The sequence below is a fragment of the Aulonocara stuartgranti genome, assembly GCF_965226115.1.
Source record: "Aulonocara stuartgranti genome assembly, chromosome: 7".
NCBI classification, from domain to species: Eukaryota; Metazoa; Chordata; class Actinopteri; order Cichliformes; family Cichlidae; genus Aulonocara; species Aulonocara stuartgranti.
In genome coordinates, this window is record NC_138945.1 from 5,268,109 (window position 1) to 5,514,729 (window position 246,621).

General features: G+C 41.4%; 10 protein-coding genes across 17 annotated transcripts; 7 read left to right on the forward strand and 3 right to left on the reverse strand.

Moving 5' to 3' along the window:
- Positions 1-3,937: 3,937 nt before the first annotated feature.
- spire2 (spire-type actin nucleation factor 2) lies at positions 3,938-58,759 on the forward strand. Its single transcript, XM_082538122.1, has 15 exons — positions 3,938-4,390; positions 34,488-34,531; positions 35,311-35,703; positions 37,854-37,934; positions 38,035-38,199; positions 38,829-38,915; positions 39,422-39,539; positions 42,945-43,111; positions 45,717-45,939; positions 51,113-51,240; positions 51,931-52,068; positions 52,156-52,223; positions 53,179-53,206; positions 54,904-55,001; positions 58,341-58,759. The coding sequence occupies exons 1-15, from the start codon at positions 4,093-4,095 to the stop codon at positions 58,657-58,659; spliced, it is 2,355 nt and encodes a 784-aa protein (XP_082394248.1). The 5' UTR covers positions 3,938-4,092; the 3' UTR covers positions 58,660-58,759.
- Positions 58,760-65,412: 6,653 nt separating this feature from the next.
- On the forward strand, positions 65,413-131,517 carry sntb2 (syntrophin, beta 2). The gene is made up of 7 exons (XM_082538123.1): positions 65,413-66,408; positions 87,939-88,161; positions 116,907-117,117; positions 121,856-121,998; positions 123,295-123,491; positions 125,693-125,883; positions 127,379-131,517. Exons 1-7 carry the CDS (start codon positions 65,679-65,681, stop codon positions 127,469-127,471), a joined length of 1,788 nt encoding a protein of 595 aa, XP_082394249.1. The 5' UTR covers positions 65,413-65,678; the 3' UTR covers positions 127,472-131,517.
- Positions 131,518-133,866: 2,349 nt separating this feature from the next.
- Positions 133,867-145,992, forward strand: vps4a (vacuolar protein sorting 4 homolog A). The gene is made up of 11 exons (XM_082538125.1): positions 133,867-134,110; positions 135,761-135,872; positions 135,956-136,100; positions 136,188-136,249; positions 136,413-136,532; positions 136,644-136,800; positions 137,406-137,554; positions 138,284-138,365; positions 142,051-142,270; positions 142,863-143,003; positions 143,536-145,992. The coding sequence occupies exons 1-11, from the start codon at positions 134,090-134,092 to the stop codon at positions 143,635-143,637; spliced, it is 1,311 nt and encodes a 436-aa protein (XP_082394251.1). The 5' UTR covers positions 133,867-134,089; the 3' UTR covers positions 143,638-145,992.
- A 4-nt stretch (positions 145,993-145,996) lies between these two features.
- On the reverse strand, positions 145,997-160,732 carry cdk10 (cyclin dependent kinase 10). 5 transcript variants are annotated; one of them, XM_082538128.1, is made up of 15 exons: positions 160,535-160,729; positions 158,508-158,676; positions 156,595-156,855; positions 155,526-155,598; positions 155,359-155,430; positions 155,110-155,212; positions 153,361-153,442; positions 153,107-153,174; positions 152,625-152,677; positions 151,016-151,085; positions 150,766-150,825; positions 150,268-150,391; positions 149,739-149,878; positions 149,542-149,594; positions 145,997-149,445 (listed from the first exon to the last, which is right to left on the reverse strand). In XM_082538128.1, exons 3-15 carry the CDS (start codon positions 156,682-156,684, stop codon positions 149,351-149,353), a joined length of 1,083 nt encoding a protein of 360 aa, XP_082394254.1. In that variant the 5' UTR covers positions 156,685-156,855; positions 158,508-158,676; positions 160,535-160,729; the 3' UTR covers positions 145,997-149,350. The 5 variants fall into 5 exon arrangements, with proteins under 5 accessions (XP_082394254.1, XP_082394252.1, XP_082394253.1 ...); XM_082538126.1 differs by having other exon boundaries at positions 158,508-158,738; XM_082538127.1 differs by having other exon boundaries at positions 156,595-156,888; positions 158,508-158,738.
- Positions 160,733-162,334: 1,602 nt separating this feature from the next.
- LOC309709513 (charged multivesicular body protein 4b-like) lies at positions 162,335-166,834 on the reverse strand. Its single transcript, XM_082538133.1, has 8 exons — positions 166,757-166,834; positions 166,471-166,624; positions 165,452-165,548; positions 165,202-165,319; positions 164,963-165,089; positions 163,349-163,476; positions 162,995-163,121; positions 162,335-162,883 (listed from the first exon to the last, which is right to left on the reverse strand). The coding sequence occupies exons 1-8, from the start codon at positions 166,817-166,819 to the stop codon at positions 162,789-162,791; spliced, it is 909 nt and encodes a 302-aa protein (XP_082394259.1). The 5' UTR covers positions 166,820-166,834; the 3' UTR covers positions 162,335-162,788.
- A 727-nt stretch (positions 166,835-167,561) lies between these two features.
- On the forward strand, positions 167,562-176,244 carry chmp1a (charged multivesicular body protein 1A). The gene is made up of 7 exons (XM_082538134.1): positions 167,562-167,699; positions 169,044-169,063; positions 169,162-169,239; positions 171,850-171,996; positions 172,143-172,271; positions 172,426-172,619; positions 174,761-176,244. The coding sequence occupies exons 1-7, from the start codon at positions 167,693-167,695 to the stop codon at positions 174,780-174,782; spliced, it is 597 nt and encodes a 198-aa protein (XP_082394260.1). The 5' UTR covers positions 167,562-167,692; the 3' UTR covers positions 174,783-176,244.
- A 7,650-nt stretch (positions 176,245-183,894) lies between these two features.
- slc10a3 (solute carrier family 10 member 3) lies at positions 183,895-186,398 on the forward strand. Its single transcript, XM_082539088.1, has one exon. The coding sequence runs from the start codon at positions 184,375-184,377 to the stop codon at positions 185,788-185,790; it is 1,416 nt and encodes a 471-aa protein (XP_082395214.1). The 5' UTR covers positions 183,895-184,374; the 3' UTR covers positions 185,791-186,398.
- Positions 186,399-194,814: 8,416 nt separating this feature from the next.
- fanca (FA complementation group A) lies at positions 194,815-224,302 on the forward strand. Of its 4 annotated transcripts, none has more exons than XM_082539583.1 (42): positions 194,815-195,049; positions 195,276-195,388; positions 195,660-195,756; positions 196,677-196,831; positions 197,321-197,416; positions 200,163-200,236; positions 200,400-200,509; positions 200,791-200,901; positions 201,101-201,164; positions 201,554-201,666; positions 202,412-202,488; positions 203,145-203,286; positions 203,499-203,632; positions 203,780-203,890; positions 204,890-204,985; positions 205,133-205,192; positions 205,450-205,538; positions 205,949-206,009; positions 206,112-206,161; positions 206,304-206,374; positions 208,195-208,293; positions 209,059-209,192; positions 209,281-209,351; positions 215,564-215,663; positions 215,782-215,969; positions 216,214-216,304; positions 217,581-217,778; positions 217,932-218,005; positions 218,444-218,572; positions 218,794-218,875; positions 219,724-219,893; positions 220,051-220,156; positions 220,270-220,329; positions 220,418-220,522; positions 220,709-220,824; positions 221,187-221,343; positions 221,921-221,983; positions 222,477-222,570; positions 222,675-222,750; positions 222,976-223,132; positions 223,220-223,318; positions 223,432-224,302. In XM_082539583.1, the coding sequence occupies exons 1-42, from the start codon at positions 194,989-194,991 to the stop codon at positions 223,522-223,524; spliced, it is 4,347 nt and encodes a 1,448-aa protein (XP_082395709.1). In that variant the 5' UTR covers positions 194,815-194,988; the 3' UTR covers positions 223,525-224,302. The 4 variants fall into 4 exon arrangements, with proteins under 4 accessions (XP_082395709.1, XP_082395710.1, XP_082395711.1 ...); XM_082539584.1 differs by having other exon boundaries at positions 218,797-218,875; XM_082539585.1 differs by having other exon boundaries at positions 195,693-195,756.
- znf276 (zinc finger protein 276) lies at positions 223,607-232,793 on the reverse strand. Its single transcript, XM_082539593.1, has 12 exons — positions 232,643-232,793; positions 230,379-230,675; positions 229,776-230,091; positions 229,634-229,680; positions 229,127-229,549; positions 227,629-227,710; positions 227,463-227,543; positions 226,788-226,907; positions 226,596-226,671; positions 226,026-226,143; positions 225,616-225,715; positions 223,607-224,914 (listed from the first exon to the last, which is right to left on the reverse strand). Exons 2-12 carry the CDS (start codon positions 230,632-230,634, stop codon positions 224,644-224,646), a joined length of 1,890 nt encoding a protein of 629 aa, XP_082395719.1. The 5' UTR covers positions 230,635-230,675; positions 232,643-232,793; the 3' UTR covers positions 223,607-224,643.
- An 11,840-nt stretch (positions 232,794-244,633) lies between these two features.
- On the forward strand, positions 244,634-245,781 carry LOC309710764 (eotaxin-like). Its single transcript, XM_082540517.1, has 3 exons — positions 244,634-244,748; positions 245,308-245,431; positions 245,559-245,781. The coding sequence occupies exons 1-3, from the start codon at positions 244,688-244,690 to the stop codon at positions 245,647-245,649; spliced, it is 276 nt and encodes a 91-aa protein (XP_082396643.1). The 5' UTR covers positions 244,634-244,687; the 3' UTR covers positions 245,650-245,781.
- The last annotated feature ends 840 nt before the right edge of the window (positions 245,782-246,621 follow it).

Genomic DNA, 246,621 nt, shown 5'->3' on the forward strand with positions numbered 1-246,621 from the left:
TATCAGTAGCAGGTTGGAAGGTTTATAAGGACATTTAATGATAACATTTAATAAACATGCTATCAAATAAAGATTTTGTGTTTTAAAGCATTTGTTTTTTTTATCATTATTGTTCTCAGAACACTGCACCAAACCAGTTGGGCAAAGATGGTTGATAAATATCTTACTGGAGTATCGTATCTATCTTATGACTGATTCTTTTCTTTCTTTTCCTGTGTGACAAATTTAGGCCTTCCTTCTTTACCCTTTAGTACTTCCCTCATCAGCCCCTTTCCTCATTCTTCACCTGGTTAGAGGTTGATAAGCAATTCCTGGCTAACGTCAGGGGCTTTCCTGTTCCATAATAATTGGTGTTGGCCCTGTATACTTCAGTGGCCTTTGTTTGTTGTCCTTTTGGTTGAGCCCTTGTGGCTGTGGGTTTTTCTTGTGTGCCGTGGTTTGTGATCACTTTGGTAATCACTTGCTGTGTGGTGGGTGAGTCCTGGGATTGGGGAAAGACCTGTAAATTATAGATTGCTTACTAAAGACTAGGTTGGAATGTATATAAGTACATTTAATGACAACTTATAATAAACCTGCTTTCAAATAAAGATTTTGTGTTTTAAAGTATCTGGTTGTTTGACCATTGTTGTCCTCTGAACACCGGACCAAACCAGTTTGACAGAGATCTTTTTGGAATATCTTATCAATGCGGATCTTCACCAAACTTTATGGCTTTTTCACTTGGACCAACCTCCACTAATTACAGGAACCAATCACAGCTGAGCATCTACCCACAAAAGTAATTGTACAAATATGATTCAAGGCACAGGAGGACCGGGTGCGGGGGGGTGCACATATTTTGTGGTTGTCATTGTGAAGAGTCAAACATCTGAGCACAAGCAGGAATGATCAAGTATTAAAAACACCAGGACTGTTTTATTTTTTAGTGTCCTGACTCGTTTTGAGATAAAGTGTGGAACAATGTGTGTTATTCATTACATGTTAGTGAAAACTTGCTGTGTTTTCTGTTTTTATTTTACTTTGTAAGACGAGTCAGTCAGAAACTAAATGAGATTAATGACAGCAATAAATGTTGCCATACACTCCTGTGTGTTTGAGTCTGTTACTAAGAAGTTTGATGGCTTCACACTGTGAGAGGATGATAAGGGTGTCTCATTAGCCTTTAACGTACATTGCAGCGCCATCTGCTGGCTGAGTCACTAATAAATATAATTTTTATTTTGTATTCTTTTTCTGAATATCCAGTTAGCAAAGCTATATTCATTTAGAAAGAACCTGAAATATGTGCACAGATGTGCAATAAAATAAAACAACTTTCTTGATACCCACACTCACTGGACCATAAATGCAACAGAAATAATTTTTACTACAGAGCAGCAGTTAAAAGGAAAAAAAAAGGCCTGAAACACGTGCTGTCTGTACAATTTACTGATATTTAAATATGTCATTTGCAGGTTTTATAAAGAAAATTTTAAAAAGAAAAACTAAAAATAAATAAATGGTTCTTTGATCATTCGTCTTCTCTGAACACCAGCCAGATCCGTTTGACAAAGGTGATGCCAGCATTACCTGCTTTATATTACCAAGAAATCCAAGTTATATTACAATGGTATTAGCTGAATAATTAAACAGAACTCAGTGGTTTATTATTGGTAAATTTCGACTTATTCATTCCAAAATTCAATTCAATCCAATTTTATTTATACAACGCCAAATCATAACAACAGTCGCCTCGAGGTGCTTTATATTGTAACATAGACCCTACAATAATACATACAGAGAAAAACCAAGAATCATATGACCCTCTAAGAGCAAGCTCATTGGCGACAGTGGGAAGGAAAATTCACTTTTAACAGGAAGAAATCTCCACCAGAACCAGCCCTAACTATATGCTTTAGCAAAAAGGAAAGTTTTAAGCCTGATCTTAAACGTAGAGATAGTGTCTAACTTTTCACTGCTTTTCAAAAGACTTGACAGAGTCAGCTAAACAGAGCTGGAGTGGTAAACTGTTGTTGTCTTATGGAAGTTATTTAATAAATCAACATTTTCTCAATTTTGAGTTAGAAATTCAGTGATAATTACCTGAAATATTGTGTTGTGAAGGGCAAAAAATGATTTGTTTGTTTTTTGTACTTTAGTGGCTTGCAAGCTTCAATAATAGAAGAAGTAGAACTGTGGCAGCTACTTATTTTCTACAAGTGTTTGTTTTCACCACTCAAAAAAACATGATTTTCTTTCTGGTTTAAATCTAACATGATACATGAAAAACAACAACAAAAAATATGCATTTCAAAAGAAAAATATTTGAAAAATATTTATTTTATATTCCAAAGTGGTTAGCATTTGAATTTGTTTTATTAAAACTATTAAATGATATCAAGTTGCTTTCATGATGCCACTTGGGAGAACCCTACACCATTTATATTAGGTAAATACATGCAATGCCGATGAGCTGGCATATGAGAAGTTGGGAGAAAATCAAGTTATACTATTTTGAAAAAAAGGAATAAAAAGAGTCTATAATTTAGAATGATGGGAAAATATTGAGCTAGCCTTCTTAATATATATATATTAAAAATTCCCCTCTCGCCCCTGCGTGTGGTCTATCCTTTAAGCTCGGGTCCTCTACAAGAGGCCTGGGAGCTTGAGGGTATCTTAGCTGTTGCTAGGACTGGGCTCTTCTGGACAGAGATCTCCGATGTTGCTCCGGGAATCTGCTGGAGCCACTCGAAGAGCTTGGGAGTCACTGCACCTAGTACTCCGATTACCACTGGGACCACCGTTACCTTCACCCTCCACATCTTCTCGAGCTCTTCTCTGAGCCCTTGGTATTTCTCGAGCTTCTCGTGTTTCTTCTTCCTGATCTTGCTGTTATTTGGAACCGCTACATCATTATTTCATCTTCTTCTGTTTGTCTACCACCACTGTGCCCAGTTGGTTAGCCACCACCATTTTCTCCACCTGTATCTGGAAGTCCCACAGGATCTTAGCTTGGTCAGTCTCCACCAATCTTGGGGCATCTCACATTTTGACCTCAGGACTTCCAGGCCATATGTTTCTGTATACTATGCACTTGGTTATGGCATTCCATGTATGCCCTGCCTGCTAACAAACATTTGCAAACACACATGGAAATACTGTATAAAGTAATACATAAAGTTTAGCTGACTCTGTCAGGTTTGCAATTCTAACAAGCTTGAAAGTCAGTTGAACATTATTCTTCATCACACTGTGGCGCTCAACTAACATGCCAAGTCCTGAGGAGGCCAATCCATGACTAAAGATGTTACATTGTGTGTTTTTCTATCTCGCATACCTTTGACTCCATTGCCATTGTGTTTGCTGTGTCATGCTGAAAAATGAAGCCATTACCAATCATTACCAATCTGCTTTCCACATGGAATTGCATGGGATATTAAAATCTAATGGTACATTTCTGTGTTCAAAATTCCATCAGTTTTAACAAGATCTCCAACACCATTGACTAAAATGCTGCCTCACAATTTCATCACTCCATCAGACCTGCCACTCATTTTTAGTCCAGTTCTGGGTAATCTGGAATACCTCAGCTATTTCCCTTCCTTAAGAAGAGCTTCTTGACTCCCACTTAGACTATTTCAGATGAGATTTCATTGAAGAGTAGATGGATCTGCTGAAGGGCCAGATGCAATGCATAGACATTCTTGGAAGCAAAATAAAACAAAATGAGATGTGACTATAGACGTTTATACAATATTGTACAGAAGAAAATAACTAAAAACTAACAGATCTTAATTGTATTGCTTATTTTCTTTTTACTTTATGCGCATAGGTCTTCTGATTGGCTTTTTACAAAACAAAACAAAAACCCTTTCAAACACCGGTTCCAAAATATTTTACTTTGAAAAGTTATTATTGTTTGAAAACGTGATCCGGAAACGCTGCGCTTCCGGTGGCGAAGTTGACGGCATCACTGCGATAACGAGGCGCAGCTGCGGTACTTGAAGACGTCTGAGCCGCGGACTGCACAGCAGACTGGGCCGTGAGACGGTCAGCATCAATGGCTCCGGTGCTTGCGGAGTAAAGAATGGGCTCCACGGCATCGCAGCCATGGCCAGATCCACTAACAGAAGCGGCGAGGATGGGGACCCACGGGTGACCGCCCCCACGGACCGCGACGCTTCCCGGGACCTGGCGGAGCCCCGGGAACTGTCTCTGGAGGAGGTGCTGAAGTCCTACGAGCAGCCCATCAACGAGGAGCAGGCATGGGCGGTGTGCTACCAGTGCTGCAGCGGGCTCAGGGTGCCCCGCCCGCCGGCAGGGAGAGTCAGCCGGGTGAAGGACCCGTCCTCCATCCTCCTCCACAGGGACGGAACCGTATCGTTACAGCGGGAGCAAGGATATGACGGTAGGAGAGGCGGCCGCGGTTACTCCCAACTTTCCGCTATCTTGATAACTAAAAGCAAGTGGGGAAAAAGTGCATTTTAACAGGATAGACCAGTTGCCAGAAGCAGCATGGCCTTTGCAGGTTTACCTGTCGTTAGTTTTAAATATTAAAACCCACTTTTGAATTCGGCGTAGTTTAATTTCCATTTTTGTAAAAAAAATTAATAAATAAATAAATAACCGCTTTTTTTCATCCGCACCGCAATGATTTCTCCCAGTAAACTACTCCGCCTCAGTGAGCAGCGCTTGTGTTTATATCCAGAAGTGTACTAAAGTGCTCCATGCTTTGTTCACAATAATAACGCGGAACTGAAGAGTGTCTAATATTGTTTCATATAGTATCATTATGTCGTATTTTATCTACCAGGAACACAAATCTAAAGCATTTTGTCCTAAGTTATTCGCATTTAATACAGAGTTTGGCTCACAACGTCTTGCTCAGTAACGGACGCCGCGGTGCTAACCTGTCCCGTCTCAAACAGCATCAATCCCTACACTGCTGACCCTCAGCTGGATTATTTGGTCATTTGCGCAACCCCGAGCTTCACTTACTTAAACTGCCTTTGTGTTTTTATATTTTACACCATCTAGATTTTGTCGCACTACTCGTGCCAGCAAGGATGACTCGTATTATGCCGGTAAATGATAAATTATTCATGGAGCACCGCTTTCCCCTAGCATCTCCTTATGCAAAGACTGTTTTGGAGACATCAAAGGGTGGCTAGAAGCCCAGAGGATTTTAGGCAGCCTTCCTCTTGTCCCCTCCGTGCTGAAATTAGCCCGTACCTGCATACTATCCTGCTGCATGTAAAGTATTTATGTCCTCACTGCAGTTCAAGAGGAGGCTGCACGGAGACACTTAAGTCAAAACTCAATTTAATCCGAAATAGGCAAATTTGTGCTCAAACTTTTTTCACCTTTCACTCCAAAAATCTTATCTTAGGCAATGGCGACACAATATCTCCAGAAATTCATATTTTGTGCTTAAAGTCATGTCTGTAACCTGTTTATTTTGCAATTAGGCAAAATACAGCAAGGATATTTCTTGCCAGCAGCCCTGAGAGAAGATACTTTTACATTTTAACATATGACTGAGAAATGTGGGCAAAAGAAAAGAATATTGGATATCAAATCTCAGGAAAAACTGTGAAATGCTGAGTTCCTTTTTTGATAAAGTCTCCAGGTGAATATACAGTAGCAGCTGTTGTAACAGCTGTTCAGAGATCAAACAGGGAGGGTCTGTGTGCATGTTTGAGGATGGCACTTTACTTTTCTTTCTGCCATTTGTTCAAATGTCATATAACATGCTTATTAGTTAATCATGGGTCAGTCATGGTTCTGATGTTTACATGAGAAATGATCATAAAGAAAAAGTAAAGTTAATGTAACCTTTTTGAAAAACACAGCATTAATTTGCATAAAATGGTTACACTGTTTCAAGGAACACCTTTTAAATATGAGCTCATTACACCATCATCCTGAACTGTGACCTCAATAATAAACATAAAGTAGGATTATCGCTTTTTTTTATCAGATGTTATGGCAGTGCTGTTGGAGTGAACTGCTTTAGATTTAGAAGCTGTCATACAGGTGTGGGGAACGGGCAATCAGCGGAATGTGTCATAAATAATAAATAGCAAGCCAAACCCCTTGAACTGGTTGAAAATTGACTTCTAATGATTGTTACTGTGGACAGATCTTGATGACGAGGCATTAGAAGATGTGACTGCAGTAAAACAATAAGGGAGAAAACTTTTTAAGACAAGATTCCTCCTGTTGGTAATGGAGCTAACAAAATGCAGCGTGGTTACAACAGTAAAGAAGGGGGAAGGTAGAGTGTCTGACTAGGACTGGGCGATATATCGAGTTTTTAAAAAATATCGATATATTTTCATACGAGATATAAGATGTGACAATATCGTTTATATCGATATAGTCTATGTTACGTTATAATTATACTTGTGGAGCCGCAAGTTTGCCTCTCTTTTGTCCACTTTTGTCTCTATGCAACTTTACTCGGCCTCGCCTCTCCTTCACTGAACACAACTCCCCCTCCTCCCCCATCGCTTCACCTGCAGGCAACGACAAGATGGACACGGCAAATCTCTGTTAACGAGTTACCGCGAATCGCCCCCGTGCGTGGGGCTGGACTGCATCAACGTGTTAGCGAGCTAACCGCGCTAACGACATGCATGGCCTAAAATCCTTTCATTTTCTCAAAAATCGACTGTTCGCCTTATGTATGAATTCTGGTTGTGCTTACTGACCGCGAACCGATTTTAGGTGGTACACGGCGCTCAGCAATCTGTCAGTGAATGTTTTAGTTAGACTTTGGTGAGCTACGGAGCTGCACCGCTTGATGGATTGTCAGAGCATTACGGCTACCGTAGTCCGGAGCGTCGCAGAGTAATACGTACAGTGCTTCAACGTAATATTACCGTATTGTGTGTGTATAAGGACCATAAATGGCACCTGTTAAGAGACACGGTTACGAAGCAGATTTCAAACTCCAGGCTGTCAGTCACGCAGTAGAACTTGGGAACAGAGCAGCTGCGAAATCTGTCTTTGTTATTATGGTCAGGGTCTGTTAGTTTACATTTTGACTGCACAATTGTGAGCTTTTTGTTATGCACAAAAACAACATTGTTTTCTTTTATTTATGGAGCATTATTATTTAATAAATGCTGATAATTTATTTTTCAGTAATTTCTTCATGTACATCTGTGCCATAGGTGTCAAACTCTGGCCCGCGGGCCAAATTTGGCCCGGAGCCTAATTATTTGGCCCGCGAAGCCATACCAAATTACTATTAGAGCTGGCCTACTGGTATTATGCAGCTAATATATATATATTGTTTAGTATTAAGCTTTGCTAGTTCCATATTCAGTTTTTCAGCAAAACGTGTTTTAGTCCATAAGAAAAGATTCATTCTTATATCTGGAGGAATAAATATATTTCAATAAATATTAACGTTAGCCCGCGACTTTGTTCCAGTTTTGAATTTTGGCCCACTGTGTATTTGAGTTTGACACCCCTGATCTGCGCTGTATGTTAATAAAAGTGCCTGTGTGACATCTGGGACACAGCTTTGACTAAGAACTCTTTTTTTGTTCTTACCTTACGGCTTAAAAAAATATCGAGATATATATCGTATATCGCCATCCAGCTAAAAAATATCGAGATATGAATTTTGGGTCACATCGCCCAGCCCTATGTCTGACCCATCGTTAGTTTTAAGTTTGATGTTGCAAAGTACAGGATTTGGCAGGCAGTGGACCAAACTACTGATAGGCATATAATGCATTGTTTTACATCTCTAATCTACAATAAGCACATGACTTTTCAATATTGTTATTTAGCAATACACAGTTATATTTACAATAGTTCACTGAGGAGGAAAACTATGTTTTTAATCAGAATAAGGGAATAAGGAGTCTTTTGGCCACCTCTCACTGCTTGACTCATATGACGGTGCAGCTTTTTGGCTTCAGGATAGACCAGCTAATCAAATCTCAAGGTGGGGCTGTTTTAGAAACTAAAGACGACCTGTGGCAACACTAGTGAGTCTAGAAGATTGTTAACTGTTGTTGTGATATGACGCTATATAAATACAAATAGATAAAATCTATGTCTGCAAAGGACAAAGCTGAAAATCAGTATTGGATATGATCCTTGAGGCCAACACTGCATCAAAAGCAGGCGTGATTCATGAAAATCACTGCATCGGCTCATGAACACTTACAGAAATCACTGACCATGAACATGGTTCACCAAGCTGTGTACAATGCAGGTTAGGTTTCTGCCATGCAAAGAAGAAGCCATATGGGAACATGAAGTGTCTTGTCTGGATCATGTTGTTTAAAATGGACATTCTGCGGTGAGACAAAATTTGAAATTCTCTTTGGAAAACATGGATACCACATTCTCCAGACTAAAGGGAGAAAGGCCATCCGGCTTGTTATCAACAATCATTTCAAAAGTGCATTAGTGCCTATAGAATTGTCAGCTTGCATATCTGGATAGCCATCATCAATCCTGAAAGATATAAACACATTTTAGAGCAACATGTGCTCCCATCTAGATGATGTCAGGTAGGGCTGCTCGATTATGGCAAAAATGATAATCACGATTATTTTCACTGAAATTGAGATCTCGATTATTTGACGATATTTATTTAACCCTTTAAGACCTACCATAGAACCAAGTCCGCCAGAGCTTATATTATTTTTTTTACATGCTGTAGTGCCATTTTTGGGAGCATTTCAAGTTGTTATACATAAATACAACTGTTATAGCCCATATTTTAATAATATGTATGCATTAAGTCCAAAGTAACTACATTAATAGCAAAAAAGTGCAATAAATCGTTTTTGGGGTTTTTTTTACATATATTTCTACTTGGAGAAATTTAAGAGGTTTATCCCTCAAAACTTTAAATACAAAAAAATTGCAAAAAATAGTTTACAACAACAGGAAATTTATTTTGAGTGTCTTCATAGTTTTATTTTGGAGATAGAGCAATTTTTATATACTGCAGGAAAAACGAAAAACAATCCTGTGATACAAATTTGCAAAGAAAACAGCATGTGCATCAAAATAAACTATTTCCAGCAGTGCAATATGAGTCCTAAGCATCCCAGAAACTATTCAGAAAAGTCAAACATGACTTATAAAAACACCAGTATAGGATTTTAAGGCCTACAAGTAAAAAACTACATTTTCCGCGAAAATGACGTCACTTCCGGTTTCGGGCAGGAAATGGCGGACATGCGATAGTTCGCGTTGACGTCTTTTTCAATGTCGGAAGTGTTACGAACAGCTGATCAGATCGGCAAAGCGTGTTTCTGGAGTATTATGTTTTTGTTCCTGCAAGCGCTTTTTATGCAATTTTTGCAAAGCTTTATGTGGAAGGAAACCGTGACCGAGGATAAGCTGATGGCATAAGATGTAAGTACAACTCCTCTGGTTTCATATGCAAAAAAAATTATTGCGCTAGCTTACGCGGTTCAGGTTCTACAGGGATTTAAAAATAGTTACACAAAACGGAGCGTGCTGCTCTGACCGGCTTTAAAGGGTTAACAATAACAATGTATTGAATAACGACTTTAAAAAATAATATAAAATAGTGTGCAAATACTGATAACAGTGCAAATGTTTGCAGTATAAGGAATAAATGAAAAATGTAAAGATCTATGTTTAGTGAACTTTGCAGTGTTGCTCTGTGGTGCAGCTATGACACCGTAGCAAAGTTTACACTATGTCTACTTGATCCACGTCTGACTCCGCGAACCCATAATGTTTCCACACCACTGAAGTTTTTTTTACCTCTCTTTTCAACCAACGGCAGTCACTCTCCTCTCCAAATAACTTCTGCTTAGCTTTCCGAGCTTCCCTCGGGTCCTCTTAATTGTTGTGACGCGTGTTTGAAACGCAGAGAGGTGCGCTCGATTTGCTGCACAGTGGTAAACTTGACTTTTTAGAGTTTTTTCTTTTCTTTTCTTGAAATGGGGAATTTTTCGGTTTAAGCTTATGTTTTCTATGTTCTGTTTCTTTTAATAAAAATATGAGTTTATGAGATCTGCACATCACTTTATTTTGTTTTTATTTTACACAACAGCAGTTCAAACTTTGGCATCATGAACCCTCAGATGTTTAGCTCCCATTAACTGAGAGCTGGCTATCCTTGCAGCCTGTGTTGGTTTACGCTCTGCTAGTCCATAAGTAAACGGTCCAAATCAAAGCAGTGATGCAAATCCCTAAACCAGCATGAGGTGGTGAGTTTATTATAGTCTGTCTGCATTATTAATGCAGTTCGTTGGCTACAGGGACATTTTCCTTTCTTTATGTGGCCGTATTCACCCAGAACAGCATACTACACCATCTGAAGTCCAAACTTTACTTTGTAATACTGCCCTTCAGACGTGGAAAGCTGCAGCAAAGCATCCTGACTACATTATAGTCCCATCTCCATGCTTGGCAATTACTGTCATGTTGTTGTTGCTGCTGCTTTTGTTTTACTCCAGATGTAATGAGGCCTCTGACATCTAATCTGTTCCACTATTAACTCTTCTGTCAAAATTTAGATGACAAAATTTACTTGATATTCTTTTTTTTTTCTTTCTGCAATATACAAGAAAATGTCAAAAACAAACTGCTTTGATTTCTGAGAGGTTTAGTTTGTTTTATGTATTTCAATAGTCACCTGATTCCTTGACTGTGAAAAGTGTTTGGTTTTAATTTGATGGGTAATTTATGTGGGCGTAATTTAAGTAATCTACCTCTTTGCTTTTAGCACTGTCAAATTGTTTCCATTTTATTTCTTTCGGGTAAATGTCAGCCTGTTATTTGCTCGTTGAGTAAGTTGTGTGTAAATGTAATTTTATACTTTGATATCAGATATTTGATATATTTGATATATACTTTGATATTCAGCTCTATATATCATTTACATTTATCTTTTGAAATACATTTTGAGAAGCAGTGACTGGGATGCCTCCTAGGTGAGGTGATTTGGGCATGCCCAGCTAAGAGCAGACTACAAGGGAGACAGAGGGTTCACTTGAGAGATTATGTCTCTGGCTGGCTTTTATGGCCTCGGTGTTCCCCAGAGGAACTACAGGCGGTGACTGGGGAGAGGAGAGGTGTGGACATCTCTGCTAAGACTGCAGCCCTCGCGAATTATACTTGGATAACCATGGATGGAACAGTGAAGAACACTGATCACTGAATGGTTTTCAGAGGCATTATTGTGCCTATGTGATGATTTCCTTGAAGAATTATGTATATTTTTTGTGCAGTGCTATCCGAGGGCCTAACCTTGTCTGCATTCCCTGTAGTTGAATGGGACATAATTAAATAAATTATACAATCCTCAAATTGTTTGCAGTTGTACATTGAGACACATTACAACTAAAATGTGGCACTATTTACTCACACAGTCTTCCCGATCCCAAACCCTTCCTATTCCTTACCTGTCAAAGATGCAGTCTATCTGGAAACAACAAAGTTTGCTTGTTTGTCAGTTTCTTTTTCTAACATTAAACTACTTTTCCAGTGTTCTTTCCTTTCCTACCTTTTCTGAAACCTATCACTGGATTCAATTTATTATGAGTAGTGTATTTAGGAAGAAAAGAAACCAATAAAATACCTCTTTCAGCAGCTCATATGTGATCATCACCCCAACTTCTTGTAGTTTGTAGTTGAAATACTCTGCATTCCTTTCAACTAACCCCACACCCCACTCTGGGACCTAAAATTACACCTGGACTTAAGAACCACTGCCTTCAAATATTTGGCCCCAGTAAATGGAAATTGTGATTTTGTCATCTTCTCTGTGTTGCCTTGAAAACTTGAGGTTTGTTCTTGACCTTAAACTCAATCACTTAAAAACAGGAATGTCAGTTTAGTAGCTGTTCGGGAGATTTTTATCTTCATTAGTCAAACTCTCTTTCCAGAACGAGCTGATTCATCTTGAGACAGGGAAAACTGGTGAAATCCAATAGAAAGCTATTTGGATTTGATGAATCCGATGCCTGCCAGACACAAGAAAAAATAGTTGAGCTAAAGAACATTGTCTCTGAACTGATCTGCTTTGATAGTCTGACTGTTTTACCTGCTTCTGTGTGCTGGAAATATAAATGCACAGTAACGTTAGCATTCACGGCACATGGCCTCAGCTGTCTCAAATAACAATTTCCTGGAAATCTAAACCCCATCAGGTAGTGCGGCAATCTGCAGAGGAGGAGGTTAATGTGAATCCTGATATGAACTCAGACTGATGTTGTGCTACACAGCATTTTAATGTAAACACACACCTGATGTAAAAAAAAACCTGAGACAGTGAGACTGCAACGGAGGAAAACATCCTCGCTGATATGCTGCAAATTCACTCTGTTTATCAAATTCAGTTCTGACATCTGATACGAACAGTGAGAGGAAAATTAAAACCTGCTTCCCTCTCCTGACCTCGACCTTTAGTTGAAACGTCATTGATGGCTCCTGTTGGTGAGATGAGCTGTTGCACCTACTATCCCTGCAGAAGCACAAATCTAAAGTGAAACACCCAGAAGATGAACTGACTCATGGTACTGCAGCAAGCTGATGTCAGACTGAAATGTTCTTTTCCAAATGCATGAGGAGTGTTCATGAACCAGCTGCCATCTGGAACGCAGTTATTGCTGACATGTTGGGGAGAGCTCTGCAGTTTGGGTGGAAAATTCTTGTTTGGCTTATTATAATTGTGCTGGCAGATATCTTAGTTACAGCTTGAAGTTCTTTTGAATTGAGTAGCAAGAGTGTGAGATTGTAAGAATATAAGTATGTTTTTGGTAACTTCTGCATCTGATTCTGGTCAAAAGCTTCTGCACTCTCGTCATGGACTCGTAGTCCATATCCATTGCCCAATCGACAGGAATCAAATGGGCATAATTTCCTCTGGAGGCAACACAGCCCCAGAGCATGATGCTACCACCACTGTGCTTAACGGTTTAACGGTGTAGTTTTTTCTAAACACACAGTGTATTTTTAACATTTAAGGTAGTTTTAATGTCAATTTTAATTTTAATTGTAGTTTAACACACACACATGTATATTTATACAGAGATGGGCAGTAACGCGTTAAAAGTAACGCATTACTGTAATCCGATTACTTACTATTGCAAAAAAACTAATTAGATCACGGTTTCCCATAAGCAGGCTCCGTTACCGCTTCACTAAACTGTGATTTTGTTTGTTTGTGAGTGTCTCAAATAAGGCTGCCACGAATGATTATTTTGATAGTTGACTAGTCACCAATTATTTTTACGATTAGTCGACTAGTCAGATCATGCATCCATTGGACGTGAAACGTATCGCTTATTGCACCAGCATGCATCTGCCCTTATAGAGATAGAAAATGTGACGTCATTTCCGGGGTAAAACCGCAAAGGATTGTTGGTACAAGTGGCAGTGGTACTAGCGCGCATGGATTATTACAAGACAACAGTCACACAGAGATAAACAGAAACACAAAGAATGGCAATAAGTTGTTTTTTTATTTACTGCCATAGCCGGTAGCATGAGAGACGCGGGAAGCCGACGGGTAAAGAGATCGGTTTTTATCAGATTCCGTCGTGGAAGACAAATTGTTCAGGTCATGTTTCCGAAGTCACAAAGAGGTGATGGATGGCCTGGATTGCAACTATTCGAAGACCAAATATAATGTTCCAGAACACTCCAACTCACATGTTAGTCTGCTCCAAGCATTTCCACGAAGGTAAGTCTTTTGTTGTAATTAATACGTAATTTATCATAACATAATTGTTGCTGTAGGTTACAAATAAGTCTTGTATTGATTTGAACTGAATTCGTTGCGCTATGCTGCTTTGTTCACTGTGGCTTTGCGGGCTAATGTTTGTTGTGTTTTGTAGGCAAACCAGCCTACAAAATGCTGGAATGCAATCCAGACCGGGCACCCTCTATCAACCTGGGTCATACCGAGTTTAAAGCACTACCACAGCGAGATTTGATCGGTTAAGAAGCAATCAAGTGATGAATAACTGTTTTCCAGTATGTTGTTTTGAAATGGTTTTCTTTGTTTCTTTTGCAGTGCTGATTTGTTTTTCACCAAAGCAGCTAATAAAGCATAATGGAATACAATTTTGCCTCTTTCTTTTAAGATTCTATAATAAAATGAAACAATAATGCCAGTTATATATAAAGACAATAAATTTAATTAATTATTAATGTTGTGTAATACTACAACCTGAAAAGACAAATAGATTGCGTTGGCCTGTACAGGAGACAAAGAAAAAATTTTAACAACAGCTGTGAAATGAAATAGTCTAAATCAGAAAATAGATACACCAAAGTAAACTGGACCTGGGCTCTTTGCAGGGAAGTTACTAAACATTTCGTGAGCCCAACACTCACACTTAGGACCATATCATTATAAATATGAGCGTGATGAAAGTTGGGCAGCACGCTAACGTCTTTAGTCCACTCTGTATGCTCGTATGGGTCTGACCCTTTCACTCCTTAGATTTTTTTCCTCGTACCTTTTTTTTTGCCTTTTTACGGACTTGCTGTGTTCTCCTTCGTTTTGTACAGAACTGTTTTGGGGGCAAATAAAATGCAAGTAGGGATTAAAACCGCAGAATTAATGATTACCGGTGCTGGAAATGCTAGCACTCGATGCAGTGTTTTGATTTTGCTGCCACTCGTACCTACAATGCAATGCACGAAAGTCACATGGTCTGTCGATCTCCATATAACTATCATTAGCTTACAACTCGAAGTGCTTAAGGTATGTGCCAACTAAAAATAAAGAGCAGATTATAGTTTATTGAACTTTTAATGAAATTTGCCGATTGTCTCGGTGGAATTTAATAAACGCAGCCGTCTGCTCTTTGCTATCTAAAATATAACAGGACACTGGAGTAAATTCTCGACCATCTCATACTTCTGTTTAATCAGTTTTCTGTTTGACGTTTATTCAGCTGTGTGAAAACAATAACTTTAATCTCAGCCAAATCGATTTACTCAGGAACAAATAAAATTCTGAAAAAAAGCCAAACTATAACATTTTTAAGTTATCTAAGTGACTTATATATCATGTTTAACCTGAGTAGTGAAAGACCGCAGGGGTTTTGAAAACAATGTGCCGGGTATTTGCTGTTCTCACGGGCTCTAGTGAGCCTTGACCACCTGGTCAGCTGTTGAGCTGGTGGGTAACAGACGTCTCCGTAAACGTTGAAGCACTTTTGCAAATATGTAATGTCTTGATAAATCGAGCAGATATTTGAAGTTTACACAGCTACATTTTGCCTGAAAATACCTGAAAAGTTTATTTTGTGACCCAGAAAGAGTAATGTTAAAACTAAGTAGCAGTCGCCATTGTTGGAAACTGGAATTGGCTGGGTCGCACTCTGAATTCTAGGATAGGTTGGGCCATGAAGAACACACCCGACCCATCCTTCAAATCTGGGCAAATGAAGGATGCATTTGGAGGAGTCTTTGAATTTGGACAGCCTTTGTCGCGTCGCTCCTCCAAAGGATGCGAACCCTGAATTTGGACACAGCTATTATATCGGAGACTGCTTCTTCTACTTCTTCTTCTTCTTCTTTGGCGTTTAACGGCAGCTGGCATCCTTGTAGATGCATTGCTGCCATCTTCTGTTTCAGTCTGTTATTACACTCTTAAATCCTGCTACATATTCCTGGGTCTGGATCTTACGAAGCTTCAAACGACGCGTTGACTATTAAATTAGTCGTCTACGATTTTGATAGTCGACGTAATCGTGAGTAGTCGACTAATCGTGGCAGCCCTAATCTCATAACTATATATATGTGTATATATATATGTATATACAGTGGCTTGCAAAAGTATTCGGCCCCCTTGAACATTTCCACATTTTGTCACATTACTACGGTGGCCCCTAGAGACAAAACACTTGCAAACTCCAAAACACGTGCAAACTCCAAAACACGTGCAAACTCCAAAACACTTGCAAAATCCAAAACACATGCAAACCCCAAAACACATGCAAATTCCAAAACACGTACAAACTCCAAAACACGTACAAACTCCAAAACACTTGCAAAATCCAAAACACATGCAAACCCCAAAACACATGCAAATTCCAAAACACAACGGAAGTGCTCCAGGACGCTAGGGGCAGTGTTGAGCTTTTGTTACCTAGTAACTACACAAGCCAGGAAGTACCAATGACCGGATTTGGGGTCTGCAGCCTTAAAGGCTGCATTTTAAGGCCGATTACGTCACAATGACACGACGAAGGCTGTCCCAATTCAAAGGCTGCTCGAAATGCGGCCCTCAAATGCGTCCTTAATTTCCCTGAATTTTAAGGATTGGTCGGTGTAGCCTTCATGGCCCAACATATCCCAGACTTCATAGCGCAGCGGTGGTGTGGATAATTTTGCCGAAAAAAAACGGCGGAAGCGGAGCGGACGAAGAGTAAACTTTCAGAAGTAAGTCGTGAATATTATGTCACTTATTTACGCGCAAATGTTTTTATAATGAAGAACATTAAAACATTAGTGTTGGCCACATGTCAGGAAAGTTATGTGACATTAGCGACGTTTGTACTAACTTGGTTTTAAAGCCTTTACTTCAAAATATACGCCGTTCAATAGTTGACTTTAATCTTACAGAGATTGTGATGATTTTATGGATAATTAAAGTCAGTCATATATCCACAAACACAACAAGCTGAAAGTCAGTGAATGCTGCTCGGTTTGCAGTCCTGAATATCACGGCACAAGCAGGATTCACTGCACTGTTAATGGTAGCTATGTTATATTGCTGCCTCTGTTCAGTGGTGTTGAGCCAAACGGACTTTAACGTGTGTTTGAACGAGCTGACAGTTCACTTGTTAAGCTGAAAGAAAGATGCTTTAATCACAGGAGTCACACATGTGTCCACTGTACCATCTGGGAACTCTTTTTGTTTCGTAATAACACAAACTAAATCCTCCTTCTTTTGTGCTGTTTTGTAGCAGTGTGTACACCTGAGACTGTCACCTGTCTGTCTGTCCTGCACTCTCTCTCTGTTGATTGTGTAAAAAAGGAAGAACATGTATTTATAAGTTACACTTGTGTTTGAATCCTGCAGCTTATCACACATTTGATTTCTATGTGTGACACCTGCAAGTGTCCAGAGTGAGGACAGACTGAGGGACCCACTGCTGCACATCATCTGTGAGGCTTTGCACCCCTGATGATCCACCAGGACAAACTCAGCAGTGTGTGAGGAAGAAGAGGAGGAAGAACCAGCAGCAGCTGACAGATGGAGAGAATAGACAGACTGTTCCCTGTTTGTGAAGGACTGATAAAAAAGTTTAACATAACTTATTGTCTGTCCTGAAACAGTCTTATTAGGTAATGTTCAAATAATTTTATCATTCCAGTGTTTTCAGTGTGGGAGAAAGTACTCAGGGCCTTTAAGTTACACACTATGAAAGGCAGCAACAAGTTTAATGTTCAGAAAAATAAAGTATGTATCAGCAGCAGAATAGAGCTAAAAATAAATGTTTGTTTCACTTCTATGAAGCTTTGAGTATTTTGGATTAGTAGCACTGCTGTGTTTGTTGCATCATATTGCTGTAATTGTTTATTTGCTTTATATATTCTGAGGTAAGTTGATCTGTAGTGTTACATCATATTCTATAAGGATGTTATGTATTTGTATACCTTCTGCCCAGTTTGACCCATTTAGTAGAAGTCCGCCTGTTTAAGGCTCTGATATCTATTCTGTATGACTTAAAGTAGTTATGACATGGTCTGATTTTCTCACCCAATAAAGGAATATTTAATGTATCAGTCCACTCTTCATTTTATCAGAAACAGTTATCACAGCTTGTACATTTTCTTTTTACACATGTATGTAAGCATTGAGCCAAATTTAGTAATGCCAACATACTGAAGGAATAACATTTGTCTCTTATATATGATACACCTATATATGCACTGTCAATATACATTTTGAACCAGCTGCAGACGTCAGAGTAACACCTGACTGACCCCCACATAAAGTGCTTAACAGTAGTCCACAGGGGAAGAAATAAAAGCATGGATCACGGTTTCAAAGTGCTGCCTAGAAAGAAAAGATTTTACTCTTGCCAGTCGCCTTAAATGATAAAAACTGGACTGGTCCAACTTAAAACCAAGGGCAGTAACAACAGGTTTAAAATAAACTTCCAGGGGTTCCAAATCAAAAGAAGAGGACTCACAGGGGCCACTGGGTCCAAACACCAACAAATCTGTTTTCTTTTCATTCAAATTTAAAAAGTTTGGAGCCAACCAAGCTTTAATGTCATCTAGGCATGTCAAGAGAGGTTTTATTCAGATGCCATCCTTCTGCTTCAGTGGCAAATAAATTTGGCAGTCATTCGTATATACTTGTCTTTGAGTGAAGATTTAAGGTGATAAGACATGTAAATAACTGCAACTTGAATCTGTACTGAAGCTCAGTATTTGACACAGAGTTCATGTTCACTGCTGTAATAGCTAATAATGACTAATATAATAACTATAATATTGGCCATATTATATTTACATTACCAAAGTGATATGACTTTAGTCTCATGAACAACATTAGCTAATTGTTATCCATCCATCCATCCATCTTCATCCGCTTTGTCCGGGGCCGGGTCGCGGGGGCAGCAGCCTAAGCAAAGAGGCCCAGACCTCCCTCTCCCCAGCCACCTCCTCCAGCTTATCCGGGGGAATACCAAGGCGTTCCCAGGCCAGCCGAGAGATATAATCTCTCCAGCGTGTCCTGGGTCTGCCCCGGGGCCATGTGGGACATGCCTGGAACACCTCACCCAGGAGGCGCCCAGGGGGCATCCTTGTCAGATGCCCGAACCACCTCAGCTGGCTCCTTTCGATGTGGAGCAGCAGCTGCTCTACTCTGAGCCCCTCCCGGATGGCCGAACTTCTCACCCTATCTCTAAGGGAGAGGCCAGCCACCCTTCGGAGGAAGCTCATTTCTGCCGCTTGTATCCGCGATCTCGTTCTTTCGGTCACTACCCACAGCTCGTGGCCATAGGTGAGGGTAGGGACGTAGATCGACCGGTAAATTGAGAGCTTCGCTTTTACACTCAGCTCCCTCTTCACCACGACGGACCGGTGCAGCGTCCGCATTACTGCAGCTGCAGCCCCAATCCGTCTGTCGATCTCCGGCTCCCTTCTCCCATCACTCGCGAACAAGACCCCGAGATACTTGAACTCCTCCACTTGGGGCAGGAACTCATCCCCGACCCGGAGTGGGCACTCCACCCTTTTCCGGCTGAGAACCATGGCCTCAGATTTGGAGGTGCTGATCCTCATTCCCGCTGCTTCACACTCGGCTGCGAACCGTTCCAGTGCGAGCTGGAGGCCCTCACCCGATGAAGCCAACAGAACCACATCATCTGCAAAAATCAGAGATGAGATTCTGAGGCCACCAAAGCGAAAGCCCTCCGCCACTTGGCTGCGCCTAGAAATCCTGTCCATAAAAATTATGAACAGAACCGGAGACAAAGGGCAGCCCTGGCGGAGCCCATCACCCACCAGGAACGAGTCCGACTTATTGCCGGCAATGCGAACCAAGCTCTTGCAACGGTTGTATAGGGATCGAATGGCCCGTAGCAATGGGCCAGACACCCCATATTCCCGCAACACCTCCCACAGGACACCCCGAGGGACACGGTCGAATGCCTTCTCCAAGTCCACAAAACACATGTAGACTGGTTGGGCAAACTCCCATGCACCCTCAAGTATCCTGGAGAGGATAAAGAGCTGGTCCAGTGTTCCGCGACCAGGACGAAAACTGCATTGTTCCTCCTGTATCCGAGGTTCGACTAACGGACGAACTCTCCTTTCCAGCACCCTGGCATAGACTTTCCCAGGGAGGCTGAGGAGTGTGATCCCCCTGTAGTTGGAACACACCCTCCGGTCCCCTTTCTTAAAGATGGGGACCACCACCCCGGTCTGCCAGTCCACAGGTACTGCCCCTGATCTCCACGCAACATTGCAGAGGCGTGTCAACCAGGACAGCCCTACAACGTCCAGAGCCTTCAGGAACTCGGGGCGGACCTCATCAACACCAGGGGCTCTGCCACCAAGGAGTTGTTTAACTGCCTCAGTGACCTCGCCCCCGGAAATTGGCGGGTCATTCCCCTCATCCCCAGACTCTGCTTCCTCCTCGGAAGACGTGTCAGTGGGATTAAGGAGGTCCTCGAAGTATTCCTTCCACCGCCTGACAATTTTCTCAGTCGACGTCAGCAGCGCTCCGCCAGCACTATACACAGTGCAGGTAGAGCACCGCTTTCCCCTCCTGAGACGTCTGACGGTTTGCCAGAATCTCTTCGAGGCAGTCCGAAAGTCTTTTTCCATGGCCTCTCCGAACTCCTCCCACACCCGAGTTTTTGCTTCAGCCACTGCCCGAGCCGCATTCCGCTTGGCCTGTCGATACCTGTCGGCTGCCTCCGGAGTCCCACAGGCTAACCAAGCCCGATAGGACTCCTTCTTCAGCCTGGTGGCTCCCTTCACCTCTGGAGTCCACCATTTGGTTCGGGGATTACCACCACGGCAGGCACCAACCACCTTGCGGCCGCAGCTCAATGCAGCAGCTTCGGCAATGGAGACGCTGAACATGGTCCATTCGGACTCAATGTCCCCAGTCTCCCTCGGAATGCTGTTGAAGCTCTGCCGGAGGTGTGCGTTGAAGATCTCGCGGACTGGGGCCTCTGCTAGACGTTCCCAGCACACCCTCACTACGCGTTTAGGTGCACCAGGTCTGTCCAGCGTCCTCCCCCGCCACCTGATCCAACTCACCACCAGGTGGTGATCAGTTGACAGTTCAGCCCCTCTCTTTACCCGAGTGTCCAGAACATATGGTCGCAGGTCTGCTGATACGATTACAAAATCGATCATCGACCTACGGCCTAGAGCGTCCTGGTGCCACGTGCACTTATGGACACTCTTATGTTCGAACAGGGTGTTTGTTATGGCCAAACTGTGGTTAGCACAGAAGTCCAATAACAGAGCACCGCTCGGGTTCAGATCAGGGAGGCCGTTCCTCCCAATCACGCCCCTCCAGGTCTCGCTGTCGTTACCCACGTGAGCATTGAAGTCTCCCAGCAGGACAACAGAGTCTCCCCCCCCAGGGACTCTAAGAAGGCTGGGTACTCTGAACTGCCACTCGGCGCATAAGCGCAGATGACAGTCAGGACCCGTTCCCCGACCCTAAGGCGCAGGGAACAAACCCTCTCGTCCACCGGGAAAAACCCCAACGTACCGGCAGCAAGCCGAGGGGATATTAGGATACCCACCCCAGCCCGCCGCCTCTCACCAGGGGCAACTCCAGACTGAGACAGAGTCCAGCCCCTCTCCAGGAGACTGGTTCCAGAGCCCAAGCCATGCGTAGAGGTGAACCCGACTATATCTAGCCGGTACCTCTCAACCTCACGCACTAACTCAGGCTCCTTCCCCACCAGAGAGGTGACATTCCATGTCCCTATTGCCAGTCTTGGCAGCCGGGGGTCAGTCCGCCAGGGCCTCCGCTCCTGGCCGCCACCCGGCACACAATGCACCCGACCCCTATGGCGCCTCCTGCGGGTGGTGGGCCTGCGGGAGGATGGGCCCATGTCTCCTCTTCGGGCTGTGCCCGGCCGGGCCCCATGGACTAAGGCCCGTCCACCAGACGCTCGCCCTCGGGCACCCTCCCCGGGCCTGGCTCCAGGGCGGGGCCCCGGTAACCCTATCCCGGGCAGGGTAAACTGTTCCCTCGGTGTCCTTTTCATAAGGGTCTTATGAATCGCTCTTTGTCTGGTCCCTCACCCAGGGCCAATTTGCCATGGGAGACCCTACCAGGGGGCAAAAGCCCCCAGACAACATAGCCCCTGGGATCCCTGTGACACACAAACCCCTCCACCACGATAAGGTAGCGATTCAAGGAGGGGAGCTAATTGTTATTTACTAGCTAATCTTAAATGACTGTTCAGTACAGAAATGAAGCCCAAAAATTATGTTTTACTGTCCTGTGGTCTCAGCCTCAGATACTTATCAAATCACACAAAGCTCTTGTAGAAACAAACAAACAAATGAAAAAAATATGTTCTCCTTCATTTCTGTCAAACAAAGTTGTATGACACGTTTGCAGCGGTTAGTATCATGGTTGCTAGGCAACCTGGAAAGCGCGACGGAGACTAGACCGTCCCATACAGCCCATGTGTTTGCAACAAACTTGCCGTTTATTTTGCAAATCGAGCTCAACACTGCCCCTAGCATCCTGGAGCACTTCCGTTGTGATTTGGAGTTTGCATGTGTTTTGGATTTTGCATGTGTTTTGGAGTTTGCATGTGTTTTGGAGTTTGTACGTGTTTTGGAGTTTGCATGTGTTTTGGAGTTTGTACGTGTTTTGGATTTTGCATGTGTTTTGGAGTTTCCATGTGTTTTGGAGTTTGCATGTGTTTTGCAGTTTGCATGTGTTTTGCAGTTTGCATGTGTTTTAGATTTTGTACGTGTTTTGGAGTTTGCATGTGTTTTGGAGTTTGCATGTGTTTTGGAGTTTGCATGTGTTTTGGAGTTTGTACGTGTTTTGGATTTTGCATGTGTTTTGGAGTTTGCATGTGTTTTGGAGTTTGCATGTGTTTTGCAGTTTGCATGTGTTTTGGATTTTGTATGTGTTTTGGAGTTTGCACATGTTTTGGAGTTTGCACGTGTTTTGGATTTTGTACGTGTTTTGAAGTTTGTGCGTGCTATTTGGAATTTGTAAGTGTTTTGGAGTTTGTACATGCTTTGTCTCTAGGGGCCACCGTACATTACAGCCACAAACATGAATCAATTTTATTGGAATTCCACGTGAAAGACCAATACAAAGTGGTGTACACGTGAGAAGTGGAACGAAAATCATACATGATTCCAAACATTTTTTTACAAATAAATAACTGAAAAGTGGGGTGTGCATAATTATTCAGCCCCTGAGTCAATACTTTGTAGAACCACCTTTTGATGCAATTCCAGCTGCCAGTCTTTTAGGGTATGTCTCTACCAGCTTTGCACATCTAGAGACTGAAATTCTTGCCCATTCTTCTTTGCAAAACAGCTCCAGCTCAGTCAGATTAGATGGACAGCGTTTGTGAACAGCAGGATTCCAATAAAATTGATTCATGTTTATGGCTGTAATGTGACAAAATGTGGAAAAGTTCAAGGGGGCCGAATACTTTTGCAAGCCACTGTATATATGTGCGTGTGTGTGTGCATATGTGTGTGTGTGTGTGTGTGTGTATGTATATATATATATATAGTCAGAAGGTCTTCATATAATGGCTGCTGAAAGACATTCAAGGGTCAGGCTACAGGGTGAGATTAAGAGGGATTCACTAAGTGTACTTAAGGCCAGCTCATAGTCAAAGTCCGCATATTGCTCTTGTCAGATAAAAAGGTTGCACCACTCAAATGTTTAACTACACTTTTCAAGAAGTGAAACATAAGGCAGTTTTTCAGCTTTCTGACCATGCGCTGCTGAAACATGAAACACGCAGTCCTCCCATTATAGTGCTCACTCTGTTCTTCATGCTTTAGAGCATGCACCTGATATTACCTCAGTTCTTTGTACACATGTAGAGTTACTTCAGTGATTCATAAAGGGGCTTTATAAATAAAACAGAGTTGCACTGACGTGATTTTCCCGTGGTGGTTATTGTACTATAATAAATCCACTTTTAATGATTTGAAAAGTACAAAGGACAACCGAGTGCTACACCCTACCTGACAGCATTATAGTTGGTAGTCCTTGAAGACTGCTGGTCCTTATCAAAGTTAGGACTATACCATCTGGTTACCAGGCTCCGGGATGTAGTCGGTGTGTCTGGTCTGGCTCTGGAGTGGTTTCAGTTATACCTTTCCAATAGAAATTTTAGTGTTTTTGAAAATCAGTTTATGTCATACTCTAAGGACCTGGCATATGGGGTGCCGCAGGGTTCAGTTCTGGGACTTATTCTTTTTCTCTTGTACATGTTACCTCTAGGACTTATAATTAGGCAGTTCCCCTTATCACTTCTATGCTGATGATATTCAGCTCTACTGCTCTTTTAAGCCGATGGAAGTCCAAAAACTTTTCTCTTTAATAAAATGTTTAGCTTCCATTGAACAGTGGCTTGGAGACAACTACTTGCAGCTGAACTCTGAGAAGTCAGAAACATTCATTATTGCCCCCGACAGCCAAATAGCTATAATCAAACAGCATCTTGGTTCTCTTGGCTCCTCTGTCCAGCCGAGTCTCAGGTATTTTGGTGTTATTTTTTTATTCCGCCAAGTCCCTAGAGCAACACTCTCGTCAGTTAATTAGGAACTGCCTTTTTCAGCTAAGAACTATCTCCAAACTACGAACTTTGTTGTCTAAATCAGAGTTAGAAATGGTTATTCATGCTTTTATTTTATGCTTAGATTACTGTAACAGTCTTTTTGTCTCTTTGAGCAAAAATAATCTTGATCGTTTCCAGTCAGTCCAGAATGCTGCTGCAAAGCTCTAAACAAAGACACGAAAAAGAGAGTACATTACACCAGTTTTATGCCCATTACATTGGCTTCCAGTAGAGCTGGGCGATATGAGATTTTTTCATATCACGATATGTTTTTTTCATTTCAGGCGATAACGATATCTATCACGATATAAGCCAAATAACTATATTTGTAAGATTTAAATGTGCCGTTGCTCACAAGTAAAATGTGAAATAATCAGCAGCTTGTTTTTAAATATTTATTTCCCATAATAAGTTCAACAGGGTAGATGTACTTAAGGAACATGAGACTTTTTCAGATAAATAAAGGCAAATATTGCAAACTACACAAAAGGCAGCCGCTAAAGCGTTTAAGTTTCAAAATAGAACAAATGAAACAGACTAAATTGTCAATTCCACTTAGAAACAAAATATTAATTCTAAAAATAAATCTTAGTTTGTTTTACAGAAGAACAGACAAAACTGACTAACTTTTGTCAATATCAAATAAACTGAGAACTAAAAGGAAATTCTCAGTCTCTCCTTGTTGTATAGCTTAGCTTTTCAAACAGTTTTAACAGTTACTTTAGTCTGACAAAAGCCGAATGACGAATTAGCGCTTCCAGTCAGAGACTGAGGCTACGTCCACACGTACACGGGTATTTTTGAAAACGGAGATTTTCCGTTTTCGTTTTAAAAAATAATCCCGTCCACACATAAAGGCAGAAATGAAGGAAAACGCTGCTATGAACATGCCAAAGCAGCAGGTGGCGCTAGATTCCTAACCGTGCAGAAATGTTGGCCAATCAGAAGTCTGGGAAAAAGTAAACAAAGCTGCGGCATAGAAGCAGAACCGAGTCGTATGTGTGGAGGGACAGTAACTGTGTGTATATGTAAGCATTTAAACACTGCAGAGAGTAGAATTAACAGTAACAGTATTGTAGAAATTCATTTCACCGAAACAATAACGCGGCGCACAGTGTGACGCATGCACCAGTTTATTGTATTTCCAGACTTGCTTTCGGCACAATTTACAGTGCACGCTACTCTGTTTTTTGTCAGACTTGAAATAGCCGAAATACCTTCACACTACGGAACTTCTTTGGTTCTTCCGTTCGACAATCTCTCCGGCATTGGAACCATCATCTGTTTTCTCTTCGGTCACGCTCGGTTGATTTTTCTAGTCGGCACACTCATTTCCTCCATTATGCGCTGGCTCCATTACCCGCTGGCTGCTTCCCAAACAAACACACGTGCGGCTTGGCACTTGTGCTGTACGTAGCAAGTCACGCGACGTGACGCTGCGGCTGTGATTGGTTCAGCTCTGCGCTACTGAATTTGGATCGGCTGACCTTTTTTTTTTTTTTTTTTTTTTAAGAGGACAAGAGCGGCGAGGTCTATCGCGATAGCTTAATTTCTCTATCGAGTAAAAGTTATATCGCGATACATATCGTTATCGTTCTATCGCCCAGCTCTAGCTTCCAGTAAATTTTAGAATTCAAAATCTTAGCATTGACTTTTAAAGCTCTGAATCATGATGCTCCTGCCTACATTTCTGATCTTTTAGAACCCCACGCCCCTCTCTGGAACCATGAGAACATCTAAGGCTGTTGGTAGTCCCACGAACACATTTTAAGACCAGAGGAGATAGATCTTTTAGATAGTCTTTTAGTGGTCTTAAATGCCATAAATCTGTTAATCTAGGCCTCGTCTTTTAACAGTTAACACTGTTAGAATGAGATTGCGGATACAAGCAAAAGAAATGAGCTTAGTATGAGGGGTGGGCAGGCTTTTCCTTAGCGATAAGGTGAGGAATTCAGTGATTTGGGAGGGGCTCAGAGTAGAGACCGCTAGTCCTTCACATCAAAAGGAGACAGATGAGGCCGTCACCTTCTGGGTAAGGTGTTCCAGTCAGGTATGTCCTACTGGGAGGAGGCCTCAGTGTAGACCCAGGAGAGATTACATTTATCAGCTGGATGATTTATTATTTTTAATATTATATTTTAACTTTTATTGAAATCGTTTCATTCATTTTCAAGCAACGTGCATCATTCATAATGCAAGACACAATGCACCACACTTTTCAGTCACGATTTAGTCGTTTTTCTAAAGTTATTTTTTGTCATATTTTAGTTATGCGTGAACATCTTTTGTAGTGGCTTGTTTTGTTATGATATTTAACATCAGTTTATTTTAAGTGTTTTTCTTCTTCTTCGCTGTCTGTCTGGAGTATGTTCATAATGCACGATGCGAGGTGAGGCATGATTCATTATTGAAGAATGTAATTAATGGTTCCAGTGCCTTTGGTCAAAGTCAAAGTAAACTTTATTGTTATCTCCGCTATATCCAATGCAGCATATAGAGAGACAAGACGACGAGGCTCCGGTTACATCAGTGCAAAAAAACCTAATAAATAGATATAAAAGAAGTAAGAAAATAAATATATTTGTTATTACAGAGGTGTGTTATTAGTTTTTGATGTTGTTCATTAAGCGGTTCTCAAATTTAACTTGATATCTAAGTACTTCTTAGCTTTAGACTAGTCAGTTAGTCTATTTTCCCCCCCACTTATTTAGTTGAATAAGAAATTAGTCGCCAGGAATATCCCTATTTATGATATACAGTATAAAATCATCACCATAAAAAAGGGTGCAATGTTGGTCATAAAAGTTATAATCTAATAAAATTTGACAAGTGTTTTGGCGCTCCATAGTAGCCCTCCGTACAATACAGGAACCATGTACCGTATTTCCCAGACTACAAAGCGCACCTGAATATTAGCCGCACAAGCTAAAATCAGGGGAAAATCCTGTTTTGTACATACATTAGCCGCACCTGACTAAAAGCCGCAGGTGTTTCAATGTTGACTTATCATATATAAGAGAATATGCACAAAAGGAATTGTCAGGAAAGAGATGGCTGTTTGGAGACACACCCCTTTTATTAATATTTTGAAAAACAAGTTATGGGTACATATTTGCACAACTTTTTAGGTATATGTAAAAGTAGCAGTAATTACAAGTACGAAACATGTACTGTGCTTCATAAACGAGTAACAAATGTAGTACATAACAATAACCTACAGCACATCAGAAAAATAGATTCGGCCTACCTTTTAGGCTCAGGTGCAGTGACACGGCTTTAACAAGAAGAAAAGTCAGTCATTCACCACCATCTTCCTGCGCACTAAAACCACCAAAGTCCTCTTCTCCAGTGTCGAAACGAACAGGCTCAGGATGGCTTCGTCATCCACTCTCAGCTCCTTTCCTTCGTTGTCACTTTCAAAACCAAAGAAATCCTCGTTGTCAGTGTCAGAGTCGAACACCCTCAGAAGGGCCGTGGCGGTGTCCTCCTCTTCATCATGCAGCAGTCCAGCCCTTCGAAATCCGTTGGTGATCATGGATGTTTTCACACTTTTCCACGCTGTTAGATTCCACCGGTGGAGTTGAGCATAACTTGCTTTTCGCAAGTTTATCATCCACACCTCCCGCTGAACGCGTAGCGCTACTTTGAGTTTGTTTTTCGCGCTACTTGTACGGCACTATGTTGCCTGGCGGATGGACATGTGACCAACATACCACTCTTGAACCCTGATACTGTGTGTCTGATCACATGCCCTTCCGCCAGGCAACGTAGTGCCGTACAACAGCGGAACAAACAAAACAAATTGTCTTACGATATGACAAAATCATGGACAATCCATAGAAAAGCCGCACCTGACTAAAAGCCGCAGGGTTCAAAGCTGGTGCAAAAAGTAGCGGCTTATAGCCCGACAATTACGGTAATAATTAAAATGTGAATAATCAAATGTGTCATTAATTAATTAAAATTTGAAATGCATAATTACCCAAGTTCTCCCCATGTTTGCATCGGTTCTCTCCAGGTACTCCGCCTTCCTCCCACAGTCCAAAGACATGCTGGTAGTGGGAGCCCACTACCCTGACAAAGATAAGCGGAAGAGAATGGATGAATAATTATCGAATTTATTTATATTTATTATTTATTTTGTTTTTCAATTTTAATTAACAATTGTCAGATTTAATTAATTATTCCAAATATGAAAAAACTGAAACTATGACAGTAAAACACTAACTCAGCTGATGTGTACAGAAACATTAGGTATTGGTGATGGCATCCGTCTTTAATATACAGTCTGTTTTATGTCTAGTAGCAATCTTGGAAAAGATTCACGTCTAACGTAAACAGTTCTACATTAAATATCTCGACAATGATTCAGAGCTGCATGAGGACCAGGTGATAAACATGTGAGGACTGGTCAATAAGCTAGCAGCTTTACTCCTGAGGTGACCAGCTGATCAGCGTCAGTTATCAGTTGTGCAAAAGATAAGATTTATTAATGCCAAACATGTGTATAGATATTGTAGTCTTTATGCAGTTTTGCTATATTATCTTTACACATTGGATAACAGGTATGTGGTGCGCGTAGTGTTGTTTTTTTGTTTTGGGGTTTTTTTTGCTGTCTGTTTTCCAAAAGCAAATTTTAGGCTGCATCTGTAAATTTCATATTTCAAATGTACTTTATGCATTTATAATAAGCCCTGCTCTTCCTAACCCAGCTGTCTTTCTGTCATTTTATGGTTTCTTTTGAATTTGGTCTCTCAGACCTTATTTCTATGGCAACAGATGGCAAAGTCCATCTTTGCAGAGTGTGTGTGTTTGTGTGTGAGTGCATGTCTCTGTTTGTATGTGACTGGGAGTGTGGGTATCAGGCCTTTTTTTTTTTTTTTTAGGAAACATTTTCCATCATTAGCTATGAGACCATGTGTGACTTACAGCTAATGAGAAGGAACACTGTGGGTTCACCTTATGGCAGTTAGACACCACAATAACATGATCTAATAGTTGTGGTAGTTAAATGGAAATGTCTAGGATGTTGTGTGTAAGTATATCTGTTTGTTTAACATCTAATTATTGATTTCATGTGCTTTCACTAACTATATTTAGCCTTTAATTTATCCAGGTAAAAATGTCATTGAGATTAAAAATCTCATTTCCGAGAGAGTGTGTGTGTGTATGTATATGTATATATATATATATATATATATATATACAGGAACATCTGTGCCGAGTATAACCTAGAAGTCCCGAGGTCAAAATGGGAGATGCCCCCAAGGGTGGTGGAGAATGACCGAGCTAAGATCCTGTGGGACTTCCAGATACAGACGGACAAAATGGTGGTGGCTAACCAACCGGACATAGTGGTGGTAGACAAACAGAAGAAGACGGCCGTAGTGATCGATGTAGCGGTTCCGAATGACAGCAATATCAGGAAGAAGGAACACGAGAAGCTGGAGAAATACCAAGGGCTCAGAGAAGAGCTCGAGAGGATGTGGAGGGTGAAGGTAACGGTGGTCCCCGTGGTAATCGGAGCACTAGGTGCGGTGACTCCCAAGCTAGGCGAGTGGCTCCAGCAGATCCCGGGAATAACATCGGAGATCTCTGTCCAGAAGAGCGCAGTCCTGGGAACAGCTAAGATACTGCGCAGGACCCTCAAGCTCCCAGGCCTCTGGTAGAGGACCCGAGCTTGAAGGATAAACCGCCCGCAGGGGCGCGCTGGGTGTTTTATATGTGTATCAGTCATGTACTTGTTTTGAGGCTGTGGCTCAGGTGGTCGAGATGGTCTACGAAAGATTACCAGTGCCAAAGGAAAATCCCCAGCATCCCCCGATTCATCCATCAGAATGCGAGTGTGTGTGCATGAATCAAAGTTTGTTTTCCTTGACCACGAGCATTTGAACAAGCTTACAAATCCAGTAGCATTGCTGAAGACTGATGGTCTGAGTTTCAGCTGTCATGATGTGGCCATTAACTAACATGAACTTGTAGCTAAAGCTGTTCAGGTAAACATGGGAAGCAACTGGTTATTTGATTTGATTTGATTTAATATTCCTTTATTAGTCCCACAAGGGGAAATTTCATAAGGCTGCCGACCTATTGCACGCAATGGCGGCGCCATCTTACCCTCCGACCATACATACATTACACAAAAACGTCACATGGGGAAGACAGGTCAGAGAGGTATAACAATGGAAAATGCACCACATGAGGAAAGATAAGGAGAGAAAAAATAACTCCCCCCAGACTGAGCTCCAACAGGGAGATCAGTTTGAGAACAGAAAAAAACACCTCTGCACAAAGATCATGAAAAAACCCTTAATACACCAAAGAAACACATGACAAGCAACAGGGGTGGGTAAAGGGTGAGAGACAGCCCAATTAGACAGTACATGGCCCACAGCCTGTGTGCTGGTCTCCTTGATCCACCGCCAGCATCGGAAGGGAATAAGCGTCGAAGGCGTTTGGAGGGGGGATGAGTGTATGTCTGCATGTGTATATATGTCTGTGTGCGTGTGTGTGTGTATGTGTCCAGAGTTCAGCTGAGACAGTGTCCTTCGCCCTGCCAGGCTAAGTAAACAGTCTTCCAGCCAACCCAGGTGGCCTTGCATGGAATGGGAAGAACAGTCTAAACACAGTCGTTATCAGCAAGAACCCTGTTATCATGGTTCCGAATAGGTAGATATCTTCAGCACTCAGGCTCACCCAAGCCCAAACTTCTCATTGAGAAAGGGGTGTCAATTGCATTCAGAGACCAGTTGATCAAATCCATAATTCTCTTTTAGGTTTTAGAGAACAGACTGTGAGAGAGTGTTCCAGGGAAAAGTAATACAAAAAACACGAGACTAGACAAGGACATAGGCTAAGCAGGGAAGCTAAGGGAGAGGAAGAGGAGGAGAGGAGTGAAGTGCGACTGCCTTCATCAAGAGCAAGAGCAAGAACCTATTGCATAACATATTGTTATGGCTAAAGCTGATGCTAACCATAACCAAGCCCCAGAGCCAAGAATTTGTAATGCCCCGTCTCTGCTATATATGCATATGGATAACTGGGTTATTGCATTTCCCTGAATCTAAGCTGGAGGGCTCTTGGAAGCGATTTCAATGCACAATTATCTCCCCTTTTGTGTTTATTGGGTTGTAACTGTGGGAAACAGATGAAGGTATCATTGGTTACACTGTGTGACCCCGGTCAAGTATTATGCAAACCTGTCTGACAGGTTTACTGGGCTTCGTGCTATCGTCTCACCCCTGCAGATAGGCGGTGGTGTGGGGTGTGCATCACAATGGAGAGTTTCTTTTGTCGCCAAATGGAAGCAGCATCTATGTCTGCTCAAAGGAACAGAGAAACTCTCTGTTTGTCTAAGGTTCACATCACGCTCTAAGGGCTCTTTGTTGTTGACATCAGTGAATGCTGTGGCATGCTGACTCGCCCCTCCCACGCATCGATACCAATACTGCAAAAACATCCCTGAAAGGAAACGGCACAACACATCCTGCTAACCAGGATGCGTCGTGCCATAAAATAAAAAGCTGAAAAGTTGGTTTTAATATTTTATAACAAAATAATAACTTGCAACCTTGACTTGAAACATGATTTAATAAACATTCACTGGGAAGAAAGCAGGGCTTGTTAAACCAGAAACAACAAAAACTATTGTGAGCACTACTACAATGTGCTCCTTTCAACCCATTAGGTTAAGCAATGGCTAGGTGGTGTAGTGCTTTTGGTGGCAATTTGCCATCCGTTTCCTACTTAACCTGTTTACAATGCACTTTTGTTGCTTATTTTTATTTACATGTTGAAAATAAAGCCATCAAAAGACTTTGAAATAAAAAACATACAAGCCACTTTCTCCGACATTTAGGCTCATAAACATTTTTCTTTCAAAATTTTTTGGTGAACTTGAACCTAATTTTGCTCTTTAACAAAATATCTTCAGGTATAACATGCTCTCACTCACAGTTTAAAGAAAACCAGTGGAATTTATTCCTCGATCTGAGATGAATAAAAACAAGCTCCCTGGAAAGGAGTCTAACTGTAGTCTAACTGAATCCATTTGGATAATGGGAACTGTGGGTTCCATTACCAGCTTCATCATCTTTCATCTGCTCCATTTAGAAGTTACCACAGTGGCTCATTTGCTTCCACCTCACGCTATCTCCATCGTCCTCCTCTGTCACACCAGCCCTCTGCATGTCCTCCTTCACTACATCCATGAACCTCCTCTGTGGCCTTCCTCTTTTCCTCCTGCCTGGAAGCTTCATCTTCAGCATCTTCCTCTGCACGTGTCTAAAAAATCTCAGCTTTGTGTCTCCAAACTGCCCAGCCTGAGTGGTCCCAGTTATACTCTATCCTTATTGGTTCAGGAATCATTGGTGCTGGAAGCTAAAAAACCTTTCATGCTTTTGCCATCGTACCTGCATGGAAAACAAAAGCTTATTGGGAAGTGTTTACAGCTTTCAATTATTTTGTTACAAACTCAAAGTCTTCTTTGTTTGTAGTTTTCAAAGATTACTAATGTGCTCGACTATTATATCATTTTAGCACATTCACTCTTCATGCTGTCCTCAGCAGGGCCGAGGCACAAATAATGTTAGGGAACTCCAGTCACCTGCTCAAAAAGCTCTTGGGGTAAACTATTTTTGTATTTCCTAATCAGAAATGTGACGCTACAGTACTCTCAGTCAAACTGACCCTGCTTAAGAAAGCTCTTAACTGAATTTGTGTCTCTAAGTACTAAAGAAAGGTGCTTCAATGTTTCCTTTATTGCCTCCTTCAGCAAGGGGGGTGCTTCACCATCCTTTATCAGAGGAAAAGCAATAAAGCCATGCAATCTTTTATGCAGCTCATCATGCAAACTGCTCTGCTGCTGTATTTCCCACCTTGTTTGAAACCATCACTAAACTTTGAAAAACTTGATAAACACACATGGTAATGTTTCCACTATGTTACTTGTTCCCTCGTGTGAAGAGTGGGAGTGGTCTTATGTATTTTCTGTAAATAAAGATCATTAGAAAAAAAAAATCAAGCTCTAGTGGAAATCAGATTTCATTTCTTGTCTTAATTTTTGTATTTCCAGATTTCAGAATCATTAATTTTACTCAAAGACACTGGATGCCTTGATAAATGCAGCAGTTAACAGCATCACCTCTTCAGTAGAAAGTGGACATTTCTTAATATTTTCATTCACATTTTTGATTAATATATAATTTTTTTAAACCTTGATAGATATTTTCTCAGGCTTCTCCACATTTATGTAGTCTGAGAAGCAGCTGGACCTTAAAATTGTGCTTTTTCGTAATCAATCTTTGTGACGTTGTAGTTTGAGCAAAGTGAAGCAGGGACAGGTGCAAATTGCTTCATGTGCCCATTAACCATGTCTCTGGTGTGTTATATGACAAGTGACGAGCATTAAATGGAAGTGAATCGGGGTGAAAAACGGCTGCTGCAGAAAAGAGTCCTATCCATCTCCATAATCGTACAGCAGAGTGCTTTTAAATATTTATACTGGAAAGGGAAAAACTCAAAAATTACAAATAATAAGTGAGACTGGTTTTGTCCTTTTTTCCTGCCTGAAGGATGTTCCAGAATACTCAAATTTATGTAAAACTAATTTAAATGATAAAATCTGTGCTTTGGGACATTTTAACGAGGCTACATCGGCAAGGGGGGGAACCTGAGGGGTGTATTAAAAAAGTGAGATGCGAACTGCTCAGAACAAATCTTAGTTTGGATTCAAGTTTCAAAAGTTAAGCTCAGTCATTAAAGCTAAATAATGGGGCAGCACCACAGAAGAGAGGTGGGGAAAAAAGTTTGTAATAGCATAAAATCAAATCAACAAATGAGCCAGATCCACGACGCAGAGGAGAATTAGGACAGAACGCCTTAATGTGGGTTTACTTGTTGAGAAAATCAACATCTCGTGTTTTGCACGACTGGTTTATTTGTTTTACATTTAGGTGGTATATGAGGTGATATTTTTATTTAGTTTGCTGTATATTAAAATATTGTACAAAGGATTTACTTTATACAATTTATTAGCATTTTTTTTAATCATATTGGAAATGAAACTTTTTAGATGGGTGAAGTGTATAAATCAATATTGCATTTTTTCTCTGTTCTTTAGAGATTGAAAAGGAGTAGGTGTAAAATATTGCAAAATCTTAACCTTTGCAGATTGGTTTTATTGGTTTCATCTTTTTGTTTTTGTCTCTTTAGATGACACTGATGGGCCTCCTCGTTCTCCTGCTACAGAGTGCCAGGTGAGAAAGAAACTCTAGACATAAGTTACTGTCAGGCTTTTCAAAGGTGTGTAGTACTTTTTTGTCCCTTGTCCTTGGGGTCAAAGTTGCTGTTACTGAAAACAATGGTAGATTCAGTTCAAATCAGTTTTATTATATAGCGCCAAATCACAACAACAGTCACCTCAAGGCACTTTCATATTCCAAGGTAAAGACTCTACAAAGTTAAAAAGAAATCCTATCAGGCTGTCTGAATGTTATGGGCAAGCATTTGGCGACAGTGGAAGGGAAAAATCCCTTTCAACAGGAAGGCAGGGATTAGGACAGTGAGACAACATCGCCACCTTCAGGTTAAGTTGTAATCACAATTTTACAGTGGACCCACTGTAAAAATTAAATAAATAGATGATAATGATAATAATTACAAATCTATAGTAGTTGGTGGGGAAAAAAGGAAATTTTATTGTCATTAATTGTTTATTTAATACTAGTGGGGGATGTCTTTACCACGAAAACTGTAAAACTTTAAAAACTGTAAAAATTCAGTGAAAAGTCCAAAATTGACGTCCCTTTTCACATTTTCCAAAGTCATCCAGTGGGCCAGATTGAGTGTTTGTGGTGCTGCTTCTGGCCTCTGGGCCTTATGTTTGACATCCCAGCTTCGCAACAGCAACATGGGTGAAGAATGCTTAAAAGGGAGTCTTTTATGTGAATTAGATTATATTTATCTGGACCTGTAAAACAGTTATTAGCAATACTTTTAACTGACTTTCTGTGTTCCTCCTCATTCATCCCTCCAGCTGGTCCACCTGCTCGGCGTGGCTATCTACCGAGCCCTGGATTGGGGGCTGGATGACACTGAGGAGCGCGAGCTCAGCCCACAGCTGGAGCGCCTCATCGAACGCATGGCGGCAGGGGATCAAAGCGGAGGGGGCTACAGCACCGCCGGAAACGCAACAACAGATGAAGGGTACAGTGGACAGGAAGAGGAGGAGGAGGAGGTAGAGGAAGAGGAGGACCGGGAGGACATAATCAGGCCGGTGTGTACGTTCTGCCAGGTGATGGCGCTGTGTGCATCTCGACTGGCAAACCCAAGTCTGGCTCCGGAGCACTACCAGGCCGTCTGCAGGGCTCTGTTTGTTGAGACCCTGGAGCTGCAGACCTTCCTCGTCAAGATCAGAGATGCAAAGGAGGTACGCTGAGTTTGTTATCATCTCGTCATTTTATGTTTTGTTTTTTGTATTCATAGGATAGACTGGAATGTTAAAAAGAAGAAAAACAATAAAGAGTTGACTCAGCAGCGTAATGCAATCTCAGGTTTCAGCTGTCCTTGAAAGCATCAGGTGTGTGCCACCTGTAAACAGGTGTAAACAAGAATAACTGACACGCCACAGCTGCTGCTTCAGTGGTGTAGTGTTTGTGTGTGCCCTCTAAATGTGAAATTCTTACAGCCTTTCTCCATTAATATTCCTGTTTACATCCTGCAGACTGATAAATGACTGAAGAAGCCGCCTCCACAGTTTCCTCCAACTACTCAACCTTAAATCTGACTTGCGGCGTGTCACTGCAGTGTTTCTGCTTTTTGGTCGATATTTAGCAGAAACATGGTGCAGAAAGCTGTTTACATGAGTACATGCAGATGGTAGACTGACACTGTGTCATTCTAGCAGATCCAGATGAGGCAGAGAGCCTTCAGTCCAGAGTCGTTGTTAGTTAATACCTTTCTGTTTCAGCAGCTGTATCTCCACCTGATTTTACCCTCCAACCCAACCCAAAAATTTTAAAAAGGCAGGAGACAGGAATCAGGCAGGAGTCTCCTTGAGCTGAGACTTTTGCAGATGACATTGTGATCTGTAGTGAGAGCAGGGTACAAGGCGCAGAGATGGTGAAGTTTAGATGAGTTTAAACACTTGAGGTCGACCATCCAAAGCAATGGACAGTGCACAAAAGAGGAGAAGAAGAGAGCATGAGACGGGTGGATTTGGTGGAGTGTCAGGGATGACTTGTGACAGAGGGATATGAGCAAGAGTGAAAATAAAATAATTTTAAAAGGGTGTTAAAATTGGAGCTTCCAGGCAGGGGGAAAATAAACCTCAGAGGAGATTCATGAATGTAGAGAAGGAGAACATGCAGAGGGTTGGTGTGCCCGAGGACGATGTGAGCGATGCTAGAATAAGATGGAGGCAGATGTTGCAACCCCTAAAGGGAGCAGCCAAATGAAGAAGAAGAAGACAACTGTCTGAATAATTTACTCAGGCGGGGCAACAAAATTGATATGAATGGCTTCATATGTATTGTTAGCAACTAACATTAGTGATGGTTTATTAATTAGCATTCACCCAAAATGACACGCTCACAGCTGTCCCATCAAGAACATATGGGAAGACTAATGAATGTAGACTTTATTCCGAGTCAGTCAGTGCAATATGCTGTAATTCTGGTTTCCACAACTTGATATATTATCAAGTTTTTGACTTGCTTACATCTTGATAGGTTTTCTGAAAAATTCCTGAAGCATCTCTATCACAAATACTTCAATTGATACTTTCATGTACACTTATTAGGTGCTAAAACAGTTGAAGTATTAGTGGACTTGCAGATGTTGAAAGCAATTAAAATGTCACATCAGCAGCTGAAGTGTAAACACTTCTGACAAAACACTGACAAATTGATTTGTGGATGCTTTTAAAATAAGTTAAAGTTATTCAAAGAATTCAGGGGGGGAAGAAGCAGGATGAGCTGGAACGTTTGGTTTTCATGGCCTTTATAAATGAATTTCTGTAAATAAGCTTTGGGTAACTGGATTTGTCTCCAGTGTCATATTTAACCATTTTATACCTTTTCTAAATTTGTAAAGTCAACAGAATCTCTGCAGTAATTTATGTTAGGGCAGGGCTATATGGCCAAAAATATTTATCACGATATACATTTGAAAATTTGCAATAACAATATAACTGACAATATAATTGACGCGAGACAAAATACAACTCCACAACTTTATTAGTGCAAAAAAACCCCCATCAATGTATTTTCACTTAAACAAGCAGCTGTTTTTTATGTGCATTAAAGTTATATAAAAAATTAACAGTGCAAATGCAAATTCCTTGCTGACAGTTTAACCAAAAGGCATTTCCAGTGGAAACTCGTCGACATATCCTGAGCATAACCATGTATAATATCCACAAAACTTAAAAAGAGGTTATACACACACAATACGGGAATATTATGTTGAAGCACAGACCTGCTTTACTTACTATAGGTGGATGTGGGCATGTTTTAGAGGTAAAAATCAGTCGTCATGGACAACTGCTGCTGTCTACAAAAAAATGTTTTTGTTGCCCAGATGCTGAAGAAGATCTCATCAGAGGAATCTCTGGAAGACAGATCTACGGCTGAACTGGACACTCTGAAACACAGAGACTGGGTGAGGGGAGAATTCAGTCTGTGACAAGGAGGACAGCAGTGTTGTTGCTCTGACACATGCACATGAGTGGTGTTGTTGTTTGCGTATTGCTTAATGCCAGGCCCGTCTGTGGGTGCAGCTGATGAAGGAGCTCAGGCAGGGAGTGAAGCTGAAGAAGGTGCAGGAGCAGCCGTTCAACCCGCTGCCCACCGAGTTCAGCCTCACGCCGTTCGAGATGCTCATGCAGGACATACGAGCTCGCAAGTTCCAGCTACGCAAAGTTATGGTGAGAGTTCAGACATGATGTAAAGAAGCTGAAATCAGTGGAGGTGTTTTTGCAGAGTAAGCACTTAAAGCTCTGAAATGTTTTCACTGGAAACTTGATAGGAGTCATCTCAGGGCAGACAGGAATCAGACTAGAGGCCTTTTTCAGGCACCTTACTGCATCATGCATGTATTGTAAATTGGCTTCACTGCAGAAAGAAAATGTTGTATAGGAGGCATGCATGTGGCAGTGAATCATCTCGAGGCCTTCTCCACAGGCAGATGCATAATTCAGCTTTACAATGCAAATATTAATAAAGGCCTTTCTCAGCCTTCTGCTGTTTTGGCAGCAGCTGCAGTTTTTTGAAAATACCAGCAGATTACAGCATGTGCTGTGATTGTGATTACAATTTCTATTTAACTTCTATACATTATAATGAGTATAGTATGGTGAGAGAGTCGGATATTTCTAATGTTCTGTTATAGTTTATAGGCAGCTTTGGATTCCAGAATATGCTCCTGGATGTGTGGAGTCTGTACTTTGATCAAGAGGCCAAAAAAGAGTCGCTGCTATCCATCTTAGCCTTCTGTCTATCTTGACAAAAGTTAGACTTAGGAAGTAAGCTCTGCATTGTTTCCTGGCTTATTCAGGTGGACGGTGATATTCCTACTAGAGTGAAGAGAAATGCTCATGAACTGATCCTGGATTTCATCAGATCAAGACCTCCACTTAAACCAGTAAGTGGGTTTAGGGGTTTTTTCCTCTCTCTGCGTTCTTGGCTAGCTTAGTGTTAGCACGCTGTCTGTGCAGGTGCTTGCAGAGAGCTGAAGTTATGTTAGCAGTGTAATGCTTCTGTCATGGATGCAGTCTCCACTTTACCATCGTGCGCTCGTGTTTTTGTGCAATAAAAATAAAAACTACCTCCAGTGGACAATGTTTAGTTTAGGTTTTTTTTCTTAATGCTGCCCTCTTTGATACATGCTAATAAATAATACTTAGATGTCCAGTAAATGTCTTATTTTTGTTTGGAAGTTTATTAAGCCTCATTTCTAACATTCACTGATATCATAGCACAGTGCTGTTTTCTTCTGTGTGGTTGTGTCATGGTTTTTAAATTTCAACATCTGGACATGGACTGCATAACCTGTACTGAGTAATCAAAATCTCTCTTCAAAGTACAAAAGTAATATACTTATATTTATTTCTCACTCGTGGATGTGACCTAATTGCCTCTCTTCTTTAGGTTTCAGAGCGCAGCCTCCCTCCTCCTCCCCCACAGCAGCAGTCCCTCCATGACCGGGTCCTGGCTGAGATCAAGCAGGAGAGGAAGCTTAGACCAGTAGTTCCACCCAGCTCGAGACGTAAGGGAACAATCTTTGATGTTGGTGTTGATAGATAAAACAAAATAAACAGAACAAAGAATGCCACTAATCAAAAGGAGGTTCAAAAGCTCTGCATAGATTTGCATTTAGAGATTGTTGTTAAGACACAAAGTGCCAAAGGAGACCTGCGAGTCCTGGTTCACAGGCTTAAAGCGTGTGACACAAGTAAACCTAATTTCTGCTGTTTGGTATCCCTCCACTCAGTTTGGATAAGCTGGGAAAAGAGAGTTTGGACAGGTTTCATATTGCACATTTCACCATAGCATTTGCTTTTGCCCAAAAGAGATACCAGATACCAAGAACTGGGTGATTAAATAAACTTTTATTTTCAGTTTGATGTTTGGCGAAAACCAAACACACGCCATCAGCACAAATACCTCAAACCAACTTCAAGCACGGGATGATTTGTGCTCATTTTGCATCCACATTTTGCCCGGGTACTCTAAAAGTAAAGAATCAAAGTGCTGCGGTGACCCAGTCAAAGTCTAAACCTCGACCTGACTGAAATACCACAGAGAGCTGCGCATAAAAACCTCAGTGAGCAATGCTGTAAAGAAGATTGGGCCAAAATTCTCCCTCAATGGTGTAAGAGACTGATAGTCGCAAAGACAGCAATTACAGTTATTTGAAGAGGGAAATCCATGTTGTTATAATTAAGACGTAAAAGTAGTGACTGAGGTCACAAACCGACCAGGAAAGTGCTTACAGGAAATAGGTCAATGATCAAGTGAGCATTTTTTCCTTTCCTCACGGACGCCTGCATATTCTCTAGTTCTTTTTATGGCCACATGAGTCGCCCCCTGCTGACCATTAGAAAGAATGCAGGTTTAAGGCACTCCTGCCAAAAATGCCTGTACCGACCCAAGGCCTTCTGCAGGTCTTTCCCAACTTTATATTTCACACTCCACCACTGCACTGTTTAATAAAGGCAAAAATATATTTTTTAAAAATAACCCTTCTCCCACTCTGCAATCCATATCCCAGCAAACAAACACATGGTTTAATTTTTTAGACCATATTTTAGAAGCAGTACACTGCTAATAGTCTTTAACAAGAATGTAAATATCATGGAGAGAATGTACGGTCAGGTATTTTATTAGGCATCAGGGACCTGTGACTGGGTCATTCCAGCAGTAAAGATAAAACACAGATCGTTTTTACCATGTAAAGTGTGATCATTAAGTTAACTTTAACATTGAGTTAAAAAACAAACAAACATATTCATAGTCTCCTTGGACAGGGCTTTAATAACCTGCTGCTATTGTTGGGTCACTCCCTGAGTGTCACCATGAGCCTAAAACCAAGGCACCGAGCAAGTATCAGCTTCTCTGTCAAGCTGGCCCTATTTTCGTTATAAGGACCATCACAGGGGACGAGAGTTGGGACTCTGTAATGGTTTTTAAACCCTGTCAATGACCTAAAAACTGAGCTCGCTTGTGTAGAGTCCAGCTGTACCATGCAAGCTGCAAGCTGCTGGATAGAAAGACCTACAAAGTACTTCTTTGATAAAGTGGTTGCATATTGTGTTTTGTTGTTCTGACTGGATGCACTTGCAGAATAAAGCACTCACAAGTACATATTAAACTACTGCCTAATCTATTGTTTGTATATAGATTAAGTAATGAAAGTTTATTTATATTGTCAGAAACCTCATCAGTCCTTGCAAGTGCTCAATAATGTTCTCATTATAATGAATATTATATTTAAATTTAAGCCTGTCTACAGCGTGTGTTTGTTGATCTAGTTGGCTTGCAGCTGCATGCAGTTGCCCTTTCAGAGGTGAATACAGTTGCATTAAACTGATGAAATAATTGCATCATAGTGAGTCTGGACATTCTGTACTGTAGCTTTTGAGAGTCACAACAATACTTTTCTATTTAGAGCTGCAGTACACATGAAGGTCATCTCACGTTTCATAAATATTGACCTGCTATTTTCAGATCAAGGTCAGCGTGTTTTAGTGTGCGGACTGTTTATAAAGCAAGCTGCCTTGCAGAGACTGAAATTAGTCAACTGGGACTGGCATGCTTTTATTCAGAAAGAGGAATCGAATGTCTTGACTTGTATCTGAAGGGAGTTTTTTATGCTGATATGTCTGTGGGTAAAATACAATTTAAGAATTAAAGTCAATCACTTGCTTTGTGCTTTTAGAGGACTTCCAATTACTGCTGTGTAAATGCAGACTTTAGAGTTATTTTCGAAACCATCAACCATCAAACCAATGAATTTAGCAGGTTTTGGCTGATCCACACACATTTATTATTATTTTTTTCCTTTAGTTTTTACTTATACCACCTTAAAAGTTTATGGAAGCATGGATTGACTGGCTACTTGGAAAAGTCCAGTATTTGTGTTATTTTTATCCTTTTTTTTTGGTCTCCTCAAACTCCTACAGGATTTTTTCAGCCATTTAATAGTGGTCTGCTTCTGCAGGGACTTTATAAAGAAGTTGTACTCTCAGTTTTGTGACAGAAAGGTGTTGATGCTGTTAATTGTTTTAGCTTGCTTTATTGTATATTTACCTTAAATGGACCAAAGTGCTATGACACCTACGCATTAGACCTACCGGAGCTGTTTGGACATAAAATCCATGTCGTGAAGCTCCCAGTGGACAGCTTTTGTGCTGATGTTAATGCCACAGGAGGAATCTATGAGGGAATAAATCTGTTGCAAGTGTGACGTGCTGTTATAGTATTCAGTGAACTCTTTTTAATAACCCATTCTTTCACAAATGTTATTCAAAGGCAGACTCCAGGTGAGGTGTTTGATCTTATATGCCTGTGCCAATGAGGCTGAAAACACCTGAATTTAAAGATTAAGAGGTGAGGTCCATATAGTGTATTTGTAGGAATTTCAGTGTGAATAAATTTGGATAGGGCTAAAATTTAAATTAATCACAGTTAACATGATTCACTGAGGTTTGTGGCAGGTGGTTTAGGACAAATTGAGCCATAATATTACATCAGAACAGCACATCTCATGTCATTGTTTGTATCCACTGGCTGTTTTTTTTTTTTTTTTTTTTTAATTTTGTTGTTTTTTTGTTTTTTTTGTATTTTTTATGAAGGAAGAGCAATTTCAGAATTGGCTCGGGGGGACTGTCAAAGTTATGAGTTTGGTGCCAAGGCTTTTGCTCCGGCCTGGAGCTTTTCACTGAGTCCTCACCAAGAATTTGCTGTTCTTGGAAGGTCGTGATGCCTATGAGTATTAACCCTTTCTGACAATATGAACAAAACTGAAAACAGAACCTTTCTGCAACTTATGGAATAAGGCGGAGCTGCTTCATTGCACTGACTCCAAAGTGGTACACAGGGTGCGTCTGATTACTCCCTTCTGATCTCAGCACACCTGAGATTTTCTGGTTTCTGGTTTCTCTTCCCTCAGCATTTGGCTCTCTGCCCTGTCTGGCTCAGACGTGTCCCTGCAATGTCAAATCCACTTCATGCATCGACCTATCCGTGTCGGAGCTCGGACCCCGGCCACCAACCCGTCCTCGCATCCTGCTCAAGGCCCCGACCCTGGCCGAGATGGAGGAGATGAACATATCAGAGGTGAGCTGGAACTCTGTGATCTTGAAGGGGAATAGGAAAGTGGGCTCAGTGTTGTTTTTAACAGCAGCACACGCTCTGTTTCCCAATCTAAGTGGGTTAAGATTCCTCTCTGAGGAGGAAAATGAAACAGTGACTGGGAAGAATCGCTTTCTCTTTTGCACAAAGACTCAGCAACTTGGGAAATTCTTTCTTTCTCTCTTCTTGCTCTTGCTGTGTTACATCAAACATTAAAGCTCCCCTACGCTTTAGCACTTTAAAAACTATCCTCACATGTGCATGGGGGGAGATATCTGCAGGTCAAAACTGACTGCTGCTTAATCCAGAGGGAATGACATGTTTACAGTCTGCCTCCTCAGTCCTTTCTTTCATTTTCACCTTGCTTTCACATTTCATATTATACTACTGCTACGTGCTGCAAGTTTTTGGTTAGGAAATGAGGCATTGGGTATATGTCACAATCTCTCTCCTGCTTCTTTCCTTGCACCGAGTACATCTGTGACGGTTTAACGAGTCTCTCAAGCGTTTTAAACCTCGTCTGTGGCCATCCTGTAAGGCACTGCAGACAGCAACTACTTACTGTAATATCTCAGCTGTTCCAAACTAATTTAAAGTAGATTATAGTTTAAGCTGTGCAAACATTTCCACAGGGGTGATGTTTTCAATGTTACTCTGTTTGAATTGACCAGGAAAATGAGTCAGTTTGGATGGGATTAACATTAGCCCGGGATTCTAGGATTCCTGGAAATTTGACTTTTTGTCCAAATAGGATTTTCATTTAAAACTACAGGATGTGCTTCAGAGGAGGGGCCTCCAGAGGTTCATGCAGCTATTTTGCTCATTTCCAGTTTCTCCCTGTGGCTCTGACAAATGAGTAGAACCTGAACAGAAATTCAGAACAAAGGGCCTCCACCAGCCCCCTGGTGGAGGCCACCAGTTTGAGCACCCTGCCCTTAGAGCAGGGGTGTCGGACTCCAGGCCTCGAGGGCCGGTGTCCTGCAGGTTTTAGATCTCACCCTGGGTCAACACACCTGAATAAAATGATTAGCTCATTACCAGGCCTCTGGAGAACTTCAAGACAAGTTGAGGAGCTCATTTAGCCATTAAATCAGCTGTGTTGGATCAAAGACGCATCTAAAACCTGCAGGACACCGGTCCTTGAGGCCTGGAGTTCGACACGTGTGCCTTAGAGGGAAGACTCACAAGTGTCCACACGATCTGCCAGTGCCACACATCCCATTTACTGTCTATTTAAGCAGTTGTGTTTAGAGCTCCTCCTTTAGCAGTGAGATCTATTCTGCAATACCTCTATAAACGCATTTTTGTGGCATTGTTTTCCTAAAGTATCATGCTTGTTTGGCTTTAAAACCTGAGAGCAGAAATGTCCACATGACACTTCCATCCAATTACATCAGTACATTCCATCATCCTATAATTAAATATTTTGTCCTGATGAAAGTGGAAGAGACCACTGACGCCCACAGGGTACAAGCACACGAGATCCTAACCCAATCAAAGCACCAACTGTCAGAATATGTTTTGTAATAATAGTAGTTTTCCCTCTTTAAGACTCCCATAGACTTATGGCATTGTAGGATTTTGCTTTAATTTATCAAGTGTGTGTATATAAGGTGTGTCAGCTCATACATTAATATCAGAATGCTTATTTAATCCCACAAAACTGGACCCAATGCTGGCAGGCTCTCTTATGGTCTGTAATTGATACTCAGATTCAGAGAGCAACACTATGTTATTAAATCTCCTTAAATATATTTAAAAACGTGTTTTTAGTAACCTGTTGTCAAACTTTAGGGTGCAGCTCTCCTCACATCTTTCTTCCCACTCTGGGGTAAATTTCCCAGACAGGCCTGCATAGTGGTGTTAAATTTCTGTTTGACAGGCAAAAACTAATTTTCACTTCCTCCATTTTCACTCAAAAGCTAAATGTCACACTGAACTGATAAAATGCAGGAGAATAAAAAGGGATCCTCCTGCTTAAAAAAAAAAACAAAGAAAGAAAAAGAAGGTCATTTCAGGTGGAATTGCTACTGAGGAGTCTCCCATATTCCCATACAATATCCATCTGAGCTTAACGAATTGGTGAAGTAAACCAGTACTAAGTTAATAACCCGCCCTTGTGGTGCGTCTATAAAACTTCGCAGACTGTATATTGCTTGGACCCAAATGGGGTCCTGACCTTTAGGTTGAGAAGCTTTGAGGAAGACTAAAAGCTTCATAATTAAATTGAATGTTTGAAGGTTTTCGGAGTGAATCTGCTGTTCCTCCGTGTCAGCTGCTTCCTTTTTGGCGTTTTCCAGCCACATATCAAATTCAGTTTCCTAAAAACAGCAAATAACATATTAGTTAGCTTAGTTTTGCAAGGTACTGGATTTATTCTGTCCTGGGAACACACAGGATCCTGCAGGAAGAGCTGGAAAACACTGCTCAGGATAGATGCATCCTAAACTGTGAAGAAAATTGAGAATTAAAGCTGATAGATCATTATTATCTGGTGACTTCTCTTTACTTTCTTCCTGCTCATCTCCCTGGTCCCTCACTTTTCCTCCCCACCCCGAATCTTTCCTCACCCACCACCTTTCCACCAAAGGAGGAGGAGTCTCCAGATAATGGGGAGCTGCGGAGGACTGAGAGCTCCCCGATTCCTCTGAAAAGAGATCGGTCCTTCTCGGAGCACGACCTGGCTGTGCTCCGTGGGGAAATGCTTCCTTCGCTCTCTGAGTCGGCCCAGCTGAGCGGGGTGGTCAAGCTGAGGGTCGACAGGCCTCGATCCAGGACTCTAACCAGCGCCGGTGCTCCTCCTCATCACAGAGGTCAGAATGTCCTCTATGCTAGTACTCAAATGCGTAATTCTTTATGTATCTAGGTGCTCTCTGGGTTTTTTTTTCCAAACTATGTTGGTTACACACTACTCTCTAGAAAAACACTAATTGAAATTAAACTTTAAATGAACAGGTGCGTCTGAGTTGACAGGTACTGAACTGTTACCATATAACGATAGACCCTGACGAGCTGTGCTGTCTCATTCAGAGGACTGAAAAGAAGCTGCAATCAGTTTTCAGTGCAGGACCACAGCTTGTTGTGTATTCAGCCTGCACTGAGCAGTGTGGCAGTGCTTCACAATCACCACCATTCAGAAGTTGTCTGTGAATTAATCCCAGCCAAGCACTGCAGCAGCTCATTTTAGGGGGTTAGAGCTTCCTGTTTGAAATAAAATCACTAGTGATATAAGCTGTTTTAAGAGTCTCCTTGTTATGAAAGTCTTCAGACTCTGATCCAGCCGTGGCTGATGATTCACCTGTCTGCAATGCTAAGTCTCCTCCCATAGGGGGAGACACAGGGCCAGTTTTTGAGCCTTCAAGGAGAAAAAAAAGTGGGATTAAGCAGCAAGTTTCTAAACGTGACAGAGGACAAGTCCTGGGGTCTCATTTATAAAAGAGTGAATTAGTATCCAGATTAAAAGCATACAAAAATCAGATACGTGGATACATTCAGGCAAATGTGTGCACGTGGATCAGCTTTGTATCCCACCCTCTAAACACCTACATTCAACCATAAACACCTCATGACTTTTAATACGTAAAAATGAGGCCGCTGATTGGTTCTTAAAATCACATTGACCTCTGGCACTCACCCACCCACGATATCATGTGATCAAAATCATCATTTGTAAATGTGATTTATTCATGTTTGGTTTAACTGTAAACTTAGCCTACGTTACTCATAATGAGGACGTGCAATGTAATGATGTGCAAGAACTGCCACTGGCTTTATTTTCAGACTGTGCATATGTGACGTGCTGATGATGAGCCAGGTGAGGATGGCCAGTCTCCACTCGGTCCTGTGGGTCTGTGGGCAGTCACGTCGCCTGCAGAGTTTTGTTACTGAAGCTGAATGGAAAATCTTTGAGTCATTCTAAATCACTCTAAAATACTTTAAAGTTGCGCGATGTTATCTTGCATTTAACCAGTGAAGGTAATTGTTGACTTGAGGTGAAAAGCACTCTGTGTATTGACATGTCAAGCTGCCAGACTTCCCTGAATCCTGCCATCGTTTCACCTGCTGTGAGCTACATGATGTGGAGAGCATGCAGTCCGATCAGCTCCTTTTTTTGTGGGGTCCGTCATTAAGATGGAATATACGATATATCATAGTTTTAGTAACAAAACATCACCAACTAAACTTCTAGGATTTTGAACTACAACAAGCACTGGTTACCTGGATCTTTTATCTGTTTTCTTATTGGCTAAACACTTAATGTCATCATGTGGGATAGGTGGCTCATCAAAACAGGTTATACTATATGAAATTCTCAAACTGAAAACATTTTTCTGCAGTGAATCATCAGGAAACAGAACGCGTCCAAGGAAGCTGTGTTTGTTTTTGTTACTCTTCGTCACCTGCATAAAATCTGTGCAGTCCTGCTGTTGAAAATGACAACAAATCCCATGATATTGATGCTCGGAAAAAAAGTTCTGACCAAAACCTTAACCGTGACACAAATCTGAAAGAGTTTATCAGCCCTGGAAACTTAATGTGGCTTTGTCTGCTCAATATCTGGCTCACCTCTCTGTATTATAACAATAATACTATATTCAACAATAGGGAACGTGTACACCATACAAGAAATATGAGTAAAGCAGTACAAAATAAGATGTAATATTGCGTAGTTCAGCGGTTAACAAGCACGACAGAGTTTAGCGCATTGCACAGTGTGGTTGAAACCTGAGATATATCAGGCCTGCCTAACGTATCTGTATACACACATTACAGGGAGTGCAGAATTATTAGGCAAATGAGTATTTTGTCCTCATCATCCTCTTCATGCATGTTGTCTTACTCCAAGCTGTATAGGCTCGAAAGCCTACTACCAATTAAGCATATTAGGTGATGTGCATCTCTGTAATGAGAAGGGGTGTGGTCTAATGACATCAACACCCTATATCAGGTGTGCATAATTATTAGGCAACGTCCTTTCCTTTGGCAAAATGGGTCAAAAGAAGGACTTGACAGGCTCAGAAAAGTCAAAAATAGTGAGATATCTTGCAGATGGATGCAGCAGTCTCAAAATTGCAAAGCTTCTGAAGCGTGATCATCGAACAATCAAGCATTTCATTCAAAATAGTCAACAGGGTTGCAAGAAGCGTGTGGAAAAACCAAGGCGCAAAATAACTGCCCATGAACTGAGAAAAGTCAAGCGTGCAGCTGCCAACATGCCACTTGCCACCAGTTTGGCCATATTTCAGAGCTGCAACATCACTGGAGTGCCCAAAAGCACAAGGTGTGCAATACTCAGAGACATGGCCAAGGTAAGAAAGGCTGAAAGACGACCACCACTGAACAAGACACACAAGCTGAAACGTCAAGACTGGGCCAAGAAATATCTCAAGACTGGTTTTTCTAAGGTTTTATGGACTGATGAAATGAGAGTGAGTCTTGATGGGCCAGATGGATGGGCCCGTGGCTGGATTGGTAAAGGGCAGAGAGCTCCAGTCCGACTCAGACGCCAGCAAGGTGGAGGTGGAGTACTGGTTTGGGCTGGTATCATCAAAGATGAGCTTGTGGGGCCTTTTCGGGTTGAGGATGGAGTCAAGCTCAACTCCCAGTCCTACTGCCAGTTTCTGGAAGACACCTTCTTCAAGCAGTGGTACAGGAAGAAGTCTGCATCCTTCAAGAAAAACATGATTTTCATGCAGGACAATGCTCCATCACACGCGTCCAAGTACTCCACAGCGTGGCTGGCAAGAAAGGGTATAAAAGAAGAAAAACTAATGACATGGCCTCCTTGTTCACCTGATCTGAACCCCATTGAGAACCTGTGGTCCATCATCAAATGTGAGATTTACAAGGAGTGAAAACAGTACACCTCTCTGAGCAGTGTCTGGGAGGCTGTGGTTGCTGCTGCACACAATGTTGATGGTGAACAGATCAGAACACTGACAGAATCCATGGATGGCAGGCTTTTGAGTGTCCTTGCAAAGAAAGGTGGCTATATTGGTCGCTGATTTGTTTTTGTTTTGTTTTTGAATGTCAGAAATGTATATTTGTGAATGTGGAGATGTTATATTGGTTTCACTGGTAAAAATAAATAATTGAAATGGGTATATATTTGTTTTTTGTTAAGTTGCCTGATAATTATGCACAGTAATAGTCACCTGCACACACAGATATCCCCCTAAAATAGCTCAAACTAAAAACTAACTAAAAACTACTTCCAAAAACATTCAGCTTTGATATTAATGAGTTTTTTGGGTTCATTGAGAACATGGTTGTTGTTCAATAATAAAATTATTCCTCAAAAATACAACTTGCCTAATAATTCTGCACTCCCTGTAATTTATACATGGGCTCTACTGCTGTTGGTCACCGTAGAGTCTGTCCTTCTAAGTCTCTACTTCACATCGTGGGAGGATGTGTGTTGTGTGAAGTTAATATAAATGTATCAGATGGTATCGGATATATTGATAGCTTGTATTCAATTATTAGTTTGGCTTTGATTCACCGCCTCAACATCTGTGTCAGCAGGTTTCAAACGTCTCTGTGCATGGGTCAGATTTGTTGTACTGTACATTCTTGCATCAAGTTTGTCTTTATAAAAGACCCCGAGACCCTGGTCTGTAATAGATATGTGAATTCAGAAGGACAAACCAAGCCAAAACCACAAACCTCCCTTGATCACCTTCTATCATTAAAAAAGTTTAAAACTTGGACATTTTTAATGTTTCTTTTAATGTGAATGTACAGACAGTAATAGCTGTCAGTACATTCACAGACATATGAAGAGCCACAAAGAGATGTGTGTTGATGAGCCTCCTGATGGCTTCCTCTTCATCACTGTATTTGAATGAAGAATGCCTCCGAACAGACATCAGACCCAACAAACTGAGTGCAGGGGATATTGAAGTCTTAAAAGGTTTTTTTTTTTTTTAAGTTTCCACCTCTTCTGCCTCGAGGCCTGGAAGGAAAGCAGCAGTAAACAGTCATGACAAAACTCAGCATCTACTAATTACCGTTACGGCTACAAAACCAAAACTCTAGGAAGAAATGTTTATTCGATTCCCAACCCTCGGGGTAATGAAATGATTTAATGGTTTGGGAGACATTATGTCACCACTGCTTCCAATCTCCAACCTCGCTGAACCACCGTTACCTCACAGAACAGCTGTGTCAGTTCACCGCGCTGCAGCCTTGACTTGGATTCACGGCTCAGAGATGGATTGTAATCAAATCAAGTGATTGGGTGAAGGAGGGTAGAAGCTAATGGCTTTGAATTGTGTGCTGCATGAAAGCCCCGGGAAGGATGTTATGTGTTTGATAGCCATGATTCGTGCATTAGCAGCCTCGGTGTCCATATCCAGAGGTAATTGTTTGAAAAACGATCCTGACTTTGATCCACTCTGCAAAGCCATCCACAGTGCTTATGTGCCATAAACATTACACTCAGCTGGACGATAGCAGGATTTTTAATTTGCAGTGCACAGCTCTGCCAATAGAGGACTCTCCGGCCTCAAGTGTGCCAGTGAGAGGAGGTAAGCCTATAAGCCGGCTGTCATCGGCAGCTGATCCAAATTATATGTGCTGATCATGTTTACTGGCCTGTTCCAGCCCTCCCATTGCCCTGTTTACTTTCCATTAGAGACAAATTGACACCTTCCATTTGCAGGATCGAAGAGGCACCCAGTTTAAACTGTGTGAGGTCTGCTGTGTTAAGAGCAGACCTCTCACCGTGATCTGAGTTACAGATGTAGCAGCATGGGCCAATCGCTCCACTGAAATCAGATTAATAATAGATGACGACGTTCCAGTCGGATCGACAAACTCTCTGAAGGCCTGAGATCCGAGACGGGCCTGAATGAAAGAGGCTGATGTGTAATTCATGGATTCTTCAGACCGCGACTCGTGGCTTTCTCTCATTCACTTTCTACTGTCCTCAGCTCATCATTCCCTCTCTGTCTCATTCACTTTTCATTCATGTCCACGTGCCAGCCTCCTTCCCGGTTCACGGCTGGGTGCCGCCCTCTCCGGCCCGCCTGTCTCTGAGCTCGGTCGATGAGACTACAGAGGGATCCGAGACCGCGTTTGAGTCCAGAGCTGGAGACGAGCACCAGTGGATGGTGAGATGAAAACACTGGAGGATGGTCCTCGGCTTCATGTGACATCACTGCAGAAATATTCATCCTGTCAAGCCAATTTTATCTGTTACTGAGCTTAGATTGGCGGGGTTATATCTCCATTTTTTTACTGTATAAAGTGCTGCAGTATCGATAATATTGATCTAAATCAACAGCAATGACTTTATTTTGAAAGTTGCCATATTATTTTTCAAATGAAGGCTAATCCTTGCAGAAAAATGCCCGCCCCAAAAAACCTTTGCATGGGTGTGTACTGCTCCCTTCACAGATATGCACAACATGTATCCGTGCAGTAGAAAGGGAAGTTGGAGGCTCAGGTGCGAAACTGTGCAGGAGGACACGAGACTGGCAGATAGTTCAGTTTTGTAAAAGGAGTAGTACATACTGTTGTGTTGAAATGTTACATTTCTGGCAATTTCCTGCAAGGTTTAGTTAATCTTTTGAACACAAGTCTTTCATGTGTATGAAAAGACTTGTGTTCAGGAGCTTAAACTTTTCTTTGACTGTTTCACACAAACAAAACTGCAGATGATAACATTTTGGCTTTGACCTCAGCCGGTTTGTAGTTTTCCTCTGTAATCTCTTATCTATAGCTTTTTCTTTAAAATAAACCGTGGACAGGAGCTCAGAATGATGGGTTTCCTCTCTTTAACTGCTCTCGGTTGTGTTCAGGATGAGTTCAGCCACCCTGTTGAGAGCCTCGCCTTAACCGTGGACGAGGTCATCAACGTGCGGCGAGTACTGGTCAAAGCGGAGATGGAAAAGTTTCTCCAGAGCAAAGAGCTCTACAATAACCTGAAGCGGGGGAAGGTAACAGTGCAGAACTTCTCTCAGTGCAGTGTTTCTTTGTGCTGTTGACACTAACGGGATTCACTGACTGTGAGTGTGTGTTCTCAGGTTTGCTGCTGCTGCAGAGTGAAATTCCCCCTCTTCTCGTGGCCGTCTACCTGCTTACTGTGCAAAAGGTATGAAGGAAGTCTTTCATTCTCTTGGTGATGTTTAAACGTTTGTTCCAAGGTTGCAGCTGAAACATGAGTCTCCACAAATCAATACCCGGGCATATTTACAGTCCATGCGGAAAGTATTCACGGCACTTCACTTGTTCCACATTTTGTCAAATTACGGGCTTATTCCAAAGTGCGATTCATTTTTTACCTCAGAAATCTACTCACAATATCTCATAAAGACAAAGTGAACAAAGTTTGCTGTGATGTATGAAAATAAAAGAACTAAATATAACATGTGCATAAGCATTCAGCCTTTGTGGTACTCAGTTACACGCTTAGCAGACATATATGTGGGCAGTTTCTTCCATTCTGCTTTGCAGAGCCTCTCGTGCTCCATCAGGCTGGATGGGGCATGTCGGTGCGCAGCCATTTTCAGATCTTGCCAACGATGTTCAATTGGCTTCAAGCCTGGGCTCTGACCGGGTCACTCAAGGACATTCACACAGTGGCCCTGAGGCCACTTCTTTGTCTTGGCTGTGTGTTTAGGGTGGTTTTCCTGTCAGAACATGAAGCTTTGTCCCAGCCTGAGGTCCAGAGTGCTCTGGAGCTGCTCATTCTTGCATTCATTTTTCTCTACTCTCCCAGTTCCTGCTTCCTGCCACGATGGACACCACTGTGCTTACTACGACCTTCAGTGCCACTGATTTTTTTCTGTACCCTTCACATTTATGCTCCCACTAATCACTACTGAATTCAAAGGTTTTCATGCAAGAGATTGGAACCAGGGACCGTGCTGTGACTGTGCTGCACCTCCAAATGCTACAATTAAGGATTATTAGAACAAGTAGCATGAGAACAGGTCTTACCGGGGTGGGGGGTTTATAGCCATCAGAGCAGCCTGTTCCCGCTTAAGCAGTAGGAAAGTGTGCAGACATGTGTGCTGTAGTAGTAAAATCTTTTCTTTTTCTCCCAGATCTGTCTGCAGCTCCTGCAGTGCAAAGGTAACTTTCTAACTTTCAAATCTTTTCTTTTGGCTCTGTTTTTATTCAGCTGTGTATGACTTTGTACTCAGCCTTTTTAGCCTCGCTTTTCATGTCATTACTTTTACTGCTGTAGAGTTTAATTTTTCTGTTCATACATGTTATGTCATTTAATACCAGGTCTTTTTAATTAAAGTATATAAAGTTATATAATGTTTTCACATCTGAACTGTCATTCTTACACACTGTGAATTGTTAAGTTAAAAAATATTTCTACAAAAAATGAAAAACAAATTTTATTTTTAACATAAAACAGTGTAATAGATATAGATTTAACCGCTCTCTGCATCACTCTGGTGTGAGGACTCTGGCATCTGGACTCCCTTTAAAGCCGTTCTAGTCAACTTTCTTCTTATTGGCTGCTCCTCATAAACAGAAGGTTTTGGCACGGAGTGGGTGGAGCTTCTGCACTCACAGACAGAGCTGTGTGCAGTGAGTGTCACCATTATATTCATAATAAAATTTGTTGTAATTTTTTTTTCATATAAACACAAAAAGAAAGGCAATGTTAGTTTGGTCGATTACACTCTTGGTTGTATGCTTCTTCTTGGCAAATCTTATGTCTTAAGTCTTAAAACTGTTGGAAACACGATTGTAGGTCGAGTAGCAGAGTAGAGTATGTGCGTTGGACCTATGAGAAACTCGCTAAATCTTCTCTGCCAATGCCAAACTGCTTATTCTGCCATTAGCTCTTGTTTTGAGCTTCTGGAGACCGTCAGATGTCTGACTGGCGCCTGATTAGCTTCGTTCAGCATTGAGTTCAGACTCTGCCTACGGCCACTGGATCATCAGAGTGTGGAGTGGACTGATAGAGTAACAGCTTTTAATGGAGGCAGCGCACTGCTGTGGGGTGGTATCTCCCTCACTGGAAATACAAGGCTTGTCATCACTGCAGGCGATCTCAGTTCACAGAGATATCTAGATGAGATTCTGCAACGTCTATGATGTCTGGGACTCTATGCTCTACAGAGCGGGGTTCATCAGAGGCTGAGTGGAGAGGATGAAAAGGCCATTTAAGGGGAAATAAGCAGGCTTTGGTAATGGTATAAGATTTATTGCCAAGAAGCATTGTTACAACAAAGAACTTGCATTTAAAGGGCTACATTTGAATGAGAATAAACATATGAAGTCATTTATGCTTCAGGTTGACCTGTTAAGTAAAGCTATGTGGAGCTTTTACATGTAAAAAGAGAAAGAAAGAGGCTGCTGGAGCTGCTGCAGAAAGGGGTTAAATGACATGTTTTAGTGCTTATTAACGCATTATTTGAGCCTGGTTGTCATTTCTATTGACGTCACTTCTTCTTTTGTTCGTTTGCTGGTTTTGATTTGTTGCCTCAGTCCCGGGCCGTGTTGGATGTGTGGTTCTGTGCTCTGTAGGTTTGGATTTTGTGTGATTTGTGTGCTGTGGCTAATTTGTGTGTGTTGTTTTTTACAGTTGTGGTTCGTTTTTATTGAAATATGTGCATTTGCTTATTGTTGCTCTGTGACTGTACGGCTCGTGGCCTTGATGTTCATGTGTTTTGAATCTCTATTGTCGTAGAGGCTAGAAATACTTGTAATGTGAAAGTCATCTGCAGTGCCTCCCACCACAGGCTCTCTCGGTTCTCTTTCCTCTGCCTGATTGTTTTTCCTCTTGGTCTGCCTCTTCTGTGCTCCAGATGAAGATTCCCTCAAAGAAGATGGCCCACATTCCTGTGTACACTGTGGGCTTTCACAGCACTCCAAAGAGCCATGGACAAAAAAGCCAAGTCTACAAGTGAGTCTGTGTTTGTCTTCAATAGCTGAGTCTGTTTATTGTAGAGAAGATTATAAAGCTGGCTGAAAATAAAACGACAGTTTTCTTCTGAAGTATGCACTGAGGACCAGGAGAAAGATCAAAAGAAATGTGAAAAGCATACCTAACATACCTTCCTTTCCAAATCTAACTGATGAGTTTCCTATGGAGGCTGTGCCTGTTGCAGAGCTCTTAAAAAAGGGGTGCAGTTTGCACCGGCGACAACCACTATCCCCTAAAATCTACATGAGAGGGGGATTTGGGAACGGCTATGATAGCCAAGCAGTAGAGGCCTGGCAGGGGCACACACCGCCTCGATCTCTGCCAGACATGGCCTTTTTTAATTAAAAGCTTCGTTTTTCTAACATCAAACTCTCTAAAATGTCCCTAGATGTCGATCTCACATCTTTGGTGTCTGGCACCTTTCACTGGCAGTGCCCTGATCTGCTCTTTTATTATTTTATTATATATATATATATTTTTTTTGGAATGGCAGTTCAGACAGACCCGCTGACAGTCACACCATGTGGGGAGAAGAACCACAGGAACCTCTCAGGAACTTAAAATACTCAAAATAGCAAGTCACTGTTTCTCCTTTGTTAGCACAGAGGCTTATTCTCTTCAAACACTTTTGTGTTTTAGAAAGCAACTAAAATATGTTTGAGTGGTGTGGCTCAAAATAAGCAGGTGTTAAACGTAAAGTTCCTGTTGGAGTGTCTGCTGCTGCAGATGTTTGCAGCTGCTGCAGATGTTTGCAGCTGCTGCAGATGTTTGCAGCTGCTGCAGATGTTTGCAGCTGCTGCAGATGTTTGCAGCTGCTGCAGATGTTTGCAGCTGTCACAGCCTTCCACATCTTTCATTTCAAAAAGTAGCATCAAGATGATTTCAGTAAACAAAAAATAAACCAAAAACTAAAACTGGATGTGAAAAACAAAAATAAAAAATAAAAACTAGACTTAACAAGATCATTCCAGTTTGTTTTATTTTGTTAACTTTGAAAACTGACTAAACTAAAATAAAAAATATACCAAGGAAATGTTTTAGTATCTGTCTGATGATGGATGTGTTAATATAGACTCTGGATGTCTATACATGATTATATATATTATATATATGCTCTTTGTTTTGATTGTGATACCTGCACTGATTTGCCCTCTATACATGTATAATTAAAAAGACTAAAACTAACTGAAACAAGAAAATCTGCTGTGGCAGACAAACTGAACTTAACCCTCTCAGGCTCAAATTAAACTTTGTGTTGCTAATGCACAACCAAGTCCTGCAGTAACATGCAGTCCTTCTGAGTAAAAAAAACTCATAAAATATGTATGTGGGGTAATCAGGTTGTTAGTTTTTAACTGGTGCAAATCGGCAACGCCTGCCTCGAGAGGGTTAAAACAAAAATTCTAAATAAAAACTAATGAGAAAACTATAATAACTCTGGTTGCCATTTTCTGATAACATTAACTTAGAATTGGAACTTCAAGGCTCCCACTCTCCCAGGCAATGCCTGCTGCCCCTCTGCAGGCTTCAGGAAAGAAAGGAAAGAAAGCCCAGATTCAAATGAGGAGCTGGCAGAAGAGAAAAATGTTTTCAGGTTTTGTTTTATTTTTAAATGTGAATAATGCAGTGCTACATAGAATACTAAAGAAGCAGAACAGGTCCTTTTTAACATGTTTACAGCCTTAGTTTAAGCTCGTCAAAGCTGATAAGGAAGTTCAAAGGTTTAATCCCTGTAAGGCCTGGACCCTGAAACAATTGCCCCAAAATTCAAATTTTTAAAAAATAAATTAAATATTAATTTAAATATCTGAGGTTTAATTTGTATCATATCTGCTACTTCTGGCATTTTTGTGCAACTTATTGCACAGACAGATACATGGGTCTCAAAAAGCCATGTAGCAAATATGAAACACCTGGCGTAGCTAAGCTAGGTTAAGTACTACCTTCTGAGCTGCACACCTTTTTGTTTCCAAACCTGAGGCCAACCTGACATTTGGACTCCAACACACCAGTTTCCCCACAGTGTTGTCATCCGCTCACTGCTCAGGTTCAATCCCGAGACAGTGGACACCTAGACGGAAAAACAGGTCAAATCTATTTAAGTCTGCCTCTAACTCAAGCCAATGACTGCTAACCTTCTCGAGCCTAAGCAGCACCAGCCTCTGTGCTTACCTCAACCAATCGCAGATTGCCTACTCAATCCAATCACCAACTTCCACCTACCTCCCCCTCTCTCTCTCTCTCTCTTTAGTTATGTAATCAGTGCAGTGCCTCTTCCAGGGCCTCTAAGCAGCCATTATGTAATAATTACCCAGCTGTCATCAAAATCCTCGCTGTTTTTGGCCCTGTGAAGACAGAAGTGGAAGAGAGAGTGGACAGAGAGAGCCAAACAGCGAGCTGACGAGAGAAATGGGCCACTGGCGTGGTGCTGTGCTGAGCCGCTCTCTAACACCTGTCACCAAGACCCGACCATGCGGCTCCGTGCACAGAAACACACAGAGTTTTGTAACAGCGAGTTGTTTTGTTTTGGTTTTTTTCAATCAGAGAAGCTGACCTTAATCTCCTCGTTAGTGACTGTGATGCCCCAGCACTGCTGCATGTCTGTGTTTATATTTCAGCCACTTTGGATAAGCTTGGAAAGATCTAGTGTAGCTCCGTCTTTCCAGATGTTCAGCTGATGTGTCTCTGCTGAGCAGTCATTGTTGTCAGTTTGGTTTTAAAAGTGCTGCCAATAAATAGATAAATAAAAAGAGAAATAAATTAGTGGCTTTTTCTGAAGAAGAAAAACTTAAAGTAGTACTGTAGCTTTTCCACAACATGTGTGGTTTATTAAATATCTAAAAAAGCATTTTATTTTTGTAAGTCATAAGGGAGGGGGGGTCAGCCCTCAGTTTTTTATGGCTTGTGAACTAAAACATTTTTGTTTTGGGGGTGTGAGGGATGGCCCTGAGTGCTTATTGGATGTGCAGTTAAATCAGGGGTGTCCAACTCCAGGCCTCGAGGACCGGTGTCCTGCAGGTTTTAGGTGTCCTTGATCCACCACAGCTGATTTAAATGGCTAAATTACCTCCTCAACATGTCTTGAAGTTCTCCAGAGGCCTGGTAATGAACCAATCATGTGATTCAGGTGTGTTGATCCAGGGTGAGATCTAAAACCTGCAGGACACCGGCCCTCGAGGCCTGGAGTCCGACACCCCTGAGTTAAATTATTGTTAAAGAACCATGTAGTCATTATGGAAATCTCCCTTAGTTTTATATTCGGCTTTCTTTGAATGCCTCACGTCTGCTCTAATAAAACTGTTCCACCCTCCTCTGCAGGTCGCTGCGCAGCTTATCCCGCCGCTCAGTGGAGGAGGAGTTCCCCCACCTGTACGCTCACGGCTGCACACTGCGGGACGTCTGTGCTGAATGCACCAAATTCGTTGCCGATGTCATTTCCTCCAGTCGCCGGAGCCTGGACATCCTCAACAATACTCCCAAGAGGGAGGCCAAAGCTGCTGCTGCTGCTGCTGCTGCTGCTGCTGCTCAGAGACCACAGCTGCAACGCCAGTCCCAAGTCGAGGCGTTCCCTCAAGCAAACTCTCACCCTCCACCTTTCCCTCAGCCACAGTGTCTCCCTCCCCACTCCCAACATTAAGAGCAGCTCCACCACGCCGAGACGATCAACAATGCAAGCCAATGAGCAGACTGATGGACACTGTGCACACATTCACAGACAAACTAGGCTTCTAGTGGGTTCATGCACAGCAGTAACGACTCAGCGAGCCATCTGATTGGCTCCAATAAATCGTAATGAGAACACTCGATCCAGTGAGGTGCTTCAAGGTTCTTTAAATATTACTGGGTTGAATGGTTGTGCTATGATATATAAAGCTTAAAAAACAAATTTTCTCGGGCTGTATCTCGAGCCTTTTTAGTAAGAAACTAGAGACTCCAACACACCACCGCCTCACCCGTCACACAGCTGCATTATCTTCCTTATCTTACCCATCACAAATGCACACATGCACAGAGCTCTTGACCTTTTAAGGTTTGAGTGAGTAGCTCTCTCTGTTTCTGCCTTATCAACAGCACTACGACACTCCCCGACGCTCACAGCTGCAGACTGAGGAGAGGGCAGATCGGGAGAGTGCCGGGGGGAGGGGGGTGCTGTAAGAGAGAAGAGAGAGGGTGGAGGTGAGGTTGAAAGCTGCACAGCAGAGAGTCAGCATCTCATTTTAGCGCTCTGTGGTTGCCTTGTTTTTTGTTTTGAATGTAACTTAGAGAAACAGAATTGTAAATTTAAAGCTTGTACACGACCCTCAGCGTTTATGTATAATCATCCAAAAAGTTCCCGTTCCAGCTGGATGAGGCTTCGACAGCGGCGACACTGTGAATGTAACGGGGTGAAGCTGCAGGCTGCACCCTTAACTGACGCAGCGTGACGATGCTCATGTGAAACTCCCGCCCCCCTTCACTCCCCGTGGACGCTTGCAATCTGCTCTGGTTTTGTAAACACTAAGAAAACCTCGGCTGCAATAAAATCTAACGACAAACACGACCAGCTCCGAGTTTTTCTGTTTGACGTGTTCAGTAGACCCGAGCTTCACGAATAAACACAACACGCTGCTTCATAATTCAGGAGTAAAGTGCCTGTTCTTGAGCAGCAGGTGGGTAAAAGACCTTGTTGACGGATCATTTATACTTTAAAAAATTAAAAATTGACACATCTGTGGTTCTAATGCAGTACGTGAAAGGAATAAGCAGGCAGGTAGAGATTATTTCACTACAAGTTAACGGAAGATTCTGAATAAATGAGTGGGACCACAGATACACACTACATTTATGTAATAGAGAGAATACACACACTCTGCTGAGGCGCAGGTACTCAGGACTGCATCACCAGCTTGTAAACGCATCCAAACACACATCGTCAGTGTGAACTAACCCTTTTATGTTCAAGTAGTGCTTTCAAGAAATTTAATTTGAACCCATTTAGTGGACTAAAATTGCTACTCTGAGGAATTAATAAAGATCACAGAAATCGTGTGAGCAACTTCACCGTCCTGTCATGTGACCTGAACATGTCCCTGTAAAGCAGTAAACGTCACATGGATGGAGTTACTTTGATAATACTTAAGTATCAATTTATCTAACCGGTCATCCACTTCAATCCATTCACAGTCACATCCACACCATGAGTGTTTTGAGACTGTGGGAAGAAACCAGCGCAGATGCAGGCAGACTGGCTGGCAGATGTGCTCCAAAGTTAAACTCTACAACAAACAAATGCCAGCTACAAAGGAAAGAAAAAAAATAAGGGTTCCATTGTGGCAGGTAGTTTTCCATTTTTTCTCACAGTTTTCTTTCACCTGCTCATGATGCTCAGCTGTTTACAGTACATACATGTAAATGCTGGCCTTAAAGTGCACCAACTCTCAGACTGCAGTGCATTTGTCTGATTATTCTCTCAGAAGTCACGAGGAAAAGCTGGAATTGTGGCAGAAGAATCACTGTTGGGGTAACAGAGGACGGGTGAAGCAGTTTGATGCGGTTTCAACAGGACAATGTGAATAATGTGACACGGCCGTGTGGATCTATGGGACAGAAATGAGGAAACAGCTTGTTTCACGACTTTGACGCTCCAGCTTGGAACATGTAAGGGAAAACAGATGGGCGGCTCTTCCTCAGATGCTGTAGAACAATCACTGCTCTTTACAGATGTGGAAAAACTGACAGAGTCAGCTGAGTTATCCTTCGCTATATTCTAAACAAGCGGGCAAGTGCATGTGAGGTGTACTTCCTGAGGACAGCACAGGCCAGACTGTCATGCTGTGGGAGGATTGTTCTGGCATGGTTTGGATCCAGCTTTGGGATTGGACAACCTGGGACTTCACCTTCAAACCTTCAGTCCACAGGTGGAGTGTCTCGGGAAAGTTGCAGAGACTCGAAGCTCTAAAAACCTTACCAGAAAACATTTTCTATGTAAGACAAAAGTAAATCCAAAATTCAAATTAACAACTTTAGTATTACTTAAAGACTGGAACCGCTGAACAACCCACCTGCTAACTGCGGAGATCTCACTTGAATAGAATAACATGCCTGAAGGCGGTCGGTGCAGCAGTCCTACAATAAACCCTGCCTTCATGACGGTTATAATGTTGAACCCTTTTTTGAAAGCGAGCGTATTGTTGTTTTATCTACACACAGAAAGATCTATGGAAACATGACTGATGTAGCAGCTGAGCTTCTTTCATTCAAAATTGATGAAGGTAAATCAAGTCACAGATGTGACTCTGCCGGTGGCAAAGAGCACAGACACAAGGGTGGAGAAGTCATGTTGTGACACTGTAGGTCTCACCAACACAAATATTTTTGTATTTACCTACACTTAGTCCAGCCTCTGCTAACAACTGGGAAACCTCATGTAATTTGTGATTATCTTAATAACCAGGAACATCTGATTACAGTAACCGGATTAGCTGCTGTAAAAGGAAAATGTCTTTAATGTACAAACGTTAAGAATCCTGTCATACTATCACTGATCTCCATCAGGCCAGAGGGTAATAATGAGAACAGTTAAAATAATAATGATGACTTATCATACTGTGATCACAAGTGATGTGGATATGGAACATGAGGAACAAAAGGTTTTTCCTCCACAGCGCATTAAAAATGTCTTTATAATGGAAACTAATGATGCTCTAATGTGGAACCCACTTTGGTTCAGATTACGGATAAAACAGCAGATTATAAATGACAAAAGTAGCTATCAAGATAAAATGATGATCTTACCACAGTCTAATTTTAATAATAATAAACAGAGTGCTTTTTAAAAAATAATTAAATTAATGGATTAATAAAGTATTCTGAATCTGTGGGAACCGTAGCCTCAGTTTCCTGTTCTCAGCTGACAGGAGAGGAACCTGGTGTGGTCTTCTGTTTCTGTAGCCATCTCCTATCAAGGTTTGACATGTTGTGTCTTCGGGGATGCTCTTCTGCATACCTTGGTTGTAACAAGTAGTTATTTGACTCACTGTTGCCTTCCTGTGTGGACATTCTCCTCTGACCTCTGGCATCAACGTGAACTGCTGCTCACTGGATATTTTCTCTTTTTTAGACCATTCTCTGTAAACTCCAGAGATGGTGAAGTGGAAAAATCTCTGGCATCAACACCCATGCCACATTCATAGTGAACAGAGAGACATTCCTGTATTTTATTAATCAAATATAAATAAAAACATATATCAGGTTTTGATGCATATTATTTATTGGTGTTGGAGTTTATATAACTTAGCTATATTTTTGCTCCTGTAGTTACGGCTATCTGACTATGTGAGGTAGTACTGGGACTATCAAAGTAGACATTAGGCAGCAGGATCCATTAATAGAGTCACCGCAGTGAGTGAACTTAAGAAGGCTTTGTCCCCACTACTCAGTGGATCCATAATGGCTTTATGGACTCCCCGCCTCTGCCATCATGAATAAATAATCTACAGGTCTACGTGTCCATTGGCTGCGTGTGCCTGTCATCCAGCTCTGAGTTTACTCTGACAAGCCGCATGAGTCCAAGCTGCTTTATGGGGACTAAAAGAGGAAGGTGGGTGATTATACTTTCAGAATAAAAGCGTTCAAGTATGTGGTCCACCTAATGAAGGCTCTGTTTTTCAGGACACCTTTATTATCACGACAAGTTTAAACTGTTTTACAAGTTTTGTCTTCAGTGGCTTATATTTTTTTTATATTTACATAATTCATGCAATTAATTTAAATATTTTTATCTTTCATATTGGCTCCAAATGCTCCCAAACAATAACTGAAAACTGACTTTGGACTTTTCAAAGTGAAAATATTAACTATCTTATATTCTGTACTTCTAGTAAAATTTTGAATTTTTTGTCAGATGTTTCTCTCACACAAACTTAAGCTGTAATTTTGACCTAGTAAGTCAGAAATTAGACTGCAAATGACTGGTAACTAAATTTGGATTTTAAAAAGTAAAACTTTTTTTTAATTCTTGGTTATTTATTATTTAATTATTTGTCATGAATATTATTATTGTTAATATTAGTTCATTCAAAATAAAATAAAAATGTAACTTAAAACCAGTTAAAATACAACATATCGACATCCTCAGTCAAAATGTGACTTAAAATCTCACAGTTTTGACATTAAACACCCTGGGTTGTTTTAAAATTGTTTAAAATTCACTTGAAAATCCTGATTTTTTCAATATCAAATAATCCTTTTTTTAATGGCTCTGGCATGTAGTGGTTTACAAATTCGCCTAACAAGTGAAAGATACCTTGTTTGATCTCAGGTAGAGACACAAATCCCTTCAGAGCTCCATCAGGAAGGACAAATCCTTATAACATCTGCCAAATCCAACATGCAGAGCTACCCACTGTGACGACCACCTTGTGAACAACGGAGCAGCCGAAAGTAGTTTTGTAAATAATTTCCAAATTTGCATCTAAAAACACCACAAAACCTCTGGATGAATTTCCTCTGGACTGATGAGACCAAAGTGAACGGTGTACAGTGGAATTTGGAGAAATTGGAGAAAACCAGCTTCTAGGCACAAACACCTCCTGCCAAGTATTAAGCAGGGTGATGGAGGAGTGATGATTTGGGCTTATTTTCCAGCCATGGGGGCCTGGGCTCCTACCAGCCACACAGTCGACCATAAACTCAGAGTCAAATGTGAAGCCCAAAGGCCCAACTGGGTCATACGACAGGACAATGACCCCAAACACAGCAGCAAGTATATAACAGGATGACTGGGGGGGGGAAAGGAAAAGAATCAAGGTGTTTCAATGGCCAAGTCCAGACCTCAACCTCAAATTCTATGGTGGGACGTTATGAGAGGTGTGCATAAATAAATGCCCACAAACCTCAATGAAATGAAGCAACACTGTAAAGAAGAGTGGGCTGAAATCTCCCACAACCACGTGACAGACAGAAGTTATACGCAAAGTTATTTCTCCAAGTTATTAATGCTAAAGGTGAATCTATGAACTGTGAACGATGGCGCGTTTTTACAAGCTGCTTCTGACATTGTTTCTGGGGTAAATAAATAATGATATTGTGTAGTAAGTCATGTGTTGATGTTCTCCTGCAGTTGTAAGACCTGGTGAGGATTATTATTATTATTATTATTATTTAACATTTCCTGATATGCAAAATCTTAAAATTGTCAGTTGGTGTACTTTCTTCTAAATTTGGACTTAATTTGGCGCGTCACTGCAACTCCCCCTGGCTTCTGCTCCGCGGCTGCTGAGTGAGCCCTCATCTGGGACTCTCCTCAGCTCTTTCTGGGACAGTGGCACGGCTGCCCCTCTGTTGGTCTTCCTTGGTCTCTTGTGTTCTGGGGGCCTCTGGATGTCTGGAGTTTTGATCAGCTCCATACCTGCTTCATGCCCTGGAGGATGGGGCTGTGGCCCCCCCACACCCTCTAGCAGATCATTACATGAAGGAACCTTTTAAAAAACAAAAAACAAGCGCGTCCATGCTCACAGGTGTACACACGGGTGATCACACCCACAAACTACACCCTTTTTGGCTCCTACCTCAAAGCACACTGTGTTCTGTTGATCTTATGTGCTGCACAATAATGTTTAATATTTAGTATTTACTGTCATATTCCCATATATCATTGTGATGTTGTTTATTCTATTACTCTTGTTCTCTTCTGCTTGTTTTCTTTTTTCTTTCTCAGCAGGTGACCCAGGTGATTGATATATGCATTTTTTTTTCTTTTTTTCTTCTTTTTTTTCTTTTTCTGCTCATTCTGTTGGTTTTTGCCCTTCTCCCCCGTCCCTCTTCTCAGCTGTTTCTCTTTCCCTCTTTCTTTCTCCCCTTCTTTCCCCCAGTCAAGTCTGTCCCATGTTCAGTAAGTGAAAATAAAATAAACAATAAAAGGTGAATCAAATGGACCATTATGGCAAGGCTGGGATGGTCAATTTGGTAAAGTAAATCCGTTGGGCATCTTTCTTTGCCTTTAGACAACAATTCTGATGGCAAAAGAGCCAAACGGGACAGGCAAAAAATAAAAAATAAAAAAAATTTAAAAAAATAAAAATAAAAAAAATAAAAAAAATAAATTTGGACTTAATATGTAAATCGTTTTGACTTCAATTTGTTATGTTTTCACTTGGGGTCTTAATTGTGTGATTTATTTTTATGTTTTATATATTTTCTTTAAAGAAATATGATGAATTTTAATCTTAATTCCTTGCTTTTTCTTGTGGACTTTTGCCCTTTTTCTTTTATGTCAGTGTTTTTAGTCCATATTTTGAGCCTCGTCTTCTCTTTCTTGGTTTCCTGCACTGGCAGGAGCCGTCTACTCTGACCGCTTTTTTTATTTTGAAAGGGTTGACAGGAAGCTTTCTCGTTTCAGTCGCTCTAACTTCCAGTGGAAGTTGGACATCCTCAGAGCCTGAACTCAACAACAAGCTGGCACATCACAGCCAGTTGTGCTTTTCCTCTTCTCTCTCTGTGTTCTGGGAGTCCTTCTGTCTCCCCCCACCTCTGCCTGCAGTCACGGCGGGAGTGGGTGTGTCAATGCGGGCCCGTGGAGCCTAGTCGCTGCTTGTGCGCGCTCTGAAAAAGAGGAAAAAGTTGATGATGAGTTTAGTGTGAAAGCGGCCCGCCTCGGAGCAGGCTAACCGTCCCGGAATGGCAGTTTGGACCCGAGCAGACAAAAACGGACAGCTGGACCTTCTGCTCCGTGACCGCTGGATCCGAGTGACCGCCGAGCTCACCCGAGAAACGCTCACTTTGACGGCCGACGCGGAGGCAACCGGCCCCGGGACCAATCACTGGGACTACAGCAACTCTTCGGCGGGCCTGCGAAATGGCATGTCAAACGGAAACGACCCGGGAACAAGTCCCGGGAACCCCGGCCGCGGTCATTCCTCGGGTCAGGACCAACTCCAGAACCAGAGCCACGGGGGTCGGGGGCGCAGTGGCAGCCCGGGGCGCGGGGGGGTCAGTCGGGGTCAGTACGACGGCGGTTACAGCATGAACAGCCCTGGAAAGTACCCGAATAACGGCACTAACTCAGACTTCGGGAGCCCCGGCTCCAGCTACGGCAGCCCCGGGTCCAGTTTCGGGTCGAGACCAGGCGACTTCCACGTCAGCCTGGACGGGTCTTCGGAAGCTGTGCGCAAAGTCCGGGTTGTCAAACAGGAGTCTGGCGGGCTGGGGATCAGCATTAAGGGGGGGCGCGAGAACAGGATGCCCATCCTCATCTCAAAGATCTTCCCGGGGCTCGCCGCAGACCAGAGCCGGGCTCTCCGGGTGGGCGACGCGATCCTGTCGGTGAACGGCAACGACCTCCGGGAGGCAACGCACGACCAGGCGGTCCAGGCGCTCAAGAAGGCAGGCAAAGAAGTCACGCTGGAGGGTAAGTTGGCCCACGCGAGAGCGGGGATTTGAAAGGGCCGAGATTAGAGTCCTGTGGTCAGGCTGCACACCTCTATCACATCTCCAGGAACTTTCACAGGTTTCAGTTCAGCTCCGGGTCTTCGTATTCCAGCACGTGTTCGAAAGGTGAGCGCAGTTTCCATACTTGGATTAATAGCTTCAAACCATTTGTGGAAACACGTCACATGTTGGAGCACGCAAGTAAAAAGAAAACTGCACAAGTCGCCAGTTACACAGCAGGACTGAGTTTTAAAAAAGCACTTCTGGAGTAATACTTTTAATTTAATCTGCACACCGCATCGCTCCCTCATGGCACTGCGTGGTGCAGAGTGCCATAAACTCTTTTTGGATCGCTCCACACACGTCCTGTGGGTTTGTAACTTTCACCACACATAATTGTTTGCATAACACATTATAATATAGACATAAACACACACAATCCCAGTTGATCTATGACTAGGAGGCGTGGAGGAGGAGGAGGCTGTGGAGGAGCAGGGCTTAAGTAATATCAACAGAACAGAGAGTCTTTGATTAGTGTAAACAGGAATGTAACCACAGCTGTGGTCACAGTCAGAGTTGGATACATTGTACTCTGTGTCTGAACAGTTGTGGATTACTAAAGGATGAGAAGTCAGAGTAAACACGAGCAGAGATTTGTCTGTGGTTGAAGGTGCTGGTCGGCAGAAAGTGATAAACAGACTTGATCTATATTATTATTGTAATGTATCTGCCTTACAATGTAAACTGGCTTAAGTCGACTGCTGTTGCGATTTAGCGATATAAAAATAAAATTAAAAATAAATCAATATTCTATCTCATATGAATGAAAAAATGCATAAATGTAAAGTCTCACAAAGTGCACACACGTCCTCAAATTGGAACACTGAGGAATTTCTCAGTCTAATTCCTTTTTTCCACATTTAAAATGTGGAAAACAGGAATAAGGCATTTTCTTTCTCATGCCTTGAGAAAGAAAATGACTAAAACACCATCTGCACCTGTACGAACATGTTATCTCTGCACACGTGTCAGTTAGAAAAGAAAAGGCAAGTACTAGAAATAACATTTCGTGCACCTAAAATAAATACGAAGCTATAATGTATAGGTCAATTTTGATAGATTTGGAAAAAGGTAAGTAATGTGATGAATAAAATTATGGCAAAATAAATTAAAGGGTAGAAAAAAAATAAACTATGTATACATATATTAAAAATAAATATATATTTGTAGAAGTTTGAATTAAAACATAAAACGTGCGTGGATTTTTGGTTTGTCTTAGAAATTTAAATATTTGCATGTACTGTACTTTGCAAAAGTCTTGAGCCACCGTTCAGTTCTTTGTGTTTTGCTGGGAAAATAGGAAATACATGCAAACATGCACAGTAACACAGTCTATAAGGCTGTGTTATACAATCCTAACAAGCTTGAAAGTCACCATTTTGTGTGACCACCTTTATTTTTCAGCACAGCCTGAACTCTCAGCCAAGCTTTCTTGTAATTTCTTTAAGTAGTCTTCAGGAATAGTTCTCCAGGGGTCTCGAAGGACATTCAAAGTCTTCTTTGGATGTTTGCTTCCTTTTGATTCTTCCGTTCTCCGTTAAGATGATACCACATTGGTTGCCACGCTGAAAAATGAAGCCGTTACCAATCAAATGCCTTCCAGGTCATATTGAATGGTTCTTCAAAATTTGACAATGCTTTTTTCTTTTCAGCTGAAGGGTGTGATGCATCGTTTGGGTGCTGTGATAAGTGTTTGCAGGAAGTTATCCCCTATTTCTTTAAGAACATCTGGTGTAAATTGTTTTTTAGAACTACCACTTCTTCTTTTGTCCTTCACTTGTCCAGTTTCTTCAAAATCTTTGAGAACAGACTGCACACCATGTTGAGCTATACCAAGTTTTCAGCTTGTAGCTCTTTGGGAATCACCTCGTTGGTGCAAAAGTACAATTTTATGCGTGTCAGACTGTTATCTTGAAATGTTTTTCATAGAGTCAACTAAACAAATGTCACCAAACGATATGGTTTGTGACGAATGACAAAGTGTCTAAACATACTATTTCAAATTAGTTCTGTGCTAAATAATCTCCCATGTCATTATTCTATCCACAGTTTACTAGGGATGGGTACCGGTGTCCGGTGCCATAATGGCACCGGTTCTGACATAAACGGTAGTAACCAGACCGAAAAGCAGCGCACATTTCGGTGCTTTCTTTTCCTGAGATGTCATACACTTTGGATTCTAGCCAATCATTTTACCTTTGCAATCGTAGTAGGCGGGTCCAGGTACGTACGTTCTTTTAGAGCAAAGCTACAGATTAAAAACGCCCAAGGCGAAGCGGTCAAAAGTCTGGCTGTACTTCACAGCAAAAGATGCAAACTCAGCAGCCTGCAACAAGTGCTTTAAGGTGATACTGTGATACTGTGCAAAGGAGGTAACTCCTCAAATCTGATGAAACACCTGGCGACGTATAGCATTTTGTTAAAAGCCGAGAAATGCACCGTATTTGATAGCTTGCTGCGAGACCTCACACCGTGCACATCTACTGCGGGTGTGGTGTCTGTAATCGGACGCAGAGTTAGCAACATCCCCCAAAAACCGGAGGAGTACAGTCCTGGCCCCTAGCACTGCCAGTGTAGCAGAAATGATGATGATGGCAGCAGCCGTTCTTCTCTGAGTGAGTCGCTTAATGTTGTTCGTGTGTAATTTACGTTGAGTAGGCTAACCACGTTATTACATTAATGCATGTAAGGTGAACTAGCAAACATCATCATAGCTACATGCGGCTGTCTGCTTGTTTGATGGCAGATACTCCCTTCACCCTGGCCAAAAAGGCTAAAATGACCAAAGAAAAAGTGGAAAACAGCTAAAAATGAGAGGTTTTTGGACAAAGTTTGTTTTTGTTTTTTTTGTTTTTTTTCTCCCATTGATTAAGCACTGCTTCCAGCCAAGAGTGATGCCATAAATCCCCTCTAGCTGCAGAAAAGGCTAACATTGTTATCTTTTTACAAAAAAACCAGCTAAACATGAGAGGTTTTTGTACAAATTGTGTGTTCTCCATTCTTTAAGCACCGGTTTGAGCACCGTTTAAGCACTGGCACCGTTTCAAAAGTACCGGTTTGGTACTGGTATCGGATAAAACCTAAATGATACCCATCCCTACAGTTTACATACTTTATGTAATTTAATAGGCTGTTATTTTTATTTATATAGTGCACCAGAACAAAAAAAAATGTTTTTATTAAAAAAAAAATGGTCTGAACCAGTTTCAAACTGCTCTGGCTTTGACTCAAAAGACTGTGTATTGTGACGTGCTGACCGCTGTGTCAGAATTAGAGAGAATTATCAGCTAACACTACAGCTCTGAGCAGCTTTTGTGTCTTTAATCTTTAATGCTTGTTTTAGATTGACAGCCCATTTGGTGTGTTCACTCGTCAGCCTCTGGCAGACAGCCAAAGGCTATAGAAGCTGCACAGCCAGATGTTTCTCCAAGTAGTAGGTGGAGACCAAAACAAAGCTAAAAGAAGAGTAAATGACATTCATTTACATTTGGCGGTCTACTAGAACAATGACTTCAAAGGTGTCAGGCTGCTAGGTGTATATTACGGCTGTGCAATTAATAGAAATGTTTATTCGGTTACAATCATGGCTTCCAGAAATTAAAAAAATGACATAAGCAGAACAAAACAATCACTGTGCAGGCTTCCTTTTCACAGGGGGGGTCTCTTTTCGTTTTGTACTGCAAATCCAGCACACCCAAACTGACTTCCTAACAAGTTTTGGCAACAAGAGGAAGCACTTTAGTTTAGGAGTTAAGCGAGGATCAACAAATACAATTTCAACAAGCACACCAAAATTTTACATTACACTGATCTTAATATTGACCAAGATGATCGAGCTCATTGTCTTTACCATCAAAAAAAATATAGGGGTCAGGGAATCTTCAGCAGGGTGTCAAGAGAAACGAGAGTTGCATGTAAAATTCTTCTGGTAGTCATGTGACACACAACTCACATGATGTGTGATTTCTGCTATTTGAAAATGCGCTCCCAAGACCAGACTGCAGGAAATAGAAGCATAAACATAGGTATTTGAGTGCTTTCATGAAATATGGCATAAAATCACAATTTGGTTATAAAGAGGATCTAAAAATCATCATGGTGTAGATGGACACCACTAAAATAGTGTCCTCTGGTGCTGATAAGCTAACAAGGAATAAACACCTGTGGAGGAAAACCTAAAGCAGAGTTATTTTAACAAAGAAGTCCATGGTACTTGCAGTATTGGGAATCTAAATGGCTTTTAATTTGCAGCACGTCAAAACACGCAGATTTTGTGTCCAAGCGCTCATTGAAATTAAACTTCATTTACGTTTCAAACTAAGCGCCTAAAGGTGCTTCGAAGTTGCTCGACGCGCAGCAGCACTTGTAGTTTTCTTTTATTTTCGAATTTAATTAAGTTTGAAAACCGCACTTATTTAAAGACTAACTGGTGCCGTCTGATGTGGGAAACAGGTGGTTGAAAAGTTTTTGTATTTATAAGAATGCTTATCACACCTACAGTTCCACAAAAGGTAGGTCTGCTAAAGGTTAGGTGTGCAGACACGCTTTCCTAAAACCTACGCACTTTTCAGCAAGCCTGAACACCCACTAAACTCCAGATAAAAGAGCCTGAACGCACACTGTAGGTAAATGAGAGCTGAGTCAGTGAAACCAACTGACAGGAAATTAGTCTACAGCAATCATATTTGCCAGCTGCAATAGTCTTCAGTGACTCCTGGTTAGACTTCGTAAAACCTTAAAAACATAATTTGTGGACTTCCGGGTGTCATGGCGGATTGAGTGGACGCGTTTGGTGGTAGCTCCCTATCAGGAATTTAAAACACCGAAAACTCGTCAACAGACAATTCAATTGAGCAAAACGAATATAATTGGTGAGGAATAAGGCAAAAGGAGGCCAAAATGCCAAGGGGACATGATAAAGCCGCAAAAATAAATACCAATAACGCAACAGGACAAGACTGCACGAGCCCCGATGGCATAATTAGAGATTCGGCTGGCGAATTACTAAAAGCCATCGAATCATTGAAATCAGAAATGAAACAAGATAATGAAAGGCTGAGAGAAGGCATTAACACGCTACAGCGGGAATTGGGCGGTAAGCTCGACAAGATAAAGGAGGACATAAAAACTCTGTCGAAGAGAGTGGGGGAAGCCGAGGATCGAGTGGGAAATATAGAAGATGTGACAATGGAGTTAATTGAAGCGCTCCTCCAAAGCTTGAAAACACAGAAATTTATTCAGAACAAGCTGGTGGACCTGGAGTCAAGATCCCGCAGAAATAATATACGCCTGGTTGGAGTGGAGGAAGGCTCCGAGGGGAGATCTGTCCAAGACTTTGTCTCGGAGCTGCTACAGCACGAGATACCTATACCGGCCGGGCTAGAACTTAAGATCCAGCGGGCCCATCGTATCTCTGTACAGAAACCGCGCCCTGGAGAATTCCCACGTCCGATTCTTATTAATTTCCAGGAATTCACAACGAAAGAACTCATACTTCGAGAAGTTTGGAAAAAGAAGCAAATCCAGGTGAATGGCAAGACGATCTACTTTGATCATGACTATGCATCAGATATTGTTCAAAAGCGCAAACAATACAGAGAAGTTAAGCGGATACTAAAGGAAGCGGGAGTGCGCTTCCAAACTCCCTACACGAGCATTCGGATCCACTGGCAGGACGGAGTCAGAAACTACGGTAACGTACGAGAGGCGGCTATGGAGATGCAGAGGAGGGGATACGATGTCCAGATCCCGGCGGCATCTGAGGAGGACGATGCGCTAAGCAGAAGGTGTCGAGAGTGGAAACGGGCCTCAATCTCCCATCGAGAGCAAATTTCTTCCCCGAGGCAGAGAGTTAAAAAAAAATTGGAGGAATTTCAGAGAAATGCTGATTAGTTCGGGGGATATCTTCCCCCTGTTACTGATCAGAAAATTATAGGCCTCTTAAATTCAAAGTTCTGGAGGAGCAACACCGGATGGAGGTAAATACGTTGGACTATAATTTGGGAACTACTTCTTCAGTTCTCAAATATTTCATAGGGCCCTCCTTTACGGAGGTTTTTTACCCTAGATCTACCAACGGGGTCATGGTGGGAGACAGTTTCTTCCTACTAATTGGGAGTCGCAAGTTTGTGTTTAATTTTTGTTTAATGTCTAGTAATATTGTTTTATTTTATTTTCTTAAACTAGAGGGGATGATCATTGCACACTGTACGAATTATGAGTGGTGTAGGTAAAATAAAAATTATTTCAATCAACATCAATGGTCTGGGGAATCCAGTTAAAAGGAGTAGATTGCTATCTAAATTGAAACGACACAAGGCACAGATTATATTCATTCAAGAAACTCATATGTCAAAAGAAGAACATGAAAAATTTAAAAAGCTTGGCTATGTAAATTCTTTTTATAGCTCATGTAAGAATAGCAGACGAAGAGGAGTTATAATTTTATTAGCTAACACGGTAAATTTCGAAAAGTTAGAGGAAATCTGTGACAAGGAGGGTAGATATGTTGCTGTCAAAGGGAGGATTAATAATGAAGTGGTGTCCCTGATAAATGTGTATGCCCCTCCAGAGGACAACTCAAAATTCTATCAAAAACTATCTGAAAAAATTATAAGCTTTAGTGAAGGGACCTTGATATGTGGGGGCGACTGGAACTGTATATTAAATCATACTAAAGATACTACAAGCAAAAAAAGACGCAAAGATAATAAATCTAAATCTCTTAACTCATTAATAAAGGAAGCGGATCTCTGTGATGTATGGAGAGAATTACACCCTCTGGAGAAGGATTATACCCATTTCTCAGCAGCCCATAAGGTTCACTCTAGGATAGATTTTTTTTTGATAAATAGAAGTGATAAACATAGAGTCACAGAATGCAATATCGGTATAGCCGACTTGTCGGATCACAACGCCATTCATTTGACCATTCACCTACATAATCAGAATAAGAAATTATTATGGAAATTGAACATTGGTATTCTCAATAATGAATCTGAGGTAAAAGAGATCAAAAAAGAAATACAAACCTGTATTGCCCACAATAAGGATGATCAGATAGACCCAACAATAATTTGGGATACTGTGAAAGTAGTAACTCGGGGGTATTTGATATCAAGGACCAGCTACCTCAAAAAAATGAAGAAGCTTACACAGTCCAAATTAGAACAACAATTAAGGGATTTGGAAAAAAAAAAGCATACAGATTTGAGTCCTGATTTGGCCGAAAAAATCAAAAACGTAAGAAAACAACTAAGTGATTTGACTATGGAGGAAATAGAAAAGAAACTGAGATTCACAAAACAAACATTCTATGAGTCTGGCTCCAAAGCAACTAAAGTATTGGCTAAACGGTTAAAATTAATGCAAATAACTAATGCAGTCAACAAGATTAGAGACCCAAATACCAAGGAACTACTATATGAACCAACACAGATAAAAAACACCTTTCAAGAATATTATAAAACATTGTATAGTCAACCGGATCAGAAAAATGGACCAGAAATTGTAGAGTTTTTGGATCAGTTAGACCTCCCTTCAATAGGGACAACTCAAAATGAACTATTAACCAAACCAATTACAAAGGAAGAACTGGATAAGGCAATAAGGAGATTGAAGACGAATAAAAGTCCAGGGAGTGATGGGTACCCCAATGAGTGGTATAAGACTTTCAAAGAGGTTTTGGCCCCTATTTTGATAGATTCTTTTAATTGGACAATAAAACACGCTAAAATTCCACCTTCCTGGAAAGAGGCCATCATCTCAGTCTTACCGAAAGAAGGTAAAAACAAGGAAAACTGTGATTCTTATCGCTCAATCTCCATCTTAAATGTTGATTATAAACTATTTACATCTATAATCACAAGACGCCTAGAGCTGTTCCTTCCTGACCTGGTGGATGAAGACCAGACAGGGTTCATTAAGGGGCGACAGACACAAGACAATATACGACGCACATTGCATATAATTAATGAAGTTAATAGAGAAAAAATCCCAACAGCCTTAGTGAGTTTAGATGCTGAAAAGGCTTTTGACAGAGTCTCTTGGATATTTCTTTTTGCTGTTTTGAAGAGAATGGGCTTTGACAGTATCTTCATCAAGTGTATACAATCCCTGTATCATAGGCCAATGGCTAGAGTTAAAATAAATGGGGACTTGACAGACAGCTTTGAGCTCTTTAGAGGAACTAGGCAAGGTTGCTGCTTGAGTCCAGCTCTTTTTGCTTTGTATATTGAGCCTTTGGCTCAGTATATACGGCAAAGTACAGACTTAAAAGGGGTTTTTGTTTCCAAACTTGAACAACGAATAGGTCTTTTTGCAGATGATATAATTATATATCTACAGGATCCTGATACGACCTTTCCTTGGCTGTTTAAAGCATTAAAATATTTTGGTAAAAACGCAGGATATAAACTAAACATCGTAAAGACTCAAGTACTCTGTCTGAATTATTTCCCCAAAGAATTATTACAAAATGAACTTAAACTAAAATGGGATTCAAATAAGATCAAATACTTAGGTGTCTATTTAACTAGTGATACAAGTACTTTATACGAGGCAAACTATGTGAAGTTTAGTAACACAATCCAAAAAGATCTGATTAAATGGGCTCCGCTTGTCAAGGACCTTAGCTCAAGAATAGAGGTAATAAAAATGAATGTGCTTCCCCGGTTATTGTACCTATTCACCTCATTACCAGTCCAAATAACAGATGCACAGTTTGGTAAATGGGATAAATTAGTTAGTAGATTTATTTGGAAAGGGACAAAGCCAAGAATAAGATTTAAAATACTCCAATCAGGAAAAGAAAAAGGAGGACTTGCCCTCCCGAATTTCAAGGAATATTTCTATGCAGCCCAGCTGAGATATACTGTTTACTGGTGTTCATCAGAATATACTTCAAAATGGAAGTATATAGAGTTAAATTATTGCCTATCATGTCATCCACAAGCAAGATTGGGAGAAGAAACTACCCAGCCCACGAACAAAAATCTCATCACTGAATTTACTATTAAACTCTGGTGGACAATAATGAAGAAATATAGAATTACAGAAGATTGTAAATTGCTGATTTGGCCTGCATACTCTCGAAAATTCCAAAGTGGACAATGGGATAGCACATTTTTAAGATGGGTCAATAAAGGAATTACAGCAATGTGTACATTAATAGATGGGACAACATTTAAATCTTTTGAGAATCTACAGAAACAATTCGGATTGGATAAATCAGATTTATTTAGGTACTTTCAATTAAGACACTTTTACAATACAGAAATTAGAAAGAAGCTCTCGAGAGAAAGAAATCGTATAATAGGAACAATAACAGGTGCATATAAAAATCTTCCATCAGGAATTCTGTCGAAATTATATGATGGCCTACAAAATTCGAATAGGAATGAAACATTATATATTAAACAAAAGTGGGAATCGGAACTACAAATTGAGTTGTCAGAGGATGATTGGCGATCCTTATGTCTCACACAGCATAACTCCACTAGCTCTAGACGATGGAGAGAATATGGCTGGAAAAATGTGATTAGGTTTTTTATTACTCCGTATATCAAAAGCAAGCAGTTGAAAACACCCCAACAATGCTGGAGATTATGTGGAGACTGGAACGCCAATCACTCACATGTGTTTTGGAAGTGTAAATATATTAAATCATATTGGGAAAGAATCGCGGCAACAATGACGAAGGTGCTGGGGTATGAAGTACTGTGTGAGGCACGAGTAATGTATTTTGGAATATGGGAAAATGTAAAAAAGGAGGACTGGTATTTGTTTAAGATTATGTTGTTGTCAAGCAAAAAGGTGATAACAAAGAATTGGCTGAAAAGCGATCCTTTAAAACTGGAAGACTGGATGGACGTAATCGAGGACATATATACAATGGAAAAAATGACTTACACTCTGAGACTGAAATCTGATAAACACCGAAAACAGTGGACAAAATGGATAATTTATAAGTCTCAGTCAGCCTTATAGGGCGGGACCTCTCGTGGTTTTTTTTTTTTTTTTTTTTTTTTGTGTGTTTGTTGTTGTGTTATTATTATTATTGTCTTGTCCGTATGTAATACAAAGGAAAAAGTACAAAATAAAGAGTTAAAAAAAAAAAAAAAAAACATAATTTGTGTAGATGGGGTTATGGTGTGGGCTGAGAATGTGTTGTTTACTGGCTCATTATGTGGCTCCACAGAGCTTCATTGAGATGCATTCAGAGCCTAAAAGTGCACTGACGTTGAACTGTTCAATCTTTAGAAAAAATGGAAAAAGAATGGATTGCTGGCCACAGAGCCCTTGGGATACGGAAACTTCAAGTTGGGAATGGCTAAATGCAGTGTTTAATGGTTTGGAATGAACGCCGGGTGAATACTGACGAGCAGTGATTGTAGGAACTGATCAATGAGTGACACATTTCCACTAAAGTCAGAATGAGGCCTGTTTTTAAGCTCTCCGTTGTGCCAAATAAAAGCTTAGGCGTCTTTGTGAATGTGGTATCGGGATTTTCTGGTAACACAGAAATAATTATCACTTCGAAACCTCTGGTGGAAACCAGCCTTTTGGATCTGATATCAACATAAAAAGCATTTGCAGTCACCCTCGGGTGCACACAGGAAGATGTGCCGGATGCATCTACAGTCCAGACTGAGAGGTCTTTTTCTAGGAATGTGTCAGCTGCCTGTCACTGTTTGCCAGTTTGACGGCAGTGAGCTGTGTTGTTTGTGGCTCTGCCGCTGCAGCAGTGAGCCAGAATGAGGCTCGAGTTTCCAGACTCTTTCTGCCATGTACACATTACACAAACCTCCAAAATGTTCAGACAATTAGCACGGGAGCCCCACATTCCTGACCTCCGCTCGCATGTTTTTATGTAGGGCAAAGGTCAAAACTGGTGGGTCCGGCTTGCATGATTCGTGCTGCTCCACATGTTCCACCACACTTTATGTAAGTTTTATCATCTGCACTACAGGGGAGGATGTCCAACTGCATCAATTAGTCAATCAATGAGTAGTTAAATGATCATTTGGGCAATTTTTAAACAAAAATGCAGCACATTTAATGGCTTCCGGTTCTTCAAACATATGGATTTGATGCTTTTCTTTGAACTCTAATGGTTTTGTGTTTTAGACTTACTTTTTAGACAAAATAAGACATCTGATGTAAAACACAAAGTAATTATAACAGAACTATTCTCAATGACAGGAACTTATAGTTGAAGTGGCAATAGCAACCATGGCATTTATTTAACTGTACAAAGTATGCCATCCATCCATTTTTCCACTTATCCAGATTAGGCGGCCTTTCCCAGCCATCATAGGACAGGTAACCAGACTATCACAGGACTCTTGGGCTGTTCTTCTTGGAAAAATCTTGTTTGGTTACTTAGTAACCCCAGCATCCATGATGGAGAAGCTGATGGGACATCCACACAACACCTTAACATGAACTCAGTATACGCTTTCGGACACTCTTTTTGGATCACACTAAATATTTTGTCATTTTTTAGCATTCTAAGTGTCAGAATTGAGGATTATCCAGGGTGTACTCATGAGCGGCATCTTCACAGTCAGATCCATCCCTCACTTGCCACACCTGGTTTCAAAACACCAAGCTGGCAACAGTGCAAACATTCAGCTTGTGGCTTCAAAACATGACTTGACAAACCTGTGGGTGGTGTCACAGTGGCTACATCCACTTTTTATAGTTTTTTTCAGACACTCTTTTTCTACTCTTGGATCTGTGACATCATAGACAGCAGATATGCCTGGTATGGTCTTATGCTGCTGTAGCCCAAGGCTCAATGTGATATGGGTTCAGAGATGCCCTTCGGCATACCTTGATTGTAATGTGGTTATCTCAGTTACTATCTTCCCATTCTCCTCCAATGCCTGACATCAAAAAGATATTTTCACCCAGAGAACTGGCACTCGCTGGATATTTTTCTCTTTTTTTGACCATTCTCTGTAAACCTCAGAGATGCTTGTGGTGGGAAAGCTCAGGAGATCAGCAGTTTCTAAAACTTTCAGATCGGCCTGTCTGACACCAACAACCATGCCACATTCAACGTCTTTTAAAGCAATTCTTCTTCCCCATTCTGATGCTCAGTTTGTCTTGGCCATGTCTGCATGCCTAAATGCATTGAGTCGGTGCCATGCAATATGTGTGCTGTTGATCTGTTGAACGAGTGTTCCTAATAAAGCTCTAGACTACTTGTTCGTTTCTGAGTTTTTGGAAATTCTACTTTGCTTGCATTATTGAGGTCTAAGTGGATCGCAGTGAATTGGACTCCACTGTCACTGAAAATATTAAAGCTTTGTAAAGTAGAATTTATGGAAGAATTTACATTAAATCCTAAGCATCCTGCTTTTTCTTGCACTGTAGTAACACAGGCTGCGTGTGAGTACGAGTTGAGGCCATTTGCTGCACGAGGTTGAATTCACCCTCCAAGGTCACACAGGTAGGGAGGTCTCGATAAGCACACTGAAGTTGCCTGACCTTTTAATGCATGACATACATAATCCAGATATGACACGCTGCTGATTAATCCCCCTCCCCTCAGCAGCTGACTGGAAGACACAACATCCCGTATGTCCAAATGATTAGTTGAAGCTTGCTGCAGCAGTCCTTTCTATCTTATTGGGTTAGCCTTCTGCTCGGTGGAAGGAGACACGAGATGAGCCTTTTGTGAGTAATTGAATGGAATAAAAAAAAAATAAAAAAAAACCAGACACAAAGGGCATTGATAAAACGGGGACAGCCTTGATGAGGAACGGTTCTTTTCTTTTCAGCCGACGGTGCGTTTACTGTCCTCACGGGGTGCGATCTGCCACGGAGCATGAGTCTGCACTGCCTGAAATAGGCCACCGCCACTTTCTCAGCTCTGAACTCTGTTGCCTTTGATACCAATCTGAGGATAAGTCTCTGGTTTCCAGCTGCCAAGGGAATTATAAATGACCTTAAAATGAAATTAGGAAGACATGTTTGTATTAGCACTGACAGAGCGACATTGTAAGACATGTTTGAGGCCCCTCACCCTTCCAAGACCCCCAGAGTGACACTAAATTACTACGCATAGGGCAGACATGGTTTCTATCTCTTTGTAGTCGTTTTGCATTTATTTGTGTTTAATTTGTGTCCCTGTTTCTAGATGTTCTGTTTAGCATCCTTTTGAGTCTCACCAAGTGTTTTGGGTGCATTTGGATTGTATTATTTTGAGTCTTTGCAGGTGTTCTGAGTTTATTTGCAGCTCTTTGAATCTCTTTATAGTTGTTTCAAGTCACTTTGTAGCGATTTGTTTCTTTTTGCAATTGATCAGAGTTTGTAGTTGTTCAGTCTTTGTTTCTTTGTTGTTGTTTAGTGTATTTGTTTTGCATTAATTTGCTTTAAAGTCTATTCTCTTGGCTGTGCAACAACCTGAACCTCTTGGTAACCACTTTTGATTGCAACTACTGATTTGTGTTTTTTGATATACATACATGTAAGTCCCAACTTGGTCCCATTCAATTGTGAACTGGTAGCAGACTGACTAAGTCTTAACATCTCTTTATTGCAAAGCCCCTTAGAAGATAATGTGGTTGCGAGTGATCACAGACATGTCTCCGTCTTCAGAGCAGCCATTTGAGCAGCAATAGGCTCCCAAGTGACACACGGCCACAGTAACTTTGGTCATGCTGCAGCGTGACTGTGGCATTAGGACATAAGAGAGCAGCATTTGGTCTGAATACTGAATGCTGAGCTTCTAACCATAAGCTCTGGTGTGTCTGGTCTCATTGCCCTGCCATTGTGGTTTTCATGCAATTACATCTGCTTTGACAGGCGTTCAATTTTTAGAAAGGTTGGACTTTTTTTTTCTCATGTGTGACTGACTTGCATAGCCTAATGCTCCACTACACCAGAAAGCATCCTGCTTGTCCTCTGTAAGAACCTACTACAGCTAAACCAGCATCACTCTGTGCCCCGCTGCAGCAATGACAGGTAGACATTTGTAATCTTTAGTAGTCGCAAACAATGGTGAATGTGATTATTTTTGTCCATAATCTGCTTTATCCTTGGTAGAAAGTTGACACAGATAAAAATACACTTTCATGCCATACACTGAATGCACTGACCTTTGGGTATGCCAAATAAATTGGAAAACCATTTATAGATAAAATGCCTTAATGGAATGTATTTTGGGATAATCCAGTGTGTTAAATATCCTGCGAATCACGTGATGGATAACACTGCTTTAAAAGAAAAATGCTGTAAATCCAGCATTAGCATAAATGATTGCTGTGTACTGACAGCATTGCCTCCAATAGCTAAAGGCAACCTTAAATGTTAAAGCAGTACCTATCATCACTGTGGAAATGGCAAATTGAAATCAAAGACTCAAATGTTTAAAATAAACACTAATTCAAATGACTTATGATATAAAATATTTTTCTACTATAACATTTATTATGAGTTTGACTCTTTCATTGGCAAGAATGTGAGTAGGACATCAGCACTTTTGGGACTTTGTTGATATTACATTTTGGAACTCGCTCATCATGACTCTGTTTTTTTTTTTTTTATATTTTACTTGGGGCGATTTGTTGGTCCTGACTTTGGGTATTTTGAGCCTGACTTGGAGTTTTTGGACTAAATTCGCGATGTGATTTGGGCTTTATAGTTCCCCAAGGACTAAACTTGTGACCTGTTGGTCTTGACTTCACTTTATTTAACTTTTGGTTTGATCATAGGTTTGAATGGCTCTTTGAACTGTTGGTTTTAACTGTTACTTGACGTGGCACTCTTTCGTATTAGCTGAAGTTTTGGCACTTTTGTAGTGGGAGTTGACTTGGAGCTTACTGGTTCTTAGCTTGATTTTTAAACTTGGATTGTACTCTGAATATACAACTTGACTTCATACTGTTGAGTTTTTGATGCTTTGAAAGAATACTTGCTCTTGACTTGTTTTTTGACTCTGGACTTGACCGTAGATTTAGCTACAATTTTGTTGGTATTGACTTGTTCTTTTAACCCTTTGTACATAACCATCAGCAACTAGTTAAAAAATAGAATTATTCATACATGTTAGTGTAACTGCAGCTGTGTGTTCTGGAGACATGACTGCACGAGAACATCGTACACAGAAACACGCGTGTGCGCACACTCTTTGTTGGATCTGCTTTCTGACACATTGTTCTCATTATGTTTCTGGCAGAAACACTCGAGGGAAGAAATTGAGAGAGAGAGAGGGTGAAAAACTAGAGGTGGGACTGTGAAAGATGTGTGGAAAGAAGAATAAGATTGAGAAAGACTGAGGAAAACAGGACAGACAGAAAGGCAACTTAGCAGCGGAGTTTAGAGAGTAAGAGTGAGTGAGACAAAAGCGAGTGTGGAGAGGTTTGCTGGCCAAAACACAGGGGAATTTCTGGGCAGTTTGGGGGGAAAATCCAGAGGCTGGGGTCTGACTGAGTGACTTGCTGCTCTGTAAGCTATTATTTCAGCCATACCATGAGATGATTACTTCTGTGTGTGTGTGTGTGTGTGTGTGTGTGTGTGTGTGTGTGTGTGTGTGTGTGTGTGTGTGTGTGTGTGTGTGTGTGTGTGTGGTAAAGAAGAGTAGTTCTCTGGTAGCTTTGTACCACAACTATTGCCACAACCAAATATGTGTCGAGTCAGACTCTTTCTCTTCTACATGTTATTTTTTCCCGTGCATCCTCTTTCCTTGCAGGCAGTGAGGTATGAAGAGAGGCAGATGAGCCAGACTCACGGGGATGTTGGTCGGCATCTCCGGGGAATTTCCTTCACACACGTTAGTGTAGAAACATACAGACGCACCGATACATGAACAGAGGCGAGAGTCCTCTGTGCATAGGCCTAATTAAAAGCAGAAGTGGAGCTGAGCGACAGGTCTACAGAACTAATGAGTTCATCCAACAGTACCGAAGCAGAGGCAGACAGCACTGAATCTGCCTGCCACGATAGAAAAGGAAGACAGTGTTTTATCACAAAGTTGCAGACTGTGAAGAGGAAGAGTGATTATTTCTGGCAGAAAAACGGAAGGAGGGGAAAATCTTTTTAACCAATCTATAACAGATACTTGGAAAACCCACCTGTCTCCGCCAAGAGTTTGTACTAGGTGGTCTTGACTTGGAACGTTGATTTAGGAGTTGCTGGTCTTTAATTGGTCTTGGCCATGGACTCTATATAAGGGGTGGAGGTAGCCAGGCTGACATCACCCATCGGTTAGTGAAGTCACAGAAGGTTCGAGCTGAGTGTTTTTGCAGTCACCATCTTAATATTTTGTAACTGGACTTGCAGAGGTGGTTCACGCGCGCATATCGCAGTGACCTGTTAAAAGCACCATAATTTACAACACAACATTATCAGGACTTGTAATGCACGAGCTTCCACATACACAGTGTGCTGCAGAAAGCTCTCAAAAGATCTCTGAATCTGCTGTCATGCCTCATGTTCAGCTGTATAGTGGATTGCATAATTAGTAGTTCAGAGAAATATGTATCTGCCAGTAGGCTACAGCCAAGAGTAACAATGTGGTGACATCGCAGCAGCTGGAAACTGCACAAGAGGTAAAGCTTGTTTGTGGCATCTCAGCTTTAAAGAGAGACAACAACCAGCGATGATGGCTACATCAAAGAGTGCAGCCACTGCAAGGCCTTTCATTTCGGCCAAAAACACACACACACACACACACACACACACACAAGGAAAACTGAATAGAAGCAGATGTACAGTGGCCCACAGTGCCAATGTATTACACAACAGAGCATTCACAAGCTTCACTGCAGCCGGACAACAACTTAATTACACACAATGGAGATGGAGATCAGCATTTCAGGTCTATTCCATCGTCATCTATTCGTCCCTTAATATTTGCATGTTTTTCTTTTTAATTTCAAAAGTGCATGGAGATTAGAGCTGCAACCATTAGTCAAAACAGAATTAAACCACAACTATTTTGGGAATTTGCTGCTTAACTGAATATCTCCGGCTTTGGGAGAGATGGTTGGTCAAAACCAGCATTTTAAGGATGTTGGATTGGGTTCTGGAAAAATATGTGGGGCTTAATGTCTCTTTTTTTTGGATTAAACAAAAGTACAGATTAATTAAGACAAATTATTATTATTATCTATATAGTGGTTTGTTGCAGCTGAAACATAAGTATGGCTGGACTTTTCAACCTTGTTATTATATCTGTTAGTTCATAAGAGAATTATAATAGTTCTATCTCAGTTGCATTGCTATAATTTTGATCCTTTTTTCTGTCTGAGAGTGTATCAGATACTCTCAAGTTTATTCCAATATAAAAAATTGTTAAATTCCTGAAAACATTGGTTATCCTATCCCATCCTACCCTGTCCTGTTACGGCCAATGATCCATGCCCAACACAAGAAGTCTGTCAGAGTGGACTATCTTCAAGTATGACTTTTGGCCCCTGATTTAGTTTTGGATTTTTGGTCATTTGAGAAATTTTAGTCTCTTTTCAGCTTCGGTGTAATTTATGTCTTCTAAACATTTTGGCCGTAGCTGTTGCCATCTTTGTGTGAGGTTCCTGTGGGTAGAGAGTTCGGGTTTCAGGGTGTGTGCCAGCTATTACAAACCCAGCGGTCCGCCAGGCCTCTGCTTACGCACCATCAGCAACATCATTCGTTGCTGAATGGGAATGCCACATACATATACAGATGTAATATTTATATGGCATATGTCACTAAGTTCTTCAGTCGTTACCCCAGGAATCCACCGGGCACAGCTGCTCTATGCACTGCGTGGCTTAAATTAAAGGTCTATATTTCATGGAAGTTTTATCAAGCTGCAGGGACAGGCTAGGAGAACAGGAGGGCAGACACACCAATGAGAATCTGGTCAGATTTTTAAAATGGAGACCTCAAGCAGATTACACACTGTGGATCTAAAATGATTCTGATGGGGTTTTTTGTTGTTGTCGTTTTGTTTTTAAGCTGTGCTTAAGACAGAACAATGCACTGGGCTTCAGCTATCCTAATGTTATGCATTAGCATTTATTTAGTCTTTTTCTAATCTTACCGGACACTCAAAGGGCTTTAGACTACAAGCCTCATATCATACTGACTGTATAATACACTGATTTTTACCAAGGATGTCAGTAATTGTTATTGTTTGTTGTTCATGAAAACAAATAAAAACTCAAAAAAATAATTAATAAGGGAAAATGTATCTGATTTGCAGAAGCTGGCCATCAGACACCTTAAATCCACTGAAAAGATCAATATTTAGAAGTTCAAGAAAAGGAAAAATGTGTACAGATCTATTACGTGAACCTTGCTGGTTCTCATGCATAAAGAAGATAAAGATGAACCCTTTAACACAGAGCTGACATCATTGTGAAACACTCTGATATTGCAAAGGAAACATTTGCTTTCATGTCCCCCATTTTCTTTGTTTGTTTAAAGAGCCAAGAGCAAGATTTTTTTATTACTGACAGGGAAAATGGTCTCTACTGGTCCACAGTACCTTAAACAAATATTGATAAATGAAATGAACTGATCTGAAGGACACTTGAGATGCTCTGGTCTCGACTTGTTCTGGTCTCGTCTGGTCAACGTGTAGCCTGCAGTTCAGGTAGGCTGAGTTGACATGACTGACTCGGACAGTTGAAGATATTCTGCCTGTTCAGGATGAAAAGCTCTTTGGTGACTTTGCTGCGTGTTCTGATCAGATGTCGTCCAGTGTGTTTGGACACGTTTGGCTGAATCTGCGTTCATCCTGCTGCTTTGGTCTGGAGTGAAATCATTAATAAGAGTTAGTGTGCAAGTTCCATTGGCAGGAAGAAGCAGCACCATTTAATTGATGAGATGGGACTTTGGCTTATAAGATTTTCCTCCTCCCGTCACAGAGATCGATGGAGCTGGACGTGAATATTTGCTGTTTGTTGATTAGGTAGTGTCCACCGGTTCATTCTCTGTTGATTATCTGAGCCTGATTCATGGTGGCTGCAGTCTAAACAGAGATCCAGCACCTCCAGCTCTTCTGGGCTGAGACATGATCTCTCTGGTATGTCCTGGAGCCTTTTCTCTATTGGATATGCCTGAAACGCTTCACCTGGGACGATTCCAGGAGACATCGGGGTTAGATGATCAAACCTTCTGCACTGGCTCTGTTTGATGTGGATGAGAAGAGGCTACCAAATGACTGCGGTAGCAGCACCCAAAAAAAAAGCCAATTTCCACAGCTTGCATGCTTTCTGTCGCTGTCTACAGTTCAAGAAAGAAAGCTGCTGTTAGGAAACAGAGACGTTCACACAGACAATCACAGCCCGGTGATCCACAGTGAGATGTTCACATGCAGAGATATAAACATGCAGAACCACAAAGAGACCAGGGTCTGCTGACGGAAAATATCTTGGCTGAACATCTCTGCACCAAATCTGATTATTAGTGTGAGAGTGGGGCTTTGCAGCAGAGACATGCATTTCTCTAGAACTCTCACACATAAACACTGGCATTCAGGAATGCTTTCACACTCTCCTACTTAGTCCAAACCACTTAGGTTTGCAGAAATGGCCCCAGACCGTGTTGGTGTGGGTGGTGTGGTTAGGATGGCTGGTCTTTGCTCTTGCCTTAGCATTACTCCCCACTCCACCCTTCCCTCTGACTCATACGTGTAATGTACACAGTCACCGTGCAGCATGCTTTGCACCTACATATCAGTCAATCTGTATCTCACTGAGTGATTCAGGGTCACACACAGGCACTCTAGTGGTTTTCCACCTTCAAGCTTCCGGTACCCCACCACTCTGAAACATGCAGTTTCACTGACACTGTAAGATCATATCTGTGTTGTCATTTTATTTATTTATGTATTTATTTAGTTTGCAATAGCAGTGAGAGAAGCTGGACATTTTAGCCAGACGTCGAGAACAACTGAAACGACAACTTTAATGATTATTTATACACAGCTTTAGCTTTTTCTTGAATATTTTAAGTACTTATTCATTACTTTTAACTTTTTCATAATGCATCCATAAATTTCAGTCATGTATTGCTTTTTAATCTGCAGTCAAACTGTATAACTTATTATTTAAGGTCTTTTGTGTTTATTCTTCAACATTTAAATGCTTTTATTTGAATTTCAGCTGCCACATCCATTTTTTAGCCAGCTTATTTAAATATCTGTCATGCAGTTTTTGCTGCTCGTTTTCTCTTTCAGTTTCTTTTAAATTTAAATTTTTAACAACCCATATCTTTAAGCCCATCAACAGTTTATACTTTTAGATAACCAAGTCAGCTGATTACTCTTTACATTTCCTAAAAATCTGACTCATTTATAAAGCTTAAATCTTTGGATGCCTTTCTTAGATGATTGCTAAATAGGTTTACCAGCTTCTCACTGTCAGTGTGTACTGTTCAAGTATTAAAGCTGTCATGAATATTTATTCATACCTCAGTTCATAATTTTGAGCCATTGGATTCACATTCTCTTGAACCATTGTAGGTCTCTCTTGCGCATGCATACCTTCACAATCCTAATATCCTGGTCTACATTCAAGAATGACCTCACCTCCCGAGAGCCTCGTCTCAGGTTTCATGCAGAGCAGACCGACTCATTGTCCAACATACACTCCAGACTCTCTCTTTTAGCTCCCATACTCACTTATTTTGCACACAAATGGACTACGAGAGCATGCACAGGACTGAACACGGAGCAAATGTAGTGTTCATTCGCACAGGAGGATAAAACGGATGAAGAAGAATAAGTGAAGGCAAGGTGGGGGTGAGAAGGCGGCAAAAGTCCAAATTTGGAAAGTGAATCCATCACATCGGAGCAAAAGTGATTTTTATTACAAACAGCTGACCTCGAAGCCGTACGGCCGAGTCAGGTCCTGTTTTTCTAAGATAATTTCACGCAGGAGACCACTTTAAAGAATAAAGACGGCCTCTGGGTTCTCGGCCAAAATATGATGTTATTATGTTCAAAACATCAGGTTGGATATCAGGTTGGATAAATACAGGACCAAACCTGAGGCTGAAAGAAGTGCTCTCCACGCGTGTTTTCAGAAGCAGGTTAAAAGCTGACTTCTTTCAGAAAACATCCCAGAGATTCCTTATGGTTTGGGTTAAAGATGGCCACTCCAAATATCGCAACCAAGCATCTGTCTTATTTTAGCTTATTTTACATTCAGCTTCTCAAAAACAGCAACATGATTGGTTTATTCGATGATGAAAAAGAAGGGGTAAATGTCCATCTCATATATTTGATTTTCTCTTGATTAATGGTGCCACAGTTTGCACTAAGATCAAGATGAAATAAATAAAATATATATAAGTAAATAAAACTTAAAGCATAATTAAATCTACCTTAGATAACAAAAATATAAATATGCTGAAATAATGTAATAAAAGGGTAAAAAAAAATATATAACAACTACGCAAAATAAAAACAACCTCATTGGTTGATGTGCTTCTTCTATTGTTACTCCACAGTGAAGTACATCCGTGAGGTTTCTCCACTGTTCAAGAAGCCATCCCTGGTGGCTGACCTGCCGTGGGACGGCGTCCGCCCACAGTCACCCAGCTACAGCGGCAGCGATGACTCAGGGTCGCCCAAACACAGCAGCAGCTCCTCCTCATCCAAAGACAGAAAGGTCATCAGTCTGAAGATGTGCTTCATCTGCAGAAACCTCACCATGCCAGACCTGGAGAACAGGTGTGTGTGTGTGTGAGGGAAATACCTGTGTATGTGGGAGGTTGGGTGTGGTTGGGTGTGTAATCGTTTTCAGTGCCTAACCTCTGTTCATTAGATTGGAATGTTTGTTTTATAAAGAGATAAAAAGCACGACAGACACACTCCTGTGTCTTTGTGAATATTTAAGTGGGCCTGCAATGCTTTTCCTTAGTTTTTGTCATATATTTAGCGAAAGGATTCACCACTGTTCAGATATATATCAACAGCGGCGAATGCTTTCACCAAACATGGCCAAAGTTTCAAATAAGGAGACCTGTGTATATACAGAATGCTCCCAACACTGGCCAACAAGTTCTGTTTTTCTTTGTTGTGCTCCTGGGCCTGGTTAATGTCAAACAGAGGGCATTTCCTTTAGATGGTTATAGAAGGAGCTCAGCTCTCAGCACAGCGGCCTCCATCCACCTGCTCCGTGCGTCTCCGAATGCTTTCTACTCTGTTTGCAAATAGAAGGAAAGTGAAAAGTGAAGAAAAGTTCTAACTATGGATTTGCTGCAGTTTTGGCTGAGCTAATCCTAACACAGGGCTGTTCCATGTAATAAGGCCATTGTTGAGTCAGGTTGGGCAAGTTTAAAAACTAGAAGCCGCCAATATATGCGTGCATGCAGTGCCCCACCCCTGACACTCTTTACTGTATCTACTGAATTGTAAGAAATACATGTGTAAAATTTCAGAATTAGTTCTGATAGCGGTCCTGTAATTATAAACCGTTTTATTTAATTCACATAAAGTATGGTTGGCAATGGGGGAGGTCTTATCAGTAAGAAAAGCTGTAAAATTAATGAGTTAAAAGTCCAGAATTTAGTCTTTGATGGGCCAATTATGGCTGCCCAACTGTTTGACAGCAACACTTGGGGATGAAGTTGTCATTATATATGGGTAGGCGTCCTGCAGTGTGCAGCTACTTCAGCGCGGGCTCTGGGATAGCTCGTTAGTTCAGAAAGTTCTCGGACATGGGAACAAGACTTGCACACTGGCTGTTTGTTCTGCATGACTTAGCATCCACCGTATAGTGCCAGTTCTCTGTGTCGCTGCATTCACTATTCATGCTGATGAGAATCTCCCGTGTCTCTCTAGTGCAATGCAACAAAAACTGAGGAGAGACTCTTCCCCGGTGCTGTTCAGCAATTACAATAATAATTAAAGCTGCAAGCAGCGTTATGAGGGCCCTCGCACCCCCGGCGCGTCGAGCCACGCCCAACACCTAAAACCAGCACCTCCGATCTGATGTCACATTGATGGAATTCATGCATTTAACCACCAGCTAACATTTCAACTCATTCATTTATGATTAGTTAGTCGTTCCACTAGGTGGCGCTCTAACCATTATGCACAAATGGCATAACAAACATTTCCGAGCTGGAGTCTCATCACGCCTATGAGCTTTGGGAGAGATTGGACATTGTGTTTTTGAGTGACAGCAGATTACTGCTTTTTGGCGAGTGATTGAAACTCTATGTGCCGCCATGACCACCCCGTTTCCCTGAATGTAAAAAGCTTCGCAATTTAACATCACAAAGGTCTTTAGATTCCACACACAGGAGATCGCATCAATGTGATGAAATCCCTTGGAGGAGTTCGTCAAAGAACGGTGCCTGAAAAGCGGGGAAAATGTTGCCAAAATTGCACATTAATTTTAAAATGGCTGACTTCCTGTTGGATTTGGGATATTGCTCCAAGAGACTTTTTTGTACATCTTGATATCTCCTATAAGCTTACCAGGTTTCAGACTCATACATAAAACACAGAGCTGGGGCTGTGGTTTTGAAATTTTGTAGGGGGCGCTGTGGAGCAATTTCGCGCTATTCAATGAAAATGATCACATGACAACAAAGCTTTCCTCCATTTGGGGGTGTGTGCCAAATTCCAAGCCTCTATAAACTTTCCAAGCCCCTCAAAAGCCACTTCATCTTTCATGTTGAACCGTGTTGCCACCAGGGTGCGGCGTTCAGTTTAAAGTCACAATTTTTGCACTGAAGCATCACAAGGGACTGATGGTGATATTCACCGCTTTTGAGGTTGCCACGATGAACCTGTGAAAATCAGTACAACAAAATTAAAGCCATGACATTTCCTGTTGCCACTAGGTGGCGCTGTCCGTATTTCCGACAATGGGCACATCAATCTGTTCAGGGCGGGTCTGACATCATGCCTGTAAAGTCTGGTACTGATCAGACTGGATTTCATTGAGTTATACTAATTTGTTTCTTCATGGCGTGACATCAAAGTTCGCCATGCTGCTGGGGTCACACCCTTTCGCGAAAACTCACAGTTTTCACTGTAACCCAAGACCAACTCCTTAAGGCTTTCCTGGAGAAATTTGAGGCTGCAGATGTCACCCATCACTATACTGTACCCCAAAGTGTAAAACATGACATTTCCTGTTCCCACTAGGTGGCGCTGTCCTTGATGTCAAATATGGCAGTTAAAATATGTTCAGGGGTGGAGCCTTATCATATGTGTTCACTTTGGTCCAGATCGGAACATGTATGACAGAATGAGAGGCAATAAGATTTTCATGGCGAGTCATCGAAATTCGCCATGGCGCCACGGCCTCATAGTATTGTGAAAACTCAAAAGCTCCGCAATTTAACATGGCACAAGGGTGTAGTTGACACTGTCCAAATTTGAAGTTTATAGGACCAAATCCCAAGGAGGAGTTCGTTAAAGTACAAGGCATGGAAACGGTAAAATCAGACCCAAAATGTCACCTTCAATCCAAAATGGCGGACTTCCTGTTGGGTTTAGGACATTGCCATAATAGACTTTTTTGTTCGACTCTGAACGTTATATAGGTGTACCGACTTTCAAATGTGTAGGTCATACCCATACCGGGGGCTCGCGTTTTTCATTTTTCTAGGTGGCGCTACTGAGCTAATTTTCCCTGGCCATGTCTGAGAACATTAAAATACGTAAATTTTCACCAGACCTGACGCGTGTGCAAAATTTCATGAGTTTTCGAGCATGTTTAGGCCCTCAAACGGCCAATTCATTTGCCGAAATAATAATAATAATTAAAGCTGCAAGCAGCGTTATGAGGGCCCTCGCACCCCCGGCGCGTCGAGCCACGCCCAACACCTACAACCAGCACCTCCGATCTGATGTCACATTGATGAAATTCATGCATTTAACCACCAGCTAACATTTCAACTCATTCATTCATGATTAGCTAGTCGTTCCACTAGGTGGCACTCTAACCATTATGTACAAATGGCATAACAAACATTTCCGAACTCGAGTCTCATTATGCCTGCGACCTTTGGGTGAGATTGGACATTGTGTTTTTGAGTAACAGCAGATTATTGCGTTTTGGCGAGTGATTGAGAGTCTACGTGCCGCCATAACCACCCCGTTTCCTTGAACGTAAAAAGCTTCGCAATTTAACATCACAAAGGTCTTTAGATTCCACACACTGGAGAATGGTTCAATATGATGAAATCCCTTGGAGGAGTTCGTCAAAGTATGAAGCCTGAAAAGAGGGGAAAATGTCGCCAAAATTACACATTAATTTTAAAATGGCTGACTTCCTGTTGGATTTGGGATATTGCTCCAAGAGACTTTTTTGTACATCTTGATATTTTCCATAAGCTTACCAGGTTTCAGACTCATAGATGAAACACAGAGCTGGGGCTGACTTTTTGAAATTTTGTAGGGGGCGCTGTGGAGCAATTTCGCGCTATTCAATGAAAATGATCACATGACAACAAAGCCTACATCCATTTGGAGGTGTGTGCCAAATTTCAAGCCTCTATAAACTTTCCAAGCCCCTCAAAAGCCACTTCATCTTTCATGGTGAACCGCGTTGCCACCAGGGTGCGCCGTTCAGTTTAAAGTCACAATTTTTGCACTGAAGCATCACGAGGGACTGATGTTGATATTCACCGCTTTTGAGGTGGCCACGATGAACCTGTGAAAATCAGTACAACAAAATTAAAGCCATGACATTTCCTGTTGCCACTAGGTGGCGCTGTCCGTATTTCCGACAATGGGCACATCAATCTGTTCAGGGCGGGTCTGACATCATGCCTGTAAAGTCTGGTACTGATCAGACTGGATTTCATTGAGTTATACTAATTTGTTTCTTCATGGCGTGACATCAAAGTTCGCCATGCTGCTGGGGTCACACCCTTTTGCGAAAACTCACAGTTTTCACTGTAACCCAAGACCAACTCCTTAAGGCTTTCCTGGAGAAATTTGAGGCTGCAGATGTCACCCATCACTATACTGTACCCCAAAGTGTAAAACATGACATTTCCTGTTCCCACTAGGTGGCGCTGTCCTTGATGTTAAATATGGCAGTTGAAATATGTTCAGGGGTGGAGCCTTATCATATGTGTTCACTTTGGTCAAGGTCAGAAAATGTATGACAAAATGAGAGGCAATAAGATTTTCATGGCGAGTCATCGAAATTCGCCGTGGCGCCACGGCCTCATGGTATTGTGAAAACTCAAAAGCTCCGCAATTTAACATGGCACAAGGCTGTAGTTGGCACTGACCAAATATGAAGGTTATGAAATCAAACCCCAAGGAGGAGTTCGTTAAAGTTCGAGGCATGGAAACGGTAAAATCAGAGCCAAAATGTCACCTTCAATCCAAAATGGCGGACTTCCTGTTGGGTTTAGGACATTGCCATAATAGACTTTTTTGTTCGACTCTGAACGTTATATAGGTGTACCGACTTTCAAACATGTAGGTCATACCCATATCGGGGGCTCGCGTTTTTCATTTTTCTAGGTGGCGCTACTGAGCTAATTTTCCCTGGCCATGTCTGGGAACATTAAAATACGTAAATTTTCACCAGACCTGACGCGTGTGCAAAATTTCATGAGTTTTCGAGCATGTTTAGGCCCTCAAACGGCCAATTCATTTGCCGAAATAATAATAATAATAATAATTAAAGCTGCAAGCAGCGTTATGAGGGCCCTCGCACCCCCGGCACGTCGAGCCACTGCCAACACCTCAAACCGGCACGTCCGATGTGATGTCACATTGATGGATTTCATGCTTTTAATCACCAGCTAACATTTCATCTTATTCAACCAGGATCATAGTCATGCCACTAGGTGGCGCTCTAACCATTATTGACAAATAGCATAACAAACATTTCCAAGCTCGAGTCTCATCACACCTGCGACCTTTGGGAGAGATTGGACATTGTGTTTTTTAGTGACAGCAGATTACTGCTTTTTGCGAGTGATTGAAACTCTACGTGCCGCCATGACCACCCCGTTTCCCTGAACGGAAAAAGCTTCGCAATTTAACATCACAAAGGTCTTTAGATTCTACACACTGAAGAATGCTTCAATATGATGAAATCCCTTGGAGGAGTTCGTCAAAGTATGAGGCCTGAAAAGGGGGGAAAATGTCATCAAAATTACACATTAATTTTAAAATGGCTGACTTCCTGTTGGATTTGGGATATTGCTCCAAGAGACTTTTTTGTACATCTTGATATCTTACACAAGCTTACCAAGTGTCAGACTCATAGATGAAACACAGAGCAGGGGCTGATGTTTTGAAATATTGTAGGGGGCGCTGTGGAGCCATTTCGCGCTATTCAATGAAAATGATCACATGCCAACAAAGCGTTCATCCATTTGGAGGTGTGTGCCAAATTTCAAGCCTCTATAAACTTTCCAAGCCCCTCAAAAGCCACTTCATCTTTCATGGTGAACCGCGTTACCACCAGGGTGCGCCGTTCAGTTTAAAGTCACAATTTTTGCACTGAAGCATCATGAGGGACTGATGTTGATATTCACCGCTTTTGAGGTGGCCACGATGAACCTGTGAAAATCAGTACAACAAAATTAAAGCCATGACATTTCCTGTTGCCACTAGGTGGCGCTGTCCGTATTTCCGACAATGGGCACATCAATCTGTTCAGGGCGGGTCTGACATCATGCCTGTAAAGTCTGGTACTGATCAGACTGGATTTCATTGAGTTATACTAATTTGTTTCTTCATGGCGTGACATCAAAGTTCGCCATGCTGCTGGGGTCACACCCTTTCGTGAAAAGTCACAGTTTTCACTGTAACCCAAGACCAACTCCTTAAGGCTTTCATGGAGAAATTTGAGGCTGCAGATGTCACCCATCACAATACTGTACCCCAAAGTGTAAAACATGACATTTCCTGTTCCCACTAGGTGGCGCTGTCCCTGGTGTCAAATATGGCAGTTGAAATATGTTCAGGGGTGGAGCCTTATCATATGTGTTCACTTTGGTCAAGGTCAGAAAATGTATGACAAAATGAGAGGCAATAAGATTTTCATGGCGAGTCATCGAAATTCGCCATGGCGCCACGGCCTCATAGTATTGTGAAAACTCAAAAGCTCCGCAATTTAACATGGCACAAGGGTGTAGTTGACACTGACCAAATATGAAGGTTATGAAATCAAACCCCAAGGAGGAGTTCGCAAAAGTTCGAGGCATGGAAATGGCAAAATTAGAGCCAAAATGTCACCTTCTCTTCCAAATGGCGGACTTCCTGTTGGGTTTGCGTCAATGGGCCCACAGACTTTTTTGTTCGTCTTGGCATGATACACATGTGTGCCAAATTTCATACATGTAGCTCAAACCATGTGGTCGTAGGGCTGCATTTAACAAGGCATAGGTGGCGCTGTAGAGCCATTTCCCAGTGCTCATATGTAAAACCATTAAAATACAAAATTTTTCACCAGACCTGGCATGTGTGCAAAATTTCATGAGTTTTTGAGCATGTTTAGGCCCTCAAAAAGGCCCTTGTTTTGCCTGAATAATAATAATAATAATAATAATAATAATAATAATAATAATAATAATAATAAGAAACGGAGCAGATAGAATAGGGCCTTCGCACTCTCGGTGCTCGGGCCCTAATTAAAGCTGCAAGCAGCGTTATGAGGGCCCTCGCACCCCCGGCACGTCGAGCCACTGCCAACACCTCAAACCGGCACGTCCGATGTGATGTCACATTGATGGATTTCATGCTTTTAATCACCAGCTAACATTTCATCTTATTCAACCAGGATTATAGTCATGCCACTAGGTGGCGCTCTAACCATTATTGACAAATAGCATAACAAACATTTCCAAGCTCGAGTCTCATCACACCTGCGACCTTTGGGAGAGATTGGACATTGTGTTTTTTAGTGACAGCAGATTACTGCTTTTTGCGAGTGATTGAAACTCTACGTGCCGCCATGACCACCCCGTTTCCCTGAACGGAAAAAGCTTCGCAATTTAACATCACAAAGATCTTTAGATTCTACACACTGAAGAATGCTTCAATATGATGAAATCCCTTGGAGGAGTTCGTCAAAGTATGAGGCCTGAAAAGGGGGGAAAATGTAATCAAAATTACACATTCATTTTAAAATGGCTGACTTCCTGTTGGATTTGGGATATTGCTCCGAGAGACTTTTTTGTACATCTTCATATCTTACACAAGCTTACCAAGTGTCAGACTCATAGATGAAACACAGAGCAGGGGCTGATGTTTTGAAATATTGTAGGGGGCGCTGTGGAGCCATTTTGCGCTATTCAAGGAAAATGGTTACATAACAACAATGCCTTCATCCATTTGGAGGGGTGTGCCAAATTTCAAGCCTCTATAAACTTTCCAAGCCCCTCAAAAGCCACTTCATCTTTCATGATGAACCGCGTTGCCACCAGGGTGCGCCGTTCAGTTTAAAGTCACAATTTTTGCACTGAAGCATCACGAGGGACTGATGGTGATATTCACCGCTTTTGAGGTGGCCACGATGAACCTGTGAAAATCAGTACAACAAAGTTAAAGCCATGACATTTCCTGTTGCCACTAGGTGGCGCTGTCCGTATTTCCGACAATGGGCACATCAATCTGTTCAGGGCGGGTCTGACATCATGACTGTAAAGTCTGGTACTGATCAGACTGGATTTCATTGAGTTATACTAATTTGTTTCTTCATGGCGTGACATCAAAGTTCGCCATGCTGCTGGGGTCACACCCTTTCGCGAAAACTCACAGTTTTCACTGTAACCCAAGACCAACTCCTTAAGGCTTTCCTGGAGAAATTTGAGGCTGCAGATGTCACCCATCACTATACTGTACCCCAAAGTGTAAAACATGACATTTCCTGTTCCCACTAGGTGGCGCTGTCCTTGATGTCAAATATGGCAGTTGAAATATGTTCAGGGGTGGAGCCTTATCATATGTGTTCACTTTGGTCAAGGTCAGAAAATGTATGACAAAATGAGAGGCAATAAGATTTTCATGGCGAGTCATCGAAATTCGCCATGGCGCCACGGCCTCATAGTATTGTGAAAACTCAAAAGCTCCGCAATTTAACATGGCACAAGGGTGTAGTTGACACTGTCCAAATTTGAAGGTTATGAAATGAAACCCCAAGGAGGAGTTCGCAAAAGTTCGAGGCATGGAAATGGCAAAATTAGAGCCAAAATGTCACCTTCTCTTCCAAATGGCGGACTTCCTGTTGGGTTTGCATCAATGGGCCCACTGACTTTTTTGTTCGTCTTGGCATGATACACATGTGTGCCAAATTTCATACATGTAGCTCAAACGATGTGGTCATAGGGCTGCATTTAACAAGGCATAGGTGGCGCTCTAGAGCCATTTCCCAGTGCTCATATGTAAAACCATTAAAATACAAAATTTTTCACCAAACCTGGCATGTGTGCAAAATTTCATGAGTTTTTGAGCATGTTTAGGCCCTCAAAAAGGCCCTTGTTTGGGGTGAATAATAATAATAATAATAATAAGAAACGGAGCAGATACAATAGGGCCTTCGCACTCTCGGTGCTCGGGCCCTAATTAAAGCTGCAAGCAGCGTTATGAGGGCCCTCGCACCCCGGCACGTCGAGCCACGCCCAACACCTAAAACCAGCACGTCCGATCTGATGTCACATTGATGAAATTCATGCATTTAACCACCAGCTAACATTTCAACTCATTCATTCATGATTAGTTAGTCATTCCACTAGGTGGCGCTCTAACCATTATGTATAAATGGCATAACAAACATTTCCGAGCTGGAGTCTCATCACGCCTATGAGCTTTGGGAGAGATTGGACATTGTGTCTTTGAGTGACAGCAGATTACTGCTTTTTGGCGAGTGATAGAAACTCTACATGCCGCCATGACCACCCCGTTTCCCTGAAAGTAAAAAGCTTCGCAATTTAATATCACAAAGGTCTTTAGATTCCACACACTGGAGATTGGTTCAATATGATGAAATCCCTTGGAGGAGTTCGTCAAAGAACGGTGCCTGGAAAGAGGGGAAAATGTTGCCAAAATTACACATTAATTTTAAAATGGCTGACTTCCTGTTGGATTTGGGATATTGCACCAAGAGACTTTTTTGTACATCTTGATATCTCCTATAAGCTTACCAGGTTTCAGAATCATACATAGAACACAGAGCAGGGGCTGTGGTTTTGAAATTTTGTAGGGGGCGCTGTGGAGCAATTTCGCGCTATTCAATGAAAATGATCACATGCCAACAAAGCCTTCATCCATTTGGAGGTGTGTGCCAAATTTCAAGCCTCTATAAACTTGCCAAGACCCTCAAAAGCCACTTCATCTTTCATGTTGAACAGCGTTGCCACCAGGGTGCGCCGTTCAGTTTAAACTCACAATTTTTGCACTGAAGCATCACGAGGGACTGATGGTGATATTCACCGCTTTTGAGGTGGCCAAGATGAACCTGTGAAAATCAGTACAACAAAATTAAAGCCATGACATTTCCTGTTGCCACTAGGTGGCGCTGTCCGTATTTCCGACAATGGGCACATCAATCTGTTCAGGGCGGGTCTGACATCATGCCTGTAAAGTCTGGTACTGATCAGACTGGATTTCATTGAGTTATACTAATTTGTTTCTTCATGGCGTGACATCAAAGTTCGCCATGCCGCTGGGGTCACACCCTTTTGCGAAAACGCACAGTTTTCACTGTAACCCAAGACCAACTCCTTAAGGCTTTTCTGGAGAAATTTGAGGCTGCAGATGTCACCCATCACTATACTGTACCCCAAAGTGTAAAACATGACATTTCCTGTTCCCACTAGGTGGCGCTGTCCTTGATGTCAAATATGGCAGTTGAAATATGTTCAGGGGTGGAGCCTTATCATATGTGTGCTCTTTGGTCCAGATCGGAACATGTATGACAGAATGAGAGGCAATAAGATTTTCATGGCGAGTCATCAAAATTCGCCATGGCGCCACGGCCTCATACTATTGTGAAAACTCAAAAGCTCCGCAATTTAACATGGCACAAGGGTGTAGTTGACACTGTCCAAATTTGAAGCTTATAGGACCAAATCCCAAGGAGGAGTTCGTTAAAGTACAACGCATGGAAACGGTAAAATCAGACCCAAAATGTCACCTTCAATCCAAAATGGCGGACTTCCTGTTGGGTTTAGGACATTGCCATAATAGACTTTTTTGTTCGACTCTCAACGTTATATAGGTGTACCGACTTTCAAATATGTAGGTCATACCCATACCGGGGGCTCGCATTTTTCATTTTTCTAGGTGGCGCTACTGAGCTAATTTTCCCTGGCCATGTCTGAGAACATTAAAATACGTAAATTTTCACCAGACCTGACGCGTGTGCAAAATTTCATGAGTTTTCGAGCATGTTTAGGCCCTCAAAAGGCCAATTCATTTGCCGGAATAATAATAATAATAATAATAATAATAATAATAATAATAATAATAATAATAAACAGAGCAATTACAATAGGGCCTTCGCACTGTCAGTGCTCGGGCCCTAATAATAAGAAACGGATGGATTTCATGCTTTTAATCACCAGCTAACATTTCATCTTATTCAACCAGGATTATAGTCATGCCACTAGGTGGCGCTCTAACCATTATTGACAAATAGCATAACAAACATTTCCAAGCTCGAGTCTCATCACACCTGCGACCTTTGGGAGAGATTGGACATTGTGTTTTTTAGTGACAGCAGATTACTGCTTTTTGCGAGTGATTGAAACTCTACGTGCCGCCATGACCACCCCGTTTCCCTGAAAGGAAAAAGCTTCGCAATTTAACATCACAAAGGTCTTTAGATTCTACACACTGAAGAATGCTTCAATATGATGAAATCCCTTGGAGGAGTTCGTCAAAGTATGAGGCCTGAAAAGGGGGGAAAATGTCATCAAAATTACACATTAATTTTAAAATGGCTGACTTCCTGTTGGATTTGGGATATTGCTCCAAGAGACTTTTTTGTACATCTTGATATCTCCTATAAGCCTACCAGGTTTCAGATTCATACATAAAACACAGAGCTGGGGCTGTGGTTTTGAAATTTTGTAGGGGGCGCTGTGGAGCCATTTTGCGCTATTCAAGGAAAATGGTTACAAAACAACAATGCCTTCATCCATTTGGAGGTGTGTGCCAAATTTCAAGCCTCTATAAACTTTCCAAGCCCCTCAAAAGCCACTTCATCTTTCATGATGAACCGCGTTGCCACCAGGGTGCGCCGTTCAGTTTAAACTCACAATTTTTGCACTGAAGCATCACGAGGGACTGATGGTGATATTCACCGCTTTTGAGGTGGCCACGATCAACCTGTGAAAATCAGTACAACAAAGTTAAAGCCATGACATTTCCTGTTGCCACTAGGTGGCGCTGTCCGTATTTCCGACAATGGGCATATCAATCTGTTCAGGGCGGGTCTGACATCATGCCTGTAAAGTCTGGTACTGATCAGACTGGATTTCATTGAGTTATACTAATTTGTTTCTTCATGGCGTGACATCAAAGTTCGCCATGCTGCTGGGGTCACACCCTTTCGTGAAAAGTCACAGTTTTCACTGTAACCCAAGACCAACTCCTTAAGGCTTTCCTGGAGAAATTTGAGGCTGCAGATGTCACCCATCACAATACTGTACCCCAAAGTGTAAAACATGACATTTCCTGTTCCCACTAGGTGGCGCTGTCCTTGATGTCAAATATGGCAGTTGAAATATGTTCAGGGGTGGAGCCTTATCATATGTGTGCTCTTTGGTCCAGATCGGAACATGTATGACAGAATGAGAGGCAATAAGATTTTCATGGCGAGTCATCAAAATTCGCCATGGCGCCACGGCCTCATACTATTGTGAAAACTCAAAAGCTCCGCAATTTAACATGGCACAAGGGTGTAGTTGACACTGTCCAAATTTGAAGCTTATAGGACCAAATCCCAAGGAGGAGTTCGTTAAAGTTCGAGGCATGGAAATGGCAAAATTAGAGCCAAAATGTCACCTTCTCTTCCAAATGGCGGACTTCCTGTTGGGTTTGCGTCAATGGGCCCACAGACTTTTTTGTTCGTCTTGGCATGATACACATGGGTGCCAAATTTCATACATGTAGCTCAAACGATGTGGTCGTAGGGCTGCATTTAACAAGGCATAGGTGGCGCTCTAGAGCCATTTCCCAGTGCTCATATGTAAAACCATTAAAATACAAAATTTTTCACCAGACCTGGCATGTGTGCAAAATTTCATGAGTTTTTGAGCATGTTTAGGCCCTCAAAAAGGCCCTTGTTTGGGGTGAATAATAATAATAATAATAATAATAATAATAATAAGAAACGGAGCAGATACAATAGGGCCTTCGCACTCTCAGTGCTCGGGCCCTAATAATAATAATAATAATAAGAAACGGAGCAGATACAATAGGGCCTTCGCACTCTCAGTGCTCGGGCCCTAATAAACAGAGCAATTACAATAGGGCCTTCGCACTATCAGTGCTCGGGCCCTAATAATAATAATAATAATAAGAAACGGAGCAGATACAATAGGGCCTTCGCACAGTCAGTGCTCGGGCCCTAATAAGAAACGGAGCAGATACAATAGGGCCTTCGCACTCTCGGTGCTCGGGCCCTAATTAAAGCTGCAAGCAGCGTTATGAGGGCCCTCGCACCCCCGGCGTGTCGAGCCATGCCCAACACCTGAAACCAGCACGTCCGATCTGATGTCACATTGATGGAATTCATGCATTTAACCACCAGTTAACATTTCATTTGGTTCAACCATGAGTATAGTCGTCCCACTAGGTGGCGCTCTAACCATTATAGACAAAGGGCATAACAAACATTTCCGAGCTCGAGTCTCATCACGCCTGCGACCTTTGGGAGAGATTGGACTTTGTGTCTTTGAGTGACAGCAGATTACTGCTTTTTGGCGAGTGATTGAAACTCCACGTGCCGCCATGACCACCCCGTTTCCTTGAACGTAAAAAGCTTCGCAATTTAACATCACAAAGGTCTTTAGATTCCACACATTGGAGAATGGTTCAATATGATGAAATCCCTTGGAGGAGTTCGTCAAAGTATGAAGCCTGAAAAGAGGGGAAAATGTCGCCAAAATTACACATTAATTTTAAAATGGCTGACTTCCTGTTGGATTTGGGATATTGCTCCAAGAGACTTTTTTGTACATCTTGATATTTTCCATAAGCTTACCAAGTTTCAGACTCATAGATGAAACACAGAGCTGGGGCTGATGTTTTGAAATTTTGTAGGGGGCGCTGTGGAGCAATTTCGCGCTATTCAATGAAAATGATCACATGACAACAAAGCCTACATCCATTTGGAGGTGTGTGCCAAATTTCAAGCCTCTATAAACTTTCCAAGCCCCTCAAAAGCCACTTCATCTTTCATGGTGGACCGCGTTGCCACCAGGGTGCGCCGTTCAGTTTAAAGTCACAATTTTTGCACTGACGCATCACGAGGGACTGATGTTGATATTCACCGCTTTTGAGGTGGCCACGATGAACCTGTGAAAATCAGTACAACAAAGTTAAAGCCATGACATTTCCTGTTCCCACTAGGTGGCGCTGTCCGTATTCCCGACAATGGGCACATCAATCTGTTCAGGGCGGGTCTGACATCATGCCTGTAAAGTCTGGTACTGATCAGACTGAATTTCATTGAGTTATACTAATTTGTTTCTTCATGGCGTGACATCAAAGTTCGCCATGCTGCTGGGGTCACACCCTTTTGCGAAAAGTCACAGTTTTCACTGTAACCCAAGACCAACTCCTTAAGGCTTTTCTGGAGAAATTTGAGGCTGCAGATGTCACCCATCACTATACTGTACCCCAAAGTTTAAAACATGACATTTCCTGTTCCCACTAGGTGGCGCTGTCCTTGATGTCAAATATGGCAGTTGAAATATGTTCAGGGGTGGAGCCTTATCATATGTGTTCACTTTGGTCAAGGTCAGAAAATGTATGACAAAATGAGAGGCAATAAGATTTTCATGACGAGTCATCGAAATTCGCCATGGCGCCACGGCCTCATAGTATTGTGAAAACTCAAAAGCTCCGCATTTTCACCGCTTTTGAGGTGGCCACTATGAACCTGTGAAAATCAGTACAACAAAATGTAAGACATGACATTTCCTGTTCCCACTAGGTGGCGCTCTTCATATTCCTGACAATGGGCACATCAATCTGTTCAGGGCGGGTGTGACATCATGCCTGTAAAGTCTGGTACTAATCAGACTGGATTTCATGGAGTTATACTAATTTGTTTCTTCATGGCGTGATATCAAAGTTCGCCATGCTGCTGAGGTCACACCCTTTCGTGAAAAGCCACAGTTTTCACTGTACCCCAAGACCAACTCCTTACGCCTTTCCTGGAGAAATTTGAGGCTGCAGATGTCACCCATCACTATACTGTACCCCAAAGTGTAAAACATGACATTTCCTGTTCCCACTAGGTGGCGCTGTCCTTGATGTCAAATATGGCAGTTGAAATATGTTCAGGGGTGGAGCCTTATCATATGTGTTCACTTTGGTCAAGGTCAGAAAATGTATGACCAAATGAGAGGCAATAAGATTTTCATGGCGAGTCATCGAAATTCGCCATGGCGCCACGGCCTCATAGTATTGTGAAAACTCAAAAGCTCCGCAATTTAACATGGCACAAGGGTGTAGTTGACACTGTCCAAATTTGAAGTTTATAGGACAAAATCCCAAGGAGGAGTTCGAAAAAGTTCGAGGCATGGAAATGGCAAAATTAGAGCCAAAATGTCACCTTCACTTCTAAATTGCAGACTTCCTGTTGGGATTAGGACATTGCCATAATAGACTTTTTTGTTCGACTCTGAACGTTATATAGGTGTACCGACTTTCAAACTTGGAGGCCATACCCATACCGGGGGCTCGCGTTTTTCATTTTTCTAGGTGGCGCTACTGAGCTAATTTTCCCTGGCCATGTCTGAGAACATTAAAATACGTAAATTTTCACCAGACCTGACGCGTGTGCAAAATTTCATGAGTTTTCGAGCATGTTTAGGCCCTCAAAAGGCCGATTCATTTGCCGAAATAATAATAATAATAATAATTAAAGCTGCAAGCAGCGTTATGAGGGCCCTCGCACCCCCGGCACGTCGAGCCACTGCCAACACCTCAAACCGGCACGTCCGATGTGATGTCACATTGATGGATTTCATGCTTTTAATCACCAGCTAACATTTCATCTTATTCAACCAGGATTATAGTCATGCCACTAGGTGGCGCTCTAACCATTATTGACAAATAGCATAACAAACATTTCCAAGCTCGAGTCTCATCACACCTGCGACCTTTGGGAGAGATTGGACATTGTGTTTTTTAGTGACAGCAGATTACTGCTTTTTGCGAGTGATTGAAACTCTACGTGCCGCCATGACCACCCCGTTTCCCTGAACGGAAAAAGCTTCGCAATTTAACATCACAAAGGTCTTTAGATTCTACACCCTGAAGAATGCTTCAATATGATGAAATCCCTTGGAGGAGTTCGTCAAAGTATGAGGCCTGAAAAGGGGGGAAAATGTCATCAAAATTACACATTAATTTTAAAATGGCTGACTTCCTGTTGGATTTGGGATATTGCTCCAAGAGACTTTTTTGTACATCTTGATATCTTACACAAGCTTACCAAGTGTCAGACTCATAGATGAAACACAGAGCAGGGGCTGATGTTTTGAAATATTGTAGGGGGCGCTGTGGAGCCATTTCGCGCTATTCAATGAAAATGATCACATGACAACAAAGCCTTCATCCATTTGGAGGTGTGTGCCAAATTTCAAGCCTCTATAAACTTTCCAAGCCCCTCAAAAGCCACTTCATCTTTCATGGTGAACCGCGTTACCACCAGGGTGCGCCGTTCAGTTTAAAGTCACAATTTTTGCACTGAAGCATCACGAGGGACTGATGTTGATATTCACCGCTTTTGAGGTGGCCACGATGAACCTGTGAAAATCAGTACAACAAAATTAAAGCCATGACATTTCCTGTTGCCACTAGGTGGCGCTGTCCGTATTTCCGACAATGGGCACATCAATCTGTTCAGGGCGGGTCTGACATCATGCCTGTAAAGTCTGGTACTGATCAGACTGGATTTCATTGAGTTATACTAATTTGTTTCTTCATGGCGTGACATCAAAGTTCGCCATGCTGCTGGGGTCACACCCTTTCGTGAAAAGTCACAGTTTTCACTGTAACCCAAGACCAACTCCTTAAGGCTTTCCTGGAGAAATTTGAGGCTGCAGATGTCACCCATCACAATACTGTACCCCAAAGTGTAAAACATGACATTTCCTGTTCCCACTAGGTGGCGCTGTACCTGGTGTCAAATATGGCAGTTGAAATATGTTCAGGGGTGGAGCCTTATCATATGTGTTCACTTTGGTCAAGGTCAGAAAATGTATGACAAAATGAGAGGCAATAAGATTTTCATGGCGAGTCATCGAAATTCGCCATGGCGCCACGGCCTCATAGTATTGTGAAAACTCAAAAGCTCCGCAATTTAACATGGCACAAGGGTGTAGTTGACACTGACCAAATATGAAGGTTATGAAATCAAACCCCAAGGAGGAGTTCGCAAAAGTTCGAGGCATGGAAATGGCAAAATTTGAGCCAAAATGTCACCTTCTCTTCCAAATGGCGGACTTCCTGTTGGGTTTGCGTCAATGGGCCCACAGACTTTTTTGTTCGTCTTGGCATGATACATATGTGTGCCAAATTTCATACATGTAGCTCAAACGATGTGGTCGTAGGGCTGCATTTAACAAGGCATAGGTGGCGCTCTAGAGCCATTTCCCAGTGCTCATATGTAAAACCATTAAAATACAAAATTTTTCACCAGACCTGGCATGTGTGCAAAATTTCATGAGTTTTTGAGCATGTTTAGGCCCTCAAAAAGGCCCTTGTTTCGCCTGAATAATAATAATAATAATAATAATAATAATAATAATAATAAGAAACGGAGCAGATACAATAGGGCCTTCGCACTCTCGGTGCTCGGGCCCTAATAATAAACAGAGCAATTACAATAGGGCCTTCGCACTGTCAGTGCTCGGGCCCTAATAATAATATTAAAGCTGCAAGCAGCGTTATGAGGGCCCTCGCACCCCCGGCACGTCGAGCCACTGCCAACACCTCAAACCGGCACGTCCGATGTGATGTCACATTGATGGATTTCATGCTTTTAATCACCAGCTAACATTTCATCTTATTCAACCAGGATTATAGTCATGCCACTAGGTGGCGCTCTAACCATTATTGACAAATAGCATAACAAACATTTCCAAGCTCGAGTCTCATCACACCTGCGACCTTTGGGAGAGATTGGACATTGTGTTTTTTAGTGACAGCAGATTACTGCTTTTTGCGAGTGATTGAAACTCTACGTGCCGCCATGACCACCCCGTTTCCCTGAACGGAAAAAGCTTCGCAATTTAACATCACAAAGGTCTTTAGATTCTACACACTGAAGAATGCTTCAATATGATGAAATCCCTTGGAGGAGTTCGTCAAAGTATGAGGCCTGAAAAGGGGGGAAAATGTCATCAAAATTACACATTAATTTTAAAATGGCTGACTTCCTGTTGGATTTGGGATATTGCTCCAAGAGACTTTTTTGTACATCTTGATATCTTACACAAGCTTACCAAGTGTCAGACTCATAGATGAAACACAGAGCAGGGGCTGATGTTTTGAAATATTGTAGGGGGCGCTGTGGAGCCATTTTGCGCTATTCAAGGAAAATGGTTACATAACAACAATGCCTTCATCCATTTGGAGGTGTGTGCCAAATTTAAAGCCTCTATAAACTTTCCAAGTCCCTCAAAAGCCACTTCATCTTTCATGATGAACCGCGTTGCCACCAGGGTGCGCCGTTCAGTTTAAAGTCACAATTTTTGCACTGAAGCATCACGAGGGACTGATGGTGATATTCACTGCTTTTGAGGTGGCCACGATCAACCTGTGAAAATCAGTACAACAAAGTTAAAGCCATGACATTTCCTGTTGCCACTAGGTGGCGCTGTCCGTATTTCGGACAATGGGCACATCAATCTGTTCAGGGCGGGTCTGACATCATGCCTGTAAAGTCTGGTACTGATCAGACTGGATTTCATTGAGTTATACTAATTTGTTTCTTCATGGCGTGACATCAAAGTTCGCCATGCTGCTGGGGTCACACCCTTTCGTGAAAAGTCACAGTTTTCACTGTAACCCAAGACCAACTCCTTAAGGCTTTCCTGGAGAAATTTGAGGCTGCAGATGTCACCCATCACAATACTGTACCCCAAAGTGTAAAACATGACATTTCCTGTTCCCACTAGGTGGCGCTGTACCTGGTGTCAAATATGGCAGTTGAAATATGTTCAGGGGTGGAGCCTTATCATATGTGTTCACTTTGGTCAAGGTCAGAAAATGTATGACAAAATGAGAGGCAATAAGATTTTCATGGCGAGTCATCGAAATTCGCCATGGCGCCACGGCCTCATAGTATTGTGAAAACTCAAAAGCTCCGCAATTTAACATGGCACAAGGGTGTAGTTGACACTGACCAAATATGAAGGTTATGAAATCAAACCCCAAGGAGGAGTTCGCAAAAGTTCGAGGCATGGAAATGGCAAAATTAGAGCCAAAATGTCACCTTCTCTTCCAAATGGCGGACTTCCTGTTGGGTTTGCGTCAATGGGCCCACAGACTTTTTTGTTCGTCTTGGCATGATACACATGTGTGCCAAATTTCATACATGTAGCTCAAACGATGTGGTCGTAGGGCTGCATTTAACAAGGCATAGGTGGCGCTGTAGAGCCATTTCCCAGTGCTCATATGTAAAACCATTAAAATACAAAATTTTTCACCAGACCTGGCATGTGTGCAAAATTTCATGAGTTTTTGAGCATGTTTAGGCCCTCAAAAAGGCCCTTGTTTCGCCTGAATAATAATAATAATAATAATAATAATTAAAGCTGCAAGCAGCGTTATGAGGGCCCTCGCACCCCCGGCGCGTCGAGTCACGCCCAACACCTAAAACCAGCACCTCCGATCTGATGTCACATTGATGGAATTCATGCATTTAACCACCAGCTAACATTTCAACTCATTCATTCGTGATTAGTTAGTTCTTCCACTAGGTGGCGCTCTAACCATTATGTACAAATGGCATAACAAACACTTCCGAGCTCGAGTCTCATCACACCTGAGACGTTTGGGAGAGATTGGACATTGTGTTTTTGAGTGACAGCAGATTACTGCTTTTTGGCGAGTGATTCAAACTCTAAGTGCCACCATAACCACCCCGTTTCACTGAACGTAAAAAGCTTCGCAATTTAACATCACAAAGGTCTTTAGATTCCACACACAGGAGATCGCATCAATCTGATGAAATCCCTTTGAGGAGTTCGTCAAAGAACGGTGCCTGGAAAGAGGGGAAAATGTTGCCAAAATTGCACATTAATTTTAAAATGGCTGACTTCCTGTTGGATTTGGGATATTGCTCCAAGAGACTTTTTTGTACATCTTGATATCTCCTATAAGCTTACCAGGTTTCAGAATCATACATAGAACACAGAGCAGGGGCTGTGGTTTTGAAATTTTGTAGGGGGCGCTGTGGAGCAATTTCGCGCTATTCAATGAAAATGATCACATGCCAACAAAGCCTTAATCCATTTGGAGGTGTGTGCCAAATTTCAAGCCTCTATAAACTTGCCAAGACCCTCAAAAGCCACTTCATCTTTCATGTTGAACAGCGTTGCCACCAGGGTGCGCCGTTCAGTTTAAACTCACAATTTTTGCACTGAGGCATCACGAGGGACTGATGGTGATATTCACCGCTTTTGAGGTGGCCAAGATGAACCTGTGAAAATCAGTACAACAAAATTAAAGCCATGACATTTCCTGTTGCCACTAGGTGGCGCTGTCCTTTTTTCCGACAATGGGCACATCAATCTGTTCAGGGCGGGTCTGATATCATGCCTGTAAAGTTTGGTACTGATCAGACTGGATTTCATTGAGTTATACTAATTTGTTTCTTCATGGCGTGACATCAAAGTTCGCCATGCTGCTGGGGTCACACCCTTTTGCAAAAACTCACAGTTTTCACTGTAACCCAAGACCAACTCCTTAAGGCTTTCCTGGAGAAATTTGAGGCTGCAGATGTCACCCATCACTATACTGTACCCCAAAGTGTAAAACATGACATTTCCTGTTCCCGCTAGGTGGCGCTGTCCTTGAGGTCAAATATGGCAGTTGAAATATGTTCAGGGGTGGAGCCTTATCATATGTCTTGACTTTGGTCAAGGTCAGAAAATGTATGACAAAATGAGAGGCAATAAGATTTTCATGGCGAGTCATCGAAATTCGCCATGGCGCCACGGCCTCATAGTATTGTGAAAACTCAAAAGCTCCGCAATTTAACATGGCACAAGGGTGTAGTTGACACTGTCCAAATTTGAAGGTTATGAAATGAAACCCCAAGGAGGAGTTCGCAAAAGTTCGAGGCATGGAAATGGCAAAATTAGAGCCAAAATGTCACCTTCTCTTCCAAATGGCGGACTTCCTGTTGGGTTTGCGTCAATGGGCCCACAGACTTTTTTGTTCGTCTTGGCATGATACACATGTGTGCCAAATTTCATACATGTAGCTCAAACGATGTGGTCGTAGGGCTGCATTTAACAAGGCATAGGTGGCGCTCTAGAGCCATTTCCCAGTGCTCATATGTAAAACCATTAAAATACAAAATTTTTCACCAGACCTGGCATGTGTGCAAAATTTCATGAGTTTTTGAGCATGTTTAGGCCCTCAAAAAGGCCCTTGTTTCGCCTGAATAATAATAATAATAATAATTAAAGCTGCAAGCAGCGTTATGAGGGCCCTCGCACCCCCGGCGCGTCGAGCCACGCCCAACACCTACAACCAGCACGTCCGATCTGATGTCACATTGATGGAATTCATGCATTTAACCACCAGCTAACATTTCAACTCATTCATTCATGATTAGTTAGTCGTTCCACTAGGTGGCGCTCTAACCATTATGTACAAATGGCATAACAAACACTTCCGAGCTCGAGTCTCATCACACCTTAGACGTTTGGGAGAGATTGGACATTGTGTTTTTGAGTGACAGCAGATTACTGCTTTTTGGCGAGTGATTCAAACTCTAAGTGCCACCATAACCACCCCGTTTCACTGAACGTAAAAAGCTTCGCAATTTAACATCACAAAGGTCTTTAGATTCCACACACTGGAGATTGGTTCAATATGATGAAATCCCTTGGAGGAGTTCGTCAAAGAACGGTGCCTGGAAAGAGGGGAAAATGTTGCCAAAATTACACATTAATTTTAAAATGGCTGACTTCCTGTTGGATTTGGGATATTGCACCAAGAGACTTTTTTGTACATCTTGATATCTCCTATAAGCTTACCAGGTTTCAGAATCATACATAGAACACAGAGCAGGGGCTGTGGTTTTGAAATTTTGTAGGGGGCGCTGTGGAGCCACTTCGCGCTATTCAATGAAAACGATCACATGCCAACAAAGCGTTCATCCATTTGGAGGTGTGTGCCAAATTTCAAGCCTCTATAAACTTGCCAAGACCCTCAAAAGCCACTTCATCTTTCATGTTGAACAGCGTTGCCACCAGGGTGCGCCGTTCAGTTTAAAGTCACAATTTTTGCACTGAAGCATCACGAGGGACTGATGGTGATATTCACCGCTTTTGAGGTGGCCAAGATGAACCTGTGAAAATCAGTACAACAAAATGAAAGCCATGACATTTCCTGTTGCCACTAGGTGGCGCTGTCCGTATTTCCGACAATGGGAACATCAATCTGTTCAGGGCGGGTCTGACATCATGCCTGTAAAGTCTGGTACTGATCAGACTGGATTTCATTGAGTTATACTAATTTGTTTCTTCATGGCGTGACATCAAAGTTCGCCATGCTGCTGGGGTCACACCCTTTCACGAAAAGTCACAGTTTTCACTGTAACCCAAGACCAACTCCTTAAGGCTTTCCTGGAGAAATTTGAGGCTGCAGATGTCACCCATCACTATACTGTACCCCAAAGTGTAAAACATGACATTTCCTGTTCCCACTAGGTGGCGCTGTCCTTGATGTCAAATATGGCAGTTGAAATATGTTCAGGGGTGGAGCCTTATCATATGTGTGCTCTTTGGTCCATATCGGAACATGTATGACAGAATGAGAGGCAATAAGATTTTCATGGCGAGTCATCGAAATTCGCCATGGCGCCACGGCCTCATACTATTGTGAAAACTCAAAAGCTCCGCAATTTAACATGGCACAAGGGTGTAGTTGACACTGTCCAAATTTGAAGTTTATAGGACAAAATCCCAAGGAGGAGTTCGTTAAAGTTCGAGGCATGGAAACGGTAAAATCAGAGCCAAAATGTCACCTTCAATCCAAAATGGCGGACTTCCTGTTGGGTTTAGGACATTGCCATAATAGACTTTTTTGTTCGACTCTGAACGTTATATAGGTGTACCGACTTTCAAACGTGTAGGTCATACCCATACCGGGGGCTCGCGTTTTTCATTTTTCTAGGTGGCGCTACTGAGCTAATTTTCCCTGGCCATGTCTGGGAACATTAAAATACGTAAATTTTCACCAGACCTGACGCGTGTGCAAAATTTCATGAGTTTTCGAGCATGTTTAGGCCCTCAAACGGCCAATTCATTTGCCGAAATAATAATAATAATAATAATAATAATAATAATAATAATAATAATAAACAGAGCAATTACAATAGGGCCTTCGCACTGTCAGTGCTCGGGCCCTAATTAAAGCTGCAAGCAGCGTTATGAGGGCCCTCGCACCCCATCGCGTCGAGCCACGCCCAACACCTACAACCAGCACCTCCGATCTGATGTCACATTGATGGAATTCATGCATTTAACCACCAGCTAACATTTCATCTCATTCAATCATCATTATAGTCGTCCCACTAGGTGGCGCTCTAACCATTACTGACAAATGGCATAACAAACACTTCCAAGCTCGAGTCTCATCACACCTGAGACGTTTGGGAGAGATTGGACATTGTGTTTTTGAGTGACAGCAGATTACTGCTTTTTGGCGAGTGATTCAAACTCTAAGTGCCGCCATAACCACCCCGTTTCCCTGGACGTAAAAAGCTTCGCAATTTAACATCACAAAGGTCTTTAGATTCCACACACTGGAGAATGGTTCAATATGATGAAATCCCTTGGAGGAGTTCGTCAAAGTATGAAGCCTGAAAAGAGGAGAAAATGTCGCCAAAATTGCACATTAATTTTAAAATGGCTGACTTCCTGTTGGATTTGGGATATTGCTCCAAGAGACTTTTTTGTACATCTTGATATCTCCTATAAGCCTACCAGGTTTCAGATTCATACATAAAACACAGAGCTGGGGCTGTGGTTTTGAAATTTTGTAGGGGGCGCTGTGGAGCCATTTTGGGATATTCAATGAAAATGATCACATAACAACAAAGCCTTCGTCACATTGGAGGTGTGCGCCAAATTTCAAGCCTCTATAAACTTGCCAAGACCCTCAAAAGCCACTTCATCTTTCATGGTGAACAGCGTTGCCACCAGGGTGCGCCGTTCAGTTTAAAGTCACAATTTTTGCACTGAAGCATCACGAGGGACTGATGGTGATATTCACCGCTTTTGAGGTGGCCACGATGAACCTGTGAAAATCAGTACAACAAAATTAAAGCCATGACATTTCCTGTTGCCACTAGGTGGCGCTGTCCGTATTTCCGACAATGGGCACATCAATCTGTTCAGGGCGGGTCTGACATCATGCCTGTAAAGTCTGGTACTGATCAGACTGGATTTCATTGAGTTATACTAATTTGTTTCTTCATGGCGTGACATCAAAGTTCGCCATGCTGCTGGGGTCACACCCTTTCGCGAAAACTCACAGTTTTCACTGTAACCCAAGACCAACTCCTTAAGGCTTTCCTGGAGAAATTTGAGGCTGCAGATGTCACCCATCACTATACTGTACCCCAAAGTGTAAAACATGACATTTCCTGTTCCCACTAGGTGGCGCTGTCCTTCATGTCAAATATGGCAGTTGAAATATGTTCAGGGGTGGAGCCTTATCATATGTGTTCACTTTGGTCAAGGTCAGAAAATGTATGACAAAATGAGAGGCAATAAGATTTTCATGGCGAGTCATCGAAATTCGCCATGGCGCCACGGCCTCATAGTATTGTGAAAACTCAAAAGCTCCGCAATTTAACATGGCACAAGGGTGTAGTTGACACTGTCCAAATTTGAAGGTTAAGAAATGAAACCCCAAGGAGGAGTTCGCAAAAGTTCGAGGCATGGAAATGGCAAAATTAGAGCCAAAATGTCACATTCTCTTCCAAATGGCGGACTTCCTGTTGGGTTTGCGTCAATGGGCCCACAGACTTTTTTGTTCGTCTTGGCATGATACACATGTGTGCCAAATTTCATACATGTAGCTCAAACGATGTGGTCGTAGGGCTGCATTTAACAAGGCATAGGTGGCGCTGTAGAGCCATTTCCCAGTGCTCATATGTAAAACCATTAAAATACAAAATTTTTCACCAGACCTGGCATGTGTGCAAAATTTCATGAGTTTTTGAGCATGTTTAGGCCCTCAAAAAGGCCCTTGTTTGGGGTGAATAATAATAATAATAATAATAATTAAAGCTGCAAGCAGCGTTATGAGGGCCCTCGCACCCCCGGCGCGTCGAGCCACGCCCAACACCTAAAACCAGCACCTCCGATGTGATGTCACATTGATGGATTTCATGCTTTTAATCACCAGCTAACATTTCATCTTATTCAACCAGGATTATAGTCATGCCACTAGGTGGCGCTCTAACCATTATTGACAAATAGCATAACAAACATTTCCAAGCTCGAGTCTCATCACACCTGCGACCTTTGGGAGAGATTGGACATTGTGTTTTTTAGTGACAGCAGATTACTGCTTTTTGCGAGTGATTGAAACTCTACGTGCCGCCATGACCACCCCGTTTCCCTGAACGGAAAAAGCTTCGCAATTTAACATCACAAAGGTCTTTAGATTCTACACACTGAAGAATGCTTCAATATGATGAAATCCCTTGGAGGAGTTCGTCAAAGTATGAAGCCTGAAAAGAGGGGAAAATGTCATCAAAATTACACATTAATTTTAAAATGGCTGACTTCCTGTTGGATTTGGGATATTGCTCCAAGAGACTTTTTTGTACATCTTGATATCTTACACAAGCTTACCAAGTGTCAGACTCATAGATGAAACACAGAGCAGGGGCTGATGTTTTGAAATATTGTAGGGGGCGCTGTGGAGCCATTTTGCGCTATTCAAGTAAAATGGTTACATAACAACAATGCTTTCATCCATTTGGAGGTGTGTGCCAAATTTCAAGCCTCTATAAACTTTCCAAGCCCCTCAAAAGCCACTTCATCTTTCATGATGAACTGCGTTGCCACCAGGGTGCGCCGTTCAGTTTAAAGTCACAATTTTTGCACTGAAGCATCACGAGGGACTGATGGTGATATTCACCGCTTTTGAGGTGGCCACGATCAACCTGTGAAAATCAGTACAACAAAGTTAAAGCCATGACATGTCCTGTTGCCACTAGGTGGCGCTGTCCGTATTTCCGACAATGGGCATATCAATTTGTTCAGGGCGGGTCTGACATCATGCCTGTAAAGTCTGGTACTGATCAGACTGGATTTCATTGAGTTATACTAATTTGTTTCTTCATGGCGTGACATCAAAGTTCGCCATGCTGCTGGGGTCACACCCTTTCGTGAAAAGTCACAGTTTTCACTGTAACCCAAGACCAACTCCTTAAGGCTTTCCTGGAGAAATTTGAGGCTGCAGATGTCACCCATCACAATACTGTACCCCAAAGTGTAAAACATGACATTTCCTGTTCCCACTAGGTGGCGCTGTCCCTGGTGTCAAATATGGCAGTTGAAATATGTTCAGGGGTGGAGCCTTATCATATGTGTTCACTTTGGTCAAGGTCAGAAAATGTATGACAAAATGAGAGGCAATAAGATTTTCATGGCGAGTCATCGAAATTCGCCATGGCGCCACGGCCTCACCGTATTGTGAAAACTCAAAAGCTCCGCAATTTAACATGGCACAAGGGTGTAGTTGACACTGACCAAATATGAAGGTTATGAAATCAAACCCCAAGGAGGAGTTCGCAAAAGTTCGAGGCATGGAAATGGCAAAATTAGAGCCAAAATGTCACCTTCTCTTCCAAATGGCGGACTTCCTGTTGGGTTTGCGTCAATGGGCCCACTGACTTTTTTGTTCGTCTTGGCATGATACACATGTGTGCCAAATTTCATACATGTAGCTCAAACGATGTGGTCGTAGGGCTGCATTTAACAAGGCATAGGTGGCGCTCTAGAGCCATTTCCCAGTGCTCATATGTAAAACCATTAAAATACAAAATTTTTCACCAGACCTGGCATGTGTGCAAAATTTCATGAGTTTTTGAGCATGTTTAGGCCCTCAAAAAGGCCCTTGTTTCGCCTGAATAATAATAATAATAATAATAATAAGAAACGGAGCAGATACAATAGGGCCTTCGCACTGTCAGTGCTCGGGCCCTAATAATAATAATAAGAAACGGAGCAGATACAATAGGGCCTTCGCACTCTCAGTGCTCGGGCCCTAATAATAATAATAATAATAATAAGAAACGGAGCAGATACAATAGGGCCTTCGCACTCTCGGTGCTCGGGCCCTAATAATAATAATAATAATAATAATAATAATAATAATAATAAGAAACGGAGCAGATACAATAGGGCCTTCGCACTCTCGGTGCTCGGGCCCTAAATAATAATAATAATAAACAGAGCAATTACAATAGGGCCTTCGCACTGTCAGTGCTCGGGCCCTAATTATTACCAGAGTTTAATTCCATAAAATTAGCGAAATAAAAAGTGACAAATCAAGTAATGGACTCACCTAATTGTCCAAGAAAGAATGCAGAAGTACAAATGTTTCTCTGTGTTTATCGCGCAATAAATAGGAGAATGGTGGAAAATGTCCAAGTAAAGCAGCACCTGCAGAAAAGGCCTATTCCCTTTAAGCCGGTGGGTTATAGTTTAAAAATTGCACCTTAAAAAACATGCCCAGATTCAGCCGGTTACAGCTGCAAATCTGCAGGGCGAATGAAAAACGTCTGGCTGTTTGGATAACAGACACTTGGGAGAAATTTGAAACGCAATGAGCCTTCTTGGCCGCGTCACCAGGTCAGAGTGAGATCTGAAAACTGCCAAAGTAAAACCACACTGAGTCACTCACACTGATGTTATCGTAGCAGTTCTATAAAGCTCTACCACTACAGCTCCAAAGCGTAACACAACGAGTGCTGCGTCCATTTGATTAGTTTGATATTTCAGAAGGACAGACAGGTCTGAGGAAATGGCACACAAGAGAGGCACTGAGGTATATGCACCTGTTACCAAATACTAAAGGGTATTAGCAATGATACAGCAATGATAGCTGATTGATTACAAAAGGATTTTAGAGGTTAATGTAGTATCACCTTTCACTAAACGGAGTCACCAAAATAAGTTAATAAAGCATTAAAAAAAAAAAGTCAAATTCACAAGCGATATCTTCCAAAGAGGACTGTTATCTTCATCTGTCATTTATATTTGGTGGCAGCACAAACAGAACAGCGAGAACAAAGCAAAAACAGACATCCCCTTGATTAGGTATGAAAAGGAGGAACTGAGGCGGAGGTGCATTGCAAAGCAGCTTGCACATGTGCAGCTGTGCAGCAACGGTGGGCAGGCTATAAGAAAGTGCCCAACCAATGGGGGATGGCATTGAGATGCACTCATTCTCTGGGATTCCTGCTGATCTGTCACCTTCAGCCACATTATGATTCTGTTCAACGCTGTTTTTTAAGTTTGAACTATTCCTGCCACAAAGGTCTTAGCAGGCAAACATACAGGGGGAAGAATTATAATCTGAGTTTTAACAGTTAGTTTCCATAAAGATGATGCAAATCCTAATTGTTGCTCAGATAAACAGTGAGTCGCCCTTTTGCAAATCGAGTCTGCGGGAATCGATCGAAGCGTGTTTGTGAATATAACTGCTGAGTGGGTGGAATTTTATAGCGAGGAGTGAGCTGGATTTCTGAATCATCAGCTTGAAACACAAAACTAAGGAATGCCAGCTGCAGTTAAAAGCTCTAAACTGCAGCATGCAGCAGTTAAATGATTATTTACTGAGGAAATTAGATTTAACTTCATCATGAATAACCCACTAGAAGGTACTTGGTTTTAGTGGCTACCATCACTTCCTCCATTTCCAAACTGCACTATTCTTTTACGGCTCATTGTTAGGTAATTTTAAAGAAAGTGACCTTTAATCGTTATCATAATTATTGAAGTCTGATCTAGTTGATGATTCCCTTTTCTCTCATCCAGACTGTTAGAGCTCCATTCCCCAGACGGCCAGCACACGGTGGTGCTGCGATGTAAAGACGGCCCCACCGCCAACACCTGGTTCACTGCCATCCACACCAACATTGCCGCCCTGCTGCCACAGACCTTGGCTCACATCAGCGCCTACCTGGGGGCCTCGACCTCAGCCTCCACACACCCCCATCTCAAACACATCGGCTGGCTGGCTGAACAGGTATTTTTACCTGCGTGCTGTACTGTACATGAGTTACTACATAAAAAAAAGACCAAAAAGCCCCAAAACAACGACACACATGACCAGATGACTTTGAGCTGGAAGACAAGCGGAGAAAAAGTTTTCGTTGCCAGGTTTTGTTGTTTAATGGATGAACTGTTTGTTTTGAACCCTCTCTTGCTCTGTCTCTACTGAGGCTTTACTTTCACTTTCTATCACCCTCTCTTTTTGCCCGATGTGCAGCAGCATGGCTCTTTAACAGGGCAGAATTTCCATAGTTACCCCAACTGTTTCACCACCCACCTTTTAGGTACCTGTGAAAAGCTACCAAAGGCCACTGTGTTGGGGGAAAAAAAATACACTGTCACCCGAGCCTTAGTTTTCCTGGGATATTTTTGTATCCAGCAGCAAAATTGCATCAAAGCTTAAGGAGACCCAGTGTACACACAGATCCACCTCTACGCACTTTGTATTGTAAGTAAATGCACTTATAAAAAAAACAGAAGAACATACAATGAATGCGCAAAACACAGACTGCATGAGAGGGTAGACAATAGAGGCATGTAAGGAAGAAGAGGTGCTCATTGCATGATGGGAAGTCCCCCTGCAGTGGGAAACTATGCTAGCATAGCTGAAGGGGTCGTTCAGAGTGACAAGAACCAGTCCAAACTAGAAGATTTATCCAAAAAGAAATCATCCAGAGAGGGTGCCTGTCTCCTAAATCCAAATTGAGAGCTGGGTCCTCAGAAGAGGTACCTAATAGCTGAAGGCTCTGCCTCCTACTCTATGTTTAGAAACTCTAGAAATTCCAAATAAGCCTGCATCCTGAAAGCAAAGTGCTCCACAGGGGTAACTAGGGCTGCTCGATTATGGCAAAAATGATAATCACGATTATTTTCACTGAAATTGAGATCGCGATTATTTGACGATATTTATTTAACCCTTTAAGACCTACTATAGAACCAAGTCCGCCAGAGCTTATATTATTTTTTTTACATGTTGTAGTGCCATTTGTGGGAGCATTTCAAGTTGCTAAATAACTGTTATAGCCCATATTTTAATAATATGTATGCATTAAGTCCATAGTAACTACATTAATTGCAAAAAAGTGCAATAAACTACAAAAAAATTGAAAATCATTTTTGTTTTGTTTTTTTACATATATTTCTACTTGGAGAAATTTAAGAGGTTTATCCCTCAAAACTTTAAATACAAAAAAGTTGCAAAAAATAGTTTACAACAACAGGAAATTTATTTTGAGTGTCTCCATAGTTTTATTTTGGAGATACACCAATTTTTATATACACTGCAGGAAAAACAAAAAAAAAACAATCCTATGATGCAAATTTGCAAAGAAAACAGCAGGTGCATCAAAATAAACTATTTCCAGCAGTGCAATTCGAGTTCTAAGCATCCCAGAAACTATTCAGTAAAGCCAAACATGACCAGTAGAGGTTTTTAAGGTCTACAAGTAAAAAACTACATTTCCGCGAAAATGACGTCACTTCCGGTTTCGGCCAGGAAATGGCGGACATGCGACAGTTCGCGCTGACGTCTGTTTCACTGTGGGAAGTGTTATGAACAACTGATCGGAACGGCAAAGCGTGTTTCTGGAATATTATGTTTTTGTTCCTGCAAGCGCTTTTTATGCAATTTTTGCAAAGCTTTATGTGGAAGGAAACCGTGACCGAGGACAAGCTGATGGCATAAGATGTAAGTACAACTCCTCCGGTTTCATATGCAAAACAAATTATTGCGCTAGCTTACGCGGTTCAGATTCTACAGGGATTTAAAAATAGTTACACAAAACGGAGCGTGCTGCTCTGACCGGATTTAAAGGGTTAACAATGACTTTAAAAAATAATATAAAATAGTGTGCAACACCACTGAAGTTTTTTTTTTTTTACCTCTCTTTTCAACCAACAGCAGTCACTCTCCTCTCCAAATAATTTCTGCTTAGCTTTCCGAGCTTCCCTCGGGTCCTCTTAATCAGCGGTCTCCAACCTTTTTTGCGCCACGGACCGGTTTATGCCCGACAATATTTTCACGGACCGGCCTTTAAGGTGTCGCGGATAAATGAGGGAGGGGCTAATAATCGGCTCAGTCATTTTTAATGATCGTTGAAAGCCCAGATCGTAATCGTGATTAAAATTCGATTAATTGAGCAGCCCTAGGGGTAACATTATGCTGTGAAGTCTTTAAGAGCGTTCAGGACTTTTTATGCAAGGATCAAAAATGTAATTTAAATTCTGGAATTAACAGGAAGCCAATCTAACTGAAATATTTTTGTATTCATCATCAGTATGGTAGAAAGTGGAAATCCAGGGTATTATTAGTACTGATGAATAGAGTTGAAGCACAAGCTGCCCTCAAGAGGAAATTGCATCTGTGGTTTTCTTTGTTGCTCGTATGTCACTAAACAAACCTGACGCTCAGACGTGGAGGCTGGCACTTCTGTATGTGAAGCAGCCACAGGAAGAGCGTGTTTTCTTTAATTAGCCTCAGTCCTAACCTCTCCACGTGGCCTCTGAAAGCAGGGCTATACTTTTATCGCACACAGGAACAGTGACTTCACTTTGAAGTGTCTAGTTCTGTATATTTTGACCGGGCTGGAACAGGAAGCACAGATAGAAGTTTCCCTTGTTACGTTATATCCCGCAGAGCCCACCTCTGCACCGCAGACACACTCTGTGTTTTAGTGTTGCTGCTTTTCACTGAAAAAACTCCAGTCTCGCAGTAATGACTCGGATGAACACATTGCCCTATTTTTACCACGTAGCTAGAAGAAAAATCAGGTCAGGTTGTCACGATGACCTGATTAACTCCTCTGCTACACCTGTACTCTGTAAAAACTACATCATTACATTAGCAAACTGCACCACAGCATCCATATCCTGTCAGACTACACCCCCTGTTATACTCTACGGCAGCACGGTGATGTAATGGCTGTAGCACTGTTGCCTCACAGCAAGAGGTTCCTGATTTGAACCCTGACTGGTGTAATTGATCTAATTGGCCAGATTTTTATCTACAGAAGCATCATGAAACCTTTTCTCCCTTCATAATTAACATGATTAAAATTTATCAACCAAAGCCTGCTTTGTTTTATAATCTGTTCACCCATACCTGTGTAAACAGCAGGATTGGAGAAAAGTCAGTGGAAGTGAAAAACAAAAAATGTCGGCTCTACCATCTCTACTCATCATCATCATCATCAACTTTATTTATAAAGCACTTTAAAACAACCACAGCTGACGCAAAGTGCTGTACATTGGAACTGTAAAATAAAATTACATGAGATATAAATAAAAACCAAATAAAAGAAGAGTGAAATCATTAATTAAATAACTACTTCAATTAAAAGAGAAACTAAGTCTCACTGAGGTTAAAAGCCAAGGAATAAAAGTGGGTTTTAAGACGTGATTTAAAAGTGGACAGTGAAGGGGCCTCTCTAACGTGAATGGGCAAATTATTCCATAATTTTGGAGCCACAATAGAGAAGGCCCTGTCCCCTCTGAGCTTCCTCCTGGATCTCGGTACCTCCAGGAGCAGCTGGTCAGCTGACCTGAGAGACTGACAGGGTATGTGGGGATGAAGAAGCTCAGAGAGGTAAGGCGGGGCAAGACTGTGAAGGCATTTAAAAACAAACATAAGAATTTTAAAATTAACTCTAAAAGACACAGGCAGCCAGTGCAGAGAGGCTAGCACAGGGGTTATGTGCTCTCTTTTTCGAGTTCCTGTTGAACCAGCTGCAGACGTGAGAGCAACGACTGACTGACCCCCACATAAAGTGAGTTACAGTAGTCCAGGCGGGAAGAAATAAAAGCATGGATCACTGTTTCAAGGTGCTGCCTCGAAAGAAAAGATTTTACTCTTGCCAGTCGCCTTAAATGATAAAAACTGGACTTCACCACTGCTCTGATTTGGTTGTCCAATTTAAAATCACTGTCCAACTTAAAACCAAGGTCAGTAACAACAGGTTTAAAATAGACTTCCAGGGGTCCCAAATCTACAGAGGACGACTCAGAGGTACCACTGGGTCCAAACACCAACAGCTCTGTTTTCTTTTCATTAAAATTTAAAAAGTTTAGAGCCAACCAAGCTTTAATGTCATCTAGGCATGTCAAGAGAGGTTTTATGGAGATGCCATCCCTGTGCTTTAGTGGCAAATAAATTTGGCAGTCATCGGCATAACAATGAAATGAGATCCGATGCCTTCTAAGGATAGAACCCAGAGACAATGGATACAGTGAAAAGAGCAGTGGCCCTAAAATTGAGCCCTGTGGGACGCCGCATGACAGAGGAGCAGAAGACGATTCGTAACCGAGAAGGCTGACAGAGAAAGTTCTATCTGACAAATAAGACCTAAACCAATTAAGTGCAGTGCCACCAATACCCACTACATCATGTAATCGAGAAATTAGAATATTGTGGTCTACGGTGTCAAAGGCAGCAGTTAGGTCAAGCAAGACAAGAACAACATGGTTACCAGAATCACATGCCAGAAGGATGTCATTCAAAACCCTTAATAATGCAGATTCTGTGCTGTGAAGGGTTTTAAAACCTGACTGAAAAACCTCAAAGATTCCATTTTCATCTAGAAAATCTTTCAGTTGACTAAAAACAATTTTCTCTAAAACCTTGGAGACTAAAGGCAGCTTGGAAATAGGCCTATAGTTCGCTAAAACTGTGTGATCAAGGCCAGGTTTCTTAAGCAGTACTCAACGTTCTTCTTCAGGTCCAGCTAGAAGGTGGACGCCAGCAGTTTAGACCAGTGGTCATGGCGCTGACCGAGAAGGACATCCTGCTATTTGAATCGGTGCCGTGGAGCCGAGAGTCCTGGTCCATGCCTGTGCTCACACACCCGCTGCTCGCCACCAGGTAAACACACCAGCAGTTACATTCAGTCTTTATTCACATCTTTACTGACAGCTCTGCTTTCAGATTTTTAGTTTTGTGACATTTTTTTCTTTGTCATATTTTATCAGATGTTTCAGGTTTTTAAAAGTCTTAAATCCTTAAAAAGAGCTTTATGCCATTGACAGTAATAAGTATATATATGCTCTGTAATGTATTATATATAATAAATAAACCTTTGTTATCATACGATTTTGGTAAAATTGGTTTAAAAAAAATTGTTTTTGAAAAGAGTCTGGCTGCTGAACAGAAACATTTATGATATTTAACCTCCGAGGACCTGGCGTCCACATATGGGGACATCACATTTTGGGTTGTCTAGACCAAAGCACCAAATTTTGCTCTACAACGGCCTGATGTCCACTTACGAGGATGTTATACTGCCACTGTTCTATCGAAATTTAAAACGAATGTCCACACGTGTGGATTTTTTTTTTTTTTTTTTTAGAAACAAAAATCAGGTAAAAATCAGGTTTTTACCTTCATCAGGTCCTAATCAGCCCAAATAGCAAAGAGAAATTGAAAGTGCATGCCGTGAAAGACTTCGGGTCTTAGGAGGTTAAAGGTCCTTACATTCTGTTTGTTATTACATTTGTATTCGTAAAGTGGGTTTCATTTTCACTTTCATTGTGCAGATGTTTCTGCTTTTGCTAAAAATGAGAACTGTTGGCCTTTGAGCCTGAGCGTGAGTAAATATTCAACAGCAGATCAGCTGAGTGTCAAAAGAAACTTTCCTGGAACTGCTGACGAGCTGTAATTTTTGTGGTAAGTACCTGGAAATTTCTAGTTGCCGGCATCAAAGGAACTCCTCTCAACAGCAGCAACTAATCTTTTCCAAATCTCTACCGATGGGAGGGGGCAGTGACCCACAGAAACATCATAGATATGTTAACTGGAAGAACGGCAGGTTGGAAGAAAGCAGAATTATCTTTGATTGCAATTACAGCAGAATACATTGTGCCTTTTTTCTTTATAATCAGGAACTGCAACGTAATGACGTTAATGCTGCATTTAGTTGGGTTAAACGGACAAACACAGGCCTGACATGTTGGGAGACAAGCTGAAGATTTTTGCATGCTCTTGCAACATTACAGATATTGTGGTTTCCACATGTTGACCAGAAGAAGAAGTATATAGCACAGGGATGAGTTGGAGAATCATTAAATATGTAGTTTGGGTTATGGGGAAGTAAAATGAACCCTCCTCTGTCTTTCTTCCTTCAATAACGTTCTCTTTGCCTGTATCGTCATGTCTCCCCAGACTGGTTCACTCAGGCAGCGCCCGCAGTTCTCCCGCCCAGGGTTCAGACCTGGTGTTTGCCACTCGGACTGGAACGGGCCGGGGCATCGAGTCCCACATCTTCCGAGTGGAGACCCACTGGGATCTGTCATCATGGACGCGAGCCCTCGTGCAGGGGACGCACACGGCCGCTGAGATCATCAAAGAAGTCTCCATTGGTGAGTGGGTGTCATTTATAGTCTTTAGTTTGGAGATCATGAGCAAAGCTGAAAACACATCAAGCAAAACTCACAAGCTGTGGCCCACACCAACTGTGAGCATAACAGTTTTAGGGTCTGAATGATTGCCTGTTTTGTTTTTCTTAACATCCACTTGCTATTTTAAATAATTAGCTCACAGTTTCAGGTGCAGCTGAATTAAGTGCTTCATGGAAACCTAAATGTGTCGTCATAACTGGCATTAAGATAAGTGTGAACCTGCAGCCACCATCTTAGCATGTAGCAGAAAGAGACGACCACACGATAAAGTACTGACAGGGGTATCTGAGGTCAGGTGTGCTAGCAGTATCTGCAGCTTTAAATGCTAACTCTGCTAGCAGCAATGGCTGATGAATAACAGGTGACGCACTGCTGTAACAGGTGGCAATATAATACAATCACAATAGTCTCTTGAAAATACTCTATTGATAATATAAAATTAGTTTGGCTTTCTGATTCATTTACCGCACGGTCAGCCTAAATGGTTATAAAAAAAAATCATAGGCCACTTTGTTAGGTACAAGTGTACATCACAGCTTTTTGACATGTGGATATGGCCAAGACCTGCTGAAGCTCAAACTGAGCATCAGACTGGAGAAGAGGGAGAGAAACTGCTGATCAACTGGATCGTGACCTCTACATGTCATGCTGTCGTGACACAGTCATGTCATATGGACCAAAACCTCTGCGTTCTTAACCTCCTAAAACCCGAACTCTTTCATGGCATGCATTTTTAATTTCTCTTTGCTATTTTGATTTATTCTTTAGTATTTGGTGTCTGAACACAGCAGCATTTTTCCTGAGTACAAAAACAAAATGAGAAACAACAATTGTGCCCCTTTGAGCACTGTGGCTCATTTGAAAGAGCAAAACTTAGTAGTGTGGTCCAGACCAGCAGTCGCCAACATTTTTTGTGCTACGGAGCGGTTTATGTCTGACAATATTTTCACGGACCGTCTCGCGGATAAATACAACAAAATAAAACCAGTACCAAAAAAAGAACATTTAATTACAACACACGTGAAAAGACCCAGGTGACCCAAGTCACCTGGGTCTTTTCTGACAGTGTATCTTATTCCAAGTTTACAATAGGTTGATGGTTTTGTGCCCACAGGAGGCACTTTATTATTCTGTACAAACACAGTGGATTACGTCACTGTGGCATGTGTACGTGTTTCGATGTGTGTGCTCTGTGTTGGTACACACATGTTAGCAGAAGCGTGTTGTAAGCAGACCTTGAACCAGAGGATGTGGGTTCACCTTTACCTCCTTCCAAGTAAATGTTAAGTGGAAATCAAGAAATATTAGTCAGTGAACTAAACAGTCTATGCCACTTGAAGAAGAGCAATAGAATAAAGAGATAAAATATTTCCTGTCTATAGGCCTGTGTACTTTGGACTGTGACAGGAAGCTTCTGACAGCAGCTGACTCACAACAGTGTGCCATCGCTCAGAAAGAGCAGCTCTGTGTAGGAAAGGCAGAAATGGGAGGCAGCAAAGGGGAATGTTTCCACTCTGTGCAGAACAATAGTTGGCTGCCGGAACAGCACTGGAAAGCCTCAGCCTTTTTTTTTTCCTATTCTCCTTCCCTGTCCCGCTGCTACACAAACACACAGTTGTGCAGAAACATTTGGGCTATTCAGGTTACAGTAATGCGCATGGAAATGCTTTCAGATCAGATGACCTCACGGTCACGTTGCGGCAGGCTGCCTGGATTTTTATATAAAACACAAACTTGTCTTTGGACTGCAACTGTTAATCAGCACTGTTATTGTAAGAGTGGATTTGTTACAATAATAAATCTGAATTCATACTCAGTTTGATACAAAAGCTTGATGTTCATTTATGTGTAAACAAATCAGTTTCAGTTGTTTATCACTCTTTGTGTTTTCCTTAAATATTTTACTGCATTAAACTTTTTGATTTGTTGTGTTTTGAAAAGTTTAATGAAAAAAATTCATTTGAACATAGAACTGTTTAGTTTTAGAAAACTTCACATAATTGAGAAACTGGGAAAGTAATAATAGAATGAAAAACATTTTAGTTTCAGCCCAACGTTTTCCAGAACCAGCCTCTGCACATCGGCACTGTTACATTTCTCCCTGTGACTCACCTGTGCACTAGTTTTTCTTGAGCGCTTTCCCCTGTCGCCCTCTCCGCTAGGTTGCACATTGAACAGACAGGAAGTTAGGCTGACTCTACACTATGAAAAAGGCTTCACTGTGACGAGGGAGCCAGCCGACCCGAGCGGGGGGGCTGTGCTGTACAGATACCCCTACGAGAAGCTTAAAATGTCTGCCGACGATGGAATACGCAACCTGTACCTTGACTTCGGAGGTCCAGAGGGAGAAATGGTAAATTGTAGTAAAGCAACTTGTCAGTTTATGAATGTATTGTGAGTGGAAAATCTTTTTAAACCTAAGAATGTCAAAAATATTCCTAAATCTCAGTTTTATTAAAACTTTTGCGTCATGCTGAAATATTTATGTACCAAATATACCATGTGTGTATATAAGAGATGGTCGTAGCTGCCATGTCGTCTCCGGTTAGTTTCTGAAGTCTGTTCTAAATCCACAACATTTCTGCTGTTTTGATTGTGACAAGCACTGTTTCCTCTAAGCTGAGCGCGCTGAGTGCTGACACAGTCTCCCCACACAGATAATCTGCGCTGTGCACAAAAAAAAAAGTCCAGCCTGAATTGGAATTAAAGTAAGACTGTGTCAGCAGTGCACGATTGCTCACGCGCTCAGCTTAGAGGGAACAGTGGTGACAAGGCGGGCGGGTCCAACCAATGACTTGTCTATCACAAGTGGTTAGCCAACTTTTGACCAATATTTAAATAACTGAATTTAATAGTTTAAAAAAATGACCCAAAGCACGTGACTGAGTCCATAAAGTCCTCAGCAAGATTGCTGTTTTCCGTAGACTTCAGTAGGATTGAAAGTGTGTTTGCAGCCCCTGCTATCGCCATCTGGTGGCTTTCAGGTAGAATGCAGGTTTAGGACTGGCTTCATTTTTTCAACACAGAATCTCCATCAATGTTTTTTTACCGTCTGCGTGTTGAAACGCTAAACCAGCCGAAATCATGTTGAGTTTTTCATTATGGGGAAAAAAGAGAAAAGAATGTCAACAAGAAGGCGAACTGAAGCTAATGGTACATGAATAATTACAGTTCATTTATCATAAAGATGTGAAAGCTCACTTACCCGTGCATTACAAACAGTAATTTACATTACAGCAGTCAAACTGACCGGAAGCCCACTTGCATATTTTAGTTTTCCGTCTACCAACTAGCCTGAGAGAGCTGGTATGCCTAAAGAACCTCCACCACATAGCTGTTCCAGCTGTGCCACACAGTATGCAGTAGTGGATAGTGTGCCGTTAATTCTGTTTTTCAATTGTATTATGATGTCAGACTTTTTGAGATACTGTCACTGGTTGTAACATATTGTGATTACGATTTTATTTATTTATTTATTTATTGTGGACTATATTCCTTAGATTAAGAAATTACATTTCCATCCACAGAAGGCAAGTCAAAGTGCAAATAAAGATCAGTAAAATTAAATAATATGAAATAAAATTAAGGTAAAATGCAACCTGTCAGGGATCTGTAGAACAGGAATAAAGATATTTCTGGTCAGTGTTATACAGTAAAATACTAAAATGTATTTTTTTAACTGGAAAACTGTTTCTATTCAGCCCATTTCATTAAAGCTGGAATATTTTCCATTTTCCATAAAAGTGTTGAGGAACAAATAAAACAATAATCTGCATTTGAATAAGGGAATATCTTGGATATCTTGAATTTTTCTTTTCTTCAACTTCCTCCCTCCCTCCACCCTACAGGTGTTTGATCTCCACTCGGGTCCAAAGCCAGTGGTGTTCGTCCTGCACTCCTTCCTGTCAGCCAAACTCACTCGCATGGGTCTTCTGACGTGAAGCCTGCCAAATGCTGACAGCGTGGATGAGAGGATTCTTTTTTCTTTCTCGTTTTCATTTCTTTTTAATATCTTGTTCGTTTTTCCAACTTGTCCGCTCACAGCTGAAGTCAGGCCTGGCGTGGTGCTGCAGGGGGAACCTTAACCCAAGGAGGTGCTTTGTCTGATTGTCTCAAAAATGTGCCTTCTCTTCCAGCTTCTCCTCGGCCCCTTGTGGTCAGCTGCGTTGCGAGGCGAGGTACAAGGAAGGGGCACTTTGTTTTAAGTCACGAGGTGAAGGGAGACTGTTTTCACAGAAAACAAAAAGTGTGTACATATATATAGCAGTTAACAGTCTCATAACATTCCACGTGATTGTGGGGCTTTTTCTTTTTAAATATATTTCATTATAAATATCCGATGAGATGTTGATGCAGCCGATGTGCTTATGAGATTGCAGCACTTGTGCGCTCTAAGAAACGTGTTAGTGAAGTGCATCGAACTAAAGGAAGGCTTTTTTAACTGACCAAGCGCAGATTGGTAAACGCTCCCAGTTTTTACTCTGCCTATCATTCCACGACAGCCTTCCGGTGTATTTTGGGCTCTTTTTAAAGCGTGCGTGTTTGTCTTTGTGAGAGGAAGACGCTGCTTTAGAGTCGCGATGCAGTTACCCGAGCGGAGGTTGTGCGCGTGAAAGATTTCTGCGGACGAGTGTGTCTTTCCTCGCTGCACGCTGCCGTTGGCTTGATAGTGTGCCTCATAGTTTTAGCACATTATCCCAAACTACTGTTGTAATCAGGATCACCAACTGTGCCTTGTTACTTGTAGTCAGAGACACTCTTTATAGTGTTCCCTTTTTTTTTAAATTCACACAATAAGAGAATTTTACGCTTCAGTCATGCACAAGCAATAGTATTACTCTTATAGTGTAAACAATGTTACGATTTTTTTAGTGTGTATCTCCTGAAAGCATGACTTCCTGATGTTTATATATGACGATTATATATGACATGACCGTGCGTTACCTCCCCCACCCGCGACTCAGACACCTACACTACCACATCGTCTCATCTCATTCTGCTTCGCTTGTGATTACACCTCTCTGGTTGCCATGCCCACATCAGCATTTGTGTGGTCAAATACCTTTTAACAGGAGCGTCACATGACAGTGAGCTGACAGTGAACTGACAGTGAATGTTAAAACTGCCTCACCTCCTAAAACAAAAACAAAAAACAGATTCAGGAAAGTTGTAATATCTTATTTCTGGGTGATTGAATGTTCAAAGATCAGTGTTCCTCTGGAGTACCATGAATGGCCGAGTTTACCCAACAAGTTCTACAGTGAATTTTTCTCATTTTAAGCACCCAAAGTGAAAAATATTAAACCTTAACAGAAGTTTAAAAAAAGTCTCTCATATTAGGTGAACCTGTTGCGCTCGCTTCCAGCTCTTTATTTGTCCTCTAGCACAGCGGTCCCCAAACTTTTTTGCGCCACGGACCGGTTTATGCCCGACAATATTTTCATGGACCGGCCTTTAAGGTGTCGCGGATAAATACAACAAAATAAAACTAGTACCGGTACCGAAAAAAAGAAAATTTATTCATAACACATGTGAAAAAGACCCAGGAAAACCGAGTTAACGATAAAAACGATAACAAAATGACGCTGAAAACCGATAAAAACCCTGAAAACCATACATTTCACACCTGAGCCTCAACTCTCGCGGCCTGGTACCAAATGACTCACGGACCGGTACCGGTCCGAGGCCCGGGGGTTGGGGACCGCTGCTCTAGCAGTCAGTTTAGAGTTACTACTCTGCCCTCTTCTTTCAGCCAGACGTTTTTTCTCCTGTCTCTTTAAGGCTCCCCTCCCCATAAATCAAACTTTCTTCTCATAGGTCCAATTCTGAAAGCCTGAAGAAAGGCAGCACCTAGAAGCCAGCTATGAAAGCCCATGTAGCTTATTGAAAATCTTGTATGCAATCAGCTGGAATTTCCTTGTTTTTATAGTCACCTCAGTTTAGGAATTATTGTCTCATAAACCTGTGATCCCAGTTTGAACCTAAAGCAGAGAGCAGTTTGAAGTCTCAGCCAAATTATGTGAAAATCTTTATTTTTTGCCTTGAAGTCAGATTATTATTAAACTAAAAGTTCGGCACTCTGTTTGGTCAAGTTAATGAGCACAGAGGAAATGATGGGTCCAAGAATAGAAAGTGTCAGTCCTTCCTCAGCTTCCTTGTTTGCTCCAAATAATCAGCCAGCTTAATGACTCATTCTGTAAAAACAGTTTCTTCATTTAACAAATATTGTGACTCTGCTGCCAAAGACCAACAAAGCCGACAAACGTCATTTCGATATTTCCAGTTTATCAGACTGACAGACTTCGTGTTAAGCAGCCAGGTGCACATGTGGTGACCACATTTAAATTTCATTTTCACTCACTCATGGGTTGAGTTCAAGGAACAAAAAAAAAAACAGGATGCAAGGTTAAGAAAAGAGTATATTTACACATGTAAAAAGCTCTAGTTTGATATTCACCTAACAGAAACCTTCTGCTATAACCTGCTGCAGATGTTTGTCCTCCCCACTCTTTTTTTTTTCCAGATTAGATTTGATTGAGAGTTATGATTCTCAAACTTAAGCCCCCCCCCCCTCAGCAACCTTTCAGAAATCAACCAATCAGAATAAAGTTAGCCTTTACTGAAAGGGTGGTGGTGTCTTTTAAGGGCCTGTGGCTAAAATTATACATTTAAAGCAGATCAAGACTCATCTGAGGGTCTAGTAGATAAATTATCTTTTTTTTAAACTGTAAATCAAGCAGAGCTACTCTTGTGGAGTCCCAGAATAAAAATATCGAGTTGGAAAAGAGCAGCAGGTGTTCCCTTTAACATCAACAATACTGATTATAATGCAAAGTTAGCACAGGGAAAAAGAATGCCAGCCATTCATTCTTGTTCATCCCTCCGATGTGCTAAAATTGTGTTAAATGTTGAGAAATGATGAGCGCTTGTAAGTCGTATTGGTCACTCGCAGCAGTGTTGGTGTTCATGTAGTCAGTGTGCTGACAGACACAATGTGATGCACGTGATATTTAACTGACTGAACCAGATTTTTATTTTTTTTTCCCAATATATGCAAGTTGACCCTTCTTCCCCCTTCAGTTCATTTTGCCTGCGTTGGCTGGTTAATGAGTTCAACGTGACTGTAATAAACACATTTTAATCACTGTCAGCTTATTCATGGTACATGTAGCTAAAGTTACCCTTCAGTAGAGCCTCTGTCTGAGGTCCAAAAGAACACAATGTGCCATTGTGCGCACTGACTGCAACATAGGAAAACAAGATAACCCCGGTTCTCTGATACGGAGCACAGTCACCCGCCTGAATGACCTCTGTCCCATTTGGGACATCGTGTCCTTGTGATGCTTTTTTCTTTTTCTTTTAATGAATGTGAAAATTCATCACAGTACACTCACTTCCTGTTTAGCGATTTAAGCCTTTTCAAGCTACAGTTAATGTTGGCTGTATTACAGCTGAAGTAAGCTTTGCTTCTCTTAAAACGTTACAGTTTGAGCTATGCTCAGCCTGGCATGAAGTCAGTTTCTGCAACATTTGAAGCAGTAGTGAAAGGGATACGCTTTTACACCACACTTTTGCTTTCTTGTCACTCTAACTGCTCCTACCTGATCTGATTATGTGAAGTTTAAGAAGCTTCGAGGCCGTCCTGTTCCTCTCTGAGCTTGATGCACTAACCTGTCAAACCCCTTTTAAACCTGTGAATGTACACCTTTTATCTCCTTCCTCTCTTTGTTCTCAAATCGTGGCTGTTCTGTCTATGCAACGCTTCAAAGAAGGGGTTTGTGGAACCAAAGGTATTATCTGTGGCAGCTTGCGTCCAACACAATCATGAAACTGAAAAGTCGCGAGGATAAATGCTGCTGCGACAACCTGTCATATGCAAAGTATTTTAGATTTCCTTCCAAGAGACGGTATACAATGTATGATAACAATGTAGTAATCTCAAATGTACATACCTACCAATAAAACTGTTGTAAGTTACAGAAACCAAGGTGTTGTTTTTCAGTGGTTTTCTGTGTGACTTGTGGCCCACAGCTCAGTCAGATGAACCAGAGCATCTTTGTGTTTATGATAACTGAACCTTTTTAATACTAAACACGCTATAAACATTTTTTTTGTTTCCATTCTAGTGAACTTTGACTAGACATCCAGATATTAGTGGCAGGTTAGTCTGAATGGCACAATTACATTGACTGGCTGGACTTTTGGACAGTTACTGATTACTTTTAGTACTTTTTTCAATACTTTTTTTTCCTTTATCATTTATTTATTATTTATAATGTGTTATTTATAATTTTTCAAAATTGCTGCTCAAAGAAGTACCCATAGATCTTTCAACGTGTTTGTGGAGGAAAAGCGTCAGGAAGATTTTTGGTGGGGGTCATAATTCGGTGCGTCTGTCAGGGATGACTGTGGATCAGGTGGAAGATCAACTGAAGGCCGGTGCATCGATTCCTGACTCCTCCAGGCTGCTTGCTGAAAAGCATCTTTGGGTAAGACACTGAAGCCCGAGTTGCCCCTGATGCATCCATCAGAGTGTGAGTGAACATTACACTCAAAATCCAATTTTATATTGCTGTGTTCTGGGTTTATATAATACAGTCACAATATATGTACAGATTAAAACACACCACACACAAACATAATTTAACTATCCCATAATTTTTTTTTCTCGCATGGTTCAGTTGGGTACTCTACAACGTTCCCAAATACTTGATTTCACATGAGCGCAGTGTTTCTCCAACTACTCCTGCCTTTAAAGAAAGGCTTGTGGCTGTGGCCGCTAGGTGGCAGTAGTTGCAGGCCATTGAACATTTGCTAAGGTCCCTGACGTTTGTCAAGTTTATTAGTTTAGCTACAAAACCGGAAGTTGTTTTCCAAGTTAAATGGTCTCTATAGTCTCGGAAAAATATTACATTTATATATAAATGTAATTCTGAGAATATAATAACCTTGGTGTATTATTAATTCATGTGGTGACTACATGTTTGCTGATTTTTATTTGTTTATTTTTTTTTTTTTACGGCACGGCCCTTTGGAAGTCTTCGCCGGAAGCTGTCACGTATGAGCGCCCCTGTTCAGTGTTGCCAACTTAGCGACTTTGTCGCTATATTTAGCGAGTTTTCAGACCCCTTAGCAACTTTTTTTCTAAAAAAAAAAAAAAAAAGTCGCTAAAAAACGACGTGAAAGCGCGTATCACTTTTACTCTCAACAAGCAGCGGGTGCTGTAACGCAGTCAGTTCTTCTTTTACTCTTTTACTCTTATGCTGTTTTGTGGATCACAAGGTTTAAAACTACTTATAAACACACACACACAAAGGCTACGTTCACACTGCAGGCGAAAGCGCATCAAATCCGATTTTTTTGACCCTATGCGACCCATATCCGATAATGGTATGACAGTGTGAACGGCACAAATCCGATATTTTCACATCCGATCTGGGTCACTTTCGTATGTGGTACTGAATTCGATACATATCCGATGTTTCAGAAAGCGACTGCTGTGTGAATGGTCATGTCGCATTAAATCCGTCTTTTACGTCACTGACACAAGACAGACGCCAATTATCAGCGCCGGAGAAGACATCGCGAACGCTTCCTGGCCATCCAGTGTAGATGTCAGTGAAACTGTTGGGAAGACAACGTTGGAGAAACGTGAACATTTTATTTGTTCTGTATAATCTGTAGATTCTGACAGAAATCTGCAACTATCCTTTGAAGCACTGCTCCTCTAAAACAGCAATAAGGATAATTATTAGGTTATTTACATTATTATGTAAATAACAAAATAACTTAAAGCAAAAATTGGGAAACGTAAAGTCGGAAGTCTTTATATTAACGGTCATCAGTCAAACAATATTGTTTGCTCAGGGTATAAACGGAGTTCGTTGTGTGTGACGTCTTCTTTTGCGCATGCGGGCCGCTTTGAGCGTTCACACTAGAGCGCGTTTGCTGTCGCATTTTATTTATAGTGTGAACAAGCAGACAAAAAAATCGGATTTGATCAAAAAATCGGAATTGAGCATTAATGTGAACGTAGCCAAAATAACTCCACCAGAGTGCCTAATTTGGGTCACTTTTGCCGGCCCAAAACCGGGTAAAGGAGCAGGGTTGGAATTGTGACATTAAAAAAAAACAATAATTGCTAAAAGAAATTTAATTTGTAGTTCTAAATAAACTCTAAATGCATTTAGGACGTTTTTTACTCACTTTATGTCTCTTCCACGATGTTATTTCTCTCTCCAACAACATAGGTTACGATTAGATTAGCATGACCAATTATGCAAATTAGGCGATGACGTCATTTAGCGACTTCTAGGACAACCAATAGCGATTTTCCTTACTGAGGAGTTGGCAACACTGCCCCTGTTGGTTGACGTCTTGTTGGGTCGAGCTGTCATCTTTGCTAGCCGCCGCATTAGCCACTGTTTTGTTTTGTCATGACAGGAGCGTGCAGTCCTCGTACAGAACAGGGCTGGTAAAGACATCACTTCTTCGGGTGTCCACCTTTGGGGAGGAACAGAGGACAGAAATCTGCGCGTGTCACATTAAAGTGAGATGAAATGACAACGTCAACATTACAGGTAGGCTGTTGTTAGCTGGCTAACGTTAGCCCGCTTCAGTTTGGTCACAGAGCTAGCCTTTGATTTGTGTATAATTGGAGCAAAAAGCGGGTTTTTTTACAACTCTGAATACACTGGGTTGCGTGCGGAAGAATTTTCTGGAAGCTACGAAGACTCTTCGAGCCATTTGGTAGATAATTTATTTTTTTTCCACTGAACAATTAAAGAAAGATTCTAATTCAAAACACAGTTTCTAGCCTGTCGGCTACCTTCATACAAAATAACGGTTAGCTCCTAAACCCTAAGGTGGCTGGATGTACTGCAAGATAAATTGCTAACAAAACAGCTGATAGTAAGATTGCCTTGGTTTGGTGTTACAATAAATATGTCGTCTAGATTACATATTATAGAAACGATAGGCTTTGTTGCGGGTACTACTGGCTGTGCCTCGCCTGTAGGGTGTTTCTAACGGTATCTGCTGTCACCGTTAGCCGGCCTGTGTGGCCCTGCTCGCTCAGTTAAAAGGACAGAAAACAAAGCGTTGCTGTTTTGGGGGGACTATTTTAGTCTGACGACTGGCTTTATAAGCAGCACAGTGAATATTTGTCTTAAGGAATAGCTTGTTCTTTGTTTTAATAATAATAACAACTTTTATTTGTTTATCACTTTTAAATAAATAGAGTTACAAAGTATTTCACAGTTTAAATAAAACCACACATTAAAGACAAGTGAATATGTTCCAGCACATGGTCTTGCATTTATCGCAATATATATACGCAACTTTTATACATACATCAGATGTAAACCTATAGCCAAAAATAATAGGAGAAAGATTGTTTTTCTTTTCTTTGCTTTTCGTTTCTTTTTTTTAAAGTAACTTATATAAAGTTCTCAGTAATCCTATAAAACAAACCACAGGTTCAGCTGACCTGAATTACTGAGAAATGCTGTTCCAGACTTTAGGAGGTGTAACCTGAAAGCGTGGGCTCCTCTGTTTTTAACAGTTAAGAGCGTGATTAGATGATCTGAGATTCTTAAAGATGTTGTAAATTCTCAGTAGCTCTCCATGTTTATGCGAGAGCTAAGCCATGTAGGACTTTATGCTATTAATACAATTTTGAATTTCACTGGAAGCCAGTGAAGGGATGCAAAAGTAAGTGGGAGACAGTTACAGTGTGAACTAAAAGTTCTGGATGATTGGGTGAAGAAAAAAAAAGGTTTCATGTTTGCAATGTTTCTTTAATGAAAGAAAGCTGGGCGAGCTTTGAAATGTGAGATTTAAATATACTAGATAATAACGAATGATGCTAAGGTTCTTAGCAGATGATTTGATATTATCAGCGAGCAGGCTGACTGGCTAACTTCCTCGGTGAATCAGTCAGGGCCGGACACAAGAGCCTTGGTTTTGTCAGGACTGAGATGAAAGAAATATTTTAAAGTTAGTATGGCAGTGAAGCATTCCCTCGGGTACCAAAGGCTGTTGAGCTTGAACTAACAGAAAGGTACAGCTGTGTATTGTGTGCATATCAATGATAGCAGGTGCATTTAAAGCTATTAAGCAGATGGCCCAGGTATAATATACACAGTGAAAACAAAACTGTGTTTATGACATGTGTTTATTGCCTGTTTTTGACTCCATGGTTTAACATTATATCTCTGCATCTGCTACAGAAAGCCATTGATCTTGTCACTAAAGCCACAGAGGAGGACAAGGCGAAAAATTATGAGGAGGCTCTGCGCCTGTACCAGCATGCTGTGGAATATTTCCTACATGCCATAAAATGTAAGTATCTTATCTTGACAGGTAGCTGAGCTCTTTGTGTTTTGCATACACCTTGCTGATGGCAACATCTTCTCTTACTCCAGATGAGGCCCACAGCGACAAGGCGAAGGAGAGTATACGAGCAAAATGTATGCAGTACCTGGACAGAGCAGAGAAACTGAAGGACTATCTGAAGAATAAAGACAAACAGGGCAAGAAGCCTGTCAAAGAAGCACAGAGCAATGACAAGTACGATGTCCTTTTTTTGTATGTTTAAATGTAAAAAAAAAACCCAACATTTTAGGCTTTATTGGATTTTTATGTTCCGTGTTCTAGGAGTGACAGTGACAGTGAGGGTGAAAACCCTGAGAAGAAAAAACTGCAGGAACAGCTTATGGGTGAGTGGCCTTGGGGGGGATTTAACCCCATCATGTGGAGCTAAATATTTATTTATGATATTATTTCTTACAATTTTCTTTGGTTTTGTCATAATCAAACAGCTGTGTCTATTAATTGCATCCCAGTAGGTGTGTCATCATTACTTTTTTTTTGTGTGTGTAGGTGCTATTGTAATGGAGAAACCCAATGTGAGGTGGAATGATGTTGCTGGGCTGGAAGGAGCTAAGGAAGCTTTGAAGGAAGCAGTCATCCTGCCCATCAAATTTCCTCACCTTTTCACAGGTACTGTAGGTCTCAAGTCTCTTCATTCTGTTTAAACCCAGTAAGCAGTCATACACTGATATCAACACTACTTTAAAGACAAACTTTTCTTCTGTGTCTTTTGTTTCTCAGGCAAACGGACCCCATGGAGAGGCATCCTGCTCTTCGGTCCTCCGGGAACAGGGAAGTCATACCTGGCCAAGGCGGTGGCCACCGAGGCCAACAACTCCACCTTCTTCTCTGTCTCCTCCTCAGACCTCATGTCGAAGTGGCTGGGAGAGAGTGAGAAGTATGTTTTCAATGCGTCATTTCAATTCAGTGTAATTTACATAGAGCCAATTCCCAACAACTCTCATCTCAACGTGCTATAAATTGTCATGTAAAGGCCGTACAATATTGGAGAGGGAAAATGGATGAACTAGTTTTTCAGCATCACTCTGAGTCAGGAGTGTTTCTAATTTTTAGTATTGTACACTTGTTTAAGCGAGGTAAAAAGGAAATATCAGAAATGCTTCTAAAGTTCCTCACAGCCTTGGGGACAGCTGTTTTGTTATCCTAGCAGAATATCAATTAAACAGCTCCATAAATATTCAACTGTACCAGAGTAGAAACCTGAACTTATAAAGCTGAAACAGTTTTGTAAGTATATTTTTAATAAATAGATTGATATGTGATTTAGCAAGTAGAAATACTGGAAAAAAACAACTTTGATAACTGAGTATTTTGGAATTTTAATCTTTAAAGGTCTCATCTTAAATTGCATAAAGGTGATGAGCAATAATTACAACATTTGTTACTTCAAAGACTAAATCGATTTCTTAGTAATAAAAAACTAATGGTCTAATATTGCTATCCCTCAGACATATTTACTCCGTCTCTGCCCGTCTCTCTCAGGCTGGTGAAAAACCTGTTTGATCTAGCTCGCCAGCACAAACCTTCAATCATCTTCATCGACGAGGTGGACTCTCTGTGCGGCTCGAGGAACGAGAATGAAAGCGAGGCTGCCCGCCGCATCAAGACAGAGTTTCTGGTCCAGATGCAGGGTGAGTCACACGAGTGCTATCGGATATATGAAGTGTGAGGAATATGCAGTATTAAATAATATTGTTGAAACCTGAGGCACAGCCATTTGGAAAAACATGGCGTCTGCAGTGTTTCAAGTCAGATTGATAATGTGAGCAAAGAGGGGCTTTTTTCAGCCTCACATCTGTGTCAGACTGAATGTGCGAATCTTGTTAACACTTTGTGGAACCTGGATCACATCACCGTGATGGATTGAAATAAGGGACCTTAAGACCACAGCAGCCTTTTCAGAGTTCATAGAACCATACAGAACCACAGAACTTCACTGTGCTTGCTCTGCACCACAAGAGGAACTTCTAAAAAACACAAATGTTTGGTGATTTTTCTGGATGTAAGTGTATGTGGTGGCAGCACTGGTAACCATCATATGTGAAAAATCCTTTTAAACAGTTTTCTGATTGTTTTCAACACATTTCTCAGTTGAAGACTTAGTTATTTGTCACTTATTTGTCTTTAGGTTGAACGATCTGTGGTGATGTCAGGCATGTTCTGTTTTCATAACTTTTCTTGTTAGTACGGTATTCATTCCACAGAATATAAACAATTTTATTGTGTGGCATCAGTAGCTCATCATTGTTTATATTGTATAAATAAATTACACTGACCGTTATTCCTGCTACAGTCAGTTAAGAGAGTTTTCCAGAGTTTCAAAAGAAGTGCTTGTGTAGATTGACACTCTGCTTTTGTAGGTGTCGGAAACAACAATGATGGCATTCTGGTGCTCGGAGCCACCAACATCCCCTGGGTGCTGGACGCCGCCATCCGCAGAAGGTCAGAGGTCATCTCAGATGTTTGTGTGTGTGTGTGTGTGTTTTGTTTATATTCTGTGGGGCTTTTTATTCCAAAAAATGTACTTTTGCTGCACTGTTATTATTCATCACAATGGTAATTCTGTCATGTTCAGTGTTGGGTAAGTTACTTTAAATTAGTAACGTAGTTACTTTACTAGTTGCTTCTATCAAAAGTAACTCAGTTACTTCAAGTTACTCGTTACTTTCAAAGTAACTAGTTACTAGGGAAAGTAACTTTGGTTTTACTCAGAATGCTCTTGTTAATGTGTTTCTTCCATAACTGGATACCCAGCAAGAGTGCCAGTCTTCTAGCTTGCTTACTTGCCACAAGTGCACTGTGCCACCTACCAATAGCAAGGAAAAGATAATGTGCATATTTCCATGAGAGAAATCCCACGCCTCGACCGTCGTTGACCGCCGCCGTGATTCTAGCCTACGTCACAGCGTTATGTGCGCTTTTTACATCCAACACAAAAACTGCAGTCGTGGTGCTTTCGATTGTACTCAGAACTCAGAAATTCTGCCTTCTGAGTAGGAAGATGTAGGCAACACCAGACTGCAGATGAGCTGCATACAGAGCTGGACTGGGACAAAAAATCGTCACGGGCATTTTGATTGACCGGCCCACCATTATAGGAAAAATCATAAAGCCTTTGAATGAAAACAAACACTGTTGTGACAGTGATGTACACTGTTTTGATGGTATATATGTATCAATCTATCAATGGTTTCCTCTTTCTGGCGCAAAGTGGGCTGATCATTGATCAGTTTCATGATTGAAGTAGAAACGGGAGAGGGAGGGGAGAGAATGAGAGAAGAAGAGGCAGCTGTGCAGCAAAGAAGTGCAGCACAGAATAACTCCAGCTTTGTGTCTTTTTCGTTGTAGCTGAAGTCCGGAACAAACTGTGTTCCTTTTCAGCTCAATATGAAATATTTTCTCTGAATACGGAACGATTCCGTTTTTTACAGGATGGTTGGCAACTCTACTAACTAACCTTATGAACAAAATAAAGTTCAACATCAGTAACATCATAGCACCCACCCAGCTGTATAGAAACTCTGTCATGCTAGCTAGCACGCAGTACAAAAAAGTCAGCATAACGAAAATAAACTCCACCTAAACTTGGTTTATATCTGACCCAGATGGACTGCAGGTCATAACTTCTTACCTGAAGTTCAGTTCACCTGACACTCGGACCGGCGGCCGCTTCGGGTCTCTCCTCTTGCCTCCCCTTTCCCTCATCCACCTGCTGGCCTCCATCACTTGCTAATGTTACTGAATCTGTGGAAGCTCCGTGATAGCCACCACATGAAGTAACAAATAACGAGCCTATCTAAATCCCAGTAACGATTAACGCGTTCCTGATTTTGGCATAATAACTAGTTACCGTGCTCGTTACCACAGTAATAACGTAGTTACTGTAACGCGTTACTTAATAACGCGTTAGTCCCAACACTGGTCATGTTACTTCTAATTCTGGTGTGTTAAGAAAACACAAACCTTTGAACTCGGGTAGATTCTGATGCTGTTAGTTTGAACCCAAATGGAGAAACCACAGGGCTTGAAGTGTTGTTGTTTTAGGATGAATCTGAAATCTAAATTCTTATTAAATCCTCCTGCATTTGGGGAATATTTCAGAAAGTGATTTTCTAATCTGTTTGTCTAAACGCATGTTAATGTTAAGATTCATACTGCTTTTTGACTGCTGACCATGGTGTCACAGTCTGATGTCGTTTTTTCTCCTCCTTTAAACTACTCAGCTGTTAACAAAGCATTTGTGTGGACACACACCTGAGCTCCAGCTCTCATTTTGAATGCTGACCATGTAAAACATTGTCCAAACTTCTTGTGAGTTGTTCTCTATGACGTTTAGAATTTAATGTTGGCTCCAGATATTTTTGGACAGTGGCATCATTATTGTCTTTTTACCTTTGTATCAAAACATACTTGGGTTACTGCTAAATGCTTTAAGCTTCAAGTGCAAACATTCAATTCTAAGTTGAGGGGTTAACCCATCATATTGCATTGACCACTGAAGTGTTGCATCTGTACTTTAACACTTTGGTCAGGAAGTGATTTCAAGTGTGCTGTGGCTGTTAATACAGAAAAAGAATTTAGTATGGATATTATTAAGATCGTGAGTGGCTAACTATTTTGTACATACTGAGGAAAACACACATGGAAGCACATGGGAAGACCTGGAAAACCACAGACATGGGTGATGACAGGATCTTTTCTATAGTAAAGAAAAGCCCCTACAGATCATCCAGCAAAGAGTAGAGACCAACCTCCATGAGGTATTTATATAAAGTGTTAAATGAAGAAAAGATTTCAGGAGACCTGCCACAGGGAAAACAGGAAGGGCCAGAGCTTGCTCGTTGACAGCGACTGAATTTTCAAAATAAGTGCGCATTACCTCGGCTAGATGAACAATTATGAAAAAAAGTCTGTGCTTTGGAAACAGTGCACTGTGTGTGTGATCTGTTAGAAGACGTTGGCTGAGGCTCATCATGTTATGTTACGTTACCATGGGCACATTACAAACACAAGCTGCTGGGGGATAGTTCAGCTTATTTAGATGGCCACTTGGAGAAACCAGCAGTACCCAACAACACGTTCATCAGCAGCTACATTTTGCCTCCATTTAAGCACAAAAGCTGAATTCAATGTTAAATTAAAATGTGGAAAAAAGAAACGTTTCACTTGAAACGAGAAGGATGTGGCTTCAAACAGGAAGTAGTTCCTTCTGTAATTGTTACTGAACAGAGTGAAAGATCGCTCTGATCGACAGCTCTCACCTCACTGAGGAGGGCAGGCAGTATAAAAATCATCCTGCCTCCTCTTGGGAAATAGAGTTAAAGAGTTCCCAGCAGCTATCAGCTTTTCTGTCAGATCTGTACAGGCTTGCATTTTTGGTGAATAGTGCTGGGAATGCAAAAAGAAGACAGCTCCTGTAAGAAGTGGCACTGAAATCCACAGCTGATTAATAACATCTTAAACTTGTAATCCACTCGGTGTCTTGTGGAAGCATAATCTTAAATGTATACCCAGTTAGAAGCATATGTAATACAAATTATGTATTATAGAATTATTAAACAAATCAGAGATGCGGCTCTTGAACTCCACTAAACGAGCTTTGTAGGATTCAGAGCTCGATATACTCGCCTTGGAACAGCCCATCGAATTATCATCTGCCTGAAATAAAACATTTTAGCTCCTGTGTCTATAAGGCTACCCACATTTTAAGCCAACTTTGGTTATTATTCATCTGACTGGCTGCTATTTGCGTGCCTGAGACCTTATTAGGGATATCCATTCTTGATGATATCATATCGAGCCAAGCATATAAAAAATGTCTAAAACTAATTCTATATATAATCCTGAAGTCTGAGCTACATAGACTGATTATTTAAAACTTTGGTCGTGTTTAATATAAGCATCGACCAGTGGAGTGGGATTTATGGCAGAAATAAGGAAAAGCGGTCAATCTACAGCCAGTGAACCCAGTATCCGACTCCTGCTTCACTTCCTCTAAACTTTAATAGTAACGAGTTGATTTTAGAGCTACGCTTTGCTTTGTTATACCTTTTCTTGTGTGCCGTTTAAGTGTACGTGTGTTGAGGAGCATCCGTAAGACGGGCTTGTTATTTTTGTTGTGCGTCAGATTTGAGAAGCGTATCTACATCCCTCTGCCAGAGGAGCCGGCTCGGGCTCAAATGTTTCGCCTCCATCTGGGCAACACACCGCACAGCCTGAGCGAGGCCGACCTGCGGCAGCTCGCCCGCAAAACAGAAGGCTACTCCGGTGCCGACATCAGCATCATCGTCCGGGATGCTCTCATGCAGCCCGTTAGGAAGGTCCAATCTGCCACACATTTCAAAAAGGTAAGAGAAAGAAACCTGTGAAATCTTCAGTCTTGGATCTTTGTGATATAAATGAACTATTGAAAGGGGCCCTGTTACCTGGACTTATAAGGTCTTTATAAGTCTTGATTAAAGTTCAGTTCATCCTCTGTTAAAAATTAGCTGTTTTAAGCTTGTTTGTAAAAGAAATCACCCCAAAAAACCAAGCCTGTGAGCTCCAGTACCTGTGATCAGCTGCCCTGTGCTTCTGCTGACTGTCAGGTTTTAGTCAAATCTGTCCATGGTATGTAAGCAGATGTTGAGGAATGAGGAATTAGAGCTGCTTTTCAGCTACTAGACAGTATATTACTATTAAAGAGCATCATCACTCAGGCGTGCAGCAGTCTAACAGACTCCGTTACTGTAAATGTTATCAGAATACTGCAAACTAACCAGTTTAACATGAATTTAATTAAGTTATTGTGTTTAGTATGTAGTTGAGATTGAGTTACTAATGTCTCAAAGATCGCCCATAGACTCAGCGGGGTTCGATGAAGCCTTCATGTGGAGGCTGCAGTGTTTGGTGTGATTAATCGGTGCTGCACAGGAGCTTTTTTCCCCCTTACTCCTGCAGGTCCGCGGTCCATCCCGAAGCAACAACCAGGTGATGGTGGATGACCTCTTGACGCCATGTTCCCCTGGCGATCCTGGGGCTATAGAGATGACCTGGATGGACGTGCCTAGTGATAAGCTACTGGAGCCCATAGTCTGCATGGTAAGATGCAGGAACGTGAAGGAAAATCTGTTGTTTCACTAACAGCAGCTTTGATTTTCTTTTAAACTGTGACATATTACCATCTTCCTTTCCACCACCAATGAACAACAATGACATAGATTATCAGCCAGATTCATTATACATGTAAAACTGCTGAAGGAAGGTTTATAAGATAAGACCTCCTGTGATGTTTGGTTTCAAGATGAGGCTAAGGTGGAGGTGGTGGAGATGAAGATACTAAGATTTTCATTGGGATTATTAATGAGTAATATTACTATTAACCAGTAATATCATAAGGACGGCTCATTGAGCAGTTTGGAGACAAAGTTGGAGAGGTGAGGCTGAGATGATTAGGCTGTGTGCAGAGAAGGGATAAAGGATATGTTGGACAGTTTTTCTGCATAAAGAAAGCTTCTGTTGGATTGAAAGGACCTCACAGTGATATACAGTATTTAAATATGCAGTATAACAGTAATGAAATAACAATAATGAACTGTGTGTGTGTGTGTGTGTCCGTGTCCCTACTTTGCAGTCGGACATGCTGCGCTCTCTGTCCACCACCCGCCCCACAGTTAACACCGAAGACCTTCTCAAAGTCAAGAAGTTCACAGAGGACTTTGGGATGGAGGGCTGAGAGACAGAGCCCCACGTCTCCCGCTCCATCCCCAAGTCCAGCAGAAGGGTCAGACTGCTCCCAGTACCAACACTCCACCCCTCTCCTCTGCACCATCCTGTAGGCTTTCATCTTCAGCTGAGCACTTGGTTCACTGCCTCTCCTGGATTTATAACATGGCGCCAGTCTGCATCTTCGTGTCTCGTCCAGGCCCGGATGTTTGAATCCCTGGAGGACATTGACCAAATGCAGAAGTAGAAAATCTCAGTGTGATTTGGTAGCTGGACTGTAGACTTCCTCCCCTGTCGCCTCTGCGTTTTTCCCCACCCTTTACAGACTGTGCTCCGTTACAGCATATTCACTACAAGAACTGTTCATCTGCGCCGCATTTAATGTGAGGAAATGCATAAAGTTTGTCCCACTGTGAGCCTGTCTCGTCTCCGACCGAAGGGCCATACATTCTGCTGCCGTCATGCAAGTCCCTTTGGTATCGCCATGAAGGACAGTGAAGAGAAGACGTTAGTTGTTCTGCCAGGCATGCGGAAGTGTGAAAGCATTTAAGTGTTTTTATTAAACTTGTTTCTGTTTAATGTTTCTGTCTAAATGTTATTTTGATATTTAATGCAGTTAAACCAAGTGAGTGTGTCTGGTTGAGGCCTGTAGCTCCGTGCTCGCAACAGTCTGAGTGAAGCATTTACATTACCAGAGATGTGCTTGACTGGGAGCCAAGTGCAGCAGTTCCTCAATCTGAAAATACTAAGAGTGATAATTTAAATGAGATGGGGGAAAAAATCAGTATTTCCTGCTTTTCTCTGTTTTCTGTAACTTGAATGTCTTTTATTTTGAAAAGGATGTACACTCTGGGAGATGGATGATTGTCATTGAAAAGCCATTTGTTAACACAGCATTTAATCAACATGAACAAAAAAGCAACGAATACTTTAAAAAAATAGATTTTTAAGAAAGCCCAAGTGCTGATCAATGGCTCTATTTTTTTTCCTTATTTTTTCTTTTCGAAGCGAATAAACTGATAGACGATGCATCAACACTTCCTGTTTTGAAGCAGCAGTTGGTGGGATTGGTAGCTTTTCTGGAGCATTGGCTGTACATAAATGATGGACATGGCCACGGTGATGTCATTCATTGGCTTCAGTCTTCACATATTGAAGCCCAAGTATTAGCTGCTAAAAGTTTGTGGTGTTTTTGAAGACACAGCTGCAGCACCCATAAGTTAAAATCCAATCAGGTGAATAAAAAAAATTTCACCTGCTATAGAAACCAAAGCTTGTTCTCTGTAACTGGCCATACTGGCGGTGCATTTAGAGCGTGGCTCAAGTGGCCATTAGTAATGCAGTTTTTGGATCTTTGCCATTGGCTTCCTTTTTTTCAGCTGTGGTCAGTGAGGCTTGTTCTGGAGTTTTCAAACTAAAACAGCTACCGTGGGGCAAACAGTCACACTTTCGCTTCATGTTTAGGAGGCCGTTACGTGTGGAAGAAAGCGTCCTTTTGGTCTTTTCACTACATTTCCTAGAATACACCTAGTCTTATTTAAACTGCGAAGTCCTTCTTTTATGGATGTTCTGTTTTTGATGTTTGAGTTCGTGTTCTGGGTGTTTTCCACTCTTCATTGAAAATATTCAAACTGAGCGGATACATGAGTGGGAAAAATATGCCACAAAGTGCAGTGGAAAATAAACAGTCTCATTAAACATGAAAATTGAAGACATCGTGTCTGTGGCACTTTAAGGAAACTAACATCCCTCACTTGGTTTAACAGCACAAGCTAATTAACGCCGACTGCAATTAATCCACTAATATTCACATGTTAGTGGATTAAGAATCAGTCAAGCACATCTTTGTGTTGCCCTGCATTCATGGTCAATCAGTGTTATGGAACATTATTTATATAAATTACTGGTCACGTGTGATGTGTAACTAATCCAGCTACAGTATGTTTATTCTTTATGTATTAATTTTCTGTGATTCATGATGGAGCACCAGTGAGAGGCCTGACCCCCCCCCCCCCCCCCTTTATTGGAGGCAAATGTACAGAGTTCTCCTCCAGGGGCGATGCTGCTGAACGTTTCATTGCTGTTGTCCTAATTTCAGCAGGGAGTTTAAGGAAAGCTGTCCTGCACAGACTCTGACCTCCTGCTGTTATGGCAGGATTGCAGGCGTGCCTGGTGGACTCACTGATGGACTTCTGGAAGCTACAGTAGAATCGCTGCGTGTTTGTGGAGGTACCTGTTGTTCAGGGGAGCTCAGTTATTAACGTCCCTGTACGGGGATTTAACCTGACGCTGGCCATGTTACCATTACTACTAATTTAACCTGAATAAATAAAAACTGAAATTTCAAATGGAAAAAAAGACACTACTGCTGCTTTGACATGGTTTATTATTCTTGTGCATTTCACGTATTTGGAATTTAACACTTCCACCACCATCACACAGTTAAGTGCACACCAATAAGAGTTTCCACAAAACCTGAGATCTCAAATATTTAGAAACAATCTGTCAAAGTGAAGCCTGAGAGGAGTTCACCACAATTAAAAGATTACGCAAACAAAATGTTCAACAATATACACTCACCAGACACTTTATTAGGTACACTCTCCGTGTACTGGGTTGGATCACCTTTTGCTTTCTTCAGAGATTTAGGCCCATATTGAAATGACGGCATCACACTGCGTTCATGATGCAAATCTCCTGTTTGCTGTATTGAATTGAGATCTTGTGACTTTGGAGGGCATTTGAGTGAACTCATGTTGATTGAACCAGTTTGAAGTGATCTGAGCTTTGTGACATGGGTTAGACTGCTGGAAGGAGTTGCAAACAGGTTCTTAACAGACCTGCCCGCAGCCCCATCCTGTCACACATTTCAAAGAATTTGCAGCACGATGAAACAAAAAAATACCAGAAGTGGAGCAGTCAGTTTTCTGATTTTATTTAAATTTACACAGAGTCAACTTTGAGGCCACTGTTCATTTACTGCAGTCATTTGAGCTGTTCCTTCTAAGGAAAATCTTCAAGATTCTGATAAAAACTCCTTCCTTTTACATTTACATCAATCTCATATCTATACAGCAAATGTCAAGCTATAATCACAAGACTGGAAAGACCTAGAGCACAGGTGTCGAACTCCAGGCCTCGAGAGCCGGTGTCCTGCAGGTTTTAGATGTGTCCTTGACACAACACAGCTGATTTAAATGGCCAAATTACTTCCTTAACATGTGTTGAAGTTCTCCAGAAGCCTGGTAATGAACTAATCATGTGATTCAGGTGTGTTGACCCAGGGTGACATATAAAACCTGCAAGACACCGGCTCTCGAGGCCTGGAGTTCGACACCCCTGACCTAGAGCAACCACCTCATTAGCTAAAAGTAGCTTGGAAATGAAGTCCAGTCCTAATCAGCTCCATACAACAAACATCATATGCACTGACAAATTTCATGAAGCAAAACACTGTCTTAATGGCTCAGTCACACTAGATTAAAAATAGTGCAGAATGTTTTCAGAAGACCAGGAAGCTCTGGATAACCACTTTCGATTGCAGTGCTTGCATGGATTGCCTTGTGGGAGGCAACTTATGCAATCTGTTTATGTAGATGATTCACCATTTTCACCAGTTTGCTGCAGTTTATTATTGATGTTTTATTGCCATCTTGACGTATGAAGTCGCTTTGAAGACGCGGTTGACTGCGAGTGGTTACCATCTTGAAGCAACTTTTGAAATAGTTGCAAGTTCACTGTGTATGGTTGTGCGGTGGTCTCCAGCCCACTGTTTTCCTTGGTGTGACTCAGGGCTGATCAGGTAACTCAGCAGTCCATTTTCTTTTTTTTTTTTACTTCATCAGCCACTATTACCAACCAACCATCACCAGAGTCCTGTATCACAGCTAAATTACAGCTAGCTAGCTAACTATATCTTCCTTGTCAGTATAGTCCAACTATAATTCATATAAGTAGAAAAGCTATTTGACTAGCTTTACAATTTATTCCACAGCTTAAGTGATTGATGTATAATGTAAAATGGCACCAAGTATGTAATAGCACAAAGCAGCCTACATGGGGTAAACTTTGTGCTTATTGCACATACTAAGACAAGCGGTACAGCTGCTACATCATATCACAGTTTTGGCCCTGCTGGCCCGTGCTGCATGCTAACACAGAGCTCCTTAATGTCTACCAAGCAAAATCAAGCATTCAATATTTTACTCAAGGACACTTGGACAGGACACACTGTCTTCCAGCTGTGAGGATCAAACCTGAGATGATCTTTATTGTGCATCAAAGACTTTAAAGGCAGATATTCTTAAATTAATCCTAAATTCATCAACAAGAACAACATGGAGGCTATAAAGCTGTAGACAGCACTCAAGCAAAGACCCCAAAGCTCCTGGTCACAGAGCTGCAGAGATAATTATAACAGCACATCCACAGACTGATGTGTAATGTGTCAGGGTGTACACTATAGCACTACATTCACTGCTGGCAAAAATAGGAAAGCGAGGCCTCATGCTTAATCTCATAATTACAAGAAAAGGTCACCACTATCTGAGAAGACAAAGTGTTACACAGTCACAACATCCAGCTTTTATCTCCTTGGTTTGATAGAGTGAGGGATATTATTGATGTCAGTGAGCAAAAGGACATTATTATAACAAGACAGCTTTTGTCCATCACAGGACCATTGCTGTCTGTGAGCATATATAAAATAGTGGCTAATGCTGTATGGATTATTTTGTCATTTTTAGATAGTGTTCACATATTCATGAGATCAGAATGGATTAAATGGCTATTCTGTCTTATTTTTATATTTTTATACACTGTTCCTGTTCCAGACATTTATTAAACTTTATTAGATTCAAATTAAACATTGTCAAAGTTTTCAATAAGAATATGCCAAAAGCTCAGGCTTCAAGCTGCTCTCAAAAGGGATATTTAAGATGTCAGAGAGGGACTATCCCCTATATGTTAGTCTAAGGCACAGCCAGCTTTTCAGGCCGTCTGTTAATGAAGGAAAGGCCAATCAGAGGACAGCTGCCTTAACTCTTTCTTCCTTGGATGCCTACTATGGGTAAACACTTGTTTTTTCTTTTTTGAACTCAGTGCTTTCTGTCATATTTTAAGGGCTGTGTGTGAATCAGAAGTTAATGAGGTTGATCGCCACCTATATAGCTTACTAAGGCTACTCACACCACATATTATATATATTGAGGTGTCATTAACGGTACAGAGAAGGTTGTCAAATGTTTTTACAGGTGAAAGAGTTAAAAGGCAGAGGAATTCAAACAGCTTGTTTCTGATAGAGGATGAACTGAGAGGATACACAAGGATGATTTTGAACTGTGAACCATGCAAAGCTACTCTAGAATTTGCGATTATGAAGTTTCTTCTCGTAACTGTAGCATCTTACTTGCCGTTGGAAATGATAACTCAGACACAAAATCTAAAATGGGGCCGTTTCTCTTTCTTTGATGAATGTGCTGTGCTCTCAGACCACACCGTTGGATCCACAGAGCAGGTTGTACTTCCAGCCTTTTCTTGACTGCTTGCTGTAGACTCTGTGTTCCTGTTTTTAACAGTCCAGCAATAAGTTTGTCTGACTTTGTTTCACTACAGCTGTGCTGAAGCTGATTCTGGTTTGGACTAGCTCAAAGCTCCACAGTAAAAGCTCTTCATGACTGTGGCCATTTTCCCACCAGAGATGTGCCTGTAAGTTCAGTGTTTCTTCACACTTTGCTCCTCTTCGAGTGGCTCTCTGCTGGAGGAGCCGCTCGCTTGTTGCGATGGTGAGGGAATGTTGGCATCAGCTCTGGTTCGCAGGCTGGAAAGAGAAGCACAGAGGCACACAGAATGACTCACGGCAGGTCGGAGGACAGACAGACGTCAGCTTGTGCATATCCGCAATCTTTATACTCACGTAGAGGTTTCTCTTTGAAGTACGAACTCTCCAAGCAATCTTTAGCAGTAGCTCTGAGAATCAGGAAAAATACAAGAAGTTAGTGATGCCTCGTATGCAAATTCATGAGACTCCTTCATTTTTCCCACAAAAAAAAGCTTAGCTTTATCAGAGCTGTAGTCTAGATTCCAGCCAGAAACCAGTAGAGCTAAATGTACCTGCGCTGGGGGTTGTACATGAAGAGCAGGTTAAGCAGTCTGTGTCCAGCATCAGACAGCCAGGTGAATTTGTTCTTCAGGTTGTTGTATGGCTGCTTCCTCAGGCTGTACTGACCGATGAGGGGAAGCTGAGAGAAACCCTGTAACACACACAACAGATCTCATTTCTCAGCTTTGTGCAGACTGCAACCTATTTTAGACTAAACGAATAACTGAGGATTTGTATCAATGTCACATGTCTAGATATTAGAGTATTAGATGGAAAGTCGGTTCTTGTAGTTGGAGGCAGAAGAAGGAAAGACCTGAGTGATTTTACCAAGAACCAAACACTGAGACAGTAAGGCTTTTGAGTTGTGCCAATCATCGGCTGCTTTTACCTTGTTTTCCCTTAATGGGTTTAATGTTGCTGAACTTGTTGATGGCATACAAAAAAGTAGAAATATATCAGTTTAAGACTGCTTTAGCAATAAAAGCTAAATGCATCCAATTCAATAGTTTAACATCAGACAGTGTGAAAGCTGAGTCTTACCGGCCAGATGTTTTCATTGGGTGTTCCCAGCAGCTGAACGATCAGGTCGACCTGCTGGATCTCAGAGGTTCCAGGCAGCAGAGGTTTGTGGGCAAGCAGCTCAGCCAGGATACAGCCCACTGCCCTGTAAAGGAAACACCACGTCTGGATTTAATTTCCTGACGGATCCTCAAGGGATATGAGGCCTTTTCCCTTTGGCGCAGAATTTATTAACTTAGGACAATTATACATATCATATTCTGTTTAATTTTGTTTCTTCTACTGGCAGACCACGTTTTTTAGTATGAGGGTAAACAAAGCTTCAACAAAAATAAGCACAGCCTCCATAAAGAGAGTGCTTTGATAGTACAGCTGTAATTACTATCCTATAATTAAAGTTTCCTAAAGAGATTATGATAAGAACGCAGTGTAGGTAGAGTGGTTAAAAGCTGGTTATTAGATGCTTCCTTGTGCAGTATACTGATCCTAAGCGTATAGATTTCACATGTATTTCCTCACCACATGTCCAGAGCCGTAGTCTGAGTCTTCGTCCCTAGGAGGAGCTCTGGTGCTCTATACCTGCACGAAGGAGAGCATATTAGGATAGCGGCCCGAGGTAATGGAGCTAATAAGGGAGGATTATTTTGAGGGGATTACAAGGGAGTTTCCACTGAGGCTGCACCAGCACAGCAACACAAGGGTTATATGCAGGGCACAACACCCACACAGAATACCTCAAATGAGTTAGACTAACTGGGTAAACACTCACCACAGCGTAACTACTCGTGGTGTCATGGGTTGCTGAGGAATGCCGTACATCCGGGCCAGACCAAAATCAGCTGTGTGCAGAAAATAACGAGTACTGATCAGTTCAACATCAAGTAATCTGATTTTATCTGATTTCAATTTATTTTTTATGGGTAATCAAAGGTAGAATGTCTAAATATCACTTCTCCTGATTACAGTGGGATTAAACAGCAGAAAAGTGCACAATGTTAGGGAGGCAGTTTTAATGTTGTGTCTGAGAGTCCAACACCATTCGGGAACAAGTCTGGCTTATGCTAGGCTATGCGAGCCAAGCTATGGCAACGGTTGTATAAGGATCGAATGTGTCGTAGCAATGGGCCAGACACCCCATACTTCTGAAGCACCTCCCACAGGACACTCCGAGGGACACGGTCGAATGCCTTCTCCAAGTCCATAAAACAGATGTAGGCTGGCTGGGCAAACTCCCATGACCCATCAAGTATCCTTGAGAGGATAAAGAGCTGGTCCAGTGTTCAACAACTGGGACGGAAACCTCATTGTTCCTGTATCCGAGGCTCGACTAACGGATGGACTCTCCATCCCAGCACCCTGGTATAGACTTTCCTGGGGATGCTGAGGAACTATAGGGGGATGAAGACCCCCCTATAGTTGGAGCACACACTCCGTTCTCTCTTCTTGAAGATGGGAACCACCACCCCGATTTGCTAATCTAGAGGTAATGCCCCTGATCTCCACACAACATTATAGAGGCGTGTCAACCAAGACCGCCGTACAACATCCAGAATCGCCTGACGTTTTGCTAGAATCTCTTTTTGGAGTCCGTAAGCCATTTCAGGTTTGTTTATTTATTTAGTATGTATTTAGAGTACCAAATCACATCAGAAGTTCCCTCAAGGGACCTATTATTATATGGTAAAGAAACCTGCAATAATAATATATTTAGATAATGTCTATATTAGAAAAATGTTTTCTACCATCAGTTCATTAATCAACAGTTAAAACTTTGTTGTCTAGTAAAATTTAGATAAATAAAATAATCTGACATTTGAGTCGGCAAATACACTTAGAGGCCACTTTTTTAAGAACACCTTGTTATTACTGGGTTGGACCCCCTATTTCCCTTCAGAGCTGACATAAATCTAGCTGTGTGATGGAACTAGAATTAATTCCTTAATTCTAGTTCTCTTCTTCATTCTCTGTAAACTCCACAGATGGTTGTGTGGGAAATTCCCAGTAGATCACCAGTTTCTGAAAAATACCCAGACCAGCATGGCACCAACAACAATACATCATTAAAATTGTCTTTCTTCCCCATTATGGTGCCTGATTTTAACCCAGCAGGCCATCTTAAACTTGTCTACACGATTTTTAAAAAAAGACCTGTTATTACAGTTTTCCTTAAAACTGACAATGAAAAAAGTGTGTGTGTGTTTCTTTTTTAAATCATGGTGGCAACAACACTGATAGATAAAAAAAACACTTCAGCCATCACTGTCAATGTGTGACAGGTCAAAGTTCAGCAGTGGCAGGGTTTGGGAGGCATGTCAGTAGGAGTATAAGGTGATTACAGTAAAAGCTGCAGAAGAGATATGATAACAGAGGTGACTCACCAATCTTTACGCAGCCTTTGTCTGTCATCAGCAGATTAGACACCTTCAGGTCTCTAATAACAAGATTAGAGGAAGATCATTATGCAGCACAGCTCTGCTCTAACTCAGACACCTCAGACTATGATCCCAACACTCTAACTCTGGTAAAGGAAGGCTCAACAACAAGGTACAACAAAAATGTTAAATTCTCTGATTTCATTTACAAAACCCAAAAACTTGTTGGATGATCTGAACCTCGTAGCAAACCAGATTATTTGTCAGATAATTGTGTTAAAATACTCTAAAAGGCACCAACAGCACAAACACAGCCCAGTGGACAGAAGGGGAACTGCAGTCACTGGCAGTTCTGCATTAGAGTAATCTTACGTGTAAGGTCCACTACTTTACACTTAAGATTATTTAATTAAAATGTCAAATTTTAAACAATTATGATAATAACAAATTAAAACTTCAGCTGGTCCTCGTAATGGTGTGAGACCAACCTGTGAATAATGAAGTTGTGGTGGAGATACTCCAAACCTCTAAGCAACTGGAGAACGATGCACTTAACCTGGAACACAACAAAACAGAAAAAAAAAAATGGAATAACTGGTTGCATCAACTTCTACTGTACATGAATATGGAGGCCATGTAAAAAGCAAAACATCCATTTTTACACTCACATGTAGACACAAGAAAATAATAGCAATCACTTTAGGTAGAAATGAACTTGCAGGAATGTATGAGTTTGATTTACCTGCGCCTCTGAGAATGGCGTCTGCATGTTTTCCAGCAGACTGGCCAGATCTTGTTCACAGTAACTCATCACCAGAAATAGGCTGAAAAGATCCAAAAAGATTAAGAAAGTTTATGTTAGACAGTAAAACAATTAAATTAAATCCAATTTTATGTATACAGCGCCAAATCACAACCACAGTCGATTCAGGCGACTAAGGTCACAAAAACTGGGGAAACAAACAATGAGGATAATTCCTTATCTATATTATACCGGCTACACACCAGTTTAACCACCTGAGCTTAAGTCGAAGTTTTAGTTAAATCAGTGGCATCTTTCAGACATGAGTCTTCTTTTTTCAGGGACCTGATACAAAGTGAACATAAACTCAAACTGTACCAATGTCGTAGACCCTTCAAAAACAAGCAGACTTTTAGGATGAAATGTGCTGGACGCACAACGTGACTTTCTTTGGACTGCTGGTTTGTGTGTGTGACCACAGTCCAGCAGATTTCTATACCACCGCTCTGAAGTACGAAGCAGGATTTGGTAATCAGCAAGTTAACATCAGATTTAACCCTGGGTGTTCATTTATACTAAGGTGGTTTCCTTCTTACCTGGTTACATTGCCATGATAACTTATTCTGCAAGATCTTCATATACAAAACCAGAGCCTACCGACCAATCTCTTTTCGTCACCATCTTAGAGAGCTAGACTTTTTTGCACAAATAATAAAGGTGTCCAAAGTGTTTAGAGCAGGGGTGCCCAATCCCGGTCCTCGAGAGCTACCGTCCTGCAGCTTTTAGATGCATCCTTGTTCCCACACACCCAAATCAAATGAATGGCTTGTTATCAGGCCTTTGCCAAACACGATGGCATGCTGAAGAGGTAATCAAACCATTTGATTCAGCTGTGTTGGAGTTGGGATGCATCTAAAAGCTGCAGGATAGTAGCTCTCGAGGACTGGGATTGGGCAGCCCTGGTTTAGAGACTGTCTAATGTTTTTGTCTTTCCTTGAAGAGCAACAATAAGAAAAACAGACCGTTCACAAGAAAACGTATTACTCATTTTTATTCTTTTAGACTTTTTTAAAGCTATTTTGTTATTCTGTGTAAGCCTTAACACAGAAAGAAAATCCCAAAACAGGCAACTAAGTCTTGTGCTTGATAAAATTATATTAAATTTGTAAGTAAAGCTTCTTACTGGTTTTAACTCATTGACACAGAATCTATAAAGTGACACAGTTAATGAATCCTGCGTAACTAAGTCCTAATGGTCACTCAAAGCAATTTCCCCTGGAAGCCAGATTCACACATTAATATAATGATTTTTCTGTCATACCCACTCACAGCCCTTCCTGAGTGGGTCCTGGGTATTTCCATCTCTTTCTGGTGTTATAGTTTCTCTTTGTTTGTAAGATAGTTCATTCTGCTGCCAGCAGTCATGTCCATGTTTGTTATTTGTTACATGCCACGACACTACTCCCTTTCATGTGACTGTGAAAATGAGAAACATTGAATTCATCAGCTTAGCCTCATTAAAAAAGTCAAAGTAAGTGAAACATGATTTTTTTTTTTTTTAAATTGCTGGCTATGCTGAACTGGTTTGGCACCACAGGGCCCAGGCATAGTTAAAAATATGAGTAAAGAGCAGCTGATGCAACTGGCCCCAAAGGCCACACATTGCAAGATCAACAGAAGCAACAATAAGACTAGTATCAGATCAATCTATATACTAAAGCATTTATTGTGGGTGTGTCCGTGCAGTACCTTTCTAGCTGAGTGCCGACAACCACCTCTTTCAGCTCCACTATGTTGGGATGTCTCAGCCTCAGCAGCAGTGTGATCTCTCTGAGGCTGCTGATGGGGACCCCTGACAGATGAGGAACAGATGTCACCGATCTTTTCAGTTGATGGTGGTGCAAAAATGTGATTTTTTAAAATTACATCTAGTTGTATGAATAAAGCTCTCGATCAGAGATACCCATAAAAAAAAAATAAAGCATGCGATGGTCTCACCATCTTTCTCTGCGTCCATTCGCACCTTTTTCAGGGCAACAATCTCATCTGACTTGGTGTCGCGGGCACGATCTGCATTGAGAAAAGGGAACTGATTATTTACAGAGCATGTCACGTGGACAAACTGAAGTGTTAGTCCTCAGTATTTCCTCTGCTGTCTAACTTACACACAATGCCATATGTTCCTTCTCCTATTCGGTTGAGTTTCTCAAACTCTCTGACACTTCTGCAGCTCCCAAACTGAAGAGAGAAAAACAAGATAAAGAAACTGGGACTCAGTGAACACGTCACAGCCTTCAGTCCTGTCAAAAGAAGCAGTTTTTACGGTTTTTAACGGATAAATGGATTGGTACTTCTCTACTCTGTCTTTGTGCTTTCTTGCTACAAGCCTCATTCAACCATTCACCTAACCATTCACTCACACATTCACACTCTGATGAATGCATCAGGAGCAATTGAGGTTCAGTATTTTGCCCAAGGATATTTCTACAACCATTCATGAAGTGTGAAAATCCTTTAGATTTAATGATGCTCAACTAAAATAATTAACAAGAGACAAGTCAAGGGAGCTCCCACTGACTATCAAACCACACTGAGTCAACAAGAAGAATTGACTTTCAGGGCACTTTACCATTATCTATATGGGACAGGACGTTAAACAAAACAAAACCCCCACAAATTAACTAAAAGCCAACAGGCATTAGACGGCCATTCTTGGATGTCTTGTGATCACTTTTTCAACCAGACTCGAGCTCCTAAAAGGCATCCTGGATGCCGGGGGAATCACTGGAGGAGGTGGATTTGGGTGCTTGAACTTGGAGGCTTATGTGCCATTTGAACTAAGTAATGAGATTGGCTGCTGCTGGAGACAAACAAGGCAACAATGTGCGCAGACTTCACCTTTAAAGGCGCCTCGCTAATTAATCAATTACGTCTATGCACACATAAGCGGTTTATTTACCGATAAAGTCTAGATGGGGAGCATGCTGCATGCAGCTAGCGTTTAGTTAGCATTATTCAGTTTCAGGGCTAAAGTATCGTAAATACTGACTGAAAGAAAGCTCTACAGTGAACTTTATTATTTTAAATGTATGCCGGTTTTTTTAACAGAAGAGTTAGACTTGTAAAGTTGTGTCAGTTGGTATTCTGTATGTAAAATATCGTGGCTGATGGCAGAGTATAATTAAACAACCACGGTCATGAACGGACCCACACGGAAGGAGCTCGTTCTCTTACCCTGTAATTTTGAGGCACTGTGAAAGTTTTATTGTCCTTAAGAGACTTCAGCTTTATGGGGTCCGGTTCGTCCTCTCCAGCCGCGTCCATTGTTTTATTTAAATGCAGTTTTTGGACTAAAATAAGTCCCGAAGAAAGCACATCTACAAACAGCTGCACCTCATTCAGCCGCCATTGAGGTTTGTTTTGGTAAGGGGAGGACAACCAACAGCTTTCCCGGAGTTTGTGAACGGCTTCTGCGTCCCATACCTGGACCGATACCTGTCAATTCCGGAAAAAATCATTTTTGGAAAACTGTAAAACAAGGGGGAAAATGAAATAATTGACATTTAAAGAAAAACAGGCCACATACAGCCGTACAAAATATTAGTGAATTAAATATGCTATTTATCACATTTCTATTACTGTAAACTCAACATTTTTGCTAAATGTTACTTTGATAAAGCGGCAATAATATCTGATGATTGCCCTTTTATTATAATATATAGTTTTAAAACTATATTTTATATTAAAAAATATCTACATTGAAATATATTTATATAGGAAAAACTGACTGAATGCTGTATTTCAGGACAGTGAACAATGCCGAAAATAGGCCTTTGGAGGTAGACTACACTTTATGACTGGACAACATACAGAGGTCTTTTAAAAACTATATTATTTTTTGTGGTGGATGCCCAGAAATGTTTTATACATACAGGTAAAAACAATTGATAAATAAATATTTTGGGATGTGAATGAATGAATTATAAATTATTACAGAATAAACAGATTAACTCTCCTTCACAACAACAGTGTCACAAGATGAGGATGGGGGACCCATGGATACACAATCTAATATCATCATGTTGGTATTGTTCCTGGATCAATAAAACTAATGTTGGCCCATGTTCAATACTGCAGGTGGCCAATCATATTGTAATGATATCATATTTTTTACGTTGTGGAAACACAATCACACCACACACCAATCCGTAACTCTAACCCTATCAGATAGACCAAGCCCAGACACCCTGCAGAGGAAGATAATTTCCTCCACAGGTTAAAAATAAGCCTATTATATCCAGTAAACTTTGAACTGTTGGGAGTTTCCAGTCCCTGGCCAGTTGCGTGTGTTGGTAGTAATCCAATCTTCTCAAGCTTGGCATGAGTAGCAGATTCCAAGATATCCTGGCCTTTAGTCCTTTGTCTAGGTCAAGACTTTTTCCACTTTCAATTAACAAACCAATTGTGTCTTTTTCCATTACACACTGTATTGTAAATACCCATATCTCTACTTCTACAACAAGATAACCCAGAAGTGCATCAGCAATAAGGAGCTCATAAGATCAGTTCCCTTTTGAGTCCAGTCTATTGTAGATTGATAATAATAATAGTAATAGAACACTGTAAAACTCGCACAAAGGACAGTGGACTAAAGTCACCCTCTTTTGTCATTAACCTAATTACTGGATATGTTCACCTGACTGAATGTGACCACTACAATCAACCAGAGAATAAGCTGCAAACACACAAAATGCCCATAAAATCAGAGTGCAACAAAGGAGCTGCAAAGAGTCTCAAAACGACTGTGAAGCATCAAAAATAACCAAAGACCTACAAAATTGCTGCAATGGGAGGATAAAAATGACTTCAAAGAGAACAAATTTGTACAAAAAGATACAAAATGGCTCAACATAGGTCAAACATGCACTAAACCATCTCTTGCCCTCACAATTCTTCAAATAAGCACATCATTTAAGAAGTAAAAGTAAGTTGGGCTAGTGTAAAAGATTTGCAGGTAAAAATGATAAGCTCAATACTGTTCAGCACTTCATAGCTGCTCTCACACGCACACCAGTGTCATGATTCAGTTTCGGGGTGATTCTTCATCACGCTCAGCAAATAATCAGTCATCTCTCCTTCCAGTTTACCTCTTGTGATAGACATTTGGAGTTACTGTCTGGTTGGTAGTTTCTTCCCCACTACGAAGGGTGCAGACCCAGGCCGCTGCTCTTTTATGGCATCGGCTATCGTGATTTTGGATGGCGTGGCGTAGATGTCGTCCCGTGATGGAGCTGTGATGAGTATGATGGGCGTTCGCTGTGAGGAGTCAGGCGATTCTGTCTCAGTGTTTGGTTTTAAACTGGGGGGGCTCTCTGAAACTGGTAGGTAGAAAACCATTAACTTAGCCTCCTACCCTCATAAATGCTCAAGTGAAGTGAGAGAATATTACTATAAAGCCTGGTAAACAGTCACTAACAGTTTACATTTAAGTTATGCAATGTCTCCAAAGAGGCCCATTTAAGTCATATTTTCAGTCCTTGTCTTTGGATTTAAAGATGTCCAGATATTTCCAGGAGCTTCAGGAGTTGCTGATTTAGGTCTGTTTTCTTTGAAATGACAATTGCAGTAATTACACTTTGGTTATACAGTTGAGTTTTGTTTTTATTGGACATCCAAGTGAAACCTTTAAAGATAAAACATCATTATTGGCTGTCATTGGCCTACTACCAGTCAGACCTGGTAATGACCTGTTCAGGTGACGTATGCCCGCTGCCTAGAAGATATCCAGTGCGTTTGTTTGTATATATATGTCACACAGTGGAAATTTGTATTTGTCTTGTATATTGTTTTTATTCTGATTTTTAGTGTTTATTTATGAGTGTCGTTTTATTTGCATGGTTTTATTCTGTTTCTATTGCATGGTTTTTATCCACTGTGGACTGGCTGCACATGGGACAAATTAGCTGATAGGGACCACCTGCTGAGGCAGGGTGTGTCCAGAGGTGGCCTATCAGCTGTGTAAAGACCTTTTAAAAGCAGGCTAGCTGAGCACTGAAGGAGAGAGGCCCCAGACTGGAAGGTTAATGCTAGATGGCCAGCGTGACACGGCGACCCAGTCCTGACCTCATGGAACGGCAACAGTAGGAGACAACGCGTGTGATTGGCAGCAGGGCAGAGGTTTAAGCTGGGCTGGGATGTGATGGGCCAGTGGAAGGACAAGAAGATGGGAGGCTCTTCCTTGGCTGCCGAAGACGAGGCTGGCCTGGACTCTGCTCTAAAGAAGGAATTCCTGGCCCGCTGATGGACCCATAATGAACATGTGGCATAATTATAGCAGGGGGGGGGTTAGTGAATGTAGAAAATGGTAGTTTTACGGGTTTTAGAATTGTTTTATTTAGTTTTAGTGGATTGACAAACATTTTATTACATACATTTTAAGGGTGTTTTTATTTGTGCTCCCTGGCCTAGTAATAAACTGTTTCTGATCAGACCTGCTTCCTCTCTGTGCCTGTGGTATCTGACTCGCTTGCTCCCCCTTGTATTTTAAAGAGTCTTTCTTTTTAGCATGACATTCTGGCGCGACTGCTTTAATGTTGTCAGTTTGTTACATTATATAAACTTACGCTAATAGCACCTTTTAAATTGGATTGTAAATATGGTACTTAGAGTTGGGTCTATGCCAGAAATTCAATTCAGTTGTATTAATATCGCTCCAAATCAAAACAATAGTCACCTCAAGGTGCTAAAGATCATGCAAATATAACACACAAGAACCACAATTAAAGCTACTGATGATCATCAACAAATATGTGGTACAAAACACCTTTGTCTCAACTCTTCTTTAACAATCTGTACATACACAGTCTTGTTAGATTAATCTAAGTACAAATACTTGAGCCACCTGCCGCTGTTTGTGTTTATTTGAAGAGTTTTTTTAACTGGATGTTTTTTAACACCACAGATTAGATCAAAGCAGAAGTATTATAACTGTTTCTTTCAGTCAACCTGTCATAACTAAACTGTTATCACAGCTATCATAGACTTCTGACCACTGCACACAAAGACAGGTGATTTCACATTAAATACTACTGTCTACACATTCATCATACATTTGGAGAACATGGCTCCATAAATTTATCAGTCCTAACGCTGATGAGATGATCATGTCCCTTACCTGAATCTTGCCTCTGACTTGCTCCAGACCCCATCAGTCTTCAGTCAGCTGAGGCACTGTTCGTCTACATCCACCGACATGACGCTTACAATTTAGTGAGTCCACACAAAAGCACATAAAGCACCAAAGCGCATTTACGTAGAGTCTACACCCGCGTGGCTTGGCTAATCAGCTTCTTTTCTTCTCCGTCATTCCCTCTGTCTGGTTGAGTGACACTAATCCTGTGCACCAGCTCAGAGCAGCAGTAAGGAGGGCTGGATTTAAAGGGAGCACAGGATTAAGGCTTTATAAACTCTTATTTAATTATAATAAACAATGACAAAATTGTGCATTTAATTTAGGCTGTTATGAACAAGCCAGTACTAGCACTTTGATAAAAAAAATACTCAACAAGAAAATGGAAGAAGCCGCTTTGATCCATTTTTTTCCAGCTTTGCATGACCTTTTATCTTGGAATTCTTTATTATTATTATTATTTTTTATATATGTTTAACTATAGTGCTGCTATACTACTTTTGATCAAGGTCTATTGCGCACTATCATGGCTCTATTATCTTTATTTATTTATAGTATACAGTAGAGTACACAAGAAGGAGAGCAGGTGGGAAATGGGCTCTTCCAAGGACAGACTCAAACCCAGACCTTTGCTGTGGCCTTTGGATAAATGGGTCGCCTTCTTTTTTTTTCTTTTTTTTGTGTAGTTTCTTGCACACCTTTTCTGTTATGTATCTTTTTTTTTTTTTTTTTTAATGGGTTGCCTTCTTAACCCAGCACCCCACTTTCCCTTTCTGAACCAAACAGGAAAATAATGTGGACATCGACATTGGTTGTGTTGTGCTAGAATCTACTGTATTAAATATTACTTTGAAGCCGCTAATGGACCAGGAGAAGACAGCCCAATTATGCTATTAGCGTAGACCGTATGATAGATGGACATGATTGGTTTCTAAAGCCCTTTTTTTAAAGCCTCAAGTTGGGCATTTCTGCTGTTGCCATGTTTGTTACAAAAAACCCACATGAAACGAAGAAGGGTGAGTCTGACAGGCAACTTATTAACCAATCACTGTGTGTTTTCAAACCACAGATAAGCCTATATTTGGAAACATGGTAAGACCAAGACTAACAAAGCGGTCGTAAGTTTTTATCCACAACAGCCAAAATGACTGTATGACATCATAAATTCAGCAGAGGTCAAGACTGAAACCTGTTTTTTCGTAGATTTCTATATACTGGGAAGACTTTTTGCAGACTGCAACTATCGCCATCTGGTGGCCTGCAGATAGAGGTTTTTAGGCATTTCTGTATTGGCTTAATTTTGTCCTGGAGGCTACCTCCATGTTTTGAGTGAATCTTCCGATCAATACTTTGATGCGATAAAAGGATATAAACAAATCAAGGCAGTAAGATTTTGAAAATACTGGCAGCCATCCTCGTAGATACACCAATGGTATCGATTCCAAAATCCAACTTTGCCTTGTTCTCGATTTATCGCATTCAGAAAGCTTGACCTCTGACCTTGAGGTCAAGGTCGCCGGGATTCGACCTCGTCCAAGGTTTTTAGTAGATGACTTTGAAACTCCTACATCGTTTTGTTCTTGAGTTATTGCATTCGCAAACTTGGGTGATGACAATACACCATCAGCCTATTATGCCTGAGGGGTAAAAATTAATGCTATTGGCTATAATGTTTTTAAGTCTTAAACCATAGGCAAATTTAATTTGGACTGTTAGCCTCCTTGAGCTTAATTTTCCATTGTCTTAAGATCTTTTTAAGGGCCTGTGGAAAAAAAGCCCCTCCCCATTAGTGAAGTGTTTTATTTTTGAAACAGTCTTCGAAGAAGAGAACACAACAGGTAACAGAGGTAACAGGGTGAGACTCAAAGACAGCAAACACATGCAACACTTATGTGCTGGGAGTCATTGGTGAGTTTTGTTTTGTGTTTAAAGAAAGCAAAAGTAGCTTAGTTTCAGTGAGTTCAGATAACATCAAAGTCATAACATCAATTAGTTATCAAGCCAGTAGTGTTGTACTAATGATGGTACTATAAGGATGTGTTCATAATACTTAATTTTACAATTTGAATTCTGAAGTCTCTGTAGTGTCCTGTGTATAAACATCAACATGTTCACTGGCATCTCTGGAGTAGGTAGAAAGTCAAATGTCCATGAAAATTAAATTAAAAAAACAAACACTCATGAACAAATACAATAAACTGCTGCCCATTTATTCCTTTCTGTGCTTCCCTCGCCTCTTCTAAATGTTGTAACTGATGGTGCGTTCACGAGGTGCAGTCGCCCAACGTCGAAGATACTCTAAATCATCTTCAATGTTTTCTTCGTCCGTGTTGACTTTGAGGAAGAAAAAACAAAACAAAACAAAACCCTGAGCAACCTGCGTGAATTTGTAGACACCACAGCAAACCGCAGGAATCATGAAAAAGCTCTCCTGGGAATTCTTACTGGGATGGGAATGTGATCCAGTGGTCAACACTTTGGGACAAAGGACCCCAGCTTCTTCTCCATCCGAATCATTGAAGCTTTCATCCAGATTCTTTTGGAGCTTCTCCAGCTCTTCCATCAGCTCATCCTGAGACAGACAGAGAGAGAGAGACAGCAATAGGCACACAGCAGCTCAGCAAGTGTCAAGAAGTGTCACAGAAGCGGAAAACCTGACTTAAAAATAATAATGATTCAGCAAATCACACTGAGCCACATCAGGCAAATGCCAATAATGTAAGCAGACTCTAGATATCAGACAAACCAAGAATCACTGCAAAAACAAAAGCTCCAAAAAAACATTAAAATCATCCTTACCTCATTAAATTCCACTTCAAATCTCACAGCTGTGTAGAGGCTGTCTAGCAAGTCTTCGGTCACGTCTTGTTCCTCAATAATGTCCTTGATCGGGTCATTGACCTTGGTGATGATTTCTCTGCAAAACCCTGAAGACAGTAGTGGTCAACACATTCATCTATTCGCCTGAAACATCCACAGTTTGACAAAGGAGCTTGCAAAGAAAAGCGTCTGGACTTCTTTAAGTTACTTGAAGACGTTTCACCTCTCATCTGAGAAGCTTCTTCAGTTCTAAGGTCAAATGGTGGAGAGTCCCAAATATAAACCTAGTGGGAGTGACCCCCCACAGAGGGACAAAAGGACCCCCTGATGATCCTCTAATCGCCTGAGCCAAGGTGGAAAACTGGGCGTGGGTCCCAATCAGCCAGAGTTTCGGGTGAGCTCATTGTGAAACCTGGCCCCACCTTCTCATGCGAATTCCTGAGGTCAGATGGCCCAGGATGTGAGTGGGCGTTAAGGCGTCTGGGGAGGGATCTCAAAACTGGATTATAGATGGCAGAGAGTTGGTGTCGTAAACCACCGCCTCTGTTCAAAGATGGTCGCTCACAGTGGACATAGATGGCTTCTTTCACTCCTCTTTCAAACCATCTGTCCTCTCTGTCCAAAATGTGAACATTGGCATCCTCGAAAGAGTGTCCTTTATCCTTAAGATGCAGATGGACTGCTGAGTCTTGTCCTGTGGAGGTGGCTCTTCTGTGTTGTGCCATGCGCTTGTGAAGTGGCTGTTTGGTCTCTCCGATGTAGAGCTCTGGGCATTCCTCGCTGCACTGTACAGCATACACCACATTGTTAAGTCTGTATTTTGGCGTTTTGTCTTTCGGGTGAACCAGTTTTTGTCTGGGGACAAGACTCAGCTGTCCATCTGCATCTTAAGGATAAAGGACACTCTTTCGAGGATGCCAATGTTCACATTTTGGACAGAGAGGACAGATGGTTTGAAAGAGGAGTGAAAGAAGCCATCTATGTCCACTGTGAGCGACCATCTTTGAACAGAGGCGGTGGTTTACAACACCAACTCTCTGCCATCTATAATCCAGTTTTGAGATCCCTCCCCAGACGCCTTAACGCCCACTCACATCCTGGGCCATCTGATCTCAGGAATTCGCATGAGAAGGTGGGGCCAGGTTTCACAATGATCTCACCCGAAACTCTGGCTGATTGGGACCCACACCCAGTTTCACACCTTGGCTCAGGGGATTAGAGGATCATCAGGGGGTCCTTTTGTCCCTCTGTGGAGGGATACTCCCACTAGGTTTATATCTGGGACTCTCCACCATTTGACCTTAGAACTGAAGAAGCTTCTCGGATGAGAGGTGAAACGTCTTCAAGTAACTTAAAGAAGTCCAGACGCTTTTCTTTGCAAGCTCCTTTGACTACGATGACCTGGATGACTGAGAACATTCACAGACATCCACAGTTTGAGTTTGAGGTAAAACACCTTTCCTGACAGGTTTGTGTTATTTTTGTTCATCTTGGCTTTGGGGAAGAAAATAAATCCCTGCACAACCTCCATGAATTCACAGACACCACTGCCAACTGCAAGAATAAAGTCGAAGCTCTCCCAACAAGTCTTACCACGATGGGAAGGCAAAGTAGTGGTCAGCACTTTGGGACAAGGGTTCCCGTCCTCTGCTTCATCCGCCTCAAAGAGGTTTTCGTCCACATTCTTTTCCAGTTTCTCCAGCTCTGCCAGCAGCTCACCCTGAGAAAAAAAACATACAGAGACACAGCAACAGGCACACAACAAGTGACAACTCTGGTACACAGAATCAGTGCAATCGCAGAAGTCTTCAAAAAATTAAGATCATTCTTACCTCATTAAATTCCCCTTCAAAGCCCACAGGTGTGCAGAGGCTCTCTAGCATGCCTCCAGTCTCATCCTCCTCCTCTGCAATATCCTTCATCAGGTCACTCACCTTGTTAATGATTTCTCTGCAACAGCCAGCAGACAGTTTCTTTGTTTTTTTAAATTATCTTAGTACTCAGCATTCAAAGGCCATGACAGACTTCTTTCTCATTCATACATAGCTTTATTTCACACATTCCTGTAGTGTTTCTCCTCACATGTGTTCGTAAATGGCTCTCATGGCTTTTAAAGCGCAGTCAATGTAATTGATGTGTTTCTCGTAGAACTTCTTTCTTCTTAGCGCCTGCAGAGCCGCTGGTAGGAGAGCACGGTGAAACAAAAACAGCACATGAGCAGGAATAGATTTAACTTTGCTTTTTCAGTATTTTTTTAAACAGAAAACCCCCAAAATAGAGACTGTAAAACTGTGAGGTTTAGTTAATAGATGGATCTATGGTTCATAAACATTTTGCTCAAAGAAGTCCTACCATTAATTAATGCTTCAATCTTAAATATGATGAACCTAGCTCTAATAATCAGCTATGTACTACAGACCTTCAAGCTGGCAGTAGTTAAACCATTACTTTAAAAGCCAAACCCAGCAGTCTTAACTAATTATAGGCCAATAGCACAGACACTAACTCTGGATGGCATTACCTTGGCCTCCACTAACACTTTGAGTAATCTTGGAGTCATTTCTGACCAGGATATGTCTTTCAATGCAACACATATGTAGGACTGCTTTCTAACATTTGCACAATATCTCTAACATCCTGCATCCTGATGATGAAAAACTAGTTCATGCATTTATTAATTCTAGGCTGGACTACTGTAATTCAGGATGTTCTAAAAACTCCATGAAAAGCCTTCAGTTGAGCCAAAATGTTGCAGCAAGACAGCAATAGTTCTGACAGGGACTAGAAAGAGTAGAAAGAGTAGAAAGAGTAGAGTATGACTCAAGTATATGTGTTGAGGTATCTGCACAAACATATAATTCATTTGAACCTTTCCAGTACTTTTTTTACTACGTTCATCTTCTTTTACATTACTTTTAACAAGTCAAAATAAATGTATAACCAGTTTTAGTTCTTGTTTCATAGTTGTGTGGCTAACGATAGTTAGTTTAATACCTAGCTAATTAGCTTTTAGCTAGCTAAGACTGATGTTTTATTGCTTGCCTACCCGTTTCTTTTCTTTCTTTATTTAAAGAAATATATTTTTCTGTAAAATAGCTCACCTCTTCTGTTTATTGTGCTGTTTTTCTTGGCAAAAAACTCTAGGTGGTCAATTTTCTTCTTCATAAATTCTTTCTTCTTCACCAGCAGCTCTCCTCTGGCTGGAAGCTTCTCCATCCACTCATTAACACAGGGCTCCTTCTCCACCTTTTCCCGCTATTGAAATCAAACAGAGATGTGCCTGTGAGCTTGACAGACGTGCAAAACAGCTTCAGGCTTTGACTCTGCAGTTCTTCGTGTCTTGATTATCTGCAATTTGAAACTGTAGTCAACTGAGTCCTTATGTACCAAGTTGGAGACCTCTTTCAAAAGAAAACACATCCCTGTGCTGCAGAAACAGGTGATCACCATTGAATATCACTGTAGAAAAATATAAAGAAAATTAGGGGTGATACAATACATAATTATCATTAGTTTTCTCAGTTATTTTTATCTTTTAATTTCAAATGTTCATCTTTGACTTTGAGTTTAGCCACCATTTGTCTGCTATTTATTTATTAATTTTTTATTTATCGACTTCTAGATAGCTATTTCACCTATCCATAACTTGTTAGGAAAACTGATTTCCAGTGTAGATCACCTATTTACCTATTTCAACTGTATTTTAAATTTCTTTTAGCTTTGTATCCACTACCTTAAACTATTTGTTTTGTTGTTGTTTATTGGAGAGAATACATTTGATAAAACATATAACCATATACTTTTGAAATATGCAGATAGACAGATAGATTGTAGATAGATTTTGTTCTTTGAAATTGGTTCTTTGCTAAGTTATCTGATATGTGACAACAATGATTCATCTCTTGAGTCAGGTGCATTTTTATGACTGAATGACTCACAGGTCAGTGTTAATATATTTTTATGTATATTATATAAAAATATATAAAATATATAATATGAAGATCTTCAGGTACAAGAACTGAAGTGAAAATGAGTGAAAAAGCAGAAAAGAAATGTAGAGAAACGAAGTGTGGCTAAAAACCTTTGCTCTATGCTATGCAGTTTGCTGTATCTAGTTATGATAATAGGTGGCAGCATTTCACTTGAGGCAAGATGCCACCTTCGAAGAATGGGCGAGGAAGGAGAAGAAGAAGAAGAATTCGAATCACGTGACTACTGTTGAACCAGGAAGATCCACGGTGTTACCAAAACAACTCAGGACTACCTTGTAGAGGCGCTACAAAGAACTTCTTAGTCGTCTCCTGGTATCATCTTCACTTGGACATGGATGGTATGTCGTGTGTTAACTTCTGAATTGTCTGTCTGAGTAGCCTTTGGTTCTTTATTTTAGCCAAAGCGACAGACTACGTTAGATAGCTAAAATTAGCGCTTTAGCTTGGGTGTGTGGTTAGCCGGGTTAGCTGTCTGACCTGTTTTTTGTTGGGGTTTTTTCCGTTTATCACATTTGACGTCCACTGAGTTTACGGACTCATTATTAAAAGGGCCTTTGGTTTTATTGGGCTGTGCCAGAGTCTTTTCTTAGCAGTGACTTCTACAGTAGGAATGTGATACAGCAGCCAGAATTTGATTGGAACAACTTTGACAGACGGAGACACATTTCATCGTTCTCCCCCGGTCCTGTTAGATACAAGTCATCGCTATAAAAGTTTAAAAAAACAAAAACAAAAGAGCTTCCTCTTGCCTGCTTAAACGCTCAAGATGTGTTTCTTTAACTTATATTTATGCATGTACCTGTTCTTACAGATATAAATATAACTCAGACATTTGGTTCAGTTGGCTTGATTTGGGAAAAAATGAACTTAAAATAAATATATAAATGTATTTCCGGTATCTACAACCGTCCGCTGTTTTCTACATTATCATTGTTGTTAAAGTAGACTTGTTATACTTGATACTTACTATACTTACTATGATTTATTATGTGACATCGGTTAAATAAAACTGCAGGCTGTTCTCGATGACATCATACAGATCCAAAGGTCGGAAAAAAAAAACCTGCCTGAATTTGAGTGTTTAATTAAAGCAATATGAAGCCTGAGCTTTTGGTTCATAGTGTGTAGCTGGACATATACTTACACTTATTTAAAACTTTGATCTTGTTTAATGTGAACTTTTGATAATTTATATAATATATGATAAGCACAATACCTATTGTGGTGCTAAGCCAGAGACAGAAACTGCCCAACGTGATCGTTCTAAATAGCTCACTGAATTCGAGTGCGTACTTTAACACAATGCCAGTTTGTGAAATTTCTTCTCTCTTAGATATTCCACGATCTGCTTGAAGTGGTATTTTTGTAAAATTGGAGTTTAGGAATCACAACCACTCAGTGGCAGACCACATAAATAATGGGTTTGCAGAGGGCTGTGGCCCATTGATGTAAAAGTCGTCAACGCTCTGCTAACTAAATAACTATCTCCAGTGTCCCTCTGGCATTAACATTAGCACATAAACTGTTTTGGGAACTGCATGGTATGGGGTTCAATGGCAAGCAGCTCCTGTAGATGTAATGTGTAGTAAGGTGCCCAGCACGTTTGTCCATATAGTCTATGTGACAGTTTATGTTATATACACTCCAAATGTCTGACTCTGTCTCTCACCATCTCTTCACAGAAACACTCTTTCAGTTAAAGGTATGTTCCAGTGAAAATCTTAAACCTATATCAGACAACAGATAACTTAAAGTGGGATATTTATTAATGTATTCACATTTTTTCTCTGTGGATCACAGTTCACTTCCAAGCAGCTGGAGAGGCTGGCCAAGAAGGCAGAGAAGGATTCTGAAAAAGAGCAGGCAAAGGTCAAGAAGGTAAGCAGGCCAATTAGCTGGGGTGACGTAAGGGCCAAACGGTCCCACAGTACACTGTATACATCTTTCTTGCTCCACACATGTCATCATTCTAATACAGACAAAATGAAATGTCTGTATGTCTGCTCTTTACTTTTATTGGCATCCGTTTACTAGTTCTAAGTCATCATAAGGTGCTTTATTGTATTGTAAAGTAAACCCTGTACAGTATTAGAGGGAGAACCCCAGCAGTCAGATTATTGCCTGTGAGCACCACTTGGTAAGGGTGGTGATGAAGAACTCCCTTTCAATAGCAAGTGACTTCCTGCAGACAACAATGTCAGTGTAAGTGGAAATTTGGATAGCACAGACAAAACAAACAGGAGCCTGTTTTAATGTTAGATTTGAAGTACAATAATCGGAAACACCATCTCTTCGTCATCAGCTCTAAGTTTAGCAGATGTGAGCAATGTAAAACATCCAGTCTGTTATCATCAACATTAAGGGAGCCTATCTGCATTTTTCTGCTTTCTTTTTTTGACATGATATGAGGTAATGCTTGTGACGTAATGCTTTGTGCTTTGTGATCTGTGCAGTTGTGCAGTAGCGTCTGCTAATAAGCTTTGGGTGTGGCTGTGTGTTGTAGTAAATGGAAGATGATGAGTCAGTGAGTAGAAAGACTACTCCATGGAGGAGATTTTTTTTTAAAATTTATTTTAACTGGACATCATTAGCACTTAACAAAAATGCAAATGATCCAGAAAATACTCACCAAGCTCTTTTTAGCAACCTGTGTACAGCGGCCTATTCATGCAGCAAATATCCAGCGACTTTTCATGCAATAAATAAAAATCTTCTGGTAAAGAATCAGCGCTTTAGTTAGTGTTTGCATCAAATGTGTGAGTTAAGAACTATGTGATCACTCACTTTTAGTGTCAGATGCACTGATTTGTGTGTTTCTAAACTCGTTACTCTCCTAGATTTTTACCACAATGTTTGTGAGAACTTACTCAAAATCAATGAATTTAATATCAATTTCTGCACAAGTGAAATCCTCACTAATTACTGAAGACAGAGACCAAGTTATTTGCTGCCATTTCCAGTGGTTCAATTTAAGTGAAACTGCTTTGATTGATGGGTGACCCAGCAAAAGGAACTGTAGTTCGTAGCCTTTTGCTCAGGTGGTAAAACAGCTGGCAGACAGTGATGACAGGGTCCAATAAAAAGTATGAAAGTATAAAAAGCTTTGTTTTTTTTGGTTTTTTTTACCTTTTTGAAATATTTATTAGTAATTTTATTTTGTGACTCAGTATTGAGGCCATTATTATTAAAGCAATAACTGAAAATGTGAAGTGAGTTTAACTATAGACCTAAAGACAAGACTCAAGGGAAAAAAATAAAAAGTAAACATATTGTAGGTTCTTCTGATTATTAGTCAATGTAAATACATGCAGTTAATAAATATAAATACAAATGATATTGAACTGAATAAAATAACATTCAACACTTACTAACTACTACTAACTACCTGACCTAATGAGTACTTTTTACTCCCTAACAACACCCCTAATCTAATAACAATCCAACAAAAAGAAACCTCCGACTCAGTCAAGAAAACTCAGTGAAATTAAACTGAAACTGGAAAAAACAGAAACACAATCTTACAATTCAGTGATCGTGGTGTAGTTATGCTGATCATTTTACCAGTCTGCTGACACGTGGAGTGGCACACATGAACCAGCAGGTGGCAGTACAACACTAGCTCAGCTAGTTTTAGGTATTGGGCAGGTCTGTCCCAATTAGAATGTATGTTTGCCGTAGAGAATACAGAAGTGCTATTCAAACGCATTCTCGAGCAACGGGGTTCTGACATGACAAAGCTTTTATTATCTGAAACGTCAGAAATATTTCACTGTTCAGTCATGACAGGTTTCCCTCCTGCTTTGCTTTGTTGAAAAGCTGACATGCATTTGAAATGAGGAAAGATGGAAGTTTGCTCTTTGATGCTGCTGCTGTTTCCTGTTACCACTGCTGAAAGAAATATGATTATTGCCAACTTCATGCAATCTGTTCTGCTGTAAATTATTTGTGTTTTAAATGAGGTGGATCACGTGTAAGGTTGGGTCACTCTAATCACAACAGAGATGGTTGCTGTTTATTATACATTTCATAATTATACAACCAGGATCACAGTAACATCATAAACATTTGGACTTTTAACAGACATTGGTGTGAATTGAGCACATTCCAAAGAAAAACAAATGCTAATTTATTGAGTTGTTAGTTATGGTGTATGAGGAAGAACACAGGAATACACAGTAAAGATGCAAGGTTATTGCTGATTATGTCTTTGATATTATTGAACCTGCAGCGTCTATGCTGTGCTAACACTGAGCCAAACTTGCAAAGCTAAGTATATTTTTAGTAAACAATTGTTTAGTTACATTTATGGCTGTAATTCCTGTAATTGTTCTAGTTCATTTGTCGCTTGTATGTGGAGTGTCTACAGTAAAATTTACCTAGTGATGTTCTGTGTATCAGTCCTAGGATGTATCCACCCTGTCTGTGCACATAAACAAAGGATTATTCTGAAGCTGAAAAGTGTTAACAGCATCTTTGTCTCATCAACAGGCTTTGCAACAGAAAAATGTGGAATGTGCCAGAGTTTACGCGGAGAATGCCATCAGGAAAAAGAACGAAGGCCTTAACTGGCTGCGCATGGCGTCTCGAGTCGATGCCGTGGCCTCTAAAGTCCAGACCGCTGTTACCATGAAAGGCGTAAGTTAGTGTTCAGTCAGCTCAACAGTTTGAATCAAAGACATATTTTTCTATGTTGAAATGAAAGATTCTAAATCAACTATTTTCATATCACAAAGTGTGTATGAGACGTATGTTACAAATGCCTTTTCTTTACTTTCCAACAGGTGACCAAAAGCATGGGTCAGGTCACCAAGGCGCTGGACAAAGCTCTGAACTCCATGGATCTCCAGAAGGTCTCTGCAGTCATGGATAAGTTTGAAAGCCAAGTCCAGAACCTCGATGTCCACACCTCAGTGAGTGCCTTCACTCTTTGTTTGTAGAGCACTTTTTCATGCTTTTTAAAATTCCACAGTAGCACTAGAGGATGTAATAAGTCAAACCCAGCTTTGCACTCTCTGACCTCACATTCCCTTTGTTCTCTCCTCACCTCTTTTTTTTGTGCACCAGGTCATGGAGGATTCCATGAGCTCAGCAATGACGCTGACCACGCCTCAGGAGCAGGTGGATGACCTGATCCACCAAATAGCAGAACAGAACGGCCTGGAGGTGATGGACCAGCTCAACCAGCTGCCTGCCGGGGCTACCTCAGTGGGCGCAGAGAGCTCACGGAGCCAGGATAAGGAGGACCAGCTGTCTCGACGGTAGGAACCAGATTCTATAAGTTAAACATGTCCCCAGTAGCTATGGCTCTATGTACAAACCTCAAACAATTATCTGTTTAAATACCAAAAAACACCACAGCAATGACTGCTTATTAAATGTAAACAACACACACGGTGCAAATATCTTTTTGCAGTATTTCCTCTGCACTGTGATAGCACCATTTTAGCTCTTTTTATATTCTGTGACAAAATGGTGTCAGTCATCTGCAGACAGGTAGCTGGGCTGCCAGTTTCTCCTAACCCATGCATCCTCCCATTAACCCACACACCTGATGCGTCTGGAACAAATCGTAGCATTATACAACAAATTAGAACCATATTTGTGCAGGAGCTGGGTATGGAGCTGTGCAACACCTGTTTGAGTCTGGCGTAAATTAAAAAAAGACATTACATGTGTCTTATTTCAGCCCCTGCAGCTGTGTTATAACTTCTGATAAGAAGAAACTTCAAAGTGTCCTCCGCGTTTCCCTTACTCACTGAATCCTCCCCCTCCTCACCTGGTTTTCATACTCTGGCAAAAACTTAATAAGTTACACACAATCCCGCGCTTCTGTGTTGACAACAGAGCACGAGATCAGGAAATCAGATTACTCCACAAGTCCCTGCCCCCACACTGAACACTGCTGTTGCGGTTGCAAAGTCATGAGGGAACAAGAAAGGCACAGTATGTTCAGTTCAGATATGACTCATCAGAATAATCAAATCAGCTTTTGAAAGAAAATGGAATTCTGCTTTAAAGCTTCCAAGTGTAGAAAATTGTTGTCTCCTTGTTTTTAGTACTAGTTAGTTACTTAGTCATTACTGTAGGTCTGCAGATGGGCGATAATGTGGGCTGAAAAGTAAAAAAACAAGCAGATTTTTCTATTAAATGAACCAAAAGTGACCAGTAGTTGAACAGAGCAAGCAATTCAACATCGCTTCAACCTTTTAGATTGCATCTTTTTCTTTTTGTATAGGAGTTAACTATCTCCCAGCCCAGTAAACGCTGCATAAAATAATTTGTTGACTTGAGTTTAAATGATTTCTCTGCGTGCTGTTGTGGCAGTCCTTGTATCTGACATCAAGTTATTCCGAGACAGCATGATTAGGACACAACAGGAATAGTTTCACACACCAGCCAGGCATTAAGTAGGTGTTATAAACATATAAAGGTGTTGCTGTCGTCCTGTGAGCGACAGGTTTCTGGCAGGAAAACGTGCAGCCAGGATGAAACACTGTTTGTGCATCTTGTTAGTGAGAGTTGATTTAATGTTTGATTGTGGTATCATCCAAGTAATTGTTTCTGGAAAAAAAATTAAGTCTTTTACAAGTGCTAACGCTCATTTTATCAGCTTTAACACAACGTTAGGTTTGATTTTCTAAGAAAAAATCATAAATTTCCAGAATTTAAGGTCAATTTTAAAGAAAATGTTTTCTGATGTTAGAAAACTTTGTCACACCACTTCATAAACAAGGAACCGCACACGAACATAACAATGAGAAGATGAAACTGTAATAATAAAAACACAATCTTTATCATTTCTTTACAAGTGTGTAACTTCTCATGTTTTATTCCTGGTCAATATTTATTTTGTATGCAACCATTATTTTAACCACTTATCCAGTTCTGCATTGCCCACCAGCCCATCACATTGCACGCACAGCCATTCACTTTAATATTCAGGATCCTGTGACCTGAACATCATCATCTCCACACAGAGAGGCCTCAACTGACGGGTCAATTCACACCCAGAACCTTCCTCCATGCTGTACTGTGCAAATCATAAAAGCACACCTGGCGGTGGTTACACGAGTTACTGCAGGCACCTGTTGGACGCAGCTAATTGTTTCACTCTCTGTTTGTTCACAGCAGAAGTCTCAGAACTTTCTGACTGGATATGATAAAAAGTATGCTGGGAAACGTTTGCCAAGCAGAACTGATATTTAAAGGTGTTACGGTGAAATAATGAGTGACCTGCAATGCACAATGAAAATAATTGTGCATTCCAGCATTACTTATAGTATATCTGTAGGTTTTTCCCTGTCAATGGTGCGAGCGCTGAAACACTGACAGGGAAACATGTTTTTAAGGCTTCTATATGTTACAAAGACCTTTAACTTTCCTCATATTTTTCTTCCAGGTTGGCGGCTCTACGGAACTAAAAGCTGCTGCAGGAGAGGCGACGGGGCTGCGTGGAAACAGACAACTTCAAAGATGGCGGCAACGAGAGCTGTGTGTGTTTCTATTGAACTGTTCCTACTGGGAGGACTTAATGAGCCTATTGATTTACCAACCTTCCCCCGTCTGCTCTATAAATAAGTACACACAAACACACAGCAGAAGAAGCAGCACCTGAGAAGGCACGGGCGTCTCTCTCTGGCTCACCTTCCCTTTTCGATCCATCTTCCTCTGTTATTCCCCGCTGGAATCTCATTTTACCTTCACCCTTCTTCCTTCCCCTTTTCATCCCCTTTGTCGAATCACGGGCTTTCAGGTTGAAGATTTATAAAAAAAACAAAAACACCTTTTACAAAATGATGAGTTTTAAAGAGTAGTTGTATTGATTATATGGGGGTTGGGTGGGGGTCAGAAAGGGTTTAAATTCTTTGGAAGTGATAGGAAAGGAAATATCAGTTGACAATAGACTTTGGAAACACTACCCCACTGAACTCCTTCCTTTGTCAGATTTTCCAATCTTCATTTGTGTAACACTGCAAACAACAAAGGACAATCTTTGTTTCAGGGTGATATTTTCCTATTTTATTTTTATTCAGGATTTATTTTGGATTGTTTCTCATGCCTGTATTCAGACTTTTTTTGCTTTGAACGCCTTATTTGGAATGCAGATGCTTGCATAGGTGCTTCTCCGCCAGTGCCTGATGGACAGTCTGTTGTTTAGAAGGCGAGAGAGGAATTTTCCGTTGCTCTTCCTGCCAGCAGAGCCTGAGATTCTTTTGTCCTGTTCCAGCCAACTTCTACGCTGTCTGTGAACAGCAGGGCCTCAGGTTTACATTTATTATCTGCGTCTCTGTAGCCAGATCTCTTTTGTGGTTTTTAAGGCTGAGCTTTTGATTTTTAGTGGCATTGAGATATTTTCGTACGCTTCTGTATTTCAAAATAACACGATCGTCCCCCATCTGTCTCCGTTCCACCCTGAATGGTTTCAGGAGAGTAGTCACATCAGATGTGCAGGCATGTGATGAACTCCTAATTTGCCTTGCAAACCACACATTTGCTTTTTGGTTACGCAGGAAATGAACTGGAGGAGGGTTTAGATTAGGAGCCGTTTTAAAATAAAATGTACAACAGCGTCAGAATGTGTTAACAAGATATCAGGAGACTGCTTCCCATTTTTTGTTTTGAACGCTCGTAGCTCAGCGTTGACTTGTTGAGGGCTTTGGCTTGTTTTGGTGTTTTCTTCTTTGAGTGTAGACATCACGCGGGCGAACTGGAAGAAGCAAGACCTCCACCTATAACAGAGAAGCTTCACCCTCGGTATAATGTTTTCAGTTTCTTCTCCATTTTAACAGGAGGGTTTATTTATACTCTGGTTCCTCATACTCTGCAGCACTTTTGTTTTGTATATTTATCTTGTGAAAATAAAGTCATACCCTATTACGCCGACCCATGCTTGTTGTTTGTGGTTTGTGGTGATGCGTTAGCATGAAGGTCAGAGGTTTCTTTCCACTGCACAAACTTTACTCATCTGCCTGCTTATCGAGGGACATACTTTGAACCTCAAAGTTGATTGTGAAAATGTTTATCATTCTGTGTCAGCGCACCAAACTGCAAAATTGGGAACTGTAGTGATGAGGGCATGACGTCAGCATTACTCAAGTCTTCTCTTCCAAACGCAGCCACTGATAAAGGTTTGCTGCGTGCCGACGTGTAAAAACCAACAGTGAAACGGCAGCTATGTCCCTCTTTTATGTGGTGTCTGCGGTTTAAAAAAATAAAGAAGATATGTTTTCATATATTTATTTTTAACTTAAAGAAAATTATTCCAAAATCATGAGCATGCCTAGTCTGTAATGAAGCAAAAATACTGAATTTCTAGTGAGATGTGTGAAAACCTTTTCACAAGGCACTGAGGATTTAAGGAGCTTGGAAAGAAAAGCGACTGGACTTGTTTAAGTTTCTGGAGGACGTTTCACCTGTCATCTGAGAAGCTTTTTAAGTTCTAGGATCAAATTGATCAAATACAATCCTAGGTATTTAAACACAAGTGGGAGTTGTCCCGTTTGAGGGTTGTTGACCTATTATTGATCGTGAGCCAAGGTGTGAAAGGGGGTGTTGGTCATTAGCAGCAGAGGTTTCGTGTGAAACCATTGTGAGATTTTGCCTCACCCTGTGACCTATAAAGCTCAACTGAGGCAAGTTGTGAGTGGGCGTTAAGGCCTCTGGGAAGGGATCTTAAAACGGGATTATAGATGGCAGACCGTTTATGTTGTAAGCCCCGCCCTCTGTTCAAAGATGGTCGTTCACAATGTACATAGATGGCTTCTTTCATTCCTCTTTCAAACATTTGTCTTCTTGGTCCAAAATGTGAGCATTGGCATCCTTGAAAGAGTGACCTTTGACCTTTAGGTGCAGATGTACAGCTGTTGTTGGCTCTGCAGTACACTGGGATGTTGTGCTTGGTGAAGAATCACCTGAGTTTCTCTGATAAACCTACATAAAGGATGACAGTGTTGTTTTGTTTGAATTCAATTCAATTTTATTTATATAGCACCAAATCACAACAAAAGTCGCCTCAAGGCGCTTCATAGGTACAGAGAAAAACCCAACAATCATATGACCCCCTATGAGCAAGCACTTTGGTGACAGTGGGAAGGAAAAACTCCCTTTTAACAGGAAGAAACCTCCGGCAGAACCAGGCTCAGGGAGGGGCGGGGCCATCTGCTGTGACCGGTTGGGGTGAGAGAAGGAAAACAGGATAAAGACATGCTGTGGAAGAGAGACAGAGGTTAATAACAGATATGATTAAATGCAGAGAGGTCTATTAACACATTATGATTCTCCCTGGTTGGTGTCTGATCTTCTGTACAGTGATGAAAGCCCAGTTAGGATAACTACGTGTTTTAAGAGCTTTCTTTACATGTGCGTGTTCCTTTTCTTTCTCTTTCGGGAACACTTTCTTCCCGGTCAAACAGTAGGTACTGGGCTGTGTGTGTGGGCTCCTGATAAACTTCAGTGTTGAGGTTTCATTCTCCTCACTGCACACAGCACAGTCCAGAAATTTCAAACTATTACCTTTTGTATCCTCCCTGGTTAAAGTTTCTACTTCTTGGGTTTGGATTTTGACCCAGGTGTCATTCATGTATCTGTGACAGTAGCTGGGTGCTGTCACTTTGAAAGATTCAAGAGCCTTACTTTCCATTTCCTCCATGTAAAGGTTGGCTACAATATGCAACACCGGGAGGCCCGTGGCACATACATGTTTTTGTCTGTATAAGACCCTTAAAATATATGGTGTTAAGGCAGAGGTCCGACAGTGTGCAAATGGGATCGGGAGTAAAGCTGGTTCTGTTTTCCAAGCAGCTGTTTTGCTGTAGTCGTTTTCTGACAGTCTCCACTGCTTTTCTTTGCAAACTCCTGCGATTACCATGACCTGGATGACTGAGAACCTACACAGTCACACTGAGGCTTTCTTCTTTTGAAGTCGCCATTCATGATGTTCAAAGATGCACTCGAGTGGGATCTCAGTCCTCGATTTGATGTATCCATTTTTCTTGTATCCCACCTCTGCCCTCACGGTTTCCTTTGATACCATTGGCTTTATGCACCAGCTGTCCTGCAACATACTGGCTGCTTTTTCCCAGTTGTTTCTGTCTTTACTTGATTTTCACTTTACTTTAAAAAGTAATTGGTTAGCTTTAGATACCCAAAACTGCTTGGATTTGTTTAGGCAATACAAACAACTTGATTAGTTTTAGGTATTAAAAAGTACTTTTAGGCACTACAAAATACTACAACTATTAAATTAGGTTCAAATAACATGTATGATTATCTAGAGACTGGTGGTGGATCACCTTACCCCGTTGTCCTCTACTTGATAACCATCAAGTAACCTTGCACAGAGAAAAATGATGAGTTTGAAAGGACAGTGTGTGTGCAGCCTAACCACCAAAGGACACCTTAGAAAAGCCAGATTGAAACTTATTAGCCAAAGGACACGTCTACTTCTTTGGATGAAAATCTGATAGCTCACCTCCACCTGACCTCTATGGGTTCTGAATATACAGTGCAGGAGGTGACTCTCTTAGTTCATAACGGTGGGGAGGTACTTAGAATGTCCACCGAAGCTAAAAGGAGAGAAAACTGGGACTAAAACATCACAGAGGAAGGTGACTTCATTCTCTGCTAAGGATGCATTACCCCTCCGTAATAACAGCAAATGGTTACTTGCTGCTAGGAAAATGAATAATGGCTGCATTTCACTTAGACAAAGTGCTGGTATTTTACATACAGAGAAAACCTCTTTCTATCACTATTGCAGGAAACCTCATGTTAAAGTTCATTTTTGTTGTACCTCTCTGCCTGCCGTAGGTCAAAATACTGAATGTAACTTGTACTTCATGCTCAGCATCCAATCATTTCTTCGCACTTTACATGCTTTTTGCATTGAGGTTACCTTAGGAGAACTGTTCTGCTAGCATAAGAACAAGTTCGTGATGTTAATGGGACAGACAGCTTCAGATGTTGATAAACTCACTGACACAAAAGCGTTATTGTTAAAGAGATGAAGTAACAGAGCAGCGCAGTAAAACATCACCTGTAACGGATATGATAACATGTAAATGATATCAGGCTGTAAATTCTGCAGCAACCTCAACACTCGAAGATGCTGTTTTAACTGGGTTAAATGAGAGTTTATAGTCAGACAGCCTTACCTAGGCATTTACCAACCAGAGGTTATCAAATCTGGGCAATGTGAAATCCAATCAAGTACATCTACATGAAGTGCTCTGAGAGTACCTTAAGGATTGGTTCAGTCAAACAGTTGGAGTGTAAAGCACTGTACACTTTGTACTGTACACTCTGTACACTGAGCTACAACGATGGAAAGACAATTACAATTATCTGGTGACAATAAAACAATGTAAAGCCAGTAAATAGAGGACAGGCATGTAGGCACTGCAAGTCAAACTGCATGCCATAGTGTTGGTTGGTGTTTGTGTGTGTTTGTCACAGAAGAAGAATGTACTGTGTTATTATAATACCAATAGCCCAAGCAAGACAAATACAGGCTCAATGTTATAAGAATGTATAAAATTATTATTATATACCTTAAATATAAGAGGAAACAGTAAAACCTTAAACCTAAAATGAACATCCACATTTTTCCAGATGATTTTTTTTAATGTCCTGATATGTAAAGGAAAGAGAGTGTACTTTATGCTTTATACTTTTATACAGTTACCTTGATGTCCAATATTTAGGCCTCTGTGCATTAAAGGCTTGAAAAGCAAAATTAAAGTGCTGTAACTTCTGCTGGCAGTACGTTGCTCGTAGTAGGATTACTGTTGTGTTGCCTGGTGCAAATTTGGCATTTCAGGACAATGCTTTTCGATTAGTCATCATGGCTGCTTGTGATCTAATTTGCAGCACAAGGCAGATCACGACAGTGGCTTTATGAATATTCATACACTGTGCAAATACAGGCGTCTGTGCTCTCTGGGTAAACCGATGAAACCACATCAGGAACAGAAAATGCAATTTCCCTCTGAAGAGTAAAGATGGGTGGCGTTTTTCAATTCCTCTTCCTTTATTTCCTCCTACTCTCCCTGGCTGTCTCCTTCTCTGTGTTTGTGAAATAAAGTAATGAGGTAAGTGATCATACCATGGATAAATAATTCGACAGCTCGGGGGAGCGGCACAAATGCCAGGCAGGAAATGTGCGTGCCTGGCAGCTCTACAACAAACTGGCTGTCACTCCATGAAATGTCAAAGTGTAGGCCACGGTGATCACCCCAGCAGGTTGTCTGGGCGTACGCCGCGTGTTCTGCTGAGGACTCCCCCGCCTTTTCTTTTTTTGGAAGCCTTGACTTAGCCGTGGTGACAGAAGGAGGACGCACAGCTCATGAAAACACAATAGATGATGAGCAAGCCCTCCCAGAAGTGACTTGACCACAGTGAGAGAGATGAGCCTGTGGTGAGAGAGATGAGCCTGCGGTGACATTGCTCACCTTCCACAGGGAAGCAAAACTGGAGGTTATGAATTGAAAATGGCTTTTAAATATGTGAGTGAGTCCCAGCAGAAGCCGGTTACTATAAAAAGACATGCGGGCAGGGTTATGTCGACAGCAGGGATTTCCTCTTTCATGCCAGAGTCCTGCAATGTGCGCCCGTGTCAGGTTTCTGCCGTATGTGTAGGACAAATAAGCACTAACCTGTTTGACAGCAGGTTTGAATGAGCATAATTGATCACTGTCACAATATACTCCTGGAATAAAAGGTGAGGAGGCAGCCTTGAATGAAACTCTGGGTGAAAGTTTAGAATAGAAGAATCGCCCTTTATTGTTAGTTTGGATTAGACCCAAGCCGATCAAAGGTTTACAGTAAACTAAGAGCATTACAGGGGAGTGGGGCACTTCAGCATGACTCCCTTGTTATGAAAAAAATGAGAGAGGCGTTGACGTGTGAAATGTCACTGTTTTGGTCAGTTTTTTTTCTTCCAGCAAACCTCATGGTGAACTGGGCAGCAACTAAACCTTCTGCTCGAATGGCAAACAACAGAATGTATTCCACTTTTCAACAATTTTTTAATTTTAGTGCATTAAAGTATGCAAAAGCATTGTCCCATCTCAACACAGGGGGGATTGTGACACGGACCTCAGCAGCACAGACTTCCTACGCCAGGAACCATAATTCAAAGAGAGATAGCAGATTTTCTTCATTATTTGTATCTGCCGTTTGTATCTTTTTAATACATTTTGTGCATATTTGCAATCAAATTAAATGCCTTTAGTAGTCTTTTTGTATCTCTTTCTTTAATGTTTTGTATGTCATTTTGCATCCCTTTGTGGTTGTTTATTATAATTCCGCTGTTTTTGACCAGTTTTGGTAATTTTATAATTGTTTAGCAAATTTATCTAGTTATTTTGTGCCTATTTAGTCATTTTGCATCCCTTTGTAGTCCTTTTTTGTATCCATTTTCATTTTGTATTGCTTTGAAGCTGTTTTATGTGTCATGGATATTTTTGGGAGTGTTTTGTCTTTTCTTTGTAGACATTTTGCACCTCATGAGTTGCTTTGTGTCTCTTTGTTTCTTTTTCATGCATTTGTAGATACGTCGCATCTATTTTTTTTGTCACTTTGCTGCACTCTGTTTTTCAACTCTTTGTAGTCCTTTTTTGCCACAAGCCAATTACTTAAAATGCAGAATGGGAGAAGTTTCTTCTTAATAATCGAATCGATTTTAAATTTCTTATTGTTGACTTATAAAATCCTAAATAATATGGCCCCCGATTACTTAGCGGATCTCCTCTGTCTGTGTAGCCCTAAGAGAGCTCTAAGATCATCGGGTCAACTGCTCGGCTGAAGACCAGAGGAGACCGTGCCTTTGCCACTGCCGCACCCAAATTATGGAATAATCTTCCTCTTGACATTCGCGCATCAGATTCTATCCAATCTTTTAAATCACGTTTAAAAACGTTCTTGTTTAATCTGGCATTTAAGGCTAATTAGTGTGGTTTTTATCTGGCTCTGCATTTATATTATGTAATTATTTTATATCTGTAATTTAGATTTTATATTCAGATTTTATCTGTATCATGGTTTTACTGGAAAGCACTTTGGTGTACTTAGGTCTTTAAATGTGCTATACAAATAAATTTGATATGATATGACGATAATAAAAGAAGCTTGTACTAAAATTCATTATATTTACTACCTTGATTGCTGAAAAGCATGATTGAGTTCAATAAATGCATCAATAATGTGTGAATTAAATAATATAGTATATTTGTATGATTGCTTCCATCATAAGTTGTTAATATTAATACCTGGATTTCAAGATGTTTTCTTAATTTGATTTGACTGGAGGATCCGGTTGCCTGAATACAGATACCAGCAGGTCAGCTGTTTTGGTCTGAATGCCTCCTTTGCTTGTGTTTAGTGGGTAATCCCTGGCTGCCCCTCCTGTGGATACAAATCACGATGTTCTCTTTCCCATGTGACCGCCCCTGTTTGTCTGAGCAGGGAGAGCTGAAGCCGAAGACCGCTCTGATTGGCTTAATGAAGGACTGCGCTAAGGTAAACACACTCACCCAAACACTAACAGGAAGTGCTGGGATTTTTCTTTACAAAATAAATGCATGTGTTAAATGGGCCGATTACTACAGCAACACCTATTACAAACAACAATTCAATTCAGTTTTCAATTCAGTTTTATTTATATAGCGCAAAATCACAACAACAGTCACCTCAAGGTGCTTTATATTATAACACACCTGTGAACTGGCAGAATTTGGTGAGTATGTTTTATGTTGTTGTGTTATCATTGTTAATTATTCATTTTTCATTTTTTAAGTTGCTGATTAACTAATATTTTCAGATGACAAAGAATTTTAAACATGTAACATAAAGCAATTTAACAGGCACACAAAATTCTGTTTTTCAGTAGGAAAATTTCTCAGCAAGTCTTTCACCCAAAATCAAACTGCTCAACCTGAGCTGTGCCACTGATGTACTGTACTCATTTCTAACCCTATCCATCCTGGTCGCTCCTAATGGAAATCTTATCATTTTTATCTGTTCGTCCCACCATACATCATAGCAGGTTTGACCGTCATCTCGTAAACCTTCCTTTTCACTCTTGCTGCCATCCTTCTGTCACAAATCCCCCCTGATACTTGTCTCCACCTGCCTACACTTTCTTCTTCACGTCTCGTGTGGACTGTGCACTGCTTTGGATGGTTGATACTCAACTATGTTCACTGCCTCTGCTCCTTGCAGCTTCACTGCTACACACCTGTATTCTGTCTTGCATTCATCTACCTCCATTTCTCCTGGCTCTCTTCCACCTGCTCCCTACTCCCACTATGAAGAACAATGTCATCTGCGAACATCATAGTCAGCAGAAATGTCTGCCTGGCCTCCTCTGTCAGTCTGTCGTTAACATTATAAACAAAAAGGGGGTCAGAACAGATCCCTAATACACCCCAACTTAAACAGTAGTGTGTTTATTAGATATAATTCAGATGGATTTTAATTCCAAATTTTTTGCTTTATGTTTACTAAGGGTGAAAGTGAAGTTTTCTTTTTTAGCTTTTATTTTGACATCCCTTGCCCGGAAGTACACCCTGTTCGTGCACGTTCGCTTCACCAAAACATCATCGAGCAGCAAACAAACGGCTGCGAAGCTACGATGTTTTCTGTTTTCACCAACCGGAGAGACAAAAAGGACGGAAGAAAACGGTGCGGGTGTGCCTCAGCGTGACCGACATCTTAGCAGCGAGTAGCCAAAAGGAGACCTGTGCGAGTGTTTTCTTCCCGGGGCTGCCGCCGGAGAGCTGTGCCTCGACAAGGCTGGGCGGGGTGATGTTTAGGTTCCGGTATAAAGGCAGCGACAAAATGGGAACCAGACGAGATGTGAAGCCGGCAGCCCGCGCTGTGCTCTTATCTCGGAGACTAGAATGAGAAGTTGGTCGCCCGGGTGTGAAAGGGCGGCGGTATAACCGTCTGGGGAGGCCACTGGCGGGGGAGAAGCGTGTCGCTGCCGCGTCCCTCCGCCCCTCATCCGCCAGTACCATGAGGACGATCTTTACATTCTGCTGTCTTTTCCTTATTACCGGCGGATCGGACCGGGCGTGGGCCACCGGAAACCTCACTGTCGATGGCAGCAACAGGACCAACGCGACGGCCGACAGCAGCAGCAGGTATATCACAATCGGGGACGGGTCATTGCAGGAGTTCGAGTTCCCTGAATACACCAACGGCGTGATTGTAATCTCCAGCCGATACCGGAGCGCCGCGGCCGCCAGGACCGGCCGCCAGAGCTTAAAGCAGACTGTGAGAGTTCACTCCTTGGAACCAGAGGTGCTCTCGATAATCAACGTGACGGACGGGGGCCACGGAGGACAAGCTCAGAGCTACATCATCAACATCCGCTCTGGGCTGCCGGGCAGGGCTCAGCTGCAGATCCAGCTGCTGGACCTGGACCAGGGCTCGGTGCCGGTTCTGATTGAGGAGAGGACAGATTACTGCATCAAAGTGGAGCCCAGTGAGGATGACCCGGCCACCCGGCTCATCCAGTCGGGTGGTCTGTCCCATTTCTCTGAGAACCCCGTTCTTTTTGCCTTGCTGCCCCTCATCTTTGTCAACAAGTGTGCCTTTGGGTGCAAGGTGGAGGTGGAGGTGCTGCGGGGCCTGCTGAAGAGCCCCATGCCGTTGCTCCTAGGCGCACTGGGTCAGTTCCTGGTGATGCCTTTATATGCCTACTGTGTGTCCCAGTTGGCCTCACTGCCCAAGGCACTCGCTCTGGGGTTGGTCATCACCTGTTCTGCCCCAGGTGGAGGGGGAGGATACCTGTACAGCCTGCTGCTCGGAGGCGACGTCACCCTAGCCATCTCCATGACGCTGGTCTCCACAGTGGTGGCGGCGGCAGCCATGCCTTTGTCGTCAGCCCTGTACGGTTGGCTTCTGGGTGTCCATGCTGCCCTGCACGTGCCCTTTGTGAAGATCTTGGGCACCTTGCTGTTCATCGCTATCCCCATCTCACTGGGCATGCTGGTGAAGCTGCGGCTGCCTGCCCTCACTCGCGTCCTGCTGGCGCTCATCCAACCCTTCAGCTTCGTGCTCATTGTGGGCGGCATCTTCATGGCCTACCAAATGGGAGCGTCCATCCTGGCTAACGTCCAGCCCCAAATCGTGGTCGTTGGGATTACGGTGCCTTTGCTGGGCCTGGTGGTCGGGGCTGTCCTGGCCAAGCTGGCGGGCCTTTCTCCGCCACAGAGGAAGACGGTCAGCATCGAGGTGGGCGTCCAGAACAGCCTGCTGGCTCTCGCGGTCATGCAGCTGTCTTTCCGGCGACTGGAGGCAGACTTTGCGTCGCAGGCGCCCTTCATCGTGGCCCTCAGCAGCACCTCGGAGATGCTGCTCATCGTGCTGGGATACGTCACCCAGCGGAGGCTGTGCGGCTCGGCCGTCCCCAGGAGCGACGCCTGATTGTAGCTGCAGTTTTGCTCTTAACGTTTTTTGAAGAATGAACCGTTTGAATCCTGTGGAAAGCTGGTGTCCCTCTGTCTCAGCCTCAAGACGCCCAACAATCACCAACCCAACATCACTGTTGTTGTACACAGGACAGTGAATGGACTTTTTATGGGACTTTTGTTGTCGTTTTGGTATTTTTTTTCATGAAAACCAAAGGCCTTTTACCCCTTTTTGTGTTTATTTTCCAGTACGTACTTTTTCAGATAAGATTATACTGTGAGGTAAATGTAAATATTCTTAAGAAGACGAATCCCTATTAAAAGAAAAGATATTTTTCTACCAGATTACTTTTTTTTTTTTTTTTTTTTTGTGATCAAAAAGCAAAGACTGATATTTGTATCATGTTTACAAGCGGTCCATGTGTCTTAGCCTGTGGAGGGGGACGTTTTGTGGGGTGGGGTTAAAGTGGAAACTTTTGTGACTCAAACAGGAACATGGTGAAATTATTTTGAAAGTATTTGCCTCTGATTGTGTGTCCGGGATCTTTAAATCCATGTACTTGAATATTTGCAAGGAGAAATTCAGAAAAAGTCAATAAAAAAAAAATTCTTGTTAAAGCAGAACTTGGCTTGTTGAGTGTGTGTGTGTGTATGCATGCATGTGAGCATGTGCCAGAGAAAACCTACCAAACAGGTCAGTGCCCTCTGAGGCCCAACAGGCTGTTTGTTGAAGTTAACGGAAGCCAGGCTGCTTTCACACAGTCACGACCTTTATAAATGTTTGGTTTCGCTTTGACGTGAAGATGGTGAAACTGACTGTTGAGTGTTTTAATACTGAAACTTTCGTTTTTGCCTCTTTCAAATTGTGTAATCAACCACACAGTTAGTGAGGGGCTTTCTTTGGGCTAAGCCATTCATATGTAATTAGGACAAAGTGTGGTACATCGATGTGCTTAGAGGAAGCAAATATATTTGAAACCACTGAACAGTTCACCAGATGGCTCCAGTAGCACCTTGGTGTTAGTGCACCAGGATTTCACAGGCACTGCAACTCACCTTCAAGCACATATGAGTGATATTCTTCATATAAGTGCAACTGTGACAGTAAGATTTTTACTTTTGCAAACAGTGTTTACTTATATTCAGTTTGATTGCTACAGTGGGGTCAACAGGGTTTAGTTTGACTTGCTTTTAGTGTTAAGACAATTTAATCATCTACTATAATAAGAGATTGATCAAATCGAGGAATCGGTGACCGTGTTACATTATCTAAAAACATCAAGTTTTAAGTTTATGAGGTCCCAGCTGTGCCAAAATTCACATTCACTCCATGTCGACTGCATAAGCGACCAAACATTTGTCTGTATTTCACCTTTGATGAAACGGCTTCGACAAATATACCGTCGTGCTGTGATTTTGGTTTCCTAAAAAAGTATTTGTGTGTGTCAATCCATCATGTTACACTTCCTCTAATTTCCCCGTGTTGTTTGTCCAGTGAAGTTCCACATAGCCAGGCTTTCTTTGTCACAGCTGAAGCGAACCGAAGCTGAAAAGACGACACGCGTTTGCCACGCCTGTACATAATTTTGACACAATTGCAACATCATATAAAAAGCTTTAGTGTTTACCCTACGGGTGGCTGTCTCTGAAAAACGTGCTGCTGGGAGGTTTTCCAAATGATTGTTGTGTTTTTTTAGTGCTTGAAGCATAACACGCCTCACTTGGGCTGATGATAAAAGTGTAAAAAAAGGAAACAAAACCAGTTTTCTGAACTGTCGTAGTGTTACAGGTGAGCTTGGATTTTTTTGTGTGTGACTTCCCGAAACCTCAAAAAACTCACTCTGGCTGACTGAAGCATTGAATGCAAGCTCGAAATTCAGAGTTTGCACAGCACCACAGAAACTCCCCTTCCTGCAGCTCTTTTGCAAAACATGCAAGTTTAGATGTGCATTTCCTGTTTACAGCACCAGGCTTTTATGTGCCTTCATTAGGAAACTCTGGGAGTGATTTGTGGTGGAAAAACAAAGGCCTGGCCTGCTGCAGATTTCAGAGAGCTCTCAGGAGGGAGGTGCAGCTGTAAAACTGCCAGACCTCTGCTTCAACTTGCAGAGGAGCACGAGGCCAAGAGATCCACGTTTCTTACAGAACAACCACCAAAAGAAGAAGAAGAGAAACATGGGATGTCTGAGTCACGACTGCTTTTTTCTTCCCTCTAATATTAAAACATGTGTCGTTTAGCCAGCAGAGGCCAAATGTGACCCAGATAAGTGTAAATGCAATAATGCGGTCAATGAAAATGAACCTTTGTCACAATATAAGCCTCTTTGACTGTTACGCATTCAGAGAATGGAGAGGGGGGTTTGCCTTTAACTGATTTGTAAACATTCATAAATTCTTTTTTAAAAGTAATATTTGTTTTGAAAAATATTAAATTAAAAGTATATAAGGAAATAATAATTATTAATATAATTAAATATTTAATGTGTTTTTATTTATTTTTATTATTTAATTGATTTATATTTTTACTTTTGTATTGCTTTTGAGTAACATCAATAAAACTTTTACCACTACTACGACTAATAATAATACGTAGGAGAAGAATTAGTTTTTTAAAAATAGGCTACCTGATTAATAATAGTAAATTTTATTTCTGTAGAACAATTAGCAAAAATTGCTGCATGTATAGTAGCACAAGGATAATTTCATTTTATTAAAATTAATAAATTAAATCTCATTTCAAGAACAGTTTAATTTAATTATTACTGAACTGAATAATAATTCATACCTTATAATTAATTAATATAATTTGTCAGCTCTAAAGGACTGATTATCTTAACTGTAGTTGCGTGCACAACTGCATTTTGAGACAAAAAGCAAATACTAAATACGTAATAGAACTGCAAATAAATCTAGTAAAAAGTAAAGTATTGTTTCCTGAAATGTTTTAGTGTAAAGGTGTTATAGTACTGGATTACTTCAGTAAAGTACAAGTATGCCAAAAAGTGTTAATTTACTTCTCACTTAGCTTAACATGTGAGCCAAAAAGCAAAAAATACAATGTAAGTACATTAAAATGCAGGTAATCCTGACACGGGAACACACAGCGTCATGTTACTAAGATGATAACAAAACCAAGTGGATCAGGTCAACAGATTTATTTACAAATAGAGTGATTTCAGCAGTTTACCAAGTTTGTATATGTAACACTTTTACTCTGATGCAGGCAGGTAAATATACAAAAGTACTGGCAGTAAGTAAGTGCAGGTTAAAGCAACAAATGTTTTTCCAAGAGCATGAAGTTACCACAAACAGGTGAAATAAACTGACAAAAGTGAAGAAGAAAAAACACGTTTCTGCACTGCAGGAGAGCTGGAATGATGTTAGACAGGTATTTAACGAGATCACAGGTGCAGCAGGTGACCACACCTCCACAGTATTCAGAGAGAGATAGCATCAAATATGTATGTCACAATCATCTGTGACAGATGTGGTGTTTTTGTGGTGTGTTGTCACCTTTGTTTCAAATTGATAAGAGTAACTGATTCTCAGAGCTGAGGGGACTGGGCAGCATAAGGTGTTAGGACATTTGATTAGGAATTTGAAATATAAAGTGGAACTATAGCATGAAGTGATCTGAAAATAATGAGTATAATGTTTAACTGGATTCTGTAGCAAATGGGCTGGAGTGATGCATTTCCTGCGCTGAGTGTGGACAGGAAACGGCTGCGTCATTCAGGCCCGTACACAATGAATTGCAATAATCTAATGAGGAGCAAATGAGGGTGTGGATACGTGTTCAGTTGTATTATTCTGAAGCATTGATCGTACACTGGTAGTATTTCTAATCTGTATAAAGCAGGACTGCACGAGATCTGACATGCTGGTTGAAACTGAGATGGTGATAGGAAATAATGCTCAGATTTCTAGCTAACTCATTTGTGTTGGGTATCTAAAGGGAATCTGGATTTGTGTTTTTCTAAAAAAATGCAGCTGGCAATAATTAACATAACAATATCAGGACGCTTGTAATGTGCATAAAACAGGTCAAAAGACTGAGCCCGGTAGGACCCCACACGAGGTCATGAGGGCAGCTGATGAGGTAAGTGATCACTCTGATAAGTAGGAGCAGCAAATAGAGCTTCTGTGCTCAGAGCTGGATCTCTTTGCCTGAAATGGCAATTTTAGGGATATCTATTCTTGATACAGATCATAGGTAGGAAGTTTTAGCTCACAGGGATATTGATACATATGCTGAAACTTTGAGCATGCTTAACATGGGTATCTAATATCGACAGAAAATAATAAAAATCAGAATAGGTTGATTCTAAGGTGAGCTTTAGGTGTGTGGTATATTAAGGTCAGCTTCGGGTCAGGAAAGCTTTAGGTTCAGGTTAGGATTTAGCTGTGACTGACAGGCCTAGTGCTGCGTGTGTGTTTGTGCCCTGAGGTATCAGTTGGGGCTGTTCTTAAGGAGGCTGACAGGTGATGACGCTCAGTCTTGCTGCCTTGCTGCTGCTGTTGCAGATAAACTCCTCTCTGAACATCAGCACTACTGTTTATATTCCTATCCTGCACATTAGCGCCACAATGGGAAGAGAGGGCTCTTAAAAATTCATGAGGAACCACTGCATTAAGTTTTCATGAGTTCCTTTCACCGGCTCCCATGGGATGGTTTTCCTGCTGCCTGCTCTGCAGCAATAAAACTGGGAAATCCAGAAAACACATGAGTGGCTGAGGGGAAAGGAAGTGAGGTAGATCTAAACCGAAGACTAGATGGAGCCTGCTGCTGTACAGTCATTGTTACAGCGCGATTTGGTAAGGTGTGGCACTCAGCAGGCCACTCCTGATGTGAGTGAAAATCATATTTGTTCAACTATTAACCCTGTGGAGTCTCTGCCATTTTAATCCCCCCCCCCCCCCCCCCTTGAACTAAATTGTGTTCTGTGTATTCAAAAATGTAACTGATGTCATGTTTATGGTTTATGGTATCTGTTTTTAGACCATAGTGTGAAAAATGTTCCAGAATAAAACTGTGTTGAGAATGAACTGGACCTCTCAGCTGTGTTTACAAAGTTAAAACGTTATAATGAAGTTATGACATGGCCTGCTGTGGGGTACAGGTCAACCTGTCAGTTTTAAAGTGACACTCGATTACAGGATTGAGACCATAGAGTCATTGGGTAAGTAAATACTGAGGTCACAGATCAAGGGTCATTCCCTGATACACTTCCAAATAATTAGAGCTCATTTTAAAGGAACAAGAGTTGCCCCCTGCTGGCCATTACAAAAACTTAAGCACTGGCTTCCCATTTTTAGACCTTGGCAGTAAATCAATTTTTTTATATACAGCCTATGAGAGAAACCAGGAAACATACACATTGGAGAAGCATGCCACCTTTGACTGATCTGGACAGGGACCGATCAGTCCCTACATCTAGCTGGTGTTGCCCAAAAGCAGGTTGCAGCATTATTTGGAGTGAGCCATGGTACCATCTCCAGAGTAAATGCCAAGTTCTTTATAAAGGGGGATCCCTGACAGGCCTCTCAAGAAGGCAACACCACAAGAAGACAGTTTCTTCGCCCTGTCAGCACTTAGGACCTGTAGGCTTCTTCGACATATTTACAATCGAGGTTTGCAGAACGATATGGCTGACCGCTCTACACCCAGACAATCCGGAAAGGACTGCATGCAGCCAGTCTCCAGCCTTACAGGGCTACTAGGATCCCACTGAACACTTGTGGGATCAGCTTGAACATGCTCTTTGTGGTAGAGTGACCAACACAACCGCATTGGTTGACTTGAGAAAAATGCTGGTTGAAAAAATGGGATGCACCCAACGGCAGTGTGTGAACAAGCAGGTGACCAGCAGGCTGTTCTAGCAGTGTATGGTTCTTCCACATGCCTCTGTGGTCCTTGTCTGTTAAATTAAGAACTTGTTAAATGACCTGTATGTATTGTTTGTTCAGACTTTAATCATCCAAATCAATAAACAATAACAAATAAAGATCAATAGCAGAATAAGGTGTTTGGGACTGGTAGAGAAGTTTTGGCAGAGTTTTTCATGGGCACAACCTGCATACTCAACTCTGCTTCTCAACTCTGCTTCTCAACTCTGCTTCTCAACCCACAAATGCATTTTTCTTATTAATGTGGCACCACTGACGGGGAAATAAACAGGCTTTCCAACACCATAAGGTCAGTACAACAAAGAAATAACTGCTAAGCTTATATTGAACGGTATTGCAGTACCTTGGGAAATATTGAACATGTAACTCTCACAGTACACTGACAAAAATGCTGTATGAAAACAAAGATACTTACATTACAGTAACGCCTCTCCTTTTACGCTGTGTGCCCTGATTACTGTAAATACCAGTCTGGTAATAGTATAACTGTAGAGCTTCATCAAGCATAAACATGCAAAAAGAGTTTTCTTTACTTAAGTCACATTTTTATGCTTTCAATAAATGAAATACTTTCAGTTTTTTTTGTTTTTTTTTACCTCTTTAATTCATCATCCTGAAATAGAATAATTGTTTTATTCTGGAGAATTTTCTGTTTTAAAGTTCTCTGTGAAGAAGAAAAATGTAACACCTGACAGATCAGAATAGAATAGAATGAAATAGCCCTTTATTTTCATTCTACAAATACAATTAAAATGTGTATATGTATACTTTAAATGTGGAGCACTTTTACTCAAGTACAGCCTTTGAACATTTCTTCAAGTACTGAACTTCGCAGCTGAAATCTGGCAAAGAGGAAATGGAGGAAAAGTCAATGCTTTGTGACATGTTGTATTCACTTCACTTCTGCTGCTTTGTGCACGAGTGGATTAAACTCATTGGAAAAAAAATACAGAGTTTGTAACCATATCATTAGAAGGTGCAGGTGAAGTGAGATTTACAATGCACAATCAGAAGTTATTGGAAAATAGCATCATAATAAGATTAAGCATTTCCCTTATTTTCTACCATATATACAGTTCCAGCAATGTATGTTCATATTAAACCTGGGTAAAGCTTCAAATAATGAGGTCAGTTTATGTGTAAGTGATAGTATAGCCTCAGATTGGCTGGATTTAGACAGCTTTTTAAAAAACTTGTGGCTCTGTCATGTCAGAGATAGCAGATATCCCACAGAAGAAGCTAGATAGCATCTAAATACTCAAGAACGCTCAGTGCTTCCAGGGGGGCTCCTGAGATCACCCAGAATAAATGATGCCTGAAAATGTAAAGTCTGTGGCAGTTTTTTAAACACAATTTTTATTGAAGACGTAGCGCCGCTTTACAAAACAAACAGTAATAGACAAGAAGGCGGGAGGTGGCCTTATGGAAAGAGAAGCTATAACAGCCTATTTCAGACAGAGAAAAAAGCTCAAGGACTGAACCAAGGACCAGTGGAAGGATTATTTTAAACCGCTCTAGTATATGCCAAGCGTTAATAGCCTGATGAAAACTTGTTAACATTTATGCAGAAGAACCCATAAAATTTAAAAATAGCATTCATAAAGAGTACAGAATAACAATACATTATTCTGACTATTACAGAATAATAATACAGATACTGTCATGAAATCAATATCCTTAGTATCCTTATTTTCTTATTATATTGTTTTATGTACTTTAATAATGAAGGCTTGTAGAGCAAGGCCACTTTTGACTCACAAACTAAGTGCTCAGCCAGACTAAAAAACAGGAAGTTTTAGTGCACAGGCATATTAATAGATAAGACACAGAAAAGAGGAACTTTCCATATAAGCAATGTTTGAAACTGTGTGTGACGTCTGAAGTACAGAAATAACACCATATAAGACACATGTTGAGCTAAAAATGTTAGAGCTCTTGCAACTGGCGTTTGAGCCGTGCAGGGGTCTCTCTCTTCCAGAAGATGATTGAATAAAAAGAAATATAGATGTTTTAACACACTATGAGTCAGTTTTCTCTGTTCTCTCATGGGGACAAAAGAATCGGGGTTAATAATACAGAGCGCTATGATAAATTGGAGCCACTCCTGCATGGTAAACATCACGAGGCCAAGAAGCGAGAGCAATGACCTGCGCTCTGTGTCAATTATTTATTGTATTCTTATCCCAACACTAACAGCTCTCCTAAATGGCAAGAAAAGTTCCTTGCTTAGAGTTCTCCGTTGAAAGCTTTGGGCAAATAGTGATAATAGTAAATGGCAGTACTGCTGTGCTGTCTCTGATTGAAAACTTAAATGGAAAAGAAGGTTGCATGGCTATTTGAATGTTTGTGGTCATGATACATGGTAGCAGGCAGGTTTCAAGAGACCTGCCTGCTACCTTTAAAAGACCTTTAAAAACCCTTTTTGTTTAAAATTTAGGTTTTGTTTAATTTCCAACAGATGAAAATATCAGAGGGACAACTCAGGGTGAGCCATATGGAGAGGCAAGGTTTGGATGGTTTGGGAATGTGCAGAGGAGGGAGGGTGGTAAATATTAATTAATATTTTTTGTAATGAAAAAATATACCTCAAACGTTCTTTATGAAATGAGTGACTCTTTTGTACTGACTGTCATTTCTTTTTTATTCACAGCCTATAGAACATTTAAACAACAGAAGCAGACCCAAAGTGCTTTAGAGACAAGAACATTATCATTCCAGGTTTGCACCCCCGCCTCTAGAGGTCAAAAGTATTGATAATGGTATTTGTAATACTGGCCCTGTATTTACTTCGTATCAGATCTATACAATAATTTGTGGTATTGCACAGCACCAGTTCATGGATGTTGTGAACGAGGACATACAGGAGGGTGAAATTGAGGAGACACTGCTCCTCAGTGGAGACACCTATAGGAAGCAACTGAAAGAAAAAGACACAGTAATATGTACACAGTTCAACCTTTTGGTTTTCATATTATTTATATCTTTAAAAAATAATAATGATAAATAAAATAACGAAACAAAACCATTAAAATAAACGAAAAGACTAAAGAAATAAAGCAAACCTTTATGAACTCACTCCGGCATATTTTCTGTTTGGCCCACAGTTGGAGGGATCTGATTGGCTGCAGTCCGGGCCAATGAGAGAGAAGAGCGGCAGGCGCGTGAAACATGGAGGAAAGCTTGAACCAAAACAGAGATTTTGCCTACTGTAAAAGCTAAAAAATGCGATTTAAGACGATTTATTTTGCCCGCTATTACTGAGTGAAGGTTCTGTGAAGGCGTTTTGTGAGCGGACAGTGAGAGTGAAATGTCTCTGAGTGCTACGTGTGAGTCGGTGTCTCAGAAAAGGACTCTGTCGAGCCTCCTCGGTGAGTTTGACAGCTGCACCCACCGTCAACACTGAACACGAAGATAATAAAAACGTTCATTCATTTCATTCATTCATTTCATTTATTTATTCATTTTCAGGCACAACAAATACCTATATTGAACATAAAATACACAAAACAAAAAACAAAACTTGCCTGAAACGTTTTGAAACAAGCCTTTCGTGCAGTATTATTATTATTATTTTTTTTATTGTTGTCTTCCTAGCTGGTCGTGAGCTGAAGAGGCCTAAGCTGACAGATGCCCAGAGGCTGCAGGAGGCAGCGATCCAGCTGTTGGAGCAGCAGCAGAACATCTGCAGCCTGTTCAGAGAGGTCGGGGTGAGTGAGGGGAGAGAAGCTAAGCGCCTACACTGAGTCATTTCATTAAGATTTTATTTAGGCCATTCTGTAGACTGAACATGTAACAACGCACAATGTCACGACTGTCAGGAGTTTAAAAGAGAAACGATAACCTTCAACTTGGAAACACAAGCACAGAATGATTGCAGGAAGTGCATGAAATGCTTTTAGAGATAAAAAAAAAAAGAAGCAGTATCACTCTGCACTATTTCGCAAATATCACATATATGTTTTTTCACACTTTTTGTAGCAATCTGAGACATGCAACCTGTCCTCTCATCAGGATGGAGAGAAGAATCAAGTGGCGTCCGAAGGTCTCTTATCCACCATCACTGGGTCACTGCTGGGTGAGACGAGCACTCTGAAATGCTCTCTGAGCTGTACGCCGCTTTTGTTAAATGTGTGGAAAGCTGCTGCTTTCTACAATTTCACTCTCCAAAACTGAAGCACTAACCTTTTTGGATGGCCTGTACACGACAATAAGCCATAATACCAGTCAGATAATTCATTTAAAAGTTCTCCGGTGAGCACCAACAGCATAAACATAATGAAGAGGTCTTATTCACTGACTCCAGGTATTACAGGTGATCCCAGGTTGTAGTGCTTAATATATTGTCTTGGCAAGCTGAAGGATGGTGGTTTGATTCCAGCTGGAGGCATAAATCCCCTCTGGGGTTGCGTCAGTTCAGTATAAAAAACTGACAAATCAAACATGCATTTTCCTGCTGGGGTGACCCCTCGTGACACCTTACTAGGTAAAGTGTTTTTATTGCTCTAATACAACTATTGTCACTTTAATCAGTTATGTTTGTGTCTGCTGAAAGCAAAACATCTGAATTTTTCTTGATTATACTGTACTGTAGTGCACAGCTCTCATCAATGATGGGATTCAATGGCTGAAATAAGCTCATTGCTGCAGTTACCAGTGAATCTGTCTTGAAACATTTGCGCAAACACATGAAGTGATGTGACGCACCCAAAATTTCTTTGTACATGTACAATGACTATAAAGGGCTATTCTATACCTCTATTCCACGGAAGGGCAAAAATGCCAAAATGCTTTTGCATGAAAGTGATTATTATGAATGGAATCTGTGGTCCTTCAGTTGTGTGAAAAAATATCAGAAATGTTGTTGTCTTCTTCAGATGTCTCTTTTTTGTTTTGTGCTTTCATATCCCTTAATGTGACTTGTGGAATTTGAGTGCCACCTAAAACCAACGTAATTGTGGCATAAAGTTAATGTTTTGTGTTCCACTGTGTGGATAGCGAGTGAGCTGAGGCGTCAAGCTGTGCAGCTGGGTGTCCCAGTGGCAGTGCTGTCGGTGAAGACGGTGTTGGAGAGACTGAAGGAGATCACAGAGGAAACCAGCGAAAGGGAGGAAGAGGAGACAAAGAGAGAGATGCTCACTTCCTCTCAGAGAGTGAGTAACTGCCAGAGCATCTGACCATCTAATGCACAGGTGTCGAACTCCAGGCCTTGAGGGCCGCTGTCCTGCTTGTTTTCCAACTAACCTGCCCTTGTAGCTTCTTATTGGCAAAGCACACCTGATCCAGGTAATCAGCAGCAGGTAGGGCAGGGATATCTCAAAAACAAGCACGAGGCTGGCCCTCAAGGAATGGAGTTTGACACCCCTGATCTAATGTGATTATGGTGGGGAAGCATCTGTTGCAGTGGTGGATTCATCTGTTAATAGCTGCCAAACTTTCATATCTACATGGTGATCTCCACGGTTTGCTCAAAAACAAGCAACAAAAAAGACAAATATTGTTGTATATGATGTCTGGAACTTTCTGGCTAAAGAAGCAACAGTCTGTTCCTTCTTGTTTTAAATTTTTAAATTTCTCTTTATCACGCCCAGTCCAGCTATCCCTTTTTCCCCGAATTAAGTCCGTTCCGGTCCTCCTTCCAGGTCCAGCTGTGTGTTCTGTTGGAATCCAGCAGAGAATTGCTGTCACAAGGAGCCATCTGCCCCAAACTGCTTTGGCAGGAGTACATGAGAGATCAGGTGTGTGTACACACAGGAGCTTGTATACTGTAAATAAGCAGCTGTCTGTGAAGGTTCTCAGTCATCCAGGTCATCGTAGTCAAAGGAGCTTGCAAAGAAAAGCGTCTGGACTTCTTTAAGTTGCTTGAAGACGTTTCACCTCTCATCCGAGAAGCTTCTTCAGTTCTAAGGTCAAATGGTGGAGAGTCCCAGATATAAACCTAGTGGGAGTGACCCCCCACAGAGGGACAAAAGGACCCCCTGATGATCCTCTAATCGCCTGAGCCAAGGTGGGAAACTGGGCGTGGGTCCCAATCAGCCAGAGTTTCGGGTGAGCTCATTGTGAAACCTGGGCCCACCTTATCATGCGAATTCCTGAGGTCAGATGGCCCAGGATGTGAGTGGGCATTAAGGCGTCTGGGAAGGGATCTCAAAACTGGATTATAGATGGCAGAGAGTTGGTGTCGTAAACCACCGCCTCTGTTCAAAGATGGTCGCTCACAGTGGACATAGATGGCTTCTTTCACTCCTCTTTCAAACCATCTGTCCTCTCTGTCCAAAATGTGAACATTGGCATCCTCGAAAGAGTGACCTTTGACCTTAAGATGCAGATGGACTGCTGAGTCTTGTCCTGTGGAGGTGGCTCTTCTGTGTTGTACCATGCGCTTGTGAAGTGGCTGTTTGGTCTCTCCAATGTAGAGGTCTGGGCATTCCTTGCTGCACTGTACAGCATACACCACATTGTTAAGTTTGTGTTTTGGCGTTTTGTCTTTCGGGTGAACCAGTTTTTGTCTGAGCGTGTTGCTGGGTCTGAAATACACTGGGATGTCATGCTTGGAGAAAACTCTCCTGAGTTTCTCTGATACACCGGCTACATAGGGGATGACAATGTTGTTGCGTCTGTCCTTCTTATCCTCCCTCGCTGGTGTCTGGTCTTCTTTTCTGTGCCTCTTTGCTGACTTTAAAAACGCCCATTTAGGATAGCCGCACGTTTTGAGTGCTTCCTTTACATGTGTGTGTTCCTTCTTTTTTCCTTCAGGCTTAGAGGGAACATGTTCTGCCCGGTGGTGTAGGGTCCTGATTACTCCAAGTTTGTGTTCCAGAGGGTGATGGGAGTCAAAGAGGAGGTACTGGTCCGTGTGTGTGGGCTTCCGGTAAACTTCGATGTTGAGGTTGCCGTTCTCTTCAATGTGCACAGCGCAGTCCAGGAAAGGCAAACAGTTGTCCTTTGTGTCTTCCCTGGTGAACTTGATGTTTTTATCCACAGCGTTAATGTGCGCAGTGAAGGATTCCACTTCTTGTGTCTTGATTTTGACCCAGGTGTCGTCCACATATCTGTACCAGTGGCTGGGTACTCTTCCTTTGAAAGAGCCAAGAGCCTTCCTTTCCACTTCCTCCATGTAAAGGTTGGCTACAATAGGTGACACGGGGGAGCCCATGGCACAGCCATGTTTTTGTCTGTAAAAGCCTTCGTTGTACTTGAAATATGTAGTGGTGAGGCAGAGGTCTAACAGTGTGCAGATCTGATCGGGTGTGAAGTTGGTCCTGTCCTCCAAGGAGCTGTCTTCTTGTAGTCGTTTTCTGACAGTCTCCACGGCCTCCGTGGTGGGTATGCAAGTGAAGAGAGAGACTACATCAAAGCAACTTAAAGAAGTCCAGACGCTTTTCTTTGCAAGCTCCTTTGACTAAATAAGCAGCTGTATCACCCATTGAGAAGATAGGTGTAGCTCTTTGAAACCACATACTCACAATCCCTGGACAGGTTGTGTGATCAAGGGACTCTGCAGCTTGATAAAGTCATATGACTTCTTTTTGAGCGGAGAGTTGCTGCCATCTATGCAGTCAGTCAGTCAGTCACACTTTGGACCCCTTAGGACCAACTGGGCATCATTTAAAAACACCACAGCTTACCTGTGTCTTGTAGTTGAACTTGTCCATCCCTTTATAACCACGGTGTACCCATCTTCTGACGGCTGCTTCCAGCAGGACAACACACCATGTCACAAAGCTCAAATGATCTCAAACTGGTTTTTTAAACATGTCAATGACTTCACTGTACTCAAATCGCTTCCAGAGTCACCGGATCTCCATTAGAGCACCTTTGGGATGTGTTGGAATGGGAGAATAAAATTAAAATGTCTGAGAAATGTTTCCAGCACATTGTTGAATTTGTGGCACAAAGAATTAAAGAAGTTCTGAGAGACAAAGGGGGTCTAACCCGATACGACCAAGGTGAACCTGAAAAAGAGTCGGGTGAGTGTAGTTTGAATGAAGCAGTGAGATAGTGAGAAAAGAGAAACGAAACTTTGACTTTGACACAGAACAACCGTCCTCATATGTTTAATTTATTTTGCTTTTCTAGACTTTGCCCAGCGTTGCTGGTGGAATATTAACCAACTTTCTGTTGGACTCAAAAAAAGAATCAATATTTGGATCCATCCCTTTCTGCTTTCTGGGTCCAAGCCACAGTAGTTTATTTAGCTGTATCTCTGTATCAGAAAGTTAAAAAACAAGTTGGAGAGTTACATGAAACTTGGTGGAGAGGCCTCTGTGGAGAAGCTCTGTCTGTAACCTTCTAGGTGTTGCACACAGCTGCAAAAGCGAGATGATGTAGTTCATGATAACCTTCCTGGTTTCCATTAATATTTCTACACTCAGGACTGAATTATATTTAATAAAGATTGAAACTGTGCTCTTGTTTTTTGTAAAAAAAAGTCTTTCACTTGGTGAACGTTGCTAAAATAAAGAATTTGTTGGGGTTTTTCAGAGGCTACCCAAACTGGAGATGGTCTACTATCTTCACTCTTACAACATCCTCAATCTGAAGTACATTTTAGAGAGGTAAGAAATATCAGTTAATGATTTTCTTTCTGCGCAGTCTCACAGAGATGAAGATCAAAACAGGGTGTAACTGTCTGATTATTTATGATCTGGGCTGTTCTGACAGATTAAATACCCCCACTCCTCACACACAGTCATTGTTTTGTTTTTTACCTTTGTTTAGTGATGAAGAGGTGAGATCATGGCTGGTGTCCCAGTTGAGGCTCCTGTGTGGATGGAGGCCTCCACAGGAAGAAGAGGAGACCAAACAGCTTCAGCAGAAAGTGTTGTCAAGTAGGAGACGCTCATATGTTTGTAGCTTTCACTCAAGAAATCGTTCAGTTCTTAATGCTGCTTCAGGTTTTAGAGATTTGGTCTTTGGTCCTGTCAGTTATTAGCTTTTCCTTACATGGCATTCGTGCAGCCCCTCAGTTCATCCACTGTCTGAAATAAAATGTTCTGATTGGCAGCCCCTCATAAACAAAAGGTTTGAACAGCAGGTGGGTGGGGCTTCTTTGCTCACAGCCAGAGCTATATGCATGAAATGAGAGCACTAGGGACATCTCCTGTTTCAGGTGTGGTTGGCGTCTTAGTGGGAGCAGGCTTTGAGCTGAGGCGCGATCCGGCGGCTGCAGACAGAAGGCTCTCCCTGCTCTGCTGCTCGATTCTAGACGACCTGCTCTTCTGTGAGTCTGCGTGTCCTTGTCCCACTTAGCCTGTCCTGTGTCGATAAAATATTAACTAAAGCACTTTGATTCACACTTCTGCATGCGGAAAACATCTTTTTTGACTTCTTCGATTGTTAATTGTTGTCTTGGTGTAAAGGTAGTACTTTCTTTTCTTTATTTTTAGCCACACTTTTTATTGCTTTCTGTCGTCTTTCAGGGGTTCTCGATATTGTGGACGAGAGTCTGATGCTGGAGTCTGCTGAAGCAGGAGCTGAGCTTTGGTTCTGGGTTTTTAAAAATTTATTTCTTATTTACCTTTCCTGCAATCAGACAGCACTGTTGAGGTCTCTGTCTGAGAAAGGAGACCTGCGTTTATATATATGTCACTGCAAGATCAGAGAAGAAAACTAAATTTTAGATTTTCCTACAAAACTCAGGAATCAAAGGCAGGAGAGCGGGCAAAGGGATTTATACTTACCTACAAATAGTCACACTAACATAACCTCTAGGTTTCGGCTCATTTTTTTATATGCAGGAGAAATGGTGATCTTCTGGATGTCAAATGCTGAGCTTGATTTATATAAACTTTATTGAAACCACGGTGCCTGACACCAGTTTTAGTCTTGCTGTTACATGCAGTGTGTAATTTCTCGCTCGGTGTCTTCTGCAGGATTCAGATTTTTGATGCCTCACTGTGTGGAGTTTCAGTGTCAGCCGACTGCCTTCAGCGTTTCTTCAAACACTCCCTCACGCAGACTCTCACCTACAAGCCCCGACTGAAAGGTAAAGACTTGTCACAGGCCCTTTCAAACAGACTGAGGCTTTAGTTTTTTTTTTAATGTTGAAGATTAGCTGGAACCTATCCACCTCTATTCATCTGGCAAGACCTTTAAGAGGGAACTGAGAGTTCAGTTTCAGAAAGATTTTCTTGATCTACAGTACGCAGTAAAAAAATCGTTACTGAGATTTGATCACAATGTAAAAATCTGTGTTTTTGTCTGTTGATGCCTTTTGTGCAGGTGACGTTTAAACTGTCATCAATAGTACTAAGGAAGGTGATTAAATCATCAAGTTTCCAAAACTTTAATGGGTTAATCAATACCCATTTAGCTACCAGTTTATATTATTTAGCTATAAATGATCAATGACTATTTAAAGGTCACACCACCCTGAGCGCGCCCGATCTCGTCTGATTTTGGAAGCTAAGCAGGATCAAGCCTGGTTACCTGGAGCAGGTCATCTACTCACTGGAAGATTGATGGTTCAATCCCTGGCTGCTTCAGACATGACAGATCTGCAAACATCTATAACACATCTGTCTTTGCAAGAATTATTTAACTCTCCATGTGGTATAAGTATTGCACAATAAGTTTAATAAAAACTCTTTTAGGAAACATCACAAAAAGCATCAAATTAAGGTCTAAGTAACTCAAATCACTTGTAGGTCCAGCGATATTTGATGTGCTGTAAATAAATCTTTAAAAGTCATTTTTATGCTGCAGAAATGACATAACTGATATGTTCTCAGTGTCAGATGCAATCACCCTGCAGAATGAGTGGACCTTTGCAAAAGCCAGCCGCTTGCTGACTTCTCTCTTCCGTCAGGTAAATGTGTAACTGTAACTGGGTTTGTCAGTTTGTCACATGTAATTAAGATTAAGAAGAAGAAAACATGTTCTGTATTATATCTGTTTTCTTTCTGTGTCTGAATTGAAGCTAAATGTGAATTTCTTATTATTAATTTCTTAACTAAAAATAGGTGGAAATACTTTTGAACTTTTTGTCAACTTTATGTGAGACTGTAAACTATTCCCGAGGTTGGGGGAACAACCGAGAACGATCAGCCACATTTGGTTTTTAAGTGAGGAGGCGGAGTAAAGAAACTACTGATTTGATTGTTAGAAGTCAAGTTTTAGCTCCTTTCCTTCTCCCTTTAAGCGCACTTTCTTCAGATCGATCTCCTCATCACAAGTTAAAACAAAGCTTTGCACTGCAATATGATCAATTATAAAGGTGCGGCAGGATGCTGGTTTCACTATGACTTTTAGGTATTAAGTTGCTTTTAACTTTGAGACCTTCATTTGTATGATATTGTCTCTTTCACATTTTGCCAGCTCACAAGCGCTTATCTACCAACATCAGTGGTTTCCTCTTCAGGATTAACGCTTTCACTAAAAAGCTGAAAAGACCCACAGTTTACAAATCAGTGGTCAGCAGGGACTGCTGAGTAACTGTTCTGTGCTGTTTTGTTCCTCTAACAGCTGGCTGTGGTCTTCAGCGTGGAGCAGCTGCTGCGTCACCTGCAGCAGGTTTTGGAAACCCATGAAGTCAACTGGAAACATGTCCTGTGCTTCCTCTCTACCCTGCTGGTGTACTACCAATGTGCCCAGCCCAGCCTCAAAGGTAGGCGTGCTGATGGTCTATCAGCACAGACAGGTGGAAGTCTTATGTGTGAAAGGAAAAAGAAAAACCAAATTTAAAGAAAAATCATGCACAACCTTTATTCCAAACCAGCGTAGTGATATTGAAATAAACTCGAGTTTCTGTAGCAGTAAACTAGTATTTCAGAGAGAGAGGAGCACAGTGATATCTGTCCTGTTCTGTGTCTCCGATAGAGCTGCTGTCCAGACTGCTGAACTCTGCATTCGAAGGTTATGACCTTGAGAACCTCATAACCGCCTTCTTATTGGCTCGACAGGGTGGACTGGAAGGACCCGGCATCTTCCCCTCGTACAGCGACTGGTTCAAGGTTTCGCCTTTTAACATCCATTAATAGTTTCTAGTTTATTAATAGTTTTGGGAATTACCTTTTCTGCCATAGACTGAAACACTGAGAGCTTTATACCTTTTATTTGAATATTTTTAATACCAGCAGAATCTTTTTCTACCTTTCCAGATGTCGTTCGGTGGTGGCAGTAGCTATCATGCAAGCAGTAAGAAGTCGCTGGTGTTCCTGCTGAAGTTCCTCTCTGACCTCGTGCCTTTTGAACCTCCACAGTACCTCAAGGTGACATCCACGCGTCTCTGAGTTTACACTTAGTAGGAATGCACAGGGTATTAATATGCTTATATTCCCTTATTTGTTTTGCTAGTGCAGACTGCTTTGATTTGCAGTAGCACTAATGTTGCCGGTTTTGTTACTGTGAGTGCATCTTCTCAGTCTTTTCAACTCACTTGACTTGTCTGAATCCTGAGCGCTGTAGCTGCAGTGTTTGTTAAACCTGAAGCTACTTCAGTCGCTGTTGCACTGAAATCTTAATGCTTATCGGAGTGCATTAATGCAGCAGTGTTTTGCTTATGGAAAATAAGATTATTCATCATTTGTTTACACACGGCAAATGTATTAATTCTTAGATTTAAGACTTCAATTCTACTCAAGGTTAAGCAGAAGCAGGTCCGACCACATATTTTGAGGAATTATTGAAGTTGAAACATTAAATTCAATGGACACGGTGATATGAAAACTTCATGTACAGAAGATAAAAGCTTTTATTTGCCATTTGTAGAAATACACTAGTTTAAAAAATCCGATTAAAAAACAATATGTCAAAACATTTATAGAATATTTATGACTACTAAAGAATAACCACTTAAATATCTTAAATATTAAAAAAGTCTTAAGTTTTACTTATTTAAACCTCTCGACAAAGCATTTCCATTTCCACGTGAAAGTCCCCTCTGGTTCTGGGGATGCTAATCGCTCCAGGAGGTTTTCTGTGTTGCCTGCTCGTTGCTGTCAACAGCCGCTCTCCTGAGCTCTCATGCTGCTTGCTTGTTTTGCTTGTTAATGATCATTTTCAGCTGCTATTTTCTACTTTTTGTAACATATCTGCTATGAAAAATGGATCGCCCATGAATACTTTTATATATTCATAACTACATGTCTGCTGGGAACAAATGCTAGCAGAATTATGGCATTTCCTGGAGAGCGTACACTATAAGAAAACGCTAGAAACTGAGAGGAATAGCCCAGCTCTGACACCTCACTGTCATTTTCCCCTGCTAGGTTCACATCCTCCACCCTCCATATGTGCCTGTGAAACACCGCAGCCTGCTGATGGAGTACGTCTCACTGGCTAAGACCAGACTGGCTGACCTCAAGGTAAGAAGAAAAGGGAAAGAAGAAGGTCGTTATCACCGTGTTACTTTGATTTTTCCATATAATACAATAAAAACAACACTGTGAGTGGATTGTGGTTAATAGTGTAGCACACATGAATTAAATATCATGGTGTGTGTGTGTGTGCAGGAGTCAGTGGAGGACATGGGTTTATATGAGGATGTTTCGGCTGCAGGTACATCGGTGCAGGTAACAGTGACACACAGTGGATATTCTATTATAATTTTAATTTTTGATACATATTCTATTCCATGCTGTGCCCTCCTTCTGTTTTCTATGCTCTGTTATTCTATTCTGCAACCCGCAAACTGGCATCAGAACCCAAACTATCTTCTACGTCTTAAGTAACAAGCAACACAAAACTTTGTGTGGACACGGGTGTAATTAGGGATCGCTGAGTCCTGGGTTGACATAAGACTAATAGTCCAATGTTTGTGTGTCTGCAGCCTCAGTGTCAGGCTGCCCAGGATGTGGACAAAGCTGTGTCTCTGTTTGAGAGCACAGGCAGAATCTCTGCCACAGTCATGGAGGCCAGGTAAACTACAGCACATTTATACCAGACACAGGGCTGAGGAGCCAGGGCCCCCAACCCTCGGCTTAAGAGAGCTTTAAGGTGTTTTCTTTAAAAGAATTTAGCAGCTACAGAAAGGTGTTATTCGAAAGCAGGACAACCACGAAGAGACTTTAATGGTCTGAAAGTGACACAAGACATTAAAGGGATAGAAAATACAAAAGTATGAGAACAGACTTCACAGAATGATCTGGATTACTTTGTGATATTTTCTTGAGAAGATCTGAATGGTATAACTCAATTTTACATGTATTTTTAATATACATGAAGCAACCAACCAGTCAGCCTGTCAGTGCTCAGGAGGCCCTTTTCTCATAATCTGTTTTAAATATAAAATACATGTTATTTGAAAGTCCTCTCTGGTCTTCTCACAGTATTTTCCGGAGGCCGTATTTCCTGACTCGGTTCCTTCCCGCGCTGCTCACTCCGAGAGTGGTAAGCGCTTCCTGTTATCCCTCCCGATATTCTTCTGTGCATTCTCATGTGTGAGGTTGTGTTTTTGTTGCATGACATGCATGAACTGTCATTTATTTGCAGCTTCCTGTGAAAGTCGATGCTCGAATGAGTTTCATCGAAGCGTTGAAAAAGTGAGTTTCTATCAGAGAGATGAAAATGTCAGCAGGTTGTTCCCAGAGTTTCTTCTTTAATTAAGTTTCTAGTTGTTTTAAGTGATAACATTGATCATCATCACCACAATATGATTATTTGTTACTTTTTGTGTGTGTTTAGAGCTGATAAGATCCCTGCTGCACAGTATTCATCCTACATGGAGTCCTGCCAGAAGCAGAGACAACAGAATAGTGGGTATTCTTTTAAAGGACCGCTGACATTATTTATTATTATTTATTTTAAAGATGGACATTATTTGTTTGATTATTAGCACAGTGCAGTGAAAAAGTATTCAAGGCCTCCTGATTTCTTCTGTTCTGTGTGCATCTCAAAATTGAAAGTTAAAACAAACCCTGATTAAACACAACAAAGTTCATATTGTCAGGTCATGGTGGTCTTGAGTGCTCAGATCATACAGCATACATACATGCTGCAACAGTTTGAAAGATGAGAGGTCAAACATCTTCACAAACCAAAAAAAAGGAGAATTGCTTTCTTTTTATGCACTTTTTATGTGTTGATTATTTTGTGTCTAAAATGTTTGTCATGTTATCAAATCACCAGTATAAGAAAGTGATCTCCCCCATTGACCTAAATGGTTAATAATGCCACCTTTTCTTAACATTGCTGTGGTGGAAGTTTGACCCAGTGATCTTTGAAATACTTGTACGTTGGAGGTCCTGCCTCAGCATCTCACTGGGATGCATGTCTGAGCTCTTTGACAGTCTAAAATGTTTCCTTTAAAGTCATTCAGACATGGATTTATCCTTGTTCTGGCACTAGATTTCCAACTCTATTTGACAATCCGATAACTTGATGTTCTCCTTTTGGGATTTCTGTCAGAAGCCAGAATCCAAGTTTCTCCGACAGGTCACCCTGTCCCTGAAGCAGCAAAGCACCTCTGTAAGATAAAAATAGTGCATAATAGATATAATTTGGAATTCTATTTGGTTTAGCAGACAGAGAGACATTCAACAGATGTACTTCTTAGTAGAAAGTAAGAGAGCACAGAATGACTGGTAATGTCTTTCAAGGGAAGTGATCAGTGATTAGAGTTTATAAGTGGAGATATATCAGCAACAACTACAGGTAAATTGGATTAATGCAGTGCATTCTGCCTGCTATAGCTCTACTTGCTATTGGTGTGCTGGCTCAGACAGAACGGTAGGGTTGCTGATCTGCACGTCCAAACCAGAGACAGACGCTGGAGACTTTCTTCATTTCCCAATTTAAGCATGAAGACAAACAGCTGGGCTAGTCTTGTGGAAACTTTGTTGCCTCTGACTTTAAAAAAATAATCCCCAACCTGTAACGAATGGTCAAGCATAAGTTACAAGATATGGTGACTTATCTTTTATTTGACTACAATATAATAAAAAAATCAATAACATCAATGAAAACATACTTTCATGACAGCAAGTGTAGTCTCCCTCTGCTGGGCATTCGGAGAATGCACGTTTTAAACGCTGCTTCATCAGCTTTCGTCTCCAGACCCTGAAGGGTTTGGGTGTGCATGTACACCTCTGTGTTGAGTCGATTTTATCCCTGCAGCCTCCTGAAGGAAGCAAAGCACTCATGATCTGAGAAGTGCTGCATCAGAGAGGCGTGTCATCACACATGATCATTCAGCACTGCACTCATCACACTGACTCACTGATGTCTCAGTGTGATGAGTTTATGTGGGGAAAGTCAGATTAGATGTAAGATGAGGTTTCACTCTATGATGAGTGAAAACCGGTGCGATAAATTCTGTCACCTTTTGACAGATTTGTGTTTTTCAGTCTACGCGTGGGTATAATTTTGCAGAGACTCTGTTAGTTGAGCTGCTGTGCTTGAGAGTGACAGGTTAGACTGATTGCTGATTATATTTAATTGTCTCCACACTCTCAGCCCTGAGAGCCCTGTACATATACATAATACGCAGCTGACCTGTGCAGCCTCAGCTTTGCACTTATTTCATATAATACAACAATCTCATAGTCAGAAACTGATCCTCATCTCCTGTTTTCAGTGAATGCTACGTGTTCAGACGGCAATGATGACCCCCTGGAGGTCCTGAAGGTTCAGCTGCAGGAGTTTGCAGAACTTGTCGTTGATGGAAATGATGGAGGTGGGAAGGTGTTCATGCGCTCACTCACACGTTTTATATTCTGTCAAGGAAAACCCTTCACCAGTGTATAATAGAGATTCACACAGAGACCAGTTTCTTAGGTCTTTCTGATCTTATCTCTATTTATTTATATATACTTTTCATTTGTGGCATTTAAACTTAAGCAACATGCGTACAAACCTCACTTTCAGGTCTGTACTTTCATTTGGTTAGTAATATTTTAGCTGATAGTTTAAACTCCTTGATGTAGTTGCTAAACATCAAATTAAACTAATTTGAGCCTAATTATAGGGTTCCTCATATATAATACTTTGGATTTACAAAAAGAAGAGGGCTAAACAACAAGTACACATTCTGTACATAAGAAATGGGCATAGCCAAAATAATGTTGCCCACTGGTTAATAATGTCCCACTGTGAAGCCTCCAGATGCCTCACCGTGCAAAGGGCCCCGACTTGTCAGTCAGAAGGCAGGCCTGTCCTAAAGCCTGTCCTAAAGCATACCCCACGTTATTCCGCCTTTTTCACTCTAATAAAGAGTTTTTTTGTTTTGTTTGCTGCTTTTGGCTTGTTGTGTTGTGAACCACAAGATGGCGCCACAGTATGTGAATCAAAGACCCTCAGGAAGTGAGTGTCTGTTATAAAGGCTCAGCTACTGAATGATGTGTACGTTTGAAAAAGTATACAAAATAGTTTTGATGAAGGCTTAGCCTGTGTTAGGCCTTCAGGTTCCTCCACAGTTTGTTCAACACTCACGTGTCCTCAGACATGTCGGCCCAGCTGTCCAGGATCTCACACACGCTCAGTGTCATCTTCCCTGGTCGTCCCGACGATCCGATTGGACAAAAGGTCATCAGTCTTCACACTGACGCTCCTCCATCCTCCGAGCTCCATGTCAAAGTACGCACTGATGAAAGTCTATAAATCAGCAGCCCTCTTGCTGTATGTGTGTGCTAACTAGTATGCATTTTTATTGACTCTCTCTCAGGTTGTCAATATGATCCTAAGAAACTTCTGCCAGTGCTTGCTAAATTCTTCCAAATCAAACCCTCCGAATAAGTGAGTAGGAACTTTCAGGAAAAGTTGCAAATCGTATATTTAAATAATCCTGAGCTCTTTTTAAATGCCTTGCCAGACTCAAAGCCTTTAATAGAGCTTTGCAATAACAGATAGCAAGTTTCTAAATAGGTTCTAATCATTAACACCGAATCTGGAATCCTGATTCTGACTGATTTGAAGGTGTGATAAAACCAACATGTGTCTCCTTTGTGTTGTCCAATTAAAAGGCCAAAATATTAACTAGTGCCTGTAAAATGAAAGTTGACCTCTGCAAGATGTAAATAAAACCTTGTCCAGGGTACCTTCAGAGTCTTCTTATATAAAGAGTAGGGGTGCAACGATACACAAAATTCACGGTTCGGTTCGGTTCGATACTTTGGTGTCACGGTTCGATATTTTTTCGATACAAAAAAAATGTTCATGCCTTTTTAATTTGTCATTTATTAAAATTATAAATATATATTTTAACTCAAAAGTACAGTTTTTAAATTTAATGTTGCTGAAACAAAAGTAATTAAAAAAATAAATCTATCTCAGGGCTCTCAAAATTTCAAAATCCCTGGTAGCCCTTCGGGCAGGGACTCTTCAGTTTTTGGTAGCCCAAAATAAATGTAAGTAGCCCGAATAAAAAAGAGAGCAATTTTTTGATTGATGTTTTGTTTCCTGTTTTGTTTCCTTTACAATATTATACATTAAAGTATAATATTGTAAAGGAAACAAAACATTAATCAAAAAATTGTTGAAAAACAAATTACAACATTGTATAAAAATTACAATCATCAACTCAAATACTTGGTTCTAATTGAACAGAAATTTCTATGAACTTGTAAGAACTGTGTAGGACATGAATCAGTCTGTGTCAGATCCTGAATTTGAAATTTCCGCTGAAGTCAAGAGACAAGTGGAACCAAGATCTAGGCCATTTGCTTTTTGAAGTTTGCAAAGACTGCTACATTTTGCCAGTGGTAGTTCACTCTTTGCAACATAGTACGCTGTTCTAAACAGATTTTTCAGGTTTATTTTTAGTATGTTATTTGCAATTGGTGTTTGTTCTGGGAAAGATATTGCAGACTGAGCAATAATGCATTTCTTGCATTTCTCATGGGTTCTAATGGGGGCCTTTCTTAAAATGACTGGTCCCAGTAACAAAGGCGCTTGTCGACTCAGAAATCGAGAGAAAACCAACAACACACCCGGCAGAACATTATGTTATTTACACGGGTGCACATAAGTGGTCGCATGTGCGCATTCGCTGTCAAAATAAAAGACGCGCACCAGATAAGAAGTTGCAACGCACGTTTGCGTCCATATAAAAAGCACTGTTTTTGTCCGCTAGAGTGGGATTTTCACGGCACATTCCGCACCACATCTCTGTGCGTTCATCATTTGTTTGAAGCCAGCTCACCTCCTGCAACCACTTTTCCGAGAATACGTGCTTCTTTTGTGGTTCGGACTCCTTCTGACATTTGTTTGGAGGTGGAGGAACACCAAAGTAATTGCTTAAAGGAGCTTCTTCGACATCTTCAAGAGTTCTAAACAAATGTCTGTCCTCCTCCAGAAAATCTTATGTATGCAAACACGCGTTGCAACTTCATATCTTGTGCGTGTTTTTTATTTTGACAGCGAATACGCACCTGCGGACCACTTATGTGCAGCCCCGGTTATATAGCTTGTCATATTGCAGCCACAGAAATTCTTTTGTCCATGAAACCATAAAGCTGCACTTTCTTTTTGCCTTAGTCTGATTTGTCATAACTTTTCCGTTTTGTGGTAAGCTTTTCTTTGGCTGTCACTTCTTCACCCTGACCTGTCTTATTTGGCTCAGCAGAACTGAAATATATATCCTGCTACTTTTACACACACACATAACGGTCAGCGATTCTCTGCGCGATCAACCTCTCATATGTTTAAGCTTGCTGCGGGAGATTTCACTTGTCATGTTTGCATAGTAAGCTAACGATTGATAAGACTATGTCAGAGGAATTGGTGCGCAAATTATCATCACTCACCAATCAGTGCTTTCGCTCTCTATACATGTAGCGCGTGGCGAACACTAAAGCGGTCGCGCCAGAATGTCATGCTAAAAAGAAAGATTCTTTAAAATACAAGGGGGAGCAAGCGAGTCAGATACCACGGGCACAGAGAGGAAGCAGGTCTGATCAGAAACAGTTTATTACTAGGCCAGGGAGCACAAATAAAAACACCCTTAAAATGTATGTAATAAAATGTTTGCTCTCTACTAAAAACAATTCTAAAACCCGTAAAACTACCATTTTCTACATTCACTAAAACCCCCCTTGCTATAATTAGGCCACATGTTCATTATGGGTCCATCAGCAGGCCAGGAATTCCTCGTTTAGAGCAGAGTCCACGCCAGCCCCGTCTTCAGCAGACAAGAAAGAGCCACCCATCTTCTTGTCCTTCCGCTGGCCCATCACTTCCCAGCCCGGCTTGCGTTCTGCACCCGAATCCATAATGTGACCACCGCCACAGCTCCCCTTGCGTCGGTGTCCTGCAACATAACAAATAGGGGCCAGAACAATGGTCCCAGAAGCGGCCCTGGCTCATGGCCATGGTGACCCTCTCCCAATCCAGCTGCACCCAGTAAACAACAGTAGAGACCCTACTCACAAATGCAGGCAGAGGTAAACCTCTGCCCTGCTGCCAATCACACGCGTTGTCTCTTACTGTTGCCGTTCCATGAGGTCAGGACTTGGTCGCCGCATCACACTGGCCATCTCGCATTAACCTTCCAGCCTCTCTCTTCAGTGCTCAGCTAGCCTGTTTTTAAAAGGTCTTTACACAGCTGATAGGCCACCTCTGGACACACCCCTGCCTCAGCAGGTGGTCCCTATCAGCTAATTTGTCCCATGTGCAGCCAGTCCACAGTGGATAAAAACCATGTCACATAAAACACTAAAAACCATGCAATAGAAACAGAATAAAACCATGCAAATAAAACACTCATAAATAAACACTAAAAATCAGAATAAAAACAATATACAAGATAAATACAAATTTCCACTGTGTGACATACACAGTTCGCTTGATTGCAAAGTGAAAGCAAAAAACAAGCGCAAATTCAAACGCGATTTCAATATGTCACATATTGACAGTGGCTCACCGATGCCAATGACATAATTACCCAGCTACATTTCCGAAAGAATGCAAAAGCATTGACATATATTTTTCCTTCCTACAATAGCCCGAAGGGCAGGGCAGAGATAGATTTTTGTAGCCCGACTGGAAAAATCGCTAGCCCCTGGACGTCGGGCTAGCGATTTCGTGAGCCCTGTATCTGATTGAGGAATCACTCATCTTTGGAAAAGAGAGTTTATTACAGAGAAATGGCTCTTTCCGAAATAAAAGCTATACTATAAGCTTCTTCTGGGCTATATTCTCAGCAGCATATTGTAGCGGGTCAGGGCTGTTCGGGGTTCTGTTTGTACAGTTATGTTTTGTTTATGTTGCCATAGTGACGGGTGACGCCTTCTCGCTGCGACGGTGTGTCCTTCCGGGGTCAGAGGGCGCCCTGTGTGTTGTTGTTGTTGTTGTTGCTGTGCGGTTGCCGCGCTGAGCAGTTAGCTAGCGGCAGATGTCAATAAACGGCTGTGCTCCCTGGCTAGCTAACGGGAAGCAAGACCAAACGACACCTCCGTCTCCTCGTTGTCTGAGCTCGCCACATTGGTGTCAGAAGTGGGATGATGGTGGCACCCCATGTTCTGACCCGAGTGACTTTTCCCCCGCCAGTCGTGTCCGGCCGGTGCGCCAAAAGAAGGCACCTGGACATTTGCAGGACTTTGTGTGGGGTAATGGGGTCGTCGGGGACGACTGACCCCTTAGGTGGGGGCTATGTAGCGGGTCAGGGCTGTTCGGGGTTCTGTTTGTACAGTTATGTTTTATTTATGTTGCCATAGTGACGGGTGACTCCTTCTCGCTGCGACGGTGTGTCCTTCCGGGGTCAGAGGGCGCCCTGTGTGTTGTTGTTGTTGTTGCTGTGCGGTTGCCGCGCTAAGCAGTTAGCTAGCGGCAGTGTTCTTCTGCAGATGTCAATAAACGGCTGTGCTCCCTGGCTAGCTAACGGGAAGCAAGTATAGGGGGTCTATGATTTCGTTTGTGGCAAACTGCACAAGAACACAAGACCAAACGACACCTCCGTCTCCTCGTTGTCTGAGCTCGCCACATTGGTGTCAGAAGTGGGATGATGGTGGCACCCCATGTTCTGACCCGAGTGACTTTTCCCCCGCCAGTCGTGACTGGCCGGTGCGCCAAAAGAAGGCACCTGGACATTTGCAAAGTGAAAGTAAAGAACAAGCGCAAATTCAAACGCGATTTCAATATGTCACATATTGACAGTGGCTCACCGATGCCAATGACATAATTACCCAGCTACATTTCCGAAAGAATGCAAAAGCATTGACATATATTTTTCCTTCCTACAATAGCCCAACGGGCAGGGCAGAGATAGATTTTGGTAGCCCGACTGGAAAAATCGCTAGCCCCGGGACGTCGGGCTAGCGATTTTGCAAGCCCTGCGTTACAGGCATGGCCCTTTAAGGATGAAGCCTGATGGGAAATGTATTCGGGATGTGTGTAGCGGGACTGCCTGGTGTGTGTGTGAAGAGAGAGAGCGGAGAAGGGGAAAAAGTAACGGTTAGCTACAGAAGAGACGAAAAGAAAATAAATAAAAGGAATATAATAACTCCCTCGACAGCCAGAGTTGTGTCGGCGATGCTCGCTGTGAGTAAACTGTTTCAGCCCACTGTACGCGGTGTTCGTGCCTTAGAGAAGAAATAAAGTTCGGTGAAGCAGTTTCCTACGCCTCCTTCGATCTTTTTGCTAGCGGAGTTGACCTGTATAGTAAGCTGTTGCCGGCTACGAGTCAGTTACGGAACCTTCAAGTAACTGCCAGAGGTTTCCTTACTACGGTTCGGGGCCGCGGATCTGGCGCGGTAACACCTGTATCTGATTGAGGAATCACTCATCTTTGGAAAAGAGAGTTTATTACAGAGAAATGGCTCTTTCCGAAATAAAAGCTATACTATCCGCTTCTTCTGGGCTATATTCTGAGCAGCATATTGTAGCGGGTCAGGGCTGTTCGGGGTTCTGTTTGTACAGTTATGTTTTGTTTATGTTGCCATAGTGACGGGTGACGCTTTCTCGCTGCGACGGTGTGTCCTTCCGGGGTCAGAGGGCGCCCTGTGTGTTGTTGTTGTTGTTGTTGCTGTGCGGTTGCCGCGCTGAGCAGTTAGCTAGCGGCAGTGTTCTTCTGCAGATGTCAATAAACGGCTGTGCTTCCTGGCTGGCTCACGGGAAGCAAGACCAAACGATACCTCCGTCTCCTCCTTGTCTGAGCTCGCCACAATATTAAACATAGCAGGTCCCCATAAGGAGAATCATGTGCTAACGGCTGTCTAAATGACTTGGGTAAAGTTTGTAGCATGCACGCTTGTTGTTTTTGTCTGCTTCCACTTGTCTTTGTACTAGGATGATGTCGGCGTAAATGTGCAGTCATATTCGTTGTGTTCCCACTAGTGCTGTCAGCGTTAATCTCGTTGAAATGATGTTAACGCCACAACACCGCAAATCTCCGTTAACGAGCTACCCCTGCATGGGGCTAGACGGCCAACACGTTAACGAGCTAACTGCGCTAACACACTAGTTCCCACCCATGTAATTGAGCATTGCGTGGTACACCCAACATACTGTTTTACTTTAGTCCATGACGCGCTTACCTTCAGGGTCATATGTCACATGAAAACCAAAATAATTCCAAACGCCAGATCTGAATGAGGGTGGGGTAGGTTCAATTTGCCATGTTGCAAGGAGAGCTTAACTTCTGTCTCGCTAGCTTGCCCTGTGCTCTTCCTTCTGATGATGCTGTCTGTGTTGAACGCTCAGTGGATCTGCGCTCGACAGTGCAGCCTAGGCGGAGTAGTCGAACGCAGATTCACTGAGCGCTCAACACAGACAGCATCGTCAGAAGGAAAGTTGATAAAATAAATTACAACTTTTGTATTGTTCGATACATATGCATACCGAACCGAAAGCACTGTATCGAATGGTTCAATATCGATACGAGTATCGTTGCACCCCTAATAAAGAGCTATAGAAAACAATAAATTAAAGTTATATTTGGTCGTCAAATTACATCCTAACCAGTTTCCTTTCAGTCGACTAATTGCTGCTGCTCTAATTGTTTGCATCTTTAGACAAAGCCCATGGGCCTCGAGGTTTGTGAGCGCTCTGCTTGGTAACACACAGCTCCTCTCCAGCCTCATACACAGACTCTGGGACCTGCTTCACAACCAGGTGCATAAACCCACATTTATTCCCTCTATTTATATCTGACTTTCACTTTGTGTCGTGGACTTTTAATTTTATTCTCATGCTTAAGAAAAAAAAAGCTTTTTTATTCTTCTATGTGAAGTGGCTGTCGCTGAATGCTGCCCATATACTCGGCCTGGCAGCATTCCTGGTCCACCTGTATTCCTTGGTGTCTCGTGGTCCTCTGGTTCAGTTGGTGCTGCCCATTCGGCTTGAGCCAGTGCCGGCTGAAGAGGCTCTGAGCTTGGCGCTGTCCTGCAGCACACACGCCAACATGCTGTTCTGTGCCAGGTGAGGCTTTCCATGCATGGATGTTGACTTTTAATGGAGCGTTTTAATGATTGCATGCTCTCTTTATGTGCCTACAGCAGAGAAAGTTGACTGGTTAATGTATGTGGATATCATATTTAATTCCTTTGTTAATGATAATGTCCTGCACCTGTAACTAACAAGGATTGGCCATGCATACAATCCACATCTTTACATCTACAATATATGTTCAGTAATAGTGATTTGGCTCATTGTGGATGTCCAGGTTGTGTGTAGCAGCTGTCTGTTATGGGATCTGCAGAGAGGACTCACTGCCTCAACAGCAGGACTGTATCCCCCATAGTCTCTATAAGAAGGTAACCTTTTTTATTTGACATGTGATTAAGTAATGAGGTTTGCTTATTGCTTTTCTTTCCAGAATTTATGCAAACCTTTCCAGAATAATTTCTTGGTGGCCGTTTGTTTGTCTTATGCTTTTTCTTATTTCCTGTCATATACATACTGCGACAAATATGGATGCTCATATTCTTGGAAACTTTTAATTAAAGATTTCTGTGTATGTAAAGTAATCTATGTGAACTTTTACTGTTAAATATTAGATATCCCTAATTTGCCCATTTTAGACTCACAGCTCTGACTGTGAGCACAGAAGCCCCACCCACTGAGCCAATCAGACGAAAGCTGTCTTAACTCTTTCCCCCATAAAGATGACATTTGATGACTTTGCCCAGTAGCCTTAATGACAAGTTTTGACACCTCAGTATATATCAACAAAGATGTGGTTTGAGGGCTATTAGAATAAAGTACTCGCTCTAATTTCTGATGCAAACCCGAACATTTTGTTCTATAAGCAGGTATGAAATATGACAGAAATCACTCTTTTCAGAAAAAGAGCTTTGATGATAATTCATTATAGGCTGTCACTGGGTAAAGAGTCAAAGGTGGCCTTAATGGATGTAAAGCAGCTGGTTTCTGGCAGAGTGTGACCTAAGGGGCTGCACAAAGTCACAGAAAAGAGACAAATAAGGAATTTTTCTTTTAACTGTAACCAACACAAAGCAATTCTAGTGCAGCACAGGAATAAAAACATGGAGCTGGTAATGAGCATAATGGGTCACCTTTAAGCACAGGGTTAAATTTGAGGGCTAAATCTAGAAAACAGATGTGTCCAAAACTGAGACTTGCAATAAAATAAAACAGAAACGCAGAACTACCTCGCACCCTGCCTTTGAGAAGCTGAAATAAAAGCATGTGATCAAATAGTTTATAATGAGCTTATGTTTCCTCCACACTTGCTTGGCCTTGGCTATGAAATGAGGGCGGTGCAAAGTTTTGATTTTATTGTGTAAAAAGAAGCGGAACAAATGCAAATATCATGACAGACGCTGCACAGTCACAGTGCAAACCACTTCTTTGCTCAGTGCTTGCATTTGTACCTTTTATTTAATCAATAAAGCCAAACAAACAGCCCGAATAAACAAAGTGCGATATAGAATAAAGTCTTAAAACTCATTAAAAACACCTCCTGCCTTTATTACATCATTCTGTGTATCGTCAGTCTTAACCAGCTTTCTGGGCCTTCCCTCCTTTCATTACTTAAACCTACTTATACTATTCTGTGTTTGTGTTTAGCTTCTGTACCTCATCCCACGACTGTTACCTGAAGCCAGAGGAACTGTAGCTGATGCTGGGCTAAGTGAACAACTGGAGGAGAAACAGACCGGGCTGTGGAGCAGCATCACTGACTCCAACAACACCTGGAGGAAGACGGCCTGGCATCTGTGGAGGAACGCTGCCTTCCAGCAGCTCAGACAGATACCACAGTATCAGGTCTGTGCTGGGTCCCCTGTTTCTCCATTAAACACACACCTGTGCAAACATTGTTTGCATTAATGAGCACAGGTGTTTGAGTGCATGTAGAAAATGATTCATGGAGTAGCTGTATTGATGTAATAATCATGAAGTCTCCTTATGTCTGTCTAGTTATTGTTCTCAGAATGGTTAGCTAATGAGCTGAGAGTACTGAGGAGTGAGGACGCCCTGCCTGACGCTGAACGGTAAGACGGCAAACACACCGTGTGAGTTTAGAAAATAAAATCTATGCCATAAAAAGCAATAGGAAGTTTAATCTAAAGTTTAGAAACTCTGCACTTAAAATGAAACAAAAGGCAAAAAAACATGCCCTACTGGCCCAGCCTCCACTTCCAGGATGAATCCTTATGCACGTACAGATCGGTTGAAGCGGTGCTGCTAATTTTATGATCCTGTTGCAAATCAGCTGTTTCACCGCAGACCTCAAACTTGTGCAGAGGACTTTCAAGCAAAAATACTGAAGCTGTGGTGGTCTAGAGGTGCAGAAGAGGACTTTGAAGGAGAGATTGGTCAACTTAAAATCTGAAATACTTCTTTCTGTGATGAAATTTCTTCCCCTGCACCTCTAAAGGAAAAAAAACTTGTTTGGGTTCCTGCTTTTATTTATTTGTTCCTCTCTGCAGTCAGGAGTATCAGCAGTGGGCCTGCATGGAGCTCTATCTGACTCGTCCAGAGAAGCAGGGAGGCTGCGGAGGAGACATGAAAAACCTCTGTTCTCATTTGCTTAATGCCATCATGGACCAGCAGTTAAGGTACTAGTAGTTAACATTAATGTGCGAAGTCCTTAAAATGAACCTGTCAGATATTTGACAAGAACCCAAATAAAAATGTTTCTTCAAGTCAGGAAGGGCGCGGTGGGAGAGGCAAAGTGCTTGTGGTAACTTAAAAACCTCTTTTAGAGCTTGGAAAAGTTCAGTTAACCTGACAAACAGTGTTTATGGATTTGTGTCCATGTGTGCATGTTTGATGTCAGCAGTTGGCAGAGCCTGGAAGCACAACAGCACAGAGTGCCAGGAAGAGGAACCTGCTTACCAGACATCCTGTCCCGACTCCAGGTGCGTGTACACTAACTGCACCACTCGGAAAAGCTTGTTTATTATAAACCTGGTAAAAACAAAGAATCTAATGTAATATTTAAGAAATTATTACATATGGAAAAAAAGAAGGCGGTTTTGCTTTGTTTCTGTATAACAGTCAAACTGCTGTGTATCAGTAACACCATCTGGACTTTTATATGCTAATGTTTATCACTGTTTCTGCAGTTTTATCAATTGGTGAAACAGGTAGTAAAATTTTAAAAAAGTATTCATGACTATAAAAAATGATACGTAACTTTGAAAAGTTCCTTTCCCCCCCATTTCTGCAGCAATAGCATATGGATGGGCTGTGTAGACATTATAGTTAATAAAGTGTGGTAAAAATAATGTTTATATTGAGGTATATTGTATTAAAGCTAGCAACTTCACACAAAACATTTTGTGATCAAGAAAAATATTTTAGTGAAGTGATCTTCTTACATATATATTCTTATAATAAAATAATATAATCTTAGCCTTTTATTTGATTTAAAAAACATGCAACAAAAATTCTGAATGCTCAATGAATAAAAAATAAAAGCCCTGAAAATTAAAGAGCGTGGATTTGTGAAAAATGGCTACAGAATGGGTAAAAATTCCTTAAGTGTCACACTTCACTCTGCAGAACAAGCAGAAATATCAGTAGTAGTAAAGTTTGTCTTTTTTTAGACGTAAAAACAGAAAAAATAAAAGCCCTCATACACAGAAGTTGCACAGCAGCTTCTGGAGCGTCATCAGCTTCCATGTTGTGTTTTACTCATTAGTGTACAGTCTGTGTGACTTCAGTTAAACTAGTGAATAACACTTACGTGCTTGTGTATGTGCAGGAGCTTGTCTATGAGATGGACATGATGGAGCGGTCTGGCAGCCATGGCAGCAGAGCTGGTGTGGGTGACTTCCTGTTTGAGGTGTTGTTTCAGAGATGCTCCTCTACAGTGACCTCACAGAGCATCAGCACTGACGTCAGCCTGCAGCGCTTGCTGCATACATGGAACAGGTACGCTGTTAAATATGAGAAGGGAGGCATTGCAGGGGCGTGGCCAAAGGGGGGGCTGTATAAGGCTGATGGGGTATTGTTGGCACACTCGTTCTGTGATACGTGTCGGCTCATTGCGATTGTTAATCCACTGAATTACTGTTTGTGTGTGTGTCAGAGTGCTCCTGGCTCTTCCAGCTGTGTTGTTGATTAAAGTAAACACTGATGGAGGGGGAACAACACTGAGCTGCAACAGGCTAATAGAACACATCAACCAGCATCAGGTGAGCAGCTCATTTAATGTCTTTTATTAATCTGATTTAAATGTTTGGCTGGAAAAAGTACTTTTTATGCTCACCTCTTTCTTCACCTGCACTCCCCTCTGTTCATGCACTAGAGGAAAGCGTGTTCTCCAGCAGGCGTGCTGTCCTGCAAGATAACTGCACACTTCCTGAGAGTAAGAATCTTTCTGAAATCTAAAGTTCATACAGGTTGTACCTTTAGGTGAGCTTGTGAGATTATTGAGAGGTGTGCTTCCTCTCCAGGGTCTGTTAGGTGCCAGTGTACGTTGTGGACAACCAACATATGAAGTCAACAAAGCCTGGTCTCAGATCAGCGTGCAATGTCCTGTTTTGTTGATCTCCACAGTGGTACTGTCTGTTCATTCTGACTAAAATGCCTTTGAACACATTTGGCACCTTCAATATTTAGAAAGTCCTAAAATCTTTTATCACTGGAATCACAGATCAGTGATCTATTAGAGCCTGTGTGAAGCCTGCGATGTTGTGTAGAGACATGACAGGAATATAGCGTCTTTGTTGTGTGTCCGTGTGCAGCACTGGTGGCAGCGTCTCCGTCCGGTCCTGTTGTCACTGTGGCGTCGTCTGTGTGATGAACAGACGCTGCCGGAGCAGCTGCAGCTCCTCACGGAATGTCAGCACTGGGCCTGCAGGTAACGCCTCCTTCATGAACCACTGTCAGCAAATTATGTACACCTCCTCACAGCTGCTCACACCTGAACAAGTCACATGAAATATGTTCACATCTTAGACTGCCTTGATGTCTGTAACAGCTTTGCACACTTTTCTTCGTATCAGCCACCTTCATGAGCTTCATGGGGTTTGTTGTGGCTGCATTAGTGCAGAGTAGTCCTTTAAATGTGATGCAGACATAAATGCTTGTTGCTTTTCACTTATGGTGAAACATATTAAATGAATCCTCCTTTGGTTATAATAGTTCTCAAAAGTGTCTAATTATCTTGGTGAACCCTACAGAAACCCCATGTTAAAGTTCTTCTTTCTATCTGCTCTGCAGTTTGGAGAAAGGCCAGCTGCTGCAGATGCCTCCAGCTGCAGCTCTGCTGCTGGCGGCCAGCCTTCATCGTGTCTGGCGAGGCTGTGAGGCAAACAAGCCGAGCTTCAAAGCTGCTTTGAATTTCCTGCGACCAGACAGAGACTCCAAATACAGACAGGTAAGAGCATAAAACTAATTCTGCATGCTGTCCATTTTTTCACAGTTAGTGCACCATCTAATTCTATCTAATGGGCAAAAGACTGTGAATTCTTCAGAAGCCCCACCCACCACCAGCCACTCAGACGAAAGCTGGCTTAAAAGAAGTGAGAGGAGCTGAAAGGGTTTGTTTAATAAGACAAATCCACTGTGCTCTTTTGAACAGAGCATCCAAAGTTAGCCAATCAACAGCAACAAAAGACTTGCAGCTGCTGCCCTTTTCTGACGTTGGGTGGTTTTATGAAGTCATTCTCAGCAGCTGTTAATTCGGCTGCTATATTTAAATGTATTATATACAATTCACATACAGGCAGTTTGATTACAACATAATAGAACCAGTTTTACAGTGGGTAAAGGTAAAAAGTCTAATAATGTGGATGAAAGTTATATAAATCTAAACTTCTGATTAAGGGAAGAGTAGAACAAAAGTATCACACTGAGAGGTTCACTGTCTGACTGAGCCCATCTCCATCCTGCTTATTTGGTCTCCAAAGCTTTCAGTCACTTTTTCAAAAATGCTGTTGTGTTTCTGCTTCCAGGTGCTCGTTTTCCTTCTTTTCCTGTGCGTTAACGACCACCTGACAACACTGCTATATCCTCAGGTAACTGACCACCTAAACAACAATGCTGGAATTTAGAACTGTGCAACATTCACACTCATAAACAAGTTCTCAGAGTGGAAACAGGTCTTTCCAATGCATTTGTCTAGTCTGTTTTTGTTCCACGAATCCTACACAGAAACAGTCCAGGAACACAGGAACTGACTGTGAAGACATGCACAACTTATATGAACATAACATTAGCAATTTAAATATGATAATTGCTTATTTTATTTCAATTTGTAGGATAACAATATTTTATTAGCAGTATGGTCTTGACCCCAACCTCTGGACCCTGGTGCTGCTTTTGATATTCTGCGTGTATAAAAGTCCTTTTTATGGATTTGTGTCCATGTGAGCACCTGCCCGTCAACCAATGAGAGCTGGGATAGGAGGGAAACGGATATGAATGGAAAATAAATTGAAGAGGAAAAGACAAGACTATATTGTTATTTCTGTCTGTGTTTTATAACGTGCATGGTTTTTTTTCCTCTAGGAGAGGAGCTATGAAGAAGGCCGGGCTTTATGCACAGAGCTCCTGGCTGTGTTGATGGACTCTCCTGATTGGCTGCTCATCTTTAAGTCCAGCGGTAAAGTGAACAGCAGCTCGGTGCTCCGGTCATCTTTTAAATCTGATTTGAATTTGATGTGGTTGAACTGATGTGCTGCGTTTTTATTTTTCACTCAATTCTAGAGCAAAGCATTTATCAGTCGGTTACCATGGTGACGTCAGATGACTTTACAAAACTAATGCCGTGGGCTTTCTGCAGGTGAGTGTTGCAGCTGCTTAGTGGAGGTGGGGCCTTGCAAACAGCTAGGTTGATTCATGAATGCCACATAAATTAAATGCTGCTCTGCACTAAAGCTGACACACCATCGCATTAGGAACGACAACAGGCCAAAACACACAAACGTGACAAGATGGAAGTTCCAACCTCACCTCTTATTTGTACCTGTTGTACCTTCTAAATTTCCTTGTGTTCGTGGCCGATCAGTTTGCTGCTCCTGCAAAGCGCCGAGCTCCTACAGAGAGCTGTGCGTTGTCCAGGGTTCCTCCATACTGCCATCGTCTGCTACCTGAGCATGCTGCAGCTCTTCCTGGAAGGAAACACTCAATCACTGGACACTGAATCCTCTAAGAAGCAGCTGGTGGTTTGTACTCTAACTTCTAACTGGTCATATGGCAGTATTGGAGTTGGCACACTGCTCTGGACTCACGTTCATCATCTGTTTTGGTAGGCGGAGCCTTCCCACATCCTTGGCCGCACCAAGCAGTTTCTTCTGAGAGCCATCTCGCAAACGCCTCTGACTTTACTCTCTTCGGGGCAGCTCCGACAGGTGAGCAGAAGGTGCATCAGCATGTATATTACCCGTTGCCCCTTTCACACCTGTCTCACACCTTCATATCTCCTTCCTGTCCCGCCTATCTGCTTGTGGTTTTCTCGGTCCAGCTGGAATCCTTGAGTGCAGAACTGGACCCGGAGCTGGCAGCCGCGCTGTCTGTGCAGCTCGAGCCTTCCAGCCCAGAGATGGACTTCCTCTAATCGACCGAGATCTCTCCACGCTAATATTCCAACCCTCCCTCCAACAGAAACACGTGGAAACACTGCACTGTTCAGACTCAGCTTTGTAAAAAGAAAGCCTGTTTTATTCACACTGGGGGTTTTTTTTCTTCTTTTTTTACACATTACACGCTTTCTTACACACATGTACACCTGAAGCCCTTTCAATGCTACAATTCAAAAGAAGACTTTGATTTGTAATAACTTAATAAAAGCAGTGAGCCGATAAGAAAACTTCCTGGAATTGCAGCACATACAGACGCTTTACTTGGATCAGGCAAAGAGAAGGTCTCAGTATTACAGCTGCATTTAAGCCGGTTACACAGTCAGTAATGTGAATGTCAGATATTAAATGAAGGTATTCAAGATTAACAACACGGTGGTCTTAACAGCTGATTACTCACAAAGCCTACGAAATCAGTTATTGTCAGACTGTGAGCAGCAGTGTAAAACATCTGATTTAACTTACTGTAAAATTTTATTTTAGTTCATATTCTAATATTTCTGTCTGGTCTACTTGGCAGCATCTTTTTCAGTATTTTTGGTTGTTTTATCTTTCAAGAGTCAGCGTGATGAGTGCGTTGAGGTCTCAGGGCCACCGTACTGTTCTCTTTTCAAGTTATTATCCTCAGATTTCACAGAGTCATAATTGTACTAGCTTTTAATATGATATATGGTGAACCACTCCATATACTCATCCTGACTGCCAGCCTCACATTTCCTACTGCTGCTCTTTCACAATAAAAGCAAATAAACAATCCGTTTTATTCTGGAAACAGTTACAGGAAGCAATGTGTTTGTTGCAGAAGATGGATGATTTGAATATCAGGTAATTGATATAACTCATGAATCGTTATATTAATTGCACAATGTAAAGAAACATTGCTTTGACACTGAACTCTTACCTAATGTCTTTTCTGCTGTGTCGTCAACAAATCGGCTGAAAAGTCTTAAGAAGGTCATGAGCGTCAGTGTGAAGGAACACTGGATGAAAACTCAACTGCTGATGCTAAGATGAAACTCCGTGCTACATTGCTGTTTTGTTTCTGGGTCCTGTGCCACAGTTCAAGTATCTCTGCCTTGAATCAAGACTTCCTTCTGTCATCTGTCTTGCTCTTGCTGAACCACCTCCCCGGTCAGCGTGATGGTGTGTAGGTCCGGGTATGTCTGCTGCTGCTGCCCGCTGCCCCTCTGAGCCTCAGCCTGTGTCAGCGGGTGCACCATGGACATGTGCACGTTCAGGTTGTGGGCCTTCTCGAAACGCTTGCTGCACATCAAGCACTCAAACTCCAGGTCGGCCTCGGCTTTGTGTTTGGTCATGTGGTATTTCAGTGATGCTCGCTGGCGACACTGGAAGCCACAAACCTCACATCTGATAGGAGGAAAAAACAAAAGCATTTATCATTTCTCCTGATGGGGTTCTGGCTTTTAAACTGGGAAACATGGGTTTCATTCCTCTCGCTCTCTCAAAAAAGTGAATTTCTGTTTGTCCTCTTATCAGTTCACTTATGGAATTCCTCAGGGCTCAGTTCTTGTGCCACTATTTTTCTCTATTTTATTTTGACTTTTGAAAGTCTCGTTTCAAAGATTTATTTCCAATAACAGAAGACGACTTTAGTCTCTAGGCTCCGAGCTCATCACTTTCCATATAAAATTGTAGTGACTAAACATTTGAAATGCTGTAAAAACAGTTCCAGAAAAACGATGATGAGGCCCGTTTTCTGATATCAGTCAAAAAGGGCATTTACTGATCTCGTTGTTCTATCAATGTTTTCCAAATCCCTGAATTTGAGGGGGAGAGATAAATAGGCTGAAACTTTGACTTGGCTATCAAACTCTTGATCCCAGTATGACCGTCTGTCAGCAGGATGCACCAGAGCAAGATGATCTCCCAACTTGGAGATACATAAATCTATGTGCATACATTTGATGGTATATATGACTTGTTCAGTTGAAAGCATATTCTGTGGTTCTGTGATGAAAACAGGAAGCAATTAAAGGTTTGTAAAATCAATCTGAAGCCACCAAAAGAGCTTGACGGCTCATGAGCTACAAAAATGTTAAAGGACTTACTGTAGTGGCTTGGCCCCCGAATGCCTCATCTGGTGAACTGATAGGTGTTTTCTTTGTTTGAAGGTTTGACCGCACTGGTCACAAATGTAATTCCTCTCCTCTGGAAGCACACAGACACGACGAGCATGAGCCACAAATTCAGACATTAAAGTAAGGTAAAAAAAACATCTTTATAAACATTAATTTATGCAATGCTAACAATAAATGCTTAGAAATGGAAATGATTGATTTAGTAACATCAGTACTGCGTTCCACGTGTCTGAGGAAGCTTTTAGATTCGTGTATCATTCTTCAGAAACAGCCTAAATGTGAAAAGCATGCATAAAAACAGCTATAACGAATTATTTCTCACTCAAAGCTGGATGACTAAAGCTGGAAAGCCAGAAAGTCAGTCAAACCTGACATCTCACCTGTGTGGATGAGCTTGACATGCCGCTGCAGGTAGCGGTCGATCATGAAAACCTTGTTGCAGCCAGGGTGAGGGCACGGTCGCTCCCTCACCTCCTCGTGATGTTCCTTGATGTGTTTCTAAAAAGTCAGCAAACAGGAACACAATCAGTCGTATATACAGATGAAGGCAGAGCACGTTTGCTCTCATTCATTTTAACTGCCTTCAGTCAAGGACAATTCATTTTAAATGGAAATAACTCATTATTAATCTTTAATCTCTGATACTATTACCAATCTGCAACAATCAATCTCATCTGTTTTTATTTCATTCATACATATTTAACTCATTTCACTTTATAGTTAGCAGTAAACAGACCTCTGACAGCGCTATGCTCAGGAATTGTTTCACCTTGCTGAAAACAGTTAAACAATATTTAATAAAGAAGCATTTCTCCAGTCACATGAGACCGCTATCCCAAATTTTTAAAGAAAAGCAAGCCAAGATTATTCATACAGGAGATCAAAACTAGTGCACGGAAACATGCACAACTGAAGGTGGCTTCATTTAACAGTGAGCAGTGAATTCTGACCTTGAGACCATCGGGAGCTCTGTAGACAGCCGTACAACCCTGATATGGACACTTGTAGATGTTGGGGAGCTCCTCCCTTTGAAAAAGAAACACACAGATTGTTAATCTGCATTTCTTCTAAAAAAAAAACTGAAGCAAAGAATAAACTACACCCAAGCTGAAAATGACCTTAATGGAAGCTGCATCACGTACCCCTTAGGTTTGAACTTATTCTTCCAGCCTGGCTTGGGTCCAGGCTTCTTTCTGATTTTGGGCTCCTCTGGGGCCTTTGAGCTTTTTCTTCTCTTGTTTGGGACGTTGACCCTGTGGGCTCTAGAAGGATAAGGGGAAAATAAATTCAGTGAGAGCTTATGAGAGAAAGACATGGAACATATTCTGTAACTGCAAAGGTGGTCACTGTCCCATCCAAAGAGCAAATTAACAGCTCAACCAGGAAACATGAGCCTGTTGCCCTGATGTATGTGCACAGCTGAGGTTCATTATAGAGCAGCTGTGTGGTAGCAGGCACAGGCTTCTCATTTTTACTGTAGTAAAGGTTTTTTCTTTCTTTTACCCTTTATTGTCAGAGTGTAACTGTGACTGTGGCCAGTCAGCAAACCTTTTAAAGACTTGTGATTCTTTACATGCTGCTTGTATATCAATGGAGACCCAAACTTAGAGGCTTCATAATAACAGCCTGCACAGCTGCTGACTGGCAAGACTTAACACTAAACTAATCAAATCTACATCGGCCGTTATCGTGTTACATTCACAGGCTGATCTACACTAAAGGCCCCGTAGACCGGTGATAACAGATAGTGAGATAAGGCGGTGTTTCCACTCCCTTTACTTCACCATAGCAGGCCCATCTTTTCTATTTGCACCCACCTCTTCTCCGAGTATGGCTCAAACTCCTCATCAGACAGCCCTCCTTTTCTACCCTCATCAAACTCATCTTCAGAGATGACCCTGGACACACACAAACACAAAATTTGAAAAATTTCAATTTCTAATAATTGCCAAACCACCAGTAAATATGAACTGTGGGACCAACCTGTCAGAAAGATCACTGCCAGCAGTTCTGTCCTCCAGCTGACCCGGAGCAGGAGACAAGGCCTCCTCGTGACCTGTGTAATCTGAAGGAGAGAGGAGGAGAAAATGTTAATATGAGCAATGATGAGGTCTTAACATGGGTTTCAGTATGTGCAGAAGAAGAAAAAGTATTTTCTATATTTCAGCTGGAATGTCTGTGCACATCAGTCTCGAGTCTCCAAAAATGAATACACATCTTTAATATTTTATCTTCCTGGAAACACTCATTCTCATTTCTTCAAAATGAACTGATATTCAGACACGCTGATGTGAGTCAATCATATATTTTTATTTGATGAAAATAAAAAATATGAACATTTAAGTGCAGATGGTCTGCAAGATCTTCAACAGCATCCCGAGGGAGACTGGGGACACTGAGTCCAAATGCGCCTCGAGGCAACTGTTGGTATGATTTGGTGCTATATGAATAAAATAAAATTGAATTGAATGAACCATGTTCAGCACGTCTATTGCCGAAGCCGTTGCACTCAGCTGCGGCTGCAAGGTGGTTGGTGCCTGTTGTGGTGGTAATCCCCCAACCAAATGGTGGACACCAGAGGTGAAGGGAGCCATGAGGCTGAAGAAGGAGTCCTATCAGGCTTGGTTAGCCTGTGGGATATGTACCGACAGGCCAAGCGGAACACAGCTCGAGCAGTGGATAAAGGAAAAATCTGAGTGTGGAAGGAGTTCAGCGAGGCCATGGAAAAAGACTTCTGGACTGCCTCGAAGAGATTGTGGTGAACAGTCAGGCGACTCAGGAGGGGAAAGCGGTGCTCTACCTGCGCTGTGTATAGTGCTGGTGGAGCGCTGCTGACTTTGACTGAGAAGATTGTCGAGTGCTGGAAGGAATACTTCTAGGACCTCCTTAATCCATGGAGGAAGCAGAGTCTTGGGACAAGGGGGACGACTCACCTATCTCCGGGGGCGAGGTCACTGAGGGAGTTAAAAAAAAAAACTCCTCTTAAAACTGGGACTCCTGGTCCCAGTTTTAAGAAGGGGGACCGGAGGTCGTGTTCCAACTATAGGGGGATCATACTCCTCAGCCTCTTCAGCCTTGTGGTGAAGAGAGAGCTGAATGTAAAAACGAAGCTCTCAATTATCGGTCGATCTACCTCCCACCCTCACCTATGGTCACGAGCTGTGGGTAGTGACCGAAAGAATGAGATCGCGGATACAAGCAGCAGAAATGAGCTTCCCCTGAAGGGAGACTGGCCTCTCCCTTAGAGACAGGGTGAGAAGTTCAGCCACCCGGGAGGTGCTCAGAGTAAAGCTGCTGCTCCTACACATCGAAAGGAGGTGGCTGCCCATCACTGAGCACAGTGATTATCTGATTGTTGGGGTTTTATCTCTGATCTTGTGCGAGTCTTTTATTGTACAACATAAAACATCTTGAAAGAACTGAAGAGCGCTGATACACCGGTAGTCCCAGTGTTAGTCTGAACGACTGTAAGCATTCCCACCTTCGTTGTCGCCCGTCCAGTCATCAGGCGCTGAGCTCTGCGTCTGAGCCGTTGCTGCAGGTGGACTGCGCTGAACCACAGTACTAGTACTTCTCGATGAGGTCATTCCGTTCCCGCCAGATTGCTCCTCTTCGTCTTCCTCGCCGTCTTGTTCTTGTTCCTCCTCCTCTGACATTGCTCCATCACCCCTCCCACTCCCTAATGCTCTGTTGCTGGAGCACTGGTTGGAGGTAGTGCTGCGGTGAGTGTCCATGATGTATCTGTGACCATTGACGCAACCCCAAACAGCCTTAATGGCGCCCAGGCACTGGCCCTCCAGCACCTCCTTCAGGTCGGGGCAGGAGCGGCAGGCCTCTCCGTGGTGATGAGCCCAGGACACCAGACTGTGGAGGCACTTTGTGTCTGAGGTAAAGGATGAGGGAGCTGAAGAAAACAGAAGAGCCTGTTAAAACAGTTCAACTTATGGAACTTCAGCAAGATGGAGTGAGGAAGTAATGTTTTACTTACTTGATGAGCAATGGTTTACAGAGGACTCTGGACCCTTTGCATTCTTCCTGAAACAGACACAAACACTTCCCCATGTTTTTCTGCAGTAAAAACACTTTACAGTCACCCTCAGGTAGATATATTTGTTTTTTTATTGACTCACTGATTTTTCAGGTTCTCCTTCCCCACAGGCGGGAGATTGACTCTCTGCAGAAACCGGATCAGGATGCTTTGGCACTTATAAAACTTTGCATGGCATTTCTTGCAAATAAATTCCGAAAGCCGAGGGTCACGGTCCACCTGGACCCCGACCAGCCTTTGGAAGTCTGTGTGGAACAGAAGCGGTGACTGAGCCACGGCGTCTGACTCCTCGTCTACAATACTGAGGGAATCCCGAGGCCATTTGTTGAAGGCGTGCCGCAAGCTGCGCGGAGAAAACTTCCCGTGACAAAGCCGGCAGACAGCAGCAGAGAGTCTACCTGAGGGGGCATCACAACTTGATTTCATCTTACAGTGCTCCAATAATACAATTTACTAGTGTCCACATTAACAGAGAAATATACAGTATACTCTATTTTACTTGGTTTGTGCCAAACACACAGGATCTACCTCTGACTAGAGGCCCGTAACATTGTTTTTTCTGCACTCGATGTCAGCACTGGCTTTGCCAAGTTAAATAGTTTGAGAATCACATGACAAATATCCCACAATAGCTTACACTAACATCAACTTTCTGTGTTTAAAACGGGCGTAGTGAGCCACTAACCTGAAGATCTGGACTTAGTCTCTGGATGTTTCTGGGCGTCTTCGACTGTCGTCACATTGAAGTCTGCATCGGTGGTCTTTTCTGTTGCACAGTCATTCAGGTAGAAACTGTCTGTGGTTACAGCGGCAGTCTTCCGAGGTCGCCCTCTGTTTCCAGGTGACCTCTTCTCACTGGTGACATCCACTGGCATCGGCGTCCTGCTGAGCTTTTGCGGCGTCTCAGAAGACCTTGTATGTCTACTTTTCTTCTTCATCATTTACTGTTATTTTTGTCAGCAGCTGATTTCGTGAAGGCTGCCTGTGTCAGTGTAATAAACAATAAAATATTTAAAATATTTAGCATTTCTGAGTTTTAGTTCCATTTAAACACAACCACAGGTACATATCAGGGTTTTTTGTGCATATTTTGTGCTCACCAAAGAGTTTTGGCTTTCTAAAAAAGCAAAATCATCAGGAAATATAGAAATATTTAACCCATTTCCTATTTTTAATGAGATTTCATTTACTAAAGATTAAATTACATTTTGTTATGGCCAACAACAGAAAAATTTATATGTTCTGTCAAGCAAGGTACCGCAGACTATTTACTTTAACTACAAATTGATCAATCCTGTTTATTATGTTGCTCCAAAGTTTCATTTAGAACCAGAACCAGTTGTAAAATGTAAAAACTTATGAAATGTTGTCATCATTCAAACAAGGAGGAAGGAGGCAGGAAGCGTGGATCAACGTGTACATACACTCACCAAGCACTTTATTTTTTTATTATTATTAAGTACACCATGTTAGTAGCAGGTTGGACCTCTTTGTCCTTCAGTTGCCATAATTCTTCTTGCTATAGATTCAACAAGGTGCTGGAAACTTTACTCAGAGATTTTGGTTCATACTGACATGAAACCATCACACAGTTGCTGCAGACTGTTGGCTACATACCCATCATGTGAATCTACTGTTCCACCACACCCCAAAAGTACTCTGTGACTGTGGATGTAATTTTAGTCCAGTTCAAGAAACTAGTTTGAGATCGTTTGAGCTTTGTGCCATGGTGCATTATCCTATTAGAAGCAGGCATCAGAAGATGCATTCACTATGGTCATAAAGAAATGGACATGGTCAGCAGAAATACTCAGGTAGGCTGTGGTATTTCAGTGATATTCAGCTGCTATTAAGGGGCACCAAGTGTGCCAAGAAAATATCTCCTACACCTTTACTCCATCACCAGCAGCCGGAACTTTTGATACAAAGTAGGACAGAGCCATGATTTTCATGTTTTTTTTTTATGTCAAATTCAGACCAGGAAATGTTTTTCACTCCTCTATTGTCCAGTTCTAGTGAGCCTGTGCAAATTGTAGCCTCATTTTCCTGTTCTTTGCTGACAGGAGTGACAATCCGTGCGGTCTTCTGCTGCTATAGCCCATCTGCTTCAACGTTCAGAGATGCTTTTCTGCATACCTTGGCTGTAGCGAGTGGGTGTTTGAGTTGCCATCGTCTTACTATCTGCCTGAAGCAGTCTGGCCAAACTCTTCTGACATCTGACATCAATAAGGTGTTTTCACCTGGAGAACTGCTGTTCACTTAATATTTTCACTTTTTTGAACTATTCTCTGTAAACTTTAGCAATGGTTCTGTGGAAAAATCCAACAATTTCTGAAATACTCAGACCAGCAGATCTGCCGCCAACAGCCACGTCACTGATGCTCAGTTTGAACGTCCTCTTGGCTATGTCTACATGCCTAAATGTACTATGTTGCTGCCACGCGATTGGCTGATTAGATATCTGTCAACGACCAGCTATACCTAATGAAGTGGTCGGTGAGTCCATGGGGCAGAATGAGGTTTTTTCCCTCATAAAAAAACAGCTGTATAATAAATACAACATTTTTTTAACCTCATTTAATATTCTCTGAAACCTTCGTCTTACTTTAAAGAACATAATCAGTCCATCTGTACATCTTCTGGCATACGTTTAATCTTTTTTTCTAAGAAATCTTTAACATTGATGACACAGGAACTCCATCCATGGATAAAGTTAACAGGACACTAATGCCAATCAAGCCGTAGCACCTTTGATTTAAGCCCCCGATAAAACAAAAACCGTGACAATGGTCCCGGATAGTTTTTACACTCCAACATGATTTTGTTTACAGATTAATTCAACTAGCGTTAGCTGGTTAGCATGAATGAGCCTGCTACATTTGTTAGCTGACGTGTTAAAACACAACACACGTGACATAATAATTACAGCACTCGTCATGGAGGGCCTACCGTGACTGTGCACAGGTCCTAGCACTTGGAAAACATGCTGTTCTTAACGTGCAAGAAGGTTTTCATTAGCCTGGAAAACAAACTGTGTGCTTTGTAGCTGCTCCCAGATGTAAACATTAGAACCCGGAAGCGCTACCGGAACAAAACACAGAGTGGCGATACCCGAGAGCGCCACCTGCCGTCCACAGAGAAGAGTCCGGAGGTAGAATTCTACATCTTTTTTTTTAAGAAAAAATATATTTTGTCTGTTTCTTTTTTCGCCTCAAAAGTTAAAATTTTTTTCCAGAAAGTGTGGCTCAGTTTCTCAAAACAAAAACTGCTTTGTCAAAACTCCACTCACAAACCTCCACACACAGACTCACTGCCAAAATGAAAAACAGCACTCAAAACATGTTCTCTTTTTTCAAAACTGACTCCTTCCACACATCAGTACACACGGCTGTTATACCGTTTACAGGACTTCCACGTCAGAGTAAAACTGTAACTGACCCCTGAACCTAATAACTGCTTGTGTCACCCTTGGAAACAAGAACTGCAGTCAGTGACTGCAATAGACATTAAGTCCGCTTTAAAGCTGCCCAGGCTGTCTGCAATCACATATTTTAAAGTGGCAAGGAGCCTCATCCTGATAGTCTATTGTATATAATTGCATTGTTTCCAGAGGTGGTAAGTAACAAAGCACAAATATTTTGGTACTGTACTTAAGTACAATTTTCAGATATCTGTTCTTTACTTGAGTATTGTTTTTACTACTTTTTACTTGTACTCCCTGCATTTTTAAACAAATATCTGTACTTTCTGCTCCTTGCATTTTCAAAACAGGCACGTAAACGTTTGATTTAAATCCAATCCATTATTATTATTATTATTTGGGGGGAGGCACTATTTCCTCACTGCGAACATCCAAACTTTAAACCGATTTGAGCCTGAACAGAAACACATAAAAGGCGGTCCTGTTCATTTATTAATCACCAGAGGATGTGGCATAAAAAGAGATGACGTGTGTACCAAACTCAGGGGTTAAAAGTGTGAAGGTGCTTTTTGTTGTTGTTGTTGTTGTTGCCACAACACTTAGCCCTACTGAACAGGAGCGAGTATAAATAAAGACAGTGACTTTTTTAAGCGTTAGGTCTTTCAAATGAACTTTTCTATCAGTGACAGCAACATACAAACTGTTTGTGTGGCGTTTGTCTCACAGTGTGTTGCTGGCTAAAGGTCCAGCTGCTCTGTTTAACAGGGAGAGAAAAAAAAGAGCTAAAGTCACTCAGAGATGGAGAAAGATAAGGAAGACAGGATGGGAGAGAAAGAAGAGAGCTTAGCTTTCAAGGTACGGACTGCTCCAGTGGGGTTTAATAAACTGGTAATTTAAAGTCTTTATGTTTTTAAATCAGACATTGGCTCTGTAGGAAACAGAAAACAAAGATTTTTTTTCTTTTGGTTCAAGCTGAGGATAAGTAGAATTAAAAATAGCCTAAAGTTTGTATTCCCATCTATTTTATCTATCTATCCTAATCTATTTTATTTTATCATTATGTTAATAAAGCACAAAGTTCAGCCAATCCTCCAAAGAGCAACTTTTTACTTTCTTACTTTTAGTACATTTGAGAGCCTGTACGTTTTTGCTTTTACTTGAGTAAAGACGTTGAATCAGTACTTCAGCTTTTACTGAAGAACGTTTTACTAATAGCATTTGTACTTCTACTTAAGTACAGGATGTCTGCACTTTTGCCAACTCTGGTTATTTCTCTTCATTGGCTCCCTGTTAAATCCAGAATCAAATTTAAAGTCTTTCTCACATATAAGCTTGAATAATCAGCTCATCTTATGTCACAGACCTCAGAGGACCTTATCACTCCAGCAGAACACTTTGGTCACAGACTGCGGGGTTAGTTGTGGTCCCTAGGGTTTTTAACTTTTTTTTAGCTTTTTTTTTCCAGCTTTCAGGCCCCTCTTCTGTGGAAGCAGCTCCCAGTTTGGATTCAGGAGACAGACACTATCTCTACCTTTAAGATTAAGCTTAAAAGTTTCCTTTTTAACAAAACATATAGTTAGGGCTGCATCAGATGACCCTGAATCCTTCCTTAGTTGTGCTGCAATAGGTGTAGGCTGCTGGGGGATTCCCATGATGCACTGTGTGTTTATACACCACTCTGCATTTAATTATTTGTTAATAATACTTATCTCTGACTTTCTCTTTTCAAACTACTTTCTCAAAACCTCTGACTCATCAGACAAAACCTCATGATTGCATGGGAACAGTTTTATCAGCAATAAAAACCACACAGTGTCTTCAGATCACATACACAACCAGTCAAGATAATAACTCTACTGAGCATCCGTTTCACACCGCAGCAAGTGATGTACCAAAACACGAGTATAGTGTAAAGATTCAAGATTATGGTAGCATTGTACTTCCCTCATTTACAGGTGATACGTGCTGTATATAGCTCCAGTCTTAGACTAATGAATGCGGACAGTTTCACATTCTCTCATCCTGCTTGGTTTTGAGACGCATAAGTCAAGGAAACATTATAGTAAACAATGAATTATGTAGATTACTTTTATAAGTAAAATTATGGTGTTCTACTTTCTTTCATTTGGGTTGTTACAGTTTTATCACAGAGAATCAAATTTCATCATGATTATTAGAAGTGATTTATTGTGGTAGATCTCACTCCTCCTCATCTGCCTCCTCTCTGATTGTTTCCTCCCGTTCTTGGTATCAAACCTTCAGCTCACTGGAACTCGCCGGTCGCTTTATTAGCAATCAGTGTGAACGATTTTGAGTTGTCGCGTTCACGGAATGACAACAGAGCTGTAGTCGTGTTGTGTTTCCTGTTGTTACCATTGAGTGAGAATTTGTTTCGAGCTTTTTGAAAAGAATTTAAATAAGAATTGAAAATTGTGTCTAACTAGATGACAACAATTTAAGGTTTTGCCAAAAGAGTGATTGATTCAGGGAGTTAGTTTTGGAGAACCAGAGTTTGTGTTTTAGCAATACAAAAAATAAAAATAAAAAAATGCTGAACACACAGGACGAGAAAACGTGTGAAGCTGCCCTTTTTCATAAGCAAACTGCAGTATGAGACATAGACTTTGTGTATATGTAAATATATCTCTGAAGGTAGTGTACATTGATGTTTTTATACATTGATTTCTGATTTTCCTGCACATTTTTGGAGATGACAACACGCCACGTGAAGCTGGAAAGGCTTGATTTACATGTCCCGACTCTGTTTTTGTAACCAGTGCTGAGCTCTGGTATTATCCTGACGTTTTATGAGTGCAATCTGATAACATGCGGTTCTCAGCACTGATAAAATTGTTTTGATGTGATTGTGCGGTGTAGCCATGAGACTCAGAGGTGAATGTAGTTCGTGTTCAAAGTGTAAAAGAATTAATGTTTAGTTTAGTCTTGCACTCAAAGAAATAATTCATTTTATCTAGCCACGTATATTCCATCTAAACAAATCATGTTATGTTAATCTATCTTGATTGTGTTGTTTCAACACGATATATGTTTGTAGGTTTAACATAATATTAATACATATTAATATTAATAACATAATATCTCACAAGGAGGCTCACGCCTCTTGGCTTGATGCCCTTCTACAGCCGTGTCTGGCTCTCCTTCTTTGACAGTGGTGGGACACATAGTAAACATTCCAGTGGACTACCTCTGTGACCTGAATGAGCTCTTTTCTGGGGAATTAAAAGAAAAGGTTGCAAGAGCCATCAAGATGCACAGCACCATGTAAGTTTGTACGTCATTCTTTAGAATTTCGTGAGTCAACTCAAAAAAATGAAATTGAGTGGTTGCTACATGCACAAGATCCAAACTTGTAATTTGAGCTAAATAATTCCATGTTTCTATCATGTAGCATCTGTCAGCCTGTATCATGTCATCTTGTTGAGATGACATGATACAATCTAGTAAGAGCGGTTAGTTGCCTGGATCCAGCCACTCTTACTAGATTGTATCATGTCATCTCAACAAGAACAAATTAAGTTGCTGAATTTCATGCAGATGCTACATGATTTAATTCCGTTCACCATAGAAACATTGAATTATTTAGCTCAAATTACAAGTTTGGATCTTGTGCATGTAGCAACCACCCAATTTCATTTTTTTGAGTGATTTGGTCACATTATAAGAAGTGGGTAGCTTCTGAGAAAATAAATAGGCCTTAGCAAGTGTGAAAAACTGTAAAGAACTTGAGGAAATAATTTTTCTTTTGTTTTTTTTAACATAGAACATGTTTTTTTCATGTGTTTTTATCTATTATCACACACACACACACACACACACACACACACACACACACACACACACAAAACTAAATAAAAACTAAATCAAGGTGACAGAATGATCGTGAAGAAAAGGTTGCAGATGCAAGCACGGAAGTGATTTAGATGCACACTTGCTCCTTTACACCACTGAACACAGATAAGATCTTGTGTGCATGAAGTTACGATTACTTCACTTCACCACACATACATTTTCATTAAAATGGGGGAATGACTCATGACAAACATGTTTTAGTGGTTTTGTTTGTGCATTTATAATGCAATAGTCATTATGCAGTCTAAAGCACCTCTTTATCTTATCTTTAGCTTTGAATACAAGTTTTTACAATAATATAAAGAATAAACAACACATACAGTCAAAACTATTCCTTTAGCGAACAGTCAAACTGACTAGAATGTGAACATCCAAATGTGAGGAACACTACTGAAAACTACACATGAGGCTGAAATGAAAAGAAAATATTCAGTTGTGGAAATCAGCAAAAATGTATGAACGACTATATAGAGTTCTATAAACAGTGTAAACTGTATGTAGAAAGATAGACGTGCTTTTTTGTAAGATGCTGTGTTCCTGTAGACTGTGTTCCTCATCATTGTTAGTAATCAGTCCACGACTGTTGTGTCATCTCCATCTAATGGAGTTTTTCACATGGACGGTTTCGTGGTTGAAGACAGCATACAGGCGAGGGAACAGCATACATCCATGGGGAATGCCAAGGTTCAGGGTGACAGGGTGCAAACATGACACTCAGGGGACATTTCATGTGGACCAGAGTCATCCTTTCACTATGGCCAAAGTGAGTGAAACTGGCCTGTGGTCATTTAGACTACCGGTACTCACATGTTTCTGCTCAGGTATGGGCTCAGTGGTTTTGGATTTGAGGCAGGAAGGCATGATTGCTTCGGTCAGGCTGAGGTTGAAGATTTCCCTGAATACCTCAGCTAGCTGGTCTGCACATGCCTCAAGTACACGTTCTGGGACACCGTCAGGCCCTGATGCTTTCCAGTTTCTGACTCCACGCAGTGCACTCCTTGCTTTCCTTCTGTTCGGTCTCAGCTCCAGGTGATCCGGCTCCAACTGAGCCGTGTGTCTAGTGCCAGTGTTAAAATGAGCAAAGAACATGGTTAAGGTCCTCGGGCTGCGTGTAATTTGTTGTTGCAGTGTTGCATTATTTTTATCTGTGTGAACCTCCAAGTATCTGCTTCCCCAGATCATCACTAACACATGGTCACACTGGTCAGAAACATACACACAAGTAACCTGCTGTAGCAGCATTCCTGTTGTTTCTTCCTCTCACAAGGAGGCTCACGCCTCTTGGGTTGATGCCCTTCTACAGCCGTGTCTGGCTCTCCTTCTTTGACAGTGGTGGGAGACATAGTAAACATTCCAGTGGACTACCTCTGCGACCTGAATGAGCTCTTTTCTGAGGAATTAAGCTCCTAATTAAAAGAAAAGGTTGCAAGAGTCATCAAGATGCACAGCACCATGTAAGTTTGTACGTCATTCTTTAGATACTTTTTAAATGAAACCGATGACAAAATGAAAGATGAATAATTTATGACCCACAGAAAACTAAAGAAAGAAGGGAGTAAACAGATTTGTACTTTTTATTTTTTCCATCTGCATGTTTATCAGAGTCCACACAGGAAAAGATCTGCTGCAAACAAACTTTCCCGTGGGCTCAGGAGCTCTATCAGCGCTACAAAACTGAAGGCAGCTGCTAGCCACCATGAAGATACATGTCTTTTAACCCATAACAACTTAATATACTATTAGTACATAATTGTTATAAAATATATTATTGTGTACATCTAACTTGCCTTTTCTTCCTGACCCTTGTGCTGCTGTAACAAGCAAATTTCCCCAATGTGGTATTAACCTCCTAAGACCCGAATTTTTACATATCCATCATTGTCAAACATCTGGATGTTTGAAACTCCACCAGTCCCCCAACCTGACCTAAATAATCACTTTCCTGATGAGTTTATGGGTTCAATCTCTTTTTTGGGACATGCTGAATAAAACATTAAAAGTATTTTCTATTTCTTTTTTTCTTTCTAAGTCCAAAGAAGAATTACCCAGGGTATGCTCAGTGAGCATGCAGTCAGCTCCACCTTTTCTTAAGTCGTTTGGTTTCAGAAAACCAAGATGACGACTTTGGAAACACAGACTTCAAGGCTTCAAAACGAGACTTCACACAACAGGGAACAATCAGAGGATGAACTGTACATCATCCTCTGATTCTGGACTGTATTTTATGAATATGTTAATGACATACAGTGAAGAGGTCCAGTATTGTGCAGAGATGAGACCACCGATTGGCTCCAGCTGCCTGTCAGAACAAGCCATTCAGGCTTGTTATGAGGGGGAAACTACCCACAGAGGCCCAAACTGTGTTATATACCAAGCTATAAATAAGCTTTTTAATGCTGTAAAGTAATGAGTCTGTGGGGATTAGCTCCCTTTTTGGAAGCCGCCTCATGTGTTGCTGAAAGTAACTGTAACTTTTGCCACTTCCATGCTGGCATCATATTTCAGCTTGAGTCAATCATGACCCAGGCTAGCCACTTATCTATCAAAGGGTAGTTACACCCTAAAGCTTGTTATTTCTTTTTTTACATTAAAAAAGAGCCATAATTTACAAACACACTTTATTAAAGACTGAAATTTGTTGACTGATGACATCAGCTCATCAGGAAAGTTTTTTCTGAGTCATTTCCTCATCAGCTTCCAGACACCAACTTGCCTCCTGCTGATCATTAGAAAAAAACCTAGAGACTAACTTTTACTTACAGTCTATGTTGCAGACATTTCCATCTAATGGCATGTTCCCAACCATCACAGCACAGTGTTACTGTATCATCAATGTTCTGCTGGAAACTTTCACTGGAACAGATTCAAGCATGTTATCTGATTGTTGAGGTTCTCTGACTAATACTAGAAAATCTTTATTCAAATCAATAAAAAGCACCTTGAGGTGAACCGATGCTATTTTCTGTAAACCTGAATTGAACCAAGTGTCACATGACCAATTTTAAACATGATCAGTGCATCAAATCTGCTGGAGTTCCACCGCTGAGTGAGAAACAGTTGGCACGTAAAAACATCTTGTAATTCAATATTTCTGATTCATTTGGGGTTCACATGGAAACATGAATCAAATGATGAGACAAAATAGAACAAAAAGCTGCTACTAATATTTTACTAATATTTTTTTACAGATTAATTTGCTAAACATTACTAAACATTTACAAATCAGAAAAAATGCTCTCATAGTTATCCAGAGACAAAAGCTGCTTTTCTTTGTGACATGTCTTTACAACCATTAAGAATGTGTTAAAAATAATTCATAGAAAATTTAAAAAATAGTGATTTTTTTTCATGTGTCATATTGCAACTACTAAAAAACCTAAAATGAATCATTGCAGTCTTGTTTCATGTTCATTAAGTGCTTGGTATTAGCTGTATTTAAGCATTAATAGTGATTTCTTACTATAGGCTTCATTCACTCAGGCTCTTTTTCAAACACACATTTACACACTCTGATGGGCGCATCGGGGTCGGCCTCGGGGTCAGCTTCGTCACCATGTTTGGAGTGCAAAACTATTTATAAACAAAATGAAGAAATGTTGTCAGGCAAATTTTGTGAGGTGAGAAAGTGCAGCGTTTCCTGTTGAGACGCTCGGTGGACTTGATGCTGGAACCAAAAAGTTCCTGAATCTGGCAAACATGACATTAAACGTTATCACCATGCATAGACTGTGCAACTGTTGACTGATAAATGTCAGCTGAAACCACAGAATCACTGCTAATTTCACAGAACTACAGCACATTGTCTCTAAAAACAGATTCTCATGTGAGAACATGCAGCTCTGAGTCAGCTTGCAAAGGGCACATAGTTCATGCAGTTTATATCGACACTGTACGATCAGGGCACAGGACTGCACATGAGCCCGAAATAATTGGACTAATTGGTTTAGAGACACTGAGCAAGTCAGAGCTGCACTGAGGGGGCAAAGTGCTTTGCATGTGTAAGAACTCTGACTGCTGATGATTTGGACAATCCTCCAAATAGAGCGTTACGCCAAGAGCCGAGGCTCGAGGAACCCCTGACTGATTTTTTGCTTGTGCCGATCTAAAGCTACTGATTGAAACTGAATAATGAAGCCTTTGAATTAAAATATTATGACACGCAGTCAAAGGAAATGGCGATCGAGCTCAGACTGAAACTCCGTGTGAGTCACTGTTGATCTACAGGTTACTTTTATCTTTAGTAAGAGCTATTTCTGTGCTATGATTGGTTAGAAACCTGATTGGTACTTATCACAAAGACCATGAGATAAAAGGTATTCCTTCAGCTGATTAAAAATAAAAATGTTTTCAAATATTTTGCTGATATAAAGAAAAAATCTATAATTATTCAAAACTGAAAGATACAGCGCATTTGAGAGAAAGAGGGAAAACTCCTGTCTGTTGATAATATTTATTACTTGATTTATAAAACACACACACAACCACACACACGCAGAGGTAACATAAAGAAAATGCATAAATAAATATAAATATATAAATAATATTATAAATACAAATAAATGAAATAAATAACAGCAGTCCATCCACGTGAGCCTTTTCCCTCACTTTGCTGAAGCAACATGTTCAACAATGATTATGTGAAACCAAAGGCCAATCCGGTCTCATGATCAAATACAAAGAAAAAACACAATAAATAATTTCACTCTGAATTATGCTAAAAAAAAGACAGATATGTGTATTTGTGTATTAAAGTTGGAGGCTTTTACTTTGAATAACCTTTAGCTTTACTTTTTAGTTAAAACTGTGTAGGTGAGACCAGAGCTGAGAATCATAGCTGTAATTTTATGCTGATCTGTGGAATTTCACACACGCAAATGTGTGAAATTACAGACGCACCACGCACATGTACCCAGACCCATGCGTTGCGTAATGGGTATTATATTTTACAATTTTACAATACCCAGATATGCAGTCGTTGTGTGGATTCCTCTCTGAACCACAAGCTGCTTCCTTGTGATAAGATCAGGGGCAACAGGCTTACAATGGAACACACAAATAGCAATCTCACACAATCTTTTCTGTTTGTCGCTGTCATCTATATCAGTCGAGATGGTATCACGAAAGGTGCTGGGCTGTGGTTAAAAGAGTACATTCTAATTTCTCAGATCTGCCTCTCATTTACTGGGGCTGCTAAAAGGTTAGAGACATTTTACTGCAACTTTTTACTTCATCATTGTTTCAGTTTTCTCGTAATAATGATTCACTGCTTTCTTTCAAGGAAACGCCTCCTCAGAGTGCACTTCAGTCACCTCGTTGACCACTCTACTGTTTTAATCACAATTCCAACATTTTGAGGCACTGACTTCTTTTTTTTTTCTTAAAGTTACATTAAATATATATATTTAAGACTTTTCTGAAGTGGGGGAATGGGATGGGGTGATGACACACTGTTTTTTGTGGCTCTATAATTCCAAAATCGTTACAGATAAGGAGGAAAGTGCAAACTCCTATTCAAATTTCATGGTGAAATTAGTGTATAAATGCAGTTTTTTTGTTTCTGGCTTCACTTACAGCTGAACTTCAGAAAATGGTGATGGAATATTTTTCTGGGGCGTCAACCACAAAGCAGCACGGAGGCCAGCGACAGGGTTAAGGTATCTGCTTTTTGTGTTTTACTTAAGTCTCTTCTGGTGCAGAGCAACCCAAATGATGTTTGATGCAAAAGAGAGAAAATTTGTTCCTGTGATAACAGTTGCAGTGGTTACGGTCTGACCGACTAATGCTCGTCACACCAACACATGAACAGGAACTAAAGGTTGTGGTTAAACATTTGTCTGCGCCTGTTCATCTCTGAACTGTCCTTCACTTGTGAATAAAACAGTTTTGACTGGTGTTTGTTTCTGTTTGTTTTGCATGACTTTCCCATAGCTACTCTGTTCTGTGGAATTCATTAAATAATGCTTTCAGAAATAAATCCACACCACATGCAACCACGTTGACTAAGGCTCAGCTGTCAGTGAAGCACCAGTAAGAGCACACGTGCATGCTGGAATATAAAAATGGATAATCTGTTTTTCACAATTGAATTCAAATTCAAAGTTGCAAAGACTTATAAAAGAGTGCACTACCCACTTTATTACGTATGCCTGTTCAACTGCTTATTAATACTAATCAGCCAATCATATTGCGGTACTTTGGTGCATTTAGGCGTGTGCACGTGGTCAAGACAATTTGACGAAAATTAAACTGGGCGTCTAAATGACAAAAGAAGGTGAATTAAGGTGGCTTTGAACTTTGGCTGTTGGTGCCAGATGGGCTGGGAGCTTCTCCACACAGCCATGTCTAGAGTTCACATAGATTAGTCACAGTCTAAATAATACAAAATATCTTCTAAGCGGTTCTTTGGGTAAAAATACACTTTTGATGTGAGAGGTCAGAGGAGAGAGGCCAAACTAGCTTTCGTTGCAGTTGTCACGTTTGCTTGGCTGGAAAAAAAAATGCTGGTTTGATTCGAGCTCAAATGCTGTTTGAGGTTGTGTCAGGAAAGGCATCCTGTGTAAAACCAAATCAAACTACTAACAACTAAACTAGTTGTGGTGGCCCCTTGTGTCAAGGAAGAAGCTAAAAGCAGCCTCTTCATCTTCGAGCTGATAGAAAGGCAATGGCAGATACAGAAGAGTATCTCTGAACACACAACATATCAAAGCATGAAGAAGATGGGCTTTGTCTGGTTAGTCTGCCTGATGGTGGATTAAGAATTTGGTTCAAATAACATGAGATCCATCCTACCTTGTCTGCTGGTGGTGGTGTCATGGGGTGTGGGATATTTTATTGGGCCTCTTAGTGACCACATCCATTACTTTTTAACCACAGTTTACCCATTGACTGACAGCTGCATCCAGCAGGATGGTTGTCGTGGTCCCAGGCTTGCCCATAAAAAACTCACAACCCTGGGTCCACACCCATGTGCCATGTCATGAAGCTCAAATCATCTGAAACTGGTTTCTTGAAGATGACAGCGCACTCACGGTACTCAAATGGCCTTCACATTCAGATGGAGAACCTTTGGGGCTTGATGGATGTGCAACCAACAAATCTGCAGCAAATATTTGATGTCAACATGGACCAAAACCTCTGGGGAATGTTTCCAGTATCTCGTTGAACCTGAGGCATGAGTGCTTGAATCAGTTCATAAGCCAGATTGATTCAACCTGGTGTGATCAAGGTATAGCTGATAAAGTGTCAGGTGACTGTGATGTTGAGGGGGTCTGGAACCTCATACCAGCAGCTGTTTATCATTTCAGTTTTTAGAAATAGAAAATTTCCATTTTGCTTCCATTGCTTCTGAGTGAAGCAGGTGCCTATGAGTACTGTAGAGTCATGTGACTCGAGAACATATGGTAGTGAAAATGGAGTGATCGTTGTTAGTTGAGTTGAATCCATGTTACATCCTTGATGTTATCTATTTCTATACTCAAGGTGGAGGAGCTGCAGAGGTGTTGCTTGATGGGTGATTTTTAATCTACGTGTTTAAGTGACAAAGACATCTGTGTCTCTTACACTTCCTTTTACCCAAAAAGGCAAGTCACTACGACAGATCTGTTAAGACTGCCCTATTTATGAGTGTGGCAAAGCATTAAACTTTCAGATCACTTTTTAGAACGACAGCCAAAGAACATCATCACATCCAGAGTGAAGTCACCATGAAGGCCACAGTGGGACTGCTGCTTCTGCTGCTCACTGTTTATTGCTGCGCTGCTGCACGTAAGTCTGTCAGTCTGCATGTGGCTAAGGATAAATTACACCTGAGGCACTTTGATGTTTTTATTTCAATTTTCATCTAATTTAATAGTAATCATCATAAATTGCATGACTTACAAGGTTTGCATTTGGCTAAATTAACCTCAGATTAGTTATGGTTTTTGGTGTGCTGTTATTTTGAGTAAATACATTTAAAAAGGTTGTTGTTTGGCTTTGGTTATAAAATATGCATGCGTAACAAAGATGCATTTGTACCACAGACATGATATTAGGTTTTCAGATGTCATGTTACAGAGTTAAAGTGACATCTGAAAACCTAATATCATGGATGAGGACCTCAAGGATGAGGTTTTGCATGGTGTCAACTAAGATGGATTTTGCAGGGTTAGCTTGTTATCATGAGTTGTACACTCATAACTAAGGCTGTGTTTAATCACTCATAGAGTCAGAAGGCCTCTGGCTATTTTTTGTCCAGAGGCTTCTTAGCAGGTTGATTCACGTAATTTTAACATGAAGGATGCTGAGGTCACTGAACTGATGTGGCTCTTTTTCTTTCTTCCAGCTGAAGCATTGGATGAGACAGCTCCTGGAGAATGCTGTTTCCATTTCTTTACAGAACGCATACCAGTGAAGAACATAGTCTCTGTCACCAAGACTCACAGCAGCTGTCTGGAAAAAGCATTTGTGTATGTCACCACAATGAGTAATTAGATTAATAATAACAGTTTCTGAACACAAAACAAATTGCACGAACATTTTACTGAGACACAGCGTAATATTTTCAGTACTAACTCTTTTGTAATATCCCTGCAGGATCCATACAGCCAAAGGAAGACGCTTCTGCGTGGGCCACAGTGTCACCTGGGCTCAAGATGCTTTTAAGAAAGAGCAGAGCAGTGACTAACAATGCTCTTCAGTGTCCACGATCAAGCATAATAACAGGCTCTGTTATGTTACTCTTCACTGCCAGCATTTTTATAATGACTGTATTTTACAAGACGCTTTGCAAAGCATAAATAAACCCATGTTCTCTTGATTTGCTTGCGATCCTCTCCAAGAATGTTTCAATTAAAAAAAACAAAAAAACAAGCATCTGCAGTTGTGGTCAGAAGTTTCATGTCGATGATGAGTGTATGTAGTGTCACATTAATTTTGGGACTTTTAATTATTTTTTTTGAACTCAGGAATCTCAGGACGAGTGTACATGAACTTGTGTACTGTAAGAACATGCATGGTTGTTTTTAACTTAGTGAAAGAGGTTTCATCGTGGGTAATTAAACATTAAGAAAGTTAGTGAATAGTTAATGAAGCATTAAAACCGCACAGGTCAGCCGTTTGTCCCGGGTATGAAGTGAGAAAACATTTGAAAAGTTTGTCACAACATAGACAGACAGGCACTGATGTCAGGATATTCAGCTCCTACAATGAAGCCTGCCTTCCTCACAATTTTGTACAGGTGTGAAATGCCTCTCTTCTTCGTGCCGATAGAAAATCTGCAGCAGCGTTTTGCAGATGTTGAAGGAGTCTGTGCTGACTCCTGCAAGGCTTCTCTGCCTCCCTCGGCTAGACTCTGAGTACCTTCTGCATGCGCTTGAGCTCCTGCTGATCACCAACTTTCACGTTACCTGTGATCCAGGGCTTGTTGTTAGCATAGCAATATACAGTCCTTACTGGAACAACAACATCCATACAGAAGTTCATGTTTCAATAATAATGTATACTTTATTGATCCCCGTGGGGAAATTAATCTCTCTGCATTTAACCCATTCACTCAGTGAAGCAGTGTGCAGCCACTAATCAGGTGCCCAGGGAGCCGTGTGTAGGGACGATACCTTGCTCAGGTGCTTCTGGGTAGCCATTCAGTGGATTCGAACCC

Excerpts from the sequence above, each read along its gene's own strand:
- spire2 (XM_082538122.1), top strand. The coding sequence starts at position 4,093 with ATGGCCAGATCCACTAACAGAAGCGGCGAGGATGGGGACCCACGGGTG. Across the intron at positions 4,391-34,487 it reads GCGGGAGCAAGGATATGACG|ATGACACTGATGGGCCTCCT; the intron begins GTAGGAGAGGCG and ends TTGTCTCTTTAG. Across the intron at positions 52,069-52,155 it reads ATAACCTGAAGCGGGGGAAG|GTTTGCTGCTGCTGCAGAGT; the intron begins GTAACAGTGCAG and ends GTGTGTTCTCAG.
- sntb2 (XM_082538123.1), top strand. The coding sequence starts at position 65,679 with ATGGCAGTTTGGACCCGAGCAGACAAAAACGGACAGCTGGACCTTCTG. Across the intron at positions 88,162-116,906 it reads ATGCCAGACCTGGAGAACAG|ACTGTTAGAGCTCCATTCCC; the intron begins GTGTGTGTGTGT and ends TCTCTCATCCAG. Across the intron at positions 121,999-123,294 it reads CACCCGCTGCTCGCCACCAG|ACTGGTTCACTCAGGCAGCG; the intron begins GTAAACACACCA and ends ATGTCTCCCCAG.
- vps4a (XM_082538125.1), top strand. The coding sequence starts at position 134,090 with ATGACAACGTCAACATTACAG. Across the intron at positions 135,873-135,955 it reads TTTCCTACATGCCATAAAAT|ATGAGGCCCACAGCGACAAG; the intron begins GTAAGTATCTTA and ends CTCTTACTCCAG. Across the intron at positions 136,533-136,643 it reads ATTTCCTCACCTTTTCACAG|GCAAACGGACCCCATGGAGA; the intron begins GTACTGTAGGTC and ends TTTGTTTCTCAG.
- cdk10 (XM_082538129.1), bottom strand. The coding sequence starts at position 156,684 with ATGGACGCGGCTGGAGAGGACGAACCGGACCCCATAAAGCTGAAGTCT. Across the intron at positions 153,443-155,109 it reads GTCGGCACTCAGCTAGAAAG|CCTATTTCTGGTGATGAGTT; the intron begins GTACTGCACGGA and ends GGATCTTTTCAG. Across the intron at positions 152,678-153,106 it reads CACAACTTCATTATTCACAG|AGACCTGAAGGTGTCTAATC; the intron begins GTTGGTCTCACA and ends TCTTGTTATTAG.
- LOC309709513 (XM_082538133.1), bottom strand. The coding sequence starts at position 166,819 with ATGGTGATCACCTGTTTCTGCAGCACAGGGATGTGTTTTCTTTTGAAA. Across the intron at positions 166,625-166,756 it reads TGAAAGAGGTCTCCAACTTG|CGGGAAAAGGTGGAGAAGGA; the intron begins GTACATAAGGAC and ends TGATTTCAATAG. Across the intron at positions 165,090-165,201 it reads TTGAAGGGGAATTTAATGAG|GGTGAGCTGCTGGCAGAGCT; the intron begins GTAAGAATGATC and ends TTTTTTTCTCAG.
- chmp1a (XM_082538134.1), top strand. Across the intron at positions 169,064-169,161 it reads AAACACTCTTTCAGTTAAAG|TTCACTTCCAAGCAGCTGGA; the intron begins GTATGTTCCAGT and ends TGTGGATCACAG. Across the intron at positions 171,997-172,142 it reads CCGCTGTTACCATGAAAGGC|GTGACCAAAAGCATGGGTCA; the intron begins GTAAGTTAGTGT and ends ACTTTCCAACAG.
- slc10a3 (XM_082539088.1), top strand. The coding sequence starts at position 184,375 with ATGAGGACGATCTTTACATTCTGCTGTCTTTTCCTTATTACCGGCGGA.
- fanca (XM_082539583.1), top strand. The coding sequence starts at position 194,989 with ATGTCTCTGAGTGCTACGTGTGAGTCGGTGTCTCAGAAAAGGACTCTG. Across the intron at positions 221,984-222,476 it reads CAACACTGCTATATCCTCAG|GAGAGGAGCTATGAAGAAGG; the intron begins GTAACTGACCAC and ends TTTTTCCTCTAG. Across the intron at positions 222,751-222,975 it reads ATGCCGTGGGCTTTCTGCAG|TTTGCTGCTCCTGCAAAGCG; the intron begins GTGAGTGTTGCA and ends GTGGCCGATCAG.
- znf276 (XM_082539593.1), bottom strand. The coding sequence starts at position 230,634 with ATGATGAAGAAGAAAAGTAGACATACAAGGTCTTCTGAGACGCCGCAA. Across the intron at positions 227,711-229,126 it reads CTGGACGGGCGACAACGAAG|ATTACACAGGTCACGAGGAG; the intron begins GTGGGAATGCTT and ends TCTCTCCTTCAG. Across the intron at positions 226,908-227,462 it reads GAGCCATACTCGGAGAAGAG|AGCCCACAGGGTCAACGTCC; the intron begins GTGGGTGCAAAT and ends TTATCCTTCTAG.
- LOC309710764 (XM_082540517.1), top strand. The coding sequence starts at position 244,688 with ATGAAGGCCACAGTGGGACTGCTGCTTCTGCTGCTCACTGTTTATTGC. Across the intron at positions 244,749-245,307 it reads TTATTGCTGCGCTGCTGCAC|CTGAAGCATTGGATGAGACA; the intron begins GTAAGTCTGTCA and ends TCTTTCTTCCAG. Across the intron at positions 245,432-245,558 it reads TGTCTGGAAAAAGCATTTGT|GATCCATACAGCCAAAGGAA; the intron begins GTATGTCACCAC and ends ATATCCCTGCAG.